Source organism: Drosophila innubila, assembly GCF_004354385.1.
Source record: "Drosophila innubila isolate TH190305 chromosome 3R unlocalized genomic scaffold, UK_Dinn_1.0 2_E_3R, whole genome shotgun sequence".
Taxonomy (NCBI): Eukaryota; Metazoa; Arthropoda; class Insecta; order Diptera; family Drosophilidae; genus Drosophila; species Drosophila innubila.
The window spans coordinates 28523974-28812331 of record NW_022995380.1 but is presented as its reverse complement, the minus strand read 5'-3'; the positions used below and the strand labels follow the sequence as shown (position 1 = coordinate 28812331).

The window sequence follows — 288358 nt, the reverse complement described above, 5'->3', positions numbered from 1 at the left end:
AAAGACCTAAGATTGCCTGCTAATGCTAGACCCAAACGGGTCGATTTGGTTGTCTTGCGGAGCTGGTGACGCGTGTAGAACCTGTTGCAAGTTGCTTGCTGCAACATTGTTGTTGTTGTCGTTGTTATCAAGCAGCGTTCGATTTTTATAATGATTATCGCCATTACGAACTTGTCGTTGTTGTTGCCATTGTGGTCGCTAACTGCTGGCAGCTACTGTGGCACACACACACACACACACACACAAAAGGCAGCTAACAATGCAAACCGTTGCCAGTTGCAAGTTGCAGGTTGCCTGTTGCAATTAGGTTGGGCGTGGGGCGCAACTGGTGCGCATAAATTGCGTTAGGATAATGATCGCGCTTTGGCACAGTAAATCGCAATACAAGATTCAACGGACACGGGGAGGACACGGGCAGTACAGTACAGTACAGTACAGTTCGAGCCGCCCAGATCGCAGATCGAAGATCGGGCTGAATTGCAGCTGTTTGCCAATGTTTGTTGCCACTTAACTGGTTCGGCAACAAATGAGCATAGATACTTGTGCAACAAAATAGAGAGAAAGAATAAAGGAAAGCCAAAGCAGAAAGCAAAAAGCAAAAAGCTGAAGGAAAACCAGTGGAAGGCCAAGCATCAAGCACCGTTTTGGCCACGCATGCTGGGGCGCCATTTAAATTGAGATTTATTGCAGGCAGCGTGTTGCTCTTGTTGTTGTTGCTGCTGTTGTTGTTGTTGTTGCTGTTGTTACTGTTGTTATTGCTGGCAATGATGCGCCAGTGGCTGCTGCCTTTGCTGCAGGTGCAACAGCAACAGGCAACAGCAACAGGCAACGGTTTGTATTCTCAAAGCGAAGACAAAACTGTAAAACGCTGCCAACACCATCGCTTGTCTTGCACTCGGGGAGTGGAGCATGTGGCATGTGGCATGTGCCACCTGTTATATGGAACAATCAACAAATCGCTCGCCTCGCGTCCCCTCCAATCATAATGAAGTTATTAGCCGCATTATTTACCTGCACTTTTTAAAGATAATTTTCAAAATTGAGCCACTGTTGTTTCAAATTTATTGTTTTAAAATTAGGTTATTCAATTAACATAGTATCGTTGTATTTGTGTACAAAACAGGGACTGTTATCATTATAAGTTTTAATATAAAACTCAAGAAATAATCATTATATAATGAGTTTTATTATTTTAATTATGTTTACTTTTGATCAAAAACTAAAACTCAGGAATAATCATTATTTTTGATAAAAAAAAGTAAAGCTTATAGCATAATGTAAATATATGTAAATAAATGAATGTAAATACTGAACCAAAAAAAAAAAAATAAAAGATAGCATAATGATGATTTCTTAAGTTTTATTTTTTTAAATTAAAAATAAAAGTCAAGGTGTTATTTTGACTTTATAAAAAAAAAAATTAAAATTAAATAATTATACTATTGAAAATATAGCTTTAAAAAATATTTTAAATTTTTTTTTAAATTTAAAAATGGTTTACTGACTAGAAATGTATATAGTATATACTATATACATATTGTCCATATATTTGTTTTAACCTTTTGTGGATATTATTATATGCCATATAAATTTACAGATTGTAATCTAAGCTGATTAAAGTAAGTTATAGTTTATTATTGTTATTATTAAAAAAGTGTTTTGAAAAATTTGGTTAAATTTGGCTTAAATTTAACAACGTTCGTTACAAAATTAAGTATCAGAAATTTTGGGTGCTGCAAAGACTTTTGTCACTAGACTTTTACCTCGAAAAGAAGCTATTTTTTAAAGTTATATGACTTCTATATTTATAGATAATAATCTAAGCTAACATTAAGAATTTTTTTTTTTAATTTTGCTGTAAAGTTGGTTGATTTATTAGTCTATACCTTAAGTTTTCTGCTTTTCAAATATTGTTATAAATCTAACTCATCAAACAGAATTATTGTTAAGGCCCAAAGAAACATTCGAATTTTTCAGGTTCTTTAAAATCTCATTTATTTGATTATAATCAAAGCTGGCTTATAGAATTTTTGGTTGATTACTCTGGGCAATGAATTTTTCATGGCTATATTGAGAGTGTGTGTCAATGCAACATTTACGTATGTGTATGTTGCCTCTAATTACAACTGACACTGATTAGCACGAGAAGAGGCAGCACGGAAATGCAACGGGGCGTTAAGTAGCCAGAGGCATCTTTTAAGTTAGCAATGTGGCAAAACATAATTTCTGCATGTCACTCAGACAGCTAGCAGTTGGAGTTGCGAATGGAAATGGAGATGGAAATGGAGATGGTTGTCAATGCTGCGGATAATCCTGCTCATCATCTACAGCTTCAGATCGTGCAATTTTTGAAAAATCACTGAAACCGGTTGCAACATTTGACGGAAAAGTGGCCAAGCTTGGCACGGATAGACGGATAGATGGATCTAACAACTGACTGGCCAACTGACTAGCCGACTGACTGACTGACTGGACGGCACCTGTTGATTTTATCCTGGCCGTTTGGCTGCCTCTCCATTTGATTGTCTGCCGTTGATTGCCGCTGATGGTTGCAGCTGTGTTGTCTGTTATGTTGTGTGTTGTGTGTTGACGTCTGTTGGAAAATTAAGTTGCTGCCTGGCAGCGTTTACATGTTGGCTGGCAACTTTTGATGTTTTAATGATAAGATTTGCGCGATTGATTTTTCTTGGGTGTCGAATTTGCTGTTGATCAAATCGAAATTCGACAAACCAGTCTCGCCAGGAAGCCAAACATACACGTATCAAATGTGGCGCAAAAACGTGCCACAACAATTGGTCGCCCACCAAGAGCCGCTTAACAAGGTCAATGGGTTAATGCAGCACGCTGCCAAAATGAAATTAGACGCCCACCACACAAAAAGCGTACTACGATTGTAAGGTTAAAAGCAGCAACAGGACGGTTGGATTACAATAATTGTACGCTAACCAATCCACAAGTGCAACTGTAAAGTGCCACCGTTTGTTGTGCCACCGATTGACAGCCGAGTTGAAGCTGCCACTCAGCCGCAAGCGGCAATGGCAACGGCAACGGCGCATGTTGGCCATCAAACGTCCAAGCTAAACATTTAGATTAGAGGCAAAACGACAACGACTTTGGCTAGTCTTCCGTCAGGAATGCATTTTTATGGAGCAGACAGCAGCAGAACAATCGGTTCAAGTCCAAGTCGCAGGCTAATCTAAATTGTTGCATGCAACAATTGCAATTGCAACAAACAGATAGATAGATAGATAGATACAAGTGTCCGGTACATAGAGAGCCGGTAATTTCATGCAGCTAATTGCGAAAAGTGCTCCTGTAATTCCACCAACGGTGCCACAGACATGTGAAAGACGTGCAGCGGGAGTTGCAACAGCAACAGCAACAACAATTGCAACTGCAACTCAGACTTCAACTCGAAGCTTGCTCCCTACAGTCTTTTAGGTAAGTGACACCTACAGAGCGAGACAGCAATGGCAATTGTCTGTTGCCTGTTGCAAGTTGCCTGTTGCCTGTTGCCAGTTGCCAGGCCCCACAGATAATAGCTTCATTGGCTCAATTCCATTGCCAGAGTTCGAGTCAGTGCCGAAATGGGCAAAACGCTGCTCATGTCTTCCAATGGAATCTGCTCTGAAATTTGCATTGTCTTGAATTGCCTTGGATGAGGCTGGATTGAACTGAATTGCTTGGCCTGGTCGGTGCCACTTTGCTGACCAAAAATGGCTGGCTTCACTTGACATTATTGCACTGAGTCTGCCTAATGGCGCTGGACAGGCATTTAAATGTCCATCAATTTATCAATTAACTTTAAATATAACTATTAATTGTCAGCTCTTGGCCTGGGAATATTACTCACACTTGCCGAACTACAGTTTATATTATATTTTTTTTTGTTTAGTGCTCTACGATTTTATGACCACGACGATTCGACATTTACTAAACGTCTCAGTCCAGTCAACAAACGCTTCATAATTTTGTTCAGCGTCAAACAAAATGTAACTGACAATGCTGTTGGCAATTGGTATTTGAGCTGAGAACTGATTGAGTAAAATTTATGGCCTGCGCACATGACAACAAAGGTAAAACAGAGGGCCAGCTAACCAGGTAACTGTGACAGCCCTCTGAAGGTTAAGCCCACCGCGTTTGGAGAATGCAAAATGCAGAGAAGAAAGCAAAGCAAGACGACACGATATGGTAAAAATTACTAAATCCGCTTATTGAAGTGTGGGTTGTACAGTTCCCATGTGGATACATATATTCCAATGCTAATAATGTTACGTTGTTAAATAAAACAGTCTAAATTCCTTATATTTGTGAAAATAATCAAACTAAGCTTAAAGGACTTAAATATCCAAATATTTGGTAAGAGATTCGCTTAAACTTAAGATTTTTCTATATAAATTAAAATAACGAAAGAAATAATTTAAATAAAAGGGAAAATATCCATTGGAGTGACATAATTTATTGCATAAAATATATCAAGATAGTTGTGTTTGAAATTTTAATTTACAAATTTATGACAGAAAATTTTTCAGAATTCAAAAATATGTCCGAAAATGTAATTCCTGGCATTACAGGAATTTTAAGATTTAGTTTGATTCTTCTCAAATACAAGAACTCACCTAAATATTGCTAATATAATTAAATAGTTCGAAATATATGCATACATATATCATGTAAAGTAGAGTATTTAATCAAGGTATAAATTTTATGCTGTTCTTTTTTCACTGCTACACTTCCGAGCTGTTTGTTTTGGGCCACATTCTGGCACAGTAGTTCAAGCAAAGTGTCACAAGTTAATTAGATTAAAATAGAAATATGAATAGCCTGTATGTACTTATATTGTTACATGGCTTTTGAGCACTTTTACCTTTAACTAAGAACGTGTACTGGCTTAGTGTCTCTCTTTTGTTGTCAATGTCATGCATTTTAAATACTGTTGCCTACTTTCAGGCTGGCACTGTTTTATTTTTATGGCGCACAAAAGTAGGCAATGTTAATTTTTTGTAGCATAGAATAAATAATACGCAATATTACGCATATTTGCCGCATTAATTAAAATTAAAATAGAGCTAAGCCATGTACTCAATAAGTTGCATAAGGTTTAAGAAAAAAAAAACACAAAAAAATGAAAAAAATGCGCATCTTGAAGTAGTTTTAAGTTGCTGCTTGCAGAGGAAAAGTTTCACTTTTAGCACAGGAGCACACACACACACGCACACACACACACATGCATACGAACTTGGGGATCTCGATGCTTACGCATAGAGCCAAGTTTTCTACCCACGCATCTGTGTACCGTTATACCTTTTAATGGGGCTGGTGCCTAAGTGTTACGCACATGATTACATATGTGTGTGTGTGTGTGTGATTGTGATTGTGTTGTGCCATTTCATAAAACATACGCACTGCACAGTTGTTGAGCATGGAGTTGGCCTGGTCTAGGACCTTTTGATGCGTGCACTGAAGCAGCCAACAGTTGCGAGTACTCAGCTCGGCAGTGGCATGCAATATTTTTAATGAAATATGCAACACTCAGACGCAGCCCCTGCCCACTAGAATCATATGGGAACAGCGCGGGGTTGACTGTTTACTGAATGCCATAATATTTGGTCTACATGAAGGTAGATCCGTCTGTGTAAACTACAATCGGAGTGTTTTGTAATTTGCTATTGTCAAGGCGCTTGTGCATTTCTGTCTGCCAATTTAATAACCCAAACGTAAATTACATTCTACAGTCCGTATAACCTCTGCACTTCAACGCTAAGTGACCTGAATTGTTGGCAAAAGAGAGCAATATATGCGTACATGCGAATATATGCGTTGTGCCTTTGCCCAGTCTGCTTAATTGTTACATGCCACAGTGCGTATACTTAACGTGAGGGGTGTGCAAATCATAATTGCCAGCAGCAACTCAAGTGCAAAGTCTTTAACAGCCCCCCGAGTCGCAATATGCTCGTAAATAATGTAATTAAATTTCCAGTTTAAATCACAATAGCTCTGGCTGTGTGAAATGCCAAATAGGCTTTATAATTAGTTATACTCCATTTAATTAAACAATTCCAATAAGCAAGCAAACACCTTTAGAGTTGCTTTGCTTATTCTATATGCCATATTAGAGAAATTAAATAAGCACATTAAATTAAACAACATGTATTTATTTTCCGTGTGGATTGCAAACAATTACGAGCAAACAATTCCCCAGACAAATGCCGCAAATACTCGTAAATTGTAATCAAGAGTAAATCAAGCGCCCAGCCTCATCAACTGCAGGTGAAAGCAGTACGAATATTTGGTAATGACGGTGTTTCAGAGAATCTCACTGCCAGAAGTCAGTTCTGTCAGTTCATTTGCCCAAGTGATAAGTTGCAGAAAGTCACACGAGCACACACGACGGGTTGATAAATATAACTACGTTTATACATATATAGAAATATGTACATATTTAAAATTATGATTTGTGCCATTGGCCACACTCAAAAGCATTTGCTCTCTGTTATAATATTTTGTGACTCGACAGTCGTGTCCTTTGTCCTGGGCATCTCATCATCGCAATTCCAAGTGAGACCAATGTGTAAAATGTTTTCTGCCAGTTGACAAAAGTTAATTATAAAAAGCATTTCGTTTTGTCAGTCCGTTTTGTCGGTCATCTGTAAGTAAGCTTCACTTTAAGGCTTTTGTGAATTATTAAAACTGGCAGACTGAAACTTGAATAAATTTTGCCAATTAGTCAAGCATTTCAATGAATTGCCAACTTTTTATTGTGAAAAGCACTTTTTACACTGCTATTTTGAATATTGATTTAACCTTTTGTAAAGACAATCTTTATTTTTTTCAAATTTAATTTGATCTCCACTATTTAAATATACAGAAAATGTTTGTATATTAACCACAAACACTTGCGAATTTTATAGTAAAATGCATATTTCACAGACTTCAAAATATTATTTGTTTTTTCATACTGAAAAAATATTTTTATTGTTTAAAAATATAAATAATTATGCGCATATATTTTGGGCAACCAAGTTCAGATTTACTGCTCTATTCGGTGCTCAACTAGGTTGGTGCTTAACTGTTTTATTAGGTCTTAATAAAAAGCAGGCGCTACGCAACGAGTAAATATCCAAAGCGGAAACGAAAATGGAAACGGAAATGCCTTTAGTTCAAAATATGGCAACCCAACAAAATGGCGCATTGGAGGAATGTTAAAAGTGAAGCAAAAAGTGTTTGGCTGTTTTTCTTTGTGCAATGCGAATGCTGAAGTAATGAACATTTTGTAGAAGCTGCAGTATTTATAGTTACATTTTCCTCACATTTGTGTTTGCCAATGAGTGCTTACTGAAAAGTGATTTATTGTGTTGTCTTGGCCGCAGGTGCAAATGCTGTCTATTTGTGGCTGCTTCCGCAATTACTTTTGACACTTGCAACAGATGCCAATTGCTTTTACTGTCCACATCCGGGAACATGCATAATTTCTCCATGAACTTGGCTGAGCTGTGTACAGTTTTTAATTACAGGTTGCAACTAGCCATAACCATGGGCAATTCCTTACAAATACGCACGACATTGTGAGTGTGGCCACTTGGAGTGATGAAGGATGAGGGATGAGGGGTGAAAGGGAAGCGGAAGACATGCAAACAAATAGCGACATCACTTTGCCTATTCCCACAAGCATTCTGGATGCATAGGTGTGTGTGTATTGGTGTCAGTGCGTGCTTCCGAGCAACCCCAACAATGCCTCAGACTCAGCCTCATCTTCGGTCCCCAGTCTTTTGTGTTTAGCCTGCTCCAGTTCCACAGTCTGCTGCATTCATTAGACTAAGCCAAGTGGCATTCACTCTTGTTCAGAGTTTGCAAGCTGCACAGAATTAAATTCCATTAACAGGCGCTGTCTCAACCTCAACCTCAGTCTGTCTCAGTTTCAGTTTCAGCCTGAGCCTACAGTCATCCTCTAAAATTGCAGCTGCCTAATGGTGTTACATGACTTGAGGCCTTCTAGCCATTATTATTATTGTTATTCGCCTGTGTTGGGCCTTGGTCGAAACGGCTTGAAGTGCAACGTTATTGGTTTGAAATATGGCCTAAACGAGCTAAGCATTTTATAAATGCTATCTTAGCCCGGCTTAAGTCGACACAAATGATTCTAGTACGCTGCTGGGCAATTGGCTATGTTACCGCAATGAAGCACTCTGACAAATTGCAAATTAACTCACATCCCGTGTGTTTCTGTTCACTAAAACCTTTCAATATTGACAGCAAATATTGATACCGACTGTCACATTTGATGACCGTAGGTTTTAACACAGGATTTACCAATTGGCATGTCAAAATGACAAAACACAAAAAACAATGCAACAATTGCCAGGACACAGTTATTTGACAGTTACATGTGTTATCTGACTACTAAAAAAAAGTTAATACCATGGAATTTTATGCATTCGCTTAGCCGGAAATGCATGACCAACGCTTGGCTGCCAACTTGCCACACATCATGCAACACGACAAGTTTTGCATGTGACTTTAAAACTCCATCGATACGTGAACTTAACGCTGAGCATCCAAGAAATTAAAGTGACTTGGCAATAGCAAAGTTTGTATGCACTTTTTAAAGTTCATACAGGATCTTTGTATATAGTTTTGTTAATTTAGAACACTAAAATCTATTGCATACCTATTCGATAAATACATTTCTTAACTTCCAGACTGTTTCGAGGTTTTAACTTGAAAATATTTCACACAATTTTTGAGAAATCATTTCATCAAAACTTAAGTGGAAAGAAAAACTTTTTAAATAAATCTATAAAAAGTATAAAAAATATTCTTCAATTACTTTTTTTTTATCAATATTTACATGTGTATATTTAAAATAAAAATACTTGTTAACTTAATTCACAATTCACTATAGAGCTGTGGAAAAGAGTATAAAATAAATATATGTATGTTATATATAAATCCATTTTTAGCGTGCCTTGTGGCACTTGCATAACGGGTATTAGGGCTTTTGTAAAGACATTTCCGTTAAATTTGATTATGGCCGAGGTCGGGGTCGTAACGCTCCATTGGCTAGATCGTAAATGCATATATCTGCGTGTTATCGTCAATTAAATTACCGCTTGCACGAGCTTAACAAAGAATTGCTTAATATTTTCTGTCGAGTTTTCGGGCGGGAAACTTATATACTATGGTTGCATGACTACAAAAGGGTTTTAAAGTTTTTTTTACAACAGTTGTTGTTGTTGCATGTGGGAATAGATTTGGAGTGAATTAATTATATGCCACTTTGATCGTGTTGCATGTTGCTGCACCGTAGGACTTAAGAGGCTAACAATTGTATTGGTTTGGCATGCGCACAATGCATCTAAGAGTAGATCTTAATTCCTAATCCGCTACACTGATAAAAAAATGTTCTAAAATCAAGACTTTGGTTTCACAACTAAGAATTTTGGTCTAAAAAATGCGTTGAGTACATAAAATTCTTAAATTAAGAAAATACATATTGGTTTTAAGAGCATTTCAAATAATGGTGTAAATCTAAATTTTAGATCGAGTTTAATATCGAAACAGAAAATTGCCAAAAATAAGTATCGAATTGTCGATATATCGGAAAATAGTAGATCGAGTTGCAAATATCGAGTTCTTTAAAAGAAACATCTTTTTAATTTGAAAACGCAATTGTAATCACTAAGTACACGCATAATTTTATTATAAATCTTATTTTTTTTGCATCGTTTTCATGTTTTGATCAAACTTTTGCAATTTGGAAGGCTACGCGTATTTATTACGGTCGTTCAACCAAAATTGAACAACCAAACTGAATTCTACAAATCAATTACGTAGAACAACCCTCAGTGAGTTGTCGATTTTTCATGGAAATCGATTTAATCAACTCGATAGATCGTCAAAAAAATTATCGAGTTGAAGTACTCGATAATCGCTTCCGCGAAAATCGAGTTGTCGATATTTCAATATATTTTTGCATCACTAATTTCAAATAAGACCAAGTTCTTATTTTAGGAATAAATGTTCTTTTGACTCTTATAAATTTTTTTCTCTCTTGGTAATTTTATAAATGTTATTTTAATTTGTTACGGAGTGGGATTCGAACCGGCGCCTACTGCTTTACAACTGAAGCGGTATCTCTAACCGAAGCGCCACGGGGCAACCATTTGTTACAAATGAAGTAGTACATATTTATGCTATCCTAAAAATTTAAGATTTATATTCTTGCATTAAGAGCTTTGATTTTTTAGATAAAGATTCTTAGTATTAGTAATATGGTCTGAAAATTTTATTTTTTTAAGAAAAAAAATATTTAAGATGAATGTGCTTGATTTTAGAAGTTTGTATTTTTTTCAGTGTACGGATTTGCTAATGAGTCGAGCTAGTAGTATCGCCTCGCGAAAGGCCTTTACATGCACAGCGCCTTCCTCGGCAGGCTCAATGCAGTTCTAAGTGAGTTAGTTGTCACTACATTTGGTACTACGATGGCTAAGCACGTGGGGGTAACAGTTAAATTTAAATGGCTCTTGACTTACCGCGCTCGTTGACAGGTTTTTTGTTTGGGTGCATGTTGATTGTTGTTAGGTTAGGTTCGATTACTTTTATGAGAGAGAAATGGAAAAACTTTTCGACTTTCTAAGCTAATAAATTGACTTTGACTACAGTGTCATGTTTTAGCATCCAGGGTGTTTTTGGGTTTCGTATGAAATGTTGATTGATGATTGCCGCCGGCTGCTCAATAAGTTTTGTTGATTGAAGAAGACTGCTCCGTTCCTTGGACATTCTCACAGTATCTAGCTTTGTAGTATTTGTCACTTGAAAAGTGTTTGCTTTACAATTGATTAGTTCTAATCTTAAGTATTATTCTATAAGTTTCTTGGCTTGCCAATGTGGGTTTTTTAGTTTTACATTTTGTACTTTTGGTTTAAAATTTTTCATTTTACAATGTGCTCATTAGGTGCATGATTATGCCTAGGAGTTAGGATGAAAAATAGTTGTTTAGGCATTACCGCTTATAAACTACAAATTAATTTGCACTACCAAATTTAGCAGATTTCTCGTATACCTCTCATGATGTTACTAATTTTCTACATACGAATACAATATATTAATTAAATAAATATTGAGTAAGTTGTGTATTTATTATTATTGTTAAATTTATTGCTTTGAATGAACTACTTAAGTTGCTATCAAAAATTCTTCAATTTCAAGAGGATAATCTTGTACGTATACTTTGAGTTAACATTAGTAGTATTTGAATTTGTTATTGTTGATTAAGAACTTGAATAGGCAATACGATTTTAGAATATGTTTTAAATTTAATAAATATTTCACTACTTTTCTATATGTTATTAAAAGCATATATATGTTCTACGTTTGTATATGCTGAGTAGTATGGGAACCACTGTGGACCCTCAAATTTAGCTGTCTTCTATTAGTTATGAAATACTATAATATATATGCTAGTACAAATATGTATCTATATCTAGGTATTGGTAGTTTCGGTATATAGTAGTTTATTATCGTATATTATTTAAGTTTCAGTTAGAATATTAGCTTTATTGTATAGTATACATTTGGTATGCACTGTATTTGAGTATATATTCGTATATATTTGTATTATTGTTTATCTAATATAGAGTACGCTGATGTGGGCAAAGTTAAGCAGTCTACCATGACTATATATGTAAGTAACTCTAATTATATTATTAATAAATGTATAATATTTTGATTATTGATAATATATTCTTTAAATTACGAATAAATGAATATTTGTTAGTTATTGTTTACTTTTTAATATAAAATCTCTTCTTCAACGGTACAAGTGCATTTGTATAGTTGAACTGCTCTGCAATAGCTTAGAATCTAGTTATATGTTTTCTTATAATAACTATAGAGAACTCTACAAATTCTAATTCGATTGGTGTTGTACCTTACAGATTATCTTATACACATTGTCAGCTTAGTGAGCTATAGTATTTACTTATATATATAGAATAACTACTACTAGTGTTAGGAATTATCTTAAATAGCGTAGCAAACACTTTTTTACTTGACTTTCCTCTCTTTCTCACTCTCTCTATGATGGGATCAGGGTCCATTATTTTTTTTAGTTTAACAAAAGTGAATAGTATTCAATGAAATAGACTCTAGTTGATAACTTTGTTGTTGGCCGTAACTGTCTAAGGGCATTTTTTACGTTACTTTTACTTGAATGGCTAAAAACGATTGACAGCCAATAAAAAACAAAAAAGAGTCGAAAACGAAAATCCAACTTTTTGTTGGCGCGTAGTTGTTTGTTGATTGAAGACTTAGCATAGAAGAAGTGTTGATGTGTTGCTGATGATATGCAATTCAAATCGTATTCGTATTCAATTCTGCACATTCGACTCTGGCTTACCTCGGCGATGACGGTGGCAGCGGCAATGATAACGGTGGCGGTGGCAGCGGTGGCGGTGGTGCACGCACATCGGCCTCGATGTGCCGCTTATGCGGTGTCTGCAGATCGAGTGCGGCATAACCGACATGAGCATGTGCCCCTACGCCCAAGGGGGAGGTTCGCGGACGCAATGTGGTCGGTGGTCCGCGAAAGAGTGCATAAGGATTGCCAAAGTAATCCTGTGAAGTGGCCATCATATCGATGTCAATAAACGTGGTGCTGAAACAAAAACCATTTAAGATTAAAATCAGGGACAGTAAATAATAATTATTTTGTATATTTCAAATGAAAAAATCATTCAGTTCTAGTAACTGTAAATAAACGTGAAAGATTCCAAAATTTTTCCTTAAGGGTAATCTATACAATTTCACCATGATATTAAGATGATTTTTATTATTATTTAACTTATAAAATAATCATTATTTTTGAGCAAAAAAATAAAACTCAAGAAAAAATCAGTTTTTTTAATCAAAAAAAATATACAAAGCTCATAGCTTAATAATTATTTCTTGAGTTATTTTTTTTTTAATCATTGGTTTGTAAAAACTTTATTTATGATTGAAAAAAAAAATAAACCCCAAAAAAATAATCATTATTCTTTAAGATCATAGAATAATGATTATTTCTTCATTCTTCTTCATTTCATCATTCTTTAAGATCATAGAATAATGATTATTTCTTGATATTTTTAATAAAACTTATAATGATTACAGTCCCTGACTAAAATTATATAAACAAACTTGCAATTAAAATTTTAGCTTGGTATAATTAAATTGTGTATATCACATTTTATAATGTGAATATTAATTAAATTGTCTTTACTTTTCATTAGTATTTAGACTGCCCTTTGTCACCTATTATAGACATGTTTTCAAATGCTGTCATGTCAATAAACCATTTTTATGGGCAGCCATTCAAAATTGACTAAACGTTGGCAGCTCATGTGTTTGTCCTGTCCGTGTTCTGTTCATTCATGTTTTTTAATTTAATAGTCATGTAAATATGCGCAGCACGCGACCTCATTTAATTTTGTTGTGAAATGAAATTATTGTAACATGTCCATTTGATTGATACCCCGAACACGGGAACATGGATACAGTCCCATGTCGAGCATGCCATAATTGACAGACTACAGCCTGTCGACAGACTGCGAGTTGTCCAACCAACCAAAAGACCACACCGACACACTACACGACACAACACAACACGACACTATACAACAGAACAGGACATGCCACGACAGCACTGTGCTACGCATGTAATTAAGTGTCCTGTCCGCTTGTCGCTTTAAGTGCCAGCCAATTCTATTGTGCATATCTGTGTGCCTGTGTGTGTGTGTGTGTGTGTGTGTGTGTGTGTGTTTATAACGAGGCGACGATGATTGCGCACATTCTGAGTAATAAAGGCGACGACAATTATTGTACACTGATAAGCAAGCGATTATCGGAATCAGAAGAGTCAACTCCTATATCGTAATTATGGCCATGGTTCCACGATAATGCTAAGGGTCCCCCCTTTGAAATTTTGATAATTCAAAATTTAAAATCTCAAGTTTTTAATTTTAATCAACTCCTTATATCGTAATTAGTATAAAACGACACATTAAACTTTAATCTGAGGCTTTTCATTTTCTTGTAAAAAATCAAGTCGAAATTAAGAAAAATTTTGACTTGTAAAGTTGCTAGGTCCGGACTTGAGCAACTTCGAACTGTCATAACTTTGGCAAAACTGTGCCGATTTTCAAGCGGAATGTCATTTTGATCATGGTTTGGCCTCTTTATTCACTCTGTATTAAAATTTTGTTCATTTCGAAAATTTTTTTATTTTTCGATTATCATAGCCATGGTTCCACGATAATGCTAAGGGTCCCCCCTTTGAAATTTTGATAATTCAAAATGTTAAATCTCAAGTTTTTACTTTTAATCAACTCCTTATATCGTAATTAGTAAAAAACGGCACTTTTAACTTGATTCTGAGGACATTCATTTTCTTGAAAAAAATCATGTCAAAATTAAGAAATATTTTGACTTGTAAAGTTGCTAGGTCCGGACTTGAGCAACTTCAAACTGTCATAACTTTGGCAAAACTTAACTGATTTATAAGCGAAGTATCATTTTGTTCATGGATAGACATCTTAATTTATGTTGCATTTAAATTTTATTAAATTCGTTAAAAAAATTTTAATCCGATATATACCAAAACCGCAAGAAGAAAACTAAAATAGCACCTTTTACAGAAAGAATTGTTTCGGAACGTACCGGAACCGAAATCGTAATTCTTATTGGTTTCGGCTTGATTCCTTGCTCAAAATTAATAATTCTCGTCAATAAGCAACATTTTTTTAATCATTGTACCATTATTGGCATGAGTACCTATAAACAACAACAAACGCGTTAAATTCCTTGCAAAACACTGATTACCAGAAAATGCATCTGTAAATGCAAACTTGGATCTCGATTGGTTAGTCACACACTTAACTTGACGAATTGCTTGCAACTTCACGATACAGTTTCACTGGATTCATGTAAAGAGGGGAATGCGATAAAATGCACTACACTACACACTCCTCACAATGACCAATGCATTGCATTTTTTAATGGACCATTTTTTTTTTAATATTTGCTTGCAGCTTTTGCATAATTTAACACGACTTCTCAAAAGCTGACTGATTTTCCAGGCGGTTGGCGACGAGACGACGCCGATGGTGACGATGGCGGCGTTTAACTTTTGCATAATTACGTGTAAGAAAAGCAGTTGAGGAATGAAGAGAAAAGAGAAGAAGACGAAGTTCGAGTAAGACGAGAAGTTTACAAGCAAATGACTAAGGGAACATTCGGCGTATCACAGATATATCACGCGCTCAGCTCGCAAGTTGTACAGCATTTGAACTTACGTGGGTTAACTTTTTATATAATCAAATGAAAGACCGTGGAGACTCTAATGGCGCACTTACCCTAGAGTATCGTTGACTTTAACTTGTATGCAACTATATAGTACACCGTTATACTGAAGCATACACACGCACGAATCTGGAGCAATGGCGTCAAGTGCACGAGTTGCAAGTTGCAACAACTACAGCAACAAATAGGCCAAATGATATGGAGGCGACACCTACGCGCATTGGTGTCACCTACTGAACTGAACATGGAACGAACTGAAGGCTTGCCACAGAATCAGGCAAAGTAATCTCTGCTGCGGAGCGGAGCATTCACAACGGTGTGGCAAGTGAAGTGCGGATTGCCGCTGTTAATGAGTTAAGACATGTTGCAAGCAAAACGTGGGAGTGTCTAAGTGCGTTGGCGTCGCGACGCCCTAAAACCAGCCAGACGACAACAATGCCAACGACAGCCGGTTTGTTGCTTTTTGTATTGCCTACTTTTGTGCGCTGTCTTGGCGACTCGCAAGCAGTCAAAGTACTCGTAATATTCCTAGAAGGCGCTGCAAATCCATAAACTAAAACGCTTTGCTACTGAGTCTGCATGAAAATACTAATTTTGGGTTTTACTATACTCGAATTAATTTAAGGAAAATCAGATGCAGTAACGCTTTATTTTAAATTCGCAATTAAACAAGACATTCCAGCATTTTCTAAACAGGTGTCCATAACTTACAGTCAAGCTACTTGAAGAAAGATAGATATACTCAGAAAAAATAGTCTTTTCTAAATTCATGGGCAAGTTTTTTTAATATAAGATAAAATAAGTATAACTAACAAGTTTTAATTTTTACTTAATATTAAGAAAAGATTTCAAATCCAAATATCCTATTTTTTTTAGAAATAAAACCATATTTTAGAAATGTAATTTCTTAAAAAAACACTTTTATGGATAATTTTTTTTATATTTAAGAAAATTATTTCCGATAAATAAAAATTTTTCTAACTATTATGGCAATTTTACAACAAAGGCGAATTTCGAAGACGTAGGTAATATTATTTTCTGAGTGTAGGGTAGCAACTCTAGATGGTTAGCCCTAGTTTATTTCAATATTTCACCTTTTGAGGCTTGCAGCTCGTTATGCATTTGCCTGGCTTTTAATTAATTGAACTACTTGAAAGCATTTTTTTTTTTGAACGCTAGCTTTTGGAGAATGGGATTGGGAAATTCGCATGAAAAACTTTGCCTTCATTTTGCATTCTTTTTTCGTTTTCATCTGGAAAGTTGGGAGCCGTTCGCTATCAGCCAGCACTGTATAAGTTTTGCTGACTTTTACTTGAACATTGTCCCCCATACAACTTATGTATGTGTATAGTAACTTTTCAAGTCGTTGACAGAGCAGATAGAGCTGAAGGTGGGAAGTGGAAGAGTGGGTGTGGAAAGGCTCAGAAAGGCCAAAGATAATCCTTTGTTGCTTTATTGCGTTATCCTGTCGTGTTGTGGCTTAGCGCTTTAAGACAATAAATTGAATTTGGCGAAAAGCCAAATAGCCTCAAAGGCGCCAGCTGTGAAACGTTAGTAAGTAAGTCAGTCAGTCCAGTTGTTTAGTCAAATTCAACACAGAACTTAAGCGGATTTGCGGCAATTGCATTTGATGCACTCTCCTCTTTTTGGCCAAAATAGATGTTGTTCGCTCTTGTGTTCTTTGTCCATTAGCTTATAGAAATGTTATTTTGTTTTCGTTGCGCTATTATTACATAAAACAAGAGCTGCCACGCCCTTGGTCCACACAATGAGCCGCCCAATTGCAAGCTGGCATCCTCCGCTTCGGACTTCACCCCGACTTCCGCCGCTGTTCTTGCCCCATGTTGCAGCATGTGCATTGCTTGTGCACCACTTTGTTTGCATGCAATTCCATAAAGTCCTGTGCGTGCATTCAGGTTATTCCACCAGCTCAGGCGTTTGACATGAAAAATGCATTTTATTGGGATTATTTTTATATCGTTGCCTGGTCACCCGCTACCCACAACCGGTTACCCGGTTACCCGTTTCCCCGGCTTCCGTCAACGGTTAGTTGGGCGGAAACACATGCTAATAATATGCAAATTCAATTAATTTTACATTTAGTATGTGTGTTTAGTTTGACAATCTCCGTCTCTATCTATCTCTTTGTCTTTCGCCCATTTTTTTTTTATTCAAATTTTTAATGCGATCTCTGTGAACTTTGCAACGACAAATTTTCGCACTTTTAATTGAATTAACACGTGCAATTTTAGCAAAAATGACAACAATAACAACAGCTGCAATTAGCCAATATGCTTTGTGCAGTGGCCAGCGTTAATAGCCAATTACGTGCCTGTTTTTCAGCTTTACATACACCCACACATGTATATATATATGTCGTGTAGATGTCCATGCACTTTGGGCATTTCAGTTTCAGTTTCAGGTTCAGTTTCAGGTTCAGTTCCATGTCCAGGTCGTGGCTGCGGTTGTTCACTTCGATCCGCTACGTGCTCGACTGTCAAACTTTGCGATTTGATGTGAAAAACTCTCTTCATGCCATATTAGTTTATAATTCACACTGTGAAAATGGTTTGTTGGTGTAAAGCCTTATTATAATATTGAGAGGGTCTTAACTGCACAACAATAAAGAGCTTTAACTGCACAAAAAGTGCGCATATATTTTATTTACAGTCAAATATCATAACAACAATGTACTATATATACGCGTATTATAAATATTGACGTATACGTAATATACGCCACTGCATAAACTGTGGGTTCATAAATTATTTTAATTTATTTTTAACCAATTTAGAATTAATTCTTCAATAAAATTTAATAAATCAATAAATTTTCAACTAAATCTGAAGTTTTTAACATTTCTGAATAATTATTATAATTACTTAAAATTATTTTCAACTAATTCAGAATTAATTCTTCAATAAAATTAAATAAATCAATAAATTTTCAACTAATTCTAAAGTTTTTAACATTTCTGAATAATTATTATAATTACTTAAATTTATTTTCAACAAATTGAGAATTAATTCTTCAATAAAATTGAATAAATCAATAAATTTTCAACTAATTTTAATATTTTTAACATTTCTGAATAATCATTATAATAGCTTAAAATTATTTTCAACTAATTTAGAATTAATTCTTCAATAAAATTTAAAAATAAATAAATTTGCAACTAATTTTTATATTTTTAGCATTTATGAATAATTTGAATTTCTTAGGTCTTCTCAAAATCCCAAGCCTCTATTTTACCAAAGCCGTTTTGATGTGTTTCCCGCGTTTCCTGGAATTTCGTATTCCCACTCATCTTTGAATAAATGCTTTAAGTATACAAGCATTTATTTATAAATAATTATCAGAGCGGACTACAGCAATGACTTATCACAGCGTTGATTATGACTCAACTTTGGCAAGCTGTTTATTTTATTTCTTCTTATCGCTATTTCCAACGACTTTACGTACTGTTGATATTTTCGTCGACAGTGCCGATTCAGCTTATAAATCAGCTTTATAGTAGAGCAAAATTCGATAAGGCACAGCATTCTCAATTTGACGTAGGTCCATGGAAAATGTTTGGCAGCCTCTTCTCCGATCGCTACAACAGAAAACGGGATATCTTCTATGCACAATATGAGGGTAAGACCTTCACTTTACTATTGTAACTTGAATTAAATATTTAATATATATTTAAAGCGACACGTTTGCGATTTCCAAACCTGCCCTTCTATGGACGTCCCAAAGAGCCCTTGAAAAGTAGATCTCCAAAGCGTAGCCAGAAGAAAAGGCGACATGAAGACTACGATTACGATGAATGGTAAGTTTTCGGAGACAGCAGAAGGAAGTAGCGAAAAATTTAATTAGGCCAGTTTTGCATCCAAGGATTGCCGGCAATTTCGTGCCGATTGTCGTGCGACGGACCGTGGAACAGTGGAGTCGTAGCCAATTAATGGACCTGGCCCCCAGCCAAGGCATTGATGTCTGCAGTTGGCGTTCGTGGCCAAGAGAAGTTGGCGAAGAGGAGCAATCACTGAGGCGTTCGCTGCGTCTCACAGATAAGCCAAATTTAAAGCAAAAGCTTATTGGCAACTCAGAGCAGCTGGACACAAGGCTGGCAATCAAATTGCAACAGCGGCTGCCACCACTTGAGACTGGAATTAACTATGGGAATACAGCTGGGGTGGAGTTGGAGGCGACCTTTATCGATGGGTGCGTTGTAAAAACTTTTCCTATTGGCCATTTGTAATGATTGTGCTCTTTTTTTCCACATGCAGCAGCTGCCGTCACGACTCCAAGCTGCTGTGCAACATGTGTGGCACTCATTTCGGCAAGTCCAGCGACTTGCAACTGCATTCGCTTGACGATTGTCGCAAGAACTTGCTTGCCACACTCAGCAATTGAGCGAAAATCTAGTAAGCAACCATTTATACTATCAGCCAAGTATCGAGAGTTAATCAAATATTATTTGGCCTGAAGAGATCAATTATTTGCATTACTGCATAATTCATTATTTATTGTTAAATTTCTTCGTTCAATAAACTATTTTTATACAGATCCCGACCATAGGATACCCGTTACTTATTTCAATATATATAAAAGTATTTTAAGGAAATTATTAACTAGTAAAAACTTCTGCATACTTTTAGGTGATTTTATTGAATTAATAACTTTATTAATAACTTTGGTTAGCTATTACTCCCGTTCTACTTGTCCGATCTTGCTGCGGTTAGGTGATATTATAGATAATATTAATAGATAACGTTAATTACCATAAAAACTGTATTATCTTAAAAACTGTGGGTGTGGTGGCTTTTCGCGGTTTGCGGGGGCGAAAGGGGGCGTGTCAAACTTGACCTGCTTGTGGTCTATAGAAATCTGTGTGCCAAATTTGGTATCTCTATCTCTTGTAGCCTCTGAGATCTCTTTGTTAATACAGACAGACAGACGGACAAACGGATGGACAAACAGACGGACAGACAAGCAGGGCTATATCGATTTGGCTGTTGATGCTGATCAACTTTATGGGGTCGGAGATGTCTCCTTCTCCCTGCTACATACATTCCAACGAGCACAATATACACTTTTACTTATTTTTTAAGTAACGGGTATAAAAATCGAAAATTGTTCATTCGGCAGAGTATAACTGGAGAAAATGCAACTATTCAACTATCAAGTCATAACAGTTAATAATAAAGCCAACAGTTGGTTTCTCTTTAAAAAAAGAGAGCCAGTTTTAAGTTAAAAAGTGGAACAAATATTCCTTCGTTTTTCAATAAAATAAAATAAGGCAAAGACGCCATTCAGCAGTGTAGCTATGCATAAAAAATATGCATTTATTGGAGCTAGTTTGCATTTATATGAATACCTTTACCTGTACTCGAACCTAGACCAAGAATGTCGGCACGCAGCCAATAAAGGCAAAGTACTTAAAAGGGCAAAATAAAAAAAAAAAATGGTCGTATATTTGCATTCCCAGTAAGAAGTTATATATATGTGTGTGTAGGTGTAGGTGTGAATTAAGTTATTAACTGCTCAAACGGCTTTTGAATTAACGATCAAAGAAATGATATATTTTTGGAAAAACTCCACTGGATTCTTAAAATGTTCTTTTAGATCAAGTTTCCACTTCTTCCTGCAGTAAAAGCGTAATTTGTAATGCAAATGCATCGGCATCTTTTTAGTGCACTTTGTAACTTTTTAAGTAGAGAAAAACTTAACAACACATATTGACAGAGCAATTAAATTTTAAATTAGCATATGTGCAAATAGTTGTTGAACTTTGTGTATGCAGTTATTAAATTTATTAACAGAATTAATGCGTAAAGTTGGCTCACAAGACAAAGGATAAGTAATCCGAAAGCCACAAGAAATTTTTGCGACTTCAACTGCGACTACGACTGTGAATTCAAAGCAAACAGCAAAAGAGATAATTTGGCAGACAAAGACAAAGAAAGAAATGCAAGTTTTTCCTATATTATGCATGTGACCAACAGCACTTCAGACAACTCCCTCAATCCTGCTCAGAAATTTACAGTCAGAATTTTGCGTATTAAAGCCAATTTTCTTAGAGCAAAACTTTCTCGAATTACAATGCATATATATTGTATAAGATATTAGGCATGACCCGATTCAAATTCTTTCAAAATTAATTGATATATTTTAAAATACAAGGCCACTATGAATAACCGCATATTTATGTATATGTCCTGTAAAGCTGTGTAACGAGCAACCGATTGATTGTGGTACTCTCAAAAAATTATTAATAATTTGGCCTTGATTTTGACAAGCTTGCAGGTCGAATTTTCCAAAACGCCGCCTTATCTCCCGATGAATTTGTCATAACTATACAATGATACATGAGTGAGTGAGTGAATGTACAGGACGAACATCTATATAAATAGAGATTTACTAAACTAATTGTTAGTCTCCTTCAAGAGAAGATTCAACGTAACGTAAAAATAGCTGAGTCTAGCTTTAAAATAACCAAAATGGCTGAAATGAATCTTTATCAGAGATTTTCGTACGAAGGTAAAGTTTATCTCAGTACGAAGAAAACGAAAATTTAATGAAACGCTTGCAGTACCTTTGCAATATTATCCTCTCATTTTGCTTCCTTATCTTTTCGCAGATTGAGGCAGGTTTGCGTGTGGCACTCAAAGAGTAACGTGGCGCCGCTAACTCGTAAATGCCAACACTTGCAACGCCGCTGGCCACGCCCGATGTGCGAAATGAAAGGCACGCGTAAAACGGGACACAAAAGAAGTCCGACAGACCGACGGAGTAGAAGGAGTAGGTAGGGGTGTGCTAACTAAACCTCAGCAAGCGATGCGGCTGACACACTCTCGCTGGGAATCGCAGCGCCGTATATCTTCATTAAAATGCAGTGCATCCTTGGTGTTCAGTGCGAAATACCCGGTAATCGAACGAGGCAACCACAAAACTGACCACAGTCGATCTGACGCCGGCTCAGCATTCAGAATCGAGCATCCCAGTCACCCACACTCACATCCACACTCACATTCACGTACACACTCACATACACACTCAGTCCTGCCTCGTCAAACTCTCGATGGTGTAAGCGTCGAGTCGTCGCGTGTAATGACAATGGCTGCGCGTGGCTTTGACTTTGACATGGCCAATGGCCAAAGGCCAGAGGGGGAGGTGGTAGTGGATATTGGCAAATGGCAAGTGAATGCACTGAGAAAAAAAGCACCAACTTTTAAAATCAAGCACATATATCTTATACATTTTGTTCTTAAAATAATATAATTTTAAAACCAAATTACTAATACTAAGAATATTTATCTTAAAAATCACAGTTCTTAATATAAGAATAAAATTTTTAATTTTTTAGAAAAGTAAAAATATGTATTATTTCATATGAAGCAAATAGCTGAGCCGCGGCGCTCAGGTTAGAGTTGCCGCATCGGTTGAAAACAGCAAGCGGCGGTTCGAGTCCCACTCTTTACGAGAAGTATTTGTAAATTTACCACCAAGACGGAAACAATTTTTTTATAAATTTAACAATATTCCTTATTTTTGTATCTATTGATTTAAATTTTAAGAAAATTTATTCTTGGTCTTATTTGAAGACGGAAACAAATTTTTTTTAATTTGTAAATATTCCTTATTTTTTAACTATTTATTTATATTTTAAGAACATTTATTTTTATAATAAGAACTTGTTCTTATTTTTTTTTTAAATTTAAAAATATTCCATGTTTTTCATCTATTGATTTAAATTTTAAGAACATTTATTCTTATAATAAGAACTTTAAAGTGTTCTCATACTTTTACAATTTTATGTTCTAGAGTCTAGATGCATTTTTGAGACCAAAATTCTTAGTTTGGAGACCAAAATCTTGACTTTAGAACATTTTTCTTTCAGTGTAGTGTATAGTGGATATTAGGGCAACTGCAATACCTCGTAAATAGAATTGCGGTTGCAACGGCTCGCATCAACACACACGTAAAAGTCGCTGTAAAGTCGCCCGAGTACAAATAAATTCTGCAGCAAGTCGTCAACGCAAAATATAAACAAACCTCTTGGCTGGCAGCTAAAAGCAGCAGCACCTTATAAACATTAAACTGGTATGCTGAAGATAGGATACAGAAGAGGGATTAAGACGATGGGGTGGACAAGGTGGCAACTCTGGTAGGGCATGGATGGCATGTGGTAAGTGCAGCAACCATCATACTCGTAAAATGATGCACAGATGCACATCCGCCTAGGTGTAAATCACGTAGCACTCCAACGCCTTTTACAGTTTCAGTTGTTTTCCACAATAAAATTGAAAAGCAGCCAAAACAACACAAGAACAGCAACAACAACAACAACAACAACAAAATGCAACGACAGCAAAACGCAAAAGTTTTAAAAGTAAAATGACAAGCGCACGTGCAACTTGCCGGGAAGCCAAAACTCTGAGCCGTACCCGTACCCGAAGCCGTAGTTGGAGCCGTAGTTGGAGTAGGTACCACAACCATATACGGACGTTTGTTTACGTCGTCTGCGCCGAATGACACTTGCATCTGCCTCGGCAGTCTCTGGCAGACTTATGGTTAGACATCGATCTCACGGGACCCAGAGCCCTGAACTACTTAAGCCAAAAACTTTATGCATTTCTCGTGCGGCTCATTACAGCTCCAACTGAGCTGCAAAAAATACACCCGTCTATCAGTCCAAAAAGGTGGAAAGGAAAGTGCGCCTGGCGTGTGCGTTGGTCCTGGGTCCTTGGTCCTTGGTCCACCAAGCACACGCGTCGAGTATTTTGTTTATTAATATTAAGTGCCATGGACACGGGGCAGTCAGAGTATAGTGGAACCATAACTACAAAATATGTAAAAATCAGGGAAAGTAACTGCTATAATTTTTAAAATATAAAACTGCATTCTAACAATTAATTCAAAATTTTTATATAAAAGTTACAGAATAAACTAAATTTTAACTTGTATTTAAAAAAATGCAAAATATAATTAAATTTCTAATTTTTAATTAAGAGATACGGAATTTATTTATTAATATTTTGTCAGGCTATAAGCAGCCGACACAAGAGTATGCATTTACTTTAAAAATTCAAATTAAAAAAAACAAAATTTTAAATACCAAAATAAATTAAGTTGTTAATATGTATTAAAATGTTTATGTTCTGAGGGTATTTAAAATTAAAAAGATATAACACTTATTTTTTTAGATTTCCAATAAAAATTCTATATAACTAATACTAACAAAGTTCTTCACACTAAGCTATTTTCTGGAAGTGTGAAATTCGACCCTGAATTTGGTCCTCTTGCATTTTAAATTTCGGAAAACGCCGATTTAATGCACGATAAAATTGTCTCAGCTATGTTGTGTAAAAATTTAAACCCTTAGGTCTTATGGTTTTGACTGTGCAATGCTCAGTCATGAAACAGGACAAAGAATTTTATGTATGTTGATTTGGATACTGGTATTTTATTTGCCAATAGATGCTATATATAGAATATAGAAGGTATTAGAATGGAATATAATAGAAAATAGTAGGATTCCTAATATTAAAATTCATCTGATTACCAATCAGTTTGTTTCCAAGGTGCAGTAGTGCCCTAGTCTGTTCAGCTAGCACCATCAGGTGGTCCGATTTTACTGCTCATCGTATTGTTGCTTTTGTTGCCGTTGTCGACAGTTGTTTTTAATGCCTCGCAGCGGCCAACATGGCCAGTGACCAGCTCTGCCCCCGCTCGTTGCAACCTGATGCCCACCTATTTTTTTATGTGCTGCACGTGTTCAGGTGGTTGGTCTCCTTCTCCTTCTCCTTCCCATTCCCAATCCCATTCCCAGTGCATGGATAGCAGCTGCAACAACAAAACAGCTACGTGCCTTTTGTATTGCCATTAGCCAACGTCGACAGGGACCAGAGTCATATTAAGTGATATTTGTTTTACATGAAAATCAACGCGTCCTTGCAACTGACTGACCAACTGTCTGTCTGCGGCTATTTTTATATTCTCATTTGTTTTGTCCTTGCAAATTGCATTCCAGCTTGATTGCTGCTCATGGTTATTTAAGACAATTTTAATCAGTCATCAATCAGTATACGAAATTAGCAAATTGCAATTATAAGACGCGTTACATTTACACACAAATGCACACACAAAATACAACTCATCTATTTGCAACGTGATTTAATGAGAAACAGATACTAAACCACATCATGACAATCATCATCACCATCATCATTATCATCATCATCATCATGAGCAGTGAGGTTTGCCGAGAGCTTTGCATAACCCACATTACCTGGAATTGAAGTGAAAGTTTTTGGCAAGTGCGCTAAATGCTAATGCACTAATTAGTTCACACTACCAACTACTCAGCATTCAGAAGCCAGACATCCAACAGATAAATCTACAGCTACAACTACAGCTACAGATACAGATACAGCTACAGATACGGATACAGTGGGAGATAGTTGGCGGCGAACTGACAAGTCATGAAAATAAAATTGCAGCCGAGCTCGAAATGATTAAAAATGCGCAGACATTGCAAATAAAACTAAAATTCTTTAACGCTTGTGCACCAATAAAAGTGAAAATTACTCGCATATGAAACAAACAAAAATTTCGCCAACTGCTGCAGCTGCCACTGTCTCTGCCGCTGTCTCTGCCGCTGTCTCTGCCGCTGTCTCTGCCACTGTCTCTGCCGCAGTCTCTGCCGCAGTCTCTGCCACTGTCTCTGCCACTGTCGCTGCTTCGGTCGCTGGTGTTGGCCATTTTAATGTTGTTATTTTTTTGTGGCGCGCTTTAGGGCGACTCGTGTAAATTCTTGTGGTAAAAAAACATGTTGAATAGTTTATACCACGTAGTGAAGCTCAAAAGCTATATTCGTTTTGACAGTTAAAATAAATTGATACAAAATTAATAATAAAATTAATTTTAATAAAGCTTTAAAAGTATTAAAAACAATAGCTACATTTTTTTTTAGCATGTTCTTATGTTTAATAAGGAAAAAGGATTTTATTCCAGCTAAGGAATGCATCATAAAATGGGTAGAACAAAATTCAACTCGAGTTCTGACTGTTTAATTAAAATTCTATTCCGTCCTATTTTTATTACTAATAGAAATTTATTTGTTTTTTCAAAACATTTTTAAATTGAACTTAATAGCAGCATACTTTTTTTGTGCTGTAATTTAAACTAAACAAATATTTTCCAAAGTTACAGAGTATTATTTTAAAAATAAAAATTTAAAAAAATTTTTTTTTTTTTAAATTCTAGTCAGTAGAATAGATTTGTGGCGGAAGTAAAAAAATGGCTTGTATGCGAAGCCAATTGACCAAATGAATTGTGCCGTAAACATTTTGAGAGCCAATCGACTGATACACGAAATTTTAAAGCGATTTCAATTTAAAATCCAACCGTGTTCAAGTTTTTCCATGCACATCAAGCGGCGGTCATAAAAACCCAACGACATTTCAAAAGACCAGTAAGTGGCAGAGGGGCAAGGGCGGCGTTTGGGGGAGGGTGTTGAAGGCTAGTGCATTCAGCTTGCTAGCCGCAGCAAGTTATAAAGATGTCCAAAGGCCACAACAGTAAAGTTTATGGCAAACTGGAGTTCCTACTCCTGCCGAGTCTTGTCCTCACCTTTATTGTGGCACTCGCAAAGCTTTTGGGTCTTTTTTCTTGCACTTGACTTTCGTGTCGACTGCTGCAGGTTGTTCGTTGGCATTGCCTGGTGGCTGCTTTAAAGCCTACAAAACTGGCACTGGCAGAATACACTGATAAAAAAAATGTTCTAAAATCAAGATTTTGGTCTTAGAACTAAGATTTTTGGTCTAAAAAAATGGGTCGAGAAATTCTTAAATTAAGAGAGCACATCTTGATTTTAAGAACATTTTAAATAAGACCAAGCTCTTACTTTAAGAACAAATGTTCTTAAAATTAAAATAAAAAAATAAAATAAATAAAAAAATAAGACCAAGTTCTTACTTTAAGAACAAATGTTCTTAAAATTAAAATCAAAAAATAAAGTAAATAAAAAAATAAGACCAAGCTCTTACTTTAAGAACAAATGTTCTTAAAATTAAAATCAAAAAATAAAATAAATAAAAAAATAAGACCAAGCTCTTACTTTAAGAACAAATGTTCTTAAAATTAAAATCAAAAAATAAAATAAATAAAATTTATTTTTTATATATATATAATATTTTTTATTTTGAAATTTTAATTTATTTATATATTATTCTGTTTAAGTTTTAGTAATTTTATAAATGTTATTTTAATTTGTTACGATTGGGATTCGAACCGCCGCCTACTGCTTCACAATTGAAGCGGCCTCTCTAACCAGAGCGCCACGAGCCACTATTTATTTCAATTTAAGATTTTTATTCTTATATTAAGATTTTAAAAATTTCTTAGATTAATAATCTTAGTTTTAGTAATTTGGTCTTAAAATAATCTTTTTTAAATACAAAATATTTAATATTAATGTTCTTCATTTTAGAAGTTGTTCTTTTTTTGTTTTCAGTGTAGGGCATTCACACTCACACACACACGCACACTACTTACACTCACACTCCCAGTCCCACTCACATCACAGACAGGACGCTGCAAAACTTGCATATTTGCTACTGGCAACGCTCTAAAATATGCAACACATTTTATGCAGGACGACGTTAACCGGGCACAGGACGCGTCGAGTTGAATTCCCAACTCGGGTGTCATAATTAATTTCGACGCCAGTTTGTTATTGTTACAGCTTTTGGCGCGCTTGTTGTTTTCCACTTGTCAACAAACTTATTTGTTGGCCCTGATTTAACATTGCCGCACATTGATGCCGTGTTTCCCGAAACGTCTGATGAATTATTTAACCAGGGCGCGCTTTAAAAGCCACACTATTCAAATGCGCGGATTAGTAGTGTTGGGGAGGGGGATGGTTGGTGGAAAGCCCGCCCTAAACGGCACTCAGACAGTTTGAATAGTGCTTCAGTCTGGGGTCTTGTAGAGGGGGGCAGTCAGTGAAAGGAATGGAGCACTGTCCTACATTTTCTCATTAAATTGCCACGCCAAATAGTTGGAATTGCAATAAACTTGGCGCTAACAAGGCGTTCGTGCGGCAAGCATCGCATTTGGCCACGGCAGGTTGATTTTTTGTGCCAAACTTTTAATTGGCCAAAACAAAATTTTAATTGTTTTGGTTGTTTTTTTTTTTTTGTTTCTTGCCAGACTCTGACACAGTGTCTCACAGTTAGTTGATAAACTTGATATTCACATTATTCGTTAGCCAAAACATACACATACAATCACACAAAGTTCTGTTGACATTGCGCCTTCAATTTGTATACAAATTGCAAGCCATAAATTATATGACACAGTTGGGTGCAAGTGTCAATAAAGCAATGGCCAACAAATGCCACATTGGACCATTGTAATGTCAAAACTTCTTTGGGCCATATTAAAAATGCATAACGAAGCGCAGATTTATGCACCTAAATGTTCAAATCCTGGCTGTTAACGCGCTGTTAGCAAATAATTTAACAGCGCACAGTTGTCACCACTTGACACAGACACCAAACTCGTTGAACTACAGTGAAATCTACTTCACACGACTGAGGATTCCAAGTCCTCCTGTTAAGGTAAACAGTTAACCAACTTTTGTGAGTGGATAAAAAAATATGTATTTAAACTTTATTAAAGACTAACACAAAAAGTTGAACATTTTGGAATAATATACACGTTAACGGAAGAGTGTCGAGATTATATGCTTAATGCTTTAGTAACATAATAAAAAGTCGAAAAGGCTAAGGTCGAAATTCAGACCTTAGAATATCCGTTACTTATTAAAAAACTACTGCATACTTTTGGGTGCTTGTATTGCCATAATTTTTAATAACTTTGGTTAGCTATTACTGCCGTTCTACTTGTCCGATCTGGCTGCGTTTAAATAAGATAATAGATAATATAAATAGATAACCTTAATTACCATAAGAAACGTACTATCCTAAAAACTGTGGGTGTGGTTGTTTTTTTTATTTTGTGGTTGTTATTTTTGTTATAATTTTTTAACTAACGAGTATACAAATTGTACATCTTACAAAATGGGAATATTTATCTTTTTTTTTACATGTTGTAGCAATTATATACTTAACATTGTTTTAGATGTGCTATATTGCCTATGCAAATTATATTATATTATATTATATATTATAATATATACGTATACTTAATGTAATAAAGTTTTTATTTTAGAATAGAGAAAAAAATGCAGTGCAATTTAATAAAGTGAAACTCTGATACTACTGTGCAGAAATTAGTTCACCTCTGTAAAATGCCAGCCCCTGTCCCCCCGTCCCCCTGCACATGTCCCACGTTTCCGCCTGTGGCCCATGAGCTCATTTCAGTTTAAATTGAATTGAAGCCAAATGCACGCCATGATTTTAAATTGTTTGGTTTGGTTTACATTGCATTACGCAGCGTCGCCCGGCGGCGGCAGCTCTGCCAATGCATTCATTGAATATATTCAGACGCTGCAGCTGGCGTCAACGTCGACGTCGACGTCGGCGTCGTCGTTGGCGCAGTCGAGCACAAGACTATACAAATTGCTGACATATTCAAATCAATGCACTTGGGCATTCGTAATGGGTGTGTGTGTGTGTGTGTGTGTGTGTGTGGCTTGCATCTTTTGCCCTACGCACAGCACTTGAAAAAACAAATATCAAATTAAATAAATTGAAATGTGGAAAAATAGAGATACACATTTTAACAGCCCGTTGATGAGCCAAACCACTTGATGCCACGGCCATTGAGAGCTGCAAATGTTGCTTTGCAAAAGACGCTCGTCCTTAATCAGCGCTAAGTGGCATATTTAAGCATCCAAAAGGGGGTCAAAGTGCAAGCTACTGCCAAAAGTAAACAAAAGGCAGAGCCAATTACTTGCGGGCGACATATTTGCTGCTTTAAAGATTTTCACAAAAAAAAAAATTGAGAGCCACAGAAAGAATAAAAGAATTGTCGACAAAAGTTTGAAAAAATGAATTGAAAGAAGAAACTAGTCGAAGACGCCGACTACAGGAATACCCGTTACATACTTTTAGGAGCTTGAATTGCTTTAAAAATTAAAACAGCTTTTTCCGCGGTTCTGTTTAACAGATCTTGATGCGATTAATATAAAAAGAAGTTGGAAAGTCTATTGTCAAGGTGCCGACCATAAGATACCCGTTACTTATTGCAATATATATAAAAGTACTTTAAAGCAATCACTATCTTATAAAAACTACTGCATACTTTTAGGTGATTGTAATGAAATAATAACTTTATTAATAACTTTGGTTAGCTATTACTCCTGTTCTACTTGTCCGACCTTGCTGCGGTTAAGTTATATTATAGATAATATTAATAGATAACGTTAATTACCATAAAAAGTGTATTATTTTAAAAACTGTGGGTGTGGTGGTTTTTTGAAAACAAACGTGACCTGCTCCAACGCATTTGGAGACTGTGGATGAAAGCTTGGTATCTCTATCTCTAATATTCTCTGAGATCTAGGCGCTCACACGGACGGACGGACGGACGGACAGACGGACGGACGGACAGACGGAGATGGCTATATCGACTCGGCTGTTGATGCTGATCAAGAATATATATACTTTATAGGATCGGAGATGCCTCCTTCTCCCTGTTACATACATTACAACGAACATAATATACCCTTTTACGTATTTTTTAAATACCGGGTATAAAAGAGTTGAGTTCAAAGCCAAGTCCAAATGACCCACGACACACACAGACGGTTAAACAACTTTCAGACCAACGAAGCTCGTAAGTAGATGGCACAATACACAGACAGGATAAACAGACAGACGGATAGACAAAAAGAAAGACAGACAGAGAGACAAACAGTTAGACAATCAGTGGGTATGACTAACTGTCTGTCTGACTAACTGACTGACTCGGCATTGGCGTCGTGGACGTGTCACATACGTCTGACGCACGCACGCACACATATAGACAGCAGGACAGACAGACGGACTGACAGAGGCAGAGGCAGAGGCAGCATCGCGACTCGAAATTGTGTTGTGTTGCAAGTTCTGTTCTTGTTACTGTTGCAGCTATGTAATCCCGTATTGCTCCTGCTGCACTCGACTGCAAAGTTAAAATTGCAAGTAAGGCTTTTATCACGTGTTTATGGCTCCTCACCCCCAATCTCAAACCCAATTCCAAGCCCAATCCCACCCAGTGTACTGTGCAAGCAGTAAGTAGTTTGTTGCCATTGGCCAAAACTTCGTTTTTGGCATAGGAAATAGCAGAAAATCGAATTCCATTGCCTTAGCCTGTTGTCCTGTTTGCAGTGGGCCAACATCCACCCAAATGGCAAATACCAATAAAACTTACTGCAAGCTGCCCTCTCAATGCCAACTAGAAAAGGGCTACGAACTTTACCAAAATACTCATCCAAGTTGTTGACCAAGCCGTGTTACTCGACTGATTTATTGACATGAAAGTGAAATATATTTTGAAGCAAAAAAGCCTTTTTACTATCCATTATTCATAATTTGTTTTAGCTTTACACATATGCATTTATAAAATCTGCTTTATCTGCTTTAAAATTGACTTTAAATTTTCAAAAACTTAAGATTGAATACAACTTTAAATTTTTGTCTATTAGCAGTTTTGTCGTTTTTTCTTTAAATATAAAATTACATTACACGTGTCTTACAAAAAATCTATGCTTAATGTATTCAAATGCCAACTCGAATTATCTTAAACATCTTTGTTGAAGCATAAGTATTTAAATAAAGTTTTTAGATTTCGATTAATAGTTATTACAACTAATGTTTAAATTTGGAAAATATAATAATGTCCATTAAAATATCAGAAGAAATTAAATATATATTTATAAGCCAATATTTATATTTATAAATAAACAAGTAATTTAAGATTCCCTTCGGTCTTGTAAACATAAAGTTTTTTAAACAATCTGATATAAGAAAATGTGTTAACCATAACAGCTTTAAGATTTGAATCTAATAATAATGCATAATTTTTGTTCCCGTTATTTGTGGATTATGTTGTATTCATTGCAATATTTTTTTTTTTTTTTTTTTTTAAGAACTTTTCTTTTATTCATGAGTTGTCTAGACTTTCAGAACTGATCAACAACCTCAATCGCAAATCGGGGAAAAGCTTACCAAATCCACAATTCTTAAGATAAAATTCCATTTTTATGCAGTGAAAGTTCCCTTTTATTATTAAAAATGATTTTACTAATAACATCAAGTTCGGATGAATATAATGGTAGCTATGTATGTTTTAAGTTTGCTTGCCCCTAAAAGTATGCAATAAATATTTTAAAAAATTAAAGAATTATTTCGGAATTTTACATTAGTAAACGAGTATCTAATAGCATATAATAATTGTTTAAGATTGTGATTATATTCAAATTTAGTGTTCATTACGAGATATGGATAAGTGCCAAGTAATAGTGGCACTTATTGGCTGTTGGTTTGTATTTGGCCAAAGGAAGGAAGATTTCCAAGACAGCCTCGACTGCTTTTTCCCGCTTTTTCCAACTTTTTCCGTTGCTGACTCCCCATTTCCATAATCATGTTGATCGTCATAATGCGCTTTGTGGCGTTGTGTCAGCCTCAAGTGCTTGGTGGCAGGTTCGTGGTTCCTGGTGAATGGCGACTGGTAACTGGTGTTTGCTGTCTGTTGCCCTGTGCCTCAAAGCAGTGCATATTTTACACAATCTGTTGGCCCCGGCACACAAGCACAACTTTTTGGTTGAGATTTATCGAGCAACTTGGCCAAAAAGAAGAAATTCTTGTGCCACACAAACTTATTCCGGCAATGCCTTTTTGGCCGGATCACAAGCAGACATACATAGATATACTCGAAGCTAGCTGAAGCCTTTATGACAAGAAGTCATGTATTCCATTTGAGTTGCCAATTGGTTACTTTCACTCATCATAAAAGCAAAGCAATTTGGCGTTGCCATGTTTTTAACATTGAATTCAAAGTTATTGTGATTATGATTGTGATTGTGATTCGATACGGTTTTGGGTCTGGGCCAGAATAACATGCATAAATTTGTATAGGCCATTGTTAATACATAATAATATTATGAATATGCTGTAAGATTTTTGCATTTTAATGACATGATCTAACACATGCTCAGCTAATTTTCATGTAAATCAAGTTGCCACAACAAGTGCAAGTGCAAGTTTTGAGGAAATCCTTAAGAGCGGACAACTGGTGTCATAACTCATGGTACAATCAACAGTCAACAGTCAACAGTCGAAACTGACAAATAACACGTTGCTTAACTAGCAAACAGGCATAATATTGGGAAAGAGGATCCCATAACATACCTGAGTGTGGTACAAAGTGCATATCTATGGAGTCTGTTTCAATAGTCGGTTAACTCGTAAGAGCCGTGCAGCTAAAGTCAAACCAAAAGGCATACCAAACATAATCCTCTCCTTCACTTGGCCACAAGCAGAACGTTATATGCAAATCACATTTGGCATACATATTTAGCCAGTTGTTGCAAAAAGAGTCTAGTAACAGTCCTGGCATTAGCATATGCCAGCAGCAGTCGCTTTCAGTCAGGGTTACACAAGCAAACAGGCAAGCATAGGATAAATGGCCCAAACGTGGCCAGGACAGGAGAGTCCACGGCAGGACATGTAAGGATTGCAGAGACAGAGCAACCCAGCTCACGTTAAAAGTAAAAGGCAATATTTTTCCCAGTTGCTGCTGCTGCTGTTTAAAACATTTGAAAGGCGTACATCGATAACGATAACCAGTCCATAGATATCTGACAGAAATAATTGCATTACCTTTGTCTAATTAAAAATGCAGTCGGCTTTTAGGCACTGCAAATGTTCGGAAATATGAGGAAATTATTGCGACAATTTGTTGGCCATTCACTTTGAGCAAACTAATTGAAATGCCATCTCGCATCTTGCAAAAACGGACAGCGGAAAAACCTGGTCAAAAGAAAATTAATTGCAAATGACAAACACTTTAACATATCCTTGAGCCATTTGCCAACCATCGATGGCATTTAATTTCCGCCCGCATTGACGGCAACCAAAAACTTTTCACTCGCCCCGTTAAACGACGCTGACTTAAAGTTTCCTTCAAGTTCAAGTTGCTAAAAAGTATGAACATTAGAGTGGGTCAATTTTTTGCGCGACAAAGCGGTTATCAAAATCGTAATCTACGATGAGTTCTGAGAAGAATTGCCCAAGAAACCATGGGTCTAAATTTTATATATTTTTTGTTTCCTTTATTAGATTAAGCGTTGAGTCCATACAATACATAAATAGGAACATAACAAGACAAGTATAGTAATTAATAATTCCACAAAAAAAACCTCTATACGAGGTAAAAGTCTAGCGACGAATGCAATTTCAAACCCCAAAATTTCTGATATCCAATTTTGTGACGAACAAAATTGAGTTTATTATAAAAATTTTAAATAAAAATATAAATTAATAATAAAAAAAAAACACGAAAATTGGCATTGCAAAAAGGGTGAGCTTCTTTGTACACAAAAATTACTTAAAATTGCGCAGTGCCGAATGCCAATTTTCGTTTATTTTTTTTTATTAATTTATATTTTTATTTAAAATTTTTATATTGAACTCAATTTTGTTCGTCACAAAATTTTGTTCGTCACAAAATTGGACATCAGAAATTTTGGGGCTAGAAATTGCTTTCGTCGCTAGACTTTTACCTCGTGTAGAGGCTTTTTTTTGTGGGATATTAATAATAAGCTATAACTGCCTTCTAATTGTCCGATCTAACTAATTCGTTTCTCTAAATTTGTCATAAATCGGGCTCTATTTGGGTTTTTTTTCTTTTTTTTTTGTGGTAAGTTCCACCTAACAGACAAGTTCCAATATAAATAACACGTATGTATAACTTGTCGTTAAAAAGTGAAAGCTCGATAATGATTTTAGAAGCATGGTTTTTTGGGAAATTATTTTTATTATTATTATCTATTATTCCACTTAATCGCAGCAAGATAATGGCTAACTAAAGTTATTAATAATTAAAGCAATAACGGCCTCGACTATAGTCTTTCCTACTAGTCTTAGATAGATCCAGGTTATATAGTACTAAATACTATATTTTTTATTTTAATACAAGTATATAAACTCTCGTAAATGCTAGCAACAAAAACAATTTGCCCAGTGAAACACAGGAGCCATCCATATGAAGCACCCAGCTTTAACGTGGCACAGTAAATAGAGCAAGAATGGAGGAAAGTCTGTAAGTTGGGGACTTGATCCACAGCCAACAATGAGCCACCCAGTGTAACTTGTTTTTAGAGCCATTGCTGTTGTTGCCACTTGCCACGCAGCCGTTGACAGTCGCGTCTCCACCTCGCATGCCCCACACCGCAATCGTCTGGCATTGCAGTTAATGAAAGCTGCGATTTTACTACCATACAAAATTGGGTCGACGCGACGTTTCTGGCTCGGGTTTTGTAGCTCGTTTTTACATTTACTTGCATTTACTGCTATTTCTCGCTGGCTGCAGACAACGAGGAGCCAAGCGGAGGAGAAGGAAGCGGAAGGAAGAAGGACGTCTGTCTGCAATGCTTGCCAATATTTGGAGCACCATAGAAAAACATTCGTAGGGTATGCTTGTTTACTCGTAAAAACACAAGCCATTTATTTTTTTGGAAAATAGAATTCTAAATCAGAGAGCAACGCTATAATTTGTTTATACAAAAAAACCGTTTGAAATTAAAATGTGACAATCGAGATAATATTATGTATATTGAAAAAAAAAAAATGAGAAACTGCTAAGCACCGTTTGTTATTCTAAGAAAACAAGTAATGAAGAAGTAATGACTTTTTTTTTGTATATCTTAAAAACATTTATTTTAAATAATTGTTTTTATTATGTATGCGTATTTTAAGTACCTTTTTCTATATTTACTATGGGGTAACAACAAATTACTAATCTTAAAGTCACATATTAAATTTAAAGTCCATTCTAATGCTATCGAATTTAGTTTTCAAAGTTGTTTTGTTGCTACAAATGGTTTTCAAACTTTAATTCGGCAGTTAGTTAACTGATTTTTTATGTACTCATAATTATAGATTTTTTTCTATTAAGTACCTACAGCTGATGTTTATCACAATATATGAAGGCAAAGTTAAAACCATAAATAAACTAACGAACACAGAGTTTAAAGTGAAAATTTCGCTTCATGTGTATTTATAGTGGAATATTTTCACGCCTCAATAGCACACATTTGTCTTCTCTAGACCGCCAGCGTTCTCAACGTTATCAGTTTAAACAGACACTGAGGAAAGCCAGAGCAAGTCAGTGCAGGAGCAAGGACATGCAGCCAGCCAAGGTGGCAGGCAGGAAGGGAGGAAGGGAGAAAGGCAGACTGCATGGAAGAACAGGCCGAAAGCATAAAATAAAATGCACTTTGGTTGTGTGTCCCCTCTGGACTGAGTAGGGACAGAGGAGCTGGAAGCTGGGCAGCAGATTAAAGCCAAACACGTGTTGGCTAGTGACCAGTTTAAAATGCATCAAATTGGATCAAGCATATTTTACAGCTAGGTGTAAATACCAAAAAAACTCACATTCACACTCACTAGCACTAACACTAACACTAACTAATCGACCTTAGACTATCCACATGTCCTGAAAGCCACCTTAATGGACTATGAAATGCCTGCCTCAAAGGCATATTTAAATGGACATTTTCATGGATATATTTCGAATTATTTATTAGATTTGAGCAACTTTTGGCATTGTTGACGCTCCTTTGGCATTTGTGAATTGTAATGAAATTAAATATTGATGGAGATTGCCGGACCAAAAAAGATAGCACCTTAACCGCAGGCCCAATAAAAATGCTCATAGGCATTAGATGTTCATCGAAAATGAACCAATTTGGGCAATTTGCAATTTGAAATTTACAATTTACGTTGACGTCTCGAGTCATTTTATTACTTTGTGCATTTTTGAAAGTTTTGCAAAAAGCACTTGTCATGCATTTATCAATTGAAGCAATTATGAGACTGCAGTTTTACTAAACACACTTTTTTTCTGCCTTAATTGGCAGCTCGACAGACCATCCGACTGTCAGACTGTCAGCCTGTTAGTCGGATGTAAAATGGCCGGCCAACACACTTATGGCTGCCATAAATATTTTGTGCTTTTCTCGGCATTGAATTTGTTGTCAAATTGTGGCTCAAAATTTGCTTAACAATTTGCGGTCGGCTTGATAATTGTTTTATTGTGCAACATTTGTGAAAGTATTAAAATGCACAAAAATGTTATAAAAAAAAAGAAATTTACACAACTTTTTGCTCAAATAAATCAGCAAGCTCTGAATAAATTAGACAAAGATACATTCTTAAGGTTTATCTATAAAAAAAATATGTATTTATGAGATTATAAATTTGTAGCTGTATTTCATAAAAACTTTAAAATTTTATTAGAGCAATCGAAATGATGATACTTGACTAAAGAACATCAAATCAAAGCTGTAAATTAATAATTTTATTTATTAGCTAATAATTATATTACAAATGGATTTAATTTGTCACAATAATAAATAAATAAAAACTATTAGTTTTGTAATTTGGCTACTAATATTCGCAATAATGCTTTATTAATTGAAGCAAGTTGTAAATTGCATATAATAATTTGGAAAAACATTAACTCGCCTAATGGTTGTAATGAACATAAAATGTATAAAATATTATATGTAGTTGTACCAGTCGTATACGTAATTTGAACAAATATTTAGCTTGAATGTTAGTCTGTGACAGCATGTTACAACATATTAATTTTAATGTTGTTATTAAATTATTACAATTACATTTACTTGCATGTTGCCAAATGAGTTTTTGTGCGCACCGGAAGTGCATATTTGTATGCTAAATGGTATAATGCTGAATTAAACATTATCTGGTTGTCTCTAGGCCTCAGCTCGAGTGACTGCAATCCGACAGCTGTGACAATTCAGACTGCTCAGACAGTGTGTAATCTTTGTTTGAATGTTTGTTTGTCTGTTTGTTTGACTGACTGTCCGTGGATGGCACAACAATGTCATAGGCTCATCATCATGAACATGCCACACACACAAAATCGAATTACTTCCGTATGTTGTGACCCTGCTGCACTTGTACAAACAGCCAACAAACACATACGATATGAAATGATACATATTCGTGTATATATAAACACGTATGTGTTTATTTGGCCTAACTGGCAACCGCAGGACAGTAACAACAACAACTGCAATGATGCCGACACTTTGCTTGTCCTTGTCGGCTTCCCGTTTTTCCACTTGCCACACGCTCAATCCTTTTGCCATGCCACACGCCTGCTTGCCTCATGCCTCATGCCACACGCTTGCTAACTTGTTGGACTTTTGCAACGGTTTGTCTACATGTTCAGCAGGCAGCAGTTTGGCTTACACACAATTTACAAAATAACCTCGACACTCACTCACTCATAGAGTTTACAAATAGACAGACAGCTCCAACTGGCTGCCACACTTCCACTTCCACCTCCACTCTTCCCCCTTCAACTTCTCTTCATCAGCAGCCTCAACGTGGGCTTGACTGTATATATATATATTGTCTTGTGTAAATATGCAAAAATTTTCTCCCGTTTTTACTTTTGTTTGTTTTCATTATTGTCGTTGCTTTTGTTTTTTGCGGCTGAGGGAATGCGATTCGAGTAAACAAACCAAGGCGTCGGATTAAAAGTTTTGCATTAAAAAAGCGGACGCTTGTAAAAATGTTTTTTGATTATTTTACAACGATCAAACTAATTGTAATTACATATTTTTATTGAGTATCAAAGGCATCCGATTGCAGTGCCAGACAGAAAACGTAACAATTCAGGATAGTTTCTGCTCATATTTTCAAATCTAACTCTACTCAATATTTTTCTGGATTTTTGTTTTTTGCCTGATTTGTTATTGTTAGTCTTTTGACCAAATTTACTGTAGCAAATCCATAAGGAAAAAAAAACAATATCTTTGGTTTGTGAGCAAATTTTATATTTATTGTCTAGCCAAAAATATTTGCCAAGCTTCATAATGTCTGACATTCGATATTAATATTTATTACAAAATGCAAATTAAGTGCTTTTTCATATGAATATAAATTCCCAAATAAACCACTTCACATTTGAAATACTTTCAACTGACGTTCTAATTTACTTAAACTTAATTTTTAAATAAAAAAAAAATTGTTAATCAAAATAAATATCCAACTATTCCAACAGCTTTCACTCAATTTTACAGATTCAGCTTGAGAGCACATTTGAATTTATGAAAAGATCAAATGAAAGATTTTGGTTTTATATTATTCCCAAAAGTAAAGTACAGTTTATTCAGGTAATTTTTGAATTGGATAAGACCTTATACTTTTCCATTTAATAAAATATATTTTAAAAATCTATATATAATTCCCTTTTTATATCAATATTTTTTTAGATAGTTTCCAAAACTTCTTTCAATTAACATATACAAATAATTTTATTAAAAAAGTAACTCAAAATTGTGAGAAATTATTATCTTTGTGTAGAAATAGAATACTGTCTTACTGCTCAAGTTTAATGCAATTTAAAGAGAGTTGCTCGGAAACTAACCCACTTTCAGTGTGATATTATCAACACTTAGGAATAATGGTTGCATGTAAATAATGAATATAAAGTGGATAGAAAAAGAGGAAATCAGCTTTGTCATATGAAACTCACCTGCTTCTGGTCTATGTTATGCTGCAGCAACTTGTTGACTTTAATAAAAATGCACTTTGAGACGCCGCACAGTCAACAACAGGGAACAACAAGTTCCACCAGTTAATATTAGTTTTTGACGTTAGTATCTCGCAGTAATGTTCACTCAGCACGAAAGCCTAACAAAATTACACGTCTTGTCGCGGCACAAAGGAGCGCAAGCAACAGCAACAAATACAACAAAATAATGCAATATCATTCACGTGCACAAAACTAAAAAAAAAAAAGATCTTAAACATCAATTTGTTTAATGGCGATGTTGCGTTCAGTGTCAAGTTGCATGTGTACTCAAAGTCTGGCAACGCCAATTAGCAGTTTTGATCCAACTAACTAATCTGATTGAGGCGGACTTTCTTAACGACTCAATCGAATTGCGGCCTTCTGCTTTATGTTCGTCTTTATGTTAAGTTCGTCTCTAGCGATTTATGTAATGAGCTCTGTAAAGTTTACAGTGCCGGTAAACGGTTGCTTTGTGACTTTTGTAAGCTGTTACTGCATACGAATGTTGAATTTTTTGATTAATTGTGAGTTTAAAATTTAGTTTTACACGGCACAAGTGGCTAACAGTTACAGGCAAAGCACACAAAATAGCCAAGTTACTAACTAGGCTGGCTAACTGGCTGAAGGAAGTGCTGTGCGTCCTTACTGAAGGAGCAACCGCGTACAACTGAATGCTGGTGAATGTGCAAATTGCGATTGTTGCAACGACTGACTGTCCTGTGTTGTGGCAGGCAAGGAAGCGCAGCAGCAGCAGCAGCAACTAAGACACACACACACACACAGAGACAGGGCCCATGTGCATGTGTCGTCGTATGTACATAATGCACGACTGACGAGCAACTACACGAAGCTGTGCCTTGGTCAAGGGTTGTGTAGTGCGCCCCCCAATGCGCCGTTATACCGTTGTACCTAGTTAAAGTTGTAGTTGTAGTTGCAAGCCAACTGAGCAACAGAGCAGAGCAGCGCTGTCGCCGCTGTTGCAACCCACACATTCAATTCTGGCCCATATACAAACTCACAGAGCCACGCAACTACAGGGCATTTACAGTTGCAGCTTACAACAACAGCAACTGCAACAAGAGCAGCGCCAATTGCTCTCTTTTGGCGCTCGCTCTCTCTCTCTCTCTTTTGTGCTGTGCATTTCGCCGGCTCTTATCACTGTTGCCATTAACAGAGCTCTGTTAATGTGAGCTGCGTCTTTTTTTTTCTTCTATTCTTTCTTGTTCACTGCTGCCGGCTTCGGCATTGACTCGTTTATTATGTAAAAAGTACAAGGACATTTATATGTATGTATGTATGTATATAAACTTGATTTGAAGCGTGTGCGTGCCAAGTGCTAAGCAAACAAGCAAAGGAAGCCAAAGAATAAGGAAGCAAAGCAAAGTTGACAGTGACAGAAGCAGAAGCAGAAGCAGAAGAAGTGGCAGCAGTTGCTTAACGGCTTAGCAACAATAAGACGCTTGGAGACCCGCTCAAGCAATTGACTTAATGCATTACCCCAGAGACAAACACTCAATAAGTGCATTCATTTAAGGCTAATATGTTAATAGAATTCAAGGCCAGCGCTAATGCAATCAATGCATTGACAAGCTCAATTAACTGCCAGTCCTAATTAAGTGGACTGTTCACGTGTTAAGTACAAATTAGATACAGTAACCAACTGTTTACTCCTGCGTATTTACAGCACATTCATTCTACAGTCTATTTTTAGTCCAAATCAACAGCAGCTATCAATTGTCTTGAGCACTTTTCATCGCTTGTTGCCAACGGGGCAACTTAACAGAGCTCTGTTAAGCTGGCACTGTTAACAGTACGGCACGTGTTTCTCTCACGCTACTCAGCGCACGCATACAGAGACGCGCATGTTTTGATTTTGTTTTGATTAATAGCTTCGTTGCGGCTTATCACCAGACACACACACACATACACGATAAACAGGAAATGCAACAATGTCACGTGGCCGGCAGTTCTCTCTCTCGCTCTCGTTCTGTTGACTCATATCACACACTGTAAAATAAAGAGCCGTCTGTGCTGTTTACAACAGAGAACTGGTTAACTTTTTGGCGCCCTGCAGCATGCAACACAAATGATAGCCAACATCGAACATGTTGCATACAGTTGCATCCATCTCGCTCTCTCATTGCCCCGCCAAAAGTGTAGAAAAAATAAAAAACAAACTTCTCTCGTTTGTACAACAAAAAATAAATTTTTACATAAGTCGGTGCTCCACCTACAATACTTGAATGTTTTTACATATGTATGTAGCACCTACATATGTACATATATATATATATATGACAGATCGGTTCTCGGTTTTTGGACAACGAATGAAATGTGCGAATTACTCGTAGTATAGGTACTCGCTATAATTGCTAGGCGTTAACTGAAACCCCACTTAAATGTTGCATGCATTTTTGGGGCAGGTCGCTTTATTACAAATTGAACTGGGTCTAAATAAATGGAAAAACGACTATAAAAGAGTGTTTGACAATAACAAATTGTACATACTGCTAATGTCTGAAGCTAAAGCATCTTACATACTAATTATTAATTATGTAATGATGATAAACAAATTTTTCTTCTCGGGTCTAGGAATAAAGGTATCTTCAAAATGAAACCCAAGTCTAAAAATCATCTACTCTCAGACTAATTTTGATTTATAGGGAAATCCCTATATCGGTATAAAGGAAGATAATCCATTTTTATAAATTTTAAAATAAAATGTTTTTTTATGTTATAATTAAATGTATTTTTTGATAAAGTAATATTATGGAAATGATGAAATAATATTTATATATTATCAAGTTTGTATAATTTTACAGCATTTTTCATAGTAACATTCACTTTTATATCATTTTAGAGCAAGAATTTGACAGTGGAATATAATTTTTATCATAATATATGTAAATTTTAAAACATGGTCAGGGCTAGCTTAAATAAAATGGCTTTTTTTTATAAATACATGAGTTTTAGGCTGAAAATCTTACATAAATTATGATACAAGATTTGTATCAAACAAAAAACACACTAAAATTTAAAGTAAATCTCAAAGATCTGAATGAATCTTTTTGTTTTTAAATAACGGTCTTTAGATCGTTCTCAATTACAAATATGTTGAATGAATCCTTAAGTAAGATTAGAAGGTCTCTGTTGTGTGTCAAATATTGTATTATTTTTTATTAAATTGTGATACTAAAAATGTAAGTAAAAAAAAAATGTAACAAAAAAAAATATGTTAAAAAAAGTAGAGAATTTATTTATCTCTATTTATAAGAGACCATCAATTTAGAGCTTACAATTGTTTAAATAAATGGATGCTTGATGGGAAATGCAACAGCAGCGCTGACTTTAGACCAGGTATTAAGTGGCCAAACTCCTCCTCTTGCAACATGTTTGGCGTAAACTTCCCCTAGCTGGGGCTCCCTACAGATTTGGCGCTTACTCCGCTACCTTTGGCCATTGCCATGACTCTTGTTGTTGTAGTACATGTCACCTACATACACATAAACACACATTCACATTCACAGACACACAGACACGAATACATGTACAACACGACGGGTGCGTGCGTCGTTTACATAGGCTCCATGGCGTGACAGCCAACCAACGACGGGCACTCGATGTCGCCTACATTGCTCGGTATATACAGAGCCGGGGGGGCGACGGTGCAGCTCGTCGTCTCATTCGTCGGCCGCTTGACAGGCCCTCGCCCACATCCTTGCCCGAATTGCCATACAATGTTGCTCGTTTAGACTCGTAGCCGAGCCGGGCTTCGTAAGCGTAAGCCTTGCTGCAGCGTGGCGAGACGAGACGAGGCGTGGAGAGACAAGACGAGGCGAGGCAAGACGAGACGAGGTAGGGCGGAGCGTCAAATTTACAAAAAACATTTGCAAACAAATTTAGTTAAAACACATTTAGCTTGTTTTTTTCTTTTTGGCCAACTGATCTCCTTTTGCTTGCATATACATATTTTAATCTTAATTAAATGCCATTTTAATCACACTCTAAATTGATTGTTTATACTCATATGCCAGGGCTTTCACAAAATTCTAGTAAATGTCAACAACTGAGCTCCAAAACTACATGCAGTGCTGGGCATAAGTATTTTGACAAAAGTATGAGGAAAACTGACTCATCATTTGAACTTTGCTTATATGTTTTATGATTTTTTGAAACTTGCTAAAAATGAGCTTTTTCTGCACATTTTCCTATTTTTCATACAAAAGTTCTCTGAGATCATCCCAAACAATAAATCATAAAAAATATAAGCAAAGAGATCTTTAAAAATTTTTTTGCAGTCACTATAAGAATTGTTTGGAGAAACTTAGGAAAAAAAAGTCAAAAAAGTTGATTTTTACATAAATTCAAAATTTTCAATGGCTTAAGGAGATTTTTGTATCACTCAAATGACCTTTCCATTAATTCCAAAATGTATCATAAAATCATAAAAAATATAAGCAAATTTTTATATTTTTCATACAAAAGTTCTCTGAGATCATCCTATATAATAAATCATAAAATATATAAGCAAAGAGATCTTCAAAAAAAAATTTTTTGCAGTCACTATAAGAATTGTTTGGAGAAACTTAGGAGAAAAAGTCAAATAAGTAGATTTTTACATAAATTCAAAATTTTCAATGGGTTATGGAAATTTTTGTATCATTCAAAGGAACTTTCGATTAATGTCAAAATGTACATGAATTAAGTTCAAATTATGAGTAAATTGTCCACATACTTTTGTCAAAATACTTATGACCACCAGTGTACATTAGTTAATGCAATTGCCAAAAATGCGGAAACTAATTTAGCAAATGAAATGAAATGTTTTTGCTTACAAATGTGATGACTACGTCGCGGCAGCCTTTCATCATCATCAGAGAAATTTCAAAACTTCCATTGGCTGTCCAACTGACTCCAGTGCAAAAACTAACGACCTTAGCTCCAACAGCGCCAACTTCTACCACAGCTTCAGCTCCCGGATCTAGAATGTTTTGTGTTTACAGCTGAGCAACAGCAGCCAGAAGCATTTCATGCATTCACATTACAGCCGGCGACAAGCAAATGAGTCGCCTCTCTGTATGTGTGTGTGTGTGTGTGTGTGTGTGAGTGTGAGTGTGTATCTTCTTGATGAAAATGCCAAATGGTTTGTGTCTCTTTATGGGAATTGTTGTTTGTTGTTCTGGGTTTTTAGTTCGAGCAGCTGCATATTTAGCAAGCAGATAAGCAGCATAATACTATGGCTGAAATATAGAGCAAGATGCTGCTGCTTTCCAGAAGAATTGACTAATTCACTAGAAAAGGATTGAAAAAGTGTTTCCAACTACACACAAAAAGCAGTAGATAATAGTGAAGTGCATTAATACAAATCCTTTTTGTTAGCTAACATGCATTTGTCTTATTGGAAAAGCGTTAAACATTTTACCATTTTAAATAAAAACATTAAATTTAACTGATTTCTTTCTAAAATCATACTTTATTTAAATTCCTTTGAGTTTAGAAAAAAATTTATTCTTTAAATAAATATGTTACAGAATTTTATTAAAATATTTTAAACATATTCCATTGTCTTCTATGTTTCTAAAACAACTTTTATTTTGAGAATTGTCTTTAAGCTCATTTCGCATTTGGCATATTTAGGGTCAGAGTTTCCTGTTCTACACCGCATAACCACTCAAAGGGAAACTTAACAAAGACACAGGAGAGCAATAAGATCTGGATGCAAAAGCTCAGGAAGTGCAACACTTGCAAAAGTTTCGGCTTGCCGGCTGTTTAATTTTAATTATGCGCCGCTTATAAATTCAATTGCATTTAACAATTACAAACAAATTCGCTTGTTACAAAAAGTTTTTGCAAAAACCGACAGAACCAAGAACTAGACGCCCAAGCAGACAATTTTTACAGGATTAGTTGGCAGCAAATGGGAAATTAATCCGCCAAGTTTTGAGAGCCGGGCCAAGGATACCGGCCAGAGACAATTGCCAGTGAGTGGTTGTCCTACAAAGTGGCATGTTAAACAAGTAAAAAGGATATATTCATGAATGTTCAGCTAGAGTATACCCTGTATTCCATGTTATACAAAATATAAAAAAGAAAAGAAAAAATATATGTACTGACGTATAATGATACACAGGAAAAAAAACCAACAATATTTTTTTGTTCGGGAATCTGTATTATTTATTTTTAGTCAGATCAAATAAATTAAGCTTTTACATTTACATTTTTAATGTTTTCTTTTTAATATCGTTTTCATTTTATCAAGGTATTAACCTAATTTAACAATATTATCCTGAATACATACTTAAAAGACACATGTCAAAATCAAGAATTTTAAACTTTACTTTTAGAATGTTCTTTTTTTCTGTGTACTTGTTCTAATATCTAAATATTTATAGCTATTATATACCCTCACTTTGTCAGTAAACTAGTACAGGGTATAAAAAGATGCTTAGCTGACAATTTTAACTACTAAAACTTTGAATTGAAGCAGTTTTTGAGATGTAAAAGTGTTAGCTGGCACTTACGGTAGCCAGTGTTGCCAACTTTTGTAAAGTTACAAAGCTTATTTTATAGGTAAGAGAAAGTAAGGTATAGCTTAATAAACAAAATACACATTTATACAACAATTTTAAAAATATAGCATTGGCTAAAAGTATTAAATTTATATTCAAGTATATTAACAAAATGTCGGCTGTTCACTTAATTTATGAGGCTAAGAGAAGTTGGCAACACTGACAGGAACTGTGCCCATTCACTTGAGTTAATGATGGCCCTGGCATTGTGCAGCAATTAATTATTCATAATGCAATTGAATGAAGTGGCCAGACAAAGGCTTCACTTCACATCATTTTGAAGCACTTTAAACAAACATTCATTTTGGACTAGGCTCAAAAGGTGAAGCCTTTCACTGCATAACCTTGAAAATGATGGCAATACTTTTCTTTACAAAAATGGGCAAATCGGACGGAAAAACCTTGGCCGGAATTAGCATTCAAATGCATGTCTGGTAGCCGCTGGCAATAACCATGGAAAATAGAAAATGACATAGAGGCAAAACTTTCACTGCCACAATACGCAAACCTGTCTAAACCCTGTTAGCAGCCACTGTCAGAGATTGAAAATCGTGCGCAAAATTATAAATTATTAATCGTAGACGCATTGTATTTGAATTAAACTCGGAGTTGGGTAATTTCTTTGACTTCATTTTGTCGCGACGTGCCAAAGTTTTATGCCAGGTGGCAAATGAGATTTTTCGGCTAGAGAAAACAACATCTAAAGCAAGCAAAAGACACACCAATAGCAATCCCAATCCTAATCCCAATACGCATACGAATACGAATCCAAATGCCAGGTGAGTATGCCAAAGTGGCCAAAGAAAAACTAATTTCATGAAAATCGTTTCAGCTGTGAAATAATTTTCACAGCCAGAGTCAGAGCCCAAAGGCAACAACCGTCCAACAATTGGCAGCTGCTTATCGGCTACTCCTTTGCTTAGAAACCTCTGACCCTCGGGCATTCGAGTTTTCTTCACTTTACTCTTTACTCTTTTCTCTCTTTTTTTTTTGTCACTGTCGTATGCTCCTTTTTTTTCAAATTAGTTGCTTATAAAAAAAAGTGTGTACATTAGATTGGCTGAAAAGTTTTTCAATTGTTGGTAAAGATAAATGTGTAAGAATCTTGTGAAAGAGCTAATCTAGTCGGAGAATCCAATTTCCTAGAAATTATCAAATGTATGTCATGAGAAATTATTTAACATACGTACTAGATACTTATTTTAAATATTGATTAAATATTTTAAAAATGTTACTAGTTGATATAATTGAACAATCGGTCATTTTTAATTTTCGAAACTTCCAAGGGGGAACTTTACCATTAATTAACATAGAACCATGGCTTCAATAGTCGAAAAATAATTAAATTTTCTAAATGAACAAAGTTTGAATACAGAATGAATATAGAGGCCAAGCCATGATCAAAATGACATTCCGCTTAAAAATCGGTACAGTTTTGCCAAAGTTATGACAGATCGAAGTTGCTCAAGCCCCTGACTTAGCAACTTTACAAGTCAAAATTTTTCTTAATTTTGACATGATTTTTTACAAAAAAATGAAAGGTGTCAGAATCAAGTTTAAAGTGTAGTTTTATACTAATTACGATATAAGGAGTTGATTAAAAGTGAAAACTTGAGATTTAAAATTTTGAATTTTCAAAATTTCAAAGGGGGGACCCTTAGCATCAACATAGAACCATGGCTTCAATAGTCAAAAAATAAAAAAAGTTTCTAAATGAAAAAAATTTGAATGCAGAATAAATATAGAAGCCAAATAATGATCAAAATGACATTCCGCTTGAAAATCGGTTGGGTTTTGACAAAGTTATGTCAGTTCGAAGTTGCTCAAGCCTCTGACCCAACAACTTTACAAGTCAAAATTTTTCTTAATTTTGACATGAGTTATTGCAAAAAAATGAAAGGTCTCAGAATCAAGTTTAAAGTGCAGTTTTATACTAATTACGATATAGGGAGTTGATTAAAAGTAAAGACTTGAGATTTAAAATTTTGATTTTTCAAAATTTCAAAGGGGGGACCCTTAGCATCGATATCGAATCTTGGCGATGATGGTCGAAAAATATGAAATTTTCTAAATACACAAAATTTTAATGCAAAATGAATTGAGAGGCTAAATTATGATCAAAATGACATTCCTCTTGAAAATCTGTTGAGTTTTGATCAAGTTATGACAGTTGGAAGTTGGTCAGACCATTGACCTGGCAAACTTTACCGTAACCGTAACGTTTCGGTTTTCGGTTCTTGCAAAAAATATTTTATTCTGGATATGGTTTTAGTTCCGGCACTAAAAATTAAACTGTTAATTTCGGTTATTATTTGCTGGTTTAATTACTTAAAGAATTTCACAGATTTTAATTAATCTGCTTAATCAATACAATTTTACCATCGGCTATAAGCTTAAACCGCACAATGCATGATAGACTATAATGGAAATTAAAGTTCAAAACATTTCGATTATCTCAATGACCGAAACTTGAGCACATTATCTTAGAGGGGCTAAATGCAAATGAATATTGAGCAGCTGCTGCCAAAGAGCTCAGAGTGCTGAATTTTCAGTTAACTGTTTTGGCTTGGCACACGGTGAAAAGCATTTTCAATTTAAAACTTGTGGAAATTGCATGCATAAAAAGTGCGAACGTTTAATTTCATATTAAGGCGTCGAGGAGCCGCCGCAAGTATGACGGCGTCAATTGTAAAATATGAAAATATGCAATTATAATTTACAGTTTCTTTTTGTTTCCACTTTTGAATTTTGATCTAGCTTGCCACATAAATTGCTTTGCTGGCGCTGTGGCAAGCTTGTGCTTGATACGAGCACTTGCAGCATACACATAAAAACCTGGCCAAAACTTTGATGCTTCAAACAAAGCAGCCTTGTTGCAGTTTCAGTTGCCTGCTAATCCCAGCCAAGCTGCTCTACGTGGCAAGCACTTAACAATTAACTTGACTTGCACCTCAGCCGTTGAATGCTGCCTCCCCTGCCCGCCCACAAACACAAACACAAACACACTGCAAAGAACTGACAAGACGCGTAATTTATGTTAAGCGTCGCATTTTTATGTTCAAACAAGCGAAGAAGCTTCTTATACTACACCGCTTTCGCCACCGCCACCGACTTTCCGACAGCTCGACACATTCCCGAACTGCATTTTCATATCTGCGTCTTTCGAGCAGGCAAAAAGTTAATTGAAACACACGCAAGAATGAAACCTGACAGAGATGTCAGCAATGCAACGTCGCATCGTTTATACGGCGAACAATACGTGGTCTTAATTATAACAACAAGACGGGAAGGCTATAGTCGAAATCCCCACTATAGAATACCTGTTACTTATTTCGAAAAAAATATATATAAAGGCTTAGTAGAATTCACTATATAATAAAAACTACTGCATACTTTTGGGTGCTTGTATTGCCTTTATTATTTTGGTAACTTTGGTTAGCTATTACTGCCGTACTACTTGTTCGATCTTGCTGAGATTTAATGGAAAAGTATATAACAATTATAGATAACGTTAATTACCAAAATTATCTCTTATTGTCTATCTCTTATTGTCTCTGAGATCCTTTTGTTTTAAAAGACGGAGAGACGGACTTACAGACATGGCTTTATCGACTCGGCTGTTGATGCTGATCAAGAATATTTACATTCTCCCTGTTACATACATTTCAACGAATACAATATACCCTTTTAAATATTTTTTAAGTAACGGGTATAAAAATAAATCAATCTTTTTTATAATTAATGCCTATTACTTTTTATTATAATTTAAATGCACAAAATATTCAAAACCATTGTACGCATAAACAGTCCGATAAGGATAAGGCGATAAGATGGAAAGCTGAAAAGAAATAAGGAGAGTGGCAAGTGCATCCTGTTACCGAATTTTAAGCCTGACTCGACCGTTGATTACGGATGTACATCAAAAGGCAAATGAAAGCACTTAACGCAAGCGAAATTTAAAAATAAAAGTCTACAATTTAATTAAGTACACATGTGTACAATATAAACAATAATAATGTAATATAAATAAATGCAATCACGGCAATCACAGTCGGAGTCACAATCGCCATCGTCATCGCTGTATCGCATTTATTAAATTAAGAACAATATTATGGCAACATTGCGCGATGTTCTGACCAATTATGGCGACAAAGTGTCTTCATTAAATTATAAATTCATGAGCTTAACATAATTTGCATTGCGAATGTACTTTATGAAGTACTTTGTGCCCATTAAAAAAAAAAACTGCATTTAAACCACAAAAAAGCGTAATATAAATCAAATAAAATTAAATAAAGCGTAGCTGGAACCCATAATTACAAATTGCCAACGGTCTATTGACACTTGCTGCATGTAAATTAACAGTTATTATTATTGTTGTTCTTATTTTCAACTACAATGCAAGCAAATACAAATACTAAATAATACAAAAAAATAGCTGCGCTGAAGCAGGCTTAAAGTGGCAAATTGATAAATTGATAAATCGGCTGTGGTTGAACTAAGACCTGGGATTGCTTTTTTATGCCAGCGCATAAATTATTTTCACGATAAGCAAAAACCAAATGCGCAACAGATTTGCAAACAAAAACAGAAACAATTTATGGCTTTGCCCCTAACTAAATGCATGGCAAATGATTAAAAAAGGCTTTTGTGCTTCATTATTTTATTTATGGGCAACATTTTGATTTTGAAAATTTGCCCAGCAAATAGTGCAAATAGTGACACAAAGCAGTCGCAGACAAAAACTAGGGGATGCCAGCTGAAATTATTAATTTGCATGTGTGATTATTTTTATTCAAATGTACACAAACACATACGCAACATTGGCAAACGCTCGAAAAGAATTCATTTTTATATGCCCAGAGGCGCTGAAAAGTATGCTATGACTACGGCAATGTGCGATGTGTGTGTGTGTGTATGTGTGTGGGTAAATTAAATTTGCATATGCATTGCATATTTCTTTACTATGAGCAATGCAATAAACAAACACACCCACAGCACACACGCACATCCATTTTTTATCCACGGCCTGTCATGGCGTGTTTCCACTGGGCAAGAACTGACTGAGTTTTCCACAAAAAAAAAATAATAAACTTTGTTAGGACTTAATAAGCTTAAATGTAACTCAAAAGATGTTTACTCTGATTGTGTAGCTTTCACAGTAAAATATTTATATGCAAGTAAAGTACATGTAGAATTTTTAAATTAACTTTGTAATTTAAATTCCGATTGCATGCTACAGTCCAGTGGAAACAGTGCACTTTGTGTCTTCGTGATTTCAATATCATTTTCAGCTGTAATAATTCCCATATGAGGCGTGCATATTTATGTTTAATTCAATTAATATTTATTTGTTTTGCTGTAAACTTAATTATTACTGTGTAAATTACTGAGGATTAACATTATCTAAATGACAAACAAGTTGACAGTTAGAGCCTCAGCTGTTGTTATCGACGAGCTAAGCTAGAATTTGAGAAAATTTATTTGCTACGTGCAGTCTATAAGTTATCGCCTAGGCAGGCCCGATCAGAATACTAATGGCCAGAAAACTATAATGGCCACAACAGTCGCAACAGCCACAATAAACAAACAGAGCAAACAAACAAACATTTGTCATGTTGCATTGATGCTAAAAATGTGCAATTGCAAACAGACAACGTGAACGCTTTATGGACTAAACTCAGAGATATTCGTATCGTTTGGCCGGTTGCTGCCACATTTTATTTATGGTCGCAATGCCACAGCACAAATTGGCCAACAGTTCAGGGCAAGTAATAGACCCATAACGAAGCTACGTGCTGTGCAACATTTAATGCTTCACAGCTTCAATTAAATTTTAAAATAAGTATTTCAAATATTTATTTAACTCAAAATTGTTTCTATAAAATGCTAAATTTTAATTAAAGCAATAACACATTTCAAGACCAACTAATTTGGATTGTTAGCATATATCATAAGTATGATCAAAGATGAAAAAAGATGTTCTTTTAAAAAAAGAATGGACTTCTAATTAACGTAATTTTTATAGGTAAATCTATGTTTGTCCCTGTTGAAGAGTTAAAGTTTCTTCCATTCAATTTTTTAAGAAGCATAAAAAGGACCAAATAAATTCATTTAAATTGATTTAAATAACCTAGCTCAAATAGCTAAAGTTTATTCAGAAATATTTTCAGATACAGTTGGTCAATTAACTGCTTTGACGATAAAAGAATTGCAAATATTGGTTTTAGACTTTTTAAAATAGTTACTATCAATTAAGCTTATTATTTGAGGGACTGAAAATATTCATTTTTTTTCAAAATAGCAACATAAAAAATCAACCATAAGAAGAAGTTAAATTTTTGTAATTATAAAATAAAAGTCTTTAAATAATGATTAAAAGATTTTTTTGGATATTCCTGCCTTGTTTCTTTCCTTAACTTTTTTAAGAACCAAACGCAACTTTAATAAACTTAGAAAAATTATGATCAAATCAAAGAAAAAGTGTTTTACTTTGCAAAATAAATTATGTGATTCTATTGTAATATTTTATTAAAACAATTAGTAGACTTAGGGCCGGGTTTTCAATGTCTATTTAAGGGATTTGATAGCTATATCAGAGATATTTTGACGTAAAATGTATAGAAATTTATGTCAAATTTAGAATATATTATTTTGATTTTTGCCTTATTTCTTTCCTTACATTTTTTAAGAACCAAACGCAACTATAAAAAATTTAGAAAACTTATGATCAAATCAAAGAATAAGTGTTTTACTTTGCAAAATAAATTATGTGATTCTATTGTAATATTTTATTAAAACAATTACTAGACTTAGGGTCGGTTTTTCAATGCATAGTTAAGGGATTTGCTAACTATAACAGAGATATTTTGAAGTAAAATGTATAGAAATTTTTGTCAAATTTAGAATATATTTTTTTGATAAAATTTAAGAAGAAATGGAAAAACCACCCCTAAACATGTATCACAAAGAGTACATCAACTGCCTCTATTAGTTCACAATTTGTTTTGTATCCATTAATTACAGCAAAGTGGTGTTCCTCTGTTCCTCTACTCTCCTCTCTTTCAACTGTAACATATAAAACCGAACCGCATAATCGCCTAGCCTGGACTGGGGTAAAATCGGAGTTGGGAACTCTCGATGGTTGCAATGGTTGCTTATGCCACACACGTTGCTGTGGCAAATGCAATGCAAACTTTTGCGCAAATTAACAAATTTTCAAATCAACTCGTACAACAAAACAAAAATATGTTCTGTTTGCCTATGTCGTAGGTTGTTTATGCTAGGGTACCTTTGGCTTAAAGGGGCACGTGGCAATAGGGGCAGGGTAGGGGATTCTGTGGTATGGCCACAAATGCTACAAACAATTGTGTTTTTCTTTAGTAAATAACTCGACCGAGTACGGACTTTGACACTTTTTTTGTGCTGCATGCAATTGCGGCATGCAAATTTAATTTGGCAACGCCTGCAGGCAATCCGGGTCGTTATGGCTTTACCGTAGACGTAGACGTGTCATGGTGCCGAAACTGATTTGATTAAAATATACATTTTTATTTTCTTGGGATTTGTCGAATATTAAATCATTGGCAAACACACAATTTTTAAGTAATTTATCAAATATGGAATTATTCTACATTTTATTCTCACAAACAACCAAATCCTTCTTGAGCTCAGCCAAAGTAATTACATTTTAAATGAACTGTTGCAAAGTTGAATTTTCCCTTGGCCTAGAACTCTTGAACATTGACAACGTTGTCTTTTGGCTACAATACTTCATTTATATGTTGATGACTGAATTTGAATGCAATCTTAGGCAAAACTCCTATGGGAGCAACGAGACAGATTTGTTTCAGTGAAAGCTCCACGACTTAACTTAGAACTCGTTTTGATTTTTCCACAACCATTGCTTAAAGTGGCAGCTGGCTTTAAGCCATTCCAAGAAGCCGTTAATGAGTTGCGTGCAATGCACGTACGTGGAACTCGTGGCTGTGATGAATAAGAGCAAAAAAAAAGAAAGTAGGTATACCAAACAACGATATACCCTGTAATTAAATTATAATTTTATAGAATTAGAATTTCTGAAAAACTTGTGTAAACATAATTATTATAAAATGTTTGAAAAACAAGTTCATCAAATCAAGGTTTTTTCTTCCACATTTTTCCTTGAAAAACAAACTTTTGTAGAAAACATTATCAACAATACAAAAAGAAAATAAATACATAAAATATTTTAGTTGTAAAGAAAATACTAAACTCTGTATAAATTGATATTATAATAGCTTTAATGAAAGTAAAATAATAAGGGAAATAAGGCACAGCAATAAAATAAAAAAATAAATAAAACAAGTTCATTAAACTCTTTTTAGCCATTTAGAATAACAGGATATTTAAATTATCTAATAGAGAAAATGCGAAGTGTAAATGCTCTTAAAAAGAACATTGCAAGAATAATTGTGCATAAAAAGATTTTATTTGCCAACCAAAAAACTAAACCTTAATCAATGATTTAATTTTTTATAAAATAACAGCTTAAAGCTTGCGGAATAAACCTTTACAGTATATACTTACAATATTTGTAATATGCGTGTATAATAAACAACAAGAGAACATTTAAATAATGTGAGGAAAGACGTTTTCCATCTGTCTGTTGACCCACAACTCATTTGCAGTGCTTGTTGCGCTGTTGTTCTTATTTGCTTATTTGCTTGTTTGCTTATTTGTTTATTTTTTATTTGCTCAGCTTCAAATTAGTGGCCATTGGCAGTGCATAAAAATGCAAAGCACACATTTTGTCATACGGAATTCATTTGAAATGCTTTCATTACCAGCTCAGGCTCCCTCAGGGCAGAAAGAAGTATGTTTTATGGAGCAGCCCAAAAGTATGCAATAATTTTTTTGCAACTGCCATAAAGTGCGCTGTTTGTGCCAAGATTGCTGCGCTCTGCAAGCTAAACGCAATTTCAATGTACTTGAAATAGATTTTTAATAGTCCAACTGACATGCACAAGCAGGTCCACAAAACAGACGGACAGACGGACAGACACAGATACACACACGCACACTGGAACACTGAAACACTGCATCGTTTCATTGCAATGACAGTCGCCTTTCATGTCGGCCTTTGTTGACAGACGAAAACATTTATGCGATTTTGTCGTTCGACTCACAGAGCAAATAAAAATTTATGAAACACACAATATGAAAAATGTGCATCTGTGTGCATTTCATAGTTGTCCATAAAGCATTTAGGTCGGGGCGAAAAGATACACATACACATACACATATACAAACATGAGCAAAAGGAGAGCTGAGTAAATTTTGCAATTGTCAAAATGAATTAATGTTTAACTGGCAAATTGCTTGTGTTATCTTTTGCAATAGCTTCGGGCCATATTTCGAGCTTCAGCATTTTAAATTACCCAAGTAATTTGCTGGCCAATATTTTGTGGTCCTTCAGCCATTTAAGAGAAACAGCAACAACAGCAACAACAAGAAAAAACAATAACGAACGTGGGGTAATAAAGTGCCAAAATAAATGAAATAGAGCTGTTGAACAAGTTGGGTAAGCGTATGTTTCTTCCGGCTTTTATTACAAAACACACTTAAAAAACACACAAATAAAAAAAATCAAATAAATAAAACGTAAACTGCCAAACAATTGAAAATTTTCACAATGGACTTAAGAGCTTACTGAAGGCAGCGATGCTCAAGAAAACTGCAATACAATTCAATTTCAATGCTTAAAGCGACTCTCAAATAAGACTCTCATAAGAGTTGGATGTTGAGGAAGTAGCTGGATTACAGGCAAATTGCAAAACGTCTTTGCATGTCTCGCACACACACTAACACACACACACACACCCTCACATACATTTGGCAAACTCATTTTATTGCCGACCACATTCATCGCCAACTCAATGTTTCCAGCCAACTACCCAACTACTATCCCCAACTCAATCGTGTACAACAAATTTTAACAAGAAAATTGTTTAAGTGTTTCGTCTTAAGTGGCCTCATGAACGCCATTTTCAGCAATTGCTTAACAGCTTCTTTAAGCTTCCATAGCATTGAAAATCAGCCAAAACTCAGCATAGTTTAATATCATAAGGCATAGAAATTCAAGTTCACAAAATAATTATTATTTTCAAGGCTGCAAAACAGCAAAATTTTGATAAGGGTTCGGTTCGGCGTTTCAAGTAAAAGAGCAGGACATAGGTTGGGTTCGTGAACCGGTTTATATACCCTCTCTCCCTCTCCCTTCCCTAAAATCCGCAATTTTCCAATACCTATTGTTAAATCCCTGACCTTACTAATACTAATAACTTGTTATGCTACTTTATACTAATCTAACATTCATGCTATTGTTATTAACAATACTAATCTTAATTGATCTGATTGGGTTTTTCTGGGTTTTCCCCAATCCTAGCAACAAATGTTGGATCTTTTATAATTTTTGCTTACCCCAGATCTAACTATAATTTTTTTTTTCGTTACAGTTCATAATTTATTTTTAATTGTATTTGTATTTTTAATTTTTAACTTAATTTTTATACTTGGTAATTTTTTGTTTGCCGACTGCTTTTAGTCGTGCATAATAAATAAATAAATAAATAAATACCCCCTGAACCTTAATGCAATTTAAACAAATTACATTTTGTATTACAATGTATTTGAATTTTAATAATAATAATAACAATAGTAGTAAAATTTTAATATTAATGCAAAATAAACTTTTTTATTGAATCTTTTAAGAAACTTGAAAAAAGTTCTTATGCTGAAAATTGAATTAAAAAAAAACTTGTTAAAACCGCCAACTAATGTCTCTAAATTCATTATAATTCCGCCTCTATTTGATTAATTTTTTTATTTTTTTTTTTTTGAGGTAAGTTTTACCTTGTAGACAGTTTTGTCATACAAAACACATAAATAACTTCCACCACTCTTATGTAAATATCATGCTAAAGACTTAACTCAAGTATTAAGATAATTTTGCAAAGAATTCTCATAACATATATCAATAATTATAAATTCATTAACATAACTAATGTCATATGAAACTAAGAAGTTTGCAATTTGAACCTATGTTTTCTTTTGCTTTACGGACATTAGATACTTGCGACAGGCGTCCAATGAATGGCGTTTTAGATAGCACTCCTGACTGAAGTATTTGCCACACTGTCCGCACTGAAACTCCCAAAGATGATGACCCATTGTCCGTTGATGCGAACGAAGATTAGAGCTGTCAATTGTAAACCTGATGAATTAAAGCGTATCTTAAAGAATTCCAACTCACCGATCGGCAAAGGACTTTTGACAGCTCTGTTCGGGACAGACAAAGGGTTTTTCACCTGTGTGGATGCGTTTGTGGGCGACAAGCATCCAGGAATGATCGAATTTCTTGTTACAATTATCGCAGTTGAAATACTCGCCAGGCTGTCGAAAGCGACGACGATCTGGTGTTTTTCTGACAGCCTCCTGCTTGCTTTGGTCAGTTTGTGGAGTCCTGGGAGATCCATTAACTGTTAGTTGTGTGAGCTTTCTTCGGGATTCTGCCCGCTTCAGAATGTCCGGTTTCCTGCCGCGTCCTCTGCCCTTGGTCAACACTTTGATCCTGCCCAACTTGACGCCTCCATGTCGCTTGCTTTCCACATAATTACTCTCTTGACCGGGCAGCTCTATCTCCCAAATGGTGTGACTAAATCCGCAGTTCGGATTCGACTCAATGGCCATTAGCTGTAAGCCACTTGCCTCCTCCATCCTGCGACGCTCCACAATGGGCACATTATCTCCAGTTCGCCAATCGGTGCTCGGCTCACCGCTGCCATAGTGAAAGGTTCGGCTCCAGGGCTTCGGCTCTCCACTTGCTGCCGACCTGTGTGCACCGCTTGATCCTCGGCTGTTGCTACTACTCATGCTCGTGATTGCAGGACGCGGCATTTGTGCCATATTGGGCACAACTTGGCAAATGGCTGAGAAAATCAATTAGATATTTTGATACACTCTGCACAGATCTCCTACCTTCATAGCGGTCATAGAAACGCTCGTTCTTGCGATCATAGCGATTCGAGAATAAACTGCGAAAAAGTTTCGGCATAGTTTTCAATTTAGATTTTAGATTCGTACAGACTTCAATATGCTAAGCATTAAAATTGTATCACATTTGACAAGTGTCAACACAAGGAACTGACAGCTTCTAGGGTTGTCAAGAGCTTGAAATTTTAAAAAATAACTTTGAGAAAATTGGAGTTCTTATAAAATGATGTTGTACAATATAATAAAGATATTTAATACATTTCGGCATAGTTTTCTATTTAGATTTTAGATTTGGACAGACTTCAATATCCTAAGCATTAAAATTGTATTACATTTGACAAATGTCAATACAAGGAACTGACAGCTATTAGGGTTGTCAAGAGCTTGAAATTTTAAAATATAAATATGAGAAAATTAGAGTTATTTTTAAAATGATGTTGTACAATTTAATAAAGATAATCAATACATTTCGTTGGAAGAAGAACATTTTTCTCTTGTGACTTTAATGAAAAAATTAAAATAAAAAAATGTAGCCATTGAAAACCTGAACTGAATCACTTTCTTAAATAAAATGTTAGGTTAAAAATAGGAAAAAAATAACATTAATTAAATGTTTTTCAAATATAACTCAACTATTTGTGGCTCCGAATAAAAATAGGTCATATTTAATTCTCCAGACAATTACTAAAATATAAAATCAGTATAACTTTTTCGTAAAAAGTGGAAGCTCGATATTGATTTTAGACCCAAGGTTTCTAGAGCAATTCTTCTTAGAATACATCGTAGATTAAGAATTTCTTAATCGTTTATTTATTTTTTTTAGTCCATACAAATTGAGCCACTTTAATATACCTAATTCCCTCATTGAGTTTCGTATCCGGTTAGAAGCAATTTTGACACCAACTGCCAACTAGTTAACATTTCAAAGCTTTGCCATTGCCTGGACTATTGGCCAAGTTGTCGAGTGCGTAGACGGGCAGACAGAGTGCAATTTCAAATTTCGTTGAATGCAACTAAATTGGCTCATTAGGAGGAAACAAAGAGCCATTTCTTTGGGTAGCCAAAAGAGGCAAAGTTTGAAGTTTGAAGTGCCTGCAAGGAGTAAATCAAACAAAATGTGAGGCAAACTTTTGCCACACTCAAACACACACACACACACACACACACACACTTCTTGCTGGACAATTAATGATCAGAGGGAGTTTTTCGCATACGGTCTTCGTTCGACTTCGATTGTGGTCAACCTGAGCCGCAGTGTTAACCCCACAATGGCCACGACTTTGACGGCAGCAGCTGCATGGCCAAATGCAACGGTCAGAATGCAAACAGTTCGATGCCTGCTTTGGCACAAGGACAATGACAACAACAACAACAGCGGGGCCAACAAATGGGTAATGCGTTAATTTATGGTCGCAAGATAAACAACGGCATAAACGGTGGCATGTAGAATGATTTAAAGGTTTGTTCAAGCATGCAACGTGTGTCCACTAAAATGCAATTACTTAAGCGCCACACAATGAGCCAACTTGTGGCAAGAAGGCAACAAAAATAAGAAAAAAAACGGCAGCCAACTGATAAAATGTTTTATTCAATATTTGTTGCAACCGAGACGCGCGACAAGCGTCACATAATAAAATTGTAAAAACACGAAATTTTATTGACCTTCTTTTTTTTTTTGGCCACGTTTATTGAACTGCCCCAAATGGCTGGCAAAGTGAATTTTTATGCCACCCAAAACGCATGCGGCACGTTGCTATAAAAAGAGTACACCCAAAATACAACAACAAAGATGCAGAAGCTGTCAGAGAATGCTCCTGTTTCAGTCCCCGTTACCAGCTCCTGCTCCTTTTCCTGCTCCCATTTCATCTAGTCCTTTGCCACTTTGCCAACGTATTTTTAAACTAATTTTCCAACTGGGAGCATTTCGGTGGCGTCTAACGTGCCAGCCATCAAGTCAGAAGCTGGCAGAACGTTGCCAATAGAGCAGCTCTCGGTTGTACTTGGATGGTGCTAGTTGGGCCGTAAATTATTTTAGCGTTTCAATTTGGCCAGTAAGATGACCAGTTAAGAGCTGCTTCAACTAGCGCTTTGAATAAACTTGGCTAATTTCACTTCATTTCAGTTTGGCACACGGCATATAATAAATTGAGTTTGAACTTGAAACAACTAATCAATCTTTAAAATTAAGTGACAATTTCTACAATTTCTAACACTGACACTTAAATTATTTTAAGACTACAAATACCATTGACGTTTATTTATCAGCTCGATTAATGATTTTACGTATTTTGAAAGTTTTAGTCATATATGAAAATGTTGGGGAACGTAACAGTTATAATTTTTAAAATAAAAAATTAAGAAATTAAAACTATTTGTTGATTTTTAGAAAAAAGTTGAAATATAACTATTAATTTCAATTATTATTTTAAAACTACAAATACCATTGACTTTTATTTTTCAGCTCGATTAATGATTTTACGTATTTTTAAAGTTTTAATCATATATGAAAAAGTCAGGGAACGTAACAGTTATAATTTTAAGTAAAATAAAATATTAAGAAATTAAAATTATTTGCTGATTTTTATAAAAAAGTTGAAATATAACTATTAATTTCAATTATTATTTTAAAACTACAAATACCATTGACTTTTATATTTCAGCTTGATTAATGACTTTACGTATTTTGAAAATTTTAGTTACATAAATATGAAAATGTTATGGAACGTAACAGTTATAATTTTTAAATAAAAAATTAAGAAATTAAAATTATGTGCTGACTTTTATAAAAAAGTTGAAAAATAACTATTAACTTCAAATTTTTTTTTTTAAATTAAAAATAATTATTAATTTGAATTTTAATTATAAAAATCAAAAATAAAAATTATTTGGCAATTTGTATCATAAAAATTTAAAAACAAAAATTGAATAAAAATTGAATGTAAATATCCATTGAACCAAATGGCGTATTTCCAAAATCTAAAAATATTTATGATGTGTGACTTAATACTTTTCATATGATACATTACGCGACCTTTAAGGACGTATATTAAGGATATTTAAGATATTGATATTTACACTGGATTTTTATTTATCAATTTTTATAATAGAAATAGACAAATAATTTGTATTTTTGATTTTTATAATAAAAATTGAAATTAATATTAATATTTTATTATAAAAATTAAAAATAATTGTTATTATTAAATTTTTTTAAATTCATAGCCATTGTTTGCAGTCCCTGGAAAAAGTCCGATATTTTGGCATTACAACAATTTGTGCGTGGCAAAAGAAACTGTTAGTAAATCAAATTAAATGTGTGACTAAGAGCTTCAGAAGCGTATCTCAAGTATATATAAAGTAGTCGCCTTTCGCAACCTTCGTGCTGCTTTCGTCACTAGCGCGGATTGCAATCCACAGTGATTGAAGCTTTTCAATAATAAACTTGTGACTAAGACCTGCAAAAGCATACTGAAATGTAAAACTGCACATTTTCTTAATTTAGTTAATTCAATGTCATATCTCTATTCAAATGTAAAACTTCTCACTTTCTTAATTTAGTTAATTCAATGTCAGAATCATATCTCTATTCAAGTCCTTTGTCAGGCCGTTTATTAGCACATTCAGTCCTGTGCCTGATGGCCATCACAAAAACCACTGTGAGACGCTAAATTTGCGGTTCATGAAAAGCAACGTCAGCACAACAAGTGCAGAGAGCGTATCCTGACAAATTTATGACCTGCCGTACACACGGAATACCCAAAGCACGTTCACACGTTCGCCCGTTTACACTTTAAGTGGCATTGAAGGTACAGGTACAAGAACTCGTATATTTGTCAAGAAAATTTATTTATTCGGGTACTTGATAGTTGCGCTTCTTGTACACGGCATTTACTTTATCCACTGCATTTTCATCCAACTCGACACACGTTGTGGATTGTATTATATCCATGTCTCTCCTACTGCAACTGGGTCCATCGGTTTCATCCTGTCTGCTCATGTTTGTAAGATAAGGATTATGTGGACGTACGCTTGGTTGAAAACTGGGAATTATGTGAATTTCGGGCTCGTTATCACAGCAGGCTTTGATGCAAAAGAAACAGCAACAGATTAGTAAGATCAGTGCAATAGCACCCAAAGGAGCTACCACATAAATTAATGGTATTTGCAGATGTTCATTTTTTTCATTTAAAGTTTCCCAAAGCTCTTCAAAAAATTTCTTAAATTCCATTTTTTTCGTAGTCCACAAAACACAGGCGAATTGCTTTGCAATTAAAACTGAACTGAAATCAAACCGATCGAAGAAATTCCTTTAAAAACTTCACACTTCAGATCCCGTACATATAAATATGAGCATTAATTTGTGGCTTTACACTGCGGGTTTCTGTGCGTCATTATTGTGTCTAGAAACAATAGAGTAAATGCAAAGCTTCTGTTTAGTATTTCTGAACTAATTATAGAACAAGCTTTGGGTGAGGCTGTAATTTTTATTTACCATGCACTCATAAATATGACTTTAAAAAAAAATTACTTATATGAGTGTATATTATGAAGGCATAAGAGAAATCTTCATTTAGTCGAGATCCCGAGCATAGGATACCCGTTACTTATTTTAATCAAGGAATCAAACCGAAACAAATAAAGGTCGCGGATCCGGTACGTTCCGAAACAACAATTTTGAAACATTTTAAAATGTTAAGATGTCGTTTTATAGTAGATATGACATCGAAATAAATAACTAGACCTAGAGCAATAAAATTTTTTTGAGCGTATGGAAAATTGAATGATGGCTTAGTATCGAAAATATATCAAATTTTTTGAAAAAATGTCAAGGGGTATGTATAGAAAATTTAATGATAGATGGCTTAGTATCGAAAAAATATCAAATTTTTTAGATGATACAAATTTAAATGCAGAATTAATTTAGAGGCGAAATCATTAACAAAATGACATTCCGATTAAAAATCTGATCATTTTTAATGAAGTTATGAGAGATCAAATTTTTTGAAAAAATGTCAAGGGGTATGTATGGAAAATTGGATGATAGATGGCTTAGTATCGAAAAAATATCAAATTTTTTAGATGATACAAATTTAAATGCAGAATTAATTTAGATGCGAAATCATAAACAAAATGACATTCCGCTTGAAAATCGGGTAATTTTTGATGAAGTTATGAGAGGTTAAAGTTATTGAATAAATGTCAAGGGATATGTATGGAAAATTGCATGATAGATGGCTTAGTAACGAAAAAATATCAAATTTTCTAGATTATATAAATTTAAATGCAGAATTAATTTAGAGGCGAAATCATAAACAAAATGACATTCCGCTTGAAAATCGGTTAATTTTTGATGAAGTTATGAGAGGTCAAAGGTATTGAATAAATGTCAAGGGTATGGAAAATTGCATGATAGATGGCTTAGTACCGAAAAAATTTCAAATTTTCTAGATGATAAAACTTTAAATGCATAATCAATTTAGAGGCCAAATCATGATCAAAATGACATTCCGCTTGAAAATCGGTTAATTTTTGATGAAGTTATGGGAGATCAAAGTTATTGAAAAAATGTCAAGGGTATATCAAATTTTTTACATGATACAAATTTAAATGCAGAATTAATTTAGAGGCGAAATCATAAACAAAATGACATTCCGCTTGAAAATCGGTTAATTTTTGATGAAGTTATGATAGTTCAAAGTTGCTCAAGCCTCTGACCTAGCCACTTTACAAGTCCAAATTTTTCTTAATTTTGACATGATTTTTTACAAGAATATGAAAGGTCTCAGAAAGTGTTTAAAGTGTTGTTTTATACTAATTAAGATATAAGGAGTTGATTAAAAGTGAAAACTTAAGATTTAAAATTTTGAATTTTCGAAAATCACAAGGGGGGACCCTTACCAACTTAAAAATAATTAAATTTTCTAAATTAAGTTCATTAAGTTATGACAGTTGGAAGTTGGTCCACTTTTTGACCTAGCCACTTTCGGTTCTTGTAAGAAAATTAAATTCGGTTTCGGTTTTAGCTCCGGTACTAATAATGAAACGGTGAGTTTCGGTTAATGGGTCCGATACCGGCTGCGGTGTTATTCCCTGATTTTAATATATATAAAAGTACTTAAATGAAATTTCTACCTAATGAAATCTACTGCATACTTTTAGGTGGTTGTATTGAACGAAATAACTTTATTAATGACTTTGGTTAGCTATTACTTTCGTTCTAGATGTCCAATCTTAAGTTATATTATAGATAATATTAATAGATAGCGTTATTTACTTTAAAACTGTATTATCTTCAAAACTAAAATTAAGGGGTATACAATTGCATTTTTAAACATTATGCAAACTCCAGCTAGATTTAGTTTGATTTACTTATATACTTTACTTATATATATTTTATGATCTTTCCTACAGAAATTTCAATGCAATCAAAAATTAAAGCAAAAGCAAGTTATTTTCTTAACTGCTTACTTAGGGTATTTCGCATTCGAGCATTCTTTACATGAGCACTCGAGCTTGTTAACAACTTTGCGAAAGTACTTTTTTAATTGAATGAACTTACACTGAGCGAATTTTCGCTGATGACTTACGCTTTGACATGCGTTAATTTCAATTAATGATGAGCAGTTATATTTATTCAATTACATTCACATTTTTAATAACATGTCAATTACATTCACATTTTTAATAACATTTCAGGGCTTAAAATACGTAGCAAGTTCACTGAAACTTGCGGAGCAGTGTACAATTTTCTTATATCGAATATTCAACATTGACTTTATCATGCAAATACTGATAAGTCTTAGTATATGTATATTTAATTTACTTGAACATTTCTGATGCGATAAGAAAGTTTCGATTGCTTAATATAATTTGTACTGCAAACTGGAATTATTGTGTTTTGAATTTTATTATATATATGTATCTAGATATATATTCAATAGAACTCTGTCTGTCTATTTTGATGGTTTTCACGGGTGCTGCGTACGACGCTAAATTTGCGTTGAGATGGACTGACAGGCTGACAGGGTGTTTCGTGTTCGTCGGCCATCTTCCTTTTACAACACTCTCGCACACACAGATAACCGTAATAGAAATAACAGATCAATAACAGCGCCGATATGAGCATAGATGGTATCAGATATAACGCACTTATGCGAAATTGTGGAACCGGAATTGACGTTGTGTTCATTGTGTTAATTTTAAATACGTACTGCCTTCAGTCTGGAATGAAATAGAGGGCGCTGAGTCAATTGGTTTTCGCGAGAAAGAGAAGAAGAGCGAGAGAGAGTGCGAGAACGCTGAATGAGTGTTCATTGAGAATGAGTATATACAACTTGTAGATGCTTACATATATATATATATAGTATATCATAAGTCCGCTCAAATGTGTGATTCACACAAGTCGCGAGTTTTGTTTCTGGTTTGTCAAATCTCTCATTATCGACAAACGATGCGCATATTGCCTCGGGGATTGCTCAGCTCCAGTGCCAATGGGAATACCCTGTATTCGGGCATGATAAACAAACAGCCAGACAAATAGCATATCCTCCATGATGAGTCCTGCAAACTGCGTATCTGCAAAACCAAACTCAATTCAACTTTGAAATTGTTTGCCGCGTCGCGTCGGTGACTGCCACTGACTTCTGACGCTTTATGACGAAGTAAAAAGCCACAACAACTGACAGCCACAACCAGATGTGTGTGTTGTCAATCACAACAACAACGTTAACAACAACAACGACTAGCTTTTCCATATATGTAGTTCTCATATGCTCTTATCCTGGTTTGAGACTGATGAGCAAAGTTTTGATTAATTTAAATTTATACGCATTTTTTTTCAATGTAATTATCTTGAAGCCTTATAACCAGGTACAGTAAATAATGATTATTTTGTTTTTTTTTAATTGAAAAAATCATTCTGTTAAAAAACGTAAAATATACCAAAATTTTTCTTGAAGGGTAATCTATGCAATTTCCACATGATCTTAAGATTTATGATTTCTATTTATTATTTTTGAGCAACCAAGTAAATGAAAATAAATTCACTGACTAGGAATGTGTATCAATTTTGTCCATATATTCCTTTTAAAAAAGTCAAAATAACACCTTGAATTTTTTTTTTATTTAAAAAAATAAAACTCAAGAATTAATCATAAAAAAATAAAACTCAAGAAATAATCATAATTCTTTGAGTTTTATTTTTTTTATCAATAATAATGATTATTCCTGAGTTTTTTTTTTTGCTCAAAAATAATCATAGGTAAAATAATAAAACTCATAGAATAATGATTATTTCTTGATTTTTGTAATAAAACTTATAATGATTATAGTCCCTGTTAAAAACGCAAAAAGCTTTAGATCAAATTTTATTTCATTTTTATTTTATTCTTTTACCTCATTGTGTAGGTTTTGACCAACTTCAGTTGTGTTGGCATTTAAAATCCTTTGTAGCGCAAAAATCTCTTAGACGAAAAATTGTTGTGGCAACTATTTTCAGATTCCGATTTAAGCTCGTCTCTATAAATGTACAGATATCTATACATTTATCTGTGTGTATTGGTAGAACTCGTGCTAGTGGAAATAAGTTTGAACTCACAAAACACAAAGGAAATTTCGCATTCAATTTCGCAGGCGTTTGACTCGATGTCTGCAGGTGTGCCAAGGTGTGTGTGTGTGTGTGTGTGTGTTAAGAGTGTGTGTGTGTGATGTCTAGCTTTGCCGATTGAAGTTCATTTTTAAAAACTATTTGGGATTTCAAGTGATTTTATTTTTTGCCTTTTCTTGAAAAAAAAAGTCGAACTTTTTTTTTAAAGCTTTTAAAAAAATGTCTGTTTTAAAGATAGATTTTTAAATGGATAACTCTTAGTAAATACAGAGTGAAAAATATATTATTTAAAAATGTATTGTAATGAATTAAATATTAAAGACTTTTGCTTGCCAATTTTTACTATTACAATTCATATGCTATTATCTTTTCGTCAATTTTAACACTGCAGTGAAACTACTTACATTTATTTAATTTTTAAAAAAGGTATTAAATAGCAGCAAATATTTCAGAGAGACTTATTAATTGTCTTCCCAAGTTTGATAGAAACTATTAATTTTGAGGAAACTCTTAACACTAAAAATTTCTCGAAAAATGAGAATAGATGATCAAAATATGATTGCATTTAAATTTGTCAAATTAAGACCCGCATGAAGAGGTTCTATAATTTGTGGCACCGTTTAGGGGAAAGAAGTGTTGTTTGCCACATTCAATTGTGTGTTTATTTATTTATTTGACCCCTTTGCAACAGCTCCCCTGCCCCGCCCCCTGCGACTCGTTGCATAAGTCTTTTGGCAAACGTGTTGCATACTTTGCGGCTGCAGCTGCTGTTTATTTACCTTTTGCTGACGTCCCTGACAATGTGTTGAGTGTGTATGATGTTGTCGATAATGATGGCAGCCACAGACACATTACCCTGCCACACCCCTTACAACAGCACCTGTAATTAGATGCACAACTTGAGTTCGTCGTGTGTGTGAATTTAATTAAAACTTTCGCTGCTTAAAGTTTCGCCCAAAAAAATAACTTGGGCATTTTTATCGAGCGTGAAAGTGCGCGAAATGCAGCTGCCACTTAAACATGCCACACACACACACACACACACACCGATAGGCAGACGGGGCAGCCAATTGCATAGAGAAGAAACTTTGTCGCAAAGTCAAAGTGCAAAGTGGCAAGCTTGTTACACTTACAACATAAATCAGGAGTTGCAACTTGCCGGTCTTGCAACAGTCTCTGCCCCTCTACCCCCCTTCGTTTTCTGCCTCTCTTCTTTGCCCACTCATTTGTCGGCTGTCTGCTGATTGTCTATCATCGAAGGAAGGACATCATCACAGGGTGAGTGGCATAAGTTTTGGTTTTTGGCCAAGTTTCGGCAGCATTGGCATCCCTTTGGCATTGTTTTCGCTTCTGAGGATGCCTTGTAGCATGCTGCAGTTGCAAGCTGCGTATTTATGGCATGCCACAAACGTTTATCTAAACTACATAAAGCAATAAAAGTTAAAAGTCAAATAACTGTACGATACTTCAAGTTTCTCTTGTTATTGTCATTTTGGTTCATGTTGTTTTGCTTGTTGTAGCTGTTACTATCCACGTTGTTGTTGTTGTTGTTGTTGTTGAGGTGTCTGTGGTTGCAACTAATGCTGATCTGTGAAGCGTCTGCCATTTGGGGCAACCTTTGCCATCATCTCTGCATAGAGTTCTTAGATCATCTTGAATTCCCTACAAAAGCAACTCTCAAAAGTATTTTTAGCAGACCATAACTGCTTTTAAATAGAAAATACCTTATAATATTTATTTTAAAAGTTATTTTATAGCATTTTGTATTCAAAAAATCTTTATTTAATAATTGCAAAATAAATTTAAAGTTTATAATCTTTATTTCAAAGTTACGAAATAACATGATTATTTATTTTTTTCCATGAAAAATAATATTAAATTCAAATTGGATATTTATTGGCAATATTTGGGCTTTTGTGCCTATTTTATAAAATACTTTTTTATGGATTTAGATAATTACGACTGAAATAGAAATTTTGTAAAATCCATAATATTCAAAAAATATTTTATCACATTCAATTATTCTTTTTTTTTTAATTTTGTTTAATCGGTGTTATTTGTAGTCTCTGCTTTATTGAGTATAAATAAGATTAATAATAATATAAATATATTTATATTTTTTACGAAATAACATGATTTTTTTCCATGAAAAATAATATTAAATTCAAATAGGATATTTATTGGCAATATTTGGGCTTTTGTGCTTATTTTATAAAATACTTTGTAACGGATTTAGATAATTACGACTGAAATTGAAACTTTTGTAAAATCCATAATATTCAAAGAATATTTCATCACTTTCAATTATTTTTTTTTTAAATTTGGCTTAATCGGTGTTATTTTCAGTCTCTGCTTTATTGAGTATAAATAATAATAATAATAACATAAATATATATATATTTTTAAACAGTGAATTTACTTAATTTATATTTAAATGAAAATTTCAATTAGTTTCTCTCCCAATGAAAAGTGTGTAGCGTATTTTTCAGGTCATTCTAACCGATTTTAGTCCAGTTTATGTATCTGTTTCCACTTACAAGCTGTCGATGCGAGTTGCAGAGCTCTGCAGTTGCTTGTGACCCGATGGAATTGTTGGGTAGCAGGGGAGAGGGAGGGGGCGACTGGTATACGGAGCGTATGCGCAACGTCATAGCAGTCGCTGTATCCTTTTAATCCTTTTGGCATTGCATTGAGTTTGATTTCACACGCGAGCACAAAAACAATAATATTATGCCACAAACACTCGATGCCAACGAACATGGCCATGTAATCACACTTGAGCCGGCAGCAATGGGCGATCCACCTTCAATTGCACCACTTCCTCCCCCTCCTCCATCTCCTCCTCCTCCTCCAGCTCCTGCTCCTGTCCCTCCCTCGCATCCCGTCACAGCCAGACGCTATGCCACAGTCAACGAGATTGCGAAACTTCATTATATGTCCGTTGGCTGACGGTGGGGGAAGATGAAGCTCTACACTGAAAAAAACAGCAACTTCTGAAATCAAGAACATTCAACTTAAATATATTTTTCTTAAAATAAGACCATTTTAAGACCATGTTACTAATACTAAGAATATTAATCTAAAGAATAAGCGCAGGTTCGAATCCCACTCTTGACAAGAAAAATCATATTAAAGAGGAATATTTAAAAAAAAAATACCAAGTTATACAAATATTTATAGATATCAAAATCAAGGCTGCAACCGGTTCTGAACAGAACCTCATAGAACCGGTTCGGTTCAGGTTTTTAAGCAGCCTGAACCGGATCATAAACCGAACCCTTGAAGCTATTTACTTTGCAAACCCGAACCTAAGCCGAACCGCTTTCTAAAATAAAAAGTTCGTTTCTTATTACATAAATTACAAAAATTTTATGGTTTTCAATATTACGTAATTATATGAGACTTTGGATTAAAATAAGTCATATTTATTATTATTATTATGCTAATTTAAATATTCAAAAAAATTTAAATTATCATAAAAAATTTGATATCTTTTTAAAAAAAATTTAATAAGTTCAAAATGTAGAGAACAATTTATAACAATAAAAATATATTTTTTGTATGAAATTGAACCAAGTTTCGAACCCAAATCTTGGGTTCAGGGCGTATATAAACTAATTCGCGAGCCGAACCGATGTTTTGCTCTATGATTCGAACCGCCGAACCGAACCTTTAACAAAATTTTGTGGGATTGCAGCCTTAATCAAAATAAACTGAATTTAAAAAAAAAAAGTAAATTATAAAATCTTTCTTATTTTTATAAGAACATTTAGCGTCGGTTTTTCAATGTCTCCTTAAATTTTATAAAATAGATTAATTCAAATTTGACATTGATTTTCTTACATTTTACGTCAAAATATCTGTTGTATAGTTTTCAAACCCTTTAAATAAACATTATAAAAACTGCCCCTTAATCTTAAAATAAGAACAATTATTCGAATAACAAAAACTGTTCTTATTTCAAATGTTCTCAAAACTAGGAAGTATTTTCTAATTTTAACAACTTTATGTTATCAATGCATTTTTTAGATCAATATTCTTAGTTTTGAGACCAAAATCTGGAATTTGAAAAATTATTTTTAACAGTGTTGCATGCCCCAATACCATGTCCAATACCGTTCCCAGGCAAGGCCAGTTCTTTTCCATTTCTATGCTATTTCTGTTTGGCTTTGTTCTCTGACTCTTTGCAGCTGTTGCTCTTGTTGCTCTTGTTGTTGTTGTTGTTGTTGCTGTTGTTGTTGTTTTTGTTGTTGTTGTACTTTTCGCTGGCATTGAGCTTGAAAATGTGTTTATTTCCATTGCCACCATCGACATCGGTCGGCTCCAAGTGCTGCCATAAAATCGCTGAAGCCTTTCGACGCAAACAAGCTGCCACATGTGGAGGACCTTCTCATCCTCTTCCTCTGCCTTGCTTAGTCTCCTAGCAATTGTTGTGCGTGTTTTTGTTATCTGCCGACTGGTGGCTGTAAGGAATGCTAATGCCATGCCATAAGTACACCTCAGGTGTTGGCTGACTCCTGTTTCCGGTTTGCCGTCTCCTTTTCGGTTGTTTTACTTATGCTGATGACATTTGCTGTGTTATTTCTTAACTAGCTTAGACTGCAAATGAAATGAAGTTGAGACAAGAAACCGCTCCTATTCCTATTCCTGTTTCTGGTCCTGCTCCCGCTCCTGCTCCTCCTTCAGCTGCATCCTGTACTTCAGCCGGAACGTGTGCGGCTGCCAAATGAGCTGCCTAACGAGTCACTTGGCTTAGCTGGCTCTTTAGTTCCCATCAGCAGGATAACAATCCTTGACTCCTCTCCCCTCACCATTCGCTAATATATCAAGGCACTCAAAGTGATTGCATTTAGTGCATTGTGTAGGGCTCGAATCACAACCTGATGACGCCTGCCGATGCATTATGAGCCCAGTTGCAGCGTCACGTTCCATTGAGTCAGACGTCTTCCTGCACAGAGCACAGACAGACGACTGTCCGTCTGTCCGTCCGTCCGTCTGTCCGTCTGTCCGTCTGTCAGCTGGACAGGCAAACAGGACATTTTAATTGTTGCCACATAACTCGTAACAATGTGAGTCCAGGCGCAGCATCAAATCCTAATTACCGCACACTCGGCCTCATCAATGTCCAATTGCTGTCCAAGCTGGTCAAGGGGCAAAGGGGAAGTCCACAAATCTGGAGCTAATTGATTTCACAATCTGCATATCTACGAGCACTTAAGATCGCGACAAAGACTTAAGCAAACAATCAAATTGTAGTAAAGTTTGATGCCTTAGGAAATTCAAGAAAATTTGCATAAAAGTTCAGAAAAAAAATGAGAAAATACATTATATTTTTATTAAATAGATATTTACAAGCTTGATTTAAAGAACTACATATGCACTGATTTAAAAGTCTTTTCCTTACTAACATAAAAACTGTTGATTAACCTACTAAGCTTATAATATAGATTATAATTTTAAAGTTTTGCTTATCATATAAACTTTTCTTTTCGAAAATTGGCAAGGAACGTGTTCCTTATACGTTTTTTATAAAAATTATATAGTAATGTTTATTTCATGACTGTGTTAAGTGTTGATCCATGTTAATGATTAATTTTTAATAATTTCTTAAGAATCTGAAAACATTTAAAAAGATATGCAATCTTCAAATATGATTTTTATTTATTATATTTTATTTTTAGGTGTCACATAAAAATTACATTATTCTTTGAATTACAAAATTGAAAATAATCATTATTTGTCATTACTAAATTTATCTTTACATTTTAATTACTTTTGATTCTTATAATCGTACAAAAAAATGTCAATCATCTTCCAAGTAGTCAGAGTTAGAGATTCCAAGAAAGTTACTTCATTTCTTATACAACTTATTCACATAAATAAAGAGTAATAGTCTCATCGTCAGTTCAAGAATTCTGAAGAGCTGCAGCTTTCCCCAGCTCGATTGAGTTGTGAGCTGTTAAATGATTCCAGTGGCCATTACCCCATTGCTGTAATCCCTCGCACTATATCGGATTATGTCACGCGCCGATTTTGCTACCCCTCAGCAGCGCAGGGAGGGAGGGGAGGGTGCAACTGTGGCGCCCCACAACATGCGGATAAGCTGTTGAATCGCGCATCAGCTGCTGACATTTAATTACATGCGCCGTTGCAGTAGAAGGGTGGTACAGGGTGCTGCCGGGTGGTACAGGGTGGTACAGGGTGGTGCAGTTATGTGTGTTGGGTGAAACTGCTGCAATTTGTTGCGTTCGCACGTAACTCAAATGCCAAACACCTGCAGTTAACACGTTCGTCGAGTTTACAGTTTACAGCGGGCAAACGGACTAAATCCGTATCCGTAACATTATCCAGACAGGCGCCTCGCTAAAATTGCACTTAAGTCAAACTTGCCAGACAAGTGGCAGTCGCAGTCAAAGGCTCGTCTGGAGTCGGGAATAGGAATAGGAAATAGGAAAAAGGGCAAAGTATGCTCTGTAAACAGCAGCAACTAAAATACCAACAAACTGGCAAATGGGCCGCTGACGTGGCCGTTTAACGAGCGCCCTTCGGGTGTAAAATTTCATTTGGATCTAAACGGTTTTCATGTCTGCAGTTAGACGACGCTTTCTTATGCTAATTCTTGGCAACTGGACACTTAGTTGATTGGTTTTTGTCATCGTCGTTGACTGATTGGATTTTGATCATTTACGGCATCCAAAGATGCGCCGCATTTGACGCATTAGTGTCAAGCGAGCACAACGGAATGAGAGTCCAACGGCTGCAATACTCCTAGCGTAAACAAGTTCACCAAGACTCAATTCTGCACTGTCGTTAAAGCGAATTATCATAGCTACAATCATACAAACGTTAAATACTGTAAATAATCATCAAATAATCACAATTTACGTAATTTTTCTTATTAAAATTCAAAGTATTCTTACTTATTGCTTAACACAACTTGCCAAGCACACATTTAAAATCTCATATGCGCGCCAAAGCAAACCAGTGCTGAAAGTTTTAGTGTTGTAAGCTGTGCCACTCTCTCTCACTCTCACTCTCTCAAAAGATTTGGTGGTACAAATGGTAAACAAGAGAACGCAACGCAACGAAATGAAAACGAAACGCGCAATACAAATTTTTTTATTGTATATTTATTTCGTGCCGCTGCCAAACGACGTTTCGTGAATTTTGCGTTCAATTTTCATAAGTTAGCAGACAGCAAAAAGTGCAAAAAGTTAATTAATTAAGAACAGAGTCGATGACGTTTCGAGTGCAGTGAATAACAGTGCATTTAATAAGCAGCATTATCGGATTGCCAGCGTAGCACTAAAATTCGCTGCCCTGCAACCTCCCCCCTCCTCTGCAGCATAAAAGCTACCAACAACGAGAGAGAGAAAAAGAAAGAAAGAAAGAAACGTTTTGTCACGCTGAACTTTCAGCTTGCGTTGATTTCTCTGTTGCTGTGGAATTTTAACTGGACTCACAGACGTTGTTCAAACTAAATAGGTGGCACTATTCACCTTACCACAGCTGTGCTAATTAAAGGGAACAGTGTCGTCCTGTGCCACAGTGCTGACATCAAGTCTATTGGTTTTTAATCGATTTTGCCGACTGTGTCGCTGCCGCGGAAGCAAAAGGAAAACAGGTTGGTTTCATATTCTGTTTTTACTTGCCTATTTGAATCTGAGTAACTGGTTCTTGTTCTATCGCTTTTAGCATACAAGCATGTATGTATTTTATTTGAGTTTGCTTTTTAAACTTTTCATTCGTTGCGGAAATAACATGAAAACGAAATACCGGCTTGTTGTCATACATATGCAGAGAGAGAGAGATAGAGAGTGAGAGAGCGCACACACACACACAGCTTAAAATTGTGAGCGACTCTCTTTCTGTCTCGTTGCGACGGTGACTCAGAGAATGCACTTGTAGTTGTGTGAGGTTATGCGTGTCAGTTTGGAATTGGAACGCGCGTGCAAAGCGGGCTACACTGGCGTCCAAGCGCAATGGGCAAGCTTCGCCTGCACAATTGATTGAATTGCAGCATTTTCTTAATTGATACGAACTTCAAATGGATCTCGTCGTTACGTTACGTTACGTTGCGTCACGTCTACTGCGCCGACAACTAGTTTCAATTAGTTGCATGCATCTTGTCGTGGGTGCCACAGCAGCTGTCCGGCCAGCTGTTTGTTCCTCTCCCCTTCACCCCCTCTCCCTAACATTTGCATTTCGCAAAACGTCACGTCCATTATGCAATAAAGAATTGAGCATGTTATCGTTTTTTATTGCTCGTGTGGATTTTGTTATTGTTGTTGTTATTATTATTGCAGTTACAGTTGTTTTGCATTATGCCTTAACTCGTCACTAAGGTTAATTTTCTCACACTAATTTTTGAAGGTTAATTGTAAACAATTTAAGTGGTTGTGAACTTGGCTATGCTCGCATATTGTTGACACAACCCAATTGTTGCTAAATATATATTATTTAACAAGTCGCCACGCGCCTAAATTGTGATTTTCAAATGCCTGCTAATTCAATTGATCAACTTCCCCATCCCCCAACTCATCTATCATCCCTGTCAAGTAAATCGACTCCTTCCCCACCCCAATAATACAACCCCAATCTGCCATTTACACCTCACTTTTATTGGCTGCCAATTTGCGTTTACAATTAGTCGCATCCGTTGCTGCAATTATGCCACAAATTTCAATTCCGATGTCGAAATGTTGAGTTGACGATGATGTTGATGTTGATGTTGATGCCAAGACGCCAATCTGCTGACAGTTATTATTGCTCTCATTGTTGTTGTTGTTATTGTTATTGCCTCGCCACCGTCACCGTCACCACGTGCAGTTTGGCGCCTGCTTGTTGTGTTTATTGATTTGATGCACCCAAATTTCTATACCCTGTACTCATCAACAGAGCAAACAAGGGGGCTCCGGCTCCTGCTCGCTTCGCTCGTCTACCCACGGCTCGCTTCGCTCGCGGTGAGACGAGCACGCTCGACTGTAGGATACCCTCAGCCCATACTCTTTTATAAAAGTTGATTTTTGACCCATTGTTCCTTTGGAAGCTATATGAAAAATTATACCGAATTAAACCAAATTTGGTCAGAATATACAAAACCCACTTAAATGCATATTCTGCTGTGCTTTTTTATTCTAAAAGTTGATTTTTGAACGATCGGTCCTGTGACAGCTTTATGATATAGTCGCCCGATTTAAAAGAACTTCGGCCAGGATAGACAAATCCAATAGAGGGTATACACTGGGATGCGTCGATTTGTATGAGTCTAAAAAAATTTAAAAATGTTTACCCAAATTCGTAATCTGAAGTACTGAAGACTTTACAATACCTGGGTACCGGTTATTATCTAATCGAACATCACTTCCTTACTTATTGTGCTGTGTGCTCCACTGTACTTCGGTCACGCTTCGAGCAATCGCCACAATCGATTAAAGGGCGCCACTTAAAATAATCTGCAAATTCATTGCAGTTTTTTTTTTAAATTTAATTTTATTTGTTTTATTTGTTTTTTTTTTTTTTGAAATACGTTAGAATACTGTATGACTACATTGAGGAACTGATAAGCCTAACAACAGTGTCATCCCCAAAGCAAAAAACGCAAGAAAAAAACCCAAAATATATAAAGAGTAACCTTTAAGTACAGTCGAACTTGTCAATGGAAATCTTTTATTACATAGTATATTAATTCAGCTGCTCTTACGTTCTATGAAAAAGTTTTTATATAACGAAAGGATTTTCTGGCACCTTGAAAATTTATTATAGGCAAGTTCGACTGTAATTGTGTACTATTTATACAAAAAAAAAAAATGGTACACATCTTTTGGATTGCCGAATAAAGTATTTTTTAATATAAAAACCAGGGAATCAAACCTAAACCAATAAAGGTGACGGTTCCGGTACGTTTCGAAACAAGTATTTCGGTAAAATGCAGTATGAATTAAGAGACCGAATCATGATCAAAATGTCATTCCGATTGAAAATCGGGTGAGTTTTCTTTAAGTTATGACAGTTGGAAGTTTGTCAACTCTTTGACCTAGCAACTTTACCATAACCGTACCGGTACAAGCGTTTCGGTTCTTGAAAATGAATTAATCAGTTACGGTTTCAGTTTCGGTACTAAAAATTAAATAGTTAGTTTCTGTTAACGGTTTCCAAACCGGTTACGGTGTTATTCCCTGAAAAAAAAAACACATTCTTTGATTTGTGAAGATAAAGTATTTTCCTTTGATATTTGTTGCAATTAGCTTGACAGTCAGTTGAAGTGCAATCAAAAAAGGATAAAAAAAAAAAAGTATAGTTGCCTTTGAAAGCTCAGTATATCATTCATTTTGTACATTTATTCATTTGTTGTAGTGCGAGTGTCGGTCATAAATTTATGCGCAATTTGTTTGTCTTGCATGTCATTTTGCCGTCCACAAAGATTAAATATTTAATACGTTCTGCTGTCTCTCACTTTCCCTCTCTCTCTCTCTCTCTCTTTTCGTGCTATGTTTTTGTTTTGTTTCGGTTTTTGTAGTCGCAAAATGCATATTTTAATGGGTTTTACAGCACGTGCCGTTGTACGAATGTTTATTTGTTGATTGCTTTTGACTCTGTTTATCTGTGTTATTATTTTTGCAAATTTTTAATATGCCGAGCGCCGAGCACAAAAGTACATAATTTATGACACACGATTAAGCCTGCAGCTGTCAAAAAGTTGTTCATTAAGTGTCAGAATCATATTCAGTTTATATAACATTTATTGGAATTTCGGTAAATTATAAAATAAAAAGAAAGTATTTTTTTTTTTTGCCTGTGATAAAGCCTTTTTAAGCTTATCAAATGTCTTTCAACGTAAGTTTGTAAAATATGATTGTTGTTTACCTTTTTTCCTCCGTTCTGTTCCTGGTTTCTTTTTTTCAGAAAATTTTGGACACTGTATTGACTACCAGTCAATCATTCTACCAGTCAATCACTCAAGCTAAAAAGTTTTAGATAAAAAGACAATAAATTAAATCCAAATGACATATTTATCAATTGATTGCCAAGTCTCGATTTGACTTTCCCATATAAATAAATCAATATTTGATTATTTTGTGCCAACAGTTTAATATTTTACCCTCGTACATTACTTATTAGAATACCCTATGGGTATTCCCATAGGAATGGGGAGGGTTAAATGAGGGTTGTTCTTGCAACTAAATACATTTTCTTGTTTGGCTTCATATCAATTGTTGTTGCGTAATTATAATGCTATTACCATTCATCAGGTCATGGAAATTGGTTCAATTTTTATACTGTATTCTGATTTACAATTAAGATCAATATTTGTGACGGAGCACTTTTAAAAAGCCAAGAGCAAAGACGTCAACACTTTTTGTATCAGACGTCAATAAATAAATATAGCACAATTTACTCATCGATTCGAATGGTGAAGAATAAAAACAAATTAAAAATTGTATTTAAAAACAAATATTTATTTGAAAATAGATCTAGGAAACAGAAACTTTCAGTTATTATTATATATATATTAAATTTTATTTATATTCTTCATTCTGAGTTAGCTTAGGGCGGCAATATCGTTCGATTATTTGGGATAATGTTAGCCCATAATTTATGTTTATCTGATTATTCTAATGAAACTTTTATAAATTGTAGTCGTAATAAATAATTTATAATTCTTAAGAAGCACATTAATTTAATTTCAAATTCTTTTTAAATATTTGCAGATTCTAACGGACTAGCTGGTAAGTTCAAAGCGTGTTTTAACAGAGGTGCAGAGATCAAATGATCATGATCATTCGGATTAATCTTCAGTTGAGTTTTCGTATTAGTCACCCGCATTGAAATGAGTTTAGTTTAGTCAGACATGCTTTAGTAAGCATTCGCGTAGACAGAATGCATTAATTAAACTAATTGCAATTTACAAAATACAAATCTAAATTGTGATCTAACATCAAGATTAAATTGGAAATCATCCACACTTATAGCCAGGGGAATTGCTAGCATCGTCGGAGGCAGTGGGTCACGTTCAGTTCGGTGCTAATCGCCTAATTGACGGCATGTAAGCACGCGGAAATGTGAAATGTGTTTTGGGCAGGGCATGTGAACAGTTTTAGCGAGCACTGTACCGCACATACGACTATCAGTGATGCCTATTTAGCCTTTTTTCGGATAAATTTGTTCTATTTTTAACTGCTTCAGCCGTGAAAAATCTCAAACATCCTCTATCCGAAAATCTGGCTTTTTTTGAGATCGTGTTTTTTCGATGCAATAAAGATTCTATTCTGTCAATGGAAATTTTTCAGATCGAAAACGATATTAAACGAGTTTCTCAATACCCAAATATTCACCTAATAAAATGATAGAATATTGAAAAATGCAAAAGCTTTCGACCGAAGCAAAAAAAATCAAGACTCGGCAGGCAATAACCCTTTTGTTGGAACTAGTCAATACAGAAGTTAAGAGGGTTCAGGCAAGTTAATTTAGTAAAAACAAAATTAAGAAACCGTCTTCAAATAGAGTCATTAAATGTTATTTTAACCATAAGGATAATGTGTATATTGTACTATTTTTCAATTATATGTTTATGTATATTTTATTTTCTGAAGTCTTGTTGCCATCTTTATCAATTACCTGACAGACTTATAGGAAAAGGTCGAGGAGAGCTGTTAAATTAAATTTTTTAAAATGTTGTCCTATTTTCTGTCCTATTTTTTTAGTCTTTTCTCCCTATTTTCTTTGGTCGTTTTGTCCTATTTTTCTGAAGAATAGTTGGCATCACTGACGACTACACTAAATGTATCTACAGTGCGCCAATGTTAATTTAATTTTTAATTTAATTTCGCTAGCTAGGCAATGGCCTGGGCAATGGCGTTCCCAGTTTTTAATTTGTTTGCATGCTTGGCCGAGCAGAAAAACAACAACAAATTGACATAATGATCGGTCCATGGTAATGATCATCATCAACAACATTTGTGGCGCCCCCTTTATACGATATTTTTACATTAAGATTTGACTTTGAACTTGTCTGTCTCATTTGCTCTCTTTTTTTTTTTTTTTGTTCTTGTTGATGCTGCTGACATCCCCCCTTTTAAAATGCAATCTCTGCAGTCTATTACTGCGTTTATGCTACGCTCAGTTTGTGATTTTGATTCATATACCAGTGTAAACATCATTTCATGGTTTTGACTCAACGCAGAAAACTTAATACTATACTTTCATTCAGGGAATAATAGCGATATCATTTACCAAAACTAAATGTATCCGTTATTTTATTAAGAACCGAAACTTTTGTACCGGTACGGTCTCGGTACATTTTACCATAAATTATATTTCATTTTCTGCATACATATAATTTTTTTATATTAGTGAATAACAAAAGTTTTCACTTATAAAGTTGTTAGGTCAAAGTTTTATAACTTTTTTAAAACTAAACCGATTTTCAAATGGAATGTCATTTTGGTCATTGTTTGCTCTCTAAATTCTTCATATTTTATTTTAAAATTATTAAAATTGAGTTGTACAACTAAACAACAAAACAAAAAATAAAAATGGAAACGAAATAGGCACCGATATTTGATTCGGTTTGATTCCCTGCTTCAAAGCATATAAAATATAAATATTTCAAGACTTTAAATTACATTTAAAAAGTTTTATGCACACAGCTCTTCATTGCTTAAATAAATGGCTTCATTCTGGGTTTTGTGAATTGGAAATATCATGATATGCATAGCATAAACGTAGTTTGAATCTGAGAGATGGTCGTCCAGCTATTCATCGACTTGTTTTTATGGATGCTGCAAGTTTCCTGGACTGTTGTTACCCAGTTGCCCACTCACTTGAACGACCGACGCTCCGCGATTTAAATTTAGCAACAACAATACAAGGTAGTGGGCTTTATATGGAACGACATTTCAATTGCGACTGCTATTTTTAGTCATTGTCATCAAGCGCGCAAACATTTACTTGTTGGTTTTATTTTTTTATTCATTTTTTTTTTTATGATTATTTGCATATTAAGTAAAATATCGTGCGCTTCTGGAAACGCAAAAAATACGTGACTCGGGCTAAAAATTTGTATAAATATTCTTGTGATTTGCGACAAGGTCAATTGGTTAAACTTGGCAAAAACATTGTATAACAGCAAATTTTTAATTGCAATCACTTGTTAAAAGTGTGCTATAAATCCCAAAAAAGATTGAAAATAATGTTTCATAAATAAGTCGCATTTATCTGACTTAAATTCACAAGCTTTTCTCGAGCACTTAAGTTTTGTAACCGCTAACAGCTTTAAAATTCTACACAACTTCCAACAGCAACAAGTTCATTCAACTGAAGTGACCTCGTATACAAGTAGAGAACATATATTAAAAAATAAATAAAAATAAAACAATAACAAAATGCTTTTAAGCATATTGCAATATTCGCACAAGTTTTTGCAATTGCTTCGAGAGAGCAATAGACGCTCGTCCTTGCCTTGAGACTATTGCCTATAGCTATGAGAATGTGTTGAATTTTGGGAATAAAAATAAACGAGTTGAATCTCTGATCATTAGGAAAGCTGCGTTTAACCTGATCAGTCAATATTTCAAATATTTTCAATGAACTTAAGATATATGTATAAAGTTTCTTACTTGTTTAAAAATACAATTCGAAGAGACAGTCAGAAATTATTGGTATGACGTCTACGACGGGTATATGTACTACATATGCAAACTTATATGTATGTATATGTATTTAGCTTTGTTTATTTTAGTTGGACCTGGTTGTACTATGAGTACTATTCATTCACATTCGTTTCGCTGCTGTCATTCATGGCTACGGTTTGATGGCCTCAATGCCATTTTACAATCTGTTAATGTCCCAATAATTATCTGCATAAAATATCAATTAAGTGCAACAATTCTCAACTTTGGCCCGCCCACACACGTGCTAAAACTTGAGGCGCTAATTGTCGATATTTTAGTGTTGCATGTGACGCCAATTTCGATCACTTGACTCGTGTTACGGGTACGCATAAACAAAGGCCCCTTGGAAACAGATTCAATTTGCGGATTGCTTCGCACATTTCTTCAACAACAGATACGTTTACTGATAGATACTAATAGGTATATATAAAAAAAAAAAGAAAGCAAGCTTGATTATAAACAAATTTTTTAAAAATAAATATGTGCAAATTGCTAAAAATAATAATAACTAGCCAAAGTACCTCAACACAGTATTACTAAATGTTATGCAAATAAGTGTTAAAAACGCATTTAGACCAGGGATGGCAAGACAAATAAATAAATTTAAAATTAACTTTCAAGTCTTCGCGACTTTCAGTAATTTGTAGAAAAACAACTGAATAAACATATTTATTTCTTAAAAGAGGTTCATTATAATTATTATTATTATATTAAAAACACCTGTTAGCCTATATTTTCACATGTTTTTTTTTAATTTAAAAGCTTAATTACTAAAGTTATAAAGTGAATACTCGAAGATGAAATACTCTGTAAATAAAACTGAATACGGAAGCAACTGAATCTAAAAATGTGATTTGTTGTTGCTGCGAAAAAGCTTAAAATAAAACAAGACTTATCAATTGTTTTTTAGTCCACTTTTCTTTAGAAGTAGCACCGTAAAAAAGAACCGCAAAAAACCAAAAAATGTCAATAAGTAATTAGCTGAAATTTTCAATCAAATGCAAAAGTCCATGCATAATCATTATGTTATGTTAGACAGCAGCCTTAAATATAATTCCTATTAAATCCATTCAGTAGTCCGACTCACAGTCACCAATACTAACGCAAAACACACACAGATTCATAGTCGTAGTCGTAGCTACCCATAAGAATAATGAATACACTCGTAACTAACGCCAACCACAATGAAGGCGGCAGAATTTCGCACTTTTTGTGAATTCGTCCCAGTTGCTGTTGTTGTTATTTGTGCTGCCATCGTGTTCCGCCATTTGTAGCGCTCATTTAATTTTTTTTTTTATTGTTGTTTATTGCTTAACAAAATGTTCATTTTAAATGTTTGATTACAACGATTTGTGAAGTTCAGTCGAATTTGTGATTTTCGCGCTGGAGGAGTGACCCGCAAGCAATGCGATTTTAAATTGCACGCGATTCGATTGCTGCCTATCAGATTGTCGCGAAATCAGATCGTTTTCGAAAGGCACTTCAAGTGCCTCAACCTTATGTGACACTCACTATTCACTGTCGTGATTCCATAGACTCAACACTTAAAAGTGTCTTCATTGTGAAATTTATTCGAACTTGGCCAGAATGCAGTTCCTAAATATGATTTGCCTGAAGCAAAGTGGGTTGGAAATTGAAATTTCAAAAACTTTGTTTTTTAAACAATTTAATACTTGTGCCTAAAAATTTGCAATGTGACTAACCAATAAAATATATTGCTTAATACATTTAAATGTGCGAGAAACATTTATCATTCATAAGCCAACCAACAAAAAAGAATGTTTTAAATGCAAATGGCTAAATTTGTGACATTCTTTGAATTAACCACGTGATATGCAAACCGCCGTCCTTGATTTATCAAAAAACTGACTTTTAATTATTAATACATTGTAAATTAAAAAAAAATAAATAAATAAATGAATAAAAGTGAGAGTATTCTGGATGCGCCTCTCGTACAATATCTAAAATTAATTTATTTTATGTCATAGAGTCAATTCTGTCTAATGTGTACAAAGAAGATCATATTTAAATATAATTGTATTTAGTTCAACAATTGTACAACCTCAACATGTAAATATAACTCAAGATAAACACAATTTTAATTGTTTTGTATAGTCTTATCAGGAAATGGGAACTTTATAGCTCCTACCTCATCATTGGATTTTAATAGCTTTTTATTTGTAATTAAAAGAGGATTTAACTGCTTCATAAACTTATACACTTAAAGACAGACTGTTTCTTTGTCTTTGTTTCGTTGATATATTTCGGTATATCAAGTGGGTTTTTTTTTTAAATTATGGTAAATTTGTGTTACAGATGTTTTTATTTTCAGTATCTGTTTCAAAAAATTCTAAAGAATAGATAATAATTACTTTTGGTTCCGGTATCAGTACCGGTACGTAACGGTACAAAAAATCAATTTTGAAACATTTTAAAATGTTAAGATGTCGTTTTATATTAAATATAACATCAAAATATATAGGGCAAAAAAATTTTTTTAACGAATTTTAAAATATTTGAATGCAGAATGAATAAAAAGGCCAAACCATGATCAAAATGACATTCCGCTTAAAAATCGGTTAAGTTTTGATCAAGTTATGACAGTTTGAAGTTGGTCAGACTGCGGATTTAGCCACTTTACAAGTCAAAAATGTTGTTCAATTTCACATGATTTTTTACAAGAAAATGAAAGGTCTCAGAATCAAGTTTAAAGTGTTGTTTTATGCTAATTGCGATATAAGGAGTTGAATCTTGGTCGAAAATAATAAAATTTTCTAAATGAACTTAATTTGAATGCAAAATGCATTTAGAGTCCAAATCATGATCAAAATGACATTCCACTTGAAAATCGGTTCAGTTTTGATCAAGTTATGACAGCTGAAAGTTGATCAACTCTTTAACTACAACCGAACCGGACAAACGTTTCGGTATTCGGTATTTGACAGAGAATTTTCATTCGGTAACCGTTTCAGTTTTGGTACTAAAAATGAAACGGTTTGTTTCGGTTATCGGTTCCGGAATCGGTTCCGGTGTTATTCCCTGTTTTAAATAAACGACAATAAATTTATTTAATTAAAATCACGTAATTCGCATAAAGAGTTCAAGCACATCAACTTGTGGTGCTCATTAATGTGTCAATATTGTTATTATTAAGATCGTATAAAAATCGCCAGATCTATAAATAAAACTGCCCATAAATACATATTTGTGAATGCAAAGTGCAATAAACGGAAAATGTGTTGACGCCCGCTGATGGCTGAGCACTTGTATTAAATATGTACATATTAATGTACGTTTGTATGTAAACATGTACATGGATCGTTTTTACGCACTCATAGCCATCGGCTAAAGCCGATCACGATCACGCTCACCTTTGTATTTCCTAGCACCCCCCCTTATCAACCCCCTATGTATGTGTATAAAATGTCGGTGATTGCATTGGAAATGATATGCAGAGCCGCGAAACAAACCGAACTCTATAAATAAACCTCACGCAGAACTGCGAAATCTTCGCGCAAATTTGTTATTTTTATATGTTCGCATAAAAATGCACAGCATTTCACTCCTTAAGACGCAGACGTCTAGCTTATTTAGACTCTAAATCCAAACAGACGAAGATGAATATATCGTCGTTATACCACAAACATATAGCGATCGTCGGAGTGATGCGTCTGTGCCATATGTTCAAGATATGGTAACTAAAACATCAGCAATTCACGAATTTTTCATGACGGATCTACTTCATATACTATGTCTCTTCATATGTAGATACAAAACTTATCTAGTCTAGAGATAGAGAAGGGAATGGGAGGAATTTTTGGAGGGAGTATTTTGTGGGTATGGAAATGTAGTCAATGCTTCACATTTTGGGGCTTTTTGTGTTGCTAATTGTTTTTGTTTGTTATTGTCATTGTTGTTGCTGTTGTTGTTTCTTAGAGCTGATAAAACTCTAGTACAAAATAAATAAACCTCACAAAAACTATCAAGTCACAATAGCTAGACATATACGAATAATGAAAGTGCTACAAAAAAAAATACATAAATAAAAATAATAAAACATTTAATTAGAATTTGATGTAAAATACGTTTAGGTTAATTCTATAAAATTTCATATGAAAACAAATTTATCATAGAAAAAAATAGTAAAATGTTAATAGAATTAAAAAATAATTTGTGTAGTATAAATTAATTTAAATTTGTTAACAACAATTAGTGAGATGACTTGCTTTCTCATCAGAAGTTAATTAGTTCCTTATAGGAATTCAAAATTTAAAAATAATTTATATTTCAACATAGATCATGACGATGCCTCCCACTGTGCAACTGTAGAATCATTGCTCTCTTCCTCTCACGCTCTTTCGCTCTCTCGCGCTCAATGCTGCATTGTACCCCACTCCACAGCACAGAGGCCGCGACGCGTCGTTTCGTTGCCTGCTCTTGATATTTGCTCAATACATTTAGTTTTGTAGTTCTTCTAATGTACTTTTTTTTTACACAATCCTCTCACTCTCTCCTTGCTGGCGCTCACACTTGTTACGCGTCGTTGTTGCTGACGTTGACGCTGACGCTGGCGCTGACGTTACTCGCTTTAGCTTTGGGGGCTATTCCGATTTGTGCTGCGCCATGGTTCGCTCAGTTGTTGCGCGGCGTTGAATACAAACGCGTCGAAATCGCGTGGAGCGAAGTACACGGCGAATACGAATACGAAGACGAAGGCGAAAGCGGAAATCGAAAACCATTGACGAATACGAGAAAAACGCGCGCGTGCGTTTTGCCAGTTGCCAGTTGCCAGTGATCGTCGCCCAGAGGGGGTGGCACGTAAAGTAACTGAAAGTAATTACCAAAGCGAATTTCCTAATAGTTTTGCGTAAATTGTTTTGATTTCGATTTCGATTGCGTAAAATCAATAAAAAAAAAAATATCGAAATGCAGGCCTTAATCGAAACTAATTGAACTCTTGTGATCATCATTTGACGCATTATTTTCTCTTGGTCGTGTGACACAGTCTGATAGAGTGTGCTTATCATTTTCACATGATCGTCTGACCGTCTCAATAAATAATTTTTGGTTTTTTTTTCTTTTCGCTTTAATATTGATACATTGTGGCATTATTGAGAGGCGCCTGGCAACGATTTCTGTTGCTATTTTAAAAAATGAAAATAGTTCTCTGTCTTTTTTATTTAGGAATTTGAATTGGCTTAAATTAGCATACATAGATCTGTTGAACATAGCCTTCCCCTTGTCCCCTTGAAGTGTTTTTTTACTTTTGTTGTTAAGCGTTTCCTGTGCTCCCTCTCCTTCCCTCTTCCTCACTCTTCTGCTGTGCGTTTTGTTGTGTAAACATTGGGCTTTTCATTCTATTTGTTTTTCCCATTATTTTGGCGAAATATTTCGCAAGTGCTAGATTTTGTATTTGGTTTCCGTTTGGTCTAATTGGAGCACCGGGTCTTGACATAATCGCCATAACAGCCGAGGCACATGACGACGACGCGCCCCAGATACGAACTAATTATTCCGATTATTTTTTATTATTATACCCGTTACTTAAAAAATAACTAAAAGGGTATATTGTGTACGTTCGATCTCAGAGACTATAAGAGATAGAGATATCAAAGTTGGCACAAAGATTTGTATAGACCCCACGCAGGTCAAGTTTGTTTTAAATTTTTGACACGCCCCCTTGCGCCCCCGCAAATCGCGAAAAGCCAACACACCCACAGTTTTTAAGATAATACAGTTTTTATGGTAATTAGCGTTATCTATTAATATTTTCTATAATCTCACTTAACCGCAGCAAGATCGGACATGTAGAACGGGAGAAATAGCTAACCAAAGTTATAAATAAAGTAATTATTTCAATACAATCACCTAAAAGTATGCAGCAGTTTCTATTAGGTAGTAATTTCTTTAAAGTACTTTTATATATATTGAAAAAAGTAACGGGTATCCTATGGTCGGGATCTCGAGTAGAGCGTTTCCCACTTGTTATTTGTTAGATACAAGCTTATCAGTATCTCGTGTGCTAGAAAAGATACGAGTATCGGAGTATCTTTATATTTGGTTGAGGTTGCCACTGTTTGCACATGACTTGCCGTTAACCACAATTAGTGAGTCGCTTCTTTGTCGGCCTTCAATGTTTACCATTAAACGTTAACCGCGCCCAGTGCTATCAAATTTCGTTCACTCTCCCCACCCTTAATGATGATAACTTTGATTACCCCCTGCCCCTGCTCCTGCCCGTGCACCTTCCCCTACCCCTGCCCCACCTGTCAGTCGCAACAACAAGAGGCAGGCAATTGTATCAAATTGATATAAACACTAAAAACTGAACAGAAAACTTAATTGCACTTTCTACGTCTTGTTGTTATTATTATTATTGTTGTTGATGTTGTTGTTGTTGTTGCTGTGGCATCTAAAAATAACTGAATGCGGTCATTGGTCCCTCTCGCCCACCTCTTCCCTCTCCACACATACACAGCTCAACTGATTGCGAGAGTCAAGCAATTTTTATGCTACGCGTACAATCGAGCAGACTCTCTTCTGCGCGCCACCACTGTGTACAGTCAGCGTCTAAAATTATGTGCACACTAATGCTTAATACAACTTTGATTCATGAACTTAGAAAAAACAAATACACACGTCAGTGCTTATCAATGAATTTTGTGGAAAAATTTTTTCACTTTACTCGATTTATCAGTCATTAGCAGGTTTTGCTGGGAATAAACCGTTTGTTTACTTTATGAAATTGCTGGTGATTCCCATTTTTGAAATAATTTGCAATATTAAAACGAAAGCATATGTGTCACATATTTAAGTCAGATCTACTTCTTTTAAGTACATTTTGAAATTCAGTAAACTTATGCATTAAAATTTGCTAATTTATTAGATGTTCTATAGTGTGTATTAAGCCCTTTTTATGGTTTTGTTGATGGATTTTTTACGCCAAAAAAATGCATTGTCAGCACACGAGGTTCACTTTTTCATTTTCGTTAAAATTCACAAGGTGTTCAAAACGTACAAACTAATCATACCACCCTCGTTTTTTGCATGCCAAAAAAAAAAAAAAAACAAAATCTCCTTTTGTCCAACAACATTGTAAATTGTTTAGGCGCTTTTCTTTAGAATTTTCTTAGAGCGTTTTCTATCACATTACCCACCCTACCGCAAGGTCTTATACTTTATACGTGTACTCTCTTTGCTCTATTGCAGAAGTTGCATACTTCAACAACAACAACAGCAACAACAACAACAAATACAACACCAACAACAATTGTGACAACAAATCATTGCAACAAACATCGGAAAGTCGAGTCTGCTGCTTCGGAAGAAAGCAACAGGAGGAGCAACAGCAACAGGATCAACAACAAGAGGAGCGAAACAAGGAGCATTCAAACTCAAACAGTTATAACGTGCAACAGAGGGCAAGTGCCAACAGTGAAGAGTGTCCAACTAAATCCGTATACAGGCAACAGAACACCGAGTTCTCCAGCAACAACAACAACAATCAGCAAGAGGAGCAACTGCAGCAGCAGCAGCAACAGCAGGAGAAACCATCCAGAGGTGTTGTCATTTCCAGACAACCAAGGCGACAAACACAACGTTCACAGAGCCAGCCGGCAATCTTGCAGCAGCAACAGCAATCGCAACCGCTAAGGAAACGTCCAGGAACTCCGCCGCCACACGCCGCCGTCAGAAGCATGACGTCCATACCTGCAAACTTGTCCAGCAATAATGTGGCAGCAGCAGGAGCAGCAGCAGCAGCAGCAGCAGCTGGTGCTGCCATCGCCGCAGAGAAGCAGCCGTGGCCCAATTCCAAGGATGATTACGAGCTAAGGGATGTGATCGGTGTGGGTGCCACTGCGGTGGTGCATGGTGCATATTGTATACCCAAGAATGAGAAGTGTGCCATTAAGCGCATCAATCTGGAGAAGTGGAACACCTCGATGGATGAGCTGCTCAAGGAGATCCAGGCCATGTCATCGTGTAATCATGAGAATGTCGTCACATATCATACATCGTTTGTGGTGCGCGAGGAACTCTGGCTTGTCCTGCGTCTGCTGGAAGGTGGATCTCTGCTGGACATTATCAAGCACAAGATGCGCACCGCCAACTGCAAGCAGGGCGTCTTTGATGAGGCCACCATTGCCACGGTGCTGAAGGAGGTGCTCAAGGGCTTGGAGTATTTCCACTCCAACGGGCAGATCCATCGTGATATCAAGGCGGGCAATATACTCATCGGCGATGATGGCACCATACAGATTGCGGACTTTGGTGTCAGCGCCTGGCTGGCCACCGGCAGAGATCTGTCCCGGCAAAAGGTGCGTCACACATTTGTGGGTACGCCTTGCTGGATGGCACCGGAGGTGATGGAACAAGATCATGGCTATGACTTCAAGGCGGACATTTGGTCGTTTGGCATTACGGCCATTGAAATGGCAACGGGCACGGCGCCATATCACAAGTATCCGCCCATGAAGGTGCTCATGCTGACGCTGCAGAATGAGCCGCCCACACTGGACACCGGTGCCGAGGATAAGGATCAGTACAAGGCCTATGGCAAGACATTCCGCAAAATGATCGTCGAGTGCCTGCAAAAGGAGCCCTCGAAGCGTCCAACTGCCAGTGAGCTGCTGAAGCATGCGTTCTTCAAGAAGGCCAAGGATCGCAAGTATCTAACCCAGACACTGCTGCAGTCCGGCCCCAGCATGGAGACGCGTGTCCACAAGGCGGCCAAACGTCAGCCGGGTGCATCGGGTCGACTGCATCGCACCGTCACCGGTGAATGGGTCTGGTCCAGCGAGGAGGAGGACAATGTGAGCGGCAGTGGTGGACGCAAGCAGCCATCCTCCGACTCTGAATCGGAGGATCGTCCAATCAATCGACTCGAACGCGCCGATTCATCGGACAGCGATCGTGAGGAGACAACACCCGAGATTACCCGCAGCTTGTCCTCGGCGACAGTGACACCGGGCGTGGCAACTGCCCCACCACCACCCACTGGCACTGCCGCCCAGGAACTGTCCGCCGGCATTGCCCAAATGCCGTTGCCAAGTGAATCCGCTGCTGGCGAGGCACCACCGGTTAATCTAGTGCTGCGCATGCGTAATCTGCGCCGGGAACTGCACGACATACGCTTCGAGTTTGCTGTGGGCAAGGATACGGCCGAGGGCATTGCCACGGAGCTGGTGGATGCGGGTCTTGTGGATGCACTGGACACACAGCCCATGGCCATACATCTCGACCAGCTGATCGCCCAGTGCGACACCATGAAGACAATAACGTTCCAGCTCAGTTCCGGAGTGCAGCCTGGCGAGACGCCGGATGAGCGTTCCCTTGTCGGTTACGCGCAAATATCCATTACGGACTAGGATACGGAGTTGGCCTAGTGCCAAAGCTCTTCACAGCCGTTCAGTCTCCTACCCCATACGTAACGCAACGTAACGTAACGTGACGTGACGTGACGTAACGCCTGCGCCGCTTTTAGCAATAGACTAGAACTAGAAATGTAATTGCTAGTTATTAGATCTAAAACGCAAGCATAGAAATTACATATATGTCTATGTATATATATGTGCAAATGTACATACATATATGTACATAAATACATACATGCATACATACATACCTAATGCATACACTTATCTGTATTGTATCTCTTTGCGCATTGTAATTACTTCATACGCCCCGCAGTCCTACCTCCCTGCCGTAGTTAGTCGCAGCTCCCTCTGCTAAAATTAGTAGCTAAACCTAATCGATTTATCGAAATTGTGTACTTATTATTCGTTTTGTTTTTCATTGTCTTAAGTAGCGCACTTCGCTCTGTATATATAGTATATATATATATATATATATTTTGATAACTAGCCACTCTCTTTAAAGTACCATTCAAGACCCCATTTGAATCGGTTGCGTCTTTTTGGCTTCCCCCCACCCCCCAATTAATTTATTCTTTAGCGATCTAAACGTGTTAATTTTAATGATTAGCTTCTAAGTTCAAGTATTTGTTTTCTTTTATGCTCGCAAAAATTTCACTTTAGCCCATAAATTTTAAGCAAATTTATTCAATTGCGAATTGTCACGAAATTAAAGCAGCTTAATTGTCACCAATTATTTTTTTTGTAATATTTACTGTTGCCACATTAAGCGAAAAAATTGTATTTATTATTTCCATGGAGTACAGAAAAAACAAAACGTACATAAATATAAACATTGAATATTAAAGAACATACTTATAGTAAATAATATAATATAAAAAAAAAGCAAATGAAAAGAACAAAATTATTTTGTGTTTTTATTGAACGGATTTCGAAACTTTTTTATTATTTGTTTTCTCGTTAACATCGTCATTTAAATCATCAGCATTCCAAGTGTTAGCAGTCTTTAAAATCTGTATCTATTTTTGTCATTCATCTACCAACCTATATAATTCTTTGAATCCAATAATGACTACGCTAATTGTGGGACTTAACACTCAGCTCAATTTAGAATACAATTTCTAAAATACAGTAAGCACGAACTATAAAGTCTGTAGCAATCCCGAGATGCCAGTATATGCCTGTAATTGTAGACTAGTGAAAAGTTTTAAATATTCAAAAACTTAGCTATAGACCACATTTTAAATGCAAAAGACCTCTTACATATATTCTTAGCTATTATCTAAATACTAAGCCAAAGGCTGTACGCAGGTCAGTGTCAACTATAATAGTTAAGATCAATCAAGTTCAAGTTAATAACTAATTGTAATTACATATGTCAGAAATTGTATACGATCTGAAATGACTTAAAAATAAAATGGCATTTGGCTCTAAAAAAACAAAAACAAAAAAAACCAAGAAAAGCTAACAAATTATCATTTAACTTATTGTCGAAAAGTTTCAAAATTCGATACCAATTGCAGGTAAAGCATGGCCGATTACTTTGAGGAATTGGGACACACTCCCACAGGACCCGAGGGTGCCAATGATTTCGACCGCCATTACCGCCGTCTCCAGGTGCTGGCCATTATGAACGGCATTGATATGGAAATTGAGGTGCCTGAGGCATCCAAGCGTGTCATAGAGGAGCTGCCCATCCACGAGATTACTGCCGAGGAGATAAATCCGGACTTTGAGTGCGCCGTATGCAAACAACCGGCTGAGATTGGCGACAAATTCAAGGTGCTGCCCTGTAAGCATGAATTTCACGAGGAGTGCATTTTACTATGGCTTAAAAAGGTAAAATATTTGAAAAGTGTCAGCTTTTATAAATTAATTGTAAATTGTACTCAAACAATAGGCAAACTCCTGCCCCATTTGTCGTTATATCTTTGTGAGTATATTTTAAAAAATATCCAAATTGAAGGTTTTGAGAACTCTTACTTTCACATCATACAGGAAACCGATGACGAGGTCTATGAGGAGTTACGCCGATTCCGGCAGGATGAGTCAAATCGCCGTGACCGTCAAAGTGCTCTAATGGATTCCATGTTCGGTTGAAACCCAAAATTATTTTCATTTTGTATATTCTATGGGTTTGGTCTTATTTTGGTTTGTGTAATAAAAATAAAACAGTGTAATTGCAATTCTCATTTTATTTATTTAAATGGCATTCTTGGTCAGGTGCAAAAATCAAAACGTAAGTATAAAATTCAATTTATTTCAGTGTACTAATTTCGGTTTAATTCAGCGTTGCTTTGTTTGTTAGGATGGTATGCTGATCACAAATAAAACTAAAATAATTTTGAAATATTTGGACAAAGCAGTTAAAAGACTTAGCGTTCATAATTATACCTTTTCAATAAAAATCTTGCTGTTCTATTTCCTGGTTCCAAGGTAATGTTAAAAATATTACCGATAGTTTTAACGTCTGGCAACATTTCATTTCACTAAAAGTGCGATAGTAATTTGTCTCAATATAATAAAATACAATTTACAAAATTTTGCGGAATTTGGTCAAATTTAGATTTTTTTTAGAATTAATATTAAAATTTTACTGTTCTATGGCGGTGTACTTCCACCCCTCATACAAATTAAAAGCTTTATTTTATCTAACTTTGAACTAAAAATGTTTATTAAATTATTAATTATTGCATCATTACTGCAAAATGAACCTTTTATAAGTTCACATTTGAATAGCGCGCCGGCCATTTTTATCACGGAACTGTCGTCGCAGCAATCGATAGTTCTGCTGATCGTTTAAGCGGCCTTACACAACACTGAAGCCTATTGGCATTATTGCGCACTGCATGTCAGTCGGAAAATTGTCTTTCAATTTCGGTACGTTATGAGCCGACGCTCTCTGTTTATTAAGCCAATATAAAAATAGGAGATTGAATAAACAGCAAAAATGATTTCGGACGATAGTGGAGTGAAGTTTTTTGATCGCAAGTTTGTGGCCGCCAATTTGCGAAGTGAATTGCGCTGTCCAAAATGCGCACGCGAATATTCACACAAATTCACTGCGGGCGGTGCAGCGGGTAAGAAAAGTTTTAAAATTCCCTTTGCTTTTAGGTTTATTTTTTTTTATAGTTTTTTGTGGTTCTTAGAAAAAATAAAGGAAAAAGAAATAATATTATCCATTGAATTTAACTTATTTAAAAAAGCACAAACATGCGTAATTTTCCTCGTGAAATATGCATTTACTCGATTGACTGTATATTCCGTTATTTGCTGTAAACGACGCTTTTTTGCATGTTGCTTTGTGCTGCGTCCAAGCCAAAATTATGTGCAGTGTTGACATTTTAGCTATTTTATAACTAGGCTTTGCAATTTTATAATTGCGGTAGCTAGAAATTAAGCAATTAAAAATGTTTTATTTTTTTAACTAAAGAATTATGTTAAAGTTATGTCGCAAACTTTAAAATACTTAAGAATTATCAATATATTTTTTGATGATAATTTTTTCTTTTGAAGATAAGAACATTTTGCATTTATAACTTTTATGATCAAATTAAATTCTGATATATTTGATTTAATGTTTTGTCAGAATATATTTGTATACTAATTTTTTAAATTACCGCTTTTAATTACTTTTTAGTTAAGTTAACTTTTATGATCAAATTAAATTCTAACAAAACTGATTTAATGTTATTCTTGATTTCTTTGTGTTCTAGCAGAGAATCATCGACCCTTTTTGCTGTCTTGCGGTCACAATATGTGCGAATTTTGCTTATCAAAGCACCGCCAGGAAACTGACTTTAAGTGCGCCGTCTGCTTTAATACCGCGCCGCCGACAATTAATACCAAGAGTCCCAAAGGTCCGGGAAACATTCGCGATTACTACGAGCTCAATTATCATGTATTGGGCGAAACAACTAGTCTGGATTACTTTCGCCGCTACTCGGTGGAATCGGTCAATAAATCCCTGACATGCTCCTTCTCCAGCGACATTGTGCTGGAGCCGAAGTGCAGCGAATGCAGCTCCTTCGCCGCACAGGGCGAGTGCAGCCAATGCAATGCCTTCTACTGCAAGCGTTGCTTCGATATGGTTCACAATCACAGCCGAGTGCTCAAGACGCACAGTTTCCAGGGTCTGACAAATAATAAGCGTCCCAACAAGGGAATTCGCGTTGGCAAGGACATCTTCCGCATGCCTAAGCACATGCTGTGCAGCGATCACAAAAAGCCTGCAGATATCTACTGTCATTGGTGTAAGCGCTGTTGCTGCAACCTGTGCTTCTCGAAGCATCATAGCAGTCATAAGACCTCCTTTATAACCGAATTGGTAAGCATCTTGTTTATAATATTAACACCTTTGCAGCGAGTAAGATGTAAAAGGTGTTTTTTTTTTTAAAGGCATCTAAAACAATCTGACCGAAAATTGATTTGGTATTGTCTTGTGCATCTACCACAAATTTAAACGAATAGTCGAAAATTGAATTCAGGGCTCTGCAAGGGTATTTAATCTTCGGTGTGCTGATGGTAGCCTTTTCCCATGTTTTTATACCCTGAGCCCATTGAAAATGGGCAAAATAGAGTATAATGTGTTTGGCAGAATGTATGTAACAGGCAGAAGGGGGCGTGGCAGACCCCCCAAAGTATATTTAGTCAACAGCCGAGTCGATTGAGCCATGTCCGTCTGTCTGTCTGTCCGTCCGTCCGTCTGTTTGAACGCGTCGATTTCAGAGACCATAAGAGCTAGAGACTTCAAACTTGGTATGTAGGTTCCTGGATACCACAGGCAGGTCAAGTTTGTTTTTATTTTTGGATCGAACCACTATATTATATAGCTGCCATAGGAACGATACATCGAAAATGAAGGTTTAGTATGAACAAGTTTTTTCTTTGTTGAGATATCTTAACCAAACTGATAGAATATGCATCTTAGCTGGTATTATACATTCTGACCAAATTTTGTTTAAATCGGTCTACTATATCATATAGCTGCAACAGAGACGCTCAATCGAAAATTAAGTCTTAGCATGAAAAACTTTTTTGTTTTTTAAGATATCTTAACCAAACTGATAGAATATGCTTTTAACTTGGTTTTGTCCATCCTGAACGAAGTTCGTTTAAATATGTCGACTGTATCATATAGCTGTTACAGGACCGATCGGTCAAAAATCAACTATTAGTATGAAAAAGTTTTTTGTTTGTTGAGATATTTTAACGAAACTGTTAGAATATGCATTTAAGTGGGTTTTGTACATTCTGACCAAATTTGGTTTAATTCAGTTCAATATATCATATAGCTGCCATAGGAACAATTGTTCGAAATCAACCTCAGTACAGAGTATCTATCCTACTAACCGTCCACTTTTTAATCTTGTAGTGCACACTATAGCCCAAATATATTACACATTTTATATGTAAACTAGTTTTATAAATAAAATTAAAATATGCATATCGATAAATAATTACTAGTCCTATAATAAAAGCACTTCTGCAGGATTATAAAAGGCTTACTTTTTATTATTTCTACACTTAAAAATAATAAATTTCGTTAATTTCTAGAACCAACGATATCTTACCGAGGTACCAGCTTCTATCAACTCAATCGATGCGGCCCTTTTGCAAGTCCAGAATGCACAAATGGTGAGCAAATTATTAAATTTCACTTAATACTTGGCATTTATATTATTATCTAATTGATTGCTATAGGTATAGTTTGTCTTACAGTTAGCTATTTACAGTAATCGCTCGCTAAGAATAATTTAAGGCGTACAAACGATCGAAACAAACAGGTGCAAAGAATTCTCATTACAAATATGGCAAGCATTCTCTACCAGACTACTCTCATAGCTCCTCATTCTTTGTTCTCTCTCGACTGCTCAGTGCTCGCCATCATGCTACTGAGGGGCATTAGGTGTCCGGTATTACCGTCCGCCTTGATCTCAATCACCTCGAGTTTCTCTACGCTCACTTTTGTTGTCTCGAGCCGTTTTTGACCTGCGACCGCATTCGTGTCCCTTAAGCTTTGTAGCTTGTCTTCCTCCTCGCTGCTTTCGGAATTTGCCGGCGGTTCGCCATCAAGATCTGGTTCTGCATCCAGCTCTAATTCTTCATCATGATCTGGTCCCGGCGTGGAAGATACAACAATGGGGCTAAGACCCAACGTTTGCGAATCCTGTAATGTTGTTGTCGGTGCCATTACGGTGGTCGGTGTCTGGCCGTAGGTGTCGTAAGTGCCGCGTTCCGAGATGTCATCGATTTCATCATCGATGAGCAGATTACGCTCCGAACTTTGCTCATAGACTTGGGCATTGATGCCGCTGCCATGTTTGGCTGATGGCTTGTGATTTTTGGGTAATGCCGGAGTGGATGCCTCATCTCTGGCAGCGGGCTTTTCCGCTTGCTGATTGACCTTCCGCTGCTTTTCCACTCGCATTTTTTCCTCCATTTCCTGGAACTTCATGGCCAGGTATCTGCAAGGAAAGTGTAAATAACATTTAGTACATTTCTAGTCTTATTATTCTTTGATTTCATTTACTTGTCCACAATTGGTCCATTGTAATCCTCTGGGAACTTTGGATTGAATGGCAATATGTACTTGTAGAGTCGCTCGTTCAGAACATAAAGCTGCGATGTTGTCGAGCATTTCACATTGAACCACCAGTCACAAGTCAGCGCAATCTATGAGAGTTTAATTAAGTTTAATTTGAAACTTTAGTTACTTAACAGGATAATGTCAGCATTTACCTGACTAAAGATGGTGCCATTGGGGCACAGAAAGGAGGCCTTGCCGCCATTTAGATCACAGTAGTGCCACACTTGGCAATTGGTTTCCGGATCGCCAAAGAAGCCCTTGTAACGCTGCTGTGTGCACTCAAAGCTCGTCTTTGGAATCTCCGCATAGTTGGGATAATCAATGCCAGCACGTCCTGTTGTTGGTCCCGGATGCTTATCTACATAAAGAATGTGAGAGATGAAATTAAAAGAAAAACACGTGGAAAAGATTATAGTCGAGATCCCGACCAGATACCCGTTACTTATTTCAATATATATAAAAGTACTTTGAAGAAATTACTACCTAATAAAAAGACTGCATACTTTTAGGTGATTGTATTGAAATAATAACTTTATTAATGACTTTGGTTAGCTATTACTGCCGTTCTACTTGTCCGATCTTGCTGCGGTTAACTGAGATTATAGATAATATTAATAGATAACGCTAATTACCATAAAAACTGTATTATCTTAAAAACTGTCGGCTTGGTAGTTTTTCGCGAATTGCGGGGGCGGAAGGGGGCGTGTCAAAAATGTAAAACAAACTTGACCTGCTCCAACGCATTTGGAGTCTGTGTGTGAAAGTTTGGTATCTCTATCTCTTATAGTCTCTGTGATCTAGGCGCTCACACAGACGGACAGACAGACAGACGGACAGACAGACAGACAGACGGACAGACAGACAGACGGACGGACGGACAGACATACATGGCTATATCGACTCGGCTGTTGATGCTGATCAAGAATATATATAAACATTTTACCCTAATGAATGTCATCTGCCAAAAGCAGTTAACTCACTCGGTTTACTCAGGTGCTGGAGATCCGCATCGGCATGACCCGCCACTGTCGTCTCCGGATGCTCCTCTTCAGTGTCCGTATTGTAGTCGTAGTCGTGATTGTTGCTACTGCTGCTGGGCTTGGTCTCATGATGTTGCGGAGGATTGGGCACGATCGTTTGCGTCTGCTTCAGATTCTGCAAGATGCGAATCAGCGTCTTGATCGAGTTGTCAATGTTGTCCGGTGTGAGGGTCTGTGGCAAGTGATTGCTCGCCTGCAGCTTATGCAGAATCTCTGCCAGCGATGAGGTTCTTATGTCGGGCAGTTGATCTGCATCATCTGGTGGGGCATACGCCTGGCTGGGATTGGGCGAACTTTGTGGTCGATCAGATGCGTATTTGTGGATGGGCTTCAGCTTAATTGGTGGCGATGGGGGCGTGCTCGGTGCCGACGGTGGCTTACTGGAGACATAGACATACTTGGGCGTGATCTTGACCGTCTCCCTGGGAGTGGGTGGTGTTATATAGACTGGACGTCTGGTGGCTTTGTACTTATGAACCGGAGTCACTGGCTGCAGTCGCAGTGTGGGCTGCTGCTTGTACACAACGGGAGCACGGGTCGGAGTTAAATCATGCACACGTGGTGCCTGTGGATGCTCCGGATAAGGTGCAGCAGTGGTTACCAGAATAAATGCATGTTGCGGTGCTCGGGATGGCGATGACTGATGTTGTTGTTGTGACTGTTGTTGCTGCTGCTGCTGCTGATCCTCATCCAACGACTGACGTGGCCCATCAATGAGATAATCAATGAAATGCGCAGGAGGAGCGGGTGACCTATGTAAACCATGACCAAGTATTAGACGGGATTAATTCAGTCAATGCATAACGAACGCTGATTTACATGGGGATGCGAGTGGACTTACCCGAGCAGCGACTCCTTTGCGTACTCTGGCTGCTCATGCAGGCGGGTCATGAGGGCACGCAATGGAATATGCAGCACCTGTTGATGCGACTGCTGGCCATGGCCAGAACTAGCCTCTGGCCGTCCAAAGAGCCCATTGTAATTGTGTAACTGACTGTGGTGTGATGGTGGTGGTGATGGTTGCGTATGCGGGTGACTTTGACTGTGACTATGACTGTGTTGTTGTTGCTTGCCAGCTTTCGTATTGCTTTGCGCTGGCTGATGATGTAAATCATCTGTGGCATGGTGGTATCTTTCCGGCTGCTGTTGCTGTTGCCGCTGCAACTTCATGCGCTGCTGCAAGTAGAGCACGTATTTCTCCTGTGGCGTCAGCTGCTGATCCGGCGTCATATGGAAGTAACTCTCGTATTTGTTCAAGTGTCCATACCCGGCTGGTGACTTTTGATGCGCTAACAATGCACCTTTCGATGATGTCGATGATGATGATGACGATGATGACAATGTGGTGGCAGTGGCAATGACAGTGGCTGGCTCATTGTACACATTATAGCCAACACTGTGGGGCATGCAGAAGCATTATGAATGTTGTATTCAAGTGTAAGCTGGGGCAAGTAACATTTGTAAAAACAGTTGACCAATTGTGCTGACCACAGCCCGCGGACATATATGACATGATTTTGCAATTTGAACATTACGAGATGAACACGAGACAAACGTTCTCATCGACGGTTCGTTTCCTCACATTGTGGCACGTTGCACATTGCACGTTGCCCATTGGCGGCGCCTCGTAGGGTACATCAAACTGCTTCTTACGTCAGCAACAACAACAACATATTGTCGTCAGAGTCGGAGACGCAGACAGAAACAGAAGCAGCAACAGAAACAGCAACAGAAACAGAGGTTGAGCCATGCATTAAATGCAATTGATTTCTGTGCCCAAGGGCATTGCATGCAACGAGTGCAATGTCTGTCGTGTTGTTGCGACTGCAACGGCAACTGCAACTGCAACTCTCTGAATACCTTAAAGTTGCTATTTAAGAACGTGTCGTAATTATGTCACAACAATATATATTCATTTAATCAAGAGAATTGTGCCAAAGTTAATTAAACTAATTAATAAGTAATTTCATTTCAATTTAAGGCGAATTCGCTTTGATATTCGCTTGAATTAATATTTGCAGAACGTTTATAATCGTATAAAGATATTGGGAATGAACTTAAAGTTTAAAAACAAAGCTGAGAAAATAAAAGTTGAAAGAAGTGTATTCAAGACTCGTTGTGATAAAAACGACTGACGAAATTGGTTCAACATTTTTAATTTGTATTCTACATGAAATTGCATATGCAACAACAACGACAATTGAGGGCGTGTCTGTGAAAATCTTCCAAAAAAAAAAAAAAATACTTGTATTTTGTATGGCATGCGAAAGCAGAAAATGTATGCATAATCTGTATCTTACAGATACATAGATACAGCAGATACAGATGAGCGGTGTTGTCAACACGCTGAGCAAATATAAATCTTACCTTGGCGTTGAATGCACCAACTCCTCCTGTCGCTCCTGCTGCTCCGCCGAGGAGCCAACTCCGCCGGATGGTGCATAATCCGTAACAATTTGTGTTTGATGCGAATTTTTATGGTAGACAATTTCTGTTGGCGACGGCGACGGCTTCTTGTTGTAATTGATTGTATTGCCATTATGCAGTTCATTGTTATTGTTATTGTTGACGTTGGAGTTGGCGTTGGAGTTGCTCACTGGCGTATAAATAATGGGCATAAAGTGTCCCGGCAGCGTGTTTTGCGCTGTAAACGGTGTTAAATTGACTTTTGATTGTTTGCCACGCTGTCGATGGAAATGTGGCGGCGGAGGCAGCAGCTCAAACTGTTCCTGTTGCTGTTGTTGTTGCTCCTGCTGCGACAGTGGCGGAAAATGCTGTACTGTCTTATGCTGTAGATTATGAATTTCACGATTACTTGACTTTATTTATGCGCAATTCAAGTACTACTTGCCTTGTGTGTTGGGTTCAATGGCTTGTAGGCAATAAATGTGGCGCCCGCATCTGCCGGCAACGTTGGCTCCTTACCATGAACAGGTGGCAAGCCCTGATGCTGTTGTCCGCCTATACCCAGTGCATGATAGATGTCTGCTGCTGTGCCCTGCTGATAGTGCGTCGCCTGTGCCTGATGATGTGCATGTGGATGCGATTGTGGCATGTAGGCAACCGGTACCGGTATGCGGCTAGGTGCAGCCACCGGTGGACGGAGCTGTGCGCTGCCAGCAGCCGAGCCATGTTTCACAGCATATTGCTGATTGATGGGCAACTCGGGCGCAGGCAGATAGAAGGCCATATAGGGAATAAGTCGGCGATTACGCTCCGACGCACTGAGTTCTGCATCGGCAATGACGCCACTGTGATTGCTTCCATTCACGGCATTCGACAAAGTCAGGAGAATTGTAACAGCTGTAAAGTTAAGCGATTCATTAGTCTTCCACAAATCAAATAAAATTCTTTGTCCTGACTGACTGACTCACTGATCATTGCACAGCCAAAACCATAAGATCTTGAAGGCTGAAATTTTCACACAACATAGCTGACACAATTTTATCGTGCAAAAAAACAGCGTTTTGCGAAATTCAAACTGCAAGAGGGTCAAATTCGGAGTCAAAGTTTACACGTTGAGAAAATTGTTTAGTATGAAAAACTTTGCTAGTAACAATTTATAGTCTTTATATTAATATCTATTAAACCCTTTCATTAGACTTGATGATAACCTAATTTTCAATTTAATCCCAAGAAATTTCCCGAATTTTATTGAGTCCATGAATATCGAAAGTTTAATTTAGATTGTGGTTTATTGAATATTGCTAGTAAACTAATTTCACACAGTTAAGAACATATTTAAAATTTTTATAACATTATTTTTTTTCCAAAATTGTATTTAATATATGTGACCAAAATCCAAGTCTAATGGAAGTTTACGTTTTATTTCGTAAATCGATTTGATAATCCATTCAATTGCTTTTACTGATTCTTGGATTCCAATTCACAAACTTGATTGTCATCGCGTTCAGAGTTAAGTATAGATATTACCCTGAGCTTTGACAATTCTGCTTGATTATCAACATTGTTACGATGCAGACTCCAAGTTCATTTAATTTTTGATTTAATTTCATTTGACACAAACATTTCGATTCTTTTCCACGGCCACCCAATTGCAGTTGAGAATCTCATGCATATCCCAGCGAGTGGCTGCATTAGGATCAAGGAGCACGGCCACTGTGGCCTTTGCCTGAGGAGAAATAACATCATGGAGCTTACGGCGAAAGGCGAATTTCATGCAGCGCTGATCATCGAGAAGTTTGCTCAAATTGCTATCATCGAATGGCATCTTGCCGTTCAGCATTATAAACAAAATGACACCCAAGGACCAGGCATCGGCCAACTGTGCATCGTAGGGTATTCCACTCACAACTTCTGGAGCGGCATAAGCAGCTGAACCGCAATATGTCTGCGATGCCAGCTTGTTGCCACCCTCGTTGCTGCAGAAGCAGGCGAATCCAAAGTCAGCCAATTTAACATTAAAGTGCTCCGATAGCAGAATATTCTCGCATTTCAAATCACGATGGGCAATGTCATGGTTGTGCAAATACTTCAAGGCGTTGGCCATCTGAAAGAACCAGATCTTGCACTGTTGTTCCTTAATGAATCCGGTCTTTTTGATGTGCGACAACAAGTCACCTTTCTCGGCATAGCGCATAAAGATGAAAATCTTGAGACCACGCTGCAGAATGCTGTGAATCTGTATGATATTCGGATGATCGAGCTTTGTCAAAATATCGAGCTCGCGTGGAAAGAACTTGTTCACAAAATCTGTTGGCGCCTTGGCCTTGTCAATTACTTTGCAGGCCAAATCTGCATTTTTACCGGCTTCGTCCTGATAACTGGCCGTGATCACAGTGGCATAGGATCCTTCGCCAATTTTGTGGCCTAGTTTATAGCCCTGTAAAGCCAAGGCTTCAATATCAGAGCTGCGATTGTTTGTTGGATTGGCCATGTTTTATTGAAAGTCAGCTGAATCTATATATTTCCTGTAGCGGTTTCTATTGCCAACTGTATAATCGAGCAGATTGTTATATTGCAAAAAGTATTCTTGTATGGTTTGATTTACCTTTGCATTGGTCGATATTTCTAAACTGGAATTTGTTGTTGCTATTGCTATAAAATTATCGAAAGTTTCTATTTCAATCCAAAAATGTTAACAAAAGTTCATAATGTTTTAGCTCAAAGATAAATAACAACTTGAAAATATAAATGACATTTAAAGCAGGGTTATTTTGCCAAGCTTTCGATTGATATAATTTAATTAAATTAAACACACATTAAGCATTCAAAAAATTTATATCTTTCAATTTTATAAGTACATATCAATAAAAGCATACTATAATATATTTATTAATTGATTTACAAGCAGTTCCTATAATTATTATATTTATGCTTTTATTAAATTTTAATTAAGTTAATTTATAACTTTGATAATTCTGTTTAATATTTTTAATATATTTTTCCATTTGTTTCACATTTCTTTGAAAACCTTAGTAGACGAAGCAAAATTCCACATAATTCGAATTTGATATTCAGTTATTTTATTATTTGTCTTTGCTCTTTCACAACGTTTGTAGTTTTGTCAAAATTTCTGGATTGGAATAGGAAATTTCGTTAACCTTATATTATAGTACCATCAAATTCAAGTTTAGTGAGGTCGACCAACTTATCGGTAATAAATATGAAAGAAATTATCATCGAAGGGTAATCTAATTTGTTGTTATTTCAAATGTAATGTATAGTTGGTTAAATACCCCAATCATTGGCAACATACCGATCCAGCTCGTTTCCCGTAAATCATGTCCAACTATGCAGGCAATCGCCAATTGACCACACGCAGCTCTGACATTGATGCCTTGGCTCAAAGGGGTTACAACATTGGCCATAAGATCGGCGAAGGTTCCTATGCCACTGTGATCACCGCTGGATATGCCGACGAAAGCGGACATGGCGTTAACTTGGCCTGCAAGATCATCGACAAGGCCAAGGCGCCCTCCGACTTTGTGCACAAATTCTTTCCACGCGAGCTGGAAATCCTGACGAAACTCGACCATCCGAATATCATACAAATTCACAGCATCTTGCAGCGCGGTCCAAAGATCTTCATCTTTATGCGCTATGCCGAAAAAGGTGATCTCCTGACGCACATCAAGAAATCGGGCCCCATAGATGAGAAACAGTCAAAGGTCTGGTTCTTTCAAATGGCGAAGGCTTTAAGATATCTCCACACCCATGACATAGCCCATCGGGATCTTAAATGTGAGAATATTTTGCTCTCGAAACGTCTGAATGTTAAACTGGCTGATTTCGGATTTTCACGCTATTGTCGCGATGAGAGCGGAAATCAGATTAAATCGGAGACTTATTGCGGTTCAGCTGCTTATGCGGCACCTGAAGTTGTGTGTGGTGTTCCCTACGATCCCAAACTGGCTGATGCCTGGTCCTTGGGTGTCATATTGTTTATAATGATGAACGCCAAAATGCCATTTGATGATAGCAATCTGACCAAACTGTTGGAGGATCAGCGCGGCAAGAAATTCGCCTTTCGCCGCAAGCTACAGGAAGTGATTTCGACTCACGCCAAGGCGACAGTGGCGGTGCTGCTGGAACCAGATGTGGAAACACGTTGGGATCTGCGCGAGATTCTCAACTGCAAATGGCTGCTGTCCATTGAGGAGCCGCGTCCATCGGCCTCCACTTGAGTGGTTGGGAAATGTGCTGGACTCACTTTTTGGTGTAACTTGAAATTGTGTTATCAGATAGTCTACATATATTTTAAATCCCCTACTATGTGTATATATATATAAAAATATATCTGTGGATATTTCTGTCTCATACATATATATATATTCATAGTCAGGTCTATGCTTAAGTAATCTATTGTCAGTTGCCCTAATAAATATTAAAAATTGTCAATCGATAAGCTTCTTGTTTCTCGCTGTGCCTCTATTTGTTGCCAGTTGTGCAACCAATAATTAAAAGACTTTGGCTAAAACCTAACGTAGCCTAACCACAGACGCTGTCATAACCGTTAAGGAAAAACTATTATAAAATAGCATTAAGCTAATTTTCAAATTTTTCTTCACATTGTTTATTGTATTCGGCGACTGCCTGCGCTTAGTGAGCCGAGACGAGACCAGCTTAAGTATAGAGATGGACAAAACTTTGTCTATTGCACGATTTCATTGGGATAAAAAAAAATTGAAAAAATTGAGTTTCTTTAAATATTAGAACTTTATTAAAGCATACATTCAAAGTGAAATATAATAATTCCAGAGAGAATTGCGAGCATCAGCTCAAGATTGGCAGAATTTTTCGATGTAAGTATTGGCAAAAAATATTATTTCAAAAATGTAATAAATTTAAGGTCGATAATAATCAGTCTATTAAAAAATATTTAATACAAAATTTAATTTATTTTCTCCAATTATACAACATTATACAGCGAGCAGAAACTCAACAAATCTTTTTGATAAAATGTAATAAATTTAAGGTCGGAAATAATCAGTCTATTAAAAAATATTTAATCAACAATTTAATTTATATTCTCCAATTAAACAACATTATACAACGAGCAGAAATTCGACTAATCTTTTAAATAAAATTTAAGGTCGGAAATAATCAGTCTATTAAAAAATATTTAATCAAAAATTTAATTTATTTTTTCCAATTATACAACATTATACAAAGAGCAGAAACTCAACTTATCTTTTTAATAATTTTTTTTAATTTTTTCTCAGTTATCAAAAAAAAAAATTAATGCAACGTAACGTAATATCGCTTTCCTAAATTGATCATTCCTATTTTAAGGGACCTTTGTTGTTCCATCTCTAGTCTACTCGTGCTTATTTTCTATCCTGGCCGACATGTGCTGCAAACTTGCCAACTTGCAATTGGCAACCATGACGACGCAAAAAACAATAGCAACAACAGCAATGTTGACGGCGACAATCTCCAGACGTCAGTGATACAATAAGTGTCCGAAAGTACGAGAATACAACCCAAATCGGAGCTTTGGGGGGATAGATAATTTGCATTGGAGCGCGGGCAGCTTAAGTGGCCGCTCCGACCACACAGTCTTGAACCGAATTTGCTTGGCCTGGCCAAGTCCATGCCAACATCCGGACAGTCGGACGGACGGACAGACGGACGGTGAGTGTGACATGTGTGTTATACAGTGTACACCCACGAGGCTGCCATACAGTAGCTAACTGAATTTGGTCATGTGGAGCCTTAATTTTCTATCAAAATGTGTTGAACTCGTATTTGGTCTGCTGTTGGTTCGTTAGTTTTGTTGCTTTCTTTATTGCCAAAGTGTTTTTATTTTACGACTCTTTTGTTGTCCAAGTGTTGCAGCCGTAGCAGCAGCTGCTGCTATTGTGGCACGGCACGACTCGACTTGTCTCGGTTTGCTTTTGGCTCGGCTCGGATCGCTATAGATTAGTTTGAGCACAGCATGTACACCTGTGCGTATGCGTAATGCAATTTTGAATTAATTAATATGTGCATGCATGTGCCGTTGTGTGCGTGTGTGTGTGTGTGTGTGCATGTGTGTGTGTGTGTGCTTGCCGACCGCACTAAAATGTTGTGTATTGGCTCATCCATCTCATGTGCTCAGAGGTCCCCAGCCTGGATGCTTTTGAATTAATTTCTAGGCAACGTGTCAGATTTATGGATGCATCTATATGTGCGCTTTGTTGTTGTTGTTGTTGTTATTGCAACAGCTTATTAAGCTGCCCTCCTCTTGACCACCACTCCTCTTCCATTGTACATTATTTTGACTTGCATGTAGAAAGTTGTCAGGCAACTTCCGTTCACAAATCCTTTGTCTGTTATTGCACTTTTCATCAATTGAACAACTTTGTGGCGAATTTGTTTTGGCTCTGTTCAAATTGAATTGGAAACAACTAATTAATTCGATTTCCATCTGGCAAAAATTAAAACCTTTTACAATTAGACTAAAAAAAGAATTTTTTTTTTCATACCAAATTTGTAAGTTATCAAAAAAATACTTAATTTTTTTCCGAAGCAACTATTTCGGTAAAAGGTTATATTTCAGTTTTCTTCTTTCGGTATCAGTGCCGGTACGTAGAGTAAATTTAGATGCCAAACCATGTTCAAAATGAGATTCCGCTGGAAAATCGGTAAAGTATAGCCAAAGTTATGACAGTTCGAAGTTGCTTAGACCTCTGACCTAGCAACTTTACAAGTAAAAATATTTCTTAATTTTGACATGATTTTTTACAAAAAAACGAAAGTCCCCAGAGTTGAGTTTAAAGTGTCGTTTTATACTAATTACGATATAAGGAGTTGATTAAAAGTGAAAACTTGAGATTTAAAATTTTGAATTTTTAAAATTTCAAAGGGGGGACCCTTACCATCAACATAGAACCATGGCTGTGATGGTCGAAAAATAATAAACTTTTCTAAATGCAAAAAATTTAAATACAGAATGAATTAAGAGACCAAACCATGATCAAAATGACATTCCGCTTGAGAATCGGGTCAGTTTTCTTCAAGTTATGACAGTTGGAAGTTTGTCAACTCTTTGACCTTGCAACTGTAGCACAACCGTACCGGTTCAAGCGTTTCGGTTTTCGGTTCTTGAAAGAGAAGTAATTTCGGTTACGGTTTCAGTTCCGGTACTAAAAATTAAATGATTAGTTTCGGTTTACGGTTCCGATACCGGTTGCGGTGTTAATCCCTGATTTCCTCTATTGGTTTTAAATTTAAGTTTATTTGTAAGGCCTGTAAAACTTTTTAATAAAGAGATTGCTAACTTCTTAAAGAATCCAACATAAGATAATTTTTGTATTATTATTTTCTCAACTGTTTTTTAATCAATTGATCATAAAATAATAATCTGACGTTATAAAACGCGTTCCGGGCAACTCCATTTTGAAAGGAGGGTGCGCCGGGAAGTTGGAAGTTTAGAGTAGTTGGCAAATGAACTTTTCACATGTCCAGCGCCCACACATTGCAATTTCAATTACACACAGACTCAGATGCGTGTGTGGAGTGTGTGGTAAATGCAATTAGGCGCACAAAACAAATAATTGACCCCCTTCAAAAAATGGAGTCTGAAGTTTGCGTATTTTTCATTGCACGTTGTCTAAACTGTTGTCCATTGTTGTTGGTATTGTAGATATTTTTAGCTGTTGTGCGTTGGTTTATGGCTAAAACACATTAAGCGAACCGCTAAAATGTTTTTTTAGCCACAAAACAGCACAAAAACCAAACTCCTGATTATATCGCTCACTGAAGCGTACCAAAAATGTGAGCTACCCATCATACTTAGCTACAGATACATTTGCTTCTATGTACAGGCGTTTGTAGATACAGATACACACGTTATTTGCCAAACACTTTTGCGCACATTTTGCATAACATTTGCCAATGAATTGTGAATCGCTTCTTATTTGGTGCAATTTTGATGCGATTTTTGGAGCCAGGTGAATCCATGTCAGGCAGATGCACAAAACCCAGGCCCATAACCATCATCATGCTTAGCATCATCATTGCTGACTGCTTTTCATCCCGTCCCTCGACCCGTTCCGTCCAGTCCAGGGTTAATCGGCACCTCTGGCCGCTGGCAAAACATTTCACGCTTTTTCGACATTTCTGGCGCATAATTTGATTAGATTTCGATACGTCGCACAAATTGTTTGCGTCGATTTGCAGATCTCGCATTTGGTATTGGTAAGGGGCATTGGGTTGTCGGCCTGCAATTGGCATTTGGACGGCATTTTGTGGCATGTTTTCAAATTTGATTTGATTTTGGCCAATGTTTTGTGGCTGTTTTTCGCGTGCCATCCGCGGCGCTTCACAAATGCAATTAAATGCAAATTTATTGCGTAAATATTTACTTGAGCGTAAATGAATTTTAATTTTGTCATCGCTGTTTCGATTTGGATTTTTTTTGGATATTTTTATGACCGCGCCGCGTCGCCAAACGCCTGCGGTCAACTAAATTTACTTTTCCATCCCCCCCAGTCTAATCTCTACAAATTATAACAGTCAGTCGCCACAGTTTTGGCTCAGATTGTCTGCTTTACCAAATCCAACAGAGTTTCTTCAATTACAACTCCTTCTGCCCCAAAGTCCAAACTGAAATTACAGCATTTCGGTTGCACATGCGCCGTGCACTGCCACGAGAATCGATTTGGTTGTGGCAAATTGCAGTGTCCGTTAAATGCAGCAAGCCTGCGCCAAGATATTAGCTAACTAATCGTAAAGTGCGAAGAATTGCGACTACAACTAACGTAGATTGCTTTAATGCGACTCGGGGTCAACGCAAATTATAAAGCATTTTGATACATTTGCATAAGACTTGGCATAAATTCAAATTTAAAACTTCGTCTGCATTTTTTATCTCTACAAAGTCAACATTTAATCTTAATAATACATATCCAATTTGTAGGATTTTCCCAGTGAAAGTTGTGGTTGTATACAATAGGAAATTAAATTTCAGATTTGCTCTTAAAAACAGGACAGAAAATGAGTTTGTAATCAAAATTAATATAGATATCAAAAGCGTTTTTTTTTTAATGATTCTAAATGCGCATTGTGCACTTATAATAAATAGATCAATAATAGAAATAGCGTGATCATGGAATCGTAAAAAAAATATATAATTTTTTACAAACCACTGAGTTTTTGTTTTGTGTTAGCTGACAATGGTTCAAGCAAAAACCGGATACTGTTGATTAATTTATGATTAAAGATCCGTGTCTATTTCATTTTAATTTAATCTAAAATATGCAGTTTCTATTACAATGTCAATTTATTCCCATACTTCACACTTCAATTGTGTTCTTGATTTTGAGCAACGACTTGGTATGTAAAGAACAAATCTATAAAACACATATAAAAATAATTATAACAGGTGTCTTGTGGTTGTTGCTTGTTGATTGTCCGCCAAACATCCGTCTGATATTTACTTGGATAGCAACCGGTCATATTGTATGCAGATGTTGGAACAAATTTATTTTAGTAATGGAAGAAAAAATAATTCAAAAATGTTTGAACTGTTGTTGATTTCCACGTTTTCCTTTCTTAGTCAGGCCAGAAAAGTGAATGGGTTTTTTTTTTTTTTTTGTCGATTTGTATCGCTTAGTTTCGATTGCAAATGTCGCAATGTGGTACGTTTGCTGACTCTTTAGACCTGGCTTAAAAACATTAAAAACATTTTAAACGCTGATGTTGTGCCACCAATCGCCAACAGTCAACCGCCCATTTAAGAAACTGGCAATCAAACTGCGTTCATCAAAGTCACAATCCCCGTTCACGTTGTCAACTCTAGAATCGTTAAGTTTTTTGGCAATCGCCTAGAAAAGTGAGCGAGCCCAATTTGTAAGTTTGTTTGTTGCTTGTTTTGCCAGTTCCAGTTGTCCCCTTGATAGTGCCCCACTGCTTTTGGCTTGCATTCTACACCCTGTACTCATAAATAAGAATGTATCTGCAATCTGATGGGATATATATTTACGGATCAGTTAATATCTCAGGTGGAATTTTTGATCTCTTTTCTAAACCTTCAACAAGTATAATATACTAGGTACTAAACGCGCTAGCGAACTTCGAACTCGATTTTGAAGCACTTACAGGCCGAATTTTTCAAAACGCCGTCTTATATCACGTTGAAATTATCTTAAGTACGGCAAGCCGTTTAGCCTGTGCAATGCTCAGTCATTTGGACAAACAGCTTTATAAATATAGATTTGCACGTTATCTGCTAGTCGATCACAGCAAGTAGTTATCGTTGACTTATCACTGACTGCCTGCTAATTGCATGCAAATGATATGCGTCTCAGTGCATTGACTCTTGGCCCTTGTTACACTTTCTGCTCGCGATAGTTTAATTTGCATTTTTTTCATTCAGTCTGCTGTCTTGGCCAGCTGCATTTCATTAAGAGATTGCATTTCATGGCCAACTGAGCAGATATCTGTAAATATTTACATAAATACTTCCTCTATTGTGTTAACAAAACGATTTCCTCAACTACAAATATGTTAAGACTAATATTTAAGAGTATTTATGGAGACTGTGACTCATGCCACTGCAGTTGCAACTTGCAACAATCAAATTTGTCTCCCATTCGCTTTTTTTTTTTTTGTGTGCTGCTGTTGGTGACCTGAACGCTTGACCCTCCATAACGAAATGCCGCCCACGGGACGTATGAGCAATGTGACAGGATTGTGCACGATTTGTGTGGCCCGTTTGTAAATGCGATTAATTTATTGGTTGGACTTGGTTCAAGCTGCTGGGAAACCGCTAATCCAACTGTCCATTTAGGCCAGAAACAACAACAACAGCCCCATAAACACAACGTTAATTTGTAATAACAATTGCAATTTCGATATATTGGCGCTTAAATTCTTGCCTTTCCCCACTCCAAGCTGTAATTGCATAATAAAAGTTTTCCAAACAATAAACTCGTGAAGTCGCACTTCCAATGAATGCCATTGAAAAATGATTACGCAAATTAAATGTAATTTATTTATTTCCTCTGCAATACAAAGTAAAAGCAACAGTCGACAGTCAAATCCAAATGTGATTTTTATCATTCGAAGCGCAGCCAAGCCAAACAAATTTAAATATAATTCACTTACAGCCGAGGCAAAGACAAAAGAAAAAAATGAAAACATTGCATAAATTAGACGACGACTGAAAAACTTTGTTTAATGGCGGCTCTGATCGATTTGCAGCGCTACAAAAATCGATTGTTCGATACCAAAAGATCGTCTAGATTTCGTGTGTGCAAATGGCTTCATCAAGGTCGACTAGCTGCCTTTTGGCCTATTGGGAGCTGGCTGTCAAAAGTGGTTCAGTGTTGACCACGATCATTAGATTTTCCATCGATTGCTGCACTCCAAGAAGTCTGTCTAACTAAAGTCGCAGATGTCTGTCGCCTTATGATTTGTTAGTTAGTCTCTGTTTATAGCAACGTGAATTAATTGAAGGCGGAAATTGCTTAGGTCATGAGCTAGCCTCTGAGGTTAATACTAATGCTGCCCATTGTCTATGATCTGCTACATGGACTCATGACGAGGTCATTTGGCATGGCTTTGATCACTAAATGGCAATTAATTCAAGCTCTTGCCTGTCGACAAAGTTCAGAATTAATCGTTGGGTGTCTACTTTAGAATTAGCAGTCACTTTTGTGTTCCTTTTGCTAATATGTAATACCAAATGTTGTTAATTAGTTCGTCACAGTCACGTTTTTAAGTGGGCTGGGCTGATCTAATGAAATCCATAACTAATAACAACTTTACAGACACCAGCAAACGTCTTAATCTTCAACACGAAATTTGTTAATCAAAACGTGCCCAGTTAAGCAAAAGCAACAAGCAAATATTTGTTGTAGTTTAACTAAAAAGTGAAAGATTACCAACAGTCAGGTATAACCTTTATTTATATTTTTTGTGCCCTAATTAACCTAATTTATGTTTATTTCTTCCCACTTTCATAACGATTGAATAAGTTTAATATAGGGACGGAAATAAAAAGAAATAAATACTTTGTTATATTTGTACCATCTTTAGTAAGGCTTAACTATGACTGTATTTGGATTTTTTTTATTTTTTACACATAATATGAAGCATAGTTTTCACGTGGAAATTGAAGTGATGAAATTATGTTTACTTAGAATTTTAATTAATAGTGAAAGGTTTAAGTTTTTAAGTACAAGGTATTCCTAAATATCATTTATCCAAAATTTGAGTATAATTGCTTTAACTGAAGAGCTAAAACGACTTTGACTGCTCCCTCCCAATTAAATAAAATAAGTGAAGGTTACGACAGGAAACAATTAAGGTAATGTTAACTAAACGCTACAAGTTGAATGGAGTATCTCATAGATGCATTTAATTATAAATTATGAATGTTGGTTTCTTAACAGATACCTAAGTGCGTGTTGAAAATTACAAGTTGGGGAACAAATTTACTTTACTCTTTAATTAAAAGTCCGGTCAAGGTTTGTCCAGAAAACTGACCGGCGCAACAAATTGACCCTGCAAACTTTTCAATTGACAATGACGAGAATTTTGTTTGCACAATAACAAAAAATTGAATAAAAAAAAAAATGTTGATAATTTTAGAGAATGCGAACGAATGCGACGAGTTTTTTGTTTTTGGTCTGAACACTGACTAACAGAGTATGTGCAGCATTTTAATTAATTGCAGTTACATTTAAAAGGCGACTTGAACAACTTTTTGGCATTTGTTAACTTGGCATGTGTCTAGTCGTCGCCTACGCCACCAAATGCCCCCTTTAATTTATAGTCGAGCCAACTTTATTGTAGACTGAAAGCAACCGCTCTTGGTTCTATTCGAATGGTTAATTGTTTGATCGAGATCATTGGGCTTAGATTGTGGTCTGAGCTCATGCGAACAAAAAAAAAAACCAGTCATTAAGCTGAACGAGCTAATTAATTGCCTAACTGTAGATCAAATGCTTAGGTGTTGAGAATCTTGTTTGCATGTTGGCAGCTTGTCTGCGGATTTAACTAGCAAATTCGATATATCAAAAGTTGCACAATCTGAAAGTATATCGATAAAATTAGTATTTTATTATTAAGAAAATGAAACTGACCTTCAGGTGCAATGATAAATATGTTGGTTTTTGTTAGTTAGTTTATCATAATTGTGCTTAATTATGTAAATGATTAACAAATAATCACTAATAATCTGGTGCCGTTATTAGCTTAACCCTAGGGTCCGAAATGATGGTTTTTGTAGACATAAACCTTTTAAAAACAAATAAATATAAGCATTAATTAATGAGTGAAAAAGCAGCTGTGATATAATTTGCGAAGAGTTTAACCTTGACAACAATCATTGTTAATTAGTTTATGCAACAGTTAAATAATCATCTTAAAATTAATATTGGGCAGCAAGACAAGTCAGGTTTTCAAATTAATTTGAAAGAATAACTGTTGCAAAAAAAAAACTATTTTACAAATTAAAGAAAAACTCGCGAATGAGTTGGAAAGCCTCTTCAAATGTTTATTGAGTAAAGCGCAGTAATAACTATTCACATTGAATCGCATCGCTGATGACGTGATTATTGCAATAAGTGAACAATTTCAATTATTCCTTTTGTGCAATCAAAATGATGGCTGCCAATTGGCGACCGTCCAGTAACCCGTCACATCCATAATTATGCTATACTGGCTGACCGCCTGTCAACTTTCTCAATGAGTTCAGATCTACAACTTGGCAGCAAATCCGCAACTACAATTCCAGCAACTTTCCCTTGATATGTTAGTTTAGGTCTTATGTCATACATAGTACATTATTTTCCAGTTAATTATATAATTAATTATGGCACTTCTAAGTGAAGTCAGCTTAGGTGTAATTTTCACAGTCACATCAAAAACAATGACCAATTATATCATGTCGCCGGCAACTCGTCTTCATATAAGTGAGGGGAATCCCCTTTTACCACTTTGAAAAGGCCTAAAAGCAGTTACGCACGAGCCATCAAAGAGCATTGCAATATGAAAACGCAGCAAAAAATAACAATAACTAGCATAACAACAACAGCAATGGAATGTCTTGCCAAATGCAGCGTTTTGTTTGGGTTAGCATTACACATTGTCTACCCACTTAACTAACCTACTCTTTGCACTTTTCAATCATAATGATCCACAAGTTAACACACCAAAAATCAAAAGAAGAAGAAATCAAATAATGAGAGGGCATGAAATTTCGAAGAAGAGATACCCTGTGCTTTAAAGTTACATCTTAATTTTCTTCTTTTAAATAATTTCTATGATGACTTTTAATTTTTTTCAAATATTTATTGTTAAATCCAACACACTTTGGTAAAGGTTAGGTTCGAATCCTAGAGCAGGACTAAGGTTCGCGAACTGTTTATATATAGTACCTCCTAAACCTACGGTTTTGGTAAGAGCTTTGCTTTAATTTAATACAAAGTAATATTTTTATTGTACTACGTTTTGCTTGATTTTTTATTAAAAAAAAAGTAATCCTATACAAAATTTAAATTATTTTAAAGATGTCTTATTATTCGGCTCAGAACCAGCTTGCAGCCTTGGCTAAATCACCTCAACAATATTTTGCAGTTTAAATAAAAGCGATGTAACAAGAATTTATGCAACTAAATTTTTATTTTCGCTATAAATTCCAAGACTAAACTGACTGTTAAGTTAAGTCTACCCATTTTCAGTGTTTTTTTATGTGTAAAGGGTATAAAAATGTAGTGAAAAAAATCATATCATGTGTTGACACTTTTTGACTTTATTTGGCCAACGGCGCCATGTGATTGTTGTTGCCAAAAATGCGTGTAATGACTGAAAAATATTCACACACCTCAGCGGTCCCAGACCCAGACATCATCTGCTCATGCAATTGCTGTTAGCCCAGTTTTCAATTGTTTGGCTGTAACGCCAAGTAGGCTTGGAATCTTTTTGGCTTGTTCAGCGGCGCATGAAATATATATGAGATACCCTTGCGAGAGGCGGGTCTAATTATAATGCATTCGTCGTATGTGAATTGCTGTATTTAGATTTTTTATGAGCATGACGACTAATTGGAGTTGTCGTGATATTTTTTTAGCTATGCATTAATATTCACACATTAAACGGAAGAATACCTAAGCTTAAGGTGATAAAAAACGCTCGCTTCATTTAATACTGTCATATATAATTCTGTTGGTCAAGTTAAGACTCTTTGGATTGGCATTGGTTGCATTGGGCTTTCACTATTATAAGCCAGTTCGCGAAACCAGTTCAGTAAACGGGTTTAATTTACATTTTTCTTACACATTCTTTGTTAGATGGCCACTGAGAATGCCAATGTTTAGAGCAAGTTTCATTTATTTCCTTATTGAAAATACTTTGGGTTATTGTAGGGTATTTACGCTGCGGTTCGCTGAGTTCAGCTTTCATTTTCATTTTCATTGAAGAAAAGTCTTGTACTCAGTACTCATATGAGGGGCTTTCCCTAGCTCTTTTGTTTTATGTAATTGGATTTCGTGTTGGTTTGATTATGATTGTGAAACATTTCGTTAATGTTTTTGGTTAATTACGTATAGTGACAAAATATTATTTTTGGTCAGACAACTTCAAATTCTTAGCATTTAAATTTGGCAATGCATGGTGATTAATTTGTTGTCATAAAAAAAAAGTTAAAAGAGATTCGAGAACATTATATGCACTTAAAAAATATATCTTGACACCAGTTTTGTCCAAAATGTCCACCTTCTTTTATTTAATGAAGTTGACATTATATTTAAATTTGTATATTTCGTTTTTTAAAAGCGAATCGAATTTCTATAATAAAAAACAATCGCTATAAAATTTATGTTTTTTATATTAATATATTAATTTTTATTTCATTTTAAATTGGCATGATTTTTGTCTAATTTAATAACTGCAGTAAAATAAAATCGGTCGCCAGATTGTTATCAAAACATCCACATTCCATTCCATTAATTTATTATTGAGGGCGTTAAGACGATTTGAGACGTTCTAATCGCGTTAATAGCTTGAAATTTGCATATGACCTGCAAAAATGTCTTCCGCGTGGTTAAGTAAAGCACTTGATCGACGATCGACTATCGGGCAACAGCAAATTGTGTGGTGCCAAGTTATTAACTGTTTTGTTGAAAATTGTGTAAATTAGCCAAAGGCAACAAAACAATCAAAGCGAAGCGTTGAACACAAGAAATGGTCAAATGAAAAGCCAATTCAAATGAAAGCAACTTACCAAAATAATGTTGCAACATTTGTAATTGTGAAATTGCCTGCAGGACAGTGAAGTGGGGAAACTGGCCAACGGACGGACCAACCGACCAACCGGTTGGCTTAAACGTACATTGGCCAGAGTGCGAAATTGCTTCTGCCAACTGGCAGACGCATTATAGATGCATAATCTTTCAATTTAAATTTGTCGGGACAGTCAGGAAGTGTTCAGCTTGGTGGAAAAGCCAAAACACCATTGAACTTGACTTGCCACAACTAATTGTCATGCTGCATAAGTGTTGCGCAATTTGCTTTTAGCCGAGGTGCCACTAATTGGGTTAAAAGTAAACGCGTCATATCCGTTGCTTTTTAGACCGCGTACTTAAAAAAAAGTACAGGGGTCTATTGGATTTACTTTAACGAATATGTGCGTAACAGGCTGAAAGAGGAGTGGCAGACCCTATAAAGTATATATATTCTTGATCAGCATCAATAGCCAAGTCGATATAGCAATGTCCGTCTGTCCGTCTGTCTGTCTGTCCGTCCGCCTGTATGAACACCTAGATCTCAGAGACTATAAGAGCTAGAGACACCAAATGGTATGTAGGTCCCTCTATATTGCAAGCAGATCAAGTTTATTTCAAAATTTGGCCACGCCCCCTTTATCGCCCACAAATCGAAAAAAAAAATTTCATATCCAAATTATAAGAACAATTTAAAAGCTAGTGTCACCAAATTTGGTATGTAGATTCCTCAATATTGCAGGCAGATTAAGTTTGTTTATTTTTTTAATCGGACCACTTTCTCATATAGCGCCCATAGGAACAATCGGTCGAAAATCAAGTTTTAGTATGAAATTCTTTTATGGGACATCGTAACCAATGTGATAGAAAATACATTTAAATTAACTAAATATTTTTTAAATTTTTCCATTATTAGATTTTCTCATAGTAAGTACGGGGTCTCCGACAGTTGGGTATGCTCGACTGTAGCACCGGCCCAATAGTTTTTTTTTTTTTAGTTTGGCTGACTTGGCGATCAACTGATATTACAGATATCAAAGTTGTCAGACAGAAAATACATTTGCATTCATGACATTCAACGGCAAGCAATCGAAAGTGTAACGAACGTGGCCAGTTAACTGCCTGTAAGTGGCAGTCTTTCTCTTTGGCTCAGTTGAAAACAGCATTATATCAATTATCCAATTGCTAATCAAATTCACGTACCAGAGCTGCTGACCCGCAGCCACCGACACAGCCACAGCAATCGATGCGATGCGTCCGTCCCCAGATCAGTGAAATTCGAAATGAGAAACTCGCGTTGAAATCATTTCAAAGTCATTGACACAACGACGGTTCCGTTAACTGCCGCAATGCCTTGCGGCCAATGGATAAATTTTTCTTCTTCTGTTTTTTTTTTTTTTGTATTTTTTATTTTTCGGCAAACATTTTACTTTTTCTTTTCACCAGTCGCGGCAAGTGAAAAATCTTGTTTTAACTGGCGCCCACTCTCAACAGTTACAGCATTTTACATTTTCCCGCTACGTGCCGCACATGCAACTCATGCAACACAGCCACCGATAGGCGTTGTTGCAACTTGAAACAGTTTGGAGGTCGACTGTGCCAACCGTCTGATGACCATAATTTAAGTTAAAATAAGTCCGCGTGACTTGACCGAAAATTTAAAAAAAAAAAATTTGTTCATTTTTCCTACTCCAAAAGTTGACAAACGAATATTATGATGTGGTAAAAATTTGCAAAATGTTTACAAATATTGCACAGTGCAAGTTAATTAGTAAAAGTGAACTTGGATATTTTTTATTTGTATTTATTTCACTTGCTGTCTTGGGCGCAATAATACATTTGCTTTAGCTTTAGGAAGTTATTAGTATAAGAGTTTGGAAAGTGGTTCCACTTTTTTCGCATGTCATTCACCAAAAAAGCTGCATTTCGGGTTAAGCTCCTTATGTATTTATTTAAATTGAATGTAGGAAATTTATATATTATCTGTATACAAAAAGATTACAATTCAAGTGCACTTGGAAAAGTGAATGTGGCTGTGTAATTACAGCATCACAGCTTTTAAGCATAATTGATAGTTTGCATTTACATCATTTACTTTATTACTATCCACATTAATCACACGCAATTTTGGTATGATAATGTAGTTAAGTGGATTTAATGATCCTAAAAGAGAAGGTACATCCCATAACCCATCTTTATGATAAAATATGTAAAGATATTTACAGTTTTGTGGATCAAAATGTTGTAGGTTTTTCTGTAATGAAGTATATATTATTAACAATACTAATCTTTATTGATCTGATTGGGTTTTTCTGGGTTTTCCCCAATCCTTGCAACAAATGTTGGATCATTTATAATTTTTGCTTACCCCAGATCTAACTTTATTGTTTTGTTTCTTTACAGCTCATAATTTATATTTAATTTTATTTGTATTTGTAATCTTTAACTTAATTTTTATACTTGGTAATTATTTCTTTGACGACTGCTTTTCAATAAATTAATAAATAAATTAAACTTCACAAAGTATATTTTTAATTGAGCTGCAGTTGCAATACAGCACTCCATTTGTTACTAACATAGTTATGTAGGCAATAGCTGTATGGAAAGGCAGATTTTCGAACTCCCACGATGTACATTCCACTCACTGATGAACTGCATAAATTAGCGCAACAATTCGTAGCTGCAAATGCCGAGCACACCAAATGGAGCACGTTTGCCGACCCCACTTCAATCATAATTCTCCCATTCACACACACACACACACATTGCCAATACAGATAGTCAGGTCAACATCCTGTACAGTTACTGGACATTGTAATGCACCGACTGTTTGTCATGGCTTGTCAATGAATATGAGCATTATTTTGGAGATCATTCCATTAGCGGAGTAACTCCGTCGTCAGCCAGAAAAATGTTGCAGCAACAGCTGCAGCTTAGCCGCAGACAAGAGGCAATGGCCAATAGGCAATGGGCAACTGCAACATTGAGAACATTGCTCATCCGTGCAAATTTTCGAGTCCGATGAACGAAACAAACGCCGCTATTCGCACGTATTTGGGATTTTTGTCATTTTGCGCAGGAAAGCTATTTAAACATAATTTTCATATTGACCACCATTATTGTTGTTGTTGGATCAACTCCTGCATTGCTGACATATCGTAATACGCTGTTAGCCTTCTTTAGGGGGAGGGGATTGAGCGGGGGAGGTTGCATAATTTCTAGCCAATACTCAATATTCGAGTGAGATTTGCGACCTTGCTCCCGTTGAAGCATCCAGCACAAAACGAGTTTATCGGGTATTGTGGTGAATCGGTATAAACGGGTAATGTGGTCGATTTTTGTACTTACCAAATGCCAATGGCAATAGCCAACAGCAGCTGCGCATTTTGAAGAATTCTTTGATGATTCCTGTTCGATATACAACGGTCTGTTTGCATATAAATCAACCTGTAGTTTAGCTTTATTTGGCAGCGCATATAACCATATTAGATCGTTGATATATGTGCAATCATCAACAAAAGGATTTAATTAATTTATGACCTAACAAACCAAACAAAAATTTCTACTTTAAATTAATTCACATTATTTGCATAGAAAGCAAATATAAAATCTAGCTTCTCTTTAAAGTTCTAATTCTGGGCGTTTTCAACGTAAACAATTAACAATAACAATCTGTCAAGAGCATTGATCAGATGAAAATCTACATAAAACAAGGGGGCTCCGCCCCCTGCTCGCTTCGCTCGCCTACCCCCGGCTCGCTTCGCTCGCGGTGAGGTGCGGCTACAGTCGAGCACGCTCGACAGTAGGATACCCTGAGCCCATGTACTCTTTTATAAAAGTTGATTGTTGCCTATTTTCAATGGGCTCAGGGTATCAAAATTACACACGCGAAACTATGAACAACTTTCGGTTTTCTGAAGTCACTGTGCTTATCACTGCAGACTACGTTATTAATGCCTCACTGAACTAATACATCATCGATTACGATTACGACTTCAGATTTATTTATCAATTTCTAATTAATTTTAAATAAGTTTAATATAATAAACTTTAATATAATCAACTTATTTAAAACTAATTAGAAATTGATAAATTGGTAAATCGCAAGTCGTAATCGTAATCGCTTGCAATCGATGTAGCGTGTGTCAAGAGTAGCCACAAACTACAACTTTGCTCAGCCTGCAATCTGGCAGCACCCATTTTCCTCTCTCACTCTCTCCGTCTTACGCAACAAATTCAAGCCTGCCAAAGGCTGCTGCAGTGCGCGCGAAATTTGAAATAAAAGGCAATGTCTAATTTTATGAGATTCTTAAAGCGGAAAAGGCTAAGTTTTTTTTTACAACGATAATAAGCAGATACTTATTATATATATATGTGTAAGGAATCGAAAATATTAATAATTAAAATTATTATTTTGCAGCTTTCAGTGCTCGGCAAAGATGCAAGAGTAGTGCTGCAAAATGATCGCTATTTCTCTCATGCAATTTCATACATACATAGCTATCAGCTTCTGCTGATTTTTCCATGCAAAAATACATATTTATATATTAACACAATTATATTTTAATCAAATTGTATATTTGTATATACATAAATTATACATTAACATTTTCATTACATGATATCGATAATATTTTTGCTTATCGCTTAATTCTTATTTGGTACCAAAAAAAATGGGTACTAATTCGTTCTGTCTTTGTGCGCCTTGCATACAAACGTGAACATGCTGTCTCGCTCGCACGTTTGATTTGCCATCCAAATGTAATTATTCAACTAAATCTAAATTCCGAAATAACTTCTTTATTTATGGGTCAATCGCTTTGAAATTTTCAGGGTCGTTTAATACGCATACTTCTCAACTGATTGTTCAGTTAGGAGTGCTATGTCAAAAATTGCGCCTGTAAATCGTTTTGTGCAATTTGTGGGCGAAGGGGGCGTGGCACCTAAAATTGGAAACAAACTTGACCTGCGTATGGTATCCAGGAACCTACATAACAAATTTGAAGTCTCTAGGTCATATAGTACTTGAAATCGAAGCCCAAAAGAAAATTGGTACTATTTCTTACTGTGTTTGTGCGCGCCTTGCATACAAACGTGAACATGCTGTTTCGCTCGCACGTTTGATTTGCCATCCAAATGTAATTATTCAACTAAATCTAAATTCCGAAATAACTTCTTTATTTATGGGTCAATCGCTTTGAAATTTTCAGGGTCGTTTAATACGCATACTTCTCAACTGATTGTTCAGTTAGGGAGTGCTATGTCAAAAATTGCGCCTGTAAATCGTTTCTTTTCAATTTGTGGGCGAAGGGGGCGTGGCATCAAAAATTAGAAACAAACTTGACCTGCGTATGGTATTCACAAACCTGCATTCCAAATTTGAAGTCTCTAGCACTTACAGTCTCTGAGATCGACGCGTTCAAACAGACGGACAGACAGACGGACAGACGGACAGACGGACAGAAGGACAGACGGACAGACGGACAGACGGACAGACAGACGGACAGGGCTAGATCGACTCGGCTGTTGATCCTGATCAAGAATATATATACTTTATGGGGTCTGCCACCCCTCCTTCTGCCTGTTACATACATTCTGCCAAACACATTATACCCTTTTTTGCCCATTTTCAATGGGCTCAGGGTATAAAAAGAGAATGACGATTTTGGTATTGTGCTTGTTTGTTTTTTTGTGTGAGTTTTTTTTTATATCTCTGGAGTGATAAATATAACAGTTGTTAGGTGTCTTTGAGTGCAATCGAATATAAGTTGAGTTGAAAGTGCTAAGCATAGTCTTCTGAAAATGAAAGTCTTTTAAGAAGATTCCGGTGAAATCTTAATTTAGAAATGACCTAAAAAGTGATATAAATATATAAATGCCGAACCTAATGTCTTGAATTATGGCAATATTAATTCAGAAAACTAAGCCTCTATTAACACGCATATTTTCTATGCAGAACACCTAAAAAAACAAAAGTCATGTCTCTTTTATTTTGCAATATTTCGTTTCGCATTTTATGACCGTTTGACACCTCAAATAATCAGCCATTTACACTAATCTATCGCTCTCTCTCTACCAACCAACAAAATTTGGTCAATCAAAGCAAATTAGTGCATAAATCTGTCATCTTTTATTATAGCCCGCCGCGGAAACAATTCAAAAGGGTCGTTTGTGCTTAGATCTGTGTTGATTAGGGTTCGTTGTTGCCGCGTATTTTCACTTTTTTTTTTGTTGTTGCATTTTGTTTTGTAGTAACATACAATAAACTTATTTTATTAAGAATTTTGAAGTCATCGATAACAACTTTCACAACAACTTTATATTTAATAAATGTTTCACTCGCGTTTCAAAAGAATTTGTGACAATTTTTTGTATATCAAGTAAAGAATTAACAGCATAATTTTTATTGATTAAAACTCAAAAATATGTCGCACAATTCGAAACACACTTTAACAATGGCCAACCGATTTACAGTTATCGACAGCGTACACGGCGCATGCGCAACGTTCCAATTGAAACTGAGTCGACGCCACAGCGAGTTTGTTTATTTAAACCGCTGCAGCTTACACAAAGCAGTGCACGCACTGCTTGCTCGCCGACAGCGCGCACAACCAACTGAGAGTGGACTTACGAGAGGGAGCCAAAGTCGCTCTCTTTCTCCTTCTCTCTCTCTTTGGTTCGGGCAGACAACGTGTGCTGTGATCGCCCCACGCTGACTGATGATATTGTTTGTAGTCTTGCCTCTTTTCCGTCCCACTGAGCAGCTAACTTGGTCTGTCTTAGCATTGCCCTAGGTCAGGTCTCTGTTTGGTTTATACTACGGTCTGTTGTTGTTATTATTTGTGTCTTGACTCTTGCAGCTTGTAATGAAGCCATTAATGAACAATTACTAAGCCGAGCTCTTCATTGATTGATTTTCTAACAGATAGTCGACGGCTTATATCTAAGTTATTTCCATAAAAACTTGACAAGATCAATTGTCGGCATTTCTTAAATGTAATTCACTTAAAAAACCAGTCGGTACACAAACGGTAAAACAAGTCTACTTTTTTTGAACTTATTATTTCAATGACAATGGTAAATGTGTTTGGCTTTTTTTTAATAGTTGTCTAGATAAGGGGTTTAATAACTATTTAAGAGACGCTAAATGTATATAAAATTAATGTCAAATTTGATAAAAACTTATCTGGACATTAACTGAAATTTTATTGGTGTCATAACTAAAAAACTTGCATGGTTTTTTCTCCGTTTAAAAATCATCTGCCACCTTTCACTGGCACATAGCTTGAGCTATACACTTTTTATGAAAATCCGTCTCAAATTATAATCACCATATCCCACAAAATAAGTGAAATAACTAAATTTTTGACACATCTACTACTTAATTTTGAATGGAGTAATATAATTTTATGTTGATCAACATATTTATCTACTTAAATCAATTAAATTCCTTATTGACATTTTATCTTTTTGGTTTTTACTTTGCGGTTATATAATCTAGAGGTAGTATTTATGGTCTAATGAGTACTTTCATCATTTTATTGATTTGAAAAGTGTATTTATTTGGCGATCAACTATTTTAATTTGTATCCCGAAGATTTTCGACCATGTTGCACGCAATAACTGCACTTTCTATAAGTTTGGCTTACTGATAAGTCGAGAGATTAATTTATGAGCACGTAAACAATTCGTATGCAATGACCTGATATTATATTGTACGTGTATTGTCTGCACGCTTTTCTCATTGTTGTAGATGATGTATAATAGATGTCGTTAATTTCCCAACATTTACATACTTTTAATTTGTTAATTTTCAAGTTCAATTCGAAGCTTAATTGGTTGAAAGAAATGCAGTGTTAATAATTGTTTTTCTTCCCATAAATGAATGCAGAAATAATTAATAAAATGCAGCAATGAAAGTAGGCACTTGAAGTTGAAGTTGCGTGTTAAATCTGATAAGGTCGTAATTTTTTTTATGACTCTTCAATAGTCTTGCATTTTCAATTTTTATTGCCATTGAAGTGGAAAATCCATGGCAAAGTACTGAATGCACAGCCAATCGTTTGTTAATTGGACTAGTGCCTCAGGTGAAACCAACTGCCACCTGCAGATGCCACAAAAAGTGTGTGTTGTGTAAGAGTTTTTCTTTTTCAGCTGAGCTAAAAGAAAAAAAAAATCATGTCATAACATTCTAAAGCATTAGAATGCGTAAAGTGCCTTCATGTTGGAACGACAATATCGGGCTACGTTTTAGTTAGTTGTTTAGTTTCTATCAGAATATAAAAAAGCGATTACTAAATTCAATTTAGTCACAAAGCACAGACGACACCTTTGTGGGATTTTCAATTATAATGCCCAGCCAAAGAAATATGACATGCTCTTTATAGTTATTCGCTTTTTTTTCCATTTCCTTTTTTTTTCTTTTCTTTTATTCAACCAAACGCCTGCAAAGAGGCAAACGCAAAGCGCCAATGGCGTCAAAATAACCCATAAAAAGGGAAAATAAAAAACATGTCTCTGACGGCAAGAACCAGCGACCTAGCCAAAGCGCTTAAATGGTTTTGAATTGCGGACAAGCAACGGCAACTATGAAAATGGCAGTGGAAATGGAAAAAGGACACAAACATGAATGGCGGCACCGTTGTCAACATTGTAGCTGCGGTGGCTGCTGGCGAAATGTTGCGGCTGCTGCGGTTGCTAGCCTGCGAAAATAGTACAAGGCAAATCCAGCTCACAAGTTGCAAAATCACGCGCCTCGAAAACCAAAACTCAATTGAATGAAACTGGGCGTCAACTAAGGCTACAATACTACGCCCCCGTAACTCGCCTTCAAAGTCTGACTTGGCCGCCAGTTGGCTTGGCCAGTTGATAGAGAACAGAGTTAAATACCCTCTGAGCTATGACTTGTGCTATCAAACTATCAGCATTGGTTTGATTTCATATTTCTGATAGTTGTTAGATCGGGCAAAAATATATTTGAGCTGGTATATCACTATCGAGATATATTCATTAGATTCAACATTTTATTCCAACTGTTCTTTTAAATCAAACTGGTTTCAAACTCAATTTTACTTATGATTACTTTTGAGCAAAAAATAAAACTTATAGAATTATGATTATTTTTGATCAAAAAAATAAAACTTATAGAATAACGATTATTTTAATAAAACTCAAGGTGTTATTTTACTTAAAAAAAAAAATTTAAATAAAATAATTATAGTATTGGGAATACATTTTTTTTTTATTTTTTTTAGATTTTTTTTAAAATTTTTTTTAGATTCTTTTTTTAATTTTTTTTAGATTTATTTTAAATTCTTTTAGATTTTTTTTTTTTTAATTTAAAAATGGCTTACTGACTATGAATGTATATAAATGTTATAAAAAATTCAAAATAACACCTTTATGTTTATTTTTGATTTAAAAAAACAAAATTTAAGAAATAATCATTAAGCTATGAGTTAAAAAATAATGATTATTTCTTAAGTTTTATTTTTTTGCTAAAAAATAATGTTTATTTTTCGCTTAAAGAAAAATTTTGGTATATTTCACGTTTTTTTTTTTATAGTTACTAGAAGTGAATGATGTTTTCAATTGAAATAAAATAACAAAGTAATCATTATTCACTGTCCCTGCTTTTAAATACTCAATGCGAAATATTAAATAAATACATAATAATTACTTAGGTGTAATTTAAGCAGTATCAAACAGTCGCGCATTATAGAATACTTGATTCTTACTAGCTGTTTTATGCCAATTGCCGCATTTGTTTGTTTGCCTGCTGCACAAAAACACTGCAACTAGCAAGTCGCCATCGGAAATGTATTTTTTCCGGCAACAGGCAAAGGGGTGCAAATGTTGGTGGGGGTGAAGTGGGGTGGTGCGGGGGAGTGCTGCAAAATCAATTGGCATTTCAAAATTGCACGCCTTTGAGTTTGGTTACGTTTCGTTTCAGTTCTTTTTTTTTATAATTGAAATATGGCCAGCGATTTGAATGGCGGAAGGGGCAACAGAAGGCCACAGTGAGGGGCAACATTAAATGGCCGAGCTATTTAAGTTCTGGGTCTCAGCATTAAGGCAAATTAAGCCGTTCAATTAATGCAACAGTCGTTGCTGCAAGCCATCAATTTAGAAATGTCGGTGTCCTCTGTACGTTACTCAGGTGTGTCTTTAGCTAGCAGTGAGAACAGCAGCTGTCACTCCAAACATACTACTCGTATCCTTCATTAGGCAACCAGGTCCCAGGTCCATTAAAAATATCATTCAAATGACATCCAAGCCTAACCTAGTCCTAGTCCTAGTCCTTGTCAATCCTGCCCCAATCGTTGTCCATTGTCTGCCTGGTGTATTCCGTACGTTTGTTTGCTGCATAAATAATTTGAGAGTAAATTAATTTATTCGTTGACATGTGTCCTGCGTTTATTTCAAATTGCATTGTCATTATGCAAATGCACTTTACTCTACGCCCTTTCTTCTTCCCTCGCAATCTGCTCATCCAACTTGTCGACATGACGTATTTGCTGTCATCGCCATTTTTCCGTTCACATGAGCTATTTGTTTATACAAACGAGTTATTTACACTTAATTTGGCAATGCGTGTAATGGTTAGCAGAGAATTGAGAGAATTTTCGGGATTTAATTTGATTTTATTGCCTGCACACACTCTAAATATTTTGGCATTCGCAGACAGAATGTATATACTCGATTGTTTACCTGAGAATTCAGTGCTAATGATGACCAACCTAGTGCGTTGAGATTTCTAAACGAATATGTGATTAAAACCAGTGACTAGGTGTTTTAAAACCATCCTATGGTTAGGGAATATGTATTAAAATATGTATATTTATCAAAGCTCAGGTTTTAAAGCAGCGGGAACCGGATTATGAACCGAACTTTTGAAATTATTTGCCCAGCGATCCCGAACTTAAACCAAACCACTTTCCTTAATAAAAGGTTCGGTTCGAAATAAAAAATTACAATGACAATCTTCGGATAAAGATAAGTCGTATTTACATCTTTAAATAAATTTCGATTGCTATCAAAATTATAACTTTTTTAATTTAAAATTTATTTGGTTTAAAAGTCAAGATAAAGTTAAAGCAATTTAAAAATTTTGATGCATTAAATTGAACCAAGGCTCGAACGTAAACATTGGGCTCAGTGGGGTACATAAACCGTTTCGCAAACAAAAACTAAGTCCTGCTTTAGGGTTCAAACCGTCAAACCGAACCTTTAACAAAATTTGTTGATTTGCAGCCTTAATGTTTATAAACATAATATTTAGGTTGACTTAATGATAATAAATATTGAAATCGAATTAAAAAATAAAGTTAATTTTATTATTATTTTTGAAACTGTTTAACTAACAATATACATTTATAAACATAATATTTAGGTTGATTTAGTGATAATAAATACTGAAATCGAATTAAAAAATAAAGTTTATTTGATTATAATGCCATGATTTTTATAATGCCAATTTCAAGAGAACATTTATACATTTATAAACTTAATATTTAGGTTGAATAAAGGATAATAAATATTGATATGTAATTAAAAAATAAAGTAAATTTGATTATTATTTTTTAAACTGTTCAATTAACATTATTTATTTTTATAATGCCAATTTTAAGAGAACAGATAACTGGATTTATATATATTGCTTTGCAAAACAGATCTAAATTTATATGTTATAAAGCAATTAGTTGTTCGTTTTGCATTCTTCGCAATAACTCAGACATAATTCGAATAATGATGCAACAATTACTTTTATTATGGACAACTGCGTGACGGGATGCCTGCGGTTGTGTGTGGATTAGTGTGTGTGTGTGCGGTGTGTGCGGTGTGTGGGTGTTGTGGGTGCTTCGCCTGCAGCTGACCAAGTAACCGACTTTTTACGCCAGCTAACATTACATCTATATAGTAGAGTGTCTGCCCACGTAACAAACAACAAGCAACAGGCAAAACAAACGTGCAACAACACAGCAAGTATTCAATAAAGTTGCCTCATTGCAAAAAGGGAAAATGCATAAGTGAAAATGTGCACGCTTTTCTCTGGCAGCTCCAATGTCTTACCAACTTGTAGTTGTTGTTGTTGTTGTTGACTTTATGAATGAAAATGTAATTTTACACTTTAATTGCGTGACTGTCGGCGGTTCTCATATTTCACAGTGCGGCAGCTCCAATTCTTCTTTAGCTCCCTTTACAGTTGGATTTCGCAAATCGGCAATCTAATTGAAGAAGCATTGATAGGCAAATTAGCTGCTGTGGCAGTTGCACAATCGATAGACGGTTTGGGGTTGGAGAATCCCCCTCATTAAAGGCGCACCTTGAGCGAATCCTTTCACTGTTTGCATTCACTTTCAAAGCGAGTGGCATTCACTTGATGTTTAACCAGCTGAAAAACAAGCATAACAAACCATTGATCAAACAAACTGATCATTGATTGTTCCATACAACTGGCTGCTGTCATTTTGCTGACGATGCCCATTTGAACGTGTTTCCAGAGCACCTTGTGGCCGCCAGCAGAAGTCATTAACAGGTAAACCACACCTGAGTCTGACACTGATTGAGCTAGCTGAGATAAAAACAAGTGCAACAAGAAGTCGCTGCTCGTGATTTGTAAAGTGCATTGCGATTGATTTAAAGTTGTTATTTTTTTTTGTTGGCAGCAAATTTTTACAAATCATTAACCTGAAATATTACACATACGCCATGTTCGTCAGCTGTAAAGAACATTAACTACTTTTTGCAGCTTGTTTACCGTCAGTTGGTCGTCATATGAAACGACAACAACTTAAGTTGCACTGTCATAACGTTGAAATGTAGCACAGTCCCCAATTGGAAAAGCAAATTAGAGATGGTAGTATTACGATTCATCGTTGTTCCATCTGATTTCTGTTTCAATATTTTATTATGTTCAGTTTACTGTTAATAAAATTTATTTGTATTGAATGTTAATTTTATTGTCAATTATGAAATTCATAACTCAAACTCATCCAACTTAGGAATTAGAAAAACATCAACCGAACGAAAGGAAATTCATCTTACAGATATATTTTCTGCAGCAGAAATTTTAATAAGATTATTAATTTTACATGATACGTAATATTTTACATCAATTTAAAAAATGCATAAATATTTTTTTCAATTAAAAAATGACACTTATTTAATATAATGGTTTTTATGTTTTCAGGGATTTCTGTAGGCGGATTTGTCTTAAAAATTTAAAATATAATATATACATTTTAGATATATATAAAGATATATGGCTAAATAAAAATGGCTATACTCCAAATAGAAGTAAGCTATGGAAGTCTGTCCCTTGTCCCATCTTTTTGGGTGACCATTTTGGCAGGATCACTGCTCACGAGCTCATCTCTGACGCAGGCTGAGCTCTTACATTTGTGAATTGAAACAGCGGCTGTTGGCGATCAGGTCTGTCATGGATTGAGCAAAGAGTCGAGCTCTTTTTGGTTGACTGATGCTGTTGATATTGCACTGTGACTGGGAAACCAGGCACTTGGATGTTGGTTACTTGTTTCGGCCAACGCAGCTGCCTGACAGATTTTTGTTTCTTGGCCCGCAGCTTGTGTCCCGCTATGGTGGATGATGCGAAGGCCACACTATATCAAAAATTGCAGATTGTTGGCCTTTTTGATTTGCGTTGCAGCGGCAAGTGAAAGTGGTTTTGTGGTGATTTGATAATTATGGGATTACCAAAAACGATAGCTATATTCTTGGTTATCAGTTCGTTCGCATAGAGAAAAGAAAGATAAATAATATATTGTTATTACATCACATCTTTTACACTTTCGGTGGATGCAACCAATTGAAAAAGCTGGCAAAATACATTCATTGTTCAATTTTCCAATTGTCATCGATAAAACAGACACACACAACACACGTTGCTTTATCGCCAAGTCAATCGATGCCGCTCTAAACAAGTTGCATGTGCTCCATTCATTCGCTACAAAAATATTTTAGCCATCGACCATTATCGTCCCAGTCGTTGGCTCAAACCGGCAGCTAAAACTCAAATAGACCTGTGGCCGTTCGCCAAATGCTTTTCATATCTTCACTTGACAATCGCTCGGCTTGTTTGCTTAATTAAACTTACCTGTAGGCCGAAAATGTGTGTAAAACACTGGCTTTTGGTAAAAAAAAGAGCTAAAATATTTTCAACGGGCTCAACCGGGATTTGAACCCGGGACCTCTCGCACCCAAAGCGAGAATCATACCCCTAGACCATTGAGCCGCATGTAAAAATAGTTTTTTTAGACTTATTTTTGCTTCGCAATGCATTTCGTTTTAGCCATGTTTAGTTTATTTTTAGTCATCGCATGCTGCAACAAAAAGTATGCAACAGTTTATTTACCTGCCACTTATTTTAAGTTGCGCCTTAAACTATACAACGTACTTAGAACTAGAGGCTGTACTAAAGTTAAGGTTAACATGCGACTTATTTTAGCCAAATCTGTCTGATGGCCAACTTTCTATACTTAGTCCTTTATATATTTGTCTGTCCCATTTTTGTATGATGACTATCTGAGACATATGCATACGCAAACTGCATAGAAATAAATATTAAATTTAAAAATATATCTCAAAAAAAATTTAACTGAACATTAGAAAATGGAACTTTCTTTATTGGATAAAATGGAACTCCCTACAAATACCATAAAGAGAAAAATAGTTTTTCCTTAGGAATAGTTTTATTTTGATTCATACGATTTTTTCATATTATATACAAAATTTACATTTAACAGAAACTTAAAAGTATTTTTTAAAAAATAATTTTAGAAAATGCATGCACAAGAAAATTAGCACAAATTGAAATTATAACAATGTATTCTTTAAGTAATGAATTCGATGTATTCTGACGGTAAAGAATATCATTAAAACCTTTTCAGCAACTTTTGCGACAGAGCGAGCGTCATTCCTTAAAATGTCTTAAATGACCTTTAAATTCTTCAGTTTAAAATAGAATGTTTTTGATGAAATGCTAGATGAAATATTTCTTGTAACTTTAAGGTACTGCAAGTCTTGCTGCAGAAGAACTTATTTTTATTTAAGATCTACAATAAATGTTTATACCTCAATATATAAACCTATCGGCTAATAGTCGTTGGATAACTATTTATGTAAGTCTATTGATAAGGGATTGCTGTTTAGGTGAAGATGTCCTCGACCAGCTGCTTGGTGATGATACGATGTGGTCGCGTAGGATTCACCTTTGGGCGCTGATAAAGACGGGCATTGATTGCATACAGCCGAGGAGAGAGATCGCAGCGTACATTGAACCACCAGTCGCAGACGAAGACTGCCTGTGAGAACTGGGTTCCGTTGGGGCAGAGAAATGAGGCCTGTCGCCCATCAATATCGCAATAGTGCCAGCCTAAATTTAAAAATAAATTAAATTTTAATAATTATTATTATTAATCATTTGATACCTACCCTGACACCTGGTTTCCATGTCCGCAAAGAAACCCGGATAGGCCTGCTCGTCACAGTAGAAGTTTGTATAGGGTACAGCCGAGAGTATTGGATAGTCCACTCCGGGTCGACCTGAAAGTTTATTGGTTATTGCAATTAGCGCTGGCAAATAAACAACATGTCCTGTCGTATCCTATCCTGTTTGTTTCCAATCAATTTCACTTCATGTCGCTTTACTTAAAAGAAAGTGCAACTGCATAAAAAAACACGAGTTTCCCCGCCTACCACGTTCAAAAATTGCTGTCAGTTGCATGCGACAATTGCGAGTCGCATAAAAAACATGTTGAATGTTGGCATAAACAAATCTGAGCTTTCCTCACAGCCTCTCAATTCGTGGCACAGTTCGGATCGCTAATAAATGAATTTACGCGTAGATGCAGCTCTCAGTTCTGTTTCAAATTTGCCATTCGGAAAATACAAAAAAAAAACAAGTGGAAAAGGCTATAGTCGAGATCCCGACCATAGGACACCCGTTACTTATTTCAATATTTATACAAAAGTACTTTAAAGAAATCACTAACTAATAAAAACTACTGCATACGTTTAGGAGATTGTATTAAAATAATAACTTTGGTTAGCTATTACTACCGTTCTACTTGTCCGATCTTGCTGCGGTTAAGTGAGATTATAGATAATATTAATAGAAACTGTTATTTACCATAAAAACTGTATTAACTCAAAAACTGTGGGTGTGGTGGTTTTATACAGACGAACAGACGGTTTTTCGCAATTTGCGGGGGCGGATGGGGGCGTGTCAAAAATTTAAAACAAACTTGACCTGCTCCAACGCCCTTGGAGTCTGTGAGTGAAAGTTTGGTATCTCTATCTCTTATAGTCTCTGAGATCTAGGCGCTCACACAGCCGGACAGACGGACGGACGGACAGACGGACAGACACACATGGCTACATCGACTCGGCTGTTGCTGCTAAGATGCTTCCTTCTCCCTGTTACATACATTCCAACGAACACAATATACCCCTTAACTGATTTTTTAAGTAACGGGTATAAAAAACATGCATATTTTCGACCCGCATGGAAATGAAAACAAATTTTTTGCAAACGAATCCTGTCGCATCCTTTTGTTAGGTTATTCCCGGCGTGCATATTGATTGACTTGTCAGCAATAACACTTACCCGGAATGGACTTGCCCAGCTCCAGATATTCCCGGACCGAGGGACTCAAAAAATTCTCGGGTATTTCCGGCAGATCCTTCTCCTGGCTGCCGCTTTCCTCATTCTCCAGATCTTGTTGTGGCTCCGGCTCAAAGTTAACGGGTTCGGGTGCTCGTGGCCTTTTGGCCCGCTTAGATCGAACCGTTTCGCGGCAATCTATGGCACAGAGAAACAAGCATAAATCAAATCAAAGTACATTTATGCAAATACCAAGAGTCAAGATTTTAAAGTTCAAGGCTCCTTGTGAAACAATCGAAGGCGAAACAAATCGCGTTAATGTCAAGATTATAATATAATTTATTTTTTTTTTTTTTTGGCTGCTCACACCCATAGACCATAAGTTGAAGCTGTGTTAGGTCACAGATTTAACAACCAAGTTATGACCTGATTTTTTTGTTTGTCTTCTACAACAACTGCAATTGTGCAACATGTTCTCACTTGTCACACGTTGCACAACATTGTGGCAATGTTGACAAGTTCTCTTGTGGTCGTTTTGGCCGTTGACCTTGCAGCTTCTTTGGCAGTGGGAAAATATTGTTCGACTCAAGAAGACAACAACTTTGACGGTAATTGCTTAGTAATAATTTGTTGTTGTTGTTGTTGTGTTTGTGTGCTCATTAGCTTGATTTGCAGCTGTGCAACACCGCTTCCTCCATCGCAACCCACACGAATTTTGCATATAGCTTGAGGGTCACTCTCTGTCTCTCTCTCTCCCTCTCTGTCTCTCTCTCGCTTTGTATTGAATCTCTTGATTTGTCCGTTGGCCTGGTCAATACTGAATTTGCAACTGAAACTCGTTCTTAATTTCATTCTACAATTCGCGCAATTTATTCAAGTCGTTGGCAGTTTCCAGTTGTCGTTTGTTGTAATTGTAATTGACCTTAACCTTGTTCCACTGTTATTCATTTTGTATCTTTCTTTCTTATTTTTTTTGTAGCTACAGTTGTCGTCATTCAAGTCGAGTGTTATCTGTTGTTTAATTAACTGTCGGCATATGAGTTTTCGTGTTAATCAAACGGACAGAAGGGCAACCAATAAAATATAAAATAATAATTAAATATAAAATAAAATAAAATTTTTCGAATAAAATGCTATAACCTTTTGGAGATTATTCTTAAATTTGACAGCTTATTTGGATTCAACCTTTGTATCACGGTTGCTACACTTGCCGTTTTTTTTTCCCCGTTGGCGCAAAGACATTTTTTTATTGGAATTGGCTTTTTTTTGGTTTATTTATTCAAGAGTTTCTTCAAAACTATTAAGAATGTAATTTAGATCTGAGTTTCTTCGCTCCCAACAATATAAATGTATTGTAACATTATACTGAAATTTTCAATGTTAATGTTAATTAATTAAATATAACATTAATTCATGTAACATTGTACTGAAATTCTCAATGTTAATGGTTATTTAAAAAAAATTGATTTTTGATATTAGTTTCATCGGAATATTCTATTTGTTAAAGAAATTTGTTTAAATATAAATTTTTTATATAATTGGGTTGTTTTATAAGAATTGGGTATTTTTCAAGAAATTGTCCTTTTTAATGAAATTGGGTTTTTTTTTTAGTGAAATTGGCGCTTTTTAAACATTTTTTTGGCGCTTTTTTATTTTATTAAGTGGCAACCGTGCTTATTATCTTAGCCTCGAACCCCAAAACTGACCCTCTCTTAAAGTAAAGGTTTGGCTCAGAAAAATTAACTAAAAAAAAATAAATATATATATATTTATTAATATAATATAATATAATAAATATTAATAATAATAAATAAATATTAATAATTGAATTTGAGCTTGATTTTAAAGCAGAGTTAGTAGAGCATAAAGTGGAAACAATTGAGAAGACAAAACAATATTTTGTCTTCAACTTTACCAAGGTTCACACGAAAAATTCAACTACAGTTAATATGGGCTTGTATCAAGATTAAAAAATACTTTAAAGTTGGCAAGTCCCTAGCTCTACACAAATTGCCCCTACGATAATCAGTCCCTGTGGAGTAGTTAATTGCCAAAAAGACGGCCCTAAGTACTATGGAAAGCTGTAAACATAAATAATGTCACACCTTAAATTGTGCAACTGATAAAAATGACAGCCTGGATTTATGTTTATTTGCAACTACGGAAGTTTGTTTATATCTGGAGTTGGAGATTTCTCTGGAAGAGAACTAGACACTGATAGTGTTGGATAGGTTGGTAGGCGTGTCTAGGTAGGATTAGAGCAGCGACTTTTATCAATTTAGCAGCAAAGCAATTACAATTGTGAAATGCGTGGCAGTTGTGGCCGTTGTTACCGTTGTTAGCTGCTTAATTTAACAGCTGCCACAATTTTGTACACACTCCGCCGAATGGCAATTACTTTAATTATGCGACTGCAAAACCAAAACAAAAACCAAAACCAAAAAACCCAATCACATTGGATCGACGACAAGCCAGCAATGTGTGTGTGGATCATGGAGTGCTTGCAACATATGACTTCAGGTTACCCAACTCAATGCCACAACGTGCCACAGGGGTGTGCCACTGGCCAGGCATGATGCACTGCATCCGTTGGACAGCAAACCCAACCCACTTCAGCCTCAGTTCCAGGGTCCACAAAATGTTTCATTAAATTCATTTTTTTTTTCTCTAATGGTTACGCACAATTTTTGACGCGGTGTAGATACAGATACAGATACGAATGCAGTTATAGATACAGATACACTCTTGCTCATAGATACTTGTTGCTTTACAATTTGTCGCTGGCAACACGTTGTTTTTGTTGCTGTTGCTGTTGTTGTTATTATTGTCGCTGTGGGTTTTTGTTCGCCTCGCGATTCGACTCTAATTACAATTTGATTGTTTTTCGCAGTAATTATTTCAATTGTAATAAATTTTTCTGTCATTTTTACGAAAATTTAATGTTGCAATTTGTCGTTTACCATGGGAGAGGGTGGCTTTGTGTGTGTGTGTGTGTGCAGAGTGTGGCTAATAATATGTTTTTCAATTGCATATTTCACTTTGTCTGCGTGGGTGTGTTTAGCTGAGTGGTTTTTGTTTGGGGCTGATTGGTTTGCAGCGCGCTAATTTCACTTGGTTTTATAATTATCCAAAACTCTACAAAATTAAAATTCTTTTTGGCATATGAATCACAAACTGTTTAACCTGCTTGTCATAGAAAGCAAAGCAAAACTGTCTTTGGTATTGATTTATTTAATTCACTGCATCTAAATGCCAATGTGAAAGTACGGAAAATAGGAACAGTGATGGGAGAAAAATTAATTTTTCAATTTTTTTGCAGAACTAGAATAAGAATAAGTGGCATTCCATTAATAGGCGCAATGCATGCAAGAATAAGTAGAATCAGTAGCATTATTTGCAAGTTAAGAGTAGTGAATTTATTATTTTTTTATTTTTCAATCTTTAATTATCATGTTTCCAATTAGCGTTCGTAACTACGATCTTCAGTTGCTTATTATTGTCCACGAAACTCTGCTGCCAATTGCCGGAAATGCAGCCTTCGCTGCAGCTGCAACCATTTGAATCGCACGATCCACGTCCACAGTATTTGCTCGTCTTAGCCCGGCCATCAGCACAAATTGTCAGCTTGCAACCCTGCGGTGTAGTTTCCGCTCCAGCTTGACCGCAGGCTCCTCCGTCCACAGCGAACAGGAGTTCTAAGGATGTGTTACAGCAATCTCCTTGAGCCGGGCTGAAGTATGCCAAGCCACAGGCAATGAGCAGTAGGATACCGGTTACCTTCATTATTATGCGAATCTCTGACTGAGTTCTACTGAAAGATCAGTTCAGTTACGCAGTATTTATAGGAGTTGGAAGATTATTGGATATTTATGTTGAGTGCTTTATCTTATCTCTTATTTACAGAGTTGCATTCAGAGAATTTACAGACACGGTGAGCTTGTAAATATTATTATTCTCGGAAGCTATAGAACATAACAATTGCTACATACACAATAAACTCCGATTAAGTTATTTATTAGTGCGCAGATGCAAATAGAGGCTAAATAATTATAGCATTGACATTCTTTCAAGTGGAAAGTATGAAAAAAATGAAAAGTGATCAAAAAAATTGAATTTTGTAATTTTGATGCAGAGTCAAATTAAATTAGAGTTGTAAATTTTTTTATGAAAATAGATTTAAATAACTCGATTGATTCTCAAAAAAAAAAAACGAATTACAAATCGCAGAAAATGTTTTTTTTTAATGGGTTTTTACATCCCTATCATTATTTTTACTATAGTGTATCCTTGCTGTTAATCTACTCCTCCTACCTTGATTGCTACTCAACAAGGTCTCATAAATCAACAATTAGCAATTTTACGATAGTTAAAAGCGCGACTTTTGCCGCCTTCAAGTTTAGAAAAGCCGCCGGCAAAGCAGCGGCCCAGTTAACCGTTAGTCGTAGGCAGTCGAGGGCGTATTTTGATAGCCTCGATTGGAATCAAAAACTTAAAAGCGGTTCTAACGACTTTTGTATCAATTTCGATTTGGCAATTTACATTTTTCGGCAAATCGAATGAAAAACTTGGTCGAATAACCAACCCCATATCGAATGAATGGTGGATATGGATTTCTGTATTCATAATTTTTGACGTGGCCGTAAAATACGTTGCATGTTGCTATATTGGTGGATTTGGGAGGGGTGAGGTGAGGTCCGATTACGGCCCGCTTCTCAAGCCAAAGCGCCTTTGAGCTATTTACAATCGTCGCCGTCTCTTGGCACGAATGAAAATGAAAAATAAAAACGACAGCGAACTCGTTTGTTGCATTGTTTTAGTTTTAAATCGTCGCGACGACGCGGCGTTTAGGTTTGGCCAGCAGTTTATGCAATGCATTTAGTCAATAGATTAAGGAGCCGGCTTATATGTGTATTTGCAATGCCTATCGGAGCGTGTTCATTCATTCACGTGCACATGTGTGTGTGTGTGTGTGTGTGTGTGTAACAAATCGTGACTGCATGAAGTTGCCGTTAAAATCTCAGGCTATACCGCGATCAAGGCACATGCACATTTTTTAAGGTGGAGCTCGTTGCGCTTTTTTGGCATCGACAATAATATTTAAAGAGATTTTAAAAACAGCCTTGCGTTTATTACACCAGCTAACCAAATTAAGGTTATTATATCAGCTAGTTTACCGAGCGTAGTCATACGGAAATGATAATATTGAAAGCTTACTTACTTACATTTTTTTTTAATAAATTTATTTATAAAATGTTATTCAAATTTATTTAAAAATCCTTTCTTTTATAGTTTAATAACTCTCTCATTTGATAAAATCTGAATATCAAACTAATTCGAATATCGGATTCAGTAAGGCTTTCCGGTTATGTTCGAATTTGGTCAGGGAATAACACCGAAACTAACCGTTTCTTTTTTAGTACCGAAACTAAAACCGTAACCGAAATTAATGCTCTAACAAGAACCGAAAACCGAAACGGTCGTACCGGTACGGTTGTGGTAATGTTGCTAGGTCAAAGAGTTGACCAACTTCCAACTGTCATAACTTGATCAAAACTGACCCGATTTTCAAGCGGAATGTCGTTTTGATCATGGTTTGGCCTCTAAATTCATTCTGTATTCAAATTTTGTTCATTTTTTATTTTTCGACCAAGACTCGATTTTGATGGTAAGGGTCCCCCCTTTGAAATTTTGAAAATTCAAAATTTTAAATCTCAAGTTTTCACTTTTAATCAACTCCTTATATCGTAATTAGTGTAAAACAACACTTTAAATTTGATTCTGAGACCTTTCATTTTCTTGTAAAAAATCATGTCAAAATTAAGAAAAATTTTGACTTGTAAAGTTGCTAGGTCAGAGGTTTGAGCAACTTTGAACTGTCATAACTTTGGCAAAACCCAACCGATTTTCCAGCGGAATGTCATTTTGATCATGGTTTGGCCTCTAAATTCATTCTGTATTCAAATTTTATTCATTTAGAAAATTTCATTAATTTCGACCAAGATTCGATTTCAATTGTAAGGGTCCCCCCTTTGAAATTTCGAAAATTCAAAATTTTAAATCTCAAGTTTTCACTTTTAATCAACTCCTTATATCGTAATTAGTGTAAAACAACACTTTAAATTTGATTCTGAGACCTTTCATTTTCTTGTAAAAAATCATGTCAAAATTAAGAAAAATTTTGACTTGTAAAGTTGCTAGAGGTCAGAGGTTTGAGCAACTTTGAACTGTCATAACTTTGGCAAAACCCAACCGATTTTCCAGCGGAATGTCATTTTGATCATGGTTTGGCCTCTAAATTCATTCTGTATTCAAATTTAATTCATTTAGAAAATTTTATTATTTTCGACCAAGACTCGATTTTGATGGTAAGGGTCCCCCCTTTGAAATTTCGAAAATTCAAAATTTTAAATCTCAAGTTTTCACTTTTAATCAACTCCTTATATCGTAATTAGTGTAAAACAACACTTTAAATTTGATTCTGAGACCTTTCATTTTCTTGTAAAAAATCACGTCAAAATTAAGAAAAATTTTGACTTGTAAAGTTGCTAGGTCAGAGGTTTGAGCAACTTTGAACTGTCATAACTTTGGCAAAACCTAACCGATTTTCCAGCGGAATGTCATTTTGATCATGGTTTAGCCTCTAAATTCATTCTGTATTCACATTTAATTCACTAAGTAAATTTCAATATTTTCGACCAAGACTCGATTTTGATGGTAAGTCGAGTAGTTTTACGCCATGCAGCTGTTGTGCAGTGTTGTATATAAGTAATGAACATATAGGCGCAATCTATATTTATATACACATAAATATATACAAAGAATAAAGAGGTGAGGGACATTTGCAATGTTCCGCAGTCTACCTGGCAGATTTATGTGATGTCGGCGGGCGCGAAAGCCAAACGCAACAGGAAATTCATTTACATAATTTTTGCGCTGTCCATTGGCATCCTTTGCACTTGACTGGGCATTATCCTTTTAATAAGCACACACACACACACACACACACATACACAGAGAGAGACACAGACTCAGTCACATGGCTAGCCGTGTGGATAATCAGCCTATCAAGGATTCAATTATATAATGAGCTTAATTTATTTTGCGAGACTCGACGGATGATCGTGGAACTGAATTATGATTGTGGCGACAGTCACTTGCCATTGCCTGTTTGCAGTTTATTGTACCCGGGCCTTTATTGTTTTCCGTTCTTGTTGTTGTTATTGTTGTTGCTTGCGGTCTCATTGTGAAAGGATGTGCCACGTCGTCTTTTGGCCGTGTTTTTTTATTGCCATAAATGATTTATGTGCCCGTAATTGTCAATGAAATGCTGCACCATTTGCATTGATGGCTTTTAACCCTTAACGGATTGCGTGTTTAAGTGTATGGATTATCCCAGTTAATATCATTCAATTCAGCTCTTCAATTATTTATAGCAACAACTTGTTAATACTCGTCATATAATTTAAGTTTTCATTTTAGGGAATCGCTTTGCCCTAAAGCAGGGAAATATAATTAAGTTGAAGTCAGCGCTTTTTGAATAAAAAAACAAAAAATTTATTAGCTGTTGCAAAGATTTATTTATTTAATGTCCACTAACAGGAGTAAGCCTTAATTAAATTAAAATAAAATGAAAAATTGCTACATACTAAAGTATAATTTATAAAATTTTTAATTAAAACTGAAAAGATAAAAAGGCAAACTAAAGTTGGGCGAGTGGGAAGTTTTAAATTTTAGTGATTTTAATTATACTTTAGATTGACATTCGGTGCATTGCGCAATAAAGTTATATTTTTTTTAATTTTTGGGCACGAAAAGGCTTTTGTTATAGACTTTCACCTCCCTATAAGTCAAATATACTGTCCGTTAGATTGAAGAAAAATAAATTATGTTAAGACTGTGTAATATATGTTAGTTCATTAAAATAAAAATTTATTCACATAATCTTTCCGGTTTCAACTCCGTTATTCATCAGCATGCATTTCAAGCTGACAATTTGTCAAAAAAATAAATAAAGAAAGAGCTCGGCCAAGAGAGCAATTTGGTTTTCGCTCCCACTTTATAGGGTTGGATAGTCATTCTTTTACCTGTTATATACAAACATAAAATACCCTTTTTTGCCCAGTTTTAATAGACGCAATGCATAAAAGAATAAGTAAAATCAGTAGCATTATTTGCAATTTTAGAGTAGTGAATTTATTATTTTTTAATTTTTCAATCTTTAATTATCATGTTTCCAATTAGCGTTCGTAACTACGATCTTGAGTTGCTTATTATTGTCCACGAAACTTTGCTGCCAATTGCCGGAAATGCAGCCTTCGCTGCAGTTGCAACCATCTGAATCGCACGATCCACGTCCACAGTATTTGCTCGTCTTAGCCCGGCCATCAGCACAAATTGTCAGCTTGCAACCCTGCGGTGTAGTTTCCGCTCCAGCTTGACCGCAGGCTCCTCCGTCCACAGCAAAGAGGAGCTCTAAGGATGTGTTACAGCAATCTCCTTGAGCCTGACTGAAGTATGCCAAGCCACAGGCAATGAGCAGTAGAATACCGGTTACCTTCATTATTATGCGAATCTCTGACTGAGTTCTACTGAAAGATCAGTTCACTTACGCAGTATTTATAGGAGTTGGAAAATTATTGGATATTTATGTTGACTGCTTTATCTTATCTCTTATTTACATAGTTGCATTCAGAGAATTTACTAACATGATGAGCTTGTAAATATAATAATTCTGCTACATCAACAATAAACTCCGATTAAGTTATTTATTTGTGCGCAAACTGTCAACTGCACTCTTATTTATATAAGATGTCTATATTTATGAAAGTCTTAATCATGCATCATTGGTCTTCTGACAATGTAGAGAATATACGAAGCTCACATGCAAAAAACTGAGATTTGCTGTATTTAGAGTTGGAGAATAGAAATTCCTGGAAAAGTCAAGTCTAGAGGTCCATTCAAGTTGAAAAACATGATAGACTAAGACTTTAACCTCATAACTGAACCGAGCTTAAAGATGAACTACAATCAACGAATCATATTTTTATTTAAGACCTATACACATGGCCCAACATCAAATTCTGTACTCTTTAGGCCACGTTAATGATATGGTTGGCTGCCAAAAAGTGTTTAATACGCTTATACCTACGTACAGATGTAATTATAAACTTTTATTTCATATTAATTGCATTGAAAGCCGCCTCGGCCACAGGCAGTTTATCATCAACCAGCTCATAAATATAAATGAGCACAAATTTATACATTTCTGCTTTTTATTTTATTTTTGCAATTTGTCGCGCACAAAGCAAATTTCAATTTAATTGAAAATTATGCCATGGCATTAACATTAATCGCAAATTAATGGCAAAACGCAATAAAGTGCCAAAAGTGTCAAAAGTGGCAAAAGAGCAATTGGTGTTTCTGGTCAAAATCTGATTTGATCCTCCATACAATTATAAGGAAATTACCGCTGACCAACTGAAGGCGTTTTGCCAACTTGTTGACCTCAATTAAACTACAAGTTGCCATTAAATATGTGAATATATATATTACTTTGGGCTTATCGCCTTTGTGACATTTGCATATGCCAGCTGGGCGGCACTCGACTTTTTTTTTTTTTTTTTTTTTTTTGTTTTGTTGGCCATTAAATTCACTTGGTTGTCCAACAGCCGCATAAATTGTTTTCTCATGTGTGCCAAATGTTTGACTTACGCGCCAAAAAATATTTGTGCATTTAAATCTTTTGTATGCACTGTGCGTGTGTGTGCGAGTGTATGTGAGAGTGTGTGTGTGGACTAGGCCACTTTTTGTTATCCACATATAAATCAATTAATTTTTGAACATGCGAATGCAAATGCGTTCTTAAGCTACAACTAGAGATGAACGCGTGTCGTGACACGGAAAATTACCGAATGGCTTTATTTTAATATGCAAACCAGTGTCAAGAAGCCCTGGTTTGGTTCGTGGCTTGGCTCATTTTCACACAAAAAAAAAAAAGGTTTTTATTTTCAATTAATTTTATTAATCGTGCATTTTTTAATCCCACTTAATTTTCTAATACAAAATTGCTATTTTTGTTAAGTTCCTAAATTCAGATTCTAATTCTAAAATAAGATTTTTGTATTATATTTATTTTTTCCATTAATTTTATTAATCGTGAATTTTTTAATCCCAATTAATTTTCTTATACAAAATTGCTATTTTTTTTTAAGCTTCTAAATTCAGATTATGATTCTAAAATTAGATTTTTGTATTATATTTTTTTTCTCAATTAATTTTATTAATCGTGAATATTTTAAGCCCACTTAATTTTCTAATACAAAATTGCTAATTTTTTTAAGCTTCTAAATTCAGATTCTAATTCTTAAATAATATTTTTGTATTATTTACTTTAAGTTTCAAACAATAGCTATATAAGCAAATTCTACAGTTTGTCTTTCCTCTTTTGATAAACTGCAAATGCTCCCAACTTGTATCTTTTTTTTGTAATTCACATTCATTACAACAACAAAAAGCGCCCATCTCTATCTTTAACTAAATCAATTGTGGCATTTTACCACCTGGCGACAGTGGGATAAAAACGCACTGCGAACAAGTGACAACTGCAGGCAGTCGAAGAGGTTTATCTGTATGCATATATGTCAGATATACATACTTGTATATACGAGCTGACAACGAGCATTTAGCTCAATTTATAGGCCCAACTATGCAGTTATTGCTGCCATATATCTCACAGGCTGCTTTATCATTGCATAAAAGTTTCCGTTTCGCATTAAGCAGATAGCTAAAAGTATTGAAAGACTTTTGCCTTTTGGCTCATAAATTAGTTTTCCTATCGCCGTATAGCTGCAAAACATTTGCATACTTCTTATTGATGGCAAATGTTTTGACAAGCTGTTGTTGTTGCTGTTGTTGTTGTTATTGTTGTTGATGTACTTGTAGCGGATGTGCGCTCTAAGATAGAAACAAAAAGCGCTTAGTTACACGACGTTGCATTAAGTATACGCGCCGTTGCGCCTCGCAAATTGTAAATGCTTAATGCGAGTGGGTAGCAAACGGTACAAAAAGTTGGAAGACTAACATGGTAATAAGATGCCTTATCCACTTTTTAAAACCAATCAAAGTTTATATGATTGCTTGAATATAATCAATTATTTTTCATTGTGGAGAGTTAAATATAAAAATTGTTGTTTTCTTTGCGAATATTTTATTTTCCGCATTAAAGATAATGTAAAAAACTGTAAACTATCCGTAACTTTAATGGATTTTTTATTTTATTATTTTCTAATTAATTTGCTTAACTAATCTTCAATAATTACTTGAAGCCAATTAATAAGATGATGGGTTTTGAATTAATTAATGGACTTGCTTTTAAGAATTTAAAAACATTAATTTGTTAATTTAAAATTCTTAATGTTAACAGACCTTAACAGCATATTCAACGAGAATTTTCTTGAAAATCAAATTTATTTTATTTTAAACAGAGAGTCATTTAATACCCTTAATATTAACTTTAATTTAAAAATGCACATCAATTTAACAGCAATTAAGTGTTAACTTAATTTTGGCATATGTAATCTTTTACTCATTTGTTAATTAATATTCTTCAATTAGCAATAAATTTGTACTTGATGTCTACGCTACAAATTTATGTCATTTTTATGTGCAGCTCAAGACTGTTTGTGATTGTTGTGATCATGATCATTGATCAACCCTCGCAGCATTAGTAAAACTGTCGTGTACTTGCCCCCACTTAACAAAACCATAAACCATTCTTGTACAGTAAAACTTCAATAAGGCGAATTGTGAAACAACACTGAAAAGTATTTGTAGATATTCTATATTCAATATTTGTATTCAAACTCTTTCAAGTTAGTTAAAGTGTAGTTTGACTGTTTTATATAGTTTTGAATTGCAAATAATAATAACAAAACAATTGTCAACCGTTTGACATTTGCCACTTGTTGTTGTTGTTACTATTGTTGTTGTTTTATGTGGGCAACTTTATTAAAAAGTATCAATAAAATGCAATGGCAATGCGACTATTAATTAGACGCGAACACAACTCTCACACCTCATTGAAATGGCAAACGAATATTAATGCTTTACTTTAGCTGTTTAACTGTTTAAGTGCTGCCACAAAATATCGTGCAGTTTATGGGTGCGGAGTGTGGCAACCTTCAAATTTCGTGAGACACACAAATTGTAGCTGGCAAATGTCAAAGGTTAAAAAAGAACTTTCCCAGCAATTGGGCCTTTCAAATGACGTATTTTGAAAGTCTCGCATGATGCACATCTCCAACCATGACAATTACATAAGAAATTACATCACTTGAGAGTGATATTTGCGTGGCTTTTGAGAACCCCCGCAACGGTTGTTTGTTGATGTTGCAAGCAGTCAACCAATTGCCTGCCCCCAGGTCTCTAACCATAAAATAAATTCAAAACAACAAACTTAAACGACACGACAACGCGACGCGTCGAGTTGACCATAAATGCCAAAAAAAAATAAATAAAAACAGACGAAAAAAACGCAAACCGCGCGCGTTTTTCGTGCGTTTATTTGGCTTCTTTTTTTAACGCCTGACACATCAAGGCGGCTCTTACCTCGCTCCCGCCCTCTGTCCAAAATCGCGACATGTAATCTGCTTGAATTTATTGCGTTTAACTGGCGTTTTTCTGTAATTCGATTTGGTTGCATCTCGGCAACAACAACAGCCGCCTGTGGCCATAAATTATATTCTTGTTGTTGTTGTTGCAGTTGCATAAACATTCATGTGTGTGAATTTTGATTAATGTCTTCCACACAGCACTTGCAACTTACCCGTAAACAGTAAATATCCACAAAAGACAATGAGCACAAATGTGATCCTTGGCAACATGTTGCTAACGAATGCTGCAAATGTTGCTAACGTGATGATGGTGATAATGTTGCTAAGACGTCAGCTGCTCTGCTGCCCGTCACTTTTCTTTACTCGTTTGTTATTGTTATTGTTTTTGTTGTTATGTACTTATTTGTTTTGACCTTTTCAACAAGGCGACAACAAGTGTCTCTTTCTCTCTATCTCTCTCCTTCGCTCTCACCCCGGCAGCATGCACTTGAGTGAGGCAAAAACCACAATCGCCTCGAATTGAAATGCGCGCGATAAAAAACGCGTGCGACTTAATGTATCGTTAAACTAAAACGATTAATCGATTTTGCATTAGTTGCAGCTGCAATACGGTCAATTACACACAGCTTTTATTTTTCCTGCCACACCAAACTAAATAGTATGTATTAAATTTGCATGACTTGGCCTATAAAAAAAGGTAACTAGAGTTGTTGTTATGTTGTATGTTGTCGGTTGTCGGTTGTTGGTTGTTGCCTAATATGCAAGCCAAAGTAGCGGGCGGCTGCTTGTTGCAACAGCAACCGTAGTAAGTTGCAAGTAGCGCCCAGAAAAAAAGCACAATAGCGTACGAGGTAGTGTACACTATTCAGACACAAACACACACACAAATTTGATAATTTTTTTTTTGTTATTGTTATTGTTATTGTTATTAGGCTACTGTATAAGCAGCACTCTGTGTGTCTCCAGCTGCCTCAATTGTGTTGCATGCAATTTCGATATGTATGCAGCTCAGATCAGTTGTGGTTCTCGGATGTAGACGCGAATGTTAACGACCGTTCGCTTTGGATACTCAGCTTCAACTGATTTCTGTTTTCAATTGTTGTTCAATTTTCGCAACGAGCATCCAGACAGCAACAAGTAACTGCGACTCAGACTGAGTCGAAACTTGAGTCACTTGGTAGTTGGCAGTTGGTAGTGCTTTGAGCCTGGCCCGAACTCGTTTGTCGTGCCTCCAAAAGTTTCTGCTCAGCTGCTCGCTTTTAATTGTGCTAACTAGATTTGGCCTTACGCAATTGCAAATCAAATTAAATCAAATCGCCTGATGAGTCAGACACACAATACACATATCTTGGGGACACTAGTCAATGGGCAGCCTTCAAGCAGCTCGTTAGATGCGGGAAATATCAACAAAAAAAAAAAAAAAAAAAAAAAAAAAACTACTGACTACAGCTATGACCCCAAGTCACAGCTCCAAATCATGTAATTAAGAAGTTTTTGTTGCAAGAACGAAAAAAAAACCTTACCAAAAAAAACAAAACATTTGGCTGCTTTTGGAGGCCTCCTTTCATTTTTTTGTTTAGCTAACTTAAAATGTTTTTATATATATAATTGTTTTTTTTATTTTTTGTTTTTTTTTTTTTGGCAGTCGCAGCTGCTGCTAATCATAGTTGAAGTGGAGCGTTGAGAATCTCGAGTCTTGAATCTTGAATCTCGAATGAAACACGCTGTGCAGCTCTGACCTTGTAACCAGTTTGTTGTTGTTGCCACAAATATCTTTGCCCTTCAGACTCCTGACTCCAGTTCTACTGTCGACTTTAGCTTCCTTTGACTCTTGATGCTTCATTCTTTTACACACTCTGCATTTCAATTGATTCAATTGGGTGTCTGATTTATTTTTTGCTGACCAGCATGTCTAATTAGCCTTGTTTTTTAGACAGGAGGCAGACAGGCAGCTTTCAAGGCCTCTCAGAGTACACACATAAATCATAATCGCATTAGGCAGCTTGAGGCATGCTTCCCCAAATCGCCCACACGTGTCCATTAAAATTGAAAATACAGAAAGAAAAAAATAAAAAAAAAAATAGCAACAATGGTAGCTACATGAATTATCTATTATATAAACAAAAAATTACTAATAGCAAAAGTTGATTTCTCATTACAAGTCAACGGCACGCACCAAAAATCGCAATGCGGCTAACGAGTTGGCTCAAAGCGCCAGCAAATTGTGTCCGTCCGTAATTGATAAACTGGCCAAATGAAGTGTCTAACTCCATGGCTGACTGAATCACAGACTGGCTAACCAACGGACAGACGTTGGCGGTAAACTTTATTAAACAAAAATTCATTTCTACTGCGCGTAATTATTTTTTTATTTAGTTTTTTTTTTTAAACTTCAATTGCTACGCTAATTGTTTTAATGTGTGCTAAATGTTGCTGTTCAATTACGAGTTCGAGGAAATTATGGCCAGAATGATTTCGAGTATTATTCACTAAAAGGTAAAGAACTAACGCATATAAAGTATACGAACTGGTGTACCATAAAATGTTAATAAGCTGAACTGTAAAATAAACTAGTCTATTACTGGCTAAAATCTGATGAGATCTGTGAGAATATAGGTATAAAGATATCCACTTAATGTTTCTGTTGATATTTGAAATAGATTGAAACAGTTTATGTAAATAAAAATATTATACATAAGCTAGAATATCTTAAATTCGTAACTGGCGAATGCTAAATCTGATATTTTGATTTCCCCCATAATTAAATATTTTAAGAGCACTTTGACTTCAATTGTTGAGTACACTGAAAAAAAGACCAACTTCTAAAATCAAGAACATTCGTCTTATATATTTTTTTCTTAAAAATAAGATTATTTTAAGACCAAATTACTAAAACTAAAACTATTAATCTAAGAAATCTTAAACTCTTAATATAAGAATAAAAATCTTAAATAGGTATAAATAGGTACTATTTCGTATCAAACAAATAACATTTACAAAATTTCTAAAACAGAATAAAATATAAATAAATTAAAATTTATAAATAAAAAAGTTATAAATATAAAAAATAATTTTTATTTATTTTACTTTTTGATTTTAATTTTAAGAACATTTATTCTTAAAATAAGAACTTGGTCTTTTTTAAAATGTTCCTAAAATCAAGATGTGTTCTCTTAATTTAAGAATATAATGTTCTCGACGCATGTTTTAGACCAAAAATCTTAGTTCTGAGGCCAAAATCTTGATTAAGGAACATTTTTTTATCAGTGTACCTGTTTTTGTCCATAAGAGTTATAGAATTGGTCTGCTATTATTGTTACATTATTAAAGCTCACTCGAAATCGTGCGTAGGAAGTATGTGTTCTGATTATATTTTGGCCATTAAAACTAATTGGAGAACGAAACTCACACAGCCACCAATTAAACTGGAATAAGCCAAACAATAGAAGATATCAATGGGCTTGACCAGAGCTTTGAGACAAGGTCAGGAGTGACTTGACTTGTTCGTGTCCGATCACTTCAAGTGCATGTAAAGCACAAACCATTTGTCTGAACTGCCCCAACCTTTTTGGCCATTTCAAAAGTGCCAAAAGTGCCAGAAGTGAGCCGCGTTTCGATTTAATGATGTGCCAAGATTTGACTCTCCTACATGGTTTCATTTACACGATCCGTCGAACTCAGCTGGCTGCCATTTATGGTAGAACCGATTGGCGCGAACTTGCCTGTCATCTGCTACAAATCAGCTGTCATAAGCCCAAAGCGACGACGCGATGTTGCTTTTTTAAAATTTGAGGTTTTTTTGGCGGTTTTTACAATCACTTTCAAAAGCAGGCACAATAAAAATAATAAAAGCAACAGCAACAGCCAAGACAAGTGTCTCTAATTCCAAGTCTCTGATAATGATCATTGCAAGAAGAAGCACATTGAGAAATGCACAATTAAAAGTGGCAACTTCAAAACCCGCTCACCACCATTCACCAAAACTTTAGATTGGACGAATGCAGTCGCATATCATTCTTCGCATCATTAGAATGTCTTTTAATGACCCACATCTTCCATCTTCCAACTTCCAACTCCATTACAGATTGTGAAGAGCAGCAAGAAGAAGCTCGGCGACTTTGCCGACAAAACTCTGGCCGAGATCTCGAAGCATTTCCGCTTCTTGCACGGCCAACTGCAAAATGCGGAGCTCCAGACAATTGAGAAGCTACGCGAGTCCAGTTTGCCGCCACAGATGAAACTGAACGAGGCAATGAGCCAACTAAATGGCTATGAGATGGTCCTAAACGTGAGTGCGAGTGAGAGTAAATAATGATCATTGAGTAACTTGATTATTTCCATTTACAGAAACTACGTTCATTTTTGCATCCTACGGTGTCGCAGGACACGTTTCTAAGGGATGTCATCAGTGCAATTCAGGAGCACTTGGAGAAGATACCAACTAACGTAAAAGTCACCAAGATTAATAAGAATCCATATCAGTTAGTATTCCAAAAAAGTATAACCTGTACTCTGACAGAAAATAGAATTACGAAAACCGAAAAGAATTCGTTATTCTTAGACCCTGTACTTTAAAAAGGGTATATTGGGTTTGTTTTAACGATTATGTGCGTAACAGGCAGAAGGAGGCGTGGCAGACTCTATAAAGTATTTATATTCTTGATCAGTATCAATAGCCGAGTCGATATAGCAATGTCCGTCTGTCCGTCTGTCTGTCTGTCTGTCCGTCTGTATGAGCGCCTAGATCTCAGAAACTATAAGAGATAGAGACACCAAACTTGGTATGTAGGTTCCTCTATATTGCAAGCAGATCAAGTTTGTTTCAAAATTCGGCCACGCCCGCTTCATCGCCCACAAATTGAAAGAAAAAAATTTTATATCCAAATTATAAGAGCAATTTAAAAGCTAGTGACACCAAATTTGGTATGTAGATGCCTTAATATTGCAGGCAGGTCGAGTTTGTTTCTTTTTTGAATCGGACCACTATATCATATAGCGCCCATAGGAACAATCGGTCGAAAATCAAGTTTTAGTATGAAAAAATTTTTTTTTTAATAAGATATCTATAGCAAACTGATACAATAAGCATATGACTTGGTTTTATATATCCTGTCCAAAGTTGGTTCAAATCGGAGCACTATATCATATAGCTGTCATAGGACCGATCGGACAAAAATTAACTGTAGCAGTTGTGTTTTATTTTATATAGCTGAAAATAATAATAATCTTCAACAATTACTCAATTAATTTGTTTGTATATAAATATAAATGATTTAATAGATCCAGTTTAAAATGCATTGTAGTTAATAACAGACAAGCAAAAATCAAAATTCACATTTTTCTGTAAACTAATTAAATAAAATCAAAATAACTATTAACTAAATATTGTATGATATTTAAAATAAATTAAATATTCTAACTGATATGAGTGTCACACTCACGCATACAGCTTATTTTCTAGTATTTTTATTGTTTCATTTTCATTTGTTTCATTGTTTCATTTGCTTATTAATTTCTGTCAGTTTCAGGAACACTATCGAGAACCTATCGGAGATGATTGAGAATCATTTCATCACAAAATTTGTGGATCCACAAATTGTGGTGCGCTTCAACAGCTCATTCAATCAAACTTATAGGAGTACAATTTCTGAAATGAACTACTCTCAAAACTCAGAAATAAGTGACTTCTCTCGGAAAAATACATCGAAATTGGATTTAGTTCCAGTTTCCGTCCAAGGACAGATGCAAAAACGTGATGGTAAAAAGGAGAACAATAAGACTAGCTCCTTCAACAGAAGCGGCATCGAGTTTGACTCAAAACATAACAACTTTTTGCGCACTTTCTCCGCAATGGACATCAGCAAGTCCAATGAATCCACATCTATCACACAGGCCAGCCGCATTGGAGACTGGTTCAAATCGGATGTAGTTGTCCGCGTGCTTAGTGTCATCTCTCCGGAGGATTTCTATGTGCAGAGTGCTCATGTCGCTCAGCGCATTCGTGAGCAGTTGGAGGCGTTTGCAACAAGACCGGATTGCCAGACACCGAGCATCATTGTTGTGGGTCAACACTATATAGTCCACAACAATCAGACCGAATCTGATCGCTGGCATCGTGCTCTGGTTATCCAGAAGTCGGGACAGATTGATATGTATAATGTCTTCTTGCCAGATATTGGACTCCACCATTCTATACATTGCAAAAAGTAAGTGCTGCCAAAGCAAAGAGTTATAAAAATCAAGGCTACAAACCTCCAAAATTTTGTTAAAGGTTCGGTTCAGCGGTTCGAGCCATAGAGCAAGGGATCGGTTCGTTTCGCAAATTGGTTTATATACCTACTGAGCCCCTTCGAACCTTGGTTCAATTTTATACAAAAAAAATATTGTTATTGATATACATTTTACTCTACATTTTGAACTAATTAAATTTTTTTTTTAAGAAATCAAATTTTGTTGATTATTTAAATTTATTTGAAGATTGAAATATGACTTATTTCAATCAGAAGTCTCAAATAATAGCGTAATATTAGAAAACCATAAAATTTATGTAATTATTTTTTTTTTCGAACCGAACTTTTTATTTTAGAAAGCGGTTCGGTTTAGGTTCTGGTTCGCAAAGTAAATTATTTTAAGGGTTCGGTTCATGATCCGATTCAGGCTGCTTGAAAACCCGAACCGAAACGGTTCTTCGAGGTTAGGTTCAAAACCGATTTGCAGCCTTGGATAATTTAAATTTATTTGAAGATTTAAATATGACTTATTTCAATCAGAAGTCTCAAATAATTGCGTAATATTATAAAACCATAAAATTTATGTAAATATTTTTTTTTCCGAACCGAACCTTTTATTTTAGAAAGCGGTTCGGCTTAGGTTCGGGTTCGCAAAGTAAATCATTTTAAGGGTTCGTTTCATGATCCGGTTCAGGCTGCTTGAAAACCCGAACCGAAACGGTTCTTCGAGGTTAGGTTCAAAACCGGTTTGCAGCCTTGGATAATTTAAATTTATTTGAAGATTTAAATATGACTTATTTCAATCCGAAGTCTCAAATAATTGCGTAATATTATAAGACCATAAAATTTATGTAAATATTTTTTTTCCGAACCGAACCTTTTATTTTAGAAAGCGGTTCGGCTTAGGTTCGGGTTCGCAAAGTAAATAATTTTAAGGGTTTGTTTCATGATCCGGTTCAGGCTGCCTAAAAACCCGAACCGAACCGGTTCTTCGAGGTTAGGTTCACAAAAACACTGTAGTAAAAATCACGATTTATTCTGATAAATTCCGCCAATAATTTGGAAAACATATAAAGAAATAATCAGGATAAATTTAAAAGATTGTAAAAATAGCGTACAAATATAATAAAATTATAATAATATTCCATCTGATTTGATCTATCTGTCTACCTTTCAGCTTTCGTCAGCTGCCCGAGGATTTGGCGAGTCTGCCTTATGCCGCCGTGCACTGTAGCTTGAAGCAGCTGATGCCCAGCCAATGTGGTGCAGAATGGGGGCTAGAGGCCGCAGCATTTTTAAAGCAGGTGGTGCAAAAGTAAGTTGTTCAATATACACTTGCCATTAGCCATTAGCCAAATATCTTATTCATTCCATTCAACAGATATCCTGTGCACATTAACGTGTTGCGATCATTGGGACCACAGTTCTATGAAGTGGATCTGATTACCAATAACTACAAGTCGAATATTTCAGTGCGTGAGTCTTTTTTATACACAGGCCTGGCACGTTCTCGGAGTGGTTATCCGCACACTCAGCTGCCAAATCCGCAGCAGCTGATGGCACTTTCAACGCAGCGCTTACCGAGATATAATCTCAGTGTAGGAACGGTGCTAATGATACAGTTGCTGAACGTTGAGCATCCGCACGAGTTCTATGTCATGCCACATAAAGAGGAGAATAGGCGACGTGACCTGCAAAATGAGCTGCAACGTGTCATGAATCTCACGGGTCTAAGCGATCTGGAACCCATCTATTTGGGACGACTGCAGCTTGCCTGCGTGATGAATTTCGAGGGACATTGGCATCGCGCCTGCATTGAACAAATGCTACCCGAAGGTGACTAATTTATTTGTTTACTTAAAAATCAAATTATAAAATACGATTTAATTGCTAGACAAATTTAAATATTTAATGTTAAAAAATGTTAAATACAATTAATTATATTCTGAGCCCATTGAAAATGCGCAAAAAATGTATGTAACAGGCAGAAGGGGACGTGGTATATTTATTCTTGATCAGGATCAACAGCCGAGTCGATTGAGCCATGTCCGTCTGTCTGTCCGTCTGTCTGTCTGTCCGTCCGTCTGTTTGACCGCGTCCATTGCAGAGACCATAAGAGCTAGAGACTTCAAACTTTGTGTGTAGGTTCCTGGATACCATACACAGATAGAGTTTGTTTTTATTTTTGGATTGGACCACTATATTATACAGCTGCCATAGCAACGATACGTCGAAATTGAAGGTTTAGTATGAAAAATTGTATTATTTTTTGAGATATTTTAACCAAACTGATAGAATATGCATCTGGGCTGGTATTATACATTCTGCCCAAATTTGGTTCAAATCGGTCCACTATATCAAATAGCTGCCTTAGGAACAATTGGTCGAAAATCAACTTTTACTTTTACTTTTACTGAAGAATAACTGGGCACAGGGTATCCTAGCGTCGAGCGTGCCCGACTGTAAGCTCCCACTTATTTTAAATTGATTTCTAGAAAATTATTTAATTATAATTCACAGGTTACGTACTGGTACGCATGGTGGACAGCGGCATAATGCAGAAACTGTTTTGGGATCAGCTTTTTATGCTGCCGGACGGATTCTGGAAGCAGGAGTATGCAATCAAATGTTGTCTGGCGGATGTGGAGACACTGCAGAAGCATGGATATGCCTGGACAAAGACAGCGATTGATGCATTCAAGCAGTTGATATCCAATCCCAAATTGCATATGGAGGTGATCTCATTGCGTGACAAGGTTGCCAACGTTTCTTTGAGTTTTGCACGCTCTGGAACCGATAATACCAATGTAGCTGCATGGCTAGTGGACCAGGGCCATTGCCTGTCGTGTGGCGAAAGCAGCCAGGTAATAAAGCCAATCTCCGTGAAGACACCACTCGATGCGAATACGCGTAAATTGATAGAACTGAACAAGGCGTCGACCAACGAACTTGGTCCTCATGTGCCCACCAAGACAGTGAAATTGCAACGCTCTGCCATCAAGATACTTCACGTCGTGCATCCGTCCGAATTCTATGTGACCCTGACACACTTTTTGCCCGCCATTGATGATCTGAGAGAAACCGTGCAGAAAATCGCTGAAAAGATGTATCAGCACGGTGAGTCTAAGGAGGATTGGCGAACAGGCGACATGTGCTACATAAGGATGAAGGCACGGGGAGACTGGGATGAGCTGTGGCATCGAGGCCAGATTGTTGAAATACATGACAATGTGGAGTTCAAATATGATGTGAAACTACGCGATATTGGCGAAGTGATTGGAGGAGTGCACCATTCGAGCCTAGTAATCATGGATGAGACCCTCGAGAAAGTGTCAAACAGCGCCGTGCGCTGCCATCTATACGGCATTAGTGCCAAAAATTCGGAGTGGGCACCGGGGGCCATACAATTTTTTAAGTTTCAGGTAAATATGTACAGTTCGCTGCATGTCATTGGCCATGGACGTGAGGGTGACTCCTTGTGTGTGACTTTGTGGGGAGCATTCCCTGAAATTACGGGTCCCTTCGTCCCGGTCGTCTTTAAATATATTAACATCAATAATCAACTGATCTCGGACGGCTGGGCTGAAAAGATTTCCAGTTTGCCACTAGAAGTGGAGGAACCAATTGTTTCTGACCACACTACGACAACACTGGACACCTGTGATCCAGACTTGAAGGCTTGCTTGGATAGCGTGGACAAATTGTCAGGTATGAAGTAAAGACAAGGTCTCAGTAACTGAATTCTAACTAATATTCATTTTTAACTGTAGCTAGTAGACATTTGCTGGATGAATCAGCTGCAGACAACTGTTTTGCACACGATTGTGAAATGCCACCGCTTGAACTTCTCAAGGATTTCAATATGGAAACGCCCACAACCGGCTGTGCTGAGGCGCCACTGGCCTGGCAACTGCAACGGGAGTGTAAGAAGAGTATATACACAGCGATTCCCACATACGTGAATTTCCAGTGTGAGATCTACTTAAGCTCAGCTTCCGATAAACTATTTATCCAGCATATGCGCAAATTGTTGGAGGAACGCTTCAGGCCAATGTTTGATCACCAGAACCACGTCCCTTATGTTAAGGGGCAGGCGGTGGTGGTCAAGTATCACATGGACAATTTGATATATCGCGGCATTGTTAAAAGCAACATCAACGCCAAGGGATTGTACACTGTGTACTATGTGGACTACGGAAATGAGGAGGAAGTGATGCCCTCAGAGATGCTTCCTTATGCGCCCTTTTCGCAGCTTAAAGCTTTGTGCTGGCGCGTTGCCGTTCACGGTGTGCAGCCCAAGGAACAACAGTACAGCCTGACTGCAATGGATACGGTGCATCACCAAGTTGTTACGAAAATGTGCAGTGTCCGCGTTGTCGAAGTCAAGGGACCCAACGGATTGCCGTTATGCCAAATCAAGGTAGCCGGCATGGACATAGCCACAATGATGGTGGATAACAAATTTGCAAATTTGACGCCGCACGCTAAATATAAATACGTAATGCCACCAAAGGAGAAGTTGGAGAGCTTCAAGATGTTCGATGAGTTGCTTCAATTGGGAAATCTACCGTCGCCGATTGTATTTGAATTGAACAACACGACAGTAAAGCCACCACCGGCCAAGAAAAAGTTCATGATGGATAGCCAACAGATGGAACATCTGGAGTTCCCGGAGGAGTTCAATTGCAAAGAGGATGCATTGTCGAAATTGCCAATGATCGTTGACTTTGAAAAGGACAGCGATGACAGTGAGAATGAACTGAAATCATTCGATGCCTTTTCGGATGACTATATAGTTGAAGCTATAGATGAAAGCATTGCAAATGAGAATAATGATAACTCAGCTAATCCCGAGACAGATCAAGTTAATTATTCGCCATCGCCACGCATTTCCGCCATACAGCAGTTTCAACATCGCATCCATTTGCGTAACAAGGTATGTATTCACTTAATTAAAGTCAAGTGTTGCTTAAACATGTCACTTGATCATTTAGCAGGAAATGCTGGAAAACGCACACTTTTCGCCGTTGGACACATCCACGGAGCGTTCCTATCACGCTGATGTCGCCTGTTTTAAGGCACAAAATCTTCCCATAGGCGTCAAGCACTTTAAATGCACCATCTCCAAGGTGTTGTCAGCTACGGAATTGCAGATATCGCCACAACTCAATGAGTTTACGAAACAAGAAATCGGTCTGGTCCAGGAAACAAGCGCATTGATTAGGGAAGCAAAACAGCTGCATCCCGTGCAAATAAAGGAACCGTGCCTGGCACGCTATCCCCAAGACAATCAATGGTATCGTGCCATTATCGAGGAGCTTCATCAATCGTCCCAGCAAGCAACTGTTTTTTATATTGACTTCCATGACACTGAAATGGTGCCCTTTACTGACCTAAAGATGATGCCCAAAGAGCTGTTCATGTTTCCCCAGCGCTCCTTCCGCGTCAAGCTGCATGGCATTAAAATGAATAGGAATTTTAGTGAGACATCTGTACGCCATTCACTCCAGGCCTGTCTGTACAAATATTCCGTTGTTTTTGCCCGTGTTCACTATCCGCATAGTTACGATAATAATGGTAACGACTCCAGCAGCGGATCTGAGCCGAGCTCGTTCACTGATTCTGTAAGACAAAGATTAAAGCCCTTCGAGGTTGATATTTACGAGAATGAACAAAAAACGGAGCTGCTCTATAAGCCGTTAATTGACAGTAGACTTTACCTATTGAAGTAATCTTAAAAAATATCGACAAATTACATAATTAGAAAAGAATTCGCCAAGGAAGCTGAAAATGATTTATGTTTTCAAATCAAATGTTATAAATTCATTTTACATATTTGAATATGTATTCCGATTATAAGTTGCCTCCAACACTTTCAAGATATATCTCTTGAAGTAAATCAATAACTATTTCCATTTGAATTGAAAACTTGCCAAAGAAGTTTAAAATGATTTCAATTCACATTACATGTTCCTTATTAAAAATTACTTTTACATATTTGAATATGTATTTCAATTTTAAGTTCTATTTAACTATACATGATGAATGATGTATATCGATGTATATACCATACAAAATAAAAACATAACTTGTTATAATTATCCATAAATTGCATTTATTTCTTCCACAAATGGGTTGTTTTTTGTTTCATTAATTCTCGTTGAAATTTGTATGTAAGTTGTAAATATTTGAAAGTGGTTTTGTTTTTGTTTTCCATATTATAATATAATGTATTATTTAATTAATTTCTCATTCTTATGCTGTGTGGTGTTTGCTTAAAAACTAGAAATTTTAACTAATCGCTTCGTTATCGAAACCATCGAAAACAATTATTGAAAATAGCCTAGAGAAGTTGCAACTACTACAAATCAAATATATGCTACATACATCGAAATGGTTTACTTTTATGTTTATTCAATATGACAGTTGTGTTCGTGTACGTTCGATCGCTGGCAGAGTGTTTTGTCTCTACATGATTACAAGATACAAAATTATATAACAATTCCCAAATTTCTATATGTTATCCTTTGTGTTACGTATGTGTGTTGTGTGTGTGTGTGTGTGTGTGCTTGCTTGGTGGTTTAGAATGTGCTCAAGTTTCGAAAACTCAAAGATAATATTTTATATTAATGTAATTCTATTTAAAACAATTGCATCTAACTTAAATTTACTAGATTTGTGTTGCCCTTTACATACGAGTTTTCACAATTAAAATTATATTTATAAATGAATAAACTTAATGGATATCAAACAATAGTTGAGAAATTTAAGAATACAGCATAAAATTAAATGATAATGATTTATATTGCACTGATCTAGGTATGCCATTTAACTAAATTTATGTATATTTATAATTAAAAGAAATTAAAGCAATTTACAATTCGTGTTGTGTTTAAAGTAAAGTGTTGCGGATCGAGAGCGTTGAGTGAATGTGTGGGGTTATCTAGAGGAAAACAGGGGAAACACTTTCACATTTAGCTAAGTCTCTTAAACCACATCCAAAATGTACGATTAGTAAAATGTTAATGTTAATATTAATATTAATATTATTATGATATAATGTTTTTCATTGATGTTTACTTTTGCTTTGTTAATCAAGAATTGGCATTCGCATATGTAAACAATACATATAGATATATTAATGTATATATGTATATGTATATAATAGTTCGATAAGTAATACTAGTTTGTTTTGTTTCGTTTCATATAACCACAGACACACATTACACACACTGAGAAGAGCCATGAATAGCTAGCTAATTAATGTATTTTACTTTAGTATGATTAGTCATTTTAGACGATTTATTTAGACCTCCACGGTGAAGGGATCCCGCGAATGATGTATCTTCAGATGCTTGTTGTGATTGGTCTTCGTGGTCGAGCTTTTGCCACAGATGGTGCAGTGAAAAGGTCGTTCGCCAGTGTGAATACGACGATGTTCGATTAGATAATAGTGGCGATGAAAAGATTTGTCGCACTGATCGCAGGTGAACTTCTTGTTGCCATGATGCTCCCGCCGATGCCGCATGTAGTTGTACTTGCGTATGAACTTGCAACCACAGTACTCGCAGGTGTAGGGCTTTATCTGCTTATGCGCATTCATGTGATTCTTAAAGTCCAACTCGCGTACAAAAGCCTTGGGGCAATATTCGCACTTGAACGGTTTGGCGGTGCGATTGGCGTGCACCCACGAATGAATCTTGAGATTCCATTTTGTGGAGAAGCTCTTGTTGCAAATGGCGCAATCGTACTGAGGATCCGTCGAGTGTGTGGCCATATGCGCCTTGATGGACGTTTTGGCAAAGATCTGCTTGCACATGGGGCATTCCATGGGCTCAGCATAGTCGAATTTGTCCGAGTGCGCCAGCCGGATGTGTCGGCGCAGTGAATTGGCGTGCACAAAACGATCGCAGCAATATGGACAACACTTGGGCTTCAAATCGTGCGTTTCCTTGTGCCACAGGAAACGCGCCTTCGAGGGCAACACCTCGCCACAGTGACACACGTACTCCTTCTTCCGCACCGTCATTTTGGTGTGTCGCTTTCGATGCTGCGTCAAATTGGAGTAACGCTTGAACTTTTTGCCTACAGATTCCAAATAAAATTGTTCATGTTTATTTAATTTAATGAAATTTGAGAATTAACTTGAAACCCTAATTAGATCCTTCACTTACCGCATATCTTACACTTCAAGGGAGTCTGGCCAGTGTGCATCCGCATATGCTCGACGAGGGCACTGCGCACCACGAACTTCTTATCGCAGACATAGCAACCGAACTCCTTCCAGCCCAGATGACGTTTCAGATGTAGTGAAAAGTTTTTCCAGCGATAAAATTTCTTGCCACAGGTGAAGCACTCGGCGGGATGTTCGGTCAGATGTGCATCGTACAGTTTCACAGAGGGGAAATCGGTGCGACAGACGTAGCACAGAAATATGGATTTCTCCATCGCCTTTTGCTCCAGCTCGCTGAGGCTGTGATGTTCCTGCCCAAGCTTCGATTCATTATAGGTAATAAGCATGCGATAAATCGCCGCCAATTTGGCAGCTGGTGTGGTCATAGCCAAAGGCATAATAGTCGGCTTTAGATCAGTCATATTGGTTGATGGTTTCACGTCCGCATCACGTCCATTCTCACCATTAACGTCTAGTAAGTCTGCATCTTTTACATCCGGCAATTCCAAATGATCAAGCAGTTGCTCCGATGAATCTGGCTTGTCTTGACAGTGCTCCTGTTTGATCTTAACAATGCCATCCTTGGAATCTTCATGCAGCGTCTCATTAATGCTTCCACCTGCCTGCAGCAACAACTGTTGCTGCTGCTGCTGCTGTTGTTGCTGCTGCTGTTGAGCCTGCGGCTGTGCTAGCAAGGCGGCATTGACCACCGCCTGCGTACAGATGAGTCGCCGATTCTGGCGCACGTAGTTGTGCTCTCCAATCATGTGTGCATTGCGATCTTTTAGCTTCTCAAAGATGGCCACGCAGTGTGGACACTTGTAGATTTTGCGACGGGCGGGTTTGCGTTGCAATGCGGCAGCGACTGCTTCCGCTTCGGCGGCAGCTCGCGATGTCGAGGCAATTGGTGGGCCAGCCAGCAAAGCCGACGACGTGGACGTGGACGTAGTGGGCTGCACATCCAGCAATTGATTGCTTCTGGCAGAGCTCGAGGAGGCGTCCAGCTCACCCGGCTGCGCGTAATCGGAGGCGACCGCATTGAAATCAAATCTAAATGGGATTAAGGTTGCATTAAAAATGATGGCAAATAACTTGATGTGTTGATCGCTTACCGTTTGTGCTCACGCTGCTGCTGCTGGTGCTGTTGCTGACCACTGAGATCCTGCGCAGGATAATAGTCCTGACGCCAATCGGTTAGCTGTTGATTGTAGCCATCCGCGAACTGATTTCTAAAGTACCGCTGTGATATGTCTCCATACATCTGTGAAATGTGTATGTGTGTATGTGTGTGTGTGTGTGTGTGTGTGTGTGTGTGTGTGTATGTGTGTGTGTGTGTGTGTGTGTGTGTGTGTGTGTGTGTGTGTGTGTGTGTGTGTGTGTGTGTGTGTGTGCTGCACACTTACCGATTGACTCCAGGAGTTCTCAATGTCGCAGTTGCTCTCCTGCTCGGATATTTCACCCTTTGCGGGCATCTTCTCATCCGTGCGAATGTTTAATCCCAAGCCACCAACGAGACTGCTCTCGGTGGCTGCAGCAGCGAATGAAGACGATGTTGTCGATGTGGATGCCGAGGCAGAGGGCAAATGGCTGCTGCTATTGCTCAACTGTTCCCGCTTACATGCATCCAGATCCAAGTACTTGGCATCACTTGCGTCACTGTCCATTGCCACACTGCAACAATCGACGGCTGCCAATGCTGCAATAAAATTGCTCGACTGTTCCACATTCTCAGAGGTTGTCGCCTGTGGCTGTTGTTGTTGTGGTTGTTGTTGCTGCTGCTGCTGTGGTTGTTGTTGTTGTTGCTGCTGCTGTGGCTGATACCAAGCACTCAGTGATGACTGTGGCTTGGCCACACGGAACGTGGCATTCATGGAGGACTCGTGATCCAATGCTGACGAGTTACTGGAGGATGAGGCGAGTGTCGCTGCATTGGTGGCTTCGCTAGAGCCATGTTGTTGTTGTTGCTGCTGCTGCTGTTGCTGAAGACCGAATGGTGCAAAATTGGAAGCAGTCGGCGTCGTTGTTGTTGTTGCTGTTGTATTTTGGTGGTACAGAAAGTTGAAATCATTAAAATTAGGCGGCTGTGACTGCTGCAACGTGGCTTGAACTGCCGGAGTTGCCTGTTGATGCTGCTGCGACGACTGCGACTGCTGCTGCGCTTGCTGCGTGGAGGAAGCAAAGGAAGACGAGGAGGATATCACAATTTCATCCATTTCCACTTTGTTATCATCCGGCAGAATGTACTCGTCACCCGGCTTAATTGAATGCTTCTCAATGCTGCTGGCAAACACAGATCCCGCCGATGCAAAACTGGCTGCATTCACCACAAATGTGGTGGTGGGATTGCTGCTGGTGCCTGCCAGCGGTTGTTGCTTCGAGTTGGCAAACTCCAGCAGCACCCGGGCATCGTCATCGTTGACTGTCGAGTGTTTGCGTGTTGTTGCTTGCTGTCCCGTGTAACTGGTGGTCAGATGCTTCTCCAGGATGCTGCCACTCGATGTGGATGTGGATGGCTCTACATTTTCGCTCTTGATTTGAACCAGCTCTGCACCAGACGCTTTTGATATGCTCAGAGATTCGGCGCTGTTGCTGCTTCTCATGCTGGCAGCATTGTTATCAGTCTTTTCCGTCGTCGTCGCCGTCGTCGCTGTCGTCGTCGTCGTCGCCGTTGCTGTGGCCTTTGGTTTGATGACTAATTTCTTGGGTCCACGCTGTTGCGCTGGTGCTGAGAAGCGTTGTGGCAGCAGCATTGTTGGCTCTACCTCGACTTTCATGGCCGGCGGCTGTGTGAGATCCTCCGCCGGAACATTGGCGCTGCTGCTTGTGCTGGCCATGCGAATGACGCTGGTGGTGCCGCGTCCATTGCTGCTGCTGACGCTGCTACTTCTGCTGCTGCTACTGCCACTGCCACTGCCATGTTCTAGGCTGGGCTTGTGCTCCATGGGCTGAGTCTCGGTCTGAACGCTGTCATAGTCGTCGAGCGGTTCCTCCTTTTCCACCTTGACCAACGGAATGGGCGCCACAGCGGCAAATGGACGAGCTGCGCCAATGCGACTCGATGCCACTATGTTGCCCACCAGATCCAGATACTCATTCATATTGAGCGGCACATCGCTCAGAACTGTAACACGATTCTTTTTGGACTTAATCGTACCGCTGGACGTGGAATTGACATTTCCAGAAGATGCAGCAGCAGCTCCACTGCTCGTCGAAGGCGCCGTGCAAAGTTGCGGCGGAGACGGTGACGCCACCTGGGCACCACCTGATGACTGCGGCTGCTCCTCAGTCTGTTCCTCGTCTTCACTGCTGCCTATGCTCAGGAACTCTTCCTCATCCTCCGTCGTAATCATCTGGTGCTTTGACAATGAGCGTTTGTGGATTCTCCCATTCGATTTGATCTTACGCGACTTTTTCGTTGTCGTCTTAAGGCCAACTCTGCTGCGGCTGTCCTCACGCTCATCATCGCCATCCTCCACATTGTTATGTGCCTTGACGTGATCCTCATCGTCGCTGTTTGCCCAGCTAGAAAGTCAAAATTTGCATATAGTAATTATGAAGAATTATCAGCGATTTCAAAAGGATTCTTCGACTTTCTAGATTGTTAACTAATACGTAATGTTATTTAATTAAAGTGTTATCATAGTTTTTCAATTCTGCAAGTTCATTTTATCATTAGAATATCCTCATTATAAAGTTTAAAGTTCAACAGTAAAGTTTATACAGTGAAAAAGGCTGTAGTCGAGATCCCGACCATAGGATACCCATAAAAGAAATTGCTACCTAATAAAAACTACTGCCTACTTTTAGGCGATTGAATTGAAATAATAAATTTATTAATAACTTTGGTTAGCTATTACTCCCGTTCTACTTGTCCGATCTTGCTGCGGCTAAGTCAGATTATAAATAATATTAATAGATAACGTTAATTACCATACTAACTGTATTATCTTAAAAACTGTGGCTGTGGTGGTTTTTCGCAGTTTGCGAGGGCGTGGCTTTAATTTGAAACAAGCTTGCGTGGGGTATATAGAAATCTATGTGCTAAATTTGGTTGCTCTAACTCTTATAGTCTCTGAGATCCTTTTGTTCATACGGACGGATGGACGGACGGACAGACACACATGGCTATGTCGACTTAGCTGTTGATGCTGATCAAGAATATATATACTTTATGCGGTCGGAGATGCCTCCTTCTCCCTGTTACAGACATTTCAACGAACACAATATACCCTTTTACTTATCTTTTAAGTAACGGGTATAAATGTGTTTTTGTTTTCTATGCATTTAAGGCTCCAACAGTAAAGAAATTGGAAAAATTTAGTTACTTAATCTCTGAGATGCAGACGTCTACTTCCCCTCTTTCACCGAGAGCTTACCTATGTTCCTCCTCTTCTTCGTCATCGTCGTGTATGTGCAACACGCTGGGTGGCGACTGATAGATGCGCTCAATCACTGAGAATTCGCCATCATCTTTCTCGACGCACTCGACAATGTGTTTGGGCGTCTCTTGGAAAATAAAGTCGCCATTGTCACGCTCCAGATAGTGGGCCACCGGCGATTCGGCGTAACGCAACACTGATGCGCTGGAGGAGGCGGGCGAGGAGCTTGCAGCCTGCGCCGCCGCATTGAGCAGTGCACCAAATGGCGAATTGGTCGACTGGCGACTGATGCCTCGTCCGTTTGTCGCTGCAATCAGACTCGATGTGGAGCTGGAGCAACTCACTGCTGCATAGCTGCTGCCGGCTGTAAGGGATTGCTGATGCTGATGCTGTTGTGGATGTTGCAGTCTTGAGGTGGAGCCGGAAGCGGAAGCGGAGGCGGACGAGGAGGTCGATGAAGACGGCATCGTGGACTGTGGCGGTGGTGGTGGCGGTGGATTCAAAAAGATCTCCGTATGGGCTTTGCTGTGCTTCCCACTCGGTGGTGCTAGGTTAACATTATGCTGTACGGTTATATGTTGCTGTTGTTGTTGCTGCTGATGATGTTGTTGCTTGTTTTGGTTGTGCTGAGATCGAATTTGACTGATTGCGGCGCCATAGGCGGGCGGTGGCTTCTGATGCGACTGCGTTGTCGTCGCCTGCTGTGCGAAGAGCTAAAAGACGTCAAATAGAGATTACAAAGTGTCTGTTCATGTGTCAACCTGTCTGGGTCACTCACCTGCAGAGGCGGCGGTGGCGGAGGCAACGTTGTTGCATACGTGTACTTCATAGCCGACTGCTGCTGCTGCTGCTGTTGTTGCTGATGGGCAAAATGTCCAGGCTGCTGGGTGGCCAGGAAATTATGCTGCTGCTGATGTGGTGGTGCTTGTGGTATCACCAGCATTGTGGTGGCACCACGTGGAAAGCCATGTAGCGTTGTTGTTGGCGTCGCCTGTTGCTGTTGTTGTTGTTGATGTTGCTGTTGCTGCTGTTGCTGGTCGTAGCGATAGTCAGATGTCAGCGATGGCGGATAGGCAGCGGACACGCTGCTTATGGTGGGTGTGGTGGATGTGGTGGCTGACGCCTCAGTCGAGGGTGGCGCGCTTTTAACTGCCTTAATCGGTGGATTGCTCAATTTGTTATTGTTGCCGTTGCTGCTGCTGCTGCTGGTGTTGTTGTTGTTGCTTGCATTTACCAGCAATGATGCAGACTTGGGTGCTGTTGATTTTAATGTTGTTGTTGTCGTCGCTACTGGTGTTGCTGCTGTTACAGCTGCTGGTGCTTTTGCTTTTGCTGCCACAGCTGGTTTCACATCAGCATCTGGCGGTGATGTGGTGGTGGAGGAGGAGGTTGAGGAGGCGCTGTCTGTTGATGCACCACTGCCGGCAGTGGAGAGGGCAGCTGCCACCAGGGCACCGCCCATTGCATTGTTGCCGACGATTGTCATTTGCACCAGCGCTTTGATGACTTGCTCCTTGGGATGTGTCTCCAAGTGATCCGAGAGATTCATGCCCGCGTGCAGATACAGGGTGCACACGGGACACTGCACACTGTCAACCATGATGATGACAATTTGCTTCCTTACACGCCCGCTGGCTAATCAATAACTAAACTGCTGCTCCTCTCTATCGCTCTTCCTCTCTGTCGCTCTTCCTCTCTCTTCCACTCGCGCTCTCTTGTACTCAGTCTAAAGTCATAAAACTGTGACTTTTGCTGTTGTTGTTGTTGCAGTTGCTCGTGTTGTGTTGGCCATTTTCCTCAATCCTTTAGCGTGGCTGTTGAAGAAAATGAATGAAAAGAATGTCATTATATAAATATAAATAGGAATGCACTGCAATGTGAGAGCTTGATAACTATTGCCGTAAGCAGACACTGATATCCAACTGATACGACGATGCAAAGAATGTGCAGCTCAAAACCCGGATCGTTGCAACGTAATCCGTAATCAGCGGAAACGTGCACTATTTTCTGCTTTACGTATCAAGAGCGAAAGCTTTTGCAACTGAATCAACTAAGAGAGAGTGAGAATCAACTAACATACCCCAAAAAGCGAGTGCCAAATGAATAAACGGCTAAACAAAGGACAAGTGCGGATGGTGGCCAAATCGAAAGCAACAAATAAACATAAATACACACACACGTATGAGTATGCATGTGGAAAAGGGAGGAAAGGTAAGGAAGGCAACAACAACAACGACAACAACAGCAACATAACATGTGTATCGGAAACGGGTAAAGCTTCATCCGCCTTTGGGCAACTGGAGACGCGGAGCGTAAAGTGCAAATGAAATGCTCAGTTGTGCCAACAACAACAACAACAGCAACAGCAACAGCAACAACAACTTTTGGAACAGCTTTTTGTGCATCGACGAGGACGATGGGCACATGGCAACATCGCGATAATGACGAGTTATTTGTTGGGCATGAATCAGAGTGAATCAGAGAATGCAGTGACTCTTAAATACGAATATCAAGGAGTGATATTTGAATGAGATTTTAAATATTCAGTGCCAAAAAAAAAACCAATCTATTTACGGGTATAATCCACCAGGGATATCAACTAAGAGTTCAGTTAAAAACAAGTGGGAAAGGCTACAGTCGAAATCCCGACCATAGGATACCCGTTACTTTTTTAAATAAATATAAATATACTTAAAGGAATTACTACCTAATACTTTTAGGTGATTTTATTAAAAAAAACATTCCAACGAACACAATATACCCTTTTACTTATTTTTTAAGTAACGGGTATAATTATGAAAACCGAAAAAAGTGACCTAGATGAATGAGTAATACTGAGACACCCTTTTTTTGTGCGTAATAAAAATAATTTTACTTTATTAGGTTTTTTGTCACTAATTAAAAAAAACCTTTGTTCAATTTAAATAAAAAAAAATGCCATAAAATAATAATTAAATTGCACTTTTTAAACGAAAAAAATGTATTTTAAAAATGAACAGATAGATAATATCATTTTTGACCTGCATTTTTTTCAACTGTTATCAGTTACAAGATAAATATTTGCATTTAATTGTTGAAGTGTGCACGAACGTACAACTGATTAAAGCAATATTTTTAAAGTCTATAAGTCTTCTGTAGTGCAACAATTTCAGCTGTCAAACGAAACAGCTGGTCATCAAATATAAACACAATTTTTTAGCTTGTTAACTTTGAAATACACAATTGATTTTTCTTTGTCCATAAACACTATTGTCTCGTATCGCTTATCGATCAATTTTCTATAACAGCGATTAAAGCTGATAACAATATTTAAATGTCTGCAATATTCAATTTACGTTCCACAATTATCTCTAATTTTTGTACACTTCTTTCTTTGCTTTTTAACGCTGCAAATATCGTTTCTCCTGAGAATATCAATGCTCATTACTCTTTGCAAGTTCTCTCTGAGTACGAGTACACACATGTGTTGTACATGATTTTATCTATGTATGTACATATACATAAATAAGTACATACATACATACATTGTACATTGAGTGTGCTCATCAGCTAGTGCGGCTTTGTTGTTTTTAGGCAATGGCAATGCCGTTGAAAATGGTCAACATTTTTTTGTTGTTGTTTTTTTCTCACATTCACAGTGAATATAATTTTTTTTTCTTTTTTGTGTTTTTATTTGCTGAATATTGTTATAGTATGTGGGCTCTGATATATAAGGGTTGTGATGCGGCTGCACAAAAACAAACAGCAGCAAATTGTCTACGTCTGTTGCTATTGATTTTTCCTTTGGAGCAAGCTTAAAACGAAAACTGACGAAAAAGTCGCCGAAAATCAAAAGTGCGTACAATGTACGTACCTCTCCATACACACAAACATATGTACATAAATCATTAGTCTATATGTGCGTTTAAAAATAATTAAACAACTCATGTGGGTCTACTAATTGCCCACTACTATTTTACCTACCTTTGCTGCTACTGTTGCATTAGGGTGTGATCTTGCGTAGAAATGTGGACTGTGGATTGTGGACTGCGGGTTGAGGGCTGTGGACTGCGTGCTGCTCTGCCAGCTTATTGTCTTCTGCTTTGCTTTGATTTTCCACACACGCACAACGCGTTAAACTCACACACACACACGCACGAAAGGTAGACACAATTTCAGTGTATTTCCGCTTTTGTGTTTCTTTAATTTTCTCTGTTCTCTTTTGAATTCATTCAAGGAGAATCATCTACACTGCACACACACGCATACACAGCGAGCAGAGAATAATGTTTAATGAGCACTAATTGTAAATGAATTGCAGTTGCAGTTTAGTATGTGGGATATGTAAGTTCAATAAAAAATAAAACTTATACACAGGCGGCGTCGGTATCGATCGTAACGTGTGTGTGTGCGTGTGTAGAAGGCAAGGGCATGTTTTCTTTGCCGGGGAGTGGGGGGAATACAGAGCAGTATCCTTGAAGAGTTATGCACCTGCAGCTGTTGTTATACACATACATACATATATGTATGCTACTGCTGCGTTAGGGTTTGGAGCTCCTTGGTCTTGCTCTGGTCGTCGCCTCATCGCCTTCGTTCAATGACACAGAAATCTTTCTTCTCGTCTTCTGCTTTGTGCGCTCCTTCTTCTTCAATATACAACTGAGCTTTTATATATGCTGCGAATGCGAGTGCGAGGCCATTGCTGCGTTTATCTCTCATGTGTATGTGCGTGTGTGTGCTACACACAAAGTAAAATTTTCAATTACGTTTTTCATGCACTTTATGTAGACTTTTCAACGTGCATTTATGTAAATCAGAGAAACACCTTTATAAGCTACAATTTGATACTGGATTTAGTGATTTTATTGCACTTTTTCTTGTTAAATAGCCGTCATTTCGATTTCACCTTGCGACAATATGAAAAATTACAACACCAGGCGTTAGAGTGTTGCAAAACGTATGAAGGCATGGTTTTAACAATTTCCAACACTTTCATCGCAAATACAACTCTGTGTGGCTGCATTGTAGGGAAATTTTTTTTCGCCGACTGTGGCGACTCGCACCACAATTTTATTAAATTGTATTTATTATTTTATTAAACGAGCAGCAAATAAATAAAAGCATAATGGCGGATAAAGCACAAGAGCAAAGTATCATGGACAAGTCCATGCGCTCAGTGTTTGTGGGCAATATACCGTACGAAGCAACTGAGGAGAAGCTGAAGGAAATTTTCAGTGAAGTCGGCCCGGTACTTTCGCTCAAGTAAGTCCATGTCCACTTGAATTTGTTCCCATGTTGTTCACAATGTTACCCTATAATTTTATTCGAACACAGACTTGTGTTTGATCGCGAGAGCGGCAAGCCTAAGGGATTCGGCTTCTGCGAATACAAGGATCAGGAAACTGCGCTCAGTGCCATGCGTAATCTCAATGGCTATGAAATCGGAGGACGCACTCTGCGTGTGGACAATGCTTGTACTGAGAAGTCACGCATGGAGATGCAACAGCTGCTGCAGGGACCACAGGTGGAGAATCCATATGGAGAGCCCTGCGATCCGGATGATGCACCAGAGCTCATTACCAAAACGGTTGCCTCCCTGCCGCCGGAGCAGATGTACGAGCTAATGAAGCAAATGAAACTGTGCATTGTTAGCAATCCCTCGGAGGCGCGTCAAATGCTTATGCTGAATCCTCAACTGGCCTATGCGCTGCTGCAGGCCATGGTGGTGATGCGAATCGTTGATCCCCAGCAAGCACTCGGCATGCTCTTCAAAGCTAACCAAATGCCGCCAGTGCTGGGTGGTAATCCACATCCCAATCCTGGTGCCATGCCCATGGTGTCAGCGCCACAGCCGCAACAAACACCAGCACAACAACAACCGCCGCCACAGGCAGCTGTTGTGGGACCTGGACCGATGCAGACCATGCCGGTGCCCGGCCCGAACTTCAATAATATGCACTCGAATGACATTGATTTGCGCATGGTGCCCGGCGGACCGGTTAACATGGATCCGCGCATGATCGCCCGCAACCTGGACCAGGATATGCGACCGGTGCCCGGACAAATGCCCAATCCAGTGCCTCCGCCACTAATGGATCCACGCACTCGCGCCCAGATGCAACCCCAGCAGCAGCAGCAACAAGGACCACCCGCTGCGCCCATTCCATACCCAAGCGATCCACGCCAACGTCCTATGGATCCACGTCTACGTGGCGCCATGCCACCTGGACCAGTGCAGCAACAGACGCCTCCACAGGTACAGGCGGTGACACAGCAGCAGCAATCGGCTGCACTGCAGCTGCAGAGTCGCCTGGGAGCACATGGAGTGCTGCCCTCAGATGCATCTGACCAGGAGAAAGCAGCGCTCATTATGCAGGTGTTGCAATTATCCGACGACCAGATTGCCCAACTGCCGCCCGAGCAACGTGCCAGCATTCTGGTGCTGAAGGAACAGATTGCCAAGACCAGGACAGCACGCTAACTAAATAAACTTGTTTTTATTTAAACATTTGTATTGGAACCTTATAATAAAGCGTAATAAAGAAGATTCACATGTAGTTTGGAATAGCAATTCGGTTAATAGGCTGACACCAGTGTCTGGTGAAGCTTCTGCACAGTGGTGTTCAGCATTTGGCGGAGCACCTCGTCCTCGGTACAATTGACAGTCTGTAATATGAAAGGATGAATTCGGATCTCTAGAACAAATGCTTATCTTTGCTTACCAGCGTCTCCAGATTGATCTCTGCATGCTTCCCACTCACTGTCACCGGCAGCAGATCCCCCTTGAATATTTTAGGCACACAAGTGTCCCCAAAGGTGTCCTGCAGCGTCTCGATGAGGCACTCGCGGAAGCGGGATTCCTCTGTTTTGGTCTGCTTGGTGGCACCCTTGATGTTGGTGCCACCCAGTTCGGATTGCATGAGGCAGGCGAGCACGGCATCGGCGTAGACATCATTCACATGCGTCGCCTGCCACTCCATGATGATAATCTTTTGCTCCACGGTCAGTTCGACACAATTGAATACACGCAGCTTGCGTTCCGGCTCAATGATCTCTACACATCCGGCTCCTATGCGATCCAGCAGTAGTTGCAGTGTGGACAACGAACTGGTCCAGGGTATTGATTGTCGCTGCGTGACCACAGACATGCTCATGTCCGTGTATTCTAGATAGGAGAGAGAGAGTGGGGAAACATTAATTTAAAGCACTTGCAGGTCGAATTTTCCAAAACGCCGCCTTGTCTCACTATGAAATTATCTTAAGTATATTGTGGCCAAGTTTCAAGGTCGCACGTCAAAACGTTTGGCCTGTACAATGCTGAATCAGTCAGTCAGTCAGTGAGTCAGTCAGTTGGACAAACAACTTTATATAAACATATATAGGAATACATACTGCCAAGATCGGAGGGTGCCAGCAGGTGATACTTGAAGTCGCGCTTGACCAGCACGCCGGACAGTTTGCTGCCCACCTCGGGCTTCTTGGCCGCCAGATGACCCATGACCTTGGCCGTCTTCTCTCCACGAAAGTAGAGATCGACTGCATGCGTATTGCGGGGATTATAGAACTTGATGTCCGTGCTGGCGTCCGCTTCATATTCGCGCTGCAGCGCCAGCTTCAGACGTGACATCTCATTCTGTTCACCATGGACGAGAACCACATGATTGGGCCGCAACAGGCGTATAAATTCGCTGGTCTGCTGGTAATCTGTGTGTGCCGAGAAGGAAATGTAATCGACGGACATGTTAAGCGGCAACTTTTGTCCAGAAATTGTTGTGATCTCCTCCGGCTCGGAGAGAATGGTCTTGGCCAACGTGCCCTCCACGCAATAACCAGCTATAATGACGCCATTCTTGGGATCGGTGCACCAACTCTCGAACAGCTCACGCGATAAGCCGGACTGCATCATACCCGGCGAGGCCATGATCACACAGGGTCCAATATCATCAAAGTGATCGATGCCCTTCAGATTGGATATGTGACGAAAGACAAATGGATTATTTACGGCAATCTGACGACGGATGCGATCGTTCATGGCATTGATGTACGTCTGATAGACAGCCATGCACTTCTTGGCCAGCGAGGACGCATAGTATATGGGTATCTCGTGGAGATCGGGATTCTGCGACCAGAACTCGTCCAATATCAAGAGGAGCTCCTGTGCTCGACCCAATGCAAAGACCGGAATGAGGCAGCGACCGCCCTGCATCACAATCTTCTGCACCAGTGATGTGAAGCGACTCTCCCGATCCTCACGCTTCTCATGAATATGTGTGCCGTATGTGGATTCGGTGATAAGCACATCCGGTTTCTTGGGCGGCACTTCGGCAGCCATCAAGTGACGATCCTCTTGGCGTGAGAAGTCACCAGTATACAAGATCTTGATACCAGCGATTTCAATCATAAACATGGCTGCACCCAGAACATGACCAGCATTGTAGGCACAGAATCGCACACCCATGACATCACGTTCCTCATGAAAATTAATTGTCTCGATCTTCTCCATGGAAGCTTCGAGGTCAGCTTCAGTGTACAGCATTTGCTCGGTGCTTATATTACTGATTTTAATGTAATCTGAGAGCATCCAGCGATAAATGGCTTTGGTGGCGTGTGTCATAAAGCAGCGACCACGGAAGCTGGTCTTCATGAGGAACCAGGGCAGGGCACCACAGTGGTCCAAGTGGAAACTAAAAGAGCCACAAATATACATAAATATACAAACAGAACAAAACTTCAATTGCATACGCACTGTGATATGAATAGTAAATCAATTTCATCCGCTTCAATCAAGTCCACATAAGGTAGAGCATCCATGCCAGTTAGTCCTGGATGTATACCGCAGTCCAGCATTATTTTTTTGCCCTTAAACTCCAGCATAATGCAGGAGCGTCCCACTTCCTGACCAGCTCCACTGCAAAGTTAAAATCATATTTTGATGTTGGCCAATTAACACAGTTGTTGTTTTACTTACAGCGGCTTGATTTGCAGCAGATCGCTCTCCTCATCGGGCACGCGTGAATCATTATTCGACTGCGCCTGCGACATTGTAAAAATGCTGTTTTAAATTAAATTCTAAAAGTTGAACGTTGTGCCGGCAACACGAATATTACTTCTTCTATTGAACTAATTCACTACAGCTGTGTCGTTTCGTTCTGAGCAAGTTCAAATGAACAGGTCATTGTGACAATCGTTCACTTTGCTTAGTGGTTCAAGCATCACTGACAAAAAATGCAAATTTTAAAATGCAAAAAACTCAAAAAAAAATTATAAATTTGATGTAAATTAAAATTTAGAAATTAGACAAAATTAAGCTTAACATTTTATAAAGGGTTTGAAGTTCGTCAGCCGTCGGGAAGAGAAGTTATCTAATTTAATTCTAAAAAAAAAAGAATTATATTGAAAAATCAAGAAAATTCTAAAAAAAAACCAGTCAAAAATTTAAAAAATTCTAGAAAATAAAAAATTTGAAACAAGGTACAAAAATAAAAAAACATCCAATATCGGAAATGTACTTGTTTTTTTAAGTACAAAAAATCGAACCAGATCGGAAACTCTTACCGGATGGGCAACTCTCGGTTTTTGTTCTTTCTCTAGTGAAAATTAAATAAATAAAATCAACAAATTGCAAATGGTTGGCTCTAGTTATGATGGTAATTCTTTACAATTGTTATGTACTTAGTGTTTTTAATGCCTTCTTAACTTTCATTTGGTATTTTAGTGCTACGCAAGCAGGCGCGAACCCTGGAAAATGAAATTGACCTCAAACTTGTGGCATTCAGCAAAATTGGAGCTGGTGGCAGCAGCATAAGCAGCAGCAACAACAACAGTGGCAACAACAACAGCGCTGACACATCACCGCTGCTTGGTGAACATGTCTTTGACTCGTTATCTGCCGAAATTGAGCAGATGCTCGAGAAGGTAAGTCGTGTCACAAACTGTTATATACTCGTCTCCAATATGGATGTACTTGCAGTTGTCGTCGCTCAATGAATCCATGTCGGAACTGCCTGCAACTGGAAGTGCAGCAATGCACACGCTGCAGCGCCACAGGGAGATACTGCAGGGATACAGGCAGGAGTTCAATAAGATCTACGCCAATCACACAATGCGCATCGAGCGGGAGGAACTGCTCCGCGGTTCTGGCCTGGCTACCAGCGGTAGTCCATCGATTTCCGGTCTCAGTCGACGTGAGATGTACATGAAGGAGAGCGGTCATTTGAGCAGTGCCGGCAATATGGTTAATGATCAGATTAACATTGCCATCGAGACGCGGGAGAATCTTCACGCTCAGAGACAAGCCTTTAAGCGAATCCAAACACGCTTTAACGATATTTCTAACCGTTTTCCATTAATATCCAGGTAATTTAACAATTACTAATTCATGAATGATAGATAGTAATTACTTACCTCCTTTATTCTTTGCAGTCTTATTCAACGCATCAATATTAAAAAACGACGGGATTCGCTTATTCTGGGGGCGGTTATAGCTTTCTGTGTTATCTTGCTGCTGATATATGCTTTCAATTAACAAATGCCAAGGGCCAAAACAAAGCATAAAGCAGTCCAAAGATAAAGTTTCTTTTTTCCGACAAATGCAATTTCTGTATGTTTTTCTTATTTGGTAGAATTGTGTATAATCAACTTGTGATAGCAATAAAATGTAATATTTAAGTAATACTTCAAATTCGATATAATTTACTTCATTTTAGTTACTAGTTTTAGGCAATTTCAGATGTACTTATTTCTAGAAATTTAACGAAAAGAAGAAACACGCATTCCACCTACACAAACAAAATAGCCAGTCCACTAACTTATGCTTATTACTTTTGCTTTTAAAATATTGTGGATCTGCTATTTTTTATACGCCATTCTTTTCAAATTTGTTTGTGCCGTTGGGAAAAAAATCCCAATACTTTTGGCGCGACGTCCTTAAACCGAAGGCTGCCCGCCCAGTGGAAATTTCCGATCTGGTTTGATTTTTTAGATTTTTGCAGAATTTTTGTTACATTTTGCTAAATTTTTTTATACATTTTAATTTTAGAATTAAATTTTCTAACTTCAAATCTTTTTTAAAATGTCGATAATTCATAACATCGATGCTTTTATTGACAACAGATTCGTAACATGATGTTACTAACATAGCACAGATGCTGTTATTTCAAATGTTAAGTGACAAGTGTCAATTTATCGAAATATTTTTGTTTGTGTGACAACTCTGGCGCAACAGCTGTTTTGCGATGTGATAACAATTGGATTTTTTTGGAACACACGACTTTAAAAAGAATTGAATTCAACAGTTTCTGTATTAACATTTGAATATTGAATAAAGAATAATCATGTCGCTGATACCTAAGCCAGAATCCAAGCCTGGAGATGCCACAAACTCACACCTGATAGACACTGCCGAGCTGGATAGAATGGCCATGCATTTTGTGGGTAACATGCACAGATATCGCGAGAATATTATAATACCCAAGGGTAACGGACCGGTCAAAATCAAAACAAACGAGGAAAAGTTAATTGAGACCGCTGTGGAAAGTTGCGCCTTCAAAAGTGCAATGGCCTGTGTCATGGGTATGTTTTGTAGTAAGTTGTCATGAGTCCGTATTTAATCAGGGTTTTTTGATTTCGTCAGGATATGGTTTGGGCGCTGCTTTGGGTCTATTTACCGCCTCCGTGAATCCAAATATGGCTGATCCCTTTGCCAATGAAAAGAAGCAAACGGCACGTGAGGTCTTCCGTGAAATGCGCTCAACAACGCATTCCTATGCCAAGAATTTTGCATTAATTGGCGCCGTCTTCTCCATTGTCGAGTGCACCATAGAGAGCGTAAGTTGAGAGAGCAGCTTAACGACTTAAATCACTATCATTTCTCTCCTTGTTTACTATAGAAACGAGGCGTCACCGACTGGCGCAATGGCACCTACGCTGGCGGCATTACCGGCGGTTTAATTGGCCTACGAGCTGGCATTAAGGCCGGCGTCATTGGCGGCTTGGGATTTGCGGCGTTCTCCACAGCAATCGATTATTATATGCATTCGAGATAGATGCAGTTTGCCTTGTAGCTTGTATAAATATATATGTTTGTTCTTAATTACAATTGTGTTTCATGTTGCCGCGTTTGGGGCACGCAACGGAAGTGCCACCAAATGCGTTATTTAACGAGTTTATTATCATGACGAGCATTTCCGTTGCTCAAAGTCGGGGCCAAGACATTTAAAGCACACAGCTGCCACACATTAATATAAAACCAATGAAAAGCGCGCTTGTGGCAACAACAATGTGCAACAGTCTCAAATTCGGCCAACGACCGGTTTTAACGTTTATTGGTATAGAAGAAGTCAGTGCATGAACTTTGGCTAAAGGGGTCAAGGAAGGGGACAACGAGGGGCATTTAGCTTATGGGAACGGGAATCGAATTGACAGAGAATGTTGCGGTTGCTGTTGCTGCTTCAACGATTTCCAGTTTCAGTTCAATTCGAGCAACAGGCAGGTAACGATCGCAACTGCTGCGTTTTTCGAACTCGAGTTCGTTTTCGCTTTCAGTTTCTGCTCGGTCGCGTTTGCGTTGTTTTCGAGTTGAAGATTTAAGACAAGAATGAGAGGCAGGAAGATTCAAAAGGCAGCTGCAAAAGTGCAACAACAAAGAAACGAGTTTCATTTGCAAGTGGAAAGGCAAAGCGTGTATACACAAACAGTTAGTCAAGCAATTGTTGTAACAACAGCAAATTTATAAAGAACAAAAATTACTATTGTGATTCATGAATTCAACTGTTTGTAAGATTAGATCAAATTTATTTTTCAAAACAACTACTTGCCCCACTGTAAATGCTAGTGTGCGTTGTTACAGTTAGTCAAGAAAGTGTTTTAACCAAATCAAAAATTAACTCTTTCTCTTGCAAAAAACAAAACATAATTTTTTCATGGATTTCTTTTTATTATATCTTGTACAAATATGGCTCTTAAAACAAGTTAAAAAGACAAGAAATAATTTGCATAAAATTTAAGTTTTTTTTAAATAAAAAGAAGAAAACTAAATTTAATAAATTCTAACAGTATTTTAAAATAAAAAGAAGATGAATAATTTAATACAATTTAAAAGTTTTTAAAAATAAACCAATAGACAAATATGTGCATTATTTTTTATGTCAAAACAGTTTCTTGTCTAACTGTATGTGCTTTGCTGAGAAATAAAAAGAAAAATATTGAAAATTGAAATTGAAATTGAAGAATAACACAAATATTGATGACTCATAAATTATGCAGTGTGAAGGCAATAAATGTTTATGCAACCAATTTCCAACTTGACTCGACCACAAACATTTGTTTGTTTTTTTTGCCTCCCTCTTTCTTTCGGTGGCTGCAGCAAGTGCCTCCTTATGGTATGGCATCAATTTGCATGTTCGTTGAACAGCTCAATTTGTCTCAAATACATATGTATGTATGTATGTACATATACATACATATGTATATGATATGTTCCATATGTGCGCTTCAATTGAGGCGCAAAGTTCAATGAAACGGAATGACACATGCTTGTTGCCTTGTTGCCTTGCAATTGGCCCCACGGTCTAATTGGAGAGGCCAAGCAGTCGGTCGGCATTTCTTTAATAGTTTCCGCTATTCCAGTCTTCTGTGTTCCGTAGATTTCAGCTGAGTCAACTGTGAGCATTTTGTTAGCTGTTATCTTATCAGCTCAAATTGAAGCAACAAAAATATTAAGACAGTCTGCAGCTGGCTTTCGGGAGAGCATCAACACTAACGACCTTGCAGAAGAACAAAAAACAATATGCTGATGACTCAAAGAACAATTCACTTTTACTCAAGACTCACTGTGATTTTTCTATAAGAAGACATCGCGGCTTGACAGCCAAAGAGAGCGAAAGTGTGCGTGGGAAAAGTATAGAGAGAGTGAGAGTGAGAGAACGAGAGCACACTTGCTCTCGCAGCTGATATCTAATCAAAACAAATAACGAAAAGCAACGGTTTTGCGTTTTGATTCATTGGTTTTTAGTTCCCGTTCTACTTCGAAAGGTGTTTGAGGCTTCGCAATCGAATTGAGTGGTTTTAATTTCAAATTAAAAATTAACTGAACTTCGAGCAGTGTGTGTAATTAATACTGCAAGTGTTTTGTGCATTTTATTGAAATTGATATAAAGACAAAACCAGAAATCAACATAAAAAGAATAAACCAGCAGACAGTAAAAACACATCACGGCTACGTGTACAAAATGAAGTACAAATATTTGCTGCTGGTAAGTGAATAAAGTATCTTAAATTTCGAACGTTATTCTTATCTTATCTGGAATTGTTTTTCGTTGGGGTCAGCTATGAAGCACCTCAATAGTACATATCAATACGTAAATACATATGTACATATATACTTATATGTACACAGTATGTATACAGTTAGTATGGGAAACCTTTTTATGGGAGATACTCTTTCAAAACTTATTGCCTTTTGATAAACAGATAGATCGGTAATTGTCATAATTCTAAAATATTATAAGTGAAGTCAAGAAACAATGGAAAAATGAAAAAAAAAATTGAATACAGAATGGATATCCAGGCCAAACCATGATCAAAATGACATTCCGCTTGAAAATCGTTAAAGTTTTGCCAAAGTTATGACACTTACAAGTTGCTCAAGCTTCTGACCAAGCAACTTTACAAGTCAAAATATTTCTTTATTTCGACTTGATTTTTTACAAGAAAATGAAAGTCCTCAGAATCAAGTTTAAAGTGTCGTTTTATACTAATTACAATATAAGGAGTTAAATAAAAGTAAAAACTTGAGATTTAAAATTTTTTATTTTAAAAATTTCAAAGGGGGGACCCTTACCATTAAAATAGAACCATGGCCATGATAGTCGAAAAATAATAAAATTTTCTAAATGAACAAAATTTGAATACAGAATGAATATAGACTCGAAACCATGATCAAAATGACATTCCGATTAAATATCGGGTCAGCTTTCTTCAAGCTATGACAGTTGGAAGTTTGTCAACTCTTTGACCTAGCAACTTTACCACAACCGTACCGGTACAAGCGTTTCGGTTTTCGGTTCTTGAAAGAGTATTAATTTCGGTAACGGTTTCAGTTCCGATACTTAAAATGAATCAGCAAGTTTTGGTTAGCGGTTCCGATACCAACATTTTTTTAAAAGGAATTAATATTAGATTTGATCGAATATTTGAACTACCCGATTAAATTTGTTTTACTTTCTGAGAGTCTACTTTATATGTATATTCATCGTATTTGTATTGATATGCATAACATATCTCCTCATTTCGAGTTTTAAAGGGAATAAATTGTATTTCAATACTGTATTTGTTAAGGAAAGTTGTTACTAGGAAATGTAAAGAAAGAACCAATGTAGAAGATGTCGTTCAATCTGTTTGAAGACTCGAATGTTTTGTCGAGTGTAAGATACTGAAAATAAAACCATGATTTTTTAATTTGGTATATTTAATCTTGTATCTTTTATGTTCTGCTTGCTTTGTTGCAGCTCCTGACGGCAACAACTCTGCTGCTGAGCGTGGCAAGAGCTCAACGCGAGGAGATACCCTATCAGGATGTGACGGATATTTGCAAGACCTGCGTGTGCCTCAGCAGCCAGGACAGCAACAATGGTGTGCACAGGAATCTCAACTGTGCCATGAAGAACTTTAAGCACATCCTGGCACGTTGGCCCCCCGAGTTTGGCACAAAGCACACGGGCACTGAGATTGTGGCATCGTATTCGGGCAACAAAATCCGGTTGTTGCAACAGCTGCCTGCCACGACTGCGGTGGTGACATTCTCGTGCCGCCACTGTGGCATGCAGCAGTTGCAGGCGCCGCTCTTCATGGATGTGCCCAATGTGGAGGGACTGTATCTGAGCTGGAATGAAATTTCGGATGATGCCTTGAAACCGGATCTATTTCGTGGTCCCTTCAACAGCACCAAGTATGAGCCCATTGCTCTGAAGGATCTCGATCTCAGTCACAATCGCATTGCGCGTCTCGACCGCAAACTCTTTGAGCACACACCGCAGCTGAAGAAGCTCTCCTTGGCCTACAATCGGCTCAGCATCTTGGATGCAGCTACGACGGCTTCTCTGGCATCGATTACGAATCTGCAGCGCTTGGATCTGTCCTACAATGGTCTGCTCACGTTGCCCGCCGAGCTCTTTCCTCAGCTGCGGAATCTGCATATTCTGGATGTGTCTGGCAACCAATTTGCTGTTGTGCCCAACAGCATCCAGCAGCTGGGAAAATCCCTGCAGCAACTAAATCTGGCTGGTAATCCTATGACCAAAATAGATGCACACAGCTTTCAGCACTTGGATGCACTGCGTCGACTCAACATCAGTGAAATGACCATGCTGCGCAGCATTGAGTTGGGCGCCTTGGAGCTGCCTGGCCTGGAACATCTTTACTGTGCCCGCAACCCGAAACTGGAGCGTCTGGAGTTTGTGGATCTGCTGCAAAGCCGCAATCTGACGCAGCTGGACATCTCGCAGAATGCATTAACCACACTTGCGCTGAACATGAGCAGCAACTCATCCAATGCGTCCTGGCCACGTTTGCGCAGCTTGGCAATTGCCGGCAATCCCTGGTACTGCAGTTGTGAACTGCTGCAGGCATTGGAGCAGGCCGGAGCACCTCAAGTGCTGCAACCACTGACGGTTGTGCCACGCTGCGAGACGCCCTATCTGCTGGCAGGTGCACCGCTCTCGAATATGACAGCGGAGCAGATCTGCAACATGGTCATACCCAAGAAGTATCGGGCCGTCGAGGATGATCCGCCTCGATTTCTACGCCGTCGCTACATCATCCTCACCGTCATCATTGCCAGCGTGGTGGTGGTGGCCGGTCTGGTTATTGGCTTCATTGTCGTCTGCGTGCGACGTCGCCTCAAGGGCAACGACTACGGCGTTCAACCCATACGCTACACCAGCGTCCGGGGCAGCAATCTGTCCGCCTTCTCGCAACTGCAGCCGGCTTCGGTAACCAGCAAGTTCAACAATGCCGCCGGAACCGCAGCTGGAGCTGGAGCCGGAACAACAGGTGCACCAAATGCCTGATACGTTGCCGTCTCGTTTCGGTTTTGCTGCACGTCCAATGAGCCAAAGATGTCCACGAAAGTGTTTCAGCCAAGTAAAAAGACTTTACGTGCATGCATTTCCTGTACATATATACCCTAGAGTCCCTCTAGAAGTGCCTAGAGGACTCCTGCCACCACATCCCTAGTGTCTAGTGTTGCCATTGCTGTTTGTATTGTACTTAAGTTTCTATAGTTTATAATTATTGTCAAATAAAATGCATTTTTATACCCATTCAAATTTCTCAATTTTGATTTTTTAAAGTCTGGCCAACTTCAAACTGTCACAACTTTATCAAAACTTAACCGATTTTCAAGCGGAATGTCATTATATTCATGATTTGGCCTCTTAATTCATTTTGCATTTAAATTTCATAAAATTCGTTTAACAAATTATTTTTCTTCTAGATCTTAATATTGATGCTAAGGGTCCCCCCTTTGGAATTTTGAAAAGTAAAAATTTTAAATCTCATACTTTCACTTTTAATCAACTCCTTATATCGTAATTAGTATAAATCGACACTTTAAACTTGATTCTGAGACGTTTCATATTTCTGTAAAAAATCATGTCAAATCTGACAAAAATTTGGACTTGTAAAGTTGCTTGATTCAAAGTCTGATCAACTTCAAACTGTCATAACTTTATTAAAACTGAACCGATTTTCAAACGGAATGTTATTTTGATCATGGTTTGGTCTGTAAATTCATTCTGCATTTAAATTTAATGTATTTCGTAAAAAAAATTATTTTCCTCTGAATCTCGATATCAATGCTAAGGGTCCCCCCTTTGGATTTTTGAAAATTAACTCCTTATATCGTAATTAGTATAAAACGACACTTTAAACTTGATTCTGAGGCAATTAATTTTTTTGTAAAAAATCATGTCAAAATTAAGAAATATTTTGACTTGTAAAGTTGCTAGGTCAAAGGTGTGACCAGCTTTCAACTGTCATAACTTTATCAAAACGCAGCCGATTTTTAAGCGGAATGTCATTTTAATTATAGTTTGGGCTCTAAATTCGTTCTGCATTCAAATTTTTATGAGCCCCCTTGTGATTTCGTAAATTCAAAATTTTAATTCTCAAGATTCAACTTTTAATCAACTCTCAACTCATAATTAGTAAAAAAACAACACTAACATTTAAAAAAATTTCAATACAAGTGTTATTCTGTAATTTATATCTAAAAACTAATTGAATTTATTTAAAAATACAAAATATAAGAGGTTTTTCGTAACTTTTATTTTAAAACTTATAACTTTTACAGCTTTATTGCTGGCATTTCTATTTGCACAGAAAAACATCTCTAAAAAATTAATAGAGGGAACAAACAGAACGCACTTTATGACAAATTGTTGGAGAAGTCGCTTGGCGCAGATGTGTCGCTTATCTCGAAAATGTTTATAGATAAAATAATGTTAAGCAGAGATAATGTGAGTAATGCCAAAGTGCTTAGATATGAGGTAAGTGGAGTATTATTATTAGCATTCGCTCTCCAGCAGCTCCTCCTTAACAGCTGGCGACGGTCGTGGCATCTGTGCATCCAGATTGAAAAGATTCACAGCCTGCTTTTGGGCCAGAAATTGTCGCATTTCGGCAAAGTTGTCGCGATCTTTGATTTGTTTGCTGCGACGTTTGTATTCATCATCTGCCGAATCGGACTCCGAGTCGGATCCATCGTAATCGCTGTGACGTGCAACGTCTGTAAGGCGATTATCCTGTTGCTGTTGCTGATGCTGCTGCTCCACCTCCTCCATTTGGCCAAACAGCTCATCCACATTAATGCCCTTGGCTGTTAGCACCTCGCGTTCTTTCTCCAGCATTACCTGGCGTATGGGATCAATGCGATCCTTGAGCTGCCTGAGCACTGGCTTAAATTTGCCTTTGGTAATGCGTTTCTCAAAATTCAGCAGCTCCTTTTCGGGTGTGGGATATGGTGCCTGCTGCTCGTCCTCATATTGTTGCGCCTCCTGTTCGTCGTACATGTAGGCATAAAAGTCATCACACTTCTGAGGCTCGCTGGGATTCTGGGAGAACTCCACGCGCAATATGCTCTCGGGAAACTCATTGTCCTTGGTTGGTGCATTGCTTGTGCGTGGCAGGTCCACATCTAAATCCAATTTGCTATGCAAAAACTTGTTGTACACCAGCATCAAACGCTGGAAATCATCACAGCAAACGGCCAATGCATTCTCAATGCCACGCATATTGTTGGCCACGGCAACCAGTTGCTTGGCATTGTTCTTGTTCGCCGCCTCCGTCGCCGTCAGCTGCTGTAGCGTCACGTCCAGGGCCTGACACTCGCCAGCCACGGCCACCATGCAGGCACTGAGCTTGAGCGATGAATGCTGCAGTACGGCAATGGGACCACTTTGCTGCTGTTGCACCTTGGCGGCATGCAGCTGATCCAGCTCCAATTGCTTCTTGTTTTGCATGCCTAAGCCTAGATTCTTAAAGTGCTGATCCTCCTCCTGGACAAGCTGTCGCACCAGATTGTCAATCTTCACCAAGTCCTCGCTGAGTTGAGAAATCGAGGGTAGCGTCATGATTGATAGCGCCAGGCGCAACAAATACTGGGATTGCACATAGGCAAATATGTTGTGGAAATCCTGCAAACAATTTTTCATTATTAGTAGGACTTTCAATTGAAACATCCATTCAATTCTAGTAATCTATACCTTTATGTGCTTCGGACTGTAATCCGTAACGTTGTTCTTGAAGTACTCGCATTCGCGCAGCTCTTCCATGGGCGCATAGTAGGGACCATACTTGGCGGGCAGGGGATAGTCGACTTCCAGCTTACGCGTGGCATCGTATAGTATCTCAGTTACCTCCTTAGCTGCTGTGATGCAGTCCCAGGCGCGTTCTATCTGACGTGATCTGTGGTTAAATACATTCAATAAAAATCATCTGTCGCTTATTAACTGCAATACTAATTACTCAATGAGCTCTGCCTGCTTCATGATGATAATCTCCTGAAAGTAGGTCATATTGCGCCTGATGCAGTTGCCAAACTCATCGATGGTCTTCACCAGCTCCTCCAGTTTGCGCTCCACCATCTTATTCCGGCACACAAAGACACTTTTAACGGCATAGAGTGCGCCAAATGTGCTGCTGAGCACCACAGCGGGAAGCAGCGTCAGTCGCAATCCACGAGGCGTTATCAAATGCTCCAGCAAGGTGCTGCCGAGCAGCAGGCACGCATTTCTCGTGCTCAACAACTGCCGGCCGGTAAGATTTGTGGGACACTGTTGCATGCATTGTTCCAGCGCCTCCACGTGGTCCACCAATAGACGTTTCGAGTAGAGTATGCGTTGCAGTAGCTGGTCTGTTATGGCCTATTATGATTGATGTTGATTATTCGAGATGGTATGCATTATTTACCTCTAACACGCCACTCACCTGCTTTTGCTTCAGCTCGTCAGCCAATTGACGTCGGCCAAAACTTTTCTGCATTTTGAAAAAGGTTACATTTGCCTGGTTTATATTAATCAATATTTTTGCACTTACCTTTAACCTATCCATTAATTGTGCAACTACAATTCAGTGTTTTATTGCAGTTTCTTTTAACAAAATATTTTTTTTTATTTACGTTCTTCATATAAAACGACCAGGGATACAGTCTCAGTGCGAACAGAGCAAAACTTTTCTTAAATTTATATTGCTATCGCACTCTAACTTACAGCATTTCCCATACGATGAGCAAAACCAAAACAAACGTGTGCGCTTAAAGAGACCATGACGCAGAATGAGTAATGTTAACGCAAAAAAGAGTATATTTTCGATAAGTTTTCATCGTTAAACCGAAATTTAAAACAGAAAATTCTAAGTTTTCATGTTGAAGATAGAAAACTAAAGTATAAATATATATTAACTAGATGTTTGCACCAATGTATTTCATAAGCAATTAACTAAATTGATTTAGATCACCGTAAGGGTTCGTTATTATCCAATTTTTACGGTAACCAGTTATTAAGTGCATTACAAAATTATTATTAAGTCCTGCTTGTGCGAATTGAAAGCAATTAATGCGGCAGATAGGCTTTAATTATCCAATTGACTTGCAGGTGTTGTATTTGAATATAAAGACGTAGTGTACATTACCATTATACAGTTACTTTTAAAAGTTGAAAGGATTCGATTCGGTCATTAAAATTCGAGCCATGGAAGCCGTTAAATTTGAACAGTTCTTGCTATTTAAACATTGTCAGAAAATGTTCCATATGCTGCACTTTCAGATCGGGCGCGATAAGTGTGGCAGATTGGTTAATAATACGAAGATAGTATTTCCTATGACATTCTTGCTGCATGCTTGCTTTTGCACTAGCATGTTTATTTCTATAGGAAATTCGTTGCAACAAGGCGAGCGGCCTTTTGCGTACCTACCAGTTTTGACTATAGGCTCATTTTTCGGAGTTCGTGGTATAGTTATGTACGTTAAGCGTCACGACATCATTCGATTTCTGAACGTCTTGGATAGGGAATTTCCACATGATTTGCCCACACAAAGGGTACTCCAAGTGCGCCAGGTGTATGAGGGCGCACTGCGACGACATAAATACGTGGAAATTCTTATCCACATTTCAATTTATGGATTCTGCTTGATGCCCCTCACTGTGTACATGTTCACCAGGGATACCAATGGTCCCATAACTGTGGAGCAACAGCTTCTCGGTGGCTGGCTACCATTTGGTCTCAGCGAGAGTCATAAGGCATATCCATTGGCGTGGCTTTACGATGTCGTGGTCTCGATCAGTGGAGTTGCCTTCTTTTCCACCTTCGATACTTTATTTTACACAATGCATGGACAGATCATAATGCATCTAGATTCCTTGTCCATGCAGTTGAAATCCCTTAACTGGACGTCTGAAGACAACACTCAGTTATTTGAACAGCTCTGTCCATTGATTCGTCGTCATCAGTATCTCAATTTACTCTGCGATCAGTTCAACGACATTTTTAATGCTGGTATCATGATAACTGATCTTATGGCGGCAACCACTATATGTTTCCATCTGTATCTGTTAACGGAAACAGACGATCAGTTTCTGATGATAAGGTACTTAATTCCCATTGTGAGCCTAATTTTATTTACCTTTGAGATTTGTCACCGAGGAGCACAGCTGGAGGAAGCCGTAAGTTCCTTTAAAATACAAATCGATTAAGACTAAACAATACTTAAGACGATCTCCTTAGTATTTACAGTTGAATGCCACACTTTACAATCAAGATTGGTATAAATGCGACCAGAAGATTCGCAAATTGATTCTGATCTGGCTAAAGTACACTCAGTGCATCAAGAAGCTTAATGCCTATGGTTTAATGGAGCTCAATATGGTTCACTTTACCGATGTTAGAATAACTCATCTGACTCTTTCTCTATAAATATGATTAATTTTTCTATCTTTCAGGTAATGAAGTTGACCTATAGACTCTTTACTTTTCTCAAGACCACTTAAAATATGTGCTCCAGACAGTATCAGAATAATTTAAAGACAGACACGATATCGTCTGAAAAGTTGACAAAAAATTTAATATAAATTTTTATAATATCTATATAAACTATTAGTTACACCAACTTTTTAGCTTTTGCACCTAGTTTCTTATTGAAATAGAAGAAAATGTAAAACAAAAATCTTTCTTTTGGCTTTTATTAAATAAACTTCATTGAATATTTTGTTTAGATTATTTTATTATTATATTTAGATACTTATCATAGTGTGTATTCACGATTACATAGAATTTGTATTTAGTACATAAAGATATCTAACGTATTAATATCCCATTTACATATATATCATCATATATCATCATTATATCCGTTTATCAAATGTGTTTTGGGCCAGCAAACAATATGGTTCCTTGGGTGCATGGAGTATAATAAGATATTAGAAGTATGTGCGACTTTATAAAAATAAATAACATATGCTGTTGCATGTTTTTTGTTGCTGTCTGATCGTACGTCAACTCAAAGAAGGAAATGCCGTGGAAATTCAGATGTATTGCGGATGAGGATGTGAACGAGAATCCTTTGAGGACGTACTGTCGACTCTTCCACTTCTATTTACAAGGGGTAGGTGACGGGTAAGGCACGCGGATAGTCGAGATCGTACATTTGGGCCTTGATGAAGGCCAACTTGTTGGATGGCTCAGGATAGACGGTGGCCAATTTGTTCTTAAAGGCGTACTGCACAATCCTTTCGGCAATGGCAATCGAACAGTTGACGATCGAATTGAGTGGTGGATACAGACTACCCTTTTCCAGATCCTCCTTGGAGACAATTTCAGCCAGACATTGGGCAGAAATCAAGAAGGCCTCCTCAGGAATGGTCAGCATGCCAGCACACAGAACTCCAAGAGCCACGCCCGGAAAGATGTACGAGTTGTTACCCTGACCCGGATAGAACTTACGTCCGTTGTAGGTGACGGGAGCAAAGGGTGAGCCCGAGGCAAAGATGCACCTGCCATTGGTATAGGTATATGCCTGTTCGGCGGTACACTCGGCCTTGCTGGTGGGATTCGATAGGGCAAATATGATGGGTGTCTCATTGATCTCGGCCATTTGCTCCAAGATCTCGCGGGTGAAGGCACCGCCCTGAGCAGCCGCTCCAATCAGCACATTTGGACGCACTTTGACGACAGCCTCCATCAAGGTATCGATGGGTTCATGCACCTGGGCAAAGTGCAGCTTGTGCTCGGTGAGACCGCCCTTTGGACGATCACGTACAATTACACCACGGCTGAAACAATAAACAACAAATATTTAGAATTTATAAAGAGACTTAAAAACCACTGTTAAAAAAAAGTGTTCTAAAATCAAGATTTTGGTCGCAAAACTATGAATTTTGTCTAAAAAATGCGTAGAAAACATAAAACTTTTAGATTAAGAAAACAAATCTTGGTTTTGAGAACATTGAGACCAAGTTCTTATTTTAAGAATAAACGTTTTTAAAATTAAAAATTTAAAAATGATTTTTTAAATTTATAATATTTTGTTTTCATTTTGACTTTTATACATTTTATATTCTGTCCTGGTAATTTTAAAATGTTATTTTAATTTGTTACGAGTGGGATTCGAACCGGCGCCTACTGCTTCACAATTGAAGCGGTTTCTCTAACCAGAGCGCCACGGGTCAACTATTTGCTTTATATGAAATTGTACATATTTTTACTTTCCTAACAATCTAACATTTTTATTCTTGTATTAAGAACTTTGATTTTTTAAATAATTGTTGATATTAGTAATAAGGTCTTAAAATTTTCTTATCTTAAGAAAAAAAATATTTAAGATATGTTCTTGATTTTAGAGGTTGGTCTTTTTTTTTTAGTGTAGTGCCTCACCTGTCCACCATCCAGATGCGTGCTTTGGCTTCCTCGTCGCTGAGTCCCTCCGCCTTCATGGCCATGGTGCAGAGCGTGGCAATGCCCAGCGCAGCCTCGCCAGCACCCAGGAACAGTAGAACATTGTCCTTTAGCAGTGTCTTCTTGATCTTCAGGGAGGCCAACAAGCCAGCCACTGCGACAGCAGCTGTGCCCTGAATGTCATCGTTGAATGTGCAGTAACTGTCGCGATAGGTGGACAACAAACGGAAGGCATTGGCATTGCCAAAGTCCTCGAACTGGATGAGACAGTTCTGGCCAAAGCGACGGACACAGGCGCGCATGAATTCATCGATGAACTCATCGTATTGATCGCCAGTTGTGCGCTCCTGTCGCAGACCCATGTAAAGCGGATCCTCCAGAATGGATTTTGTATTGGTGCCCACATCCAATGTGATGGGCAGACACTGATGTGGCTTGATGCCAGCTAAGGCCGTGTACAACGACAGCTTGCCCACGGGAATACCCATGCCATTGGCACCCAGATCGCCCAATCCCAAGATGCGTTCACCATCGGTGACCACAATGGCACGCACATCCGTCTCTGGCCAGTTCTTGAGCACTTCATAAATGTGGCCCTTGTCCTTGATGGTTATGAACATTCCCTTGGGCCTTTGGAATACAAGACTGTACTTCTGGCAAGCCAATCCCACGGTGGGCGTATATACCAGGGGCATCATGCCGGCTATGTCTGAGCTGAGCACCTTGTAGAAGAGACGCTCATTACGCTCCGAGAGTCCAATCAGATACATGTACTTGTCCAGATCATTCTCCAGCCGGTTTAGCAATGTGTGACAATGTGCCAATTGCTCCTCATCGGTGCGCACCACATACGGCAAAAGTCCATGAATGCCCAAAACTTGACGCTCCTCACGTGTGAAAGCTAGACCCTAGAATGATATATTTTTTTATAAGATATGCGTGCAGAGATAAGAGTAAGAGATTGTTCAGAGAGTGTCAAGTTATATCTCAGAGATATTTTAAGAAATTTAAGTAGATTATTGTATTTATTGCAACGAACCTCTTTCTTAAAAAAAAAACAAGTGAAAAAGGCTATAGTCGAGATCCCGATTATGGGATACCCGTTACTTATTTCAATACATAAAAGTACTTTGAAGAAATTACCTCCTAATAAAAACTACTGCATACTTTTAGGTGATTGTATTGAAATAATAACTTTATTAATAACTTTGGTTAGCTATTACTCCCGTTCTACTTGTCCGATCTTGCTGCGATTAAATGATATAATAAATAATATTAATTGACAACGTTAACTACCATAAAAACAGTATTATCTTGAAAACTGTGGGTGTGATGGTTTTTCGCGATTTGCAAGAGGCGGAAGGGTGCGTTTTTAAGAATTTAATTTAAAAATCAAAATATAATAATAATGAAATCATATTAAAAAATGAAACTCTATAAAAATCATCAGATTTGATTGACTTGAAAAATCAATAAATATTGAAAACTACTAAAAAAATTTGAGTTAGTTTTAAAATTCAATCAATTCAACCAATTATTCAAAAATTCTTCAAAATTATGTAAGAATACAGCCTTGCTGGTTCTTCTTAAAGAAAGAGATGTAAAATTAAAAATATCCCAATGCAAGTTCATTTAGAAAATTTAGATAGCAGTTAGATTAAGCATTAGGGCTGATTATCTATTATCTAAAAAGGAGAAATGTGGGAGATATAATAAAGAATAAGCCTAATTAATGTAATCCGCGCTAGTGACGAAAGCAGCACGAAGGGTGCGATACAGAGTATATACAGTGGGAATTGTATATTAAATACTAAACAATAATATTAAATACTAAACAATAAATGCTTAGTAAAGGTAAGGTCATGAAATGACCTATACAACGATAGCAGTTGATAAGCTGAATCTGGAGCAGATTGTGTCTTCTATCATCGAGTGACCTAGTGAGTGAATAGCCATAGCTTATCATTAATAACTGAAACTGGCGACAGGCGCCACGCGTCAGTGTCAATCTGTCTCGTGTGCCAATGGGCTGACAATCGTCTTTGGCTGACCTTTGAAACACAAAACACACCTGCCCCCCCAAAAAAAAAGCGGACAGGCACAGAGATTGGATCGGTCGCGTTATGTTTGAAGTTCAAAGTCAAACTGTATAGATGGATTGCACTCGGTAGACGTATCTGCTGTAGCTGAGATTTAGCTAATGTGAGATTACGTACCGGCATTGGGACAGACAATTTGAAAGTCGAATTGATGCTGACTCAGCTCTGGCCTCGATACGCGGCTAAATATTCAGTATGATTCGCAAAAAATATTTGAAAGTGCTTGCATTAGATTTGCTGTAATTTTTGAGGCTATTGTGTAAAAATATCTCTCAAAAAATTGTGGGCGTTGCCAATGAACAACAAAGCCAACAGTGTACCTGCAACATTATGACGCAACTTCCCCTAAAACAATTAAATCAGGTATAATACTAAAGCAGGTACTTAATGATATGCACGCTTTAAGGCAGAAGCTCATATGTTGACTGCATTCCTGACGACAGATCGTGACATTGCTGAGAATAACTGGAAGCTAGTGAACTTGTGCACATATATTAAATAATAATAGTTAAATAATAATAATTGAAAAGGCTAAAGTTCAGCTCAAGTTTTTGAATGCTCGATAGGGCAGAGTTAACTTAATAAATTGTTGATGATCAGATGGCTAAATTTAGACAACTCATAAGTTTTGGATGGTCCAATCAAGTGCGTCACAAGCTGGTTTCTTTTGTTTTTGGGGAAATCTTTTAGCCCAGTCATGCTCAAGTGTAGAATGACAAATTGAGGCAACATTTAGTCGGAAAGCTCCCACAATTTAGTATAAATTATGTTTAATCTAATCAAATGCTGCAACAATTTAAAACAATTCCCGAAAATAAATATTCTAGTCATGCCTTAAGTGCGTGTACGAGTTGACTTTAAATTGTTCCTGTCGGCTTAAATGGCGCTAATTGAACTCTTAAAAAATACAACAAAACACTTGAAATAATCGAACACAAAATGGGGCACGTCGTAGTGCAAATATCTGTTGACTTAAGCAGCGCTGATAGGAAACTAAATATTGTGGAATTGTTATTGATATCGTTTGTTTATGATACGTCATCAATGGAGCTGGTGAAATAAGAGTGCGACACCGTTAAAAACGACACCATTGACATTGAAATCGCGAGTTGCACGATAAGCGATCGAGTGACAGATGATCGTTTGCCTGGCAACAGTTATAACTGTAGTTATAGCAACTGCTTTCACACACTCACACACACAAATAGTGTGAACTTGTGTGTCACACGACGTATACGTAATACGCAACGGAATGATTACGCATAACAAGTTGCAAAAAATCAAACAAAACAAAATAAAAACCAAAATAATAACACGAATATGCCGCTCAGCTGATGTTTGCGGTGTCTGGCACAACGGCATGTCGATCATTATAATCATTATCATTATCATTATCACTATCAGGTCTCAGACGAAGCGTCGACGATTAGCGGCAATCAAGACTGGGAAGCCTGACTTTGAGATGACGAAAGCATCCGCTGAATGTTTAACAATAGGCACAGCAATTTCATACAAATTGTTTCGTCTGCTAAGGTGAAAGGTCTTTTGTGGAAGTTCAATGGGTCGAGAAAGATGAGCAAAAACAATAGAATGCAATTTGAGATAGTTTGCTTGTACAAGTTGCTTGTTTCAATTGAATATTATTTCTTTACTATTTGCATATTGAACTATTTAAGCCAGTTCACAGCTCTGTTCATTGACCGCATAAATTATTTAAATGTTAACTTACAGTGAGCACAAAATGTCTTGGCAAATTGTCTATTAGAAAATCTATGAAAATGATCTAAGCAAAGTGATATTTCTTCTAACAATTCAACAGATCCATATTTAAATGGAAAACAAATTTCAATTAGTTAAAAATTTGTGATAGGGTATCTATTGAGTTTAATTTCCTATGGCGATAAATGACAGCAGCAAATCTGATAGCAAAAGCAAATATGCAAATGATTTGGCTACTACATTTTCTTTTCATACTGTTCTATCCGATTAGACAAATAATTTGTTATATTATATGCATGTGTGTTTATTTAATGTTGACGCTGCACAAAAAGTTAAATTTATGTCTTAATGTAGGTCAGTTTTTTGTCGGTTAGGAAGTCGAGGTGAATGCGATAAGAATCGAAAAACTTTCCATTTTGAAAGAGAACTGAATAATTCTATGAGAACTATGAACATTTGGATAATGTATCAAGTCCAAGTAGATGTATCGGAATGACTTTGAATATAATAGATAGAGATAGAAGATATGAAAGCCCTTGAGTATTATATTAAAGATAGATAAGCACCTTTAATTAGCTAATGAACTTGTGTAACTAAAAGTCATCATCAAAATAAAAATGTTTAGATGGAAAAAGTTTATATTGTATACAAAGAGCATACTTATGCATAAGCTCAATATAAAAGCAACCCAACCCCTAACTGAATTGTTCTCTCTCTCTCTCTCTCTTGAAGTTTTATTAGCTCATTTGCTCTCTGAGTGTGAAATTGACTCTCAAGAGTGCAAGCGAAGTGCATGAGAAGGCAAAACAACAATAAAGAAGCAGAAAATAAATAAAAAAAATGCTGAACCACATCTGTAAATTGACATTGAACTTGAACGTAGCGCACTTTAGATGTAAAATAAACTGTGATAACATTTTGTGATAGTTAGAGTTTGAAAATTAATATCAAACTGATTGCATCAATTTAATTACCACAGCTAACATATTTCTATTGATTTTTTGTGCCTCATGCCGACATCAAGAATATGAATAAAGACAATGAAAACCATTAAATAAACGTTCGTCATGAGCTTTGGTCTTCCAGTGCGGCGCGTGTGGAAATTCTGGCTATGTCATCTAAAGGTCAACCAAAACCAACCAGAAATCGTCAGCTGAAATTTCTGTTTAATAGCTATTTGTTTATTATTTATGAGTTCTTTTTTTAAGCACTGGCATAAAAATAGCAAATTGAACTTGGCAAACTAAAACGAGAAAAGCTAATTTTCCAACAGCTATTCAAATGAAGGGCTAATGGTACACTGTGAACTAATTTTGTTTGAAATTTAAAATAAAGAATGAGTAAGCTGATTTCAATATTTTAAATAAATGTGCTCATCTTATAGTCTTTGTCAGAGTTGACATGCTATTTCTTTTTTCTCAGTGTATAACGTCTAACAAGTTGCTAACGCGTCTGTGTGTGCGTCAAACAGAAACCAACCCCAAATAGTCGAATGTGTTCTGCTGGTATTTTTCCACTATGAGATTTTAGGGGCGCACTTTCAACTTACCTTGGAGTAGCGTTTCTGGTGCAGACGGTCGAGTCCGGAGAGATTGCCCACGATCTCATTGTCGCCGGTGCCCCAAAGACCCAGACGATCACGTTGCAGATCTTTTCCATTGCTCATGTTGCTCATGTTGCGTGCCTGTTGTAGATTGTTGCTCGTGTTGCCAAGCAGTTGTTGTTTCTGTGGTTGTTGCTGATGGTGTAGGTCGTGCAGGCTCTGTTGTAGCTGCTGCCAGTGGGCTGAGGATATTATGGGTGGTGGCAAAGCTTCTGCTATTGCTGTTGCTGTGCCTGTTGCCTGGTCAACGTTGTGTTGCGTACTGATTTCAGTTGTGAGTTTTGCAAAATTCGAAAGTTCGTATTCGAGCGTTGTTGTCGTTGTAGTCGTATGATTTTTACACACACGACTACTGCGCCATTTCGCAGTCGCAGCGCCAGCCTCAGCAGCAGCAGCGACGCCATCGTCACAGTTGCTCGTGCTTTCGTGTGCATGTGTGTGTGAGAGTCGTGCCGCGTTTATTTTATTATTATTGTTGAGACTGACTCTCTCTTGGATTAGTGCGCGTGAGCACAAATCAGCTGTTTGACAGTGAGCGCAGTGAGAGCTGCTGGCGTCGCTGCCAGTGCCAACGGGTATTGTGGTTTTATAATAACCGTGCTCATTTTGCTGTTGTTGTTGTTGCTGTAGCTGCTGATGATGATACGGTGTTATTTGGCCATTGGAAGGGCTCTGGGAATTATTGGCCGTTGGATAAATCGGTGTGCTGTGAAGGAAACAGAATGGGAGAGCGAGAGTGAGTGAGAGTGCGCAGTGTGAGTGTAAGTGTATGTGTGTTTGTTTGGGTGAGAGCGTTTGTGGTATGGGAAAAAAAGATGCGAGGGAATTGCAATAATTTAATTATTAGAACCATGATGAGATAAGTACTTATTTCATCATGATTAGAACTATACACGATGTGATGTTATGTGATGAGCATTTTTGTGAAGTCATGACAGCACAATATATTCTCATAACAAAAGAGAATGGAAGAAGTAAAGGGTAAAGTTAGATTTATTGAAAGAGCAAGGCTAAAGAGAATTAAAATGAAGACTTCTCTTATAGTGTTTGACATACATAATTTGAAAATTTATTACGATTCAATGTATTTTTCAACAGCTGATGCTTGAGTAAAAGTCCCAACAAAACGATGTAACAAGCCCACTGTCACACGAATTAATGGTTCACATCTGTATTTATGTAAAAGTGTTTACTTACAGCTTCTTCAGCCGTCCAAAGGTTTTAAATGCGGAAAATCGTTGCAGACTGAAGTACATATTGAGCACTTGATAAGTCAACTGATTGTACTTGATGTTAGTATTTATGTTAACTGTTTATCTAGTGTTATTTGCTTGTCATTGGCCTTAGTTTAACACACTTAAATTTTGACTGCAGCGATTCAGCACTTAAAGCGAACTGAACAACGGCAATTGCTGAGGCATTTGTAATTCCTCTCTTTCTATTACATTTTGTAGTGTTCTTCGATGTTTGCCTCGCATAGAATAACGATAGGGGAGAGAGACAAAAGGGACAACAGCACATCGAACTGATAAGAGCAGTATGACTTAACGACAATCAATCAGGGCATAAAAACATTTCGCTTGAGCATGTAAACAATTCGCAAAATACTCAGAGGCGTTGTAATCAAATAGAGGAGAGGAATTAATTGAATATTTAGACATTTCCGTTCAATATTTACTTGAAAATTAAATGGTAATGCTATTACTACTACATATAAACAGTAAGCAAATCTTATATATATATAAAATTCTTTGTCCTTACTGACTCACTGATTATTGCACAGCGCAAACCATAAGACCTAGGAGGCTGAAATTTTTACACAACATAGCTGAGACTATTTTATTGTACGATAAGGCGACGCGATGCAAAATTCGAACTGCAAGTGGGTCAAATGCGGGGTCGAAGTTTACACATTGAGAAAATCACTAGTTATATATATTTTTTTAGATACAATATTTAGTTGTTTTTATTTTATTTCTATAAAATATTCAGATTTTTTAGATAAGTATTTCTTTATTTTTTTGTTTCCATAATCCATAAGCAACTATTGTATAATAAAATAAAAAAATAAATAAAATAATACAATATGCTAACTTTTAATTTTGTTAAAACAATTACTTGACCAAGTGCATGTACATACAAATCGCCGATTTAAGTGTTTACTAAATTAAATCAACAGAGTCTCACATATGGCCAGTTAATGAATGTCATTAAATTTGAAAGTAAAGTGTTGCTAGCCAATAAATTGGAACATTACACACATGTGCATAACCTTCATAAATATTAATGGGATAGTATATGTTACTTTTTTTGTTATTGAGGATTTCACGATCAAGGTAAAGGTAACTATAGATTTTGTGATTGTTTTCTATCGTAACCTTTTCATATTTAGTGCCCAGCGATTTAATAGTCGTACAATTTGAATCGCAGCTCAGCCACGCCCACAGTTGAAAACACAGAACCAAATATGGGCGGTCAACTAGCTGTGTGTGTGTGTGTGCGTGTTCTGTAGGTGTCTTTTTGGGGTCAGTGAATCGCGCGTAAATCGCTAATAAAGCGCTGGTAAATCGCATCATTAAACATTAATTAATAGTTGTACTGTTGTATTGTACGAAAGTGTGTGTGTGTGTGTATTTGTGTACTTAAATCAATGACCAGTCCACCAAATGGGCGTGACACTTCTGTGCTTCTTGTATGTGTAGGTAAAGTACTCACAGATGTACCATCTCTAATTGTAGTAATTGCCATTAAATAGTAAGGATTATATACCTTAAATTAACTCAGTGTACGCTCTAATGACAATCACCAACAACTTCAAGTTATCAGATGAAAACGAAAGACAACTAACAACGTGTTAAATGTGTGAATTAGGGTGCATCGATTTTTTTCACAAAAAAAAATTTAAAAATATCATAATCTACGATCAATTTCAAGATGTTTTCATCCAAAAACCATAGTTCTAAAATCAACAAAATTTTGAGTTGAAATATGTTTATTTTTAGTCCTTGCATGAACGAAAATTATGTTTTAAAGACAATTGCTCCTTTGATTCTTTTAAATTGAGAATGTTCTGGCCCTAACTAAAGTTTTGATACCAATTTTGTCAGGATCGGACTAAAAATAATAATAACATGCCAATAATTAAAAAAAAATACCTTTTTTCATCTCAAAAAACGGGTTTGTTGGTGAAAACATGTTAGAATTGACCATAGATTACTAATTTGTGTTTTAAATTTAAATTTCAATAAATTTAAATTTTTAAAAATTTAACAAAGAGTCGCAGGGAATCTTTACAATTATTGTAAATATTCTGATTATTAATAAAGTTTTTGGTTATCCAATTTAATAACTTTTAAAATTTTATTCATTATTCATAGAATTTATTTACTCCAATTAATTTTATTTTCAAAATTTACTTAAAAAGGGAACTGATTAAAATTCTAAGAGCAGTAAAACTCTGAGTGTCTGCATTTGTAAACCCTTCTACAAACTTTTCGCACTGCCCTCGTAAGTAAATATTTTTCTTTGATTTGCTTATGTTGACTTGCTCTCCTTTCTTACCCGTTTTCATCAAAATTCCTTACGGCATTGCGATCAGCACAAATTGAACTGGAATTTCCCATTTTAAGGATTTAAATTTAAATTAATGTGCACTTCGTTTATTTAATAACTATAACAGCGTGTTCACATCAACTAAATAATTTGACATTTGTAAAGTCCACAAAATTATAGCAATTGCAAACAGAGCTAGAAAGTTCTTTAATTATTTGAAACAGAACATTTGCTCAAAACTGCTATTAATATTGTATGTATTTCTTTTTCAATTACGCTTATTGCGCATTTGGCGCTGTTATTCGACTGAAACTGAATCAAAAACTGAAACTAAAATTCAAACCGGCCACTTGTTACAATCAAAATTTGTCGCGTGGCCAAAGGAGAAGGCGAATGGAAGTCGTGCGAGCGAGACAGTCTAATTATGCCGCTCTCTCGCTCGCTCCCGCTCCCTCTCACGCAGCCAGCACGCGACGATGACAGGCGCAAGCGAGGAGGTTAGGGGCGATCGGTGGCAGTCGGGCGGTTGCTTCACACGATTGAGTCACGTTGGGGCCACACAGCTGTTTAATTGGACGCACAGCCTTAGGAGTTTGAGTACAACTGAATTATTGTAGACTGGCTCAGAAATTGTACTACTCCACAACTTGGTCAGTTGGCTAATCGCAGTGTGACCTTAAAGAGTCACAAATTGCATGAAGTTGTTGTCTTTGTTGCTCACGTTGCTGCGACTAATTAACAAAAATACAATTATTACTTACTTTCAAGCAACGCACTGACCATCGTCGCACCTGAACGAACTTAACGGTAGGGAAGAAACATAAATCTACAATACTTTGCTAAAACCACTTGTTTATGAATTGTATAAAAATAAAATTATATTACTGCTATGTATTTTACAATAACATTATACTATCCTAATAGGAAGTGTATAGAGAAGTCGACCAACTGACAACCCACAAAACAATATCGCAATTGTCAATCGCTGATTTCAACATTTCTATGTTTTGCCGTTCATTTAGTTGTCGTTTAAGTTGCACAAAACTTTTAATTAACTCAACAGTTTATGGTTTGTTTAGTGTTTAACTCCATTTGCATTGAACTAGAATACAAAAACAACAATTGCAATTGAGAAGGCAGTTTTGTATGACTAATTAAAATACTGACACATGCAAAGTGATGTGAAAGATAAAATATACAAGTTAAAATTTGTTAAATTATTAGGTTAACACAAAATGACTAAAGTATACTTAATCGCAATTTTTTTATTTAAAATCTCAATGATATTTAAGGAGTGCTACAATTATTATTTTATTAAGTATTTTTCTTATAACCTTTTTATTTTTGTTTTGAAATTCTTTAAATTGTAACGATTTTAATGATTTTGAACAAGGCGAATTCTTGTTGGCATAATTGTCAAAAGATGGCGTTGCTGAGGTGTGTGTCTTAGCTATGCAATGGTTCGTCGCTTTTTTCAGTAGATGGCGGTGTGCGGTTGCAAATTTAAAAATGCGAAAATCTAATTGAAAAATTAATAAATTTGTTGAATATTTAAAATTCAAAATTAAATAAAAATAAAGTAAAAACTTTATTAAAATTTTGACAAGCTTTTGGGGGAAAAAACTTAGAAAATTGAATTCTTCAACAAAAAAATACACAAAAAAATAAAGACAAATTCTAACAAAAATTATGCAAAAATTTAAAAAATTCTAGCTAAGAATTGAAAATTTGGAAAATTAGGTAAAAATATTCAGATTACCCATTTAATTTTTTTTAATTACAATAAATCAAACCAGATCGGAATTTTTACCGAGTGGCAGCCTTCGGCTTCAAGCGCTGCTGTAGCGTTGGTTTCCATTTTTGATCGCTAGGTGGCTTAATCAGCTGCGGTTGGCATTCTTAAAAAATACGTTAAATTTGTTTTCCCAATCGTTCTGATTTATAGCAAATTATATCAAACGAACCATTTGAAAGGCTCAGCTTAGCCCGAGATCATCAATTTTCTACTGTTGCGCGTATTTGCCCTTAACAAATACTATTTATCAAAAGAGATAATTTATAATAAAGATGCTAAATTAGTTAATAGCTTAAATGTTAAATAGAAACTAAAAAAATGTTGTGAGAAATAGATAAAAAATAACAATTTCTTACAATGCGGTTAAACAGTATAACCTTTTAATATAGTACCACTTGGATAATAGATTATTATTACTGCCTTGATGGATTTTCTTTGGGCCAGCTGGTTGCCAACAAATTTGCCGCGTTCTTCTTTTTACCGTAGGGACTTAAATTTAATAAAAGCCTCTCGCACAGCAACAAAGCAATTGAGGAGCCACTTTTATCATCAAATGATTTTCTCCAGCTAAGCCCGGGAACAATTTTCACGGCTGCAGTTGTGCAATGAGGAAGCCAAACAAAGCCGAGTCACGACAGCTGTACAAGTATGTGTGTGTGTGTGAGTGTGAGTGTGAGTGTGAGTGTGAGTGTGAGTGTGTGTGTGTGTGTGTGTGGGTGCATGCTGGAGTGTGCAGCGGTAATCTATCATAATTTTTATATCCTAAAATCCCATTTTCGTATTAGAGCAAAAATGTCTGCGAGCAAATATAATAAAATGGCCAAACACATCGATGTGGACAGCAAGCCAGGAGCAGACAGCTTTAGAGCGCGGTTCAGGCGCAGGCGACTCTGCTGCACACTTATGCTGCTTGTCAAAGGATAACACACACACACACTCACACACACACACATGTACACTGCAAAAAAAAAGAAACTTCTAAAATCAAGAAAATTCAATTTATAAAAGGACCATTTTAAGACCATATTACTAAGAATATTAATTTTAAATATCGCAGTTCTTAATATAAGAATAAAAATCTAAAATTATGAAGTAAATATAAGCATTAGGGTGTATAAATTTTTTTTTTTTCGAAAAAAAGGTACCCAAGCTTAGTTTATCAAAATAAAACAACAATAAAACAATTATAAATTTAAAATTCTTGCCCACTTTTCTATTTTTTGTTGTTGATTTCAATTTAAAGAATATTTATTCTCATAATAAGAACTTGGTGTTACTTGGATGTGTTATCTTCTTACTTTAAAAATATTATATTCTCCAGGCATTTTTTTTACACAAAAATTCTTAGTACAAAATCTTGATTTTAGAACACTTTTTTTTATCAGTGTATGCACACTCGTAGATGAAAAAAGGACATGGCATGCCAACAGTATGAAATTCCAGCCAAGCGCTTGATTTCGTTCCTATTTTCGTTGGACTTTTTTTGTGCACCCTTTCTAAAGTTGGTTGTGTGGCATGTGTGTGATAGTTTGTGTGTGTGTGTGTGTGTGTTGGCTTAGCTTTACTTGCTGCGTTTTATTTTTCAATGCCTTGGCTTTGGGTAGCACAAAAACGTTCAAATAGCCAACAATTTTATGAGTCTCACACACACACACACACACACACGATCTCACTTGCTCTACAGGCCATTCCAGGATATGGCATAAAGGACGTTGATATTCTTGTTGTTGTTGTTGTGTTGCTAACTGGATGGTTGGACCTGCTGCCACTGCTCTTCTTAGCATCAAATACACAAAAGCATTATTATTATTGCTTATTAATTGAAAAGTATTCGGAATATTGTTGGGCCAAAGCAATGTTTATTAATAAATAAAAAGCATTTTTAATAAATGAACAGACGCGTCGAGTAAAAAATGGCTGCAGATGCAGTTGTTGTCGGTAAATTTATTATATTTCCAAGCAATCCAAAGCAAACAATACGAATTAAATATACTCTGTTAATTGCAACTTTAAATAATACTTTAATTGAAATGTTATTTGTTTTTTTAACTGATATACATATTTATTGAATAAAAAATTAAATTTTTAAATATACTTTAAATATACTTTGACTAAATATATTAAAATTATTTATCATTTATAGTTCAAGATAAAATTGTGCCATTTTTAATGCGAAAGTTAAGTGGAAATGCAAAGAGTAAACCGCGACAAAAAACTGCATATTTTCCAATTGGGCTTGTAATTAATTTTAAAATAATTATATGAAAAACAGTGAATAAAAAGTCCAGGTTGTGTTGAACAACAACCACATACAGCAGCATACACACATTATGCAATTTGCACCTCAAAACCGGACTAGCAATAAATAATTATTGAACTCACTATAAACCGCTTAAAAACCTGGTAATAAATGGTAAAGTTTCAAGCGAGTTGACAGCTGTTACTTTTGCGACTACATATAAATATATTATTAGAAATACTTATTAATACAATTAATTCTCATTGAAAGACATCTTCTTTTTAAAAAGAATAAACTTATATTAAAAAACTAGATATATTTTTTTAGTTTGAGACAACTTTTTAAGTATTGGCGCAATTAATCGAATCATTGAATACGTGTTAATTGTTGTTAAAAACTTTATGATTTTTTTCAGAGTTTTGAATTGTTGAACTTTTCTGCATGTATATAAATGAATTGTAAACTCACTACAGGCGCTGTCAGTAGCAACAAAAATAGCAGAAATCAGAGAGAAAGGCGTTCAAGACAACAACAATTAAATTTAATTAAAACTTTTAACAAGCTTTGGTTGATTTCACTTTTGTCAGCATCGCAGCTTCTCCTTCCCCTTCCCCCCATGCCACTTCCCAGTCCCCACACCGTTCTGATTTCAGGGCTATTCGAGATGCTCTCTTTCTCGCTTATGACAATATTTCATATTTGATATTAATTAAAAAGTTTACATTGACGCTGCTGCGCTGGGCGCTTTAAACAAATTGTCAGAGCTGACGAACCAGCAAGAATATGTACACAATGCCAGCTTTATGATGTCCATTCACACGTGCAACTGCCTCTGTCTGTATATATAGTATACATAGTAGGGTGCATCGATTTTTTCGAAAAAAAAATGCTAACCCAAATTCGTAATCTACGGTAAATTCTAAGAGGTTTTCATTAAGAACTCATAGTTAAAAAATATAGTCCTAGTCCCGGCTTTTTATTTTTTTTTTATTTTTTCCTTTTTATAAATTCTTTTATAATTTCGCGCTGGTCACAGTTGAGTTGAACAATTTTGTGTTTTTAGTATAAAATTATGTTTTTAGGACACTTAGTCCTTTGATTCTATGATTGTTCTATAAAAAGTTCTGGTCCTGACAAGAGTTTTGATGTCAGGATCGGACTGAAAACACTAAAGATATGATATCATGATAACAATTTCGAAAAAATACATTTTTCAACTCAAAAAGCGGGGTTTAGAAATGGATTTTCGAACTATGGTTTCTTGGTGAAAACATCTTAGAATTGACCGTAGATTACGAATTTTGGTTACCATTCTTACATTTTTTTTGGCACATACAAATTGTTGCACCCTAATACATATATATATATGTGTGTGTGAGTGTGTTGGGGTTTCATGTTGCGCTGGCGTCAAACCAACGCTGCCGGCGTCGACAGCTGCTAATGTCACGCCTGTCCCTGACATCAAAAAATTCTTGTCCTTTTCGTTTTTTCGGTGGATCCGGGGGGTCGGAGAATTCCCTGCTCGTATAAACAACTCTTTGACAGGTTTGAAAAATTTGATGAAAAAATATCATATCATTGACCTTCAATATGGTTTATGCTAAAGCTTAAAGGGCAAAGTTTTACAAACTGACAAGCAACTATTTTTTTTTGTCAAGTATTTTAAGTTATACGAATATTACCATAGATTTTGGGTGAAAAATTAAATATAATTAATTTTATTTTCTTATTTACTCTTTCAAAATTAACAATAATTACATATGTGTAAATTTTTAACTTTTTATAATATTAGTTTCTATAATTGTATTTCAGCATAATTTTAAAACTTAAGAAAATGCATTTTTTATGTCTTTATAAGTCAAGGGATATAATAAGATAATATTAGAAATGCATAAAACTGAAACAAATTATAAATTTGAGCCTTGGGTTCAGTTGTTCTGAAATTGGTCCACCAACCGAAATGATATCTTGCATTATAGCTGTAACCATTAAATCGATTCTTCTTCAAATATTTGAAGTCTTACAGCAATGTAGAAAAAGTATAGTAAATTTAAAAATGTAACATTTGGAAATACCAAAAACAATATGCATAAATATTATATTAAATATTGATGTCTTTGGTGCTGCTCCCTTTAAGTGTATTAAAGGGTATCGACCAGTCGTGCCATCGTATACCTAACTGTAACTTCAAGACTAATATATGTATATTCATATTTATTTAATTTAAACGGAATCGTACAATAAAATATTTCAATTTAAATAAACTTACTTATGCTCCAATGCGCGAAATTGAGTGACTTGTTTTCTGGGCTAATGTAAAGTCTGTCGCATAACTTATAAGTCTACTTTTAAGGGGGCCTGGGGCAAAAGCTAGAGCTTGGAGACTGATGCGTGCCTATGACATTTACAAATCAAGACGCGGCGACACGCCTTTTACTTCTTCTTCTTCTTCCTCTGCCTTAGCAAAGGCAGGATGGAGATTATTGAGACACCTCGAGGCAGCGTTGCCAACAATATCTGCAGCTTCAACTTGTGCACAATAAACGGGCGCACTTGACTGAAAATGTAAGCGATAATCCCTCGGGGCCCGTCACATATATGAAGGTAAAAACGGCGCGTAATTGAAGTCTGTGTACACTGATGAAAAAAATGCTCGAAAATCAAGATTTTGGTCTAAAATCTAAGAATTTTTGTCTAAAAAATGCGTCGAGAACATGAAATTCTTAAAATAAGAAAACACATCTTGGTTTGAAGAACATTTCAAATACGATCAAGTTCTTATTTTAAGAATAAATGTTCATAAAATTTAAGATCCAAAAAATAAAAAAATTAAAAATGATTTTTTTATTTATAAATTTATATTTATTTTTAATTTTGAATTATATAGAGATTTTATTTTGTCTTGGAAATTTTATAAATGTTATTTTAATTTGTTACGGAGTGGGATTCGAACCGGCGCCTTCTGCTTCACAACCTGAAGCGGTATCTCTAACCAGAGCGCCACGGGTCCACTATTTGTTTCATATGAAATAGTACGTATTTTAGCTTTCCTAACAATTTAAGATTTTTATTCTTGTATTAAGAACTTTGATTTTTTAGATTAATATTCTTAGTATTAGAAATATGGTCTTAAAATGTTCTTATAATATTTGAGATGAATGTTCTTGATTTTAGAAGTTGTTCTGTTTGTTTCAGTGTAGAAGTGAGGGGGCTGGGGGAAATGTGGGTTAAGCGGATGTGGGTTGTGTGGCAACGTGTGACTGCATGCTTATATCAAAGTTACGCCTTTTGCGAATGCCACTCAAAATGGCCGGAGTCAGAGGGAAGTCCTTTGAGCCGTGGCTATATCCTGTGTTTAATAAACTCTCGAGTTCCGATTCGCGCGGAGTCAGCGACCAAAACTTTGTCGATATTTATCGAATTTCATAGCCGCCGGTTAAATGTTTCTCGCTTTTGCATGCCTTCGTGTGTGTGTGCGGGTGCGGGTGTGTGTGTTTGTATTTGCATTTGGTGTGTGAGTGTGAGCGTTGCTTTGGGAAACCCTGAAGATTCAGACGCTTCCTGGGTTGAGTTTATGGCATGTATTGAGGCATGTTTTAAGTGGTTTTACAGGACGCGCCTCATTGCGTCTTGCAATCAATTTACTTTGCTCGTTACGTATACGCAACGTTTCGCAAATTGTTGGCACACAAACACACACAGTCGAACACACACACACACACTCACACACGCAGAGAGAGTGTACTTCACAGGTGGGTGATTCGTTTGCACTCATAAAAATGTATTCTTATTTTAACTAATATTTATCAATATGTGCAGCAGTTGTGGGAAAAACGAGTTAGCATAGGGGCGGTCTGCATATTTAGTGCTTATTATGGAAAAATGATTGTTTTTCCCGTATCCAAAACACATTTACATACAAAGCATTCACTCGCCTCTATTTACATATTAAGAATAAGCGAATCTATGTTCCCATAAATTGTATTCCACAACGTCCTTTTGTAAACTTCAAAAGATGGAAAAGTTGAGAGCCTGAAAAGTGAATACCTTAAGCAATGTCATTAATTATTATTAGCATATTATTTAATTAATATAGATTGACAACATAAATTATGTATATTTAGCTAGCCAAAACATTTCAAACTTTAAGAAACATCTGACTTAGATTTAATCTCTAAGGTATTTTAGTTTAAGCATAATATTCAATGTGTTGACTAAATATTAAATTGATATATTTTTTAAAATTATTCGGGTACCAAAAACTTATGTAAAGTAAATAAATTTCTTTTAAATTTAAATTTTAAACTTTAATTAAAAGAAACTATCTTAATTAATTAATTGAAGATATCATTGTCTACATTGACTTTCTCATCTATCTGCTCATTTATTGAAATCTTATAAACTATATCATAAAAATTTTATCTGTAACATACCTCTTAGATTTATTAAGTTAAAGTGATCAGATGAGTATAGATTGCAGATAGCAAGTAATTTGCATATATATAATTACTACACCTTGACTAAGTTGTTCTTCATTACTTTTTACAACTTTTATAACATGAAATTACGTCTCAAATTTTAAAATACATTTAATTTGCGAGCTCCTTTTCCCCATTAAATGTTATGCATCAGTGCTTTAGGCCTTGTTCAGAACAGACTTTGCATAAGAGGAGAGGAGGACACAGTCAAGGCGGGGAACAGGGAGGTGGGCAGAGGACTGACTGACGCATTCGTATTATAATTTGCCGCTCACAAACACATGCACACACACACACACACACACACACACACACACACACAAGGTGTCAGGGGCCTTTTGTCTGCTTGTCTTCCGCCTGTCAATGACAACAGCCAAAGTGTGCCAAAAAACCAGCAAAGACTTTGTTAAGCAACCCATCCCCCCCGCAACGCCCCCTCTTCGGAAATGCCAATGTGGTGGCGAGACGGGAGACGGGAAAATTGTGTGAAAAATTCAAATCGCTTTGGCGTTGGCAGCTCTTTGGCACATTTGCTTGCCGGTTATGTCAGACATAATTTAAGCCCGGTAAGGCTTTTTTGGACAACAATGTGCCCGATTGGGGCCATAACCTAAGCTCTGTGCTGCCCGTTGACCCTGACGACCCAATCGATTTGCAGACCCAAAGGCTTTTACAACTGTGTCACTTGACTGGAATTCTAAACCCAAGAGACACTTGGGTTAATAGGGTTGATCAGAGACGAACTTATGCCGCATTATTACGAAGCCTTTAGACTTGACTTTTCCAGAAAATTGTATTCTCCAACTCCAAATGCAGCAAATCTCAGTTCATTGCAACTGAGCTCTGGATATTCTCTACATTGTCAGAAGACCATACTTTTAGTTGATTTTATTGAAATAATAACTTTATTAATAACTTTGGTTAGCTATTACTCTCGTTCTACTTGTCCGATCTTGCTGCGGTTAAGTGAGATTATAGATAATATTAATAGATAACGTTAATTATCATAAAAACTGTATAATCTTCAAAACTGTGGGTTTGCTGATTTTTCGCGATTTGTAGGGGGCGTGTCAAAAATTTAAAACAAACTTAACCTCCAACTGAGGGTCTATAGTCTCTGAGATCTAGGCGCTAGCACAGACGGACAGACGGTCGGACGGACGGACGGACAGACGGACAGACATGGCTATATCGACTCGGCTGTTGACGCTGATCAATAATATGCGTATATACTTGATGGGGTCGGAGATGCCTCCTTCTCCCTGTTACATACATTCCAACGAACACAATATACACTTTTACTTGTTTTTTAAGTAAGGGGTATAATAATATTACAACTCCTATAAATACTGCGTGACTGAACTGATCTTTCAGTAGAAACAATCAGAGATTGGATATACACATCCTAAATCCAATTAATATTTTGGAATCTAACTGGTAGTATATTCTATAAATTTCTGTTAAATTTGAGATGGAGATTCATGAGCTTTTCAGCGGACTAGAATAACTAAAACTACCCTTAGGTTTACTTTTATAACTAGGTGTATTTCTAAAATGTTAAAAAGTTAAAATAAATTGTAAGTTAAATTCATAGTTTGGATTTGCTATTTATACCTGCATAATTTTTTAAAACTTAGTCTTAGTTGCCATGTGAGCTGTTTACAGTTGTACATTTTTAACAAAGGTGAACTTTTTCATTTGGGTTTCATTTATCCTCCCTTTCTTATAGTAAGTAAAACAAATTTGTGCAACATTTGAGTCTCCTCTTCTCTATTTTTTATATTTTTCGTTTTGTTGGCAAGTCAAAAGATGGCTGCAATTGAAGCCAATTTTGCAGCACTTTTTTCTGGCGATTCACAACTATAAAGAGCATAATATTTGATATGATGGGTGCATCTGTGTGCGTCTGTCTCTACGTGCTTTGTGTATGTGTGCGAGTGTGTGTATAGTCGCTGCACTTATCCTTTCACTTGATGCGCATAATGAAGAGCACTTTACGCTTATAAAAGCAATGGCTAAAAAACGGTCTAAAAAAAAAAATAAATAAAAAACAAACAAACAAATAAAAGTACACACGCTCGTGCTTAATGTGAAGCTTTGCTGGGTGATACCCTGTAAGTAGTGCTAAGGTAGATGTGTATTTATATCTGTATTTATGTATACTAGTAAAAACGCAAGTTCGTAATCTACAGTCAATTTAAAGAAGTTTTTACCAAGAAACCATAGTTCTAAAATCAATTCCTAGTCCCTATAATATCTTAATTGTTTATAGTCCGATCCTGAAATGATTGGTATAAAAACTTTTGTCAAAACCAGGATTTTCTTAATTTCATAGAATAAAGGGACCAATTGTCCCTAAAAAACAATGTATGAGAGAACTATAAATACAACATTTTTCAACTCAAATTTGTACAATTCATTTTACAATACTTAAAGTTGCACTGTTGACTTTTTGGTATATACCATGAATCTATTTCATAGTTTCAGGGTATAACACAAACTCATATTAAGGCACAGGATTTCTAGGCGTCTGGGTGCCACATTTACATACTCAAGATTATACACACACAAAGACACACACACAGACACACACACGCTGCTAACATGACGCGTGATGCGTGCAAAGGACACAAGCAGTGACTGCAAAAACTAAAGGACCTCCCACAATCGCAGCGTCAGGCTCTGAATGTATTTGCACTTTCCGACTGCTGCTTCAAATGAAATGAAAACAGCAGCAACGACAGCGACGACGATACACTGAAAAAAAATAGCAACTTTTAAAATCAAAAACATTCATCTTAAATACTTTGTTCTTAAAATAAGAACATTTTAAGATCATATTACTAATACTAAGAATATTAACCAAAAATCAAAGTTCTTAATACAAGAATAAAAATCTTAAATTGTTAGGAAAGTAAAAATATTTACTATTTCATATGAAATAAATGCTGGACTCGTGGCGTTCTGGTTAGAGACGCCGCTTCAGTTGTGAAGCAGTAGGCGCCGGTTCGAATCCCACTCGAAACAAATTAAAATAACTTTTTTAAAATAAAAAAAGAAAAAAAGACACAATAAAATCTACATTAAAATTAATAAGAATTATAAATTCAAAAATAATTTTTTTTTGTTTTATTAATTTAAGTTTTCAAAACATTCATTCTTAAAATAAGATGTGTTTTCTTAAATTAAGAATTTTATGCTCTCAACGCATTTCTTAAACACAACTTCTTAGTTTTGAGACCAATATCTTGATTTAAGAACATTTTTTTATCAGTGCAGCGACGACGACGACGTCAGCGACGCCTTTGAATTGATGGCCACGCCCTTTGACTGAAATTTAGTTTTAATTTCACTTTCACTTTCGCTTTTGCAGTCGCTGCTCAGGCTTCAGCGCTTTTTGCTCATTTAATGCATACATGCGTTGACGTTGGTCACAAGGACACTCGGCATTTGGCTCGCAGGCTCTATTTATTTTGATGGGTTTATGTATTTACACCAACACATAAATCATACACACTCGTGCATGTGCATGTGTGTGTGTGTGTGTGTGCTGGTATAAGCATAAGTGGCTTTAGCCAAGCGTAATGGCTCCGCCCGCTCCACAGTGCTGGCCTGGTCCAAGTGAAACAGTAAACAGCTGCGAGATAAATTGCTCATCTGCTCGACCTCGACGCCCCTTAGGGCTATGTTAAAAGGGGGGGGGAGATGGCGCAGCTCGCTCGGTTTCTTGCCCAACTGTGACTCTGTGTCATCAGAGCGCGCCGAGCTGAAGTGTTAAGTACATAAAACCACCACATACATTGCGTTTATCCATAATGATGACCTTACTTATGACTTGAATGCGAGCAATGTCCCACGTTGCGTATACGTAATGTGTATAAAAAAGCGTCTTGCATGCCGATTTACCCAAGTTATGTTCTCATACCAAATTGGATTTGTTGTCGAACTTTAATTTAGCAGCATGAAAATTAATTGTATTTAGCATGAACACAACAAGTTTTCGTAAATGTTGTTAAAAATACGATTAGCTGGAACATTTTTTTTAGGCAATTCAATTGTCCAGCTGTTGACACAAAATTTACTTGCTTAACTTATTGTTTGACATTTAAAAGTGAGGTAGACACGCCAAAAGTGAACTGGTTAGTAAATAATTTATTATCTTTATATTTTGATATTTTAGCCATTTTAGTAAAGGAATCTAATAGACAAAATACGACTGTGAGAGATGCTGTAATTATTTTTTAGGTATAGGAATTGATAAAATGAATTATTTCTATAACAAACCAATTTTTATGTCTTTAGCTGTTGTTTCTGAGATCGAAATAGGTATCTAGACAGAGTACATGAATATATATAGCCTATAGGGTCGGAGATGCATCCTTATTATTTTGTAGCAATAGATAGTGATAAAATGAATTATTTCTCAAACAAACCAATTTTTATGTCTTTAGTTGTAATTGTTGATGAGATCTAAATAGGTATTTACACAGAGTACATGAATATATATAGCCTATAGGGTCGGAGATGCATCCTTATTATTTTGTAAGAATAGGAATTGATAAAATGAATTATTTCTGAAACAATCCACTTTTTATGTCTTTAGCTGTTATTGTTGCCGAGATCTAAATAGGTATTTACACAGAATACATGAATATATATAGCCTATAGCATTTCGCTTTAAGGAATCTTAACTCACACAATTAAATATTCAATTTCATTGCTTTTGTTTTAGAGAACTGCATAATAACTGCATTTATTCAATACGTAACAATTAACATTAACAATTTGCATTTTGTCCAGTTTATGGCAATGTTGGTTTTTGTTGGCCTTTCATCTTTGCTTGGGTTCCATCATAATTTCCTACAACTTCAGCAATGCAGCTGCAATTTCTCATGCCCTTTGCTGGGCTGGACGCTCCATCATGAACTGACATCGGGAGGAGATGTCACACTAGGGAGCACTTTGCCACTCAAGTGCCAAACAATTTCAAAAATCAACACGAGCAACACCAAGGGCAACATGGTCGAGTTAGATGGTTGGGAAGACAGGGGTGTAGAAAAAGAAACAGAAGCCAATCCATTTAGGAATGGCAGGTAAGCAGTGGCTGCTTGTGCACTAGCAGCTTTTGTTCGATTAATTAACTTGGCCAAGAAGAGTAAGGTCGAGCAGCTCTAATGAATACCAAATGAGGACATCAGCTCATGCACAGCATTTCAACAGGATGCTTGCGATTTATTTTCGTGTAATAAATTCGCAGAAAAGTGTCACAAATTTATGGAGCGCCGACAGCCAGCACAGATGACAGATTGCTGCGGATGCGTTGGGCTGCTCAAGTGGCATCAGTTCGAGCAACCTACGCAACCAACCTACCCTGCCCCTTCCAGCATCTAGGTCCATATGTCGTCTGTCTCGGTTTCTTCCTGCTGCTGCTTCCACTCCTTTGTCGCTTAGCCATTCGAGCTAATGTAAATTTTTTTTATGCTCGCCGCTGATAAGTAAGTTTCGGGCAGGTGAGGCATCTTTCTCGTTTCAATTTACATAGAACTCTGCTCCATCTGTCCTTATCCGGATTTCCCTTTCCCTTTTTATACCAGTTACTTAAAAATTAAATAAAAGGGTATATTGTGTTCTTAGGAATGTATGTAACAGGGAGAAGGATACAAGGATGATAAGCATCAACAGCCGAATCGATATAGCCATGTGTGTCTGCCCGTCTGTCCGTCCGTCCGACTGTCCGTCTGTCTGTCTATGTATGAACAAAACGATCTCAGAGACTATAAGAGATAGATCAACCAAATTTGGCACACAGATTTCTATAGTCCCTACGCAGATCAAGTTTGTTTCAAATTTCAAGCCGAGTCGATATAGCCATGTGTGTCTGTCCGTCTGTCCGTCCGTCCGACTGTCCGTCTGTCTGTCTGTATGAACTAAAGGATCTCAGAGACTATAAGAGATAGAGCAACCAAATTTGGCACACAAATTTTTATATACCCCACGCAGATCAAGTTTGTTTCAAATTTATGCCAAGCCCCCCTTCGCCCGCGCACAGTTTTTAAGATAATACAGTTTTTATGGTTATAGACGTTGTCTATTAATATTATCTATAATCTCACTTAACCGCAGCAAGATCGGACAAGTAGAACGAGAGTAATAGCTAACCAAAGTTATTAATAAATTTATTATTTCAATAAAATCACCTTAAAGTATGCAGTAGTTTTTATTATGTAGTAATTTCTTTAAAGTACAATTATATATGTTGAAATAAGTAACGGGTATCCTATGGTCGGGATCTCGACCATAGCCTTTCGCACTTGTTTTTCCCTATATAAATGATGTGTCAGTTTGCGTTGCCTGCTGCGTTTTTATTTCCGACTCGCTTTCACTCATTTTATGCTTCAGCGCCGCTGCTCACTTGACGACGTTTTGCCGGCATTTGGTTTTGTGGTTTTCAAAAACCTGAAGCCAGACTCTTGTGCCTCCACCTGTCTTCTTCTTCCTGCTCGGCAAATGGCGGCAGGTAAGGCAAGGCGTCGTTTGGGATTGGCGTGCGCGCGAGCGCAAAAACAGATTACAGTTCAAGAACATGTTTTGATAAGCAGCAATTTAAAACGTGATGCTATTTTTGGTTTACACGAGCAACGAAAGACGAAATTCGTAATACGTATACGTAGCAGTATACGTATACGTAATACGCCCCTTAAGCGAAGCGACGCTACAACAAAGCAAAGGAAACCAACAATGGAGGCGATGCTTAGCCTAACAAAAGGCTGCAGCTTGCGGGGAAGGAGTACGGACTGCGGGGGCGGGTGTGGGGGTGAGTATGGGTATCTGCTTGTAATTTCATTTGCTTGCATATTTTGTGGGTGAAGCTTTGGCGAACTTTGGGATGCCAAAACGCCTGATTCAGCAGCAGCTTTAATGCAATTTGCCAATAAAGAAGTAAAACATTTTAAGACTCTTCTAATGAGAGTTAAGCAAAATAGCTGCATAGGGGAAAGAAAGTAGAATTTAAGCAAATTGCTGAGTTTGTAATAAGTGCAGTTAATAACATAAATATTCGCAATTACAATTTTAAGTATAGTTCCTCCAAAAAAAAGTGAAAGCTATACAACAAAGCCACAAGTCTTTTAAATTATCGAGTAGCTATATTTTATATACTAAATTATAAAAAAAAATTTACTTTTAACTTGACTTGGTCTACAATATGATAAAATATTTTTACAACTGAAGTATTATGTATTTATTTTAATTTTATTTAATTATTTATAATTTCTTACGAATTTTGACTGTCTCAAAGACTACTTAATTTTTTTTTGATTGTGAAATTGAAGCTCTGTTATGTGATTTTTTTTCTACCGACTGTAGGCTTGGCATATCTTTTATGCTAGAATTATCAATTGTAAGCATCGATAATTGAGTTCAATGGAAAAATGGCTCACTCATTGAGTCATCGTAATAGCAGCACAATGTGACAATAAATAACAATAATACTAAATGAACAGGGCCAACAAAAAAAAAAAATCTACGCTTAATGCGCTCACAATAAACTCAATGTTAGAAAATGTTGAACGGCCCCAATGAAGCAAACGATAAAAAAGAAATGAATGCCAATTTTTGAAAAATTAATTTACTGTCTCGGAGTTTTCTTCCACATCGATATTCAATGAAAATTGCAACAGAGCCAACGAAGCGGCACTGGCAAAAAAAAAATGAAAAAGATTAAATGAAAGCAAGTACAAGAAACAGAAGGAATACTTAAGCTGAGAGTGATTGACTGCAAGATTCGCTGTACCTATATGATTTATACCAAAACTCATGTCAATTTCTATTAAAATGTCTATTAAACCGAAACGAATATCGCTCCGATTGCGGTTCCGGTAAGTCCCGAAACAACTTCTTCGGTAAAAGTATTTATTTCGGATTCTTCCATTCCGGTAAAATTAAATAACAAAAATATTTTATGTAATAGAAAAAAATAAAAATATATTTACTGATTTATACATACAAATTTACATATAGTACAGACAAAGTACATATGATACGTACTTATTTTATCGAAACAAACCTAACTTAAATTTCAAGTTATTTTTTAATAAAAAATAAATAATATATGGTACATACAGAAACCAAGAAATAATTTTAAGAATGGTGTACCGAAAGCGTACCGGTACAAACGTTCGGTTTTCAGTTCTTAAAATATTATTTACTTTGGTTACCGTTTCGATGCCTGTACTCAAAATAAAACGGTTAATGTCGGTTAACAGTTTTCCATAATAAAATACAATTTTGATAAATTTTTGATTTTTCTTATACAAAGGTATTAAAATAAGGATATATTTTACGTAAATAAAAATTACTTTTAAATACAATTGCAATGTTGATTTTTTTTTTATGAATAGGTATTAAAATTATCCTATATTTTAAGCAATAAAAATGACTTTTAAATACAATTGCTATGTCAAGTAGCTCACATGAAGCCCTGTTTTGTTTAATTTATAGGGTATTTAAATAGAAGGGCAAGCATTTAGACAGACGCAGGGCAACAAGATGGCAGCATAAGTCAATGTTGTTGCTTTGCACTAATGTGCTTTTGGTTTTGTTGTATTTGTATTATTATTGCTATTGCTGTTGCTGTTGTTGTTGTTGCTGTTGGAAGCAGCGACAATCGATTCTCAAGGCATCAATAAGAATGGTAGCGTTGAGGGAGCTGAAAAGTCCCTAGCAATAACTTTTCATTTGAAGGATAAGCGCAAAGTGGCAGCATTTCTGCTGCTGCTCATTTGGCAGAGATCGTAGAAGGCGACAGAAGATAGAGGGGAGAAAAGGAGAAAATAAGGCAGAAGCCAGACAAGCAGCATTTGTAATAACTGTCATAAGCGAAATTGGTGTTATCCTGGGCAAGGACAACGCCAACGCCCCTTGCGGCGTGTGGCAAAATGAGCGAAATTAAATGACATTTTGTTGTTGTTGCTGTTGTTGATGGTATTGTTGGGTTTTGTGAGGGGGTTGCGGAGCAGGATGTAGATGGAGCGCATTGAATTTAGCACCCAATATAAAAATCAACAATGTGTGCGTATGTGACTGTGCGAATGTGTGTGTGTGTGTGTGTGTGTGTGAGGGTGCGTCAAACGTACGCGATAAGGATAAGCTTTAAGCATGAGCATGTGGCAAAAATTCTTAACGCCGAGATTTCATCTGGAAACAAGCTGCAAACTGCGCAAATGAACAGACGGAAGGACAAAGCGCTGTATGCCACATACGAGACATCGAAAGGACAAACAACAAGAACAACAACAGCAACAAGAGCGGGAACAGCCACAAACTGTGGGTAGTGGCAAAAATGAAAAGCAAAATGTCAAGTAACGCCCCATTATGACTGTCATAGAAATGAAAAGTAATTTTGATTTATTAAACGTTAACAAACGCAGCTGTAGAGACAGCGACAGCATCAGGAACATGGATAAGGACAGACGGACAAACGGACAGACGGACAGACAGACAGACAGACATTTCCTGTTCCTCGCAATCACAAACTTATTCCACACATTCACATAAATGTTGTGTTTGCGTTGGCGACATTCGCAAAAAGGTTTTTTTTCGGCTTTTGCATTGTGTATAAGCCGAAGTGCTTAACTTTAGCCCTTTTCCCTTTCCCATTCTCTGTTCCTATCCCTATCCCGGTCCCTGTTCCTGTTTCTGTCCCTTTCACCTTCGCTTGCTCCTGTCATATATCCAAATTCAAGCCTAGCATCACGTTCTCGCTTTTTTGCTGTCGCTTCATTTTGTTTTCACTTCCGTCTTGTTGTTTCTGTCATTTCTGTTGCTATAAGAAACTCATTCGCATTGTCAACTTCGTTTTCTTAGGCAGACAGGACGACAACACAGAGCGAGTGGAAAAACTGACAGTCGCTTTAAGATACAAATTTTTATAACTACACGTCGTCATCTTTCAGTTTGCCCAGGCCTAAAATTGGACCATTTACTTTCTGTAGCTGGGGGAAAAGTCAAAAAGATATGAGCCCAGAAAAGTCAAGCAAGTGGTTCAAGTCCTTGTCCTGGATTGTCATAAAATGTAAAAAAAAAGGAAACGATAGCATCAAAGTTTAACATCTTGGCGGCCTTATGACATATTGCTTAAATGGGCCCATGTGGAATATTGGTCTGAAAAGTCTGTGCTGGGAAGAGGCCGTTGTTGGAGTCTGCATTAGGACTTAATTGGCAAGTGATTTATTTGGAATTGTGAGGTGAGATATGTCCTGGAGGGCTAGCAGGCTCTGAAATCGATCGATGCTAATTCTGAAGCAATCTGTATCTAAAAACTAAAATGCGCTACACTGTGCTGCACAGAAAGTATAAGAGTTTTGATTTTAAATCATAATTAATATTTTACAAAAAATAAGTTTTCTTGAAATATTTGTATGTTTAATTAAATTTATCTGTTTTTTGACTGTTTACAATGAAGTTTTTCTATTTTTAATGTACCTTTTTCAGTATGCACAAATTGTACAATCGAATATGTCACATAAAATCAGAAAATATTTCGCATAAACACAAAAAATATTAAGAATTGATTTCAAAAATTTAAAGCGGAACCGTTAACCAAAACTGACCGAAATTATTTATTTTTTCAAACCGAATTTCGAAACGTTTGTACCAGTAAGGTTTCGTTACAGTTGTCTAAAAATGTAAAATGTAGTTGTGACTAGTGCATTAATTTATAAGGAAGTCCTTGGTGCGCTAGGATGTAAGATTACAATAAATTAAAAATTAAAAATAATTGGAAATAATTTTTTTCAAAAATTAATAAAAAAAATGTTGCCTTGTAAAGTTTGCTAGGTTAAAGGTCTGGCCGACTTCAAACACTCACAACTTTGTCAAAACTGGCCCGATTTTTAAACGGATTGTCATTTTAACCATAGTTTGACCTGTTTATTAATTCTGCATTTAAATTTATGTGTTTTTCGAAAATTCAAAATGTTCAGTCTTAATCTTCAACTTTTAAAAAACAACATAAAATATAAAATTTTGTTTTTTTTTTAATTTTTTTTGTTGCACCGGTACGTAACGCTACTGATACCAGAACCGAATGAGCCAAACCGAAATAGAACCTTTTACCGACATATGTAGTTGTTTCTGGACCAAAGCTGGAACCGATATTAGTTTCGTTCTGATTTCCACATTGATTTTGTTGTGATCGAAACAAGTAAAGACAGTAAAAAAATTATAAAAGTACAGTACTGTTGCACAGTGTAATTGGCGAAATCAATGCTGCAATTCACTTGCTCTAAACTGACAATTGCTATCACAGCACCAACATCAACGTCAACAGCAACAGCAACAACAATAATGAGAGCAACAACAATGGAAATGACAGGACAACATGTGACCAAGAGGAATTCAGTTTGTGACTTGTTCTGTCGAACTCATTCAACGATAAACACATGCGATTAAATGGCCAAATCGTTTAATTATAAGTTCACTTAATGCCCAGCATAAAGCCAAAGGCTTTACGACCGACAATTGCCGTTAAAGCTCGACACACACAGAGCAAGACAGGGAGAGAAAGAGAAGGAGAGCAAGATAGCGAATAGGCACGCTTCTGATTGCCTTTTGTATCCAGAACTGGCGTCGTGGCATCGTGACGTGGCATTTTGACAGTCACAAGCAAAGGCAGAAAGCCGATAGCAACAATATGTCAATGCAATTGCCAATGCCAATGATATGGACAAACACTGAAAGATAGAGAGAACGAGGGAATTGAAGTGAAGCAGAGAGATGTAAGTCATCCAAAGTCTACAGACTACAGTCTACAGTCTACAGCCTAGAGACTACAGCCGTGTGCCAGCTTTGGCCCGCAGCGAACGAGCCGAGAGTCAAAATTCATGCGACAAGTCGACTTTTGGTAAATTGCACTTGCCACTTGTCCCAGTTGGCCCAAATGTGCGCTTCTTTGACGACTGCGTTTTTAATTACAACAAAGCACTGGACAGCGCCTAAACCTCGGACCAATTAGACCCTGATCCGACTGACACAGCTCCCATCAACATCAACATCAACGGCAGTCGCTACAAAATGCAGTGGAAATCGTCATTGGCCGAGTATCCAAAGGAGTTAAACACAGAAAAAACCATGTCCGACAGCAATAGTCGAGAGTGACCGCCTAGGAGATACCCTGTGTAGGAATCTAGGCTGTATACCTCTACAAACATAGATCAAGATATCACTTCGATTGAGTATGAAATGATTCTTAATTTGAAATCTTTTGATTAGAGATACACTTTTTTGAACGAATTTAATAAAGTTTGAATGCAGAATGAATATAACGGCCAAATCATGATTAAAATGACATTCCGCTTGAAAATCGGTACAGTTTTGCCAAAGTTATGATAGTTCGAAGTTGGTCAAGCCTCTGACCAAGCAACTTTACAAGTCAAAATATTTCCTAATTTTGACATAATTTTTTACAAGAAAATGAAAGGCCTCAAAATCAAGTTTAGAGTGTCGTTTTATACTACTTACGATATAAGGAGTTGATTAAAAGTGAAAACTTGAGAATTAAAATTTTGAATTTTTAAAACTTCAATGGGGGGACCCTTAGCATTAACGTGGAACCATTGCCATGATAGTCGAAAAATAATAAAATTTTTTAAATTAACACAATTTGAATACAGAATGAATATAAAGGCGAAACCATGATCAAAATGACATTCCGCTTGAAAATCGGTACAGTTTTGCCAAAGTTATGACTGTTCAAAGTAGCTCAAGCATCTGACCCAGCAACTTTACAAGTCAAAATATTTCTTCATTTTGACATGATTTTTTACAAGAAAATGAAAGGCCTCAGAATCAAGTTTAAAGTGTCGATTTATACTAATTACGATATAAAGAGTTGATTAAAAGTGAAAACTTGAGATTTAAAATTTTGAATTTTCAAAATTTCAAAGGGGGGACCCTTACCATCAAAATCGAATCCTGGTCGAAAATAATTAAATTTTCTAAATGAATAAAATTTGAATACAGAATGAATTAAGAGGCCAAACCATGATCAAAATGACATTCCGATTGAAAATCGTGTCAGTTTTCTTCAAGTTATGGCAGTAGGAAGTTTGTCAACCTTTTGACCTAGCAACTATACCACAGCCGTACCGGTATAAGCGTTTCGGTTTTCGGTTCTTGAAAGAGAATTAATTTCAGTTACGGTTTCAGTTCCGGTACTAAAAGTGAAACGGTTAGTTTCGGTTAACGGTTAACGGTTCCAATACCGGCTTAGGTGTTATTCCCTGGTATACAGGGAGAGAGAAAGAGAGGTATCTTCCTCGACCAAATACTGCCACACTTTCTATCCACTAAAAGGGCTACAGGGTATAAAAAACACGAAACGGAAATGTTGCTCTTGTTTAAATTGCCATCATCACGTTGAACGCATGTCATGTTCAGTTTGGAGTGGAGTGTGAGTCAGTCACTGTTTGTGTTGCATGTCTGCCACGCGACACTTTGACTGACAGCCACGGCTCAAAATGGAAAATCAATGCTCTGTCCCGTTAGTCGCCGTGACTTGACTCATTTCGCAAATCTCTAAAAGGCGCTTCTCTCATTTTTGTCGGCTATTTAGCTACATTCTTGTGTACGAAATCGACTGTTAATTTTAATAAAAGAATTAATTAGCAAAAATCTTAAACTTTTTGAAAATAATTTGAGCACCATCAAAAAACAGTCTGTTGATAAATTTAGCACTGAATTTCATGCAGTGTTTACAAGTTTCCATTTATAAAATATAATCTGTTTTAATTAGCATACAAATATGCATATAATGAACAGATGGATTCATCGCAAACATGTATATATCCTGCTAATAATGTATTTGTCGGCAGGTCATCTGATATGCCATGACTATTGTAATATCAATGTATATATTATTATTTTTTTTTTTTTTGCAAATTATTTGTAGAGTTGCGAGGCTAACTAACCGTTCAGTTTTAAGTGGATTTTATTTTAGTTATTTTAACAACAGCGTCGACAATGTTGACTGAATTTCATGTTTATTTGGAGCTCATGTTGACAGAATGATGGAATGACAGCATGACAGCATGACAGCGCCAGGCTGGCTCAAATATTTAATTTAAATCAGTGTCACTAGCTATTAGGCAACTTGTGTTGACCATCTGCGGATCAGTGAGTGAAAATTGTCACTGGATTTGGGTGTATGCTGTGGATGTGACAATTGTCAGGCAGTTTTTAAAAATGTCAAACAGAATGACGTTGCCACATATGTACTTTGATAAGAGTAATTTTCTAAATCTAAGAACAAGATAGATTCAGTAAATTCTAGATTAAGCTCGAAATAAGTAAAATAGATTGTGCTGTAAATAAGTTAGAAGATTGAACTTTCTTATTTTGGACTTATATAATTTCTTAAATATTTTTAAAGTCTTTAGCTACAACTCTAGTGAAGTGCTTATAACGAGTGATTATAATAAAACAGTAAGCTAACTCAAAACTGTAAATTAAAAGCAGTACTTTGAAATTGGTTTGAATTTCGCACCTAAGGGGAAACTTAGCTCATGTTGTGGAAGGATGAAAAACGGGGCGGTAAGAATAATCTTTTATCATAAAACCACCTGAGTGCGGGCCGAGTTTTGTTTTTGTTTCATTTGCCAAAAGCTACATGTATGAACGTGGGCCAAGTTTGAGTACTTTTGCATGTTTTCATTTAATTTGAAACATTTTCTTAGCTTAAATTACAAATTCATATATATGAAACGTTCTTATGTAAGACGTCAGTTTGCCTGGCGTTATTCATTTGGCTTATCTGCTATCAGACCGAATGTCGCTGTGGCTGCTTTCAGCTCAGAGTTGTACTCTCAGTTAGCCTGCGGCTTAAATTGAGTGCCAAGCCGTTTTGGACCACGTAAAATACCATGCTAAAAAAAGGTATCAAAAACGAAGGCAGACAATTTTATTTCGCACGCGCTGGAACTGATAGAACCCAAAAACCCTGAGACACAGTATCAACAGGAGAAGCAGGAGCAGCAGCTAGAAGAGTACACTCAGAAAAAAATGAACGAAAAATATCAAGCATTTTTTTTTTAACAAATTAAATAAAGTTTGAATGTAGAATAAGTTAAGATGCCAAACCATCGGTTAAGTTTTGACAAAGTTATGACAGTTCGAAGTTGCTCAAGCATCTGAACCAGGAACTTTACAAGTCGAAATTTTCTTCATTTTGACACGATTTTTTACAAGAAAATGAAAGGTCTCAGAATCAAATTTAAAGTGTTGTTTTATACTAATTACGTTATAAGGAGTTGATTAAAAGTGAAAACTTGAGTTTTAAAATTTTGAATTTTCATAATTTCAAAGGGGGGACCCTTACCATCAAAATCGAGTCTTGGTCGAAAATAATTAAATTTTCTAAATTAATTAAATTTGAATATAGAATGAATTTAGAGGCCAAACCATGAATAAAATGACCTTTCGCTTGAAAATCGGTTAAGTTTTGCCAAAGTTATGACAGTTCGAAGTTGCTCAAGCCTCTGACCCAGCAACTTTACAAGTCAAATTTTTTCTTAATTTTGACATGATTTTTTACAAGAAAATGAAAGGTCTCAGAATCAAATTTAAAGTGTTGTTTTATACTAATTACGATATAAGGAGTTGATTAAAAGTGAAAACTTGAGATTCAAAATTTTGAATTTTCGAAATTTCAAAGGGGGGACCCTTACCATCAAAATCGAGCATTGGTCGAAAATAATTAAATTTTCTAAATGAATTAAATTTGAATACAGAATAAATTTAGAGGCCAAACCATGATTAAAATGACATTTCGCTTGAAAATCGGTTGGGTTTTGGCAAAGTTATGACAGTTCGAAGTTGCTCAAGCCTCTGAACCAGCAACTTTACAAGTCAAAATTTTCTTCATTTTGACATGATTTTTTACAAGAAAATGAAAGGTCTCAGAATCAAATTCAAAGTGTTGTTTTATACTAATTACGATATAAGGAGTTGATTAAAAGTGAAAACTTGAGATTTAAAATTTTGATTTTTCGAAAATTTAAAGGGGGGACCCTTACCATCAAAATCGAGTCTTGGTCGAAAACAATAAAATTTTCTAAATGAATTAAATTTGAATACAGAATGAATTTAGAGGCCAAACCATGAATAAAATGACTTTCCGATCGAAAATCGGGTCAGTTTTCTTCAAGTTATGACAGTTGGAAGTTTGTCAACTCTTCGACCTAACAACTTAACCACAACCAAAGCGGTACAAGCGTTTCGGCTTAAAAATGAAACGGTTAGTTTTGGTTAACGGTTCCGAATTATGCCGATTCGTTGGTAAAAATAGACCCAAACGCCTATTAAATTTCAGGAACTATAAATAAACGGGGTTAGGTTGTTTTTGACTACGTTTGGGGACGATTTTCTAACTTTTCGACCGGTTTTTTTTTCCTTGAGTGTATGAGCTGGAGATGGAGCCGAGCAATAGGAGCAGGCAATTTACAGTTACGCGGCCACGTGACTTACTAAATCAACTTGGTCTGTCGCTCGCCAGGCCTTTTGAAGTTGAAGTTTGTTTGTGGCAACAAAAACACAAATCTAATACTTGGTCGCCGTCGAGGATGACGCTTGGTGACGTCGTCGGGGCGGCAGCAACGTTGGAAATGTCAGTTTGACAAATCGCGTGCAAAAATCTGTGAAATCTTTTTTTTTTTTTCGGCGAACAGTTTTCAGTGCTTCTTATTCGGTGGCTGTTTCGGCAAGCGTTGGATTTTGCGTCTCCGAAGCTGCCACAAGTCGCAGTCAACGCTGTTTGTGGCAGGATCTAGGGTTGGGGTTGGGGCTTGGACTAAGAGTAGTTGGTATGCCCCATGTGTTGTTTTGGCGCCTTTGCCACAACAGCCACCGAATGCCGATGGCGCCTCGTTGGGTAATTTGTTGTGTTTGTTTTGTGCCTGGCCTTTTCAGTCCGCTGCCCACGGGCATGCCAAATTTTTTGATTAATCAAAGGACATTTTTTGTTGATGCGTTAAAGAAGCCCGAATTAATGCAAAAATGATGAGTGGAAATTTGTCAAGCTTATTTACTTCCGTCATTTAATGTGCCCGCGGCACATTGACAACAACTGGACGACCCTAAAAACTGCCACCAGAATTTATCATTGTTTGCTTTTCTTTTTGGTTTTTTGGTCTCGGCTTTCCGCTTTTTTTTTTTCTTCATCATTTTTTTCAATTTTTCTTTCTTTTTTCCTTTGCTAAAACCATTTTATGCATAATTTTGTGGGCAACGCGTTGGTGTTGGGCATTTATTGTCCACCATTTTTACCTGCGGCCATTGGCCCTTGCATATTTTAGCCGGATTTGTCATAATGCGTTGAATATTTTACTTCCGAAGTGGGTTTTCTTTCTAACCAGGACAAGTGTTTGCGCCTGGGCTGCAAAGTGTTTGGTTTTTATTTTGGCAATGCTAAATCGAATTTGGGCTATTATTGTTGGTCTCTTTTTATCACTAAGCAGAGTAAACGAATTAGTTGGGCGTTCAGGAAATATGTAGCATAGGCTCTGGATTTGATATTGGATGGGTCGTTGCTACAGATTATAATAGGGACTATTTATTGCTGTGTTTGCCATCAACTGATAAGAAGAAACCGCAGCTGAATATTTGATTAGCTTGTCACTTATATTCCATCTGTAAACTTTATAAATATTCAAGCCATCGAAGTCTAATCGCTTAGATAATAATTTAATTGTTTGCTGAAAATGTAAATCAATTGAGATTGTTTTATAATATTTGTGCTTTACGGTTAATTTTTATTTTTCATACATCATTTAATACAAATTCATTAACATTTCACATACAATAATTAAGTTTAGTTTCTTTTAGTTGTCATTGATTGTTGTTCATTTCTGAGCGTGCAAATACATACGAGTATGTGCTATTTGTTGTAATTTTAATTTTAATTTTATTCATAATTTTATTTTCATTATTTTTATTAGATACGAATATTCGGACACATTTGCTGCACACTATTTCAAATTGTATTTGTTATATATTATAATTATTTTATAGTTTCATTTTTTGTGCTTACACACATTTGGCATTACATCAAGGATCATGGGAGACTCGACGATGCAATTACTAGTTTAATATATATATACAAATTCAACTGTTACCTTGTTAACTTTTCAATCGTGGAGTAAGTAGGGTGTAGAGGACACTCACATGGCGTTGCCATCTTTTGTGGTTTTAGAAACGAGTGTATTTGAATTAGGCTAAAATGAAAGCGGCCAAAAGCGACAGCTACTAACTCAAACTGCAGTGCCAGGGCAACAACGATGCCAGGCACAAAAGCCACGCTGCAAATGTCGCTGCAAAAAGGAGTTACATTTTAGAGATTGATTAGAGAAAGAGAGAAAGAGAATGCTTACCTGCTCGCACGCTGGCACAGTTGCCATTCTCAGTGAATCGTTGATTGTAGCCGTTGTCCTTGAGCGCCAGAACTGTGGTACGCATTCGACTTTCGCGTCTTTGGTTGGCCAGACCCATGATATCGGCACTGCAGCGCAGTTCCAGCACCTCACTCTTGCTAATGAAGCGCTGGTCGTCAATGTGGACACGCAGTTGCAGATTGCTCGCATAGAGTGGAAAGCCTTCGATGTTGCGTGTGATCTCATTGATTTGTGGTTGAAGGCTGCTCTGTGGTGCCTGGCCAAAGAAATGGAAATGAAAACTAGTCGCATAGGCTATAGTCGAGACACCGACTATACAAATACTCGTTACATACTTTTAGGAGCTTGTACATTGATAAAAAAATGTTCTAAATTCAAGATTTTGGTCTCAGAACTAAGATTTTTGGTCTAAGAAATGCGTCGAGAACATAAAATTCTTAAATTAAGAGAACACATCTTGATTTTAAGAACATTTTAAACAGGACCAAGTTCTAATTTTAAGAATAAATGTTCTCAAAATTAAAATCAAAAAATAAAATATATAATACCAAGTTCTTATTTTAAAAATAAATGTTCTCAAAATTAAAGTCAAAAAATAAAATATATACAAATTATTTTTAATATATATAATATTTTTTATATTTAACTTTTATTTTATTTATATTTTATTTTGATTTAGTTTTAGCAATTTTATAAATGTTATTTTAATTTGTTACTAGTGTCGAGAACAAAAAAATTCTTAAATTAAGAGAACATATCTTGATTTTAAGAACATTTTAAATAAGACCAAGTTCTTATTTTAAGAATAAATGTTCTCAAAATTAAAATCAATATTAAGATATTAAGATTTTTTAGATTAATAATCTTAGTTTTAGTAATTTGGCCTTAAAATAATCTTATTTTAAGAACAAAATTTTTAAGATGAATGTTCTTGATTTTAAAAGTTGGTCTTTTTTTTCAGTGTATTTCTTTAAGAACTTTAAAAGCTATTACCGCCGTTCTGTCTAATAGATCTTGATGCTATTAGGTAGGCTGATAGATAATTATAATAGATAATTTTAACTACCAAAAATAACGTTATATCTTAAAGCCGTTGGGTGTAGTGGTTTTTTTCGATTTTCGGGAACGGAGGGAGCATGGAAAAAATTTAAAACAAACTTGTTATGGTCCAACGCCATTAGAGTCTGTGTGCCAAATTTAGTTGCTCTAGCTCTTATATTCTCTGAGATCTAGGCACTCACACAGACGGACAGACGGACATGGCTGTTGATGCTGATCAAGAATATATATACTTTATAGGGTCGGAATTGCCTCCTTCTTCCTTTTACATACATTCAACGAACACAATATACCCTTTAACTTATTCTTTAAGTAACGGGTATACAAATGAAAGTCGAAATCGAAACCAAAAACGACAGCGTAAACCTAAACGCAAACGCAAACGAGAAAGGTTCACAGTTTTGACGTGCAATCAGTGGCAAAAACCGTTGGACATGCCACATGCCACTAACATATAATTTGCGATTCGCACTGTGTGTGCTGCGGCTTTGCTGTTGACAACGTTGTACGTTGCACGCTTGCAGCATTGCCACAAATATGAAATCAGGTTAACCTGCATGCAAGTCAACCAATTTCTAATGGAGACATTGGAGCAGCCAACGGTGCGTATGGGCAATGTGCGAATGTACTTACGGTCTTGTTGTTGATGTACCATGTCAATCTCGCCGCAGGACTCGACCATTCCGAACTGCAGTTGGCAAGCAGCACATCCCGATATTTATAGGAGTGCCGTATCCCTGTGATGAACGGATCAAATTTGGGCAGAACTGCAAGCAGACGAGTGTAAGGTCATAATTAATTTAGAGGCAACCATTAACAAAGCTGTAAAACCTGACAACATTTACAAATGAATCTAACTAGAGCTTAAGATTTTAATATTATTATTTTGCCACTGTCTTTCAATATCGATTTAAAATAAATCAAGTCTTAAAGGCTATAGTTGAGATCACGACTATAGGATACTCGTTATTTATTTTAATATATATAAAAGTACTTGACTTTGCCAACAAAATAAAATCTACTGCATACTTTAAGGAGCTAGTATTTCTTTAAGAACTTTGGGTAGACATTACTGCTGTGCTACTTGTCTGATTTTGCTGCGTTTCAGTGGGATAAAAGATAATAATAATAGATAGCCTTAATTACCACAAAAAACGTATTATCTTTAAAACTGTGGGATTGGCAAAAATAGGAAAATATTGTGTGGTTGCTCTATCTCTTATAGAGTCTGAGATACTTTTGTTCATACGGACAGACGGTCGGACGGACAGACGGTCGGACGGACAGACGGTCGGACGGACAGACGGTCGGACGGACAGACGGTCGGACGGACAGACGGACAGACGGTCGGACGGACAGACGGTCGGACGGACAGACGGTCGGACAGACGGTCGGACGGACAGACAGACATGGCTATATCGACTTGGCTGTTGATGCTGATCAAGAACATATTTACTTTATAGCCTCCTTCTCCCTGTTACATACATTTCAACGAACACAATACACCCTTTCACTTATTTTCTAAGTAACGGGTATAATTATAGATGCTCAAATATTGGCCTTAAGTAAAATCTTGATTATTTTAGGCGATGATCTAACAGAAATGCGTAGAGCTCTTTGATTGGGTCAGGAAGTGTTTGTGTACTTAACGCGGGTAACCATCCGACCCCTTAGCCATCCAACTACCCAACCATCCAACCATCCAACCACTTAGGTAATTATCTGAGCGCCAACAGTCTAAATATTTATTCAAAGTGTTAATTAATCTTTACAAATAATTGGCCAGGACAAACTTTTTTGATGAATGCAAGAATAATTTGGTTTATTGCGTCGCCGTCACACACATACAGACATACAGACATACACACACACACACACACACACACACACACTGTGAAAACAAGGTAACCGTCAACAGCAACAGCAGCAAACAGCAACAACCTCGTGGAAGACCACAAAACAGTGGGAACGACAACAACAACAACAGCAACAACAACAGCAACAACAACAGGAACAACTTCATCAAAAACAACAATACCAAGTTGAGTTTCACTCAAATGAATGCCGACTGGCGCAGTTGTTGTTGTTGTTCTTGCTGAAAATTTGTGAAATGTGCTGAGGAGCAAAAGAGAGGAGAGGCGTAGGCGGAGGTGGGGGTGGGGGGTTGTGATAAGGAGCCAGGGGCCATCAAAAGTCAGGCAGTCAGCAGTGCTATAAACTTTTTAATTGACTTAATACAAACCACTTTGGTGGAAAGTTTCTGACCTGTTTCAACTAAAACTTACAGAGGCGATGGCAATGGCAATGCTACGAAAATGCTACGACCCAAAGTTGATGATTGCGGCCATGTTGTGCCGCTTTGGTGGCATCTGTGGACCGGTCATTGGTGTATCGCTCTGTCGGTCTGCAGGTGTACAGGTGTACCGGTGTATCGGTGTACCGGTTCACCAATGGTGCTGTGGTAAACAGAACTGTGACTCGAATTGACAACAACACGCAGCAAGCTGCAGCAGTTATACGAAAATTGTACGAAAACAAAGCAATCAACTCGGATAAATAAACCAAAAATACCAAAGTACCAGTAAAGCACAAAACAACAACAAGAACAAAAAATTATCTGCCGCACATCGAAGATTTAATTCCCTTGTAATGCCTTATATACAGCTTAGACCTATTGGTTGATATTTTCTATGATTTAAGATTTTATTAAAAATTTTTTAAGATTTTTAAGTGAATACCAAATGCCCAATATGCAATATATGTTTAAAAAACATTAAGAAATAACAAAGTTTTTCATACGACAGTTGGTTTTTCGAGCAATCTATGGCAACTATATGATATAATGGTCTGATTTATATCAAATTTGTTAAGATTGTGTCAACATTTAAATATGCAATCTTTGAAATTCGTTGTGATATATTGAGAAACGAAACATGTACGATTTAAAATACTTAAAAAAAAAAAAAAATGTCGTTTGTTTATTGAAATTAAGTTTTTCATTCAGTGCCAATTCAGTCTTAAGTGTATATAAAGCTTAAAGCTTGATTATTTAAGGATTGTTCCTATGACAGCTAAGCGATCCGGCTTGAATCGACAAATATAAAGCAAAAAGACGGAGCCTTATTAACATAAGAATCATCAAAATAGCTTAAGAACTCAGAGAGAATTGCTTGCATTAAAGGACAGACGGATATGGCTTTATCTTCTCAGCTCATCGTACTGATCAAGAAGATAGATACTCTGTATGATTCGGCACGCTTTCTTTAAAGAGTTACATATTCCATGACGAATTTATAATGCTCTCAGCAAGACTATAACAACAGCAGGCTCAACTCAAAGCAAACAAAAAATAAAGAAAGGAAACAAAGGACACTATAGGCAGTTGGGGAAATTGAATGCTAAACAAGACAAACAACAACAACAAGAAGAAAAAGAAGAAGAAGATGATGAAGCTGGAAAAGAACACGCAGAGCATGGCAAACAGCTGTAGCTCATTGGGGTCAATGCGGTGTCCGGTTGGGAGCACCGCAAATGACGACCCCATATTAAAAAGTCAAAAGTGGACAGGCCACGGGTAAGGCAACATTTTGTGGCAGCAGCGTAACGCGGCATGCCCTTTAAATGTGGCAAATCTCTGAAGTAATTAGGTGTGGCACCGGCCTGCGTACCTGCTTACCTGCCTCCTTTTTGTGGACACCGATCACATGCTGAACAAACTTTCAAAGTTAATCAGCAGGGTGGCAACATGTGGCACATGCCACGCAACTAAGCGGAAAAATATTTGCACTCTAAACTTTTGTCCACAGCATCATTTTTTTTTGTTGTTTTTTTTTTTTGAGCTTCATCAAAGAGCACACAAAGTGATTGCCGTTTGGAAAATCGAGACAAAGTCCCGTTGTACGCTTTGGTCCAAAGTTTTTACAGGTGGGTTAGATGGATTCAAGCATGGCGATGGCACTTTAGTGACAAAATTCCCAAGTCGATTGTTGGTCTGTCAACAGCTTCGCAGCCATTGAAACAAAAAACTGGCTACAAACCACTACACTACACTACACAACACGCTATGGCATTAACTTGAAACTACGTGCTGCACTGGACATTCCGCACAGACACACACACACACACAGACACACACACATACACCCAGTGTTCTATGCAGCTGCAACATGAAGAGTGTGGGGCGGGGGAGGGGGGTGCTGTAGTGGTGCTTAAACTTTGTCGCCAGCTCGTTGATGAAGTTTGATGCCATCGTTGCTTGGTTGGATTTTATATTCGTAATGCCAGCTCCTCAAATTATATATACGAGTTTTCTTGTATATATATATGTTTGGCATGGATTCTGCTTTTTTTTTTATGACCCATACACACAACCACATAAAATTAAAATGGCGAATTGAAGGTGGCATATGCCAAAAATGACTGCTTTCCGTCCGAGTCGGGTAGAAATTCAGTCATTTTGTTATATGGCGGTCAGTTTATGAGTCCCTTGTTTGTTATTGAAAATTTTTTTATTATACAAACGAAGCGAAACAGCACAGAGTTAAATAAAATAATGTAATATGTGAAAAGCATTAGCTGAATGTCGCAGTATCTGCTGACTGTAAAAATATGAATTCCATTCTTTTTAACTAGAATGACAAGATATATATTTAATTTTTATAAATTTGACAGTCGCTTAATTTTAATTTGTTAGCTTAAAGCAGTTTGTATAAGCCAGGTTATTAAACCAAAACGAATATCGGTTTAGTTAAATTTATAATTTTGGTTCAAAAAAAAAAAAAAATTGATCAAATATCTTGTTAAAAAATGTGTTTATTTGTAAACAAAAAATTGTTAATTTTGATAAATTTTAATCTCTTTTATGAGAATTTTATTCAAATTAAAAATAAACTTTAAATTTAATTTGAAAAAACAATGATAACATCTGAGCAACATAATGGAATTTAATACTTGATTGAACCGATATTAACCGTTATATGTATATGAATCGATGAATCGGTTATTTTACGGTTATTTAGGCTAGAATATTTTAGGTCTTTCGGTTTCGATATAATTAAAAACGTTGTTTCGCTTACGGTTTCTTATTTCAATCGGTTAAATCGGTTTTAAAACCTGATATAAACTGATAATTTAAAGCAGGCTCATTCAAAACTAATTTCAATACGAACACTATACATATTTCTACTTTTGGTTTAATCGACTTCCGCTTGGAAGTGCTTAAGTTAAAAATGCCATTTGTGGAGAGACTATAGAAGAGAAAGCCATCCTCAATTCTTGATGGTTAAATTTGGAATGCGATTGAATCTAATTTAGTCCATGTTATTTGCATGTTGAACAAGTTAAGCGTGGCTTACTTGCCTACCTCCAAGTAGAATAGATAAAAGTCGAATTGACATGCAAATATCGCAGTCAAGTGGAGAGACAACCAACCAACAACAAGAAAACATCCAATTAAAGGCAAAACTCAAATACGAAAATGCGAATTCAAATTTGATTGTTACGCGTAAACAAATGCTTAAGTGCGCATTATGCAAATCAATACTCTTAAAGTAGCGTCAATAAATAAAATCCCCCCCTCCCCCCTCTTAAGTTCGAGTGGAGGAACCGAGAAACAAATCGCTGAGCCGGGAAATTGCGACAAATAAATCATTTTGAGCCGTTTTCTCATGCTCATCCCGTCGTGCAACAAAAGACATAAGCGGGCCATTTTCATTTGCGTCAAATGACATTGGGCCAGAATCAATTGATTTGAATTTCAAAGCGAAGCTGGCCCAGAGCTTCCTACCACAATCAGCGCCAGGGCCACAACCGCAGCGGCATGGCATCATGTACGCTGCCAATCAAACCGAGTTCGAGTTCCAGTTCAAAATGGCGCCCAACGTGGTCGGCGGTGTTGCTGACATTAACAAGCACCAACTACATGCAGATCCCAGTGCCACAAACGAGTTGCTATTGTTATTGTTGTTGGTCTCGGTTATTCCTGTTGCCCACACTGATAAAAAAAGTGTTCTAAAATCAACATTTTGGTTACAAAACTAAGAATTTCCGTCTAAAAAAGGCTTCGAGAACATAAAATTTTAAAAGAACGAAAAAACATGTTGGTCTTAAGAACATTTCTGATAAGACCAAGTTCTTAATTTAAGAATAAGTGAACTTAAAATGTAATTAAAAAAAATAAAAATATTAAGAAAATAATTTTAAAATTTATTATAAAATTAAAATTATAAAATTTATGTTTATTGTTGTTAAAATTCTGATATGCATATATTTTTTCCTGTCTTGTTAATTTTTTAACTGTTATTTTACATGGTAACGAGTGGGACTCGAACCGGCGCCTGCTGACTCTCAAACTGAAGCGGCGTCTCTAACCAGAACGCCACGCGTCCACTATTAGTTTCATATGAAATAGTCAATAAGTATACTTTCCAAGGCTGTAAACCAGTTATGAACCGAACCTCGTAAAGCCGGTTCGGTTCGGGTTTTAAAGCAGCCTGAGCCGGATCATGAACCGAACCCTTGAAATTATTTACTTTGCGAACCCGAACCTAAGCCAAACCGCTTTCTAAAATTAAAGGTTCGGTTCGAAAATAAAAATAATTACAGAAATTTTATGGTTTTCAATTATTTGAGACTTCGGATTAAAATAAGTCATACTTAAAAAAAAATAATTACAGAAATTTTATGGTTTTCAATTATTTGAGAGTCATATTTAAATTTTCAAATAAATATAATTTATAATAAAAAATTAATTTCATTTTAGAAAAAAATTTAATTAGTTCAAAATGTAGAGAAAAAGTATAACATTAAAAATCTTTTTTTTTTTGTATAAAAGTGAAGCAAGGCTCAAACCCAAACCTTGGGTTCAGAGGGTATATAAACCAATTCGCGAACCGAACCGATGTCTTGCTCTATGGTTCAAACCGCCGAACCGAACCAATAACAAAATTTTGGTGGTTTGCAGCCTTGATACTTTCCTAACAATTTAAGATTTTTATGCTTGTGTTAAGAATTGTTAGTTTTTTTAGATTAATATTCTTAGCATTAGTAATAAGATTATTTTAAGAAAAAAACATTTATGATAAATGTTTTTAATTTTGGAAGTTGGTTATTTTTTCAGTGTAGGCCATGGACGTGACAACGGAGATGCCGCGTTTGGGAGATTATAAATTGATTCGTACGAATCTCACAATTGAGTTGAATTTGTTGGCAGGTGGTGGTGATAGAAGGGCGGGGGGTATAGGCTGGAAGGCGCTAGGCAGTAGGCAGTGGGTACTAGGATTTATTAACAATCATTACTCATACAAATGGCTGACGCGTGTCACAATTTTGCAGCATTTATGCGGCAGCCTTTGAACTGCGTACGCGCCTCTTTCTCTCTCTCTCTCTCTCTCTCGCTCCCTCTTTGTCGACTGTCTGCCAATGTAAATGATAAATGAAAAGGAGTTGAGCTGAAGCCGCGGGCGGCGACCCGTGCAAAGACCATTTATAATTTTATTAAGTGTTTGCAAAATTGCACATAATTTGTTGTCTTTGTGCGAGGCACACACATAAATCATGCGAGCAAATAGCAAAAGTTACAAGAAGATAGCGAGATAGCGAGAGAAAGAGCGAAAGAGAGAAAGAAATTTGGTACCTACCGCCAACGGTCATATTGGCCGCCTTATCGATCAGCTTGAACTCGGGCGCATCGCCGGACACCTCGCAGCGGTATTGGCCAGATGAGTGCACATTTAGTTTCTCCAGCTCCACGTTGCAGATGAATTGATTGCAATGCGACGAGCCGTCGGCGATGGTGACACCTTTGACGGGAAACCAATTTGTTGTCGGCGGTGTTAGCGGCGAATATCTGCAAAAAGAGAGAGAGCGATAAAGACAAAAAATAAAACCATAGTCAGTTAAAGAGACACTCGCAAGAGACAGAGAGAGAGAGAGACAGAGTCAAAAGGAAGAGAGAGGCAACGACTTGGAGTGCTGCGCAAAAATCGAATACATGAAATATTTATGAGCGCATGCAAAAAGGTTTTCGATTTCTGCATTTTGCGCCAACGTTGCGCAAATGGCGTGCAAATAAAAATCCATCGATTTGCCGATTTGTTGCCACATTTCGCGTTGCTCTTGCGATTTTTATTATGAATGCGGCGGGTAGTACGAGTATTATGCAGTTTCAGCTCCGCTTCTGCTTCAGGCTTAGTCTTTTCAAACTTTGTCAAATTCCCTTCCCCAAAAAAAAAAAAAAAAAAAAAAAAATAAGAAAATTATAATAAAATTCAAATTGCATAGTCGCCGCATATTCATTCAGATATGCATATATTAGAGCTGTAATCTGTGCATAATTTCTATATTTATGTATTACAGTTAGAATTCCAAATATTACAGGTATTCTATTCTTTAATTCTATTATAAAAAGCGAAACTGAATTTAATGGATTTTCAACTTCTATTGTTATAATTTAGCTATCATTCGATTTACGTTTTACCAGTTCATGTATAAATAATTGTATATTTCAAAATATTAATTAATAAATATTTGTTAACAAAAGGATATTATAACAATTGCTTCTAATTTTTTGTAATAAGGTTGAAATAACGTTTACAACAAATTTGCTGAAATGCTCTGGTCAAGAGTATTCGACGAACACATACTCTACAATCCTACAAATATCAGTGTACTCATTACGCAATAAAATCAAAGTGGGTCAAATAAAAAAAAAATATAAATATAATCTTATTCAGAACTCAATTTATAAATTAACATTTTTATCTGGTATAAATAAAGGGAGACAAATAAACAAATTGTTAACTTGACCAGATGATGATGGTAGCGAAGAAGATAGATGTAATCTCCTGCTTATTATTTGCTTATGCGTAATATTCTTATTTTTAAAATTCTCTCAATTTGACAATATACAATATATAACATTATTTTTTTTATAGACCTCAGAGAAAATCAAGCATCAAATTTACATGCATATACTGTCTAAGTTTTTATGCTATAAATTATTTTCAACATTTTTTTTTATTAGTTCAATAGATTATTCACTAGTATAAAAATTACAAGATTTGAAATTATCCACGGCAATTTTTTGTATGTATTTATTTTTTAAGGAAATACCAAAATAACCGCAATGTCAAATGCAATGAGAAAAGCTGGCTAAAATGGTATTAAAAGTATTAAAAATAAAATAAAGCATAAAGTGTCAAAAACAATAACCTGGCACAAAGAAATGTAAAAGCAAATCGAATGTGGTTAACGGAAATTTAAACGAAAATATGGGAATTTATGTTTTATTTTGGTGATTCGCTTAATCGAAATAATCCATTAAACTAATTGCCTGACTGGCGATATTAATAGGGTTTTAAAATCAATAACAAACGTGGCCTAAAAAGGATTTCTGCCTCACACAAAATAGTGGGAAAATTTTGCGCTCGATTAAGCTCGACCAATGACCAGCAATTAAGCCAGTTAAATAAAAAGTGCTCTTCACACATATTTGAACACGAGACGTTAAGGGAGCAAAGTGTGTGTGGGGGGGGGGGGTGAATATTGTGAAATGGTGGCAGCTGGACTTTTAAAATGGCCACGACATCTGAGCTGCAATTGCTGGCGCCCATAAAAATCCATTTCAATTAAGCATTTAAATTAGTCGCAACACTTTCGAGCGTTCGAGTGTTCAAGTGAACACTGTACAGTGTACAGTGAACACCTACGTCCCATCTGGCATCACATTGTTGCGGACAGTGTTGCAATTTCATGACGTTTTCAATTTACACCATAAAATCTGCATGAATGCGCCGGAACACTCACCGGACCGTTTTATTATTTCGAGCCAGAGCCGAAAATATTTTTATGACACTTTTTATTTGTTTTACAGCCGCAGCCGCAGCGGCAGCCGCAGCAGTTGGCACTCAGCTTACAGTGCGCTTACCTGAAAAACTCCTGGCCATCCTTGTACCATTTGACGGAGTTGAGGGTCCGATTGCCCATTTCATAGCTGCAAAACAGTTTGGCCTTTTGTGCTACATCGATAATGCGCGGGACGGAGAGGCTGGATAGATGCAGTGCGTCAATGGGCTCCACAGCTGCAATGAAAAGCGTGCAGTGATTGCCGTATTAATCAAGAAACTTTTAATGCCTCTAGCTCTTATTTTACATTTACTTCTTCGTCACTTATTTTCTCTTTCTGTTTGAAGTGGTTGAAATACATATTAATAAATATCTGGTTGATATAACCAAATTGTAAAAGTAAAGCAAATCTGCATATTAGAATATTCGTATATTTATTCTATTTACTATTACTATTTTTATTTTTTTTTCTGTTATCCGTTTACATTTTTAATTTGTTTTATTTTTTATCATTTCAGTTTTAATCTTTAATTTCGTTTTAAACATATTTTAATATTTTATGATATAGTCGTCGGATTCAAAAAAGAAACAAACTTGATCTGCCTGCAATATAGGGGAATCTACATACCCAATTTGGTGTCACTAGCTTTTAAATTGTTCTTTTAATTTGGATGTATTTGTTTTTCGATTTATGGGCGATAAAGGGGGCGTGGGCGAATTTTAAAACAAATTTGATCTGCTTGCAATATAGAGGAACCTACATACTAAGTTTCGTGTCTCTAGCTCTTTTAGTCTCTGAGATCTAGGTGTTCATACGGACGGACGGACAGACAGACAGACGGACAGACGGACATTGCTATATCGACTCGGCTATTGATGCTGATCAAGAATATATATACTTTATAGGGTCGGAGATGCTTGTTACGCACATTTCCGTAAAACAAACCAAATAGACCCCTGTACATTTTTTAAGTACGGGGTCTAAAGATAGGATTGTATAGTAAAATACTTATCGGGAAAAATAAAATATAATATGTCTGACTATTATCAATCTGCTTATACATATTAGAATATTTGTACGAATATAAATTATCGTATTTCTCGCTTTAGTAGAAGTAAAATTTGAAGATAGTATCGTATGATAAATTATCTATCTTGAAATATTGAATATAATATGTCTAGCTTTTATCACTCTCTCACTCTCTCATTATCTCATATACTCTCTCTATATACTCATTATTTACTCACAATTGTCCTTTACCTTGACCTTAATGTTGCCTTTGATCGTGTTTAAGGGTCAACAATATTTGCATGGCTCGACTTTTCACACTTGCAAAAAAGTCTGCCTGCTTTTATCTTCACATTTTTCATATTTAATTTTGCATTTAAGCGAGCATTTCGCAAATGAATAAAGCAATGAATCAGAGCACGAACCTCGCGCCCAACGTGACTTTTAATTAAGTTTATTTTACTTGGCCTGATAATAAAAATTACTGAAATGAGTGCGAGTGTTGAACAGAGGAGAGAGGGAGGGATGGGGAGCGGGGGCATGACCAGACTCTGGGCGTGCTAATGTGGTTGTGGTATTGCAGTCATTATTGTTGTAATTCGTGTTGCTGTATGTTTTATATCTGAACTATGAACTTTTGCACACCGACAAAATAATTAGCATGGTCCACACTGTTTCTCTCTCTCTCTTTCTCCTTCACAGTTGCTGACTCTTTCCAACGTTGACTGTTACACAGACAGCGGAAGCAACAGTTTTTTATTTGTTTATGTCCGAGTTCCGTTGCCGGGTCGGATTTAATGGTCCTGGCCAACGGCTTGAACGAAGACTAATTACAACAAATAACAGACAAACAAAAAATTAACTTATGTGTGTGCTTCATAAATTAGAACAGTAATTTAACTTTTTCTGGTAGCGTCTTGCCATTTAGACCTTCTTATAATTTGTTCAGAAAGTTTTTGAAATAATAATTAAATGTAATACATTGCAAAATAAATGACATACTCTTGTAAAGTTAAACAAGCTACAGATTTATTATCTGTCGATATATCAGATAAAAAATATCGTACTCAGACAATTATTATTTATTTAATTCTTTATATTAAAAAACCCATATCGACATATTCCAATGCATCGATTTATATATTTCTCACTTAAATACCTTGACTAAAAAAAAATGTATATTGATTACTATGAACTTATTATGTACTTAATACGATTAAACAACAATATTAAAACGCAAGTGTACAATATATTTATGATTTTGCATATATATGCGAATTGCGTAGAAGAATTCAAATGCAATCGTATTAACAAATATGCAAATGAAAGAGCTAAATGATAAATTTTATAAATGTTTATTATAATATGTACATGTGTGTTTACAAGTATTTACCTTTTTTATTGTTTTTATTTTCTACATGAAATTTGTTCGCGTTATTTGTTTACAATACTTTGTTTTGTTTACATATCAAATTAAGTACGGATGACATAAGCGATTAAGTATTTATTTTTGTGTTGTGGCTGAGAGGCATTAACATGGCTTTAATATTGATAAATTTAAGTCTTCGAAAGCTTAACGCAATTTGCCACTAGTCGACAAATTGCTTTATGTGTTAGCCAGGCCAATGCACATTACTCATAATGACGAGCAAAAAATTCGATTAGCTTAGAAAGCAATTAACATGCTAAGCATACACACACAGACACACTCACACACACAGACACACACACACACACACTTACAAAGTCAACTACATGAAGAAGGAAATTAAAAAGGATATGTGGGAAAATGACAAGGTGATTTGTGGGCTGCAAATATGTAACATACTCAGCCCAAATCTGGCTTAAGTCTCCAGTCTCCGGTCTACGGTCTTTGGTCTTTTGAGCCAAGTCGTGCGTTTTGTCTTGGCTTTCTTTTGGCTCCACTTGCTGACTGATTGTCGGTCAGTTAATATCACTCAAGCATGTGAGCTGCCTTGGCGACGCCCGCTGACAGATATGTTAGCTGAGCCGACCATGTGAGCAGGCGATGAGTTGGCCAAATGCCAGTCAGCCCAGTCAGTTGTTGGCCATAAGATAATGAATGCGTTGACGTTCAAGCATTTAATGTGCCGAAACAATGATGAATTAGTGACGAGACAGAAACTTCTCAAGCGCAAAATAATGAGCCGTTTGCTTGGCCTTAGCCAACCGTCTACAGTTACACACACACTCTTACAGCCATGGCCCAAACTCACAGTGCGGGCAAATTGCTTTGAATTTACTTGATTGCCGGACGGAATTTGGCGCCATTTGAGCTTCGCGTTTGTGTGTGTGTGTGTGTGTGTGTGTCCTTGTCAAACGGTGCATTAAATTTGCACAGTAGCATCAGCATGCTCGGAATTTTCGATTAAAGAAACGCAGCCCAACGAGCATTTCGTATTTAAATTTGAAAACACCAAGTGCTTCACGTGCTTGCCATATTAACTTTAACCTAATACTCGTATATCTGACCCAGGTATCAGTATCCCATAGCACCCATCCTCTTCTCACCACACCACACCACACCCTCCTCCACTCCTTCCCACTCTCTGCATTGGTAATTTGTTCTTTGTCATCGCCATTGACATTGACATGTGGCTCTCTTTTGCCTGTTTCTTCACTTGGTCTACCAAGGCGTTATGTAATGCCTTAAGATTATAGTTCAAGTAACTGCTTAGACTTTTTCTTGGACGCTGTGTTGGTCTTATTATTTTAAGTTTTTATGTTACTTAAGCTATCAGTTTACAAAAATATTATTTTTTTGATAATGTATTGCATCAATTCAATTTTTATTTATTTATCTCTTTATTTCTTAATTTTTTTGATAATTAATTTTTTATGTTTTTATTAATATTTTATATTATTTATTTATTTACTTATTTATTTATTTATTTATTTATTTATTTATTTATTTATTTATTTATTTATTTATTTATTTATTTATTTATTTGTTTGTTTGTTTATTTTGTTTGTTGTTTATTTGTTTGTTTGTTTATTTATTTGTTTTGTTTGTTTGTTTATTTTGTTTTGTTTATTTGTTTGTTTGTTGCATTTGTTTGTTTGTTTGTTTGTTGTTTGTTTGTTTTGTTGTTTATTTGTTTGTTTATTTGTTTATTTGTTTATTTTGTTTGATTTATTTATTTAATTTATTTGTTTGTTTGTTTGTTTTGTTTATTTGTTGTTTATTTGTTTATTTAATTTGTTTGTTTGTTTATTTTTTTATTTGGTTTCTTTATTTTGTTTGTTTATTTGTTTGTTGTTTTGTTTATTTGTTGTTTGTTTGTTTGTTGTTTGTTTATTTTGTTTATTCGTTTGTTTGTTTTAAAATTTGTTTGTTTGTTTATTTATTTGTTTATTTGTTTATTTATTTGTTTGTTGTTTGTTTGTTTATTTGTTTATTTGTTGTTTATTTGTTTGTTTATTTTATTTATTTGTTTATTTATTTGTTTTCGTTTGTTTATATTGATTAGTTTGTTTGTTTTTGTTTGCTGATTTATTGGGTTTATTTATTTTTCAGTTGTTTGTTTTTTTATTTTCATTTTTATTGTTTTTTATATTTTTTAGAAATATTTCAAAATTTAATCATAATTTTCTTACATTAATAAAATCGAGGGTATGTGTGATTCGTATTTATACTTCTGCAATTCATAGCCTGACTTGTCAATGCTTTCACTAGCGCCCATCTTAAGTTCTGCATGTTATTGTAAGAAAAATGAACAACATTTCATCATACCATACATGTTTGGGACGCACTTTTATTTTTGTTTTTGGGCCACATACTCGAACTTGTATTTGGGTAAATATTTTTAGTGGCTTTCTGAGCAAATTCATCATTGTTTTTGTTAGTCTTGCTGGCTTTTTTTTTTTTTTTTTGGCAACTTTTGCCCGAAAATTAAAGTGCAAAACTTGAAGGGACCCAAGTTGTTAGAGATATGTGCGTGTGAGATTTGTGCTCTCATCACAAGTTTTTGACAGTTTTCTGAGGGGAGGATATACTCGTGCTATGTACGTGAATGCTATGCTGATGGATTGTTTTGGAGCCAGAGCTTTTCTATGCCATGTTGCTGGTTGCTGGTCGCAGTTGTTGCACATTGGTAAACCTTCATCCCCTTTTGCTGCAACTTAATGGGAAGCTAAAGTGCTTAAAGTATTTTGCAGTGTCTGATGGAAACTGCAGCAAAATTATGTATAAATTGTAGATAAATATGTAATCAGATGAGCAACTAGCTACAGATGCTCTACGAAATATTATACCTTAACAGATTTGCAAGGAAAAGTTGTAACGAGTCGACAGTTGATTGCATAAGGACTCTGCATCCTCATCCGCATCCGCATCCGCAACCTAGCCATATAATACACAGCCAAGACTGACTGACAAACAGACCGACAGACAGACCGACAGACACACCGACCAACTGAGTCGGCAAGTGGGTAATAGTTTCAGGTAAAAGCCTGTAAACGAGCAAACTGGCACAAACGAGCAGCAAGCTGAATGCTGATGATGATGCTGCTCCTGCTCCTGCTGCTCCTGCTGCTCCTGCTACTCCTGCTACTCCTGCTGGTGGTGGGGAACAGCAGCGAGGGCAACGGTGCGGATGCTCGATATCCAAGGCATCTGTGGCAAATGTAGCTCGAGTCGTAGATATAAAGTCATTGAGTTGGAAACTGTTTGCCAGTGCCAAGCCAGCAAAAGGCTCAAGTACCAGCATCCCAGCATCTGAACATCACAGCATCCCTGGCAGCTAGCTACTAGCTCCAGCAGCAGCAGTTTTCTCAGCATCGCCCATTCGCAGCTTGTTTTATTTATTACATGGCGTATACGCAATATTTGAACACACCGTAGCTCAATGCGCAGATATGCAGCAAATGCATTGTTTATACATATTTTTTTGTTTCTCTTTACTGCTCTTCATTTTCGTCTTTTATTATTATTATTACATTTTTTTTTTTTAATTTTATAATTGTTTTCTATTGTTGAAGGGCTTGCAACTTAGTTTTTTTAAATCATTTTTATAAATTTTAACGTTTGCATTTGTCCAGCAAAAAGTTGTAGCGAAATTTTTGAATAGGCAACGCCCAGTAACCTTTTTTATTCTCTGTTCTCTGTTCTCTACTCTCCATTCTCTCTTTTCCTTTTTCTTTTAATTAAAACAAACTCTCAATACAATATGCCCGACCGTGTGGAGTATTATGGCCCAGGAGAAGCGAATCCAAGCTTCGTTTGCCTTTTTGTTTGCTGTTAATTTTACCGAGTTCTCCTCTTATTTTTTTTTTTTTTTTTTTTTTTTTTTGGTGTGTCTTTTGTTAGATTTCCCACGTCTCGTCGGGACACGTTTTCGTTGTTGAGCTTGTTGCAGTTTTTGTTGTTTCTATGGTCCCGGCAGATGCTTGTTTTTATTTATTGTGGATTTCAACAGCAAAAGTTGCAAACTAAAATTAGTAAAATGGGGTTTGCAGTGCCCCAGAAAAAATAGAAAAACAGTTCTAACCAAACTGCTTGAAAAGTGTGCCAATTGCAGAAGTTATTAGCTCTTAGGTGAGTGGAATTCTGTCGAGCTTAAGGCAGAGTGCTTAAAAGCCAGAATGAAGAGAGTAAGCATGAGAGAGACAAAGATATTACTCAAATTAAAAAACAAAATTGTTTTTCAAAGTAATTATTTGATGCATACAAATAATTTCAGTGTAAATTAAAAGATTGGGAAATAAATGCAACCTTTAAATTTAAAGTAAAAGCAATTTAGTTTTGTGGTCAAACTAAAACCAAATTGAAACTCACGCTTTAAATGGCAAACTAAACGCTTGGGAAACCAAAGCTAAGCAGTTAACAAAAGATCATTAATGGCAAGGAAAAACAGAAATCCTTGGCCAGTTATCGGAATACTTTACCTGCGAGTTTGGCCGGGGGAAAAACGGAAGGATAAGTGGCAACAACGGGGAGAGAAAAAGTGCAACAAGCACTTGAGAAACTTTTCTCATTTAACGCTAAGGCAAACTGAAAGCTACTCAAAATCTATTTGAGTTTAGTTCGTGGTGTGGGAAAAATAGGAAAAACATTGGACACTTACGAGTGCGAACTAAACCTAGTACGAGTAATAACAAAATATTCACTTTAAACGAATCTCTACAAAAGTTAGCAACGACTACGACTACGACTCGAGTGCAATTGACGGCCATTAAAGTTGGCCTTGTAGTGAGCTAAAGCAAATATCAATTTAAAATTTCAATTGAAGACAAAATCAACGGAAAAGAAATGTGTTTAGGCCAAAGTTTGCTGCAACGAAATCAATAAACGTTACTTTAGCAAACTGTTTTGCCATATTTACTTATTTTTGGTGCAAGTTGCACACATTCACACACACACACACACACACACACACACACACACACATACACATACTATGACATACTGAAGCATGCCTGTGCAACACATCCTTATGCTTTTAAAGCAGCTTTCCACATGTCTGTGAGAATATTTTTATTATACCCGTTACTTAAAAAATAAGTAAAAGGGTATATTGTGTTCTTTGGAATGTATGCAACAGGGAGAAGGAGGCATCTCCGACCCCCTAAAGTATATATATTCTTCCGAGTCGATATAGCCAAGTGTGTTTGTCCGTCTGTCCGTCCATCTGTCCGTCTGCGTTAGCGCCAAAATCTCAGAAACTATAATAGATATAGATACCAAACTTTCAATTACAGACTCCAAATGCCTTGGAGCAACTTAATTTTTTTTTTTTTTTAATTTTTAACACGCCCCCGCAAATCGCGAAAAACCATCATACCTACAGTTTTAAGGATAATACTGTTTTTAGTGTAATTAACGTTGTCATTTAATATTATCTATAACCTCACTTAAACGCAGCAAGATCGGACAAGTTAAACGAGAGTAATAGCTAACCAAAGCTATTAATAAAGTTATTATTTCAATACAATCGCCTAAAAGTATGCAGTAATTTTTACTATGTAATAATTTCTTTAAAGTACTTTTATACATATTGAAATAAGTAACGGGTATCATATGGTCGGGATCGCGACTATAGCTTTTTCCACTTGTTTTATTTTATTTTATTTTATTTTTTTCACATCAACGCAAATGTCACGCATAATGTTTAAGAAAAGAAAATATATATATATTTATGGTATAAATGTATGTGTATGTGTGGTATATATTATATTCACTCAATGCTATGTTGCTGCGTTGTTTTTCCACATCGTCTCCGTATTTTGCAAAAGTCAAATATTAGCTGAAAAGTTGAGAAAGTTTTCTCAAGCAATTTTTCGCTTACATTTTAGCAGGAGCAGCAGGAGAACCGACAGCTCGCAGGCAACATGCTCCTGCTCCTGTTCCTGGTCTTGGTCCTGTTGTTGGTCCTGTTCATGGTCCTGGTGCTAGTCCTGGTCTCTTGGTCTATCTGTCAGCAGACGGAATGCTGTTGGCATTTCCTTCATACTTGCCCCGCTTCGATTCTTATCTACTTAGTTCTTAGAGCGTCTGCCACTGTCGGTTTGCTTTTTATACGTTTTATTTTTTCCTATTCTTTTCCGTACGTTTCTTTTTTTTGTTTTGGTTCTGTTCTGCCACGCGTTTCAGTTTCCCCCAAAGTGCATTAAAAAATATTGTTGCTGCATGGTCGGATACGAGCAGCGCGTATCATTTTTGATAAAATTCATGGTAATTGTTTCAACTGTGAATTTATCGAAGTTTTTCATGTTACGCACAAACTTTGCCCTGCTCAGTAGTCAGCCAGGCAGTGCTTTTTATGGGGATGGGAATGGGGAGAGGAATGGAGTTGGGAATAAAATTCTTGGCATGGGATAATGGAGAATGAAACCACATCAGACTTTTGGTTTGTATAATATATATGTAGTCTTTAAATATCATTAAATTAGTGGTTTAATTGAGTTTACAACATCGAATTGTGAAATGGAAATGCACCGTTTTGACCCAATAAATAAATGTAGATTTAATAAATAATGTTTAGTCTTATAGTAAATTAATTTCATTTGACTGTAAAGCAACGTTGGTGACCCAACGTTTAAGACATCCCAGTAGTCTACACTATATCAAAGTTAAACTTTTATCACTGTTTGCCACCATGCCACATCGAAAACTTGCAACTTTTAATTTGAAAAACCTTCCCCTCCCCTTGGAAACTGTATCAGTTCTGCCAGCCACAAAATTTACATTAACTTTTGACCTTATCACAACAAAGCCAATAGAATCAATTTTGACCCCCAACGAGAACAACAAAAGAAGCCCGCAATGCCAGAACATTGCTGTGGTCCTGGTCGAGACGGAGCACGCACTCATCTGGGCAACGGGAAGCGGGAAGCGGGAAACGGAAAACGGGTAACTGGATATGAGAAGTGCGAGTTGCGGGTTGCGGGTTGCGGGTTGCGGGCGTCCTTGAGTTGTCTAACTGCACATGGTAGCACTCACATTTACAGTTACAGTTGGAGGCAAGTATGTATATTATTGCCAATAATACAAAGGCTAAGGGTTAAAGTTGCCAACACAAAAGACAGATAAATGTCTGTTGTTTTAGCCGAAGAAGAATGGCACAATGTACTTGGCTTATGCAACTTGAACTATTATTATCAGTTAGCCCCAAGAAACTTTGTCTAAAGTAAGTGCAGTTTACGCTCATTTAGAGAATAATATACTGAACGGAAATTTTAAATGAAAGATTATATAGACTATATGAAAGTGAGTATACACGTATATTCACCTCATTTAATTTACTTTAATGATAAAATTGGTTAAAAGTTGCCAAAATTTGCAAACCTGTAGTAAATAGCTCCAGCTATAAAATCTTGAATCAAATAAAAAAACAAGTGGGAAAGGTTATAATCAAGATCCCGGCCATAGAATACCCGTAAAAGTACTTTAAAGAAATTACTATCAAATAAAAACTATTGCATACTTTTAGGTGATTATATTGAAATAATAACATTATTTAAAACTTAGATAAGCTATTACTCCCGTTCTACTCGTCCAATATTACTGAGGTTAAGTGAGATTATAACGTTATTTACCATAAAAACTTTATTATCTTATAAACTGTGGGTGTGGTGGTTTTTCGCGATATACGGAGGCGGATGGGGGCGTGTCAAAAATGCAAAGCAAACTTGACCTGCGTGGGGTCTATAGAAATCTGTGTGCCAAATTTGGTATCTCTATCTCTTATAGTCTCTGAGATCTAGGCGCTTACACAGACGGACAGACGGACAGACAGACGGACGGACAGACGGACAGACACACATGACTACATCGACTCGGCTGTTGATGCTGATCAAGAATCCTTCTCCCTGTTACATACAATTCAACAAACACAATATTCCCTTTTACTTATTTTTTAAGTAACGGGTATAATTACATAATGTTGCATTAATACTAGAAAAGTTTAAATTAAATCGCATTTAAATATATTTGAATCAGCTCACAAATATTGTTTTGAGTCCGTATTGAGTCAATATGCAACTGAAGAGTAAGTATTTTTAAAAATAAAAAAAAAAACACTATAGATACGTTTGATATAAAACATGAAAATTAATAATAGAGCTGTCAAGTAAGCTTTTCTTAAATACAACCGAATCTGATAGCTTCGATGCTATTATTCTCCTAATCAAATCAATTATAGAACTCGTACTCTCTGCTATATAAGCTGATGCGATTGCAAGTACAAAGTTTCCATTTGATGGCACTTTCAATTGTTTTATCAGCTCTAATCGGTTTGCAGTTGTTATGTGGATAAAAGGACGAGTTCAAGGTGTGTGTCCTTTTGCGGCAATGTGTATGTATGCCGTTAAAGGCATATTTCAACTTAAATTATTACAAAAGTACGTGTCACGATGCGAATATACGATACAATAACAATAGTTGCAAAAGTGAAGCATATTTTAGTGAAATTGAGGGAGGATGGAGTGAGAGGAGTGAGAGTAAGGAGGCACATCCTTGATTCGAACTTATGGCTGCTCAAGTCGCAGTTGCATAATGTAAAATTTATTGTGGAGTCTTGTGAAAAAGTGCTCTGGTAGCTTTGGAAGTAGTACGTGGCCCAAGAACTGCCTGGAAGCTACATGAGATTATGATTAATTGTTGTGTATGCAGGGGCGTGGTTGTGGGCGTGGCACGTGTGACAAAGCGCAGCGGTCAACGACACGAGCATGCAACAGAGCAAGTGGAGAGAAAGAGACACACATGTAAAGAGAACGAGAGACAGAGAGAGAGAGTGGGATATAGATGTGAGGCAGTTGGCCACAGGAGCTCAATGCTTGCCACGCTTGCCACATAAATATGAAGCTGTGTGACATTGTGAGGGCATTAAAAATTAATTTACTTGCAACATGACTAACTGCCTAGCTGGCTTTGTGCCGGATTTATGCTCAGCTACATGCTACATGCCGCATGCCACATGCCACAAAGTATGCGCCGCTCGCGCTAATATTTCACGCTCATTTTTGCGTAATTTAAAAACATCAAATATCCAATTAAACTTGCCACAAGCATTCATCCTCAATTTATAATAATTACAAACTAATTAACTGTGATCCCTGTGCCAAGGCAACGCCAACCGCAAGCAATGCCGAAAATGTGAAAATAATTATTAACTGAAATTAAACCAAATTACAACGGCCCCAACAACGCAAGCAACAACAACAACTACAAAAGTAAATGAAAATGAAAACGAAAATGAAAAAGAACTCACCATAGCAATCGAAAGCATTAGCATAGGCTGTCCTGACAGGGAAATCCAAATAGAAATAGAAATACAAAATAAAAATCAAAATCAAAATGATACAACATTTAAATTTCATTTCATTAACAATTTGAAGCGAGGACTCTGCTCAACCATGAAACTGGCCTGCGGATGACGAGCTATGGAAATCTGTACACAACTACAGCTCATTAAAGCTGACCAAAACTCAGATCTAGGACCAGGACCTGGACCAGGACCAGCATCAAGGCCGACTCTAAGTTGGCTGGGCATTTATTTATTTTAAAGTTAGCTCCAGTCAATTTGAGAAGTCACGCAGATTCCTGCTGCTTTCGGCCAGTGCATGTGGCAACTGCGGCCCGAAACTTTAGCCGGCAACAAAATGTGGCAGCAGCCAAAAAAAAAAAAAAAGGACCTTCAGCCAGTTTCTCGCATGTGCGTTACGTTAATGGAATTAGAAAAGTTTTTAAGCAAAGCCGTATATACATATATCCAAATATACTCACACCCACATACTTGTATCTGTGTATGTGTGATTCTGATAAAAAGTGCGTCTATATATGAATGTGTGTGTGTGTGTGTGTGTGTGTGTGTGCACTACAATGAACACTATGAACATGACATAAGCAAAGCACAAAAATTGCGTAATGAAAAAGTTTGGCGTCTTGGCTGACTCACTTTATGCCCAAAAAATCCCCCTCGAAATATTCTTATGTATCCTTAAATACATTTCATTTCTATTAAAACTTTTTGGCATACGTAAATCAACCGCAATTCTAGATTATAATCAAATTTCAGAACTAAAGGTAAACCTAATAACATTTAAAGACATATAGAGTAGTTTTCTTTACTAAATGTTTAAACTTGTTCTAGTTTTTAGTAAAGTTTTAGGTCAAAGGGTTTTAAAATTTTAAAATATTAAAAATAAAATATGTTCTTATTTATATTTACAATCATATCCACTTTTTTATGGATTTTTAAAAGAGGAAATGCATTATGGACTTTATTTAATTACTTAAAAATGTTAGTTCTAGTTTTTAGTAAAATTGTACGGTCAAAGGGTTTGAAAATTATAAAATATAAACAATAAAAAATGTTCTTATATATTTTTACAAATATATCATCTTTTTTTTATGGATTTTTAAAAGAGGAAATGCATTATAGACTTTATTTAATTACTTAAAAATGTTAGTTCTAGTTTTTAGTAAAATTGTACGTCAAAGGGTTTTAAAATTATGAAATATAAACAATAAAAAATTTTCTTATATATTTTTACAATCATATCCACTTTTTTATGGTGTTTTAAAAGAGGAAATGCATTATGGACTTTATTTAATTACTTAAAAACGTTAGTTTACAAGCGCCAGAATTTTAGAAAATCCTTTGTTTTTATTGTGCATAAAAGTCATAAAAAATTATTAATGATGTTACAAATATAAACACATTTTTACTGTCCTAGTGAAACTTTTCGTAAATGTTATTAGAATTCGCATTTGGCGCTTAAGTGAACTCATATTATATGGTTTTTAGCTTGTCAACTGTATGGGAAACAGAAACGAGAAAACTTTTGCCGTTCTATGCGGGGAATTCAAAGTGGCTTAAAGTGTTGACTCACATATCAAAATGCAATATAAAAATCAAATTTAAATTTATGACCAAAAGAAAGCAAACGCCAACTGAGCCATGACAGAAGGGCAAAGGCCAACGAAACTTTACCGATTTGTCGACTGGCATTAGAATTTCAAATTCCATGACTGCTAATAAGAAACGACAACGACTATGTTTATGCTTCCAAAAAATACCCTGGCAATGCTGTGTCTCTTCTGTCCGTCTGTCCATTTGCCGGACTGCGTGTAAAATTATGCGAGTTGTCTGTCCGGGGGCTATTAAGACGGCATTCGATTTCGTTTAGACGCAAGTAAATCACCCTGGCAACACTTGCAACTTTCGACAGCTTTACCAGCAACAGAACAAACAGAGACAGAGAGTGAAAAGAGGGTGTAAATGGAAGACAAAATCATCGAATTGGCTCAAATGCTGTTGGCCACATAAATCATATTTCAATTGGCGCGTGGATGAGCTGCAGGTTATTATTGATATGCATAAAATAGATAAACCCAGACAACGACTTAAAGCTACATTATTCTTAAATTTATCCGCTTTATTAATTTAATCACAACTTTTTCGATCATCTGGCAGTTAAGGAAAAGTAGAAAACTCTCCCAAAAGTAGTTAACATAAATTTGGCGCTCAACCAAAATGTGGACTCTGAACTCTGTTAAAAAAATCTTAAAATTACGAGTAGTTAATTTTTATACAATATTCAATCAGCTTCAGTCTTTTAGCTTAATTCGTGTTTGCCATTTTTATAATTGTCAATTTTGATGAGCAACTAATTGTTTATGAATCAATTTGCGACAGTTGCCTCGTTAAAGTTCGTTGGGTTAAATATTTTACGGTTATTTGGGGTCATTAACATTTGCCTGATTTGCAGTTTATGACCAGTTATGTTGCAGACGAGCAACAAAAGCTTTAAACAAGTTATTTATGCGTATTCCTTTTTGTGGTATTTTGTCTATGCATTGACGATATGAAAATGGCAGCATTAACAGTTGGTTTTTATGTGGCGCGCCCAACTATAGTCAAATAATGTTCTTGATATTCCTATTATTATTATTATTATTATTATTATTATTACGATAACTGTTATTTTTATGCGCAAAGTTGGCGCTCAAGTGCCGTGGCAATGGCAGCTTATAACTGAATATAATTATACTCCATCCGATGCCAATCAAGCAGAAATTTAGCAAATGCCTTTGTCATGTGTTGTGGATTGTGTTGAATCGTCGCGACGACTCGTCGACAGCTGTGTGGCATAAAAATTAATGCAAATAATTTGCCACTTTATGTGGCAGCCTTACAGAAATAATTATGAGCCAACTGGGCAACGGGTCGTATGAGTAACAGGTGCATGTGAATAACTTGTAAGTGGCCCTCAGCATTTAAGTTAGCGGCAGAAACTCAACCCGTCACCTTAGCATTGTTGACAGTCAAAGCCACAGTTGCAACAACAGCAACAACAGCAACAACAAACAGTTGTTGACTTTTATGCCGGCAAATGTCACTTGCCAGCCAGCCTCAAGGCACGACAAGTATGTCAGTGTGTGTGTGTGTGTCGGTGTGTCGGTGTGTGTGTGTGTGATTATAAGTACTACTGGCACAAAGCTTAACATAATTCAAAGGCCTACAGCGCTGCCGTCCACAACCGACACTGAGAAAAATGGGAAAATGCAGCAACAAGCGGAAAATGTGCAGCGCAAAATATGAAAAAAAAAGTGATGCAGCTCTCTCTCTCACACACACCCACACACACGCATAACAGAGTAAGGGCTTTATGTGTGGCACGTAAATAAGGAAATTTCTTTATTATAAAAGAAATGTCTGCAACGTCTCAGTTTGTCTGTTGGCGCTTGTGACTGAGCAGGATATATACATATATAGTAATTCATTAAGTGTTTGTTGAATATTTAAGCAAATTACAGGGCTTATTTCACCAACCAATCTTATTATATCAAATGCTTAATGCCTGCCATGGTTCACTTTTTAAATCAGCGATCCATTAGTGTTACAACCGTGCGTATACGCAATGTCATTATTCAGCTTTCAATGTTGCCTTTCACTTTGGGCATAATTTAAAATTGCAATTAATTTATTAATTTGAATAATGACCTTTAAATGCGCAGCGTGGAAGCTCACGCGTATTTATTAACAGATTTATTTTCTTGCTTCTGGTATCCTGTTGTTGGCTATTTTATTGTAATTTTTCATATTTCCTCTCTGTGCATGCGAAATAAATAAGAAAAATATTTTAATTAAGTGAGGCTATGCCAAGCAATTTGGGGCTATTAAAGCCAAAAGCAATTTCCTGATATTTCAGCAAAAATTTAATAACCAACAGCAGGCTTTTAAAAACGATTTGTCTAAGATTTTACAAGCTGAAGCACAAATTAAATGAAAGACTTATTATTTTACTGGCAAAAATAAATGAATTATTATTAATATATGCAGCAGGATATTTGTATATTTTACTGATAAGCAAACTTATCTATGAATTCGCCTTTAAACTTTTTATTATGTGTTACTAATATTGTATAATTAAATGAAAAATAATAATACCTCTAATATCTGGTAGCAATATAAATTTTACAAATCGTGCTTTGCTTTAGCGTTGAATATTGTATTGTTGAACATTGTTTTATTGTCATATGTATGCCTAATTAATAGATGTATTAACCTGTGTGAACCATATGCCAATTGATTGTCAACTGTTAAATGGCTAAGTAATTGCATGAAAGCATGTTTTAGTATGTTAGCTTGGTACGATGGGGACAACAGAACACACAAGTCCAGTTGCAGTGACTGCTGCAAGGCGAGGCGAGGCAAGTGGCAGATAAGGTTGAGGCAGGTAGCAATTTGTAGGGTCATTATTCATGGTACTACATATTGAGGCATGTGGGCAAGCGAAGCCAAATGACCAGCAAAAGTGGCAAATCTTTGTTCACACCTCAGCAGAGTGGGAACGAAGGGGAAGAGAGGTGAGGAGACTGTTAGCTGGACACAGGTCTAGACTCTAGACTAAACGGTTTTTTGGTCACATGTGTTTGTGAACCATTTTTATGGATGCGAATTGCTGCGTTTGGTCTTTCGGTCAACCTAAGAAGTGTTTTTCCTCTACATAAATTTGCTATAAAAACCATTTAAACGGAAACGTTGAAACATTCAAAAGGCAAATGGTCGGTCGGTCGGTCGGTCATTGCCAAAAACTAGTAAGCAAACACAAACATACTGACACAACCAGACACACACACACACTCATGCACACACACACACGTGTAAATCTCACTCTAGTTGTCGTTTGAATTGTGTGAACAAAGTCTGTGAGCGGTTCGCTCCAAATCTAAACTGCTCCAATAAAGCAAATTATCGTTAAAATGCTGCTGCACATAAGAAGATTTACGATTGCTCAGCTCGATGCTTGGCGCTCGGTTTTTGGCATCAACAGCAGCAACAGCAACAACTTTCAAAAGGGTCAGTTCCAACCTTGGGCAAGGATTTGGTTGTACATTTGCGGTTCCTTTCTACAGCATCCTCCGCATCCTCCACTCTCCATTCGTTTGCTTGCCTCGAATCGCTTATTTGTTTTTCGCTTGATTTTTGCGCACTTTCCGATTCGTCCCGTCCAAGGATACGTTTTGCGAAATCTTTGGCCTTTTTTTGGTTTTTTTTTTTTTTGCTTTTCATTTCATTTCGCATTCGATTTTTCTGACCAAAGCCAAATGAGCGTATGACCAAAACAAATAGCCCACAAAGTGAGTTGTTCTCTGAGTATACCATATGCATATGTTTGTCTGCCAGTCTCACTCTCTCACTCTCTGACTCTCTGTCTCTTTCTGTGTGTCTGTATGTGTGTGTGTCTGCGTTGATTTGCAATGCCATGAATGCTTCAACGCTTGAGCTCCGACTATGGCTATGAGTCGAGTTTTGGCCACAGCTGGTGCACAAATCTCACACAGTTGGTTATTTGACAATTGATGATAGCATCAAGTTGGGTCGCCAAAATGTAACACACACTCACACACACACACACACACACATACACACTAGTTGACCCACGCTGTGTCAGCTAGAGATGGACACGTGCTAACCAAAACAAGGACACACATCGAAATCACGTTTTGGCAATTATTTCATGAGCTACTACGCGACATTAAAATACATTCTTTGGGTTGTAGTAAAAATTGTAATTGATATATAATTAGTTTACATGAATACAATAATGGACATCATATATGATACAAAAAGAATCTAACAGTAATTGCAACAAGAAATAATTTAAATCAGTGATGGTAAATAACAATTTTTTTTTGTTTAAAAAAAAAAAAAAAAAAAACTTTTTGTAACATTAAACTACTGTGAAATACTAGAATATATATCAAAATTTTTCTTTAAGGCTTATCTATGCAATGTCAACATGATCTTCAAATTTATAATTTTTTTTAGTTTAATCATAAAATAATGATTATTTTTGAGCAAAACAATAAAAGTCATCAAATAATGATTATTTCTTAAATTTGTTGCAATTTTCATAATAAAACTTATAATGATTACAGTGCCTGGTTTCTGCATATAAGACTTGTATCATAAATTCAAGAAATTTCACTCTTTTTGTTCAAAAAATTATATTTCTTGAATAAATATTCATTATTATGCGAGTTTAATTTTTTTTATATCAAAAATAATGATTATTTCCTGAGTTTAATTTATTGCACAACAATAATTATAAGTAAAATAATAAAAATCAAAATTAATTATTATGTTATACTTTCTATAATAAAACTACAGTCCCTGATTAAAATATAAAATAAAACAAATATAGTTTTATTCTCTTAAGGTTATTTAGTGTTTGGTTCATTTCCAGTTAGTTTTCTGACCCAGTTTTTCGCCATATTTTGCAACTTAAATGGATTATTCCCATATGCCCATCTCTAATGGATTGCTTCACTTGATTGTGGCACTCGCATTAACTTTTGTCAGTCTATTTTATTTTATTTTCGATTTACTTGGACAGAGGTCAACTGGACTATGCTGGACTGGACTTAAAAGCTTTTGTGGTTGGTTTATCTAACGGTGTGTCCTTAATTTGAAGCAACATTTGATTGCACTTTAACTTTTAGCTGTCAACTACTCGCATTTGCAGCAGATTCCATTTGCTCTCATTAAATTATTAATGAGTCTGCAGCGTAGCATTTCATGTTTCATGTGACATGCAAATCTGACGTGCGACTTCCGTCTGCCACACGACGCGTAAAGTTGCAAGCATTTAGGGTGCCACATCGAGTCCTGGACTTGGTAAATACTCGAATACTCGAATAGTGGAATCCTCGTATCTGTGTGGTCATTTGGGCCACGTTCGTTTCCGTTTCCGATCAGCGCTAATGAACATTTTGTTAGTGATTTCGGCCTCTTCTTTTCACCGGCTTCTTATCAATATTAATGCATGCATTTGGCTTTTTCTTTTACTTTTACAGTGCTCTTTTAACGACTCTTCCTGTCATTACTTCAGCTATCGCTTTTTTGGCTTTTTGGCTTTTTACTTTTTGCCTTTTTTTTTTTCTTTTTGCCGCTTCCGTGTGCGCACATTACATTGTCGATCCCCTGTACCCGCCCCCTGGCGCCACCTTCAAGCCTGCTGCTGTGGACACTGAGATTACGTCAACGGCTTCAATTCTCCTGTCGTCCATTGCTTAATTTCGTTGGGAATTATTTATTTAAACTGGAATTCATTGGAACATAGCAGCGCTTAATTGTTTGACTTGGCAAGCTAAAACTATGCCCCGGTGCCGGAACTTTGACAACTCGTTGACCGTAAATTTTCAAGTTTCTCATTAGGCCCTCTGCCTGCCGGATTGCAGTAGGGGTAGTCCCAAACGGCGGCGCTGCCACCGCTTTCTAATCAACTTGGCCGCAGTTTGTCGCGCCGCCGCCGCCATTCCGAAAACTTTTGTCCACGCCTTGGTGTGCCTAATGAAAGCATTTTCACTGCGATTTCATTTCATTTAGCCATCCGTTTTGCCAGTCGACCGACTGCTTCATTCATTATGCGCCCCTCACATTTGTAATTTACACCTCAGGCTACATTCAGGTGAACAATGTAGCCTTAATTTGGCTTTAACTAGGCTTGTTATAACGAATAATCAGATATTTGGATTCAAAACAAAATTCAAAAGAATTGTAAATTTTTATAATAATAAAATACCAATGAATATAGTAACAATTGTGAAAATATAAAATAATATTCTGTACATTTTAATAATAATAAGATTCCAATATAGAAATAATATAGAAACAATTGCTAAAATATAAAATAATATTCTGTACTCAATAAAGCAAAGTTTAAATAAGTTAACTCTGATTCAGTGATTTCAAAATGTATGATTAATAGAGTGCATCGATTTGTATGGGCAAAAAAAAAAAAAATGTATGGTATTTATGGTACCCCATATTCGTAATCTACGGTCAATCCTAAGATGCTTTCACCAAGAAACCATAGTTCTAAAATCAACGAGATTGGAGTTGAAAAACGTGTTTTTTTTTTTTTTTTTTTTTTTTATCATGAATTATTTCCATATTTTTAGTATTTTTAGTCCGAACAGATTGGTACCAAAACTCGTCTTAGGAACAGATCTTTCAAATACAATGAAAAATTGTCCTTAAAACATAATTTTCGTTCTTCAAGAACTAAAAACTAAAATTTTTCAACTCATAAAGCGGGGACTAGAAATTGGTTTTAGAACTATGGTTTCTTGGTAAAAACATCTTAGAATTTACCGTAAACTACGAATATGGGGTAAATTTTTTTTTTTTTTTTTTTTTTAAATCGATGTATCCTAATGATTATAAAGGCTATAAAATATATCATAACCCACTTTTGGACACCACTGCTCTGATTGAAGGTTATTCTTTGCTTAAAATAATTATAATAAATAATAATAAAATAATTTTAAAGGTAATTGTAATTAAAAACCTAAATTTATTCAATTCTATACGATAGTCCAGTGAGCAGTAATTTGATTTAAATATTTTAGCTGACAAAAGTATACATCCACATGCACTTTATGTGCAAGTATTAGTCGTATAAAAGTTGGTTTTTGCAAAGGGACATTTGGGCAATGTTATAAAGGCACTCTCTACTCCCCCACAGACGCACTTTGTCCGGGCCATGTTGTATTGCCACCACTTTTGCTAGTTGGCTTTCTAGCTGGCTAAACTGGAAAATGGCTGGCAGCAATTATGGCCCTGGCGCAGTTTCCTGCAACGACTGCAAGCTGTAAAATGTTTATGAAGCTTTTATGAGAGCCGCTGATGTGCGGCGGTCCTGTGTGGAGGACGAGGGGTTTTGAAGTGGCTGGGGGGGAGGGTTGCCAGGCAGCAACTAGAAGAATTAACAATATAAATTATATAAAAGGCAGCGGCGGACAAAAGTAAGTGCTAAATGGCTTATTATTACGAATATTTTCATTTGTAATTGTTTGTGTTTTGTGCTTCGTGCTTCGTCTTGCCACATCCTGTGGCAAGAATAGGCACATTGCTTGTTTACACGACATGAAGCAAAGGCTGCGTCAGCTGCTTAACCTAAGACTAAGTTAAACAATTTCCTTTGTGACGTCACACAATAAACTCATCAAGCGCCACGTGGACACGGATTTCAATCCTGTGCACATATTTAAATTTTAAATTGACATTTTGTTTGGGTCGCTTGCCACAGTTTTTTAACTTGTGCATAATCTTTAATTTAAACAAATGCCCAAAGCCAAAAATAATGCCAAAGATGACGCAAAAAAACAGAGAGAGAGAGAGAAAGAGAGAGAGAGTTAGAGCTCGGACAAAAATCTACACGGAGCTAAACTAAAAATGAAACGTGCCATGCGAGCAAATCAGCTTAAAAATAATAATATGAGATACTGTGTATAGAAAATAAAGGAAAATGCTGGAAAATATCACAGCTCAGTGCAGTTTGCTGGGCAAACAAGATCTGTCATTGACAATAACCGAAATTTGGCATTGTTGTTAATACTCTATATTCGCTGCAAGTATTATCGGTTTAATTTGTTTTGAAATAATTTAAATCTAAATTTTCATTTATCATATTCTTTTTGAAGCCTTATAGAAAATATGTTTTATAAATTAAATTAAGCACTGCAATATCTCGATCAAATTCAGTTGTAAAAGTTGAAATATTATAGAGAAATAAAGTAAATCATGATCGATTTTCATTGCTTTCCGAAAGGGTATTTTATCGTTAGCAAACTCGAGTTACTAGTTTTTTCTTGTTTCATTTTTCTTTTGTCTGTTGTATGGTATATTATAAATTCCATCAAAGTCGTTGCGCCTTGGACATACTCGCACTCTTATTTATAGACGAGACAAGACGAGCTGCCCACGTCTGTGGCAAGGGACACGACCTTGGGAGTGGATTTCCGTTGTGACTGCAGTGGCATGTCGGTCATACATAGCAGACATTGTGGTTGTGGTGGTAAAGTAGCTGCTAGAGCGACACTAAAGCACATATCTCACATACGCGAGAGCAAGAAATTTGCGGCACGCGTTGAATTCATTCAGAAACTGGTCGAGCGCCTGAAAGAAGGCAACATTTTTAGCGATTTTCCAAATCAGCTTTAACTCTTCAATTATAGACAGAGCGGACAGGACAGATGAATAGAGTGAGAGGCAGAGAATGAGAAGAAATTAAGTGACTTGACCTAGGCCTTTAAAATTATTTGTTGAATTTATTTCAAAGCTTAAAAAACATTTGAAATAATAATGAAACTTGAAGTTTCCACTTATGATTTTCTACTATTCAATTTTTATTATAAAAATAAAAAATCTAAGCTGAATGCCCATGCCAAAAATACTAATAATATTTGGAAAAATAAATAAATAGTCATAAAATATTTTCTTTTTAGTATTTAACTTATGTTGATTCATATTAAAAAATACATTTACCAAAATAAATACCATGAAATTTTTAAAATAAATATATTTAGAATCTTTACTTATTTTTGGCATGTACGTTTAAACTTTCATTAAATAGTTTTATTATAGAAATTTTTTTTTATATTTTAAAAATAACTCTTAATATTTATTTAATAAAAAATGAAATTAATAATAATGTTAAGGTTGAAATAATAATATCATTTTTTTTATAAAAAAGGTGGAACAACGTTTCAAAGACGACTCATGACTGACCTTATTTTGCTCTTATTTTCATTTATTTTTCTTATTTTTTTGTTTTCAGCTACGCTGCTTGACTTTAGGGTCTAGTGCGTGGGCTTAGACCAAGTCAAAAATCGGACTTATGCCATGTGCTTTACATTTTGTGCGCCGCTTTTTGTTATTTTCATACTTTATGCACGTTATTTATTTATTATTATTATTATTTTTTTTTATATTTTTTTTAGAAATTTATTTATCAACGCTTTTTGTACTTCCGTTGCTGGCTGTTGGTTTGGCCTGCTGCTGTTCCGCGGGCCGTTTGTTTTTGTTAAATTTCATATACTTCCTCATTTTTAATTTATGACAATGGCCTGGCTATTGTTGTCGTTCCAGCTACGCCCCGCCCCGCTCCGCCACGCCCACTTCGCGCTCTATATTATTGTAACTGATGCTCTTATAAATGGCCGTCCCTGTCAGACAACATTTCGTTTGTCGCTTTTATCGCGTCGGTGCGACAGCTTCAGGGCAGCTGGCGGTTGGGGTCGATAGGGTGCTAGGAGGGTGCTCCAGGGGGTGACTGGGGTACACTGGAACTGCGGTTGGAGTGAGGTCTGCAAGGCCTGCGCGGAACACGTACACTTTGTATTTCCGCTGGCCGCCATTGTCCTTGACTGTTTCATTATGACAGCTGGCGCTGTCTGTGCTCCCCCTGCTCCCCCTGCTCTCACCCATTCCCATTCCCTTTCCTATACCAGTTTCTCTTCCTCTTAAGCTTCCCCTTCCCCTTGCCGTTCTCGCTTTCGTTGATTTTGGTTTTGTTTAGTGCCGCATTTATGCTATTAAAGTGTCATGTTTTTGTTGTTGTCACTGCTGTTGTCATTGTTGTTGTTGTTGCTGCTGCTGCGGTGACTAAAACAAAAGCCAAGTGTTGGCATTATTATTATCAACGCGCTTCCTTTTCCGCAGCAGAGAACAAAGCCAAAAGCAAAGATAAAACGCTGCCATTCATGCTCTTGACTGATTTTAAGTTGATTTCCTTTGCTTTCTTGCTTTTCCTCCCTGCTATCCCCCCTTTGTCATTCGCTCTCTAACTAACAATCATATTCATATCCATATATAATGAACTTAAAGTTTCTTTGTTCTTTTGTTTAGCAATGGGGGCAATCGATTTAGTTTCTTATCACAACAGACGACAATCACTTCGCAATTAAAGGTAATAATTAAAACTCCCTGTTCACATTATTAAGCATAAATTAACTCATTTAACAGAAGGTGCAAAAGGCAATTTCAACTCTCTTTTATCAAATACTAAATTAAAGATAGTTTCTTTAGAATATTCAGATACAACATTAGCTAACATTTTATTTCCGTTTGTTGTGTTGTACTTTCAAATATATTGTGATCCATTAATTAGAAAATATATTTAGCAACTCCTATCCGAAATGTTTTATGTTTTTATAATTCTAAAATTGATCAAAACTAAGCAAAAATGGAACAAAAATGACTCGCAGAGTGCAGCTTTCATCTAAAATAGGTTAAATATTTAATATTAACATTAATTTATTTAAAGTTGACATCTTTAAGAACAAAAAGCAGTTTGTCGTACTATTTCGAATTTATTTATTTTTTTCCATGATTTAATTGTGTATATTTCCTATTATTATAGTGAATAGCTCACAAACCTACACATTTAAGAAGTCATAACTTTGAATTTTCTATTAAACTGATTTATTATTTTGACTCAATCACATTTTCAATCAGAAAATATATAAATAAGACTGCACATGTGCGGCTATATTTAATTGAAATACAGTTTTATTTGATGCAGAACTGACTTCAATCGTGCCATTTATTTGCGCATTTGGGGCATCATTAAACGACGCGTCAGTGCAGATTTATTTTCATGGATTTCTCGCCATCGCGATGAAGCAGCTCCGATTGCCCATATAAATATGCAATTATTTTGCATTTGCCGCAAGTGCGCTCAGAAATGGCTTTGAGTTTTTTATTTACCCGACGACCTCATGCCACTTTGGTCATGTTTATGACACTTGCGACTTTTGGGCGACAGCGAAAGCAAATTGACTTTTGTACGAAGAAGATGTCGGCATGAGACTCTGTGGCAAAGTGGCATCAATGTGTGGCATGAGGCAAGCAAACCACATATCATATTATGTGACATATTTATATGTTGATTCATGTATTTATTTATATTTATGCGTATAATTTGCATTTGACATATTTTTATGGTGCTCACAAAGCGAACGGAGAGAAATCAAAATATGATATTCCCATTTGTACATAACACAAGTACAAACACAGAAAGAACGGGTTAAAAAATGGTATGAATATAAAATTGGATATTCAATGCAATAAAGAGTTCAATTAAATAATTCTTACAACTGTTGTAAATTGTTTGTAGACAATGTGAATAAATGTGCACACATATTTATATTTATATAAATTTATCTGAGCAAGTGTAGTGTAATGCGAGGGCTTATTGATAAGTAATCATGACAATGGAATATTAAATAGCAGAAAATATATATAATTAATGAAATTGTAGCTCATTTATTATAAAAGAAAGAGAGAGAGAGAGAGCAACATACTTAATGGACTAGTAATTGAATCTCAAATCCTAATTAATAAACATTCACATAGCAAGTGGAACATGAAATGAATACGAAGTTATTCAAATCATAATGCAGTCAGTGCTGAAGAATGCAAAATAATCGTAATGCTCAAATTACATACCAAATCGATGTACATTTCATTTGACCTCAAATCCATAGAATACATACATATATACGTATACATACATGCGAGTTTGTCTGAATATATAAGCATATATTATGTATGAGCATTCAGATTTTGATTCTGTATGCACTTTGTCTTTAATGCGTTACAAATTGAAATGCATTGTCAAATTTGAACCATGTATTTATTGCCTTTTTGTTTTTTGTTGCTGTTGTTGTTGTTATTGTCAGCATTGCTGCAGCCTTTTGTGGCATCGATAAGCTTTTTGTATATCCATATCGCATTTTATTTGCCAGGATAGCAAGGCAGCAAGAAAATATTTGTTCATTTAAGATAAATTTATGACTGTTGTCGATGCAAATTGTAGCATTTATTGAATTGTTGCTGTTGCTGTTGATGTTGCTGTTGCCATTGGCAATGCTCGTAAATAGTTATGCAAATAAATTGGCAAACGAAAATAAATCGCGGCTCATATGATAGGTGCACATTTATAGTATGACATTTATGCAGGACATGCAGCAACAGTTCACGTTTAATCACGTTCATAAATATTTGAAAATTGATCTTTTATTTGACTTACCATTAAGGATGCTGATGATCATCAGTTGAGCGCTCAGCAGCAACAGAGGCGTTGACGTCGACGTCGACGTCGACGTCGAAGTCGGCAGCAACATTGGCAAGCTGTTCATATTGAATCCTTTTTTCAATTTATCTGGTAATGCCGACCAGCTTCAAGTTGAATATCGTTTGTAGCCGACGATGTAGTGTAGGAGCATTAAGCGGAAACGCTTTTACATTGCCGCGATAACAAACGGAAATGCGAGCCTGGTACAAAGGAGGCGCATCAGCTGGAGCAGGATGCGCACCCGTTGGCTGCCAGTTGGCTGCCAGTTTGCTGCCAGTTTGCCTGCTGCTAAATTCGCCGGTTTTTCAGCTGCTGCTTCCTCTTTTTTTTTTTTATTTTTTTGGGCTTTTTTTGGCCTTCTTGCTTCTCCTTGTCAGCTTTCGGCGGCCTAAACTGAGCTGCTGTTATTATTTATGACTCGTCCAACTCAAGGCAACACACAACTGCTGTAATTTCTATCAATATTGGTTTAGGCCTTGATTTTCTTGGTCTTTAAGAATTCACTATTTTTGCTTTTTATCTGATTGCATTCAAGTTATATTAAATTTTGCTGGCTGCATTCACAGTACATCATATCAAAAGATAGTTTCTTGTTAGCTTACTGGCCAAATCCATGCTAAAGATTTATCACTGTTATCTCTCTGAATTTATATCCGTTACGTTGACTTGCAAGACCCTCTTCAGCATTGGCTTAAAGTCTAGACAGACACGAAAAGCATAAAGTTGATTGTAGCACTTGCGACCTGCGGGGCGTATGCGTCATGTGGATTGCCTTTGTGTTGCATGTCTATGCCAAAAAGACAGAAAAGCAATATTATGGCACAATTGATGCAGTTGATAGAAAACTTGAAGAGACTATGAATATGAAATTGATTGCTGTCTTAAAATAGTAACATCAAACGCTATCGAATCGTTTTTAAACTCTTAGCTTAATAGTCTACTGAGTGTTGATTTGCATTCACATTGATCTATTTGAGTTCTAGTCATGTTCAGCTGCTCTAACGAAATTCGACAGTTTTAGGGCTGCAGGCTATACGCCAATTGGCTTGTTGGCCCGGCCAACTGAGTTTGCGGATGCGGCGCAAATCAAATTGGCCGCCCTCTCATCAAAGGCCATCCATCAAGGACGACAGCTTTAGGCGAGCGCAGCTTTGCATGAAATTGGCTGTAAGCACGGACTAAGAAGAAGCACATTGGCGGACAACTACGAGTTGGAGACTCGCCACTTGAGACTTCATAAACTCTGCCCGCCGGCCAGCAACAAAAAAAATAGCAAAGAAAAAAAAAAGACAAAATGACAGCAGAAAAAATAATCCACAACAACATCAGCATCAACGGCAGCAGGGACAGCAAAAAACGTATGTAAATAAATAAACGCTTAACTCTTTCAAAGCCAAGTTCGTGAAACGAAAGCCATAAAAACGAGTTGGCAAGAGTTTGGGGAGAGCAGACATTACGAGTATTTGGCTAAATCCCCGTCGGCATTATCATCAATTCATCATCACAGTGCGGCGCAGTTCTCTGTCTGCTGTTGCCACTGCTGTGCTCTTACTCTCTGTCTCTGTCTCTCTCTCTCTCTGCCTCTCTCTTTATCTATATGCTTGCTTAATTTTGGGGCAACAAAAAGTGTGGCACGTCAAAAGGCCGCAAGCCAAAAAATGTTACGAGTACGTTGCTCGAGCGCTGTTGATGTATGCGTCGTGTACATCAAGGCAACCAGTTGGTTGGGCTTAAACTCGGTCTCATATCCCCGTCACCAATATGGCCACAGTCGCAGTCATGTTTTTATACCCAAAGCCCATTGAAAATGTGCAAAATAGGGTATAATGTGTTTGGCAGAATGTTTGTAACAGGCAGATGGCAGACCCCCCAAGGTATATATATTCTTGATCAGGATCAACACCCGAGTTGATTGAGCCATATCCGTCTGTCCGTCTGTCTGTCTGTCTGTCTGTCTGTCTGTCTGTCCGTCCGTCTGTCTGTCTGTCTGTCTGTCTGTCTGTCTGTCTGTCTGTCTGTCTGTCCGTCTGTCTGTCTGTCCGTCTGTCCGTCTGTCTGTCCGTCTGTCTGTCCGTCTGTCTGTCCGTCTGTCTGTCCGTCTGTCTGTCCGTCTGTCTGTCCGCCTGACTGTCCGTCCGTATATCTGTCCATCTGTCTGTCTGTCCGTATGTCTGTCCATCTATCTGTCTGTCCGTCTGTCTGTCTGTCCGTCTGTTTGAACGCGTCGATTTCAGAAACCATAAGAGCTAGAAACGTCAAACTTGGTTAGTAGGTTCCTGGATACCTAACGCAGATCAAGTTGTTCTTTTTCTTTGAATCGGATCTCTTTATCATATAGCTGCCATAGGAACGGTAGATCGAAAACTAAGATTTAGTATGAAAACCTTCTTGGTTTTTTGAGATATATCGAACAATCTGACACAATATACATTTGGGCTGGTATTATACTCCATGCCTTAATTTGGTTCAAATCGGACCACTATATCATATAGCTGCCATAGAGACGCTCAGTCGAAAATCAAGTTTTAGTATGAAAAAGTTATTTGTTTTTTGAGATATCCTAACCAAAGTATGCATTTCGTTTGGTGATATACATTCTGGCCAAATTTGGTTCAGATCGGTTTCCTATATCAAATAGCTGCCATAGGAACAATCGGTCGAAAATCAACTTTTAGTACAGACAGGGCGTCCTACAGGGTGCACAGGGTGTCCTACTGTCGAGCGTGCCCGACTGTAGCCGCCCACTTGTTGTTGTTGCTGTTGTTGATGTTGTTGCGGGTTGCTCATATGCACAATCCTCTTTCTATGTGTTTGCTTTAAATACTCTTTCTTTTTTTTTGGTAGGCTGCGTTGTATACTGCAGCACATTGTTGTTTGTGGTATTGTTGGTATTGTTGTTGCTGCTGCTGTGGCTGCGGCTGGCGCTTTCTAAACAACCCAGCAAAATGCCATGAGTCAAATAAATTACCCCAGCATTGTTGTTGGCAAATTTTTGATGGTTTAATTTTGTGGAAAATAAGTTGAGCCGCTGCGTGGCTGCTGCTGTGGCCATATAACACATACACATACACACACACATGCACGCACACACAGTGAAAATACACATGAGCGAATAACACAGATGGTTAGAGAGAGTGAGAGAGAGAGAGAAAATTTGTTGCCTACTTTAGGGGGACGCGTATACGCAATAAAATAAACGCGCCGCAGTCATCGCAGTTACATTTCCGTTTGTTCGCAGCTTCTCGGCACATTTTATGCCGCATTGCCATTTTTATTTATTTATTTTTATTTGCCATTGCCATCGCCTGCCTGGGCCCTTTATTCATTCATTTATAAATTATTGTTGCCAGCGTTCTCATGCCCTCTAAGCATACTTATATTTATACTCGGATTTCTATATGTATTTTGTGCTGTGTGTGTGTTGTGAGGTTGTCACTTCGAGTGCTTTGCATTTTCAATTTCTGGCCTACCAAAAACAAAAACAAAAAAAAACCATAAAACATTGCATATTTATTTAAAAAATTTATGATTTAATGACTTTTCCTCCAGCTTGAATGGCAAATAAATTAGCCAAGTGAGTATAAATCTGGCTGCTTATAAGAAGAAGCAAATGAATTTGTTAAAAGTCAAGGGCTTGGGAAGTTGAACAGCCTTCGTTTATAATATAAAACATTTATGCACATGTCAGTACTTGAGTAGGCAGTCATTACCATCCATTGAAGGCTCCTTGAACTCAAAGGGATTCACTCCCAGTTCGACATTATGTATGAGCTATTCTCGTTGCTATTTTGGGACTGGTAATTCTTACCAATAATGTAATGGCTTTAAAAAAATATTTGCTGCATGCTTCGTCATATTCTTTGAATTTAGCGACCGCATCATCATCGTCATCGCCATAATCATCATGATCAGGCGGAACCATCAGCTCTGTCAACTTGATGTTCCCCCTGTGACATTGTCAAAAGGGTTTAAGTGCCTGGCTCTTCAAGCAAAAGAGGCAGCAGCTGACAGCCATTCCCCTAATGCTAGACAAAGATAAAAGAAGGGAGTTGCTTTGGGAACGTGACGAGGAACTTATACGTCTAACTGAATAATATTAAAGTACTCGTAATGATATGCTCAACTTTAAGAGCGCTACATTTCCCCGAGACTCTTTCCCACTTTTTCTTCTTCTCTCGCTTATTACATTAAACCATTGAAATGGAAATTGTTTATTGATTTGTAGCTCATTTTCATATGTGATGTTTTACTGGAGAGGAAGAAAGCCAGCAAGTCAACTGTCAACACCAAGTAAGCCATGAAAATGAGAGATAGAGAGAATTTTTAATTTAATAAATTAATATATTGATTTAAGCGACGAATTAATGGTTGCAATTTAAAAAAGCAGTCGACAAACAATAATTTAAAACGTAAATTTAAATCAGAAAATATAATTTTAATATTAATAATTAAAGTCAAAGATAATAGAAAAGGATAAAAAAAAATTGTTAAATGTTTCAATATTTGTGGCGAATTATATAAATAAAAAAAAACAAGTCAATTTTCAACATAATTCTATATAAAAACTTGACATGGAAACAATAAATAATTTTGCAATATTTACTAACAGTCAAGTCAAGTCAATACAAGTCAATACAGTCTTAAAATACTAATAATATAGATTTAAGCCATCCAAGTCTTACAAAGGTATTTCAGCTATTGGATAGAGGTTGTTCTTCTGACTCAACAACAAATCAACCCTTGTCCACTTAATACTTAATAAACCCTTTCTCAAATCAAAGGACTTCACTCACTCACGCAATCCGAATTCCTTCAGGTTCGACGTGTCTAAACAACGCTTACAATAAACAATTAATTACAAGGCGTTATTGTTGCCCAACTGTTAAGTGTTTGCCACACAAAAGGCTAATTAAAAATTTGTAAATGCTTCGATAAAAAAAAACGAAAGGAAAAAAAATGAAAACAGCATTAGGTAGATAACTTATTAACTTCCCTCGTTGGGAAGCTGATTTGAGTTTTGTGCAAATGAAAAGCGACAAGGCGCCAATGTCTTGAAAGCGGCACTTGCAACCCTTCGGGAGCACAACACGCAATTCACCTTCGTCATTGTCATGTTAATTAATTTGGAAGCACTCGAAAAGTCAAGTGAACACGCCGTTAACTCTTGGCCGGCAATTTCAAATCGGCTGCTCAACTTTGACCTCTGGCCGCAGCTGTGTTAAATGCGACCCAAACTCGAAACTGTCAAAAACATGTGAGGCAACAATAACAAGAATTGGTGCGCCGACTTGGTCAGTCAGCCTTTCACACTTGTTAAGACTTTTCAATGGCCATCAATTTTTAATAGCCCCCCACAGCAACAACAACAACAGCAGCAATAACCTGCTTAAACCTGCTCTCAATCTCCAGCTGCATCGCCATTGCCATCGCCATCGCCACCTCAATGTCCAGTCATGGCGTGGCACAGTTCAATGCCTCTGGCACGGTTCGTTGGGCCGGCAAATGCCCACCTGACACAGCAAGGATAAATACTCGTTACTCGTTACACGAACTCAAACTCAAACTCCAACTCAGACACAGGTATTCGCTATGGCACTCACTTCACGTGGCTTTTATTACGTCTTTTTGTGTGATTGGCGCACGTTGCGTATACGCCGTGTGTGGCACGCGTTAACCTCTGCACGCACCGAACGCTTTCCGAGACTGATGCTGGCCAACTGCTCAGCGCTCACAGCGTGTGAGCCCAGTGGCAGCGACGCCAGCGTCAGCAGAGGTAATTCTTTTTCGTCGTTATATGTTAGTGGCAGTCGTCGTTCTTTTTTTGTTGCTGTCGAGAACTCTTCGTCCTGTTGAGACGTCCTGAGACGAAGACACCGCGCCAGTTGCGGCTTGTTGTCTGAGACAGAACCATGAAGGGACATAAGCAGCACTGCTCAGCGTAACAGCATAACATATTGTCGTATCAAGGACGAAGTTAAACACTTCGTCACCTGTCTCAATAATGTTCGACTCATTGTTCTTTAGTTCTCTTTTGTCGCTTTGTCGCCAGTGGCTCTCTTAAAACTGCCACTCGTTTCTGGGTCAGCTTACAACGTTGCCGGCTGTGTAACACTTAAACAGTTACCAAGTACTACTAAATACCAGCCAAGTTTAAGCGGTAACTGTTATATTTAATCACATTACATTAAGACTTAGTAGAGCAAACTCAGCTAAACACACATTCTAATTATAAATGTTTGCTGCAGAGATTTTTCTGTTATAACTTGCATCTTTAGCAGACTGTTACGCTAACATCATGTTAAAAGTCTACAAAATGTAAGCGTGCTGCTAATGCGCTGTAGGCAGCGCTGTTAAAGCAAATAGCAGAGCATCCAAGTTAGCATAAAATGTTATGGGGCAAGGATTTGATTACAAACTCAATGTTATGGCTTATCCCACTTTCTAAGTACTGAGTTTCAGACAGCACGCAATTACATGGCCCAGACAATGGGCATGGAAATCGTGCTTTCGACATTATTTGATGGCAAGCAATAAAAACAGCCCAAGCATTAGACTAGGCAGAACTACTATTAACCCAGTGGAACCCGTGCCTAGGACATTGCTGGTCCAATCCTAGGAGCACGTCATGTAGATTCGTTTGGATATTTAATGGCATCTGCGCTCGTAAAATTTTGAGTGTATCTTTTGAGGCGGCGGCATCGCAAATTCAAAGCCAAGTACAACAAAGTTTCCCAGCAGCAATTATCTTTGACTTGGTTTTACTATTAGCTGACCGTTCGCTTTCCCTCTCCGATTTAGCCATCTCTCTCAACTATTTGCGCTTTATTTAAGCACAGTTTATGAGCCAAAAGGTTGCCTGAATTGTTAAGAACATAAGACAATTGGAATATGTTAGTTGACTCGATACTAGAATATTCTGAACTTGTTATCAATTTTTTTAATATTCGTATATACTTTATAAATAAAGTAAATAAATATACTTAGCTTCTCGCCTCTTCTACTAAGCAGAAGCTTTCTAAATCTTTTCACGTTTTAATTAATATTTTGTTGCTTTTCTGGAAATCAGCTTAAAATAGTATGTGAACTAATACTATTACTAATACCCATACTAATTTTTATTGATCTGATTGGGTTTTTCTGGGTTTTCCCCAATCCTTGCAACAAATGTTGGATCACTTATAATTTTTGCATACCCCACATCTAATTAAAATGTTTTTCTATACAGTATAATTTATATTTAATATTAATTTTATTTTTAATTCTTTACTTAATTTTTATACTTATTAATTTTTTCTTTGCCGACTGCTTTTAGTAAGGTATAAGCAAATAAATAAATAAGTTTTAAATGTATGTAAGGTTACATATTATTTAAGTGGAAACGTATTCAAATTGAATTAAGGTTTTTCATATTTGTACCATATATTACGTATTACTATATTTTGTACATTTAATTTACGGTACCTAATCATATCTTTTAAAGCCATAAAAATATGTGTGCAATCGAATCATTCTATTTTTTCCTATTTGCTTGTTGAAGAAAATATATCCCTTTATATTTATATTCTTCACTAAATTTTCTGAGTATCTTTGAGTGACATACTAGATAGCAATATTTATGTGCGTGTCTGTTGTGATGGTTGAACTTAAATACGCATTAAGTATGTTTCTTGGAAAACCCAAAGTGGGATAAACGTACTCGACTACAACAACAATATAAAGCAACAACAACAGAGAGAACGGTAACAAAAACTATGTCAACAACAATTTAGAAATTGTTCTTGAAACTTTTTGCATTTCATGTGTTTTTGTCATTGGAGCGCGCTAATTTCCGTGGATAATAGTTTCATCTTCGTGACTGTGGCCACAAGGCACATCCTTGCCTATTCCCAGTCCATTTTCCCTCGTCCCTTTTAGTGGTTGACATGTTGAATTTGTCATCGTTCGTCTCCATCATGTTTTTCTTGTTGCGTGTTGACGATGTGCGTGAAAAACTGGTGAAAAACTCGACAAGCCTGAAGCGTCGAAGCGGCTTTAAGTTGTCTGCCAAAGTTTTCAAGCTGAAATCCAAATTGATATACTCGTTGAGTCTGTAGACTTGGTTCAACTTGCGTGAAATTGTTTGCATCCCATGGACATGCTTTATGGTAAGAGCCTGTGTCTGTTGCAGTTGCAGTTGCAGCTGCCGCTGCCGCTGTGGGTGCTGCATGGCATATTCAAATTGACCAGCTAGCCAGAGCAAATGCCACTGAACCAGACATCAGCAGCAAGAGTAACAGCAGTGGCAGCAACAACAACAACAAAAAAATTAAAAAAAAGAAAAAGAGAGAAATAAAGATTACGTTGAGACGCAACATGGAAAATTGCAGCAACAAATTCGCAGATTTCTTGCATTGTGGCAAGTTCTCAACTCTGGTTGTTTGGCTTGTTTATGGCTTGTTGATTCGTGCATGGGATAAAGCATTTATTTTTGTCATCTGCTCACAACTGACTAAAGTTTTTAGACCCCGTACTTAAAAAACGTATAAGGGTTTATTGGCAGAAGCAGGCGTGGCAGACCCTATAAAGTATATATATTCTTGATAGCATCAATAGCCGAGTCGATATAGCAATGTCCGTCTGTCCGTCTGTCTGTCTGTCTGTCCGTCCGTCCGTCTGTATAAACACCTAGATCTCAGAGACTATAAGAGCTAGACATACCAAACTTGGTATGTAGGTTCCTCTATATTGCAAGCAGATCAAGTTTGTTTCAGAATTTGGCCACGCCCCCTTTACCGCCTAAAAATCGACATAGAAAATTTCATATCCTAATTATAAGAACAATTTAAAAGCTAGTGACACCAAATTCAATATGTAGATTCCTCTATTTTGCAGGCAGATCAAGTTTGTTTCTTTTTTGAATCGGACCACTATATCATATAGCGCCCATAGGAACAATCGGTCGGAAATCAAGTTTTTGTATGAAAAACTTTTTTGTTTAATGAGATATCCTAACCAAACTGACACAATAGGCATATAACTTGGTTTTATATATTCTGTCCAAAGTTGGTTCAAATCGGGCCACTATAATATATAGCTATCATAGGACCGATTGGTGAAAATCAAGTCTAAGTATGAACAACTTTTTTGTTTTTTGAGATATCGTAATCAAACTGATAGAATATGCATTTAAGTTAACTAAATATTTATTAATATTTTCCATTTTTAGTTTTTGCCATAGTAAGTACGGGGTCTCCAACAGTCGAGTATGCTCGACTGTAGCACTGGCCGACTAGTTTTTACTCGTTAAGAGCACAGACTAGAATAGTCAGATTAACTAGCATGAAATACAAATTCGTAGGTATATTTTTAAGAAATTTTTTGATATAAACTTTACACATTTTACGAGTACTACTACTCATTACTTAGTCCATACGAAAGGCTTAGTAACCAGTCCCTGTGGAACCTTAAAATATGATATACTAGTGTACACGTCTAAATGTGTGTGAGTGTGTGTGTATAACAAATGATCATCACTAGAAACTGTTGCGTTTAATCTTGGACTTGGGCCAATAATGCCCAAGGGCTATTAATCATTTTGGCCATCAAGCAGGAAAGCGATTACTCATACATAGATGACTCCCCTCCACCAGCTTCCTCATCTGTTCTATTCGCTACAACAAACATTGCTTAATAGGCAGCCGAAATGGCTAAACAAAGATGGAGAATGGGTAGACTAAAAATGTGATTGAAGGTCGATGGAATATTTGCTTAAGTGTTATTTCTGTCAGCTTAGTTGCCCCAAATTATGCTACAATATTTCGTTATATTTCGTTATATTTATCGCATTCGAATGCGCGTATTAACCGAGTGTGTTTAGTGGGGCGTATGCGGGATATTCCCATTGTCCCTTCGTCCTGAGAGACTATGTATGTATGTGTGTGAGGAATTAATAAGATAAGTTTACGGATAGATGGCAGAAAATAGACTAGTTGCCTTGCCTTGACTTGTTGGCGTAGCCACAAAAGTTGTTTACTTAACAGTTTGGCTTAATTTGTTTTTATGACTGCTATATGAGCGACTCTGGCTTTATTTCTGTGTAAATCAGCAGATTTATATTTCAGTCTGCTGTCTGCTAATTTGATTTTGAGCAGACACTCTCTCTCTCTCTCTCTCTGGCCACATTTAAATAGAGTCACAGTTGGAGGGAACATGTTGTGCGAGTTAATTACCAACAAGCAACTGAGGGGAATTGGTTGTCATGTGGGCTGCGTGTCAATTTCCATAAAAGAATAACAAATTGTTCCAAGGCCTTGGACTCAATTCAATTGCTTTGCAAAATGCCATTTACAATTGTTTATTTTAATTGCGCCTATGTGTGTGTGTGTGTGTGTCTGTGTGTGTATGCGAGCGTTTATTGCGGCTAATTAAAAACAAACAATGGCCATACAAAGTGGTCGGCAACAACAGCATCTGCAAAAGGCAGCCCCGATCAACTCAAAGCCGCATTACGAGTTCTCATCCACGTTACGTTACAGCAATCTTGCCACACACGTAAACCACGTGCCCCAGAGTAACCACACACACACACACACACACACACACCCACAGCCACATGCACGTAGCTGCAGATGAGTCAGCCATTTCTTTAGACTTTTCTTTTTGCCGCTCCACTTGATGGGCCGTCGGGCTTTTGTTAATGTGGCGCCATAATGAAACAATTAGGTGCAGAAAATTAGGTTACAGTCGCAGTGCACAATGGCATGCAAATGTTGCAATTGCAAGTAAATAAAGCATAGCATGTACTCACATAAAAGGGGGCCAAATAAAGAACGATAGCAAAGCAGAATGTGACAGGATGGCAGAAAGCCACACAGATTCCAGATTCTAAATGGTAGAGGGGTTGTAGCTGGCTGCCATTGTTGCAACACGAGGCAAGGTGCAGGTGCCTCGAAGGGTCGACAAAGCTGCAAATGTAACTGGCTGCATAATGTCAGGCCATAGACTCCAAAAACCTTTGTCCATTTAATGCGCCAGACGATGTCTTATCAGTGTCAAGTGCTGCGCTCAAAAGTATGCTATAGAAATTGTACAACTAACTGGGCTATGCATTTGTCTATTATACTGCTCTCAATATTGCGTAAGGTTTACATAAAGCCTGCACAATTTAAGGTCTTGAGCTTGTTGTGCTAGGTCTGCATTGAAATACCAGTGCTCAATTTATGCCCTTAAATAACATTGAATTGGTACACGTTTAATTAAAAGACCCTCAATATAATCTACTCAAATTAATATCTATGAGACATAATTCATTCTTTGAGTAATACAATTTAATGATTGAAATACATATTACAGTTTGTCAGCTCTGCTTGTTAATACAAACCTGAAATAATATCAGAAAATATTCCCTAAGTCCCATGTGATAACATAATAATTTCTATACTGTATTTTAGCTTATTTATGTTTTTGGTTACGCTGGATTTTGTTTATGTTTGGCTAGTTGCATGCAACAGCTAACAGAGTGAATGTTTTCATTAGAAGTTTTGTCAATAGAATAAAGGTTTGATTGGATGGCTGTCGATAGGTCACATTTGTATGTATGTATGTATGGAACAGACTGTACAGCTACTGTCAGAAATATCAGCCTTACTCAACCAACTCAACCTCTGGTTTGCAACACTGTGTTGACGTTGATTTTAATGTTAGCTCTGTTGGTTTTGCATTTTATGCGCTCATGTGTCATCAACCGTGCGAGCTGAACCAAAAACATGAAATGAAAACATGTCATCGTAAAATAACGGTAAAGTCGGGCAGTAGGCACAGCCGGACAGAGACAGAGACAGAGATAGAGACAGCGACAGAGATAGCGACAACACTTGAAAGGCAAAGCGGTGTTGGCTTAGCAATTTTCAATTAATGGAAAAGCTTTTCCCCTTTTTTTTTTATGCCATCCAAGAAGCGACTAGTTGCTCGCATATTTTATTATGTTTTGTTTCATTTAATTAAGCAAATGTATTCAATGTTAATACAGCAACTTAACTGATTTATTTGAAATGCTCTGGCTCTTGTCTCTTGCCAGTTGGCTGTTGTCTGTTGCCATTTACCATTTACCATTGGCCATTCGCAATTTGGCCAAATTAATTTGGTAAGAAATCACGTAGATAAGCAATTAACATTGCGTTGGCGCCCCGTTACTTACCCTTCTCTGCCCTTTACTATTCTATCATTTCATTTCATTTACAGGCCACGTACGTGGTGTCCATCTATTGTTAAAGAGCATTAAATACGCTGACAGCTTTCAAATGTAAAGACAAACCAGCTACAGCATCATAGATACAACTTAATAGTTACATTTACAACTATGCGAAGAGGAATCTGTTTCAATTGCACGTCATATCAAATGGAGATTCTAGAATTCTTAGAACACATGTGTCAAGTTTTTAAATTAATATTTCAACTTTGATATCTTTAAAGAATTTTGTGACATACTCGTACTGTTAAACCAGCAATTTATTTGCTTTGTTTTCTAATAGTAAATAAATATTTAAACTAATATGAGCAAAAATAACATAAATTCAAATTAGCATATTTTCAATGTAATGCATGCTGAAAATAAACAAAGCCAATGCTCAATGCATTGTCATTTATTATTTGGAGCGCGTAAAACTATTTTAAGGCTTTCAGGAAACACTGCCTAACAACATCATTTATTACCAAACAAATCGTATAAACAAAGTATTAAACAATTTTACGCACTTGCCGCATATTGCAAAAGTAAACTCGAAAAATGATTGCAGTGTATCTCAGTGTCGCATACAGTCAACGGAGCAATAATTAAATACAATTATTTTATCTATTGTACTTTTTGATATTTATATAAATTATGAGAAATTTCACAAGGTAGTATGCATGGAATTTGTGTGGTTTGCATTGTTTAAAGCCTTTATTCATAATTATTGTTTATTGTAATTAATTTTCAACAGTTTTGGCCTCTCATTTGTATCTGAGATTTGTAATATGCTTATCGTTAATCGAGTTGTTTCTGTTGGATAATGCCAAAAAAAATAAATTAAATTAAAAGAGATTTGCCAAATGTGACATGATCTAAAAAGAATTTTAAGCTTTTTATAATACACGGAATAAAAGGGAATATTGCAAAAATAATCAGAGATTAAAGTTGCGATTACAAATAACAATGAAATGATTTTCGATTCCAACGCTGTAAATATTTGTGAATATTGCGATAATAATTATAGAGAATAATATTCGAATATTGTAAATTTAATAAACTATTGGTTTGCCAGCCTTTAAATAATTTTTATTTATTTAATGTTCGCTTGTCAGTCGACCATAAAATATTTGCCCGGTCACGTTTTATTGTTAATTTTTACAAATTTTGCGAAATGATATCGAATTTAACGACTCGCCATGATAATGCAGTCCCTCTCTCTCTCTCTCTGTCTCTCTATCTCTCTCTGTCTCTGGTTCCCCTGAGTCCTGTAGCTATAGGCCTGTTGTCGACTATGGCTGGGACGAACAAACACAGAGGAAAGCTTTAAATATTTGGCTGGAAGGCACATATTTTGTTATAGGCCGATATGGACCTCTTTGGTCCCTTTGTCCCCCGTTTGAGCCCTTGGCGTAGCTTTTTTTTTTTTTTTTTTTTGGTGTCCTCTGCCATTCTCGGGCTTGTTGAATATTTAAGCGGTTTTAAAACATTTGTTACTCTCCTGCTCGTTTTTTTACGTTAGCTAGTCTGCGGTAGAGTGTGTGTGGCCCCGGTTTTATTGTTTTGGTTATCAACGCTCAGCGCTTTTAAAAAATTCAATTGCGGTCGGAAGTCGTCGCACTCGCATAAACTGCGAACCCTCTTCAGGGGTGGTTCCCCTTTCAGCAACAATTTACATTTAAATGGCGATAAAAATGTGATACAAATTTGAAATTCGAGACTAGTGTGTTCGTTCTGTGCTGTGCTGTGCCCCAAAAATGTTAACCGAACTGGACTGTGGACTGTGGACTGTGGACTGGACCGCTTTAATGACGCTGCCGTCGACATGTCCCATACATTTCCCACTTGGACCGAGGAGCATTGAAAGATTGTAAAAGTGTACCAGTCTCACTCTTACAATTTGCGCAAAATGCAAATTTAAATTCTTTTCAATTGTTATTGTTGTTGTTCCATTTGCACTTTGGCACAAACACTACACTCGACGCCTTGGCCAAACACACCACAAAACAACAACAACAACAAGAACAACAACAAAACCGGCACAACAACAGAAAATAACATACGTTAGCTCTCTTTTTGCTTTTGGGAATTTTGGTTGTCGGAACGGCATTGTCATTGTCCTTGCCTTTAGTCTGTCTTCTGGTTGACTTTTATTTTTATTTCTATTTTTATTGGTGTACAATTTTTAAATATTTCATGGTTTTCCTATCGCCAGAGACCTGATGTTAGACCATATGTAAAATAATGCAAAAATGAATACTTTAATAACTTTCGCAATGGCAAGTTATCTATGGGAATTATTATTCACTACTCTAAAGAAATATATTTTTTTGAGTAACCATTTGAATTTATCTGGTAAATAAGAGACTGTGGCAGCTGGGAAAATTCTTTGGCCCTTTGCGGACATTTTGCCAATTTCCGAAGTGACAAAATCAGATAATTTGGAACACCGTCAATCATTATCACTGCCATTGCAGTTGGTTGGCCAGCGAATGGCCAGTTTTAGGAGGCGTGGCAAGTGCCACATTTTCACATGACTCGTGCCAGGCCGATAAGCAAGTGCAAATCAGTTGCCAAGGAAGTATAACGAAAGAAGTCTGAAACGGAAAATAATTTCTATATTTGATTTTCTGCTGCATTTAGTTGGCGCTTTTGGTTTTCTATTTACAATTTTCTATTTTCGCTTTGGCCAAATGTTATTTGTCGATTAACAAGTTGCTGCGGCCATTCCAGGGCTCCATTTGAACCATTGCCAAGCAGCTGCAACATCTCTTGGCAAATGTGTTATCGGCTCTAAGGGAATTCCCAGGTTCCAGTTGACTGCAAATGAACTCATCGACTGCATGCGGCAAATGGTTGGCCAGCATAATTGAAAACTGTGAGACGAGGCGAAGGTTGGCTTGATTTATGCGACAGGGTTGCACTTTAAGTAGAATTCCTTCCCGACAACGAGCCGATTGTCGACGAGCAAGTTAGCATATAGCTATTTCAATTACATTTACTTTCCAATAAGTCCCATTCTATAAGCTGTAGAATGCATATTTCATGCTTCAATTGGCTTCAGCATCAATTTGCAGGCACATTCAGAGACTCAGTTGTTGTTGCTATTGTTGTTGTTGTACTGCTGGGCACGCATTTTAATGAAATCACAAATTTACGACACTCTAGCCGATTGAAGTAGAAAAATTCTACCTTGCTGTCGTCGTCATCGTTTCTCCAATGCCCATCCCTTCGTCGTCCCTTTGAAGTTTTTGCCAGGAAATATCTGTTTGTGCTTAGAATTGTGCATCATTTGAGACTTAGCGGATACCGCGAATTTGTACGCTCCTTCCCGCCCTCTCATATATTCAACAATAAAGTTTTACTTCGATTTTCAGATTGAGTTTGAATTGTAGTTGTAGTTATAGTTGAATCGAAAAGTGCTAGAGAATATTATATGGGATAGTTAACAAAATTTGGACGTAAGAAAAATGAAGATGCCAAACCATAATCAAAATGACATTTCGCTTGAAAATCGGTACAGTTATGCCAAAGTTATAACAGTTCGAAGTTACCATCAAAATCGAATCTTGGTCGAAAATAATTAAATTTTGTAAATGAACAAAATTTAAGTACAAAATGAATATAGAGACCAAACCATGATAAAAATGACATTCCGCTTGTAAATCGGTACAGTTTTGCCAAAGTTATGACAGTTCGAAGTTGTTCAAGGCTCGGACCAAGCAACTTTAAAAGTCAAAATATTTCTTAATTTTGACATGATTTTTTACAAAGAAATGAAAGGCCTCAGAATTAAGTTTAAAGTGTCGTTTTATACTAATTACGATATAAGGAGTTGATTAAAAGTAAAAATTTGAGATTTTAAATTTTGAATTTTCAAAATTTCAAAGGGGGGACCCTTACCATTATCGTGGAACCATGGCTATGATGATCGAAAAATAGTCAAATTTTCAAAATGAACAAATTTTGAATGCAGAATGAATATTAAGGCTAAACCATGATCAAAATGACATTTCGCTTGAAAATCGGTAAAGTTTTGCCAAAGTTATGACAGTTCGAAGTTGCTCAAGCCTCTGATCTATCAACTTTACAAGTCAAAATATTTAGTAATTTTGACATGATTTTTTACAAAAAAGTGAAAGTGTTCAGAATCAAGTTTGAAGTGTCTTTTTATACTAATTACAATATAAGGAGTTGATTAAAAGTAAAAACTTGATATTAAAAATTTTGAATTTTCAAAATTTCAAAGGGGGGACCCTTAGTTTAACGTGGAACCATGGCCATAAAAGTCAAAAAATAATAAAATTTTCTAAATTCATACCGCTTTATTTGATTATCACAAAATCGCATTCAATAATTGGCTGCTAAAAATATAAATGTACATTGACCACAATATCTTCTAGGCCTACTCAGCTGTAATTCCTAAGATAGTGGGATTTATTATGAGATTTGCAGGGATTCCTGCTGTGTGTCTGGGAGAAAGGATGCCAGCTGCACACAGCAGCAAGTTTAGCATTCTACCACACCTGCGCAGTTGACACTTGACACAAACGCAGCTCAAACCACATAACATTATAGCCATAATGCAAATGGACTTACTGCCAGCTTCAGACATTGGCTAAGATTCCTGTTGCTAATTCTGGTCGGCTTCTGTTGCAGGCACTGTGCGGATTGCTGCTAAACAGCCATCTAGACACTCTTCTGGCCGCACATGAGCAACTCCAATTGTCCGGTGGCAAGTGAGTGTGCCAGTCTGTGCCCCATGCCCCACAGTGGTGTCTATCAAATTCAAGCAAGTTCCAATTTTAGCTACCAGCCGCCAGAATCAGTGCAACGGCATCTTCAGTAGTTGCCACTGCTGCTGTTGTTGCTGTTGCTGTTGTTGCTGTTGCAGCTTTTGTTGACACGGCTTTTGCGGCGTTGTCGCAGCCGATGTCGCATGTTGTACTCGTATGCTGCACATGTGTGTGCCCCAATATGTGCCTGCCACAAGCGAGCATATGTGTGTGTGTGCGGAGGTGTGTATATCTGCTTGTGGGTGTGTGTATGTGCGAACTTGTTAAGCTGACAGCGTCTGTCATTTAAAATTTCGTAGCCCCTTTTTTGCACGATAATTTTTGGCATTTGGCGTCAGCGTCGCACTTGCAGCTTGTCGCTTAATTATGTGGCACTTGAGGTGGCAAAAAGTAGTTGACACTTTGACATGACCTGCGCTAAGTTGACAAATCTGAGCTGTCGGCAAAAAGGTCAAAGTTGACATGCATATATGCTTAACACACTCGGTGGCAAGCAGTTTATTAAACATTTGAATAATGCAGTAAGATACGAGTACATTACACTTCAATTCTTTCTTGACATTTTACTAAACTGTTTTTCTAGCTTGTTGAATGAAAATTGTCAATATATTAATTGGTATAATAAAAAAGAACAACTTCTAAAATCAAGAACATTCATCTTAAATATTTTATTCCTGAAATAAGACATATTACTAAAATTAAGAACATTAATCAAAATTTTAGTCCTTAACACAAGAAAAAAAATTTACAATAATTGGTTTTTTAAGGAAAAACACAGTAAAATAACATTTATAAAATTACTAAGCCAGAATAATAGGCTATTTCCACGACCACCCACATTTGCCACATTTGCTCACATTTGAATGTGTCCGATTTTTGGCTTTCCACGACCAAATGTGAAACTGTTAAATCATTTTCCATTCACTCGAAAAAAAAATCAGCAGTTCGATTTCTGTGCAAAAATTATAAAAAGCTCAAAATAAGTACATTCTCATTTTTAATTTGCAATTATAATTCGCGCAAATTTTTGCTAGCTTATATTTATTGAACAAAACAGCTGGTTAAAGTGTTAATTGTTTTTTTTTTACGATTTTATCGATAAACATCGCATGTTCGATAAAAAAAATACTGAAATTCGTCGGGGTGAATGGCAAAAAATCTTAACATTCATTATGAATGAGCCAAAATGATCATTCGGATTTTGTACTGAAATGAAGTTCACATTCGACCCGAATGATGAAAATGCAGTCGAATGTGCCAAATGTGCTGTCGCTATAAAATGCAAATATAATATCAAAATAAAAAACTACATTTAAAAAAAGGTTTGACTTTAATTTTCATCACATTTATCACATTGAGACCAAAAATTTTGATTTTCGATCATTTTTTTTATCAGTGTATTACTTATTTAATATTTCTTGCATAACAATCAGGTCATGTCCAGATTTAACACACCTAAGTTGAGTTCATGCTTTTCAGTTGTGCTCTGAGATCATAGAATAATCATTATTTGCGATGCCTGCTTGTAAAACTTTATTAACTACTTGTACAATTATCAGTTGTATTTTGTTTGGCAGTTTCCGCATTTGCAATCTACGAGACTTTTTAGCCGACAAGTGCTGCCAGTGACAATGGTGGGAGGACGATGCCAAGGACGACTCACAGGCAGATCCAGTGCCAAAGTGTAATGGAATAAAATATTAATAATCAAGAGAACTTTTACAAAGTGACTATCATCGAGCTAGAAGAGGTCGGATTCGGTCTTGGACTTGCACTGGCACTGGCACTGGGATTAAGAATGGAATCGGCATGGGGAAGCAGACATCAGCATCAGCATCTATAATTCCTTGCACTCAAACAAACTTGGACACAACTGTACTGGCTATCAGGCAACTGAACTCAACTCAACTCAGCTCAACTCAACTCAACTGAACTGAGTTCAGCTGACAACTTGGCGAACTGTCTGCCCCTCATGCGTTTTTACAATTTGTTAATTACTGCAAAATGAACTTTCCCACTGACTCTCTCCATAGTTGATGCCAGGATGGCAGGATGAAGCTTGAGCTTGAGCAAACAGCAGCTGCTGTTCCTGTGCAGTTTGAATTGAACCAGCAGGGATGAAAGCTATCTGCGCTCCATGACCATGTCCAGCTGCTTGTCCAGTTGCAGATTCAACTTCAGCTTCAGTTTCAGCTTCAGCTTCAACTTTAATTCGACGCCTGTTGACAATGTTTTCATCGCTCCAGCTGCTTATGTCGACTCCTCATCATCAGTTTGCCTGCCATCATTTCATGATGGTGCAATAGTTTCTACTCCTCCATTCCCCATTTTCCATTTTCCATTTCCCCAATGCCTTGACACTGTGCTTACTAATGCGGTTTGTTTTCCCATATTTTGTTGCATGCTTCGTTATTTCTTGCTTTGTTTGGCATTCTGTCGCTTTTTATGCAATCTGCTCTGTTCCATCCATCCGCCATGTTGCAGCAGAGCAAACAATGTCACTACGCGGCCGGGCTGCCAAACCCAAACAAGCCTGAGACCGCGACTGTGACCAGGACCACGACCAGGACCAGGACCACGACGTTCACGTCTATGTCCATGTCCACGCTGCAATTTTTCATTCTCAGTCAGGCTAGGACAGGCAAGACACCGACACAGACACAGAAGAGCCATTGGGCCAGCTCATTCATTACTAGTGCTTTGCTTCAGTTACAATGTCTGCATGGCCCTGTCCTTGCACCCAGGTTCTGCTACTGTTACTGTTACTGTTCCTGTTCCTGGTTATGGTCGCAACGCCTGCAATCGCCGACTGTACATCATCCATGCGCACGCTTTGCGTCCGTCCGTCTGTCCGTCTGTCTGTCCGTCTGTCTGTACGTCTATCCGTTTGTCCGTCTGTTTGTCGTTGCTTCCTTCCGTTTCATTGCCAGTCGCAGCCGCAGCCCAGTATCCTTCCGCATGATGACACTGTTTTTGGCGGACGACGTATCCTGGACAACGTTGCCAACGTTCGCCGCGCTGTTGGCCTCATTTAACTTGTAATTACGCTTGAGCAAAAATCAAAGTGGCTCAAGTTGCCAGCCAGCCATCCAGTTTGGTCACTGCTGTTGTCCTGCTCCTGGCCCCTAACCTACCCTATCCATCCCTGGCTGTGGTAGCAATCCCTCTTGGCAGCCATGACATCCACAGCAGCGATTGCCATGCGTCCCACAAGTTTTGTTATATTTTTCGGTTTTCTTTTGGCCGCCAATTTGAGCAGCAAAAAATATTTAAAGTCTCGCTTGCCGCTGATTATTACCCGCCTACTCTTTTCGCGACTCCCCCCTTGCACCCCCCCCCCCCTTTTGGACGACCCGACTGTGGCATTCCCCAAGCGTCATTGCGTCAGCTTGGGGACATACTATACATATACATTAAAACCCTTTGCTTTCTCTTTGCTCCCCTTTCTATCTTATCGAGTTGGTGCGTAACTTTAGCTTTAGTTACATTTTTGCCCAAATTTGTGGCAATTCGCGTACTTAACCCTTTTTTACTCATTCTTTTTTTAACTCATTTCCTGTGCGAATTCTACGCACTTCCGTTTAGGTCCCAGCTCCTATTTAAGTGTGTCCAAAACGATGTGCTGAATAGTCATCTTGGCTTTTAGTACATAATTTATAGCAAAAACCTGTGCATAAACAGCTTAAATTATGTGGCAAGCTCTCAGGAGTTTAGAGCCACCTTGGCCTAGGAATATAACGCAAATATTGTGGCTTATAGAAAGGTATATTAGAGTAGCAAAAGAAAAGGCACAAATCAGTAGATAAAACATAGAATTGAAAATCCCACAAATTGTTTAAGTTTACATTCAATTTTCTAATTCTGAAAATGAAAACTCGTTTGTTTTAATGAAAGCACAAAAAAAGGCAAATTAAAGTCAGAGAAATCTGAGTTATTATGTATACAACGAGTACTTAGTGTAGGCCAAGGTTTCATAGAAATTGACATAAAGAAATGCAGGGAATTTTACTCTTTTCCTACCGTATCTATGGTGAGTAAATATGGCTAAAGTCTCTAATAATCACAAAAGCTGGTATTTGCGCACTTGTGTGTACACACATGAAATGCTTAAACCATTGAATTCTACTCATTTAGACCCGATGAGAGGAGAGGAGAGGAGAGAAGAGGAGAAGAGGGAAGAGCAACCACTTCAGCCGCAATATCAACACATTTGGGTTTTAGCCATAATGAAGTTGCTAACTTCAGAAATGCGGTAGCAATGGCAACAGCAATGGCAGCTAAGACCAAAACATAATCAAAACCGAATTATGTACTTTAAATGCGTCCTTTTTGGTCGTCCTTATCGTCCTTTTGTCGACAACGTTGTCTGAAGAGCATTCAAACTATCATTTTCCTACTTAGCCAAATGTGTGTCGCCAGTCGCCAAGAGTCTGTCTCATGCACACACACACACACACACACACACACATAGACACACACACAGGCACTCATACTCATGCATAGAGTAATTAGAAAAGAGGGAGAAAAAGAGTTGCTTGCAAAGAAAAGCAATTAGTGTCTCTCTCAATTTCTAACGCTACACAAACAAACATGCATATGGCTCTTTGTCTCCGAGGCAGAACTTGGCTGCAGGACCAAGTGCGTCTTGCTCCTTTACACTGAAAATAATTAACAACTTCTAAAATCAAGAAAATTTAACTTAAAAATGTTGTTCTTAAAATAAAAACATTTCAGGACCATATAACTTATACTAAGAATATTAATCTAAAAAATCAAAGCTCTTAATACAAAAATAAAATTTTTAAATTGTTAGAAAAGTATAAATATGTACTATTTAAATTAAAAAAAAAAAATTTAAATAAAAAAAATTAATTTTTAATATTTTTTTTTTTTTTTTTTAATTTTAAGAACATTTATGCTTAAAACAGGAACTTGGTCCTATTTGAAATGTTCTCAAAGCCAAAATGTGTTTTTTTAATCTAAAAATTTTATGTTCTCAACGCAATTTTTAGAACAAAATTCGTAATTTTGAGACCAAAATCTTGATATTAGAACATCTTTTTTACCAGTGTACCCTTACATATACCCTTGAAGTGATTAAGAGCAAAGTTGGATAGAGTATGGCAGTTGCCAAGCAACGGAAGTTCATCATCCGTTTATTGGTGGCGCCGCAACGAGAAAAGCGGCGTAACACACGGCGTATGAGTGTTGCTAGGAATTCAGAGACCATTAATGCCCTTTCGATAAATGTTTTGTGATGCAAACGAAAACAATTAACACCAAATGATAAAATGAACATTGGTAAGGACTGGACACAGCCTCGACCGATATGTAGATAAATAGACGAGAGCATTGGATGAGAGGATGAGAGGACAAGAGGCAAACCAGACAAACTACACACAAGTTGAGAAGTGTTGAAGTCAGCCAAAGTTTTTTCATCAACGAAAACATTTTCAGAGCGACGTCGAATAGTTTGCTGGTCAAGCGACGGCGACGGCGACGAGCCACAAGTTTGATAGACGGAGGCGGAAGTGTGCAGATAAACTTTGGGGAGACCGATGGACAGGTCTTGGGATTTTTGGGCTCGCTGGTTGTACACATATAAATGATGCGATATTGAGATGGTGGTGGGGGGGTGTTATATAGGTAAACAGCGTGGCAGAGCAACAAAGTAAATATCAAGTTAGCGCCTGCGGCATTCACTTGTCTTCCGAGGGCTTCAAGAGCGGACACGAAAACTAAAAGCGGAAGCGGAAGTGGAAGTTTATCGACGTGCTGCAGCCCTTATTGTGCGTGCCTGGTGGATGTTAGATGTTAGATGGTATACGGTAACTGCCTTCTTATCTGTAAGTGTATTTGTATTTGTATTTGAGTTTGCATCTGAGTGTTGTGCTGCATTCCTGTTATCAATCCAACATTCGTCTCTTTTGCTCTGCTTACCAAAACAAACACGTCCTGTTACTCAGTTCCTCATAAAGATTTTATTATTATCATATACTCAATTGATTTTTCTACAAAGATTCTTAAGCTACTTGAAACACAGCTGTCAACAAATATTTCATACATATTTCCAGCTGACTTGGCTTTGAAAATATTTGTAACTTAAGAAAAAAAAAATAGAAACTATGCAAAAAGTTAGTTTGACATTTATTGCCGTAGGCCCAACATTATAGTTTCTACTGTCTTTGCGCGAAGACTTTGTTTCAGCAAAATTAAAGAAGTTTTGTTCTTTCAATTTGCCTACGGCTTTGCTTTCCGTTGTAGGCATGACAGCGAATTGCAAAGAAATAAAAATAAAAATAAAAAGAGAAAGAGAAAATTAAGAGAGCAGCGGAATGAGAAAAACGGAATGCAACGATGTGTCGCTCTCAAAAGAAAACTGCAAAATTCTTGACATGCCACGAATAAAAAAATATAGACCCATGTACAGTGGCTCACAGCTTATTCCAACCAAGACATATTCTAAATCAGTTATAACCAAGGCTGCAAACCGCTTCTGAACCAAGACTAGTCGAACTGGTTTGGTTCAGGTTTTTAAACAGCCTAAGCCGGATCATGAACCGAACCCTTGAAATTATTTACTTTGCGAACTCAAAATTTAAGCCGAACCACTTTCTTAAATAAAAGGTTCGGTCCGAAAAAAATAAATAATTACATAAATTTTATGTTTTTCAAATTACGCAATTATTTGAGACTTCGGATTTAAAAAGGGCACATTTAAATGTTCAAATAAACTTAAATCAAAATTTGATTTCTTTAAAAAAAAAAAATTTTATTTGTTCAAAATGTAGAGAAAAATGTATAACAATAAAAATATTTTTTTGTATAGAATTGAACCAAGGTTCGAAACCAAACCTTGGGTTCTGAGGGTATATAAGCCTATAAACCTACAACTTAGCTATTTAAGATATCAAACGTTAGTTTAGTATTAAATTAATATCTTCAACTATATAATATTTAATATAAATTGTTAGGCATAAATTTCATCTAACGATTTCATTTCATACCTCAATTTTTAAACTGCAAGATGAGAATTAATTGAAATTTTAAAAGCCTGCCTAATGTTTATAATATTACTTAGAAGTGTAAAGTTCTTGAGAATTGCATCAGACCAGGGCTATTAAAATGCGGCGCAATTTAATATTTCTCTTTTCGTTGCAAGTAAATGTTTTTCTGTTGAATAAACTGGTGGATGAGACCACGCCCTTTCCATCTGTCCCCCGGCCCAACTTCTAATATGAATCCTGTGCGCCTTCTCTGTTGGCGCCACGTCCACTGCGCCTCTAAGTATGCAACAATAACAATATTTAAAGGTATCTGCCAATTTATTTTAATGGCCGCAATTAAAGTTAATTACTCGCGTAGACAAAACGTGCAAAGCGGCACGGCAAAGACGCTGAAGCCGAAGCTGAAGCTGATGATGGCGACAGCTTCAACTACAGCTGGGTGCCAGATAGGGCTTTGAGTGGGTCCCTGGCACCGTCCTGGCAGCGCCCAATTAGGCATAATACGCTTGACTTGGTTGGGCGTCCTGCCTCGACACGGTGTGGCACAGTACAACCTTGTCTTGCTCGTGTTTAATTTTCCTAATGATATTATTGCAATTGACCCTATTAGAATTCGACTGTCGACAAATGAGTCAAAATGAATATTTAGTTTGGATCGCTCGCTGGAAAAATTTTAAACGCTTGTGTAATTGCCTGAAATGTGATATGATGATATGGTTAGGCGATCAATTAATTCAAATGCCTAAGCCTTAAAGTCAGTCTCTCTCGGCTTAGCGTTGCCAGCAGTTAATTGCCAGCGCACTTAAAGGACAAAGTCCCCAGAAATTCATAGCCCAGACGACTTAACTGATTGGAAATGCCAAGGATTTGGTATGCTAAATTTCGGAGTGGGGGGAAGTGGGTATGCTTCATCATTTGCTTTGACGTTGTCACCGCAGTAAAAATGGAAAATGCGCCTTGGCACATTTCAAAAAATGTGTTTACCCCAAAAGAAACTGCCTGGAAATGAAAATTGTTTTCTTGCTGCTTGCTGTTTGTAGCTGCCTTTCATTTCAAATTCCTGCCAACTGTTTTGGCCATCAGCAATATAATTTTGCTTTGCCACAGAGTAACGACAAACACTTGAACACAATAGTTGCAAGTGGCAGCTCAGACTGCAACCACAACAATAATGGCTTTATAAAAAAAAACGATAATCCTGTTTGGCTGTCTGCAGTTCCATATCAAGATGATTCTTCTCAGAGAATTGGGCTTTGACTATTAAAATGAACAAATTAATTGAAGATTAACTTTAATCTGAAATACCAATAAACTCTCCAAAAACAGCTTTTAAAGGCCAAATAAAATAATAAATAAAATTAATGTAAGCTCATTTTTAAAGCAAGAGCCAAATAATTTTTTCCAGCCATCTAATTTTAATTTTTTGTTTTTACAGTTTATAATTTACAATAAATATTAATTTTATTTTTAATTCTTAAATAAATTTGTTATACTTAAAAATTTTTCTGTGCCGACTG

The 288358-nt window shown here is 36.7% G+C and overlaps 20 protein-coding genes and 1 non-coding gene across 24 annotated transcripts; 10 read left to right on the top strand and 11 right to left on the bottom strand.

Moving 5' to 3' along the window:
- Window positions 1–18886: 18886 nt before the first annotated feature.
- LOC117791540 lies at window positions 18887–19893 on the top strand. 2 transcript variants are annotated; one of them, XM_034631328.1, is made up of 4 exons: window positions 18887–18972; window positions 19030–19150; window positions 19216–19542; window positions 19611–19893. In XM_034631328.1, the coding sequence occupies exons 1-4, from the start codon at window positions 18906–18908 to the stop codon at window positions 19732–19734; spliced, it is 639 nt and encodes a 212-aa protein (XP_034487219.1). In that variant the 5' UTR covers window positions 18887–18905; the 3' UTR covers window positions 19735–19893. The 2 variants fall into 2 exon arrangements, with proteins under 2 accessions (XP_034487219.1, XP_034487218.1); XM_034631327.1 differs by having other exon boundaries at window positions 19608–19893.
- A 37732-nt stretch (window positions 19894–57625) lies between these two features.
- LOC117791217 (zinc finger protein 658B) lies at window positions 57626–58798 on the bottom strand. The gene is made up of 3 exons (XM_034630908.1): window positions 58692–58798; window positions 57967–58642; window positions 57626–57912 (listed from the first exon to the last, which is right to left on the bottom strand). The coding sequence occupies exons 1-3, from the start codon at window positions 58765–58767 to the stop codon at window positions 57753–57755; spliced, it is 912 nt and encodes a 303-aa protein (XP_034486799.1). The 5' UTR covers window positions 58768–58798; the 3' UTR covers window positions 57626–57752.
- Window positions 58799–74414: 15616 nt separating this feature from the next.
- LOC117789747 (E3 ubiquitin-protein ligase RNF181 homolog) lies at window positions 74415–93543 on the top strand. Of its 2 annotated transcripts, XM_034628863.1 has the most exons (5): window positions 74415–74935; window positions 79023–79040; window positions 92881–93196; window positions 93258–93290; window positions 93356–93543. In XM_034628863.1, the coding sequence occupies exons 3-5, from the start codon at window positions 92888–92890 to the stop codon at window positions 93455–93457; spliced, it is 444 nt and encodes a 147-aa protein (XP_034484754.1). In that variant the 5' UTR covers window positions 74415–74935; window positions 79023–79040; window positions 92881–92887; the 3' UTR covers window positions 93458–93543. The 2 variants fall into 2 exon arrangements, with proteins under 2 accessions (XP_034484754.1, XP_034484755.1); XM_034628864.1 differs by lacking the exons at window positions 74415–74935; window positions 79023–79040 and adding an exon at window positions 86602–86816.
- On the top strand, window positions 79026–92135 carry LOC117789746 (serine/threonine-protein kinase OSR1). 2 transcript variants are annotated; one of them, XM_034628862.1, is made up of 2 exons: window positions 79026–79040; window positions 89193–92135. In XM_034628862.1, the coding sequence occupies exon 2, from the start codon at window positions 89681–89683 to the stop codon at window positions 91349–91351; it is 1671 nt and encodes a 556-aa protein (XP_034484753.1). In that variant the 5' UTR covers window positions 79026–79040; window positions 89193–89680; the 3' UTR covers window positions 91352–92135. The 2 variants fall into 2 exon arrangements, with proteins under 2 accessions (XP_034484753.1, XP_034484752.1); XM_034628861.1 differs by lacking the exon at window positions 79026–79040 and adding an exon at window positions 83349–83604.
- Window positions 93544–94270: 727 nt separating the features above from the next.
- LOC117789517 lies at window positions 94271–159093 on the top strand. The gene is made up of 11 exons (XM_034628548.1): window positions 94271–94437; window positions 95077–95684; window positions 96914–96994; window positions 150980–151183; window positions 151243–151445; window positions 152418–153101; window positions 154303–154440; window positions 154507–154961; window positions 155646–156833; window positions 156896–158061; window positions 158120–159093. The coding sequence occupies exons 1-11, from the start codon at window positions 94308–94310 to the stop codon at window positions 158855–158857; spliced, it is 5595 nt and encodes a 1864-aa protein (XP_034484439.1). The 5' UTR covers window positions 94271–94307; the 3' UTR covers window positions 158858–159093.
- Window positions 97007–102367, bottom strand: LOC117791979 (trithorax group protein osa). Its single transcript, XM_034631925.1, has 9 exons — window positions 102361–102367; window positions 101838–102289; window positions 101557–101775; window positions 101354–101499; window positions 99828–100316; window positions 98927–99738; window positions 98099–98304; window positions 97890–98032; window positions 97007–97824 (listed from the first exon to the last, which is right to left on the bottom strand). The coding sequence occupies exons 1-9, from the start codon at window positions 102365–102367 to the stop codon at window positions 97206–97208; spliced, it is 3093 nt and encodes a 1030-aa protein (XP_034487816.1). The 3' UTR covers window positions 97007–97205.
- On the bottom strand, window positions 102663–104086 carry LOC117790254 (testis-specific serine/threonine-protein kinase 1-like). The gene is made up of 2 exons (XM_034629614.1): window positions 103998–104086; window positions 102663–103939 (listed from the first exon to the last, which is right to left on the bottom strand). Exon 2 carries the CDS (start codon window positions 103881–103883, stop codon window positions 102999–103001), a length of 885 nt encoding a protein of 294 aa, XP_034485505.1. The 5' UTR covers window positions 103884–103939; window positions 103998–104086; the 3' UTR covers window positions 102663–102998.
- LOC117790253 (testis-specific serine/threonine-protein kinase 1) lies at window positions 104497–105851 on the top strand. Its single transcript, XM_034629613.1, has 2 exons — window positions 104497–104603; window positions 104674–105851. Exon 2 carries the CDS (start codon window positions 104731–104733, stop codon window positions 105631–105633), a length of 903 nt encoding a protein of 300 aa, XP_034485504.1. The 5' UTR covers window positions 104497–104603; window positions 104674–104730; the 3' UTR covers window positions 105634–105851.
- On the bottom strand, window positions 131843–131914 carry Trnap-ugg. Its single transcript has one exon. It is a non-coding gene; the product is annotated as a tRNA-Pro (tRNA).
- LOC117790255 lies at window positions 132471–147969 on the bottom strand. Its single transcript, XM_034629615.1, has 4 exons — window positions 147108–147969; window positions 134288–134482; window positions 133114–133224; window positions 132471–133054 (listed from the first exon to the last, which is right to left on the bottom strand). The coding sequence occupies exons 1-4, from the start codon at window positions 147163–147165 to the stop codon at window positions 132828–132830; spliced, it is 591 nt and encodes a 196-aa protein (XP_034485506.1). The 5' UTR covers window positions 147166–147969; the 3' UTR covers window positions 132471–132827.
- On the bottom strand, window positions 142452–142857 carry LOC117790256 (protein Diedel-like). Its single transcript, XM_034629617.1, has one exon. It carries the CDS (start codon window positions 142842–142844, stop codon window positions 142503–142505), a length of 342 nt encoding a protein of 113 aa, XP_034485508.1. The 5' UTR covers window positions 142845–142857; the 3' UTR covers window positions 142452–142502.
- A 423-nt stretch (window positions 159094–159516) lies between the features above and the next one.
- On the bottom strand, window positions 159517–170629 carry LOC117792970 (AF4/FMR2 family member lilli). The gene is made up of 7 exons (XM_034633326.1): window positions 169641–170629; window positions 166456–167491; window positions 165675–166390; window positions 162702–164820; window positions 162411–162559; window positions 161300–162348; window positions 159517–161210 (listed from the first exon to the last, which is right to left on the bottom strand). The coding sequence occupies exons 2-7, from the start codon at window positions 167275–167277 to the stop codon at window positions 160432–160434; spliced, it is 5634 nt and encodes a 1877-aa protein (XP_034489217.1). The 5' UTR covers window positions 167278–167491; window positions 169641–170629; the 3' UTR covers window positions 159517–160431.
- Window positions 170630–170654: 25 nt separating this feature from the next.
- LOC117792972 (cleavage stimulation factor subunit 2) lies at window positions 170655–172203 on the top strand. The gene is made up of 2 exons (XM_034633328.1): window positions 170655–170918; window positions 170991–172203. The coding sequence occupies exons 1-2, from the start codon at window positions 170782–170784 to the stop codon at window positions 172135–172137; spliced, it is 1284 nt and encodes a 427-aa protein (XP_034489219.1). The 5' UTR covers window positions 170655–170781; the 3' UTR covers window positions 172138–172203.
- Window positions 172139–174763, bottom strand: LOC117792971 (cleavage and polyadenylation specificity factor 73). Its single transcript, XM_034633327.1, has 5 exons — window positions 174625–174763; window positions 174403–174564; window positions 173049–174340; window positions 172379–172821; window positions 172139–172322 (listed from the first exon to the last, which is right to left on the bottom strand). The coding sequence occupies exons 1-5, from the start codon at window positions 174696–174698 to the stop codon at window positions 172233–172235; spliced, it is 2061 nt and encodes a 686-aa protein (XP_034489218.1). The 5' UTR covers window positions 174699–174763; the 3' UTR covers window positions 172139–172232.
- A 443-nt stretch (window positions 174764–175206) lies between these two features.
- Window positions 175207–176337, top strand: LOC117790105 (Golgi SNAP receptor complex member 1). Its single transcript, XM_034629388.1, has 4 exons — window positions 175207–175303; window positions 175372–175571; window positions 175627–176012; window positions 176079–176337. The coding sequence occupies exons 1-4, from the start codon at window positions 175282–175284 to the stop codon at window positions 176179–176181; spliced, it is 711 nt and encodes a 236-aa protein (XP_034485279.1). The 5' UTR covers window positions 175207–175281; the 3' UTR covers window positions 176182–176337.
- A 541-nt stretch (window positions 176338–176878) lies between these two features.
- On the top strand, window positions 176879–177753 carry LOC117790106 (mitochondrial import inner membrane translocase subunit Tim22). The gene is made up of 3 exons (XM_034629390.1): window positions 176879–177227; window positions 177289–177482; window positions 177545–177753. Exons 1-3 carry the CDS (start codon window positions 176990–176992, stop codon window positions 177698–177700), a joined length of 588 nt encoding a protein of 195 aa, XP_034485281.1. The 5' UTR covers window positions 176879–176989; the 3' UTR covers window positions 177701–177753.
- A 1628-nt stretch (window positions 177754–179381) lies between these two features.
- On the top strand, window positions 179382–182980 carry LOC117790104 (insulin-like growth factor-binding protein complex acid labile subunit). The gene is made up of 2 exons (XM_034629387.1): window positions 179382–179908; window positions 181163–182980. The coding sequence occupies exons 1-2, from the start codon at window positions 179885–179887 to the stop codon at window positions 182720–182722; spliced, it is 1584 nt and encodes a 527-aa protein (XP_034485278.1). The 5' UTR covers window positions 179382–179884; the 3' UTR covers window positions 182723–182980.
- A 978-nt stretch (window positions 182981–183958) lies between these two features.
- LOC117791872 lies at window positions 183959–186468 on the bottom strand. Its single transcript, XM_034631783.1, has 5 exons — window positions 186249–186468; window positions 186141–186188; window positions 185679–186076; window positions 185417–185618; window positions 183959–185347 (listed from the first exon to the last, which is right to left on the bottom strand). The coding sequence occupies exons 1-5, from the start codon at window positions 186261–186263 to the stop codon at window positions 184220–184222; spliced, it is 1791 nt and encodes a 596-aa protein (XP_034487674.1). The 5' UTR covers window positions 186264–186468; the 3' UTR covers window positions 183959–184219.
- Window positions 186469–187066: 598 nt separating this feature from the next.
- On the top strand, window positions 187067–188197 carry LOC117789516 (odorant receptor 88a). The gene is made up of 3 exons (XM_034628547.1): window positions 187067–187873; window positions 187935–188090; window positions 188150–188197. Exons 1-3 carry the CDS (start codon window positions 187067–187069, stop codon window positions 188195–188197), a joined length of 1011 nt encoding a protein of 336 aa, XP_034484438.1.
- A 213-nt stretch (window positions 188198–188410) lies between these two features.
- LOC117790075 (NADP-dependent malic enzyme) lies at window positions 188411–196889 on the bottom strand. The gene is made up of 4 exons (XM_034629331.1): window positions 196719–196889; window positions 195468–196227; window positions 190080–191008; window positions 188411–189478 (listed from the first exon to the last, which is right to left on the bottom strand). The coding sequence occupies exons 1-4, from the start codon at window positions 196775–196777 to the stop codon at window positions 188803–188805; spliced, it is 2424 nt and encodes an 807-aa protein (XP_034485222.1). The 5' UTR covers window positions 196778–196889; the 3' UTR covers window positions 188411–188802.
- A 28479-nt stretch (window positions 196890–225368) lies between these two features.
- LOC117790777 lies at window positions 225369–262930 on the bottom strand. Its single transcript, XM_034630332.1, has 6 exons — window positions 262789–262930; window positions 237013–237166; window positions 234725–234933; window positions 227721–227854; window positions 226008–226284; window positions 225369–225947 (listed from the first exon to the last, which is right to left on the bottom strand). The coding sequence occupies exons 1-6, from the start codon at window positions 262895–262897 to the stop codon at window positions 225883–225885; spliced, it is 948 nt and encodes a 315-aa protein (XP_034486223.1). The 5' UTR covers window positions 262898–262930; the 3' UTR covers window positions 225369–225882.
- Window positions 262931–288358: the final 25428 nt, after the last annotated feature.

Excerpts from the sequence above, each read along its gene's own strand:
- LOC117791540 (XM_034631327.1), top strand. The coding sequence starts at position 18,906 with ATGTTTGGCAGCCTCTTCTCCGATCGCTACAACAGAAAACGGGATATC. Across the intron at positions 19,151-19,215 it reads GACTACGATTACGATGAATG|GATTGCCGGCAATTTCGTGC; the intron begins GTAAGTTTTCGG and ends TTTGCATCCAAG. Across the intron at positions 19,543-19,607 it reads GAGGCGACCTTTATCGATGG|CAGCTGCCGTCACGACTCCA; the intron begins GTGCGTTGTAAA and ends TTCCACATGCAG.
- LOC117791217 (XM_034630908.1), bottom strand. The coding sequence starts at position 58,767 with ATGCCGAAACTTTTTCGCAGTTTATTCTCGAATCGCTATGATCGCAAG. Across the intron at positions 58,643-58,691 it reads TTTCTATGACCGCTATGAAG|CCATTTGCCAAGTTGTGCCC; the intron begins GTAGGAGATCTG and ends TGATTTTCTCAG. Across the intron at positions 57,913-57,966 it reads CAAAAGTCCTTTGCCGATCG|CTCTAATCTTCGTTCGCATC; the intron begins GTGAGTTGGAAT and ends TACAATTGACAG.
- LOC117789746 (XM_034628861.1), top strand. The coding sequence starts at position 83,571 with ATGCAGTTCCTAAATATGATTTGCCTGAAGCAAA. Across the intron at positions 83,605-89,192 it reads TATGATTTGCCTGAAGCAAA|AAGTTGCATACTTCAACAAC; the intron begins GTGGGTTGGAAA and ends GCTCTATTGCAG.
- LOC117789747 (XM_034628863.1), top strand. The coding sequence starts at position 92,888 with ATGGCCGATTACTTTGAGGAATTGGGACACACTCCCACAGGACCCGAG. Across the intron at positions 93,197-93,257 it reads TTTTACTATGGCTTAAAAAG|GCAAACTCCTGCCCCATTTG; the intron begins GTAAAATATTTG and ends CTCAAACAATAG. Across the intron at positions 93,291-93,355 it reads CCATTTGTCGTTATATCTTT|GAAACCGATGACGAGGTCTA; the intron begins GTGAGTATATTT and ends CACATCATACAG.
- LOC117789517 (XM_034628548.1), top strand. The coding sequence starts at position 94,308 with ATGATTTCGGACGATAGTGGAGTGAAGTTTTTTGATCGCAAGTTTGTG. Across the intron at positions 96,995-150,979 it reads AAGTCCAGAATGCACAAATG|ATTGTGAAGAGCAGCAAGAA; the intron begins GTGAGCAAATTA and ends ACTCCATTACAG. Across the intron at positions 154,962-155,645 it reads TGAACAAATGCTACCCGAAG|GTTACGTACTGGTACGCATG; the intron begins GTGACTAATTTA and ends TATAATTCACAG.
- LOC117791979 (XM_034631925.1), bottom strand. Across the intron at positions 101,776-101,837 it reads CATTGAACCCAACACACAAG|CATAAGACAGTACAGCATTT; the intron begins GCAAGTAGTACT and ends CATAATCTACAG. Across the intron at positions 98,305-98,926 it reads CCAGCACCTGAGTAAACCGA|ATAAGCATCCGGGACCAACA; the intron begins GTGAGTTAACTG and ends TTCTTTATGTAG.
- LOC117790254 (XM_034629614.1), bottom strand. The coding sequence starts at position 103,883 with ATGGCCAATCCAACAAACAATCGCAGCTCTGATATTGAAGCCTTGGCT.
- LOC117790253 (XM_034629613.1), top strand. The coding sequence starts at position 104,731 with ATGTCCAACTATGCAGGCAATCGCCAATTGACCACACGCAGCTCTGAC.
- LOC117790256 (XM_034629617.1), bottom strand. The coding sequence starts at position 142,844 with ATGAAGGTAACCGGTATTCTACTGCTCATTGCCTGTGGCTTGGCATAC.
- LOC117790255 (XM_034629615.1), bottom strand. The coding sequence starts at position 147,165 with ATGTTGCCAAGGATCACATTTGTGCTCATTGTCTTTTGTGGATATTTA. Across the intron at positions 134,483-147,107 it reads TGGATATTTACTGTTTACGG|ATTGCCGCGAAACGGTTCGA; the intron begins GTAAGTTGCAAG and ends TCTGTGCCATAG. Across the intron at positions 133,225-134,287 it reads GCTGGGCAAGTCCATTCCGG|GTCGACCCGGAGTGGACTAT; the intron begins GTAAGTGTTATT and ends ATAAACTTTCAG.
- LOC117792970 (XM_034633326.1), bottom strand. The coding sequence starts at position 167,277 with ATGGTTGACAGTGTGCAGTGTCCCGTGTGCACCCTGTATCTGCACGCG. Across the intron at positions 166,391-166,455 it reads CGCCACCGCCGCCTCTGCAG|CTCTTCGCACAGCAGGCGAC; the intron begins GTGAGTGACCCA and ends GACGTCTTTTAG. Across the intron at positions 164,821-165,674 it reads GAAGAAGAGGAGGAACATAG|CTGGGCAAACAGCGACGATG; the intron begins GTAAGCTCTCGG and ends TTGACTTTCTAG.
- LOC117792972 (XM_034633328.1), top strand. The coding sequence starts at position 170,782 with ATGGCGGATAAAGCACAAGAGCAAAGTATCATGGACAAGTCCATGCGC. Across the intron at positions 170,919-170,990 it reads GGCCCGGTACTTTCGCTCAA|ACTTGTGTTTGATCGCGAGA; the intron begins GTAAGTCCATGT and ends ATTCGAACACAG.
- LOC117792971 (XM_034633327.1), bottom strand. The coding sequence starts at position 174,698 with ATGTCGCAGGCGCAGTCGAATAATGATTCACGCGTGCCCGATGAGGAG. Across the intron at positions 174,341-174,402 it reads GATTTACTATTCATATCACA|TTTCCACTTGGACCACTGTG; the intron begins GTGCGTATGCAA and ends TGGCTCTTTTAG. Across the intron at positions 172,323-172,378 it reads AGATCAATCTGGAGACGCTG|ACTGTCAATTGTACCGAGGA; the intron begins GTAAGCAAAGAT and ends TTCATATTACAG.
- LOC117790105 (XM_034629388.1), top strand. The coding sequence starts at position 175,282 with ATGGTTGGCTCTAGTTATGATG. Across the intron at positions 175,572-175,626 it reads TTGAGCAGATGCTCGAGAAG|TTGTCGTCGCTCAATGAATC; the intron begins GTAAGTCGTGTC and ends ATGTACTTGCAG. Across the intron at positions 176,013-176,078 it reads CGTTTTCCATTAATATCCAG|TCTTATTCAACGCATCAATA; the intron begins GTAATTTAACAA and ends TATTCTTTGCAG.
- LOC117790106 (XM_034629390.1), top strand. The coding sequence starts at position 176,990 with ATGTCGCTGATACCTAAGCCAGAATCCAAGCCTGGAGATGCCACAAAC. Across the intron at positions 177,228-177,288 it reads TGCAATGGCCTGTGTCATGG|GATATGGTTTGGGCGCTGCT; the intron begins GTATGTTTTGTA and ends TGATTTCGTCAG. Across the intron at positions 177,483-177,544 it reads TCGAGTGCACCATAGAGAGC|AAACGAGGCGTCACCGACTG; the intron begins GTAAGTTGAGAG and ends TGTTTACTATAG.
- LOC117790104 (XM_034629387.1), top strand. The coding sequence starts at position 179,885 with ATGAAGTACAAATATTTGCTGCTG. Across the intron at positions 179,909-181,162 it reads AGTACAAATATTTGCTGCTG|CTCCTGACGGCAACAACTCT; the intron begins GTAAGTGAATAA and ends GCTTTGTTGCAG.
- LOC117791872 (XM_034631783.1), bottom strand. Across the intron at positions 185,619-185,678 it reads AAGCAGGCAGAGCTCATTGA|ATCACGTCAGATAGAACGCG; the intron begins GTAATTAGTATT and ends ATTTAACCACAG. Across the intron at positions 185,348-185,416 it reads ACAGTCCGAAGCACATAAAG|GATTTCCACAACATATTTGC; the intron begins GTATAGATTACT and ends AATTGTTTGCAG.
- LOC117789516 (XM_034628547.1), top strand. The coding sequence starts at position 187,067 with ATGTTTATTTCTATAGGAAATTCGTTGCAACAAGGCGAGCGGCCTTTT. Across the intron at positions 187,874-187,934 it reads GAGCACAGCTGGAGGAAGCC|TATTTACAGTTGAATGCCAC; the intron begins GTAAGTTCCTTT and ends CGATCTCCTTAG. Across the intron at positions 188,091-188,149 it reads ATATGGTTCACTTTACCGAT|GTAATGAAGTTGACCTATAG; the intron begins GTTAGAATAACT and ends TCTATCTTTCAG.
- LOC117790075 (XM_034629331.1), bottom strand. The coding sequence starts at position 196,777 with ATGTACTTCAGTCTGCAACGATTTTCCGCATTTAAAACCTTTGGACGG. Across the intron at positions 191,009-195,467 it reads ACCAGAAACGCTACTCCAAG|GGTCTAGCTTTCACACGTGA; the intron begins GTAAGTTGAAAG and ends ATATCATTCTAG. Across the intron at positions 189,479-190,079 it reads CGCATCTGGATGGTGGACAG|CCGTGGTGTAATTGTACGTG; the intron begins GTGAGGCACTAC and ends TTATTGTTTCAG.
- LOC117790777 (XM_034630332.1), bottom strand. The coding sequence starts at position 262,897 with ATGAACAGCTTGCCAATGTTGCTGCCGACTTCGACGTCGACGTCGACG. Across the intron at positions 234,934-237,012 it reads GATGGCCAGGAGTTTTTCAG|ATATTCGCCGCTAACACCGC; the intron begins GTAAGCGCACTG and ends CTCTTTTTGCAG. Across the intron at positions 225,948-226,007 it reads CTGTGCCAGCGTGCGAGCAG|CGACATTTGCAGCGTGGCTT; the intron begins GTAAGCATTCTC and ends TCCTTTTTGCAG.